Raw genomic sequence first — 205,828 nt, 5'->3', positions numbered from 1 at the left:
ATATTGAACTACATTGAGATGAAAAGTATTCAGCTAGTAAAATTCTAAGTAATTTGAATCTAGTACCTTGAGTGTCATGCTATATGAATGTACACACCTAGGTTTGTTTTGTTATACATCTTCTAGGTATAGAATCATAGAGTTGGAACCTTCATAGTCTTCTAGTCCAAACCCCTATCCAGAGCAGAAATCTCAGGCCATCCCAGACAAACAGCTAAATAATCTTTGCTTGAAAACTCTCAGTGATAGAACACCTATGTCTCCAGGAGGCAAGGTGTTCTACTGCTTAATCGTTCTCATGGGCAAGATGTCTTCCTTTTTTCAAGTTTGTTTTCCTCTGTAAACTTTTCATTCATTGGTTTTTGTCCTACTTTGGAGAATAAACCCACACTCTCTTTCTTGTAACAGCTCTTCGGCTTGTTTTATCTTGTCCCTCTGAGCTTTTCCTTTTAAGCTAAATTTATCCACATCCTTCACAGGATGGATTCATTTCATTTCAGTCATCAAATAGCAAACACAAAAGTATGATTTTTATAATATATAACGTAAGTAGTGTCTTGTGTTTAGCTCGTCTGTCCAGTCCTTTAGAAAATAATTAGCACTCATTCTGATCTACAAATGTCTGAATTCTATTTAACTTTAATTAAGAATGTAACTAAAGTTAATTTTCCTTTTACACTTCTGTGTTAAAAAAGTTGGTTATAAGAAAAAAAACATATACTTCATTATTAATTTCATAGTGAAAGAAATAAGCTATATTTTAAAACAGTTTTTCAGTAGGCATTTCAGCTATTCAATTTGAGAACATTGGGTCTAAAAATACAAATCACATCCTATCATAATCCAAAGAAGGCTTCTGAAAATTTTTACAAAGTTAATGCCAGCAAAACATAAATCAGTAATCAAGCGCTTGGTTGGCAGTGAACAGGAGGGGGGATGGCTCTAATTGTTATAATATGGCACAATGATGAAAGAGATGTAGACATCTTTTTTTAATGATATTCCTGGATTGTAAGGGGAAAATAGAGGTAATATAAAGCTGCATAGCTGATGCAGCATAACCATAATATAAAGCATGTTAGGCCTGGTTTCTTTACTTCCTCTAATCAAAACAAAGGAATCACTTTGTTTTTAAGTGCTATTTTTCTATCAGGAATCAAGAAATCTGTATTATTAATGGGCATTTTACAACATGGGATTGCATTTATTATTCTGAAGGAATAGCATGTGACTTGTCATAAGAATATTTATGCAGTCTGGTATGTTACATTGATTTATGGCCAAGGAGAGTATCTTCGTCTTTAGTATATCCAAAGACCATATTGCTTCATAGGTTCAGACATATTCTAGTTATTTTCTCACTCCTATTAACCATTCAATAGGAAATAGTGATAAAAATGCTGCTTTTTGGTTAAAATCAAGTAACAAAACACAAAAATGAATAACTGTAGGATAACTCAATTAATTGTAAATATGAATAATTTGTAATTTGCATTCTAGGTTTAAAAATATTTTAATAATCCCAAAACATATTCCTGAAATTCTTTTGGCATTTGCATTCTTTTTATATAGTATAGTAACAATGGTTGTGCCTTTTAAATTTCTACTGGTTTCAATATTGATTTTTACCTATTTTAAAACTATTTTTTTAAAAAAATCATTCTTAGTTTCCTTGAATACCTGCAAATGGGTTTATTAGACTATCAAGTCATAACCCTGCTCAGTGCAATAAATCAACATAAATAATCGTTGGTAAATGGATATGTATCTAACAAAAGACAGTTCACCACCTTATAAAGTGGTTGAATTATTGTTATTATTAGGATGATTTTCCTAAGTTTGAACTAAAATCTGCCTCTGTGGTATTTAAAATTATTATTCTGTATCCTGAATTTTGGGATAATAGGAAACAACTTTTATTTTTCTATTATTTGCTGTTACTTTATTGCTTGAAAAGTGTTTTATTTTTGTCAGTATTCTCAAGCCTAAACATTATCCAACTGAAATCTTACATCTTTACTTTCTTTGCTGCAGCTCTAGTTTCGCTGATACTTTCTTAAAATGTGGTACACTGATACATAATTGAGTCTCACCAATGGGAATTTAGTTCTTCCTATCTCTGTAATTATTGTTTTAGTTATTTCATTTTTAAAAAAAATATGAAAAGCTTCATGAGTTTTCATGTCATCTTTGCTCAGGGGTCATACTAATCTTCTCTGTGTCATTCCAGTTTTAATATACATGTGCTGCTGAAGTGAGCACCATTTTTTTTCTATCTTCTTCTCTAGCCTATCAAAATCATTTTGAATTGTGTGTCTGTTTTATGAAACTTTAGCTATCCCACACTATTTTGAGTCATCTGCAAAGCTGATAAGTCTTTTCCCCATTTCTATTTTACTCGCTAACGAAAATGTGGCACAGGGCCAAACCTTGAGGCATTACACTCCTGTCTGAAGAGCTTTCAAGCCAGCTGTGGAACTACTTAATAGACATCTCATTCAACTCAGTAGCTTGCAAAATGCCATGGCTACTGCATGTCTGAAGAGCTTTCTGAAGTAAAAAATATATTGCATAGTAGAAAAAAATGTATTGCCATAGTAGAAGACAACATCCTAATTAAAAAATGAAATCAGATTGTAGTAAGACATTTTCTTTAAAAACCCATATTGCCTTCTGATAGCGATCACACCTTGTTCAAGGTACTTAGACATTGAACAGTTTATGATCTCGTCTGGAATTTTCTAGTACCTATCCAGGAATTCATGATAGGTTATGAATTTGCCTTCTCGCCACATTTGTTGTCCTACGTTTGAGAAGCATTTTGTTTATTTTCTAGGATTTCTTAAAGATAATATTATCAACAGGGTGAGAAAGTATTTTGTAAAAGAACTAGGATTTACAGCAGGAGTCTCCAAACCTTGACAACTTCAACTCTAGAATTCCTCAGCCAGTTAAAGTTGCCACATTTGGAGACCTCAGCTTTACAGAGTTTGCCTTTCAACCAATATTGTGAAAGTTGAAAAATTCAATTTTCTTGGATAGACTTGCAGTTTGCTTTTGGAAGGCATCAGCCACATACTCACCTAGATGGCTGGCTCAGGTAATAGAAAGCTGAAAAATAAAAAGTAAAACACATTTGGGGAAGAAGGCAGTCAGATCCTATATACTACTACACAACTCAGAATGTTATAAGATTTAATGAAGCAAACCCTGCATTACAGTACTACAAGCATGCATTAAGATGTATAATTGCAGAATGCAAGAGTATTTCAAGGAATTCCCACCAAATGATAGCTCAAAGCTGAAAAGGAAAGGGCATTCTTGGTTGTTGGACCCTACTTATGAAATCTGTCCCCAGAGTCTGCATAATATCTTTATTGCCTTCCGGTCCAAATCATTTTTCATTTTAATTAAAAAGAATGCTTTAATAATTTTTGAACTTAGTTTTTGATATTGAGTGACAAAATTATGCTCTAATAATGACATTTATATAAACTTTTCCACTGTATATTGTAATTCACTTTATTGTATTTGTTCTTTTCTACTTTTACAGTTTTAGTAGCCTGGGAATTTTCCCATGGATGCTGATTAGGGATTACAATCAAGTTTGGTATTACTTAATTTTGGATGGATTGATTGGTTTCCTCGATATAGCCAAAGCTTGGAAAAGGATCAGATTAGATCCATCAAAAATTGACACTGGGAATCAAGAAAATCCAAATTAAATATAAAACGATCAGAAAGATAAGAGAGTTCCAGATATTTTTAACAGATAATTATCCAGTAAGTAATTATTTCTCATTACATTGTTGTAATCTGTGAAATGTTTGATATAATAAGTAACTCTGATAAAGAAAAAAGATCTAAAGAATGTTAGGCAAAAGAGTGATTATTTTCCACATTAGTAAAATATGATAGCGATAGCACTTAGACTTATATACCACTTCATAGTGCTTTACAACCCTCTTTAAGCATTTCACAAAGTCAGCATATTGCCCCTAATATGTTGGGTCCTCATTTTACTGTCCTTGGAAGGATGGATGACTCTGATTATATTGTTTGCTTTTGGGGGTGATAATACAAACTGTTGAAACAATAGTAGATTCACACATAGTTTAAACATAGAGAGTCAATTGCAAATTTTCACAGCTTATGCTGCTATAAATAGAAAAAGTATTAACATCATGGCTTGCACATTCCTATCTGATTTATATTTGTGTAACCTGTTCATTTATAGTTTAAAAAAATCTTCAAGTTTAGAATAGAATAACAGAGTTGGAATGGACCTTGGAGTTCTTTTAGTCCAACCCTCTGCTCAGGCAAGAAACCCTATATCATTTCAGATAAATGGTTGTCTCTTCTTAAAAACTTCCAGTATTGGAGCATTCATGACTTCTGGAAATTTCTATTTAACTGTCAGGAAATTTCTCCTTAGTTCTAGGTTGCTTCTCTCTTTCATTAGTTTCCATTCGTTGTTCTTGTCCTGCCTTCAGATGCTTTGGAGAATAACTTAACTCCCTCTTCTGAGGGAGATATTGGAACACTGATTTCATGTCACCCCTCGTCCTTCTCTTCATTAAACTAGACATATCCAATTCCAGCAAGCGTTCCTTATAAGTTTTAGCCTCCAGTCCCCTAATCATTTTTGTTGCTCTTCTCTGTACTCTTTCTAGAGTCTCAACATCTTTTTTACATTGTGGTGATCAAAACTGGATGCAGTATTCAAAGTGTGGCCTTATCAAGGCATTGTAAAATGGTTTTAACACTTTGTGTGATCTTGATTGAAGTTAAGCAATGAGAAATGCAGTGGTGAGGGTGCTGGCCTAGAAAGCAGGAAATTTTAGTTCTAGGTCTGCCTTTGGTTTGAAAACAGGCTGGGTGACTTTGGATTGGTCACTCTCTCTCAGCCAACTCACCTCACAGGATTGTTGTGGAAACATAGGGGGAGAAAGGAGAACTGGTATGTTTTTCATCTTGAGTTGCGTATAACAAGGAAGGTTAAAAATCTAAAACAAAATGTGCAGGAATTGCTCTATCTTAAAATAAAACTTTTCCCATAATAAAGCAACACATTAATAAAAGTACAACAGCCATTTCTTTTCCAATTATTTTTGTATCTGAAATGGGAAAGAAACTCTACATGTGAAATTTTAATACTCTACATTTGTGCTCAAGATTTGTTAATAACACTTTGAAAAGCATAACTTAAAAATGAAACTTTTTTATTATTCAACTCAAGTTATGGGTGAATGGACCATTTTACAATAATATTACATTTTAAAACCAAAACTATAAAAAGATGCTTAATGTAATTTAAATGTGTTTTTGAAACACTGATGGAACATTTCTTTGCAGATTTTTTTTTTATCTCAGTCTCATACACACACTGTCTCACTAAATTCTGGTAAATATATTTTTACAAACACATTAGGTGAGTAATTGTTAATCATGTAATTTTCAAAACAACAGTTATTTATGTTTGGAATTTCAAGACCTTTCCTTGATTTACAGTTTCAGTAGAATGAATTGTTCTTCTTTCAAAGCTTTGTGAAGAGAGACTAAGTATATAGTTAATATTTCAATAATATTCACAGAAGAATCCATAGTATGTAAAAATGATTGTGTTTATTGCTGCCTCCCAAGCATTTCTTTTGTCTGCACCTGTACATGTGAGTATAGCACATTCTTTCAACTACACCTCCAGAAACTGCATTTCAATGTACAAATGGGGGACTGAAGGCAGTAATTTTGAGATTATTGCCACATTGCCAACAATAGTTTGATTCCAGACAGTTCTACTGCCTATGAAATGATTTAAAGAAGTAGAACATACGTTAAGAATGTTAAAATTTTGAATAAGAAACAGTAAGAATGGGATACATATTTCTTAGCAAAATTTAGGAGCCATCAATATTTTTTGGAATCCAGATAGGATACATCTTCTTGACTTTTAAAACAATCCACAAGCTTCTAACCAACATCCATGTCTATTAGTAGGGAGGTTTTTTTGTCCCCCTGCATAAGAACATAAAACAAGTTGTATAAAGATCATAATGTGTATTTTATGATTATGGAGCACTTCAGTCAGATTACTAAGTAAGTACCTGTAGGAAAAATAAGTGTTGATAAAGCCCTCATTTTGGCTTGGCAAAATTATTTAAAATTAAGTACTCAGAGGGATAACGTATGCTTAAATTACACATAATCGCTCCTACCTCAATTGATGAAAACATTCATTGCTGTTATCCCCATTTGAAAATTATATATATATTTATATTTATATGTATATCTCAAAATAGCCTTAACCCTTTGAGGATCATATTAGCAGCAAATCACAATTTAGACTAGGCTTCCCCAATCTGGTACTCTTCAAATGTGAAACGGGAATGCTTGGAAATTCTGAAAGGACAGTCCCACCACATCTGTGGGTATCAGGCTGCAAAAGGCTAGTCTAGACAGAAAACAAAGACCATCTCAAACATATAGGAAACTATTGTTATAAAGATACCATAAAACTCCTTTCTGGCATCTTTGTCAAGCAACTGATACAGACAAAAATCAAATGGAAAAATTGCACATGGTTTCAAGAATTGTCAAAATCTCAAAGGGTTAAGCCAAAACCTTCAACAGAAGTGATGTATTAAAAGGGCGAATTGGGTGAGCGAACAGTCTCAGATGAACTTGGTGAATAGTCTTCTGATTCAGAGTTGAGTTCAGGAGGTGGTGGCTGTGGCTTAAAACGTCCCCTCACATCCGGGTTGCGTCTTCGTCGGAAAACCTGCCTCTCCTTATCAAGAGCGGTGGTCTGGCAGGGGCATAAAATGAGAATAGATGAGATTAGGCTGTGCATGAAACAGCAAATCTGACTCTCATTTTTCCTCTTTTTCAAAGCAAACCTCAACCCAGGTCAAATTAACCCCACCCCACCCTCTGCAATCACCAGGTTTGGCTAGTTTTGCAAGCTTTAATCCATTACATGACTCAATTCATATCAAAGTGCATAATCCAACCTATAAAGAGGCAGTGTGATCTCATCAAGCATGTACAGTATGAGTGCATGTCTCTGTATGGATGCCATATGTTAGACTTCTGGAAGCTATTAATTTTTTTTTTAATAATAATGGGTTCAAGTTTCAGGCAAGATGCAGACTAACCTGCTTTTTCAAATGAGGTCTTGGTTCTGAATAGAAATTCAATACAATTTAATCAAATGAGAGAAATAAATATTTGCCAATGTTCAAAATGGTGAAAGTATTCATAAAAATGCATTGCTACAAATATTGGATTTTGATAGAACGATCAGACAAGAGAGAGGTATTCTCAACATGCTTACTCCTTCTCTCACTTCATGCTCTCACTACTCATTACTCTTCTTTCCCTTTTAACTCAGGCATTTGCACACACATTACAAAAGCACACAGACCATTTGCACTAAGTTTGCACTAAGTTTCCCTGTTGCTCTTTTTATACGTTTTCTAGCCAAACAAACTACTCTTCCCATTCTCTTCATCTCATGTTGGCCATGTCTCAGTGTGAATTAAATTGCTACCAAATTCTAGTGTGAGCTGGAATTTCTTGGGCAACAGGCTTAGTACTTGTTTTCTAGATCATTCCAGCTAGATTCTCCTCACCACTACCTATTTCCTATTTAAACATAGATACAGACAGACTTTTGGAAAGACTTAAACTACATCTACAGAAATTCAAGTAATTATTTAATAACCTGATATAATGTTGGCCCTAATAAGCATGTTTTTAATTTTCAGAGCCAGTCCAAGTTTTGTTAGTTTGGGATGTCTTTAAACATGCAGTCAGAGTCCCAAAATGTAATAAAAGCAGAAGATGGACAAAGTTTATAAAGCAAATGGATTCAGTTAAGCTAAATTGTTCCACTAATAATTTTATAGTTGGAATATTTAAAGGACTGATAGAAAGTGGCAATAAAAGTTCATCTTTGGATCTTGGGGGGAAAAAAAGACAATACTAAACTCCAACTGCTATCGTTTGCCAAACGTTCTTTGTTTACAGTTGGTCCTTGGAAAAAGCCTAAAACGGTTTTCAAAGTTGTGCTTTAAAACCAACTTTATGATTATATTTTAATAGAAAGCAGAAGACATTTGGAAACATATTCACATTACAGAGATAGAATTTACAGTATATAATTCTCTGTAACAAATGGAGAGAATGGCATACATTACTATTCTATGACATACAGATTTGCATTTAAAATATTTCTGTGCACAAAAGGAGTTCATTTAAAGATTGACTCACATCACATCATTTTTATATTAATCCCAGATTCATGAAAAATTCTTCCTTTCAGCAGGAAAGTCTAAATTAAAATCTCCACTACAATCCAGAATAACTTTCTCCTGGTGCAAGGATAAGCAACTTTTTGTTTTGATTTTAAGGATGAACTAATCCTCATATTTCTATGTGATTGGGTTCATATTGTTTAAATCAAAATCTTTTGCTCTTATGTCTAATCCAACCCTTTACTTTTCTAGTTATTCAGATTAATAAGCAACCTACACATGAGAACTATAGCAAAATCACAATCTATGACACATCCACGATGCAGGAGTACTATATTAGTACTAATATGTTTGCAAAAAAAAAAAGATCCCGGTCCCTCTTTAGCATTATTTTGACTTATAATGAGAAGAAGGAGGAGTTTTCTACCTTCTAAGACAAAGGCTGGAATGGTAGAGAATATGAAGTTGTGTATGATGGGTTGGGAGACGTTAGAAGAAAAGTTATGGAGCAATTACAAATTTCCTTTGGCACTATTAGCTTAAAAGATTGTTTATTCCTGTATAAATCTTAATAAACTCAGTTGAAAATTGATCCATCATGTAAGTGGCAGGCTTCCATGAAAGTGACAGCTATTGAAGTAGATGTTGAAACTTCAGATCCTCCTGTCTTTCTATCTTTGCAAATCATACTTCTTTCCAAGATGGCCATACACCATTTCATATACTGCCATTTATCTTGAAATTTCTCATCCAGTTTGTGGACGGATTTTTTTAACTCTTTCTCTTCCCTGAGACCTATTTACTCTTTCTTCATATATTTATTTTGCAACTTTATCTTCATTTATTCTGTTGTATGTAACAAATATACTTCAACATTCTTACTTTATACCAATAATTCATGTTTGTTTTCAATCTGCATTCATTTAGCAGATTTAATCTTATTTCTGCATGTTTTAACTCATAGACATAGGTACCCCATTCTGATGGTTTCCAATGTTTATCCTGATGTATACAACTCTCACTTCTGCACAATAACACAGCATCTTATTTACAGCCATTTCTGCTTCTATCAACCAGTATTTATTTATTTATTTATGAGACTTATATACTGCTTTAAGCGCAAGCACTCTCTAAGTGGTGTACACCAGTAAGCAATGTATATATATATTTACATTGCCCCCAACAATCTGGGTCCTCATTTTACCTACCCCGGAAGGATGGAAGACTGAGTCAACCTTGAGCCGGTGAGATTTGAACCGCTGACCTGCTGAACACAGTCAGCTAAAGTGGCCTGCAATGCTGCACTCTAACTGCTGCGCCACCTCGGCTCTTTTGGCCCTTGCAACAATTCATATCATAGAAATATGCTTCTTTTCTGCAAGCACCTGGATGTTTTATCATTTTTCCATCTTTTTCTACATTCTATCAAGATACACGTCATTCTACAATACAAATTCATTTATTTGCTCTACTTTTTCCATAATTTATGAATAATTACTTTATTTTCTTGTTAAGTACAACCTTATTGGACTTTGATTCATTAATGATTAGGCTCCATTCTCTTCACTGAACTATAAAAGTTAATATTTTCTGTAAAATATTCAGGTTCTCAGTCAACAACACAGTACAAAGAATAGCTCTATTCTTATTTTCCAGTGAATGTACCTTTAATGTCATCAAGAGTAATCCTTATATAATTATCCATGAATAGATTTAACAACTTAAATGGCCTCATACATCCTTGTCAAGATGGTAGAAAAACTAATTACTAACTTGGATAGAAACTGAGGCAAGGAAGACTAGATTTAATTACCTATCCTGTCAGGTGACCTAATGGCTATGATCGGAACTAGGCTACGCATGCCATTTGTGACACTAGTCTAGATTAAAACCTAAATGAATCTAGGCATATACTGAAAGACCTGACATGCTAAACAATTTTATTTATTTTTCACAGAATTGCTGTGTGTTTCAAGAAAAATATAGAGAGCTAACAATTCCAGGTAACAATTGATGTGGAAAATGTTTACAAAGACAACTAAGAAGCCTCTATTGATGTTCTCCAGCACCTAACTGACTTTGGCTTGTTCTTGAAAATAATACGCAGGATCAGATCTGGTCATTACTAAATATGACCACCAATAAATCCTAGATCTTGAAGAAGATAGTAGAAAAAATTCCATTATTGTGAAAATATTCCTGTAGGCATCATAAATTGCATTTGACTTTTTTTTAACTTGCTTGAGGTAAGACTTCCAAAGTAAACAGAATATATTATTTTAGAAAGATTTGCACCAGCTAATTGGTATCAAGCACAATTTGTAACACTGTTATTAAATTGTAAATCCCTGTCTTCAAGTGTAAAAATAATTGAACTACTCAGTGAAAGACAGGAAATAAATCTAACTAACAAATGAATAATAGCTTCCTAGAGTCTTTTGGAGTGGGGAGGCTATAATACATCTAATAAATAAATAATAAATACTTTTTTTTACTCCCATGGCAATTAATACTAAATAACCTACAGTGGTACCTCAGTATTCAACTGCTTTAAAACTCATTGAATTTGGTATTTGATACATTTGACACAGAAATGTTGTCCCAGTACTCATTTGTTTGGTACTTGATCTGCTGTGATTGGAAGATGGGGACGTCCATGGAGAACAGACAGAAAGTCAGCCATGCCAGGAAGGTCATTGCAAAAGGAAGCGAGGACAACCGCAGAGGGCAGACAGGAAGTCAGCCATGCTGGGAAGGTTGCTGACATAGGAAAAGGGACAGATAGGAAGTCCTTCCTGGCCAAAACAAAGGATCATGTGGTAAGTCATATGGTTTGTTTAGTACTTGTTTTTAGCACTTATTGTGCCTTCGAGAACCAATTAACAAGTGCCAAGGTACCGCTGTATTCCAAATTCCATCAGTATGTAAAATCATATTGACTTAAGTAAGATAATAGAGGTTGAATTAGTTAGAATAAAAAATGTTGTGTATAATACTATAGACCAAGAAGGGTTCATGAAACTTCCACACTCAAATCTATATAATGTTATTCAATTCTACTAATGTTAAGTTCCAAACATACTTTATCATTGTCTCTATCAGCATAAAACTAAATGGCAGTTTTCTTACCATTGTTCTTTCCTTTTTTTTCTTTTGAAAAAAGCAATGTTCCCATTTAAATTCTGGCAGGATATAAAACTAAGATTTTCTTTCTTTTTATTCATCATATTAATATCTTTTAAGTGAGGAATTTAAGGACTGTGATTTAACAAAATCACTCTGGCTTTAAAGATTGAAGCTCAACATAATATCTTCAAAATCTTGTTATGATTACGCCATCTACTAGACCTATAATTCATTATATATTAATCAATCCAAATGCTGTTATATAAAAGACAAAGCATTGTGCTTCTGTATAGATTCCTTTACTATATTAGTAATATTAGACATTTGATGATATCAATGAATAAAATACACTTGCAAGGACTGGGGTTTTTTTTAAAAAAAAGGATGCACTTGTTTTTAATGTTTCCTCCCCAAAATGAAAATAGTAGAACATCCAAGTTAAATTAACATTTATATGTTAAATATGTTAAAAAGTATCATGAAATGATTAAACATGCTGGCTGAGGAATTCTGGGAGTTGAATCCACTCATCTTAAAGTTGCTGAAGCTGAGATCTGATCTGTATCAACAGCAAGGTATAGGAAATACATGACTGATTATAACAATATCTTAGGCTGTTTTACTTTGGAGGACCTTACTTTTTCTTTCTTAATGCCATTCATTTTCTCTTTTTAAAAGCTTTCTTCATCTATCTTTATGCTTCAGAAAAAGGATAACTTCCAGTGTAACATTATTTCTGCTGTTGTTTATTATAATTTGCATACTAGTTCCCATTACTGATGTTAAAAACAATTTACAATATATCATTAAAATGCGATAATATAAGCTGTAGTATATAGTCTCTCTATTATGAATCAAATCAAATCAAATCAAAATTTAATTATGGTCCAAGACAAAACCCATAAAAAGACCAGCATGCAATACAATAACTATACAAATAAAATTTTAAAATAGCAAGAAAACCCTAAAACAATTAGCAGCTAATAGTTAATAACATGCAGAAGGAACCAGACAACTTCTATAGCTATTGATAAGAAGTTTGCAATCTTCTTAGATATTTCTGAAGGGTGGTCACCCAGGAGAAAGGTTATAGCCTCCTGTTCACAATGGCAATTAGAACTGTTAACAATTGGAAGTATTAAATTTGATGGCAATCTATAATGGGAATTTTAATAGAACATGTGAGACAGATTCCACCTCTGAGTCTGAATTGAAAAAAATTGGCCCTCATATGGGAGGTTTATATTAACTATTATCCTAATAACACTCCAATTTGGCTAAAATAAATAATTTCTTTTGTAATGTTAACGAAATATCTACTGATAATCCATACCACGTACAGTCTTCATATTAATTCTTTTAACAGTTCTTTCTATTCATAATTTTATAGTATTTTGAGCTACATTAGCCTAGATATATGCTAATCCTTGAATGTTTTCCTTTTATGTCTTAACTGATCTGATAAGATGGGTTTCATAATTCCTCTAAAACAATAGACAGCATACATTTTATATGAATATATTTATTCACATCTCATACACTTTTGAATGCATTGGTTATGATACTATTAATGTATACCTGTGGACAGAGATTCAACTACTTAGTGGAAGTTGGAGATGAAGGTATTTAAAAACTAATATAACTTGATGATTTTTGTACCTGCTCCCCAAAGCTAGAAACTACAAGAGACATCACCATCAGGAAACCTCTCCAAATAATGTTTTCTAACATTATGATTATGTATCTGGTATACTTAGTAGTATGCAACACATGATCAATCTATATGTGTATAGGAAGTAGTGAAGCAAACGTTTAAATCATCGTTATCAAAAAATACAGTAATTTCTATTAATTTTGTTTGGTATTACCAGCAGTCTTGATAGGCATGTAAACACTTTTCAGTCTTGAATTTTCCAAGCAAGTGTGCATAATCTAATCATTCTAATGCATGCAATTAGATAAATGCTGATTAAAGATTTAAAATACTGTGACATATAGGTATGATTTTGAATATTGACAGAATAGAAACTGAATATATACTTCAAGAAGGCATCCATTCAACTTTTTCTTCCTATAAACATCAATTTCTGGTCACAAGAAAGGTTATTTTTCTAAAGGTTGGAAAAATTGCAATCTAATCCTGATATTTTAATTAAAATATACTGCTCACAAAAATAAAGGGAACACAAACCTATAGGATGTCTATAGGTTTGTGTTCCCTTTATTTTTGTGAGCAGTATATATAGACGGAATATTTAATTTACTGTAAATGCTTGTATTGACTACTGCCATAATTATATTAATAAAGGTTAGATCTGCACAATCTGGACAAGCCTTCTACAGAACTGAAAGCAATTCCTTGAACATAAAAATATTTGTCAATATTTAGTTCATCCTACTGAGTCTTTTTAAAAGTTACAAAACCCCATATTTATAAAGTTACCAAAATGTATAAAAACTGAACATCAATAAATAACATATACTAGATACTGTATTCATCTTTGTAGCAAAATTATGCATCATTGCAGGTAACACCTATTTTCAATTGAACAGGAATTCTTAGTCACAATCCTACCACATAATAAAAGGTGATGTACTAAAGAGAGAGGTAGATTCATGCAATATCATTTTTATCCACTTCTTTTAAAACGGAGTAACAAAAATGTGCATACTTTGAAAACACAAGCTAACCAGAGCACATACAATGCATTATATTTCATTGAACAGGGTAAAGCTTCTCAATACTATGTCATGTCAATGCATTGTTCATTCTAAGATAAGGATTGTGGTTGGGAAGGGGAAATTTAAAATGACAGTATATAATTTTGTATCTCAGAGAGAAAAAATAAATATAAATGTAGTTCTATATGTATTGATATCCTGTTGCCATTTCATAGATAGAAAAAGAAAGAGCACAGGATATTAAAAACTGTTAAAATAAAATAAAATATTGTGTGAACATTTCATTTTTCTGTATACACTGTCCTTTTAACTATAGGGAGCACTTGATACTGAGCATGTGCAATGAAGAATAAGCTTGCAATGTCAGTGTGAATAATGGGTGAAGAAAGGGAATGAGGGGTGTGGCATCTCGACCAAGATTCAAATGAAACTGATAAAGCAGCATATGGACTGGGTAACAAATAAAAAAAAACATGTTTATTCACTGAAGTAACTGGTTAATGGAGACTGCCAGCACGTTGCCATGGAAACACTGACTGTTGGAGCTGTACCATCTCATACCTTATCCAATACATTCCTGGTTGTTGGTAGTAGTCCAAAGACCCTGATCTCTTGATGGTAAACCCGTGGTCCAGCTGAGCAGAGAGAAATGGGCAACTCAGTGGATCGATATTGTGCTAGAGAATTAAGACCTCCAGACCAAAAATGTTCCTTATTTATTAGTGCATATTTATTTTTCAGTTTCACAAGGTAGTACGCTAACATTTTAAAAAAATAAAATCAAAATAAAAACTACATATTGGAAATGGGAAAAAAGAGAAAATAAACAAATGAAGAAGATTCTAGACCAAATAATTTATCTCGCTAAATTAGTATCTTATTTATTAATGACTACAAAGTGCACTTATTTCAACTTGAAACAGTAATTGGTTTGAAATTAAACAAAATAGGGCTGTATAAGGCATCACGTAAGGTTTTCCCATTTTATAATTAAGATTTTGTGAACAGTTTTGTTTTCAGTATTTCTTGTTTTTTTTTATAAATCACAATAGCCACCTCCATAACCAAATAGATTAGATTTTCATAGATCAAAATCATGTTGCTTCATATTGATGAAAATGTATAAATATGAAAAGATTAACATTTTGACATTCCCACCAATCTTGTTGGTTTGAAAAAAGAAACTTTGATCTAAAATACAAAGAAAAATGCTAGATAACTGTATATTACTACAGTCTATATTTTAATCTTAAAAAAATGTATAGGTTTGCAACCCTTTTATCAGGATTCAAAGTACAATCTTAATTTATTAATTTGGGAGGAGCATGTTTCTTGAAACTCAAAGAAAAAGAAACTATTCCATTTAATTTCACTGATATAGTAACAAAAGGGTGATTTTATTCTTTATTAAACAGTACTTTCCATTGTGTGTAGCAGGGCACCATATAATAAGTAATTAAAAGCTATTTTAGTGCAGGTAGTTCTTCAGATACAGAAAGGGGAACAAGGCATATTATACAGTTGAGTACTTGAAAATGTTTTAGCATTCACATACACATGCAGAAAAGAGAACAAAGATAGATCCCTTTTGTGTTTATGTATGCTTTGTTAGACTGACATAAGGCCAGAAGTTTACAATTTAAATTACAAGAGGCAGCTTGAAACAGCTCCAGAAAATCAGTTATTTAGTTGTTGCAGTATGCATTCTGACTTTGAATCCAGATCATGAAGAAAAGAATGTTTATTTTCTTTCATCAACTTTTTTCTTATGTAGAATACTTTAAAACACCCCAAATGATTGAAGACTTCCAGCTAAAATGATGGCCTTATATTGTATCTAGTACTATATCCAAGATCTGCTGCTGCCATCTATTGTTGTCTGAGGGCAATGCACTAATAACATTGAACAGCCAATGTCTAGGAACTTCAAAACAAAATATTTTATTAAACTGTAATTACTTGAGTGGAGAAAAAAATATTGGCTTAGATATTTTGCATACCTTTTTTAATTCAGCATTTTAAATACTGAAAATCATAGCACTAATTAAATTATAAATAACATATAGTTGGAAGTAAAAAAAATCAAATAGATTCTTTGCTCAAATCAGATTCAGGTGCCAATGAAAAGTGCAATTCACAAGCCACTTAAGGTTGCAGAATTGGGGTAGCTCACATATATAAGCTCTTTGCACCTGAGTTGTATCCAGTGTAAGATATCTAGCAAAAAAAGATGATGAAGAAGAAAATACATTTGTTCCATCACAACTGTAGAGTCCTTTTGGACAACCATCTGAGATCATGGTAACCCCAGCAGAACATGTGTTTCTGTGTGAGAGAAAGAGGGGGGGGGAGGGAGGGAAAGAAACAGACAGACAGACACACCCAGTCTTCTACCTTCATTCAGCTTACATCATAGATTCTGTGTATTTCCTACATTTTTATTGCCTCCTACAAGAAAAAAAGGGAAAATGCCTTCTCCAACTACCCCAGCAGTATCTTTTGTTGCTGGCAATTCTATCTGTCTAATAGGACCAAGTGCTGACAGCATAATGTATCTATTTCCCTTTGTGATAGAAGGAGCAGGAGAGGAGATGGACAGTCTCTAAGTACTCAAAAGGTTGTCTGAAGGGACTTGTGATAGGAAAGATGCTCACTAAGTATTAAGCTATACCTCAACTTTTGCAAACTCTCTCTGTTGGATTCTTTTGGAATTATGTGAACAGAGGCTCCTAGCCCTCAAAGATGTGCTGGTTCAAGAATGAAAAGTCTGGTGAACAGTTATTCTGAAAATGCATAACTCTTAAGCTCCCTTACTTGTATGGAAAGAAAGCTTGGGAAGACAAAAAGGAAATCCTGATGGATCAGGAAAAGGTCCATCTAAATCGCAAATTCTGTGTGTCGTAGTGATCAGTTTAGAAAGTTTAGAAATATGGACAATTACAATCCCCTAGCCTGGGCTTAGTATTTGTGAAGGAATGTGGTCCAAATTTCCAGGAGGCTGTGCATTCCAGAGGGGCAAAAGACAGCACAGTTAAGAGTAAAGTCTGCTTTAATTTGGCAAGATTGATGCCAGGCTCCAAAACCCAAGACAAACATACTGCATTGAGATTCTTTTAGGCAGTGTCCTTTACCTATACATAGAAATCCTGTCAAAATAAAGCAGAGAACCTGCACCACAAACCATATATTTTGGGAACTATTAACTATTAACTTTGCTGACTCTTGTTCCTCTGGAATGCACTCCCTTCCTCCTGGGAATCGAGATCACATTTCATCACAGTGCTTCGCTACAAGACCACCAGAAAATTCCAGCGCTGTAGAGAAAATATGTAGGCAAATGTGTTTTGTGTCTGTATATAGGCACACATTTTGGTTTTTAAATAATGTTCATAGATGTGTTCATGAACTGAATTTTGCTCAGTTCAAAAGAGTCTTGATTTTATAGTTCTAAGATTCTGGATAGAGTATTCAGTCATCAACTTGATTTACTGATAGGTAGATCTGTCATGAATTAGTGCATTCCCATTGGTGGTGATTACACCTGATTGCAGCAAGTTTCATAACTGAACTAGGCATGTTTATTGAATTTTAAAATAATGTAAAAATATATGTAAATTTAATCTACCAAGTGAAAATGTTTAATTGACTGACCATTCTTTAAGTAGCTGTAGTAACTATAGAGGACAAAATAAAGATTCAGTACTAAGACAACAATCTTATAAATAAAGCTTGGTTTGTGTCAGATGGCCAAACCCCTTGATTCACACAAAAATACAAGGGGCGGGGAGAGGAGAAATATATTCAGAGTTGCAAGATTCTGTTACTACAGATGTTCTAATAAAACTGACTGCTCAATGACTCTAGTCTACCTTACAGGGCTGATGTAGCTGAAGGGTTCAGCTTAAAAAACATAAAATTGCAATCAAGGCTTTCTTTTATTAAATGTGGTAGCACAGATATAAACTGCCATAACTGTAAAAGTTGTTCACCAGTGGAACAGACTACTTTGAGAAGTGAGGGATCTCCTTCCTGGGAACTGCTTCTGTTGGCGATACTTTAATAGTGGATTCCTGTACTAGAGAGGGCTTGGGAACTGATGGTCTCTAAGATCCTTCCACTATGATACTATGAATATGATTAGACTTACATCCATGTGCCCATTGCCTTGTGGCTCTAGGAAGATTCTACCCATCCAGTTAGTTTGAAGGCTTTTAAAAATTGTACATGGTTTTAATTGTACTTGAATTTACAAATACAAATGCAAATTTTTGACTTTTATGTACTGCTTACTCATTTTATTAGGATCAAAATTTAAAAATGGAATGTTATTGTGGAAGCCAGTGAGTCTTACTTGATCCAAGATTTGTTCTGATTTTCACTCTTAATCAAATAAGCTTTGGTTGGACAGAAGTGTGATATAATGTAAGCCTAGAAGCTATGGTTTACACTAGTTTTACTTTATTTTTTGGAGCATTTAGTTCTTCTTTAAAACCACTTCCAAAATGTTACTTACCAGTTTAAATTGATATTTGTATTAATATAGAATTATTATTCTTTTAATGTTATTCAGTCAATCAAACTAACAGAATGATTTTCCAATCACAATTGCAGGTTCTAATTTTCAGCTATATGGACCACTAGGAGGCAAGCACTAGCTGACTAGTTTCATCGCCTTTGGAATTTTTGTGATGCGGGAGCCAGATGTTATTCTATGGCATTCAAATCCTCTGCTGGGAATTCAACTCATGGACCTTCGCACTTTAAACGACTATATAGAGTGCAGTAGCTTTAGCAGCTATCTAGGTCCTGGTATTAGATGGCTGCAGAAAGGGATATAGAGAGCTCTCAGAATGCTATATGCAACCCAGCTTGACTTAAGCTTTGTGAGTTGAAAGGCATCAGGGTTATATTATGTCATGCCTCTGTCTACCTATGCCTGATCACCCATTTACCACTTGGGAGTCAATGTAATTAAAAAATGCCACAGAATATATATTGTATAAAAATAGAGGGAAGTGGAAGTCATGTAAAATCCCATACATTGGATTGTATTTACCATTCTGAGAATTGCAGGTCATATATTTTCATTATATTTGTTTTTCTTCTTCTCATCAATACATGATACTTACATGCCTCAAAAATAATTTACTTTCATAGATAAAAAAGGAAACTCAAAAAAATCAAAGCAAACTTAGATGTTGTTGTGTCTGCTTGAAAGTAACATATATAATTGGATCTTAGTTCACCCAATATAGTTCAACCAATCACAATAAGGAAAATAAACTGGACTGCAACTCACTAGTATACAATACTATCTCCCTGTTAATTTTTTTTTAAAAGGGCTCATTTGTTTTCATTAATTTCAAAACAGGAGAATGTTATTAATCAACTCTGTAGGGCAATACCACCTCCCTATGAGTCTTTCAAGACATCTGTTAAACCCTAATTACTAGTTCTCCTCTTTAGTAACTACAGACACCACAAGGCAGCAGTTAAGTCACTAGTTTGAAATACTCAGAGAAAACAGTGACAAATTACTAGAAAGTCTTCACAGTATTGAAGCAATTACTTCTTATTTTAAAGCATTTTTCAGCCTAATCAAAGAGTGTAAAGAAAATAGTTTACTGATGCTGCTGTCTTTATCTATTTATTGAAAATATAACCTCAGAGAAAAGATTATATTAGCCTTGGTTACACGGCATGGCACAGAGAAATTTCATTTAAGAATCTGAAAAGTAGATGTTTAGAAACCTATTTGTTCAAGAAAATTTGAACAAGCTATTAATATTTAATATGGATTTGCATAAATGGCAGATGAAGTGATAAGTGCCTAAATATCAACATCAACAATACTCAACTAAGTTTGTCATTGTAGTTTCCCTTTAAATGTCTACAGCTGACAGAGGGAATAGAAGAGTGATATGAATATGCCATCAAACCCACAAAAATGTCAACTGCATTTCATCTTTAAAAGATAATTTTCTTTGAAAATATTTCATTTTTCCAGTGTCAAGAGGAATTGGATAAAATGAACTTCTACAAAATCTGTAAAGAAAAACAAAAGCAACTCTAAGCAAGTGCTATACAATTTCATAGTTCATGTTAAAAATGTCAGAAGTATGTTTGCTTCTGGGGTTTCAGAGAAGGGAGCTGATTAAAAAAATACCAGATTTAAAGGCTTGGTTGATTGAAAAAGGTGGGCAGTTTATTATCAGACTAATGGTGGTAATGGTGCTATATTAATATATAGTGTGTGTGTGTTTTGGGATGCCATAAGCAGCCCTGGCTTCTTAATGTGTAGACATGTAGTAATATAGATACATGGCAGTCTTTAAATATAAGAATCTAAGTATAAAGCTACCTATACTTCTGTGTAAGACATTTTAATGAAAGAGCCCTTTTCATTAAGCCAGTATTATGAAGATAATGGAAGCTTTGCAATAGGAATTGACCTTCCCACCCACTTCAGAATACCACTTCCAGTGAACATCAGGAGAAGAGAAAGCTTTAGACACTTTTGATGAGTAAATAAAATTAAATGATTGTAGTATAAGCTTTTGAACTGCTTTAATAATGTTTATATAATATGACTATAGCAGGGATGTCAAACTCAATTTCATTGAGGGCCGCATCAGCATTGCGGGTGTCCTCGGGGGGTGGGTAGGTGTGGCCAGGTTGGGCATGGCCTACTGGATGGGCGTGGCTGGAGTGGTGTGACCTGCTGGGTGGGCATGGCCAGCTCTACATCGTTCGTGTCAAGGGTGCCTGTGGGGGCCTGGGCAGGAGTGGGACAGATCTGAGGGTCTCTGGCAGAAGGGGGTGGGACCAGGGCAAGCGCCAAGGCATGGTCCACTGGAAGAGCCTGCCAAAACCCCTCCCCCGGAGCCCATCAAGCCGGATATGTGAAGTAGGTGAGGGCCATTTGCTGGCCATTTCCAGGCAATGGTGCATTTCTTCATTCCTCACAAAGGGTGACACCTCCCCAGCGTGCACCCACGTGGTGGGGCCAATGCGGCAGGGGCTGATCCCTTGCTGTTTCCAGACGGCCTTGTAGAGCTAAGACTGAATGTGTTTCAGCATAGATGGCCACCACAAAATTGTACATTGGCTCCCGGGTGGCCAGGGCCGGGGCCAAGGCAGCAGGGGCCATTCCCTCACTGTTTCCAGGATGGCTTCGCGGGCCACATGAAACGTCGTGGGCCGCATCCAGCCCCCGGGCGTTGTGTTTGACATGTCTGGCCTATAATGTTCCAGACTTCATATTATAATGGATGATGTTATAGGGTCCTTGGTGCTCTCTGAACTTGGTAGTTTTCTTGCAGACATTTTATTACCAAGCTAGGTAACATCATCAGTTTGGTAATGAAACATCTGCAAGAAAACTACCAGGTTAAAGAGCACCAAGGACCCCACATTTCACCCCAAGCTACAAATATTCTCTTCTATCCAATAATATTTGTGGTATGCTAAATAATTTGTCCTTTATTTTTATATTATTTTATGAGTGCCATTCTTTTGTGGAAAAAATTATAATGGCAAACCTTGTATTTGTAAGGAGAATGAATACTACACCACATTTAAAGCAAATGGGGAAGCCTTGTGGATAGAGAAGCTAGTATTTAGATTTCATATATTCAGCAAGCCCCTTCTAAGCCTATATCCAGGCTTCAATACTACATTTAGTTTCCTTCCTGGATTAAGTACTCCTTGACTTAGCAACCATTTGAAATCACCTTCCTGGTTCTGAAGTTCCAATGGTCACCCATGTGGTCACATGATCTTATGTCAATTGTTTGGCAACTGGCCCACATTTACAGTTATTTAAAGTGTCCCAAAGTCATGTGACCACATTTTACCACATTTTTGCCAAAACCTGGCATTTATTTTGAGTTTTGGTAAAACTGGCCCATAGCGAACAGTTGGTTTGCTCATTCACTTAACAACCATCCAAAAAAGGTCATACAATTGGGTTGGTCATGTGAGTGATCTGTTTTAAGATCATCATGATTTATAATCATAATGGGCAAGCTCCATTAAGGTCTTAATTGAAGGACTACTTGTATTGCTCAGTGAGTGCTGTAAAGTAGTATGGAACAGTATATAAATCTAAGTGCTATTGCTATCTGACATTTTTGTTGAAGGTTCAAGGTAGCATACATGATGGACTCCAGTCCACATAGAAACATTTTAAACATTACAATATATGGATACATACAGAACAGTACATTTGAACTGGATATGAAACATTAATAAATATTATTTTATTGCTACTGACACTGTATTGTAAAGTTGATAAAAATTAGAGTGGTTTGTGAGTGTTATCCAGCAAAAATATATAACCAACATTTTAAAACAGTTAAATGGAACTGCAGGGTTTTTGTTCAAATTTATAATGAACCAAAGAATAATGTAAGCCCAATAGCAAATTGATAAGGTGCCAAAATAACATAGTGCTAAACACAATGCAAAGATCTGTGTATTTCTTTATTCTCACAGAAGTTTTTATTCTCAGTGAGAAGCTGCAGTGCAATACCTTTTCTTATTTAAAATATTTGAGCTACCCAAAACAATAAATTTTACTGCAAATCTTGCAAATTAAATTTAAAAAATAAAAGAAAAGTAAACACAATAAAGAAGGCAAAAATGGGTGCAAAAAGGACTAGCAAAGCATTCTGAAGAGTTTTAAGAACTATGAAAAACAGTGCAGAGTAGAGGAACTGAGCGGTACATCTCACGGGCAAGCGTGCTGGCAGTCCAATTGAAAAGAGTTTCAGCTGGACAGTTAAGCATATACCTGGCAATTCATATGAAAAATGCATACAATGGGATGTTTTAGTTGTGGGGAAGCTATGGTAGTTTTCCTATTAAAAAAAACAAAAAAAATATTGACGATATGTTAGATGATGACATTAACATAATAGGAACAATAAAGTCCAAATCTAAGAAAAACATGACAAATTATCTTGCCTGATAAGGAAGGTGAATTTGCCAATTCTGCCAACTGAGTTGTTTTTACTTCTGCTGACTTAAAATCAGCCTCTGACTAATACAACAGCTACCCAAAGTGTACCACCTACAATTTATGGTTGTACCATCTACAATTTAGTGAAGCTAGGGAAGAAACATTGATCAGTCTAATGTGGTAAATGAGCATGTTCAATGAATCATTATGATGTTTCCGTTTAAAGCATGGTTCAGGGAGGCATAATTATGGAAGAAAGCTTAAAATGTAGGCAGACTTAAAGAAAAAAAGATGGGAACATTAAAAAAATTGACCACTCCATTATATTTATTGGTAGAAATGTATATCTTGCATACGTTTGAGTGATCAACAAATACTAATCACTTCACTATTATTAAATGTATGTTTTAAATATATATATTCTTGGCAAAGGGACAAAGTGAACCTGGTTCATTTCCATTTGCACTATGATATACAGATGATACGGTATGTTAAACAAGTCTCATAATCTCAGATACATGTCCTGCTGTTCATACTATGTCCTATTGAAAGACTTATGTTGACTCTATCTAAATCTCAGGCCATTTTAATTTCCCACAGGGAACCACTTAGTCAAACTGTGTGCAAAATGAAGCTATTTAAAATGGAATAAAATTCATGAGCATACATTAAATGTATCCTATAATATAAAAGGGAATACAGTAATAAATTGATCTCTATCCATTTCCACTCTATGGATATGGATTTATGATGACTTGGTCTGTCTGTCTGTCTGTCTGTCTGTCTGTCTGTCTGTCTGTCTGTCTGTCTGTCTGTCTATCTATCTATCTATCTATCTATCTATCTATCTATCTATCTATCTATCTATCTATCTATGTCATACCAAGTCATCATAAACCTATTTGGTGTCCTTAAAAATGGAATTCATTATGGCTATTACAGTTTCATTAGGAAAAATCCTAACATTGCTCAGGCAAAGAATTTTTAAGTAAACTAGTATCCTGATCTTCAGTTGGGTTGACAGCGCAGGTACCAACCTTTCAAACACAGAACACTGCATGGATTAGCCTTGTGTGGCACAGCGAAACTGGAAGCCTTGTAGTGACCTGCATTGAGCCAATTCAGATAATACGGCAAAACTGAATTAAGTAGGCAGCCATGTCTAAAATGGCTGCATTTCTTTATACTAGATATGCTTATTTTGTTCATTACAAAGTGTCTCTTGCTTATAATTAGGATGTGATTTTTTCTTCCCATGAAATGCTCTTTAAATGTTTATCTCAGTGAATGTGTGTTGAATTTTTTCTCCTCATAAGGACTGATTTTCAATAAGAAATATGTATGCTGCCTAGCAGCTTAGGATGATGAAGCAATTAAAAAGTGTGATCTCCCAATGATGGGACAATGGAATATCTGTTTTTCACTGCAATTAAAACTGAACATATTAATTGAACATGGGGGAGGAGACCTCAAAAAAACCCATTATTTTATATATATGGAGGAAAACGATGCAGTGCAGATGCTTACTGCTATAACGGAAACTCCGGCAGCTGTGCTGTTGGGCTTAGGGCCTGTGTTGAAATGTTTTTTTATCTTCCCAGCTACTGACAACTGATGCTCATTTTCTGGAAGGCCATCATCCTACAAAACAAACAACAGTAATTCATTTCAGGACTTCAACAATTTTGTGGTTATTTTTCCAAAATTATTGTGTCCCAAGGATTTTTAATTTGCAGAATTAATTTTGTGAATCTGTACATTACAATTTGCTAACCTTTTATCATCAACTAAGAACTCCTGAATAGAATCCTGAAGATACCAAAGTATTATAACTCTTAGATATAATCACGTTTTCCACTATGATTTACTGCTTAACTTTAGTAATGTGCCCAAAGATAACCAAAAAAACAAGGCATAGTAATTTCAATTGTTTGGGGCACTTTCATACAACAAAAAATAACCCAAGGAATCTCAATAACATTATTATTTCATGAACCATATAGATTTTTAGAATGACTCCACATTTTCTGTGAGACCCTTTTAAAACCCTTTAAAAATGTATTTTGAAGACTAGGCATTATAATTTCATTTATTTGTATAACTTTTAATCAACATAGGAATTGTAAAAAAAAATTAAACAATCTTGATTAGGAACTTCCATATTCTTGTACTTACAGCCAAAGTTTTTTTTACAAAAAAAGCAATGTTTTCTAAGCTATTTTGGACATAATGTATTTTATTTCTTTCAGCAGTTTAAAGACCTTTGAAATGCTGAATTCACAATTAAAATAATTATTATATTACACAAAAAGGTACTGTGTTATAACTAAAAGTTCTGGTATATCTTTGACTGCAACATAAGCAGTAAATTATAATGAAATGATTAAGAGAAATCTAAAGTTTGTTTACATCCCTTCATCCAAAATCAGAGGCAGAAACTGATTTCAGAAATGTCAGAAGGTTTAGTTTTTGAGTAAAATAGAATTGAAAATGTCTGTTTTCCAATAACTGGCAGCGCAGTTAGGCTTCTTTCACTGAAACTAAAATGGAACTATTTGCCCCCCTATACAGTTGCCTTATGCATCAATATAACACCACAGTAATTTTGGCAAATCTTAATTGATCTTTTGCAGCATTCACAAGCTGTGCATACAAAGTCCAGTCATAATATATTGTATTATCATTTTTGCACGATAATATTAATGACTCATAATTGTAATGACACTAGGAATCTAATATAGTGATTTTAAGATGTGCTTTTCAATCACTCTAAATTTTGAAAATATTAAAGGGATCATAAATAAAAGGTGCATAATGTTCCTTCCTAGTTACTAAATAAATCGAGGAGAAAAATCAGACTTGTATCACTGATCTCAGTAACAATTTTGACACTGGAATTTTAGACTGCACTTTTGTTTCTTTTGGTTATCTCACAGTACGGAACTCTATGAAGCGTTTTCAGATATAAACATTGGCAAAGATGGATTTAATTTTTCTATATTTTCAGGTTTGTTTAAGTTTTACTTTTTAGTTAAAGAAGTTCAGAATTCATTTCATCTTTGACTCAACTTGAAAATAATTATGTGATTTTTCTGAAATCTGGGAAGTATTGAATTCCTTTTCGGTAAGTTGAAATACTTGCACTTAATCCTGCAAACATATACATGAAATTTTCTGACATAGACCTAATTTACAGGCTGCTAAATCAATATTTGAGATAGTGAGATGGGTGGCATATACATTTAATAAATTAATTTGATAAATAAATATTCTACTTTTATGAGAAATTGGAACAAGTTTATAAAATGTACATTTTTGTGAATTTTAGAATATTGAATAATGAGTGTCAGTATTCTGATTTTGTGAAAGAGTAGAAGCTCAGTTTAATTTCGTAAAAATGAGGCTAACATAACAGGAAATTCTACTTTGTAGATACTGATAAAAATAATAATGATTCAATGTAACCACCCTTCAATTTAGAAATGGGAACTTATATAATGTAGATTTGTATTATTTCAAGCTGAAATAACTTTAGATTCATCACTACTGAGTAAAGATGTATATATTCTGTTTGACTATATAATAAAAACCCTTCAAGACATCAGAAATGATGAATCTTTCATGTATGGGGAATAGGCAAAAGAATTATTATATTATAAGGGCAAATCTATGCCTGAATTATAGCAATGGATGTGTTGATCCATCACAATTTGAATTAGCCTTTTTTTTATAGGCAAGGAAAATAATTTCTCAGCAATTTAATCAAATTATCTGGAGTGGTATTGGATATTCATTCCTTTCCCCCTTTCTTTATGCAAGGCTCTCTCTCCTCTTCTGGTTAGTTTGATGCACTATTTTTTTTTTTTTAAAAAAAGATAAACTTTAGAGCCCTATTCAGTTTTAAACTTAATGAAAAAATGTATCCTGATATGGCAGTTCCTTTATAACAAGTTTGTGAACTGGAATTGGCAAAACGTCAGAAAGTTAGTTACATTTTCTGAAGACACAACACCATACTGTGTCTGGCTTATTCCTAAATGCATGTCAGAATATATACAGAGAAAGTTATTATTGGAAATAAGCCTACATTTTGCTATAATGTATAAAAATTTCATATTTTCAAAACAGCATTCAGGCTGATTTGACAAATAATGCAATAAAACACAGTGTGGCTAAAATTAAACAAGTAGCAACATTCACTTACATTAACCCATGGATGCTCAAGCACTTGCAAAGCTGAAAATCGCTGTTCTATATCTACCTGAAGCATCATAGTAATTAGTTCCTGTAAAACGAAAATATTATATCCAGTAAGTTCATTCTAATAGGATACATTGGATAAAGAATTTTTCGAAGATGAGAATAGCAAATACATTACTGAATATATTGAAAAAAGTAAGCAAGGGTGAAATACATTCCAACCTTGCATTTTAATATATCAACTGATAACTCAAAAGTTTATGAAAAACAGAAGACTTAACGTAAAAGTTGGAAAATCAAAATTCTTTTTGAATCTAAGCATGGTCAAATATATTTGTAAGAATATATTATTATTAATATCTACTAAATAATTCAGAAATTTTTTTCCTAAATATCCAGAAAACATGCTCATTAATTTCTCAAATCCTTATATTCAGTTCCAGAAAGTCTCCTGTAGAAAAGTATCAATTCCAGTATAATATTGCATTTTTTATTTTTCATCTAATTATACAATTTTTCTAAAATCCAGGTTCTATTCCTGGGGACAACCAGACTTGGATAGAATCTTTGTTATCTGTCCTTGATATGAGTCTTTCAAAGCTAAAATGCTTTCCTTCCAGATACTGTAATATTCATAATTTCATTTGGCTTTAGAAGAGCTCAAGGGCTTATACATCCTTTGCATGCACAGAGGAACTATTCCCCCAAATTATAATACATTAGAATGTTATTTAAAGCATTGTTTATATCAGTCAGGTATATATTAGGATCATGCTTCATATCACAAATATAGTATTAACTATAGCATTTCTTTAGTAATTCTGGAGATCTATAATCTAGTAAAATGAACAATGCAGAGTACTCAGTTGTGGTGAAGAAGTATAGGAAGTAGATTTAGTAAACTATCAAAAGCATAGGAGTATTATTTAGAATCTATTTTAAACATGTATGTTTAATATATATGTTGCAATAGAATAAAGATATAGGTGCACAAAGAAATGTTCTAAAGAAACAAAAAAACATTTTGAATATACCTTTGCAGTGTCAGATACATTATCCCAATATGGAGATGGAAACTCTACTTGTCCCATCAAAATTTGATCAAAAAGAACTTCCTGGTCTTCTCCACTTCTGCATAATGAAGAAATAAAACTGTCATTCTCTCACTGCTCCTAATAAACTAAAGCCAAGCGAAAAGACACAAACTTTTTAAAATGCTGCAAAACTATTTTTGTTATGCACTGCCATAAGTGGGGTTACTTGAGCAACATGAACACCAAATCAAATATTTATCAGAGTCACAGACCAGCATAAACTTGAATATCAAATTTGAAATGTAAGAAAAAGACAAAGAAATGAAAAAGAGAATAAAAAGAGAATAAGAAAAGCCTCATAAAGCAGTCAGTTTTATATTGGAGTGGTTCTGACATTTATAAGCCCTGCATATTTCTTGTTTCCATTAAATACAGTTTACACTGTAGACAATTCTATTAACATAGTACTCAAGTTTCTGTGAAAAAAGAGATTTTCCCCTAGTATGTAAGGCTTAGTAACAATATGTTCCTCTACTGCTATTTTATGTTTTACAAAGGGGAGGAGGCCAGCAGCCAATATTACACCCAGACAGGGGAAAAAAACAAACATATGGGCAACTGATAGAATAGAGATGCATTGTTAAGAGATGAATAGAAAATCATAATCCATACCCACGGAATGGAGGAAAACCACACAGCAGGATGTAAGTAATCACACCAGCTGCCCAGATGTCCACCTTCAGGCCATATCTAAAATTGATAAGGAATTATGGTTAGGAAACCAAGAATGTATGATCTAAGGGAAATAAAGGCAACAGAAAATGATACGCTGGCAAGGATCTTCATTAAATTAAATGATCTCATCTGAATAAAAGCTATAGTCTATATCACAATTGTATGATATAAGGACAAACTTACAAATATAAGATATCAAAATTGAAATTCAGTATGGCTTCTATTTAAAAGGTCATTGCTTATTCATATGAAAAAAAAATAGCTGTCCATTGATTCTCTTCTACCAGGTGACACGACAAGTTAGTTTACCCAGTTTCTGCAATTATTTCTGGAGCCACGTAGGTGGGGGTTCCACAAACTGTGTAAAGAGGTCCATCTACTATAGTGGCCAGACCAAAATCTCCCAGTTTCAGAGACTTGCTTCCATCTTGGTGCTCATAGACCTGAAAACAAAAAATGTAATTAGATTATGACAGAAATATGGTCTTCTCTTAATAGCCAACCTTATATACTTTAAGGAAACAACCCCTGCCACTCTCCAGTGAATTCATGTGTGAATCTGGAGTGAGGAAGAAAGACAAAGTAGTGTTGAGAGAGTGAAAAAGGATTGGAAACTAACCAATTTTCAATTTAATAAATATCAACCATGAGACAAAATATAGGAGTCCAAAGTTGGTACAACTTTAATGTACATAGTTCCATCTAAATATGAACACAATTTTGGTATGGGTCCAGTCCTCTAGACTTTTTCAATACTATCGGGACCTTATTATAGAGTTGAATGTTTCTATATGATTCACTGCCCATGAAAAAAACAGTTAGAAGCAAGGACCTATTTATTTTCTAATTTTCCTTGTTCTTAAAAGGAAATAATAGAATTAGCTAAAAAGGACATAATTATAATAAAAAGGACACACACACACACTCACACACACACATATTGGACAGTTTACCAGTTATAATGTACTGATAATTCATTTTTTTAAAAAAATATTATCCCAACACTCCTTTTCAGAAAGTGCCATGCAATACTGGAAGATCCTATCTTCTGTTGTTGTTGTTCATTAATAAACCAAACCCTTAAAAACATTTTTGGACTAAGGAAAAACAATCAGTTCAATCTCTTTTGTAGTTATAACGTGACAGTAGGAATGGAAGGAACATTTGGTTTTCAGAAAGTCGGTTTTGTCTCATTTCTAGGTGACTATTTAAAAGTATTTTTTTTTCAAAATCTACAGATTTTTAAAAATACATTTTAAATCTATAGATTAAAAATATCTACAGATTTAAAAGTATTAAGTTTTCTTAAGTACTAAACTTAATCTTTTTAAATCTGTAGATTTAATATTTTTAAATCTGTAATGGCACAGTTTTTTTTTTAAGTTGTCATATAGGTCATGGAAGTTTTTATAGCATATTTGAAAATTCCCCATAAAAGGATAGGTGTTGAATAAATCACACAGTAAATCACACAGAAAAAAAAGTGCAGCTGCCATGTGCTTATAGGGGGAGCTATTTCTGTCCACTGTTATAAAATGTTACTATGAAACATTTCATGAAAGTAAGGATAACCTGTGGGAAAAATATGGGTAGTCAGCCTAGGATTAGGATTAATATATATCTTCATTTCCACTCTTACACAAAGGGCACAGCACACTATAAATTTTATTTTCTAAAAATGTAACATCTACTGTTGAACCATCATACAAAATGAGATGAAAATAGATTATGGAATGCAGCACATTTCAATGTACAATTGTCAGGAACTAAACTTGATCTTCAAATATCCCATTTGAAATAGAGGAATTAACATTTGTCAGCGTGCCCGGCAAGGATATATGCTTTATGCTTTTCCTTTGAAAATACCAGAGGAACTTACAGAAGAATCATAATGAAAAGAGGAGGATGGAGGTGTATTGGATATGTTTACCACCTTGAGGTGGAATATAAATGAACAAACAAGCAAATAAATATTTAATTTAATATAATTCTTGACCACATATTTTGCTTGAGTAGATAGGCCGAAGGCTATTTTAAGCTTGTTATTTGCTTGAACATAATTTGTCCATCAAATATTAGCTGTTGAGAATAAGAGGCAAACAGAGCTTATCTTTTTCACACTAATATATCCTTTAAGAATGAAATCCTATTGGTGTCAGGATGTTGGACTTGATGCCATTGGGCACCTCCCACTTCAATTATTCTACATTTTTAGGGCAGATGGATGTCAAAGAAGCTGTAAGCTATATTTCTAACAACCTCCTTTGTGCCTCTTTTTATTTTTCTAGGACACTTTTTGTTTTAAACTATTAGCAATGCAACAAACAAAACCATTCTAAGATCAGAGGCAAAGAGAAATAATGTTTCCTAATTTGTCTACAATAAAAATAAGGCTCTTATATATATTCTGAAGTGGCAAGATTTTTAAATATAGAAATTTACTATTCCCTCCAGTTAATATAACAAATTCATGAGACTGGAATTTGTCTTTAGAAAGCATGCTATCAAATTCTCAACACAAAGCAATGGCAATATCAAAATGTATAAGGAGAAAGAAATACAATTGCCGCTGTAGTAGAAACATATGTATATTTCTGGTTGCTAACTATTAGAACTAAGGAGAAATTTCCTGACAGTGGAACTACCTGCCTCCAGAAGCTGTGAATGCTCCAACACTGGAAGTTTTTAAGAAGAGACTGGACAGCCATTTGTCTGAAATGGTATAGGGTTTCCTTCCTGAGTAGAGGGTTGGATTAGATGAAGTCCAAGGTCCCTTCCAACTTTTTATTATTTTTATTATTTTTATTACTATTATTACTATTATTATTATTATTATTATTATTATTATTATTATTATTATTATTATTATTATTATCGATCATCCCACAGTCAGCCAGATGTTCAGACTAGATTTGGCATTTTGTCTACCTATCGAGTCCTTACCAAGGACCTGGGATAGGCAGATGTGGATATTTGATGGTATTACAGATATCGTCGCAGGATGGAAGCAGTTCCTAGTAAGGCCGCCTTTTGCAATTGACTAATAGCGAATTTGTCAATGCCAATGGTGTTCAAGTGGTGCTCCAGGTGTTTTGGGATTGCACCCAAGGAGCCTATGACTATTGGTACTACCCTTGCTTGCTTTTGCACAGTCTTTCTATTTCTATTTGTAGGTCTTTGTATTTTGTTATCTTCTCCAGTTCTTTCTCTTCTATTCTGCTATCTCCAGGCACTGCCACGTCCACTATCCAGACTTTTTTGTCTTTCTTATCGACAATTGTTAAGTCTGGGGTGTTATGTTGCAGGTGCTTGTCTGTGAATTCTGAAGTCCCAGAGCAGTTTAATTTTATCATTTTCTATGACTTTCTCTATTTTATGATCCCACCAGTTTTTGCTTACAGGCAAATGATATTTTTTGCAGATCTTCCAATGCACCATTGTTGCTACTTTGTCATGCCGCTGCTTGTAGTGAGTCTGTGCAATCTTCTTGCAACAGCTTACCAGGTGGTCCACTGTTTCTTCAGCTTCTTTGCATAGGCGGCACTTACTGTCTGTTGCTGTCTTCTCAATTTTGACTTTATATGCATTTGTCCTTAGGGCTTGGTCTTGTGCAGCCAGAATTAGTCCCTCGGTCTCTTTCTTCAATTTTCCTGCTCTTAGCCATTGCCAGGTCTTGTTAATATCTGCTTTCCCAACTATTTTTTTAATGTATTGGTCATGTAGTGCTTTGTCTTCCCATGCCTCTATTCTGTTCTTCATTTGGTCTTTCTTGTAGGCCAGTTTGGTCTCTCCAGTAGTTAGTAAGCCTTCCTGATATACTAATTTCAGTGCATCTTCCTCATTGTTCTTCAGATATTCTTCCAAAGCCATTTTTTCTTCTTCAAACATCTGATGTACTTGTAGCATTCCACGCCCACCTATTTGCCTTGGTAGATAAAGTCTATCAATGTCACTGCGTGGATGAAGGGCATGATTCATTGTCATTATTTTTCTGGTCTTCCTATCCCTTGCTTTTAGTTCTGCTTGAGTCCAGTCCACTATTCCAGCTGTGTACCTAATGACTGGAATTGCCCAGGTGTTGATTGCCTTTATGGTATTTCCTCCATTGAGTTTGGACTTTAAGATCTTCTTCACTCTCTTGATGTATTCACCTCTAATATTTTTCTTGACTTCAGTGTGCTTGATGTTGTCAGCTTGAAGGATACCCAAGTATTTGTAGTAATCTTCCTCATCCAGACTCTTTTTTTTTATTAAAAAGTTTTTTTTTCCATTTATTCATACAAAATACAATTAAATTCCTAACCATTGGTACCGCCTGCCCATTCCCCCCAGGCTGCACCCACCCTCTCTAATCCTTCCCCACTTCCCTCTTCTTTCTCTCCTCCCCTCCTACTCTCTTCCCCTCCCCTTCTCCTCTAACCATCCTACTTCCTCCCTACTCCTTCCTCCCCTCTCATCCCTCTCACACACATGAACGCAGCATAGGGGAAATGCCCAAGCATTTGCCATAACTATATTATCATTACCCACCCACTCACCCACCCACCCACCCTCAACCCTCCCCCCCTCGCTTCCCAGAGCAGAATACAGGGTTATTATTAAGGAAGTTAACAATAATAAAAAAGAAAAAAGAAAATAAAAGAGAAAAAAAACATCATACTTAACCTTTAACTCCCCTTAAATTAAGTCATATAAACAAATCTCTACAACAGTTACTATAAAATTTACTCATAAAATAAATGAAACTTTATAGTCCCATATTTTTTTCTGAATATAATCTATCCATCTTCTCCATAAAATAATATATCTTTCTTGTGTATGATCCTTCAAATAAGCAGAAATTTTTGCCATTTCTGCAAAGTTAGAAACTTTAAATATCCATTCTTCTAAAGTAGGCAACGAGTCCTTCTTCCAATACGAGCCTACTAATAACCGTGCTGCAGTTAATAAATTCAACATTAAAGTAGTTTCTTTGTCATTTAAATCCACAAAGATACCCAATAAGAATAATTGAGGGGTGACTCATCCAGACTCTTAATGTTATTTTCGTGGGGCATCTTGATTCCTTCAGTTTTCACTACTTTTCCTTGTTTGACAGTAAGTGTGGCACATTTGTCCAAGCCAAACTCCATAACAATATCTTGGCTATATATATGGACAGTGTTGAGCAGCGATTCTATTTCAGATGAGGTTTTTCCATACAGCTTCAGATCATCCATGTAAAGGAGATGGGATAGTCTGGTAGATGTTTTTGATGTTTGATAGCCATGTCCTGAATTATTCAGTATTGTTGACAGAGGAAACAGTGCAATAACAAATAGTAATGGTGACAATGAATCTCCTTGAAATATTCCTCTCTTGATATTAACCTCTCCTAGTCTCTCACCATTGATCTGCAACTGTGTCTTCCATTGTGCCATCGATCTTTGCACAAAATTTCTGATGTTTCTACTGACTCCTGTTATTTCTAGGCACTTTATTATCCAATCATGTGGCAGAGAGTCAAATGCCTTTTTGTAGTCAATCCATGCCACATTCAGGTTGGTCTTCCTTCTCTTGCAGTTTTCCAAGATCATTTTGTCTATTAGGAGTTGATCTTTTGTTCCTCTGCTATTGGAGCGGTTTCCTTTTTGCTCAGGTGGAAAGAGATTGTTTCAACTAGATGCTGTTGTACTGCATCAGCTACCACACCAGTTAGTAATTGAAAGTTGTTGGTAAGCAGGTAATTGGCCTGTAGTTGCCTGGTGTTGCCCCTTTTGCTGGATTTTTCATTATTAGGTAGGTTTTCCCAGTTGTTAGCCACTTTTCAATTTCTCCTCCTTGTAGTATATTGTTGAACTGCTCGGCAATGAGTGGGTGTTGTTGTTGTTGTTGTTGTTGTTATTATTATTATTAACATGTTTACTGATGTACCAGATCTACTACTATGCTATTATTTATTTCTCAACCTTTTTAGTGACACTTCAGATATTTAACAATGACTTTCAGGGGACATCTAATGAATATTACAAAATGTTTCTCTTGGCCATTACTTCTTAATAGTTTTAGATATTTTCATTAAAGTTTCTGTGTTGTGGGGATTAATGGAAAATATAGAGGAAAATCTTTGGAATCTGAATAATTTCATTAGTTTATGAAGTACCAACTAAAATAATTCATATTTTCTATGGCTGACATTTTTTCTAAAGATTTTAAAAAAGAAAACTTTGAATGAGAAATGTAGATATTAATATTTTTTCATATATATATATGAAATTATATATATATATATATATATATATATATATATATATATATATATATATATATATATATAAATAAAAACAAAAATGCGACTCTTGGGGGTATTCATATTGTCAAAATAATGATCACCAAGAGAATATCTATCAAAAATAGAATTTAATCCACCAAGCTTTCGTCAAATACATTTGACATCGTCAGGGTTAAAAGGCAAACTACGGGGGGAGTCTTATATACAGTTGTTTAATGCCTGTTTCCGGCTCCTGGAGCGCGTCATAGGCCCCAGCTGATCGGGCTGAGTCCTAAGCATACGCCCCACGTCAGCATCTATCTCCGTTCCATGGTTAGTTTGAGTTCGATTATATGTTGCTTCGTTAGTTGTTACCGGGTTGGGAGCCCAAGGGAAGGAAAAAGGACTTGGGCTCCCAACCCGGTAACAACTAACGAAGCAACATATAATCGAACTCAAACTAACCATGGAACGGAGATAGATGCTGACGTGGGGCGTATGCTTAGGACTCAGCCCGATCAGCTGGGGCCTATGACGCGCTCCAGGAGCCGGAAACAGGCATTAAACAACTGTATATAAGACTCCCCCCGTAGTTTGCCTTTTAACCCTGACGATGTCAAGTGTATTTGACGAAAGCTCGGTGGATTAAATTTCTATTTTTATAGATATTCTCTTGGTGATCATTATTATTTGGACAATATATATATATATATATATATATATATATATATATATATATATATATATATATATATATATAAATAAAACAAATATAATGAGGAAAACAATATGGCATGTCCTAATCCTTTGACATGCCACAATCCAGGGTTTGCCAGATATGCTGGGACTACAACTCCCAAAATTCTCTGCCAGTATGGCAATGATTTACTGGAGAATGAAAGAAGTTGCTATGTGATGGATATCAGATTGAATACTATAACCTCAGCAAGAAAGATTAAAACATATAATTAAGGCTGAAATAAGAAACAGTAATAGATTCACTACCTGCCCTGTCATGAACAAAGAATGTAAATGATCATTTAAAGTTCATCTTAGTCAGAAAGCAAGGTCTTTACAAATTCTATTTTCCTTTGAGCCCTGAAGGCCAATTAAAGAGATGTGGATTAGTGTAAATTACTCACTATGTAGTGCTTTCACTGTTTTAGGTAAGCAATAAAACAGTGTAATTGTACAGCACTAATTGAATCCAGCTACATATAATTGTGTGCTACCATATGTATCCTATTATTCTAAAGGCTATCCATATTTTCTAAGCTGTTCTGTGATCACTGCAGATGGCAGCAGTCAGAGAGGTTGTTCTCCTGGGCTTATTATATGGCTATAAAGCTATCCCATGATTTGACAAAATAATCACACTAAATAGTAGCAATTATGGAAAAATGTTCCAATTAAAATGGGAAAACTGAACTTTCCAAATGAAGTGAGCATAGACTATTACAATAAACAATAAACATTCCAATTTTCTACAGCAGCTAAAAGCTTATTAATACATTATTGTGAAATATAATTTAGTAACCTCTTTATACTGTAGTGATTGTTTTTTTTATGAACTGGACACACTACATAGAGTTTAACTATACAAAATGTGCAGCTACAGCACACATCTCTTGTAACACACATCTGGGTTAACTTCATGCTCCTACCCTTTGAAAGTTAATGTAGCCATGTAAATAAGAATTTATTATTTTATAATAAAGAAAACTCTTAATGTTTATAAAGTGGCATGCCTCCTTCCAAAATTCTTGCACTTGTTGGAATTAGGTGCTGTCTCAACTTGATTGTTCCTCTTCTAGATGCTGCTGAGTGCCACGCCCAGTTCGAAGCCAAGCTCTAGGCAGGAATCACACTACAATGGGCTGTTTACCATAGTTTATGGGCAACTGACTGATAATTCACTTGCTTGCTTGTAACTTCCTACTTGTTCAGCTTTCCATTGTCTTCTTCTCCTTTTCTCCCATACATCCATACTTTTATAGGCTAAGAATCTGGATGGGGTGAGGCTACCTATGGATGTCACCAAGTTTCTAAAAAATATCAGGGTGTGGCTCACTTAGCCAGATACTGAAAATGCCCAGATGAATACTTGTGAGTAAACTGTAAGTGGGAGAATGAATTAATAAATACATCTTCTTTCAAGTTTCTCAGACTGTAAACTTTCACTGTCCTCTGGAAGAAAGAATAAGCTGAACTTACTGTACTCTTAGGGAAGCAGGGGTGGGAAGCATTTCTGCCTGGTTGCAGTTGCTTTCTGCAAAAGCAGACAGTAAACTCAGCTTCATTCTCTCACATATACCAAAATGTATTAACCACTGTCTATGTTCAAATCAAAATCTTCCAGAGTTTAAGAGTGAAAGATAACTGGAGATATTTTAGGATCTCAGTCAAAGGCACACTGACCCACCCCAATCTGAGTTTCTACAAAAAGGATACTATCTTGTGTTCTAACCATCACAGTTTCCCTTGGTGATGAAGAACTAAAATTAAAGACATTCAGAAGGAGGTGGGGTATATTACAGAGCATTTAAAACCAATATTCTGAAGGAGACTTGAAAATGATCTCAAAGTTACACAATCATTAAAATATGCAACAGCTAACAGTCCAGTTGCTTCATTTTTCACTATTTCTAATTTCTAAACTTTTCCCAAAGAAAGGCTCATTGAAATACATTGCAATATCATATTTATAAAAGATAGCAACTCTCACCATAGAAATAATAAAGACTTGGAATGGAATGGAAGAAAACAGGCACTAATTTTCTTTTTTTCCCTTAAAGTCTGGATTCCATTGTGTATGTGGAAAAGTTCCTTGGTACCTATCAAACACCCAGCTCTATAATAGTTCTAAACCAACCAAAGTCATTTGAGTTGTGGCATATAAAAGTTGATACTGATAAGTACTATTTTAATCTTAATCAATAGGCTGATATATTGGGGTGTGAGAATGACTTGAGAACAGAAGAGATGCAGTCTGGGCAATGGTCAGACAAGAAATAACTGAGCCCACACAAGGAACGGGAACGTAACAAACATCTCAGAAGGGGCCTTCCTTAGTTGTAAAGGTAATAGGGGAGGGATGTAGTTTCCATATTTCAAAAATTATTATACAGTAAAGATAAAACTAGTACTCCTGGGTATGCTTCTTGTCTGGATTACCTCACAAAGCTGGCATTAATCTTGCAAGTCCTGTCTCCATCTCTTATTTGTAGGCACACCCTAAGCACACCTTTATGTGAAACAAAATTATAGACTAAGATGGGCCTTAACTCAATCCAGTAAGGCATTTTTTAATTCTAATTCTGAAAACTATTTTAGGCTGAAAGTGCCCTTAAACATTTGTCTGAAGTTTGAGATAGGTGATTGAAAGATGACTGCTATGAATTATATTATCAAAATTTCTATCACCATTTAATGTTCTACTTACCAGCAGGTTTTCAGGTTTGATATCCCTGTGAACAATATTCAAGCTATGAAGATATTTGATGGCACTGGCCAGATTGTACAGCATCCCACTGGCATCCCTTTCTGTATATTTATTTGTGGAGGTAATAGCATCAAAAAGATCTCCTCCCTGAAGTAAAATGAATGTAACATATTAGTATATTCCACTATGATTCAGGAGAAGATTCATAATGATCAATAGCATCATTTTCTTTCAGGATTTCTTAGAATTCCCATTCTTAAAGAAAGGAATGAAATCTCTAGTGGACATTCTATATATCTATAAATGATGAGATTAACTCAAAGTATTCACAGTCTACTCTAGAAAGAAATACATTTCAACTGTTCTTGGGAATCATTTCAGATTTCACATTACATAGAGTAAAACTTTTGCCAACAGTTAGAAAGAGGAAAGGAAATTGGGATGTAAGAAGGTAAAAGTAAAATATTTAAAGTAAACAGGAAAAGGGTGGTATCCTGTTAAGACCCTAATGCAGGGCTCCCCAAACTCTTCAACTTATTGACTCCTCATGAAGTTTCAGATTGGTTTTTTTATTTTTTTATTAAATTTGTTTGCCACCCATCTCATCACAAGGCAACTCATATTGCTCACTAACCCCCAAACAATAATAAAAATAATTTAATAAATACCACTTAATAAATAGTACTACAACTACTACTAATTGTACCAATAGTAATAGGTGTCTATTCCAAAACACTAAATAAGTGATTTACAACTCCAAAACCATTGGATACCCACCACTTGAATACCCAATGGCATTGACAAAATCACCATCAGTCAACTGCAAAAGGCAGCTTTACTTAGAACAGCTTATTTCTTGTGACAATACCTTTAATACCATCACACAGCATCTATCTATCCCAGGTTCTTCAGAAGGACTCAATAAGTAGATAAAAAAGGCAAATACAATTTAAACATATGACAAACCATAATCACATGAACCTCTTGAATAGTCCCATAAAGCCTAGAGGGTCAATGTTGTTCACTTTGAGGAACCCTGCCCTAATGTTAATTTTGCAAATAATCTAATTGGGTATAATTCAACATTTTACTTAGCAACTCTTCAACTTCTCAGTTTCAGTATTATGCTTTTATCAGCTTACCCACTATTAGCTAGTCAATGATACTGTTTGATTTCATCACTAACATTACACTTTTCTGGAAGCAAGACAAACTGCAAACAGCACTTAAAAAGGTTTTAAAAAAAATTAAAAAAGGATGGGATAAGATGGAAGAACAATCCTTATCACCTTCCACCATAAGGCACTGACATCCAGAAGTACAATAGCCAATTACTTATTTACTAGCTTCCAAAAGAAATGCTATAATATTCCCTTTCTCATGGGAAATTGAAGTAGATCCTTTGAACAGCAGGAAGAAACGCTATCATAAATCATGCTTATTAAAATAAATAGGGCAATGCAAGGCTTGCATAATAATTTAGTCCCAGTACATACAATGGCAGCTTGCCAGCCACTACGTCCTCTCACCTTTCCATAAGTCCTACTTGCAATATGTTTTTATTTATATTTATGAAATGCATTTTTCACATTTAAGGACAGAAAGATATGCCTGAGATGAAAATAGAATGTATCTGCAGCACCAGGACCCACTTATATTATGCTTGTTGTGGCCAATGAAAGCATAATGTTATTAACTAAAGTTTGACATGCCAGTAGTCTTCTTCTCTTGAGAACCTTTGCCATTAGAGAATTTAATTTGCATGTTAAGCCTTCAAAAAGCAGCCCATAGCAGATGGTTACTCAGCTGTAAATGGGAATAGTGAATGGGTTATTCAACAAGTTTCCAAGAATACTTGCCTTATATTTGAAAAAGGAACATATAATAAGATTTATTCAATTTTAAACAGATAGCCCCATCATGGCATTTCCTTTTGGGGCAGGCACAAGTACGCAAAGCACAGAAAGGAAATATAAAATAGTAAGGCATAAAAGTTAAATGCATAAGTTAAGAAAATAAAATATAGCTAAATCTAGTTTACACCGATGGCATTCACTATACCTCTCCATATTTTTCCATTCTTGCGGAGAGGAAAACCAGGAACTTATTCATTAGGAAAAGAAAACCTTAATTCCAATAAAGCATACCAAACATACATATCTTTTTTAAGAATCCAATTTGTTCTGTGAAATAGTATAGTGAAATGTATATGCCTTAGATCACATAGCAGCTTTCACTTCATAGGATTTAGAGTTGAAAAGAACCACAAGAATGATCTAATGGAGTTTCAAGCAGATATTTTTTGTCTCCTAGCTATCTCCCTCCATTTCTCTGTCCTTTTTTTATTACTGTGTGCACAAAACAACAATCCCATACAATGACAAGGCTCCAATCACCTGCTGCCTTCCAGCAACTTTCCCATCTGAAGTCTTCCCTTGAGAACTACCCACCAAATTATTAAAGGAAACTGCTTTAAATACTATCAAAACTTTCACAAGCACACAACACTAAATCTTTTACAAGTCTACAGATCTCTTCCTGATTTTTCTTTTGCCACTTATCAGTCCAGACGGCATCATAATCAATTACCGTTCAGGTAGACTTTCCCAAGTATTTCTTTGGTGGCTTTGAAAAAAGGGGATCTATGTTCCTAACTGATAGCGAGTACTTAGCTACATACATAACTTCAGACTTCTGCAAAGGTTCAGCAGGGATATAGATTAGAAAGTCAATGTAGTTATCAGTGCTGGGTAGATCAATTCTTATTCTCTGTGCCAGGGAATATTCTCAGGTTTAAGGAAACATGTGACAATCAAGAAGACTAACTCCATTTCCATAGAGCCTTTATATTACTAGCAGATTTGCCATCACAGCTGGAGTGTGACTCTCCTCATCAGGATATGGATGAGAGAGTGAGTTTAAAGCAGGCCAAGTAGAATCCCAGTTCCCTCTTTGAAAGTTCACATCTGTACAATCGTAAGGGAAATAATTTTCCTGGTTAATGTAACTTCTAGTGTACATGGCAATCTTTTCACAAGCAGAGACTCTGTTTTCAAGCCTATATTGGTATCCTCAAAAGCTGGTTTACTTATTTATGCATCAGATGAGGAAAGGACATCTTTCTCCTTCCGTCCTGGCCACTTTTTACAGAGGCACAGTTGAGAGTGTTTTAACACTCTGCAGCACTGTTTGGTTTGGTGGTAGCAGAGCCTCAGATAGAAGGTCCATACAGAGAGTGGTAAGGAAAGCTGAGAAGATTATAGAAAGCTGGCTTCTCATGAGTCAGAATACTGCTATAACTACTAGATTCTTTAACAGCTTTGTTCCTTATGCCATCCATCTTGTAATTCACAGGATTCTTTTTTCTCTTGTATATGCATACATCCAAACTAGACTGTATTGTTTCTCTGTCATATATGTGTGTATGTGGGTATATGAATAATTTTTGTCATGATTATGTAGTATATTGGAGGTGGTTATCCTTTGAGAGCTGAATGCAACCAAATTTCATTTTAATGTATGCTGATTGGTGTACATTTAAAGTGACAATGAAGTTTATTCTATTCTGTTCCGTTCCGTTCCATTCCATTCCATTCCATTCCTACAGCCATCTGAACAAGTGACTATGGGTGCCATCAGGGCTTTTTTTCTCATAGAATGCCCAGAATGGAGTTCCGGCACCTTTTTTTGGATAGAACCTTGTAGGGTAGGCAAGGCAGGTTGTATGACATGTGTGAGTTCCAGTACCTTTTTTTTTTTTAGAAAAAAAGCACTGGGTGCCATACAACATAAGACATTAAAACAATTAAAACAGTACAAAATAGAGTTGGAGTCATCCTGATATCTGAAGGAAGAATATTCCAGAGGCCAGGGGTTATGGCAGAGAAGACACATTTCCTGGTTCCCACCAGCCGACATTCCTTGGCTGATGGAACCCACAGTATGCCCAACTTGCTTGATTATCTGGAGCAGATAATCCCTTGGATAATCTGGCCCCAAGTCATGAAGGGCTTTAAAGATGATAAACAGGACCTTGAATTGCACCCAGTAACACACTGGCAACTAATGTACTTACAAAACAATAATGTTATTGCTGTTCACTCATTTGGAAATCAATACAATTTACCATCAATTCACTCTAGGTCACATCTATTCTTATTTTTTTAACACATACACTTTTTAAAATCCAGTTTCCCATTCAAGTATTTTTGTACTTTCTCCTATTACACCTAGCTTTCATTTTCATATAACAACATGAGCAGAAAAATGCTCTTATACACATACGTTTTAGCTTCTTTCAACAAACACTCATACCTTACAATAAACTACAAACTAGTCCTACATGTTTATAAATAGTTATAACTTACTTCATCCATTTCCCCATCTTTAATAAAGTTTCTGTTGAGGAATAGTAGATCTTCTTTGCTCCATGTTCATATATATATTATTTCTCTATACTTCAGATAAGATTAGAAATCTGATAAATGGCTAACAAACTAAGCAGAAGCAGGGAAACATTCACCTATACTCACTTTTACAAGTTCCATGACAAGATACAACTCAGTGGGCATATCCATTTCCTCAATCAGGAGAACAATGTTGGGATGTTTGACCCGTCTTAAAATAGAAACTTCATTCTGAATCATGTGTTCCTGCATAAAAGGAGAATATATGTATATATAAATATATAAATATATATATAATGAGAATAGAACAAAACCAAATAGTTGCTCTAGAACCTTTGTCTTATTTAATGGGGTAAGTTGTTATAATTTGTCAGGACTGTAGATGCCATACGCTAAATAAAATCAATATATTCAACCTCTGGTTTTCTTGGCAAAGGTGGTTTGTCAATACCTTGTTTCTAAGGTTGAAAGAGATACTGACTGAGCCAAAATCCCCTCACTAGCCTCTCTGACTAGGGCGGGACTAGAACTCATGGGCTGTACTTTCTAATCCATTGCCTTAATCACTATACTAAACTGAACTTCTTTAATGGGGCATCCAGATGCATAATGGACATTTGAATCTCAGTATTCATTAAGCATTTTTAAAACCCTTATAAATTAATGCATGTCAATGACTGTGCTGAGGCTGAGAAAATGAATATCAAAAGTAAAACAGATAGCAATCATAGGAAGAAGATTTAAACTTGCAAGTACTTTACTTAGATTTAAGCTTGCTTATATTTAACATATTCTGAATATTTGTCTTTTAGTATGCCTGTAAAGAATTACACTTCCAATTTTTTAATTCAAACATTATATAAAACAAATCATATTTTCCCAAGCAAAAAAGGAAATAACTGCATTTTTTTAAACATTTTAGCAATTAATATTTTTCTTCCTAGGATTTCTCCAAGCCAACATATTATACCCTGACCTCTCGTCTTTACTAAACTGAACATCTTGTTGCTTTTTTGTCAGGTTTGTCAAGTTGCATAGTTTTGTAGAACAATTTAAAAAGTTGCCTTTAATCCCTAGTGAAAATTCTAAATGGTTCGGGACCAGACTAGTCAAATAACCATTTTTCTGCATATAATTCTGCCTGAGAATCAAGATCTATCTCAGGGCCCCTCCAGATTCTTACATAATGGCAATACATGAAAGGGCTTTTTCTGTGGCAGTTTCCCATATCCCATGTACCTGCCCCAAAGATCTATATTGCTTCTTCATTGCTTGTTTTACAGTAAGGTAGTCCTTTTGTTTAATCAAAGTATTTGAGTCCCCCAGAATATTTTAGAGACCATGAGTCCAGAGGTTTGTTGATACATATCCTATCCAGTTAAAACATCTGTGAGTAGTTTAGAAGAAGAATAACACATACACCAATCACATCAAATCAAGATTCAACAATAAATATAATATGGCAGCCCATCTATCATAAGTCAAATTATCTTTTTTATAAAACTCTGAAATCTTGGCTATTTCCTCCATGCATTTGGGCCAGGAAGGTAGGTAATGCAGCTTCATCATTGGAAGGTCCCATTTATCTTGGGCAGCATTGATCATTGCTTTTATTGTTGGATTTTAATCTTTCTAAGCCACTGTTGTGAGATGGGAAGTGTCAGCCTTACTAGGTAGACCAGGCCTGGCCAGGTAAGCTAATTCTATTTTATTGTAAAAGTACAATAATAGAATCTTGCAAACCTGAAAGTACAGTTCTCCTTCCTTCTCCTCTACAATTAAGGAGAGTCTCATCTGAGCCTCTTGCCCCACCCACTATCCAGTGCAGGCTATTCTGCCTCTTATGTGATTATTCCCTTGGCAACTTCTCTTCACCAAGCCTCCCAAGATCTTTCCCACATACAAGAAGCTATATATATATTATTTAAATAAATGCATAAATAACAGAAACCATTTAAAACACACACTAAGCACACAATTAAATAAAATGCCCAATCTTCATGATCTTCAGAAATATCAGCAGGGTGAGGGCCTCAGATAGCTACAATGGAATGTGAGTTCCAAATTTTTGAGGTCCAAATCTCCCTGAGATCAGCTATAAAAAGCTTCTCTTCATTTATATACACACAGGCCAGAGAGATTACACTTGAAAGAAACAATTCCTGATACATCTTGACGAAATGATATATAAAGCTTTATATGTTAAAACAAACATTACTTTAATTTGACTATGTAACTGCAGTTAGAAATTTGTAAAAAAAAACAGAGTTTGGATGTTATATTACAAGAGTAATTCATATCTGCTAATATCTTGGCTGCTGAATTTTATAATTATAGATTCTGGGTCATTTTCAAAGGCAGTCCTATGCAGACCATTTTATTATAATCTAACTACATCGGCTGATGAAGTGTTCAAAGAAGTTCACATGTAGCCAAGCTCATATTTCAGGGACTTTTATCCATTTCATCAATTTCCACATGGCCAAATAACTTCAAGATAACATCATAAGAGATGATTCACGTCATCACATCAGATTCTGTCCAGTTGATATGTAACTCTGAGTCAATGTAAGTTATTTTTTCTATCAAGAACCTTGTGAATATGTCACAGTATCCTGCCAGATCCTTGTTCCATCTGTTGTTCACCAAATATTGGACAACATTTTTTTAAATTAACCACTAAATTGGAGTGACTTCAGATTTGATCTAATTAAAAAACTGAACATATGATGATCCACTGTGGATCTCGATACTTACCTTTCCTCTGCATTTACTTTTTTTAATGATTTTCAGGGCATATTCTCTACCAGTTGACCTAACAACATTCAGAAGGAAGAAACAGATTAAATTCACTTACCCAATAGTGACAACATTTTACAATTTAACACATAACCTGAGATTATTTTGCAGAGCTGCCTAAATGTATACCTTAATAGAAATGGCTAGAAAATCTCCCATCAGAAAATAAGGAACTTTTTAGAAAGTTTCTATTTTGTTACTGTGACAAGCTCCTGTGAAACATGAAGGGATATATGATATTGATTTAAATAATATAATTGCTAATAGAAATGAAAACATTAAAGATTAAAATGAAGTTTAAATTCAATATTTAAAGCAAAGGCTTAGGAAAAATTAGGAGTCTACACCACGTTTTATCATATTGCTGCATTGCTAAAAAAAAAAAAAAAGAGAGAGAGAAAAAACATATCTCCCTGAGCAAGGACTCATTTCCCCCACTAGAGGGCTTCTTGGCATAGTACGGTATATCGTTACTCAGAAATAAGAGTATCAGAAAGCTATCTTTATATAGATTACCATTTGGAATCCTCCTCCTCCTTCTCCTCCTCCTCCTCCTCTCCCCCCCACATATTTAACATCCTAGGCTTGCATGCTCAACTTAAAAAAAATAATTCAAATTTTATGGTATTATCAGTTCTAGTGATACCAAAATATATGCAGATGCTATTTTATCCTTTTGTCTCATTAAGCAATAATAAATTCAGCATGGTATTTGAATTGTCCATTCAACCTCCTTTCTTTAATTTCCGTCACCTTAAAACATTACATTTCAGATGTGCTCAAATATATGACAAAACTTCGGTAGGATAACATGAGCTTACACAATTCCAGTCAGTGTCCAGCAAAGACATATACAGTATTTTCTTTTTCTTTTTTCCTTTGTCAAACCATTTGTTAAACTACAACATGAAGCTTAGAGTACTGGGCTTAAATCTCTGGAAACACAACTTCATCCCCTACTCAGCCTAGGTTATTCTGGGGGAGACAGATTCTTCCCCATAGATTGATAGGCACCAGTAGAAGAGAAGAGTATGAAAGCTGCATTGAACATCTTCAAGGAAAGAAAGAATGAAATGCAATAAATCAATTCTACCCAATCCCTGAACTGGAACTGAATAACTTTTTATTTAATTATACACTCATTTATATTGTTTAGAAGATAATTCTGGAAAAGAACACGTTTAATTTATCTGTGATTGCATTGGTTGCTTGTGATAGACATGGTTTATCACATCAAGCCAGGATGCTTTTGCATATAGCAGCTAGCTTCTACACATAAACTCCTGCCTACAGAAGGGCCTGTATATGCCAACAGCTGCTGCACAGGAAATTCTTTTGACATGATCAAAATGCTCCTAAAGGGAGAAAGTGGGATTTCTCCCCAAAATTCCTTCTTTACCAAACAGTTGATGGAAAAACAGCTATTTTCTATTGAGTTGAACCTCAGCATGTCATGTTTTATATATTATAACCAGTGCAGCCTACAAAGACTACTGCAGGTACAGTAACAGCTGCAGCAGAGATTTGGAAGTCAAAACCAAAAAAGTTATGTTAAGGAAGGATTTTTTTGTTTTGTTTTCAAGATACTTGCTGTGCCCGCATATATATGAAGCTTTTTAAACAGCACTGTTTATCAAAAAGCATACATGTCCCACAAGATCCAATTATAGAAAGAATAATCAAGGATGGTAAAAAAATAAAAGCATTTCATTTATAGATTAATTCTAAATAACTTTTCTTTATAGGCCTAGCTGGAGTCTTTTTGTTGTTGTTGTTCATATGTACTTAGGGCACTAGTTTGTTATGTATCATCTGTAAATAGTGATATGATCTAGAAATAGTCTAACATTAGGAAATGCTTTAACAGTAATAAGCAAAAGAACTTGCTCACCTTTCTATACATTCTTTTACAATGGCAAAATTTCCATCTCCTATAGTCCGACCAACTTTATACCTCTCGGCTATTGAGGCTGGAACCTGGAAGCCTTCATCCAACACTTCTGAAAAGAATTGTTAGTAAGCTTTATTTGTGGGAAAAGCAACACATATGTGACATATAATACATATTTTACCTATATAGCTTCAGACAACTGAAATCATCCAGAAACAGTATTTTGCAAAACAGAGAAACCATGTAGCTGATACTGTCAGAAAGTTTCACAATATTAAATATTAAACTGATGGATGCTGGACCCACATTTACACGTTGTTTGTATGATTTATCTCATACACATTGGTGATCAACTCACAGACACCCTATTTCATCTCAATGCTGGGATTAGTTCAACACACCATAATTAAGTCTATCTACAAAAGAAGTCTAACACTCAAGCACTTATTTTATTATATCCTGTAAGCTGAGAGCAAGACTTGTTCATATGATAACTTCTATTTTCCTCCTTTTATATAAAATATTTAGTTTTTAAACAAGTGTTCTCCATAATGTCACTAACAAATTCAACCTGGACACCAGATGATTAAAAAACCTTCACAGTTAAATCAAAAGAGAGGAAAAAGAGGTTATATTTATTGTATTTTAGAAGCAATTAGAGAATAATTATTCTTCATATATTTTTGAAAGGCTCAAGCCATATACCTTTACTTAAATGAACCATGTTTAGCTTTTTCTAACTGTAATAACTCTCTACTTTCTTTTAATCCTTTAAAATTCTGCTCTACAATCAGTGGAATAATTGAACTGTCAGATAAATTCTTGTTTTGTTTTTGTTAAGCAGTTCTTTCTCAATTCAATTAAAGAAAATTTTCTTTAATAAATTGAGATATAAGGGCCACAACTCAGCTTCTGGGGAAAATTGGGCTGCAAAACAGATGGAGCCACAGCAAGACAAGGCTGCATTTGAGGTTTCTCTATTTTTAGCTTTTTAGCATGCCTATAATAAGGCTTACACTTACACACTGTTTTCCACCTCAAAAAGCCTAGCAATTGCGCTATCCGTTTTAAGTAACCATAGAGCTATTTTATTTATTAACTTTACTGTGATTCTGGGCAGCATTCAATATGAAAGATTTAAAATAAAACAATCCATGCAATAAAATTATTTAGAAAGAAACAGCTACTATCTTACAAATTAACCCAAAAGGAGTCCGACACCATTATAATGTAAGGTTGGAAAAAGAACCAAATCCTGAGGGCACATTTAAATAAGGTTAGACTGGGGACTGTGCAAACTTTTGGAAGAATATCAGTCCAGAAGCCAGATGCTATATCAGAGAAGACCTATTTCTTGGGTCCCATTGAATGCTATTGCTTATCAATGGGATCTAGATCATGCTGCTGAATCATATAAGATGGACAGCAACTATGGAACTGGAGGGATTACCTGTTCCCTGCCCTATTGGAGGGAACAGGTAGTCTCTCCAATAACCAAGCTCTGTGTCATGAAGAGCTTTATAACCAACACATTGAAATGTACTGAGTGCAGTTTCCACAGTAAAGGTGTTGCATGGACCCATATGTTGCTGTGTTCTGGATCATCTGCACTTTCTGAGTGATCTTCAAGTGTAGTTTGAAATATTCACTGAATATCATCAGCAGACTGATGATACCTGACATCAAACTCACCCATGTTTTGTTCACTCCAACTTTGAAATTATTTCTAAACAAAAAAGAAATTCAGAAAAAATATCTCAAGGAAAATGTGATTTCCTGCACTTTTTAAAAATTGCAAGATGGCTAAGGTATTTGCACATATGTCTTGAGTTTGTTGATTTAAATTTGTTATAGCTGCCTAATTTAGTAGATTTTGATCATCTTACAAAATCTTACATTAATTTCATAGTATATTATTCTTCCAACACTTTACAGTTTACAGCTTCCAGCATCAAGCTGAATGGCTTTGATTACGAAGGCTATTGATGTATGGTCAAAAGATCTGAAAGGCCAGTTTGGGGACAAATCATTTTGAAAAAGGACTATCTGTGTGGTCACTATAAGATAACACCAACTTAATGGCATAAAACCAGCCAGTCAATTTATGAGTTCTCATATCTCAATTCATTTTCAAAAGAAGACATTACAAGCCAAATCTTCCTATTGGATAACCAAGAAAGAGCCCTGTCTTTGAGAAATTGGTGAATAATTTCTTCTTATTCTGAAAAAATTTAGTGAAATGACCCATCCAATTTCTCTGACAAACAACATGATGAATTTCAAATAATTAATTATGCCTAGCTTGAGATTAGATGCCAAACAAACTTTAAGAATGCAGTTAAGGGAGGGACAAAGGATGTTACGGGAAAGATTCCTATATCCAGGGAAAGGAAGAAGCATGAGAAACAGATTAAAGAGTAATTTACCCTTAATTATACTAGACAAAAGTTGTGCGTGAAAATTACTTGGCAGGATTTCAAGATTAATGTCATGCTCAGGGAGATTAATAAACTTAGCCAAAAAAAAGAGAACCACTTGGATTTCTGAATTCTTGGATTTATTGCTTGTAAAAATACCGGTAATTTAAAATCTACAGCTTTCTGCTATGTAGCATAGCCTATTTAGTATATATAGAGTATTTCAGCCCTTCTTTGGGAGATAGACCAAAAAATGATCAAATTCTAATGTAATTATAAAAACAAAAACTATCACAAGTGCCACCTGCTTATTGAGTAGGAGCTGTGAGTCCAGGAGGAATCCTAGTTTGCTTGCTGGGTCTGTTTAGGGCAGTGCAACACATCCAGAACAAAAAATGGCCTAGTCCTAGAATTGGCAGGTCCCCAAATCCAAAATCACTCAGTCTTGCCAGGGTTCAGCTAAAGGCTGGTTTTCCAGACCCTCACAGCCTGCAGGCAATGGGATAAGAAGTTCATGGCTTTGCTTAATTTGCTGAGACAGAGATACAGAATTGACTATTATCAGCATATTGATGATATCTCACTGCATGGCAATGGATGAGCTGACTCAGTAGTTTTATATATGTGTTAAATAGTAAGGGGAAGAGTACCGAACTCGGTGGCACCCACATAAACCAACACAACACTATGTGGCCCACCCAATTCTCTGAACTGATCTAGAAATATACTGTGGTTGAAGGAATTGAAAGCCACGTAGAGGCCAAGAAGGGCAAGGATGGATGCACAAGCTCTTGTCCCACCCTCAACAGAAATCATCCAGAAGTGTGGTCAATGCCATTTCCATTTTATACTCAGGACTGAATCCCAACTAAAAGAGATCCAGATAATCCACTTCTTCCAAGTGCCTCTGAAGCTCCACAATCACCTTTTCGATCACCTTTCTCCCAAAAGGGGAAGCTAGATGCTGAATGAAAATTGTGGTGTCCAACAATAGCTTCTTCAGAACCTATAAAGAGGTGAACCAAGGTCTCTTTAAGAGGCAAAGGAATAACTCACTCAAAGAAGAATTAATCATTGCTAGGACCCACTTTAACTTTATTTATAGAAACAGGATGTGTACACTGCTGAAAGTAAGTTTCAACTGAAGTGGTACATAAGCCCAATTGATAAATAAATAATATAGACATCGTTTTAAAAATTTTAAATCTCAAATGCATACATGTCTACATTTCTTTAGTGTGTAGAAAAGAAGTAATAATTGCTTGAGCCAGGGTCAGCAACTAAACAGAAAATCCACAAGGACTGAAAAAGAAATGTTCATAGCAGATCATATGATGTTAATGATCTGCTACAAATAAGAATTTCTCTGGCAGAATCTCAAAATAGATTTTTCTCTGGAGTTTGACTTATACATCATAAGAAAATTATAAATAGCAATAATATACTCATGCTCACCTTAAACACTGGAAGAAGCCTGAAATTATATAAAATTCACTAGCAAATAAAAATGACTTAGCAGCACAGAAAAAAAGAAAGGTTAAATGCAAATCCCGGACAGAATATATTTACTTATTTCTAAAGAAATAGCCATTTTTCTTAAACTTAAACTTCCTTTCAATTAGTTGGAAATCCCTTTTTGCTAGAAATTCCAGCCTTAATCTGAACCACCACAAAATAACATTGACCCTCTTTTCCCAATTTCAGCCCATAGCTTCTCCCTCAGTTTCCATTTCTAGTTCTGCTTCTACCTTTTCAAAAGAATCAATTCTTCTCTCCCTAGAAAATTTCTCTCCCTTTCTGGGCTATAGTATCTATTGATTTGTGGATGAACAAGAATCATGCCTGAACTATGAATGAGGATTGTTGATGTTTGCAGTCAATGAATAATCCAAACTAGGCTGCAGACTAACATTCACAATAATTCAGTTCAGTTCACATGAAATTATGATATAATCCTTCATATTTGTGGCATGTATACAAAAGGTTTAGGCAATGACTAATTAATTTCCAAACCATAGCAATTAAAACCTCTATAAACAATCTGAACTAGAAAATTAACCAAACAATATTTTTTTTTGTCAAGGACATGTACTCTCATATTTAGTATATAATATACAGTAGGAATATTTTGACTATTGGAAAAATGGAAAATGGCTATGAAAGTATCTGATTATTCAGTAACACATGGATGCTAAAAAAATCAATTCTGCCCTAATATCAATAATCTTTCTTTAACTTTTAGAGGCAATAAATCATAGAGACCTTTGTATTATCACCTTTTAAACACAGAGGCATTTTATCTACTTATATTACCTTCACCAGGCCCATCAGTGTCATCCATCGAACTGCAGACTTTGGTAGAGGCTAGTGAGGTAGAGGAACCACTGTGCTGAGAGCTCTGAAAATATAGAATTGGATTGGATAAAGATAATTAAATATGGTTTCAAGAAAGCAAATTATAACAAAAAACACTTAGAGAGACTTCTTGATAGATGATCTGAAATGGTTTTTTTTTAAAAAAAAATGGACCTAAAACATTCTATTCTTGAATACCTTCTGAAACTATTTTCAATTTACTGCTTATTATATAAAAACCTGCTATGCAATGTTTTCTTTCCTTGTTAGCCTCCTTATCATTTTTAAATGATTCTGTTAAAATGCTCTACCATTGAAAATCTATTGCTCTCTTTCTGTGAGTAATCCATCATTTAGGATTTGAGGTGTTAGTCATCAGTACATGTTCTTCTGCTTTCTTACCTGTAAAGTTTGCTACAAGAATGACTCACCATAGCAGAAAAAATGCTTATTCAAAAGGCCTAGAGGAAAATGTTAACATTTCCCATGCCTTCTTCATAAGCAAGAGATGTGCCAAGAGCCATTAACAAATTCAAAGTAAAAAAGAGATTTTGTATTCTAACCTTATTTGTATATAGCCTTCTAATATCATTATGGTATCTTCTCAGTCCTTGAACAATGCAACAAATTTTAACTAATACCTGGATATGCAACAAAGAAGCTGGTGGTCAGGAAGCCAACAGCAGGCCAAGCAAGATATTATTTACCGTATGTTTCCATCTATAAGACACACCTTTGTATAAGATGCTCTGGCATGCGAGTTCCAAGCTTACAGCAAACAAAGTCAGTGATGGGAGCAACCGCCTCACAGCGCTCTAAACAGATGCCTCCTGGCTGGCCCCACCCCCACACCCCACCTAACCAGCATCCGGCACGATGAGCATGCATAGTCAGTTCATAACAGCAGCCTTCCAACCCTGGTAAACAAACCGGCATGAGTACTGGCATGATAGCAAGGCAAGAGAAGCGAAGGCAGGTTTTAAACTCTCCACTGTTTCTCTGCGCTGATCCGGCAAATCCAGAAGTTCAGCTGGCCGACAATCTTGCCCCCTCCCCCTCCTATTAGTGGCAAGCCCATAGGGGCTTGACATCTGGACTAGGAGGCATGGCAGCGGCATGTAAAGAATCCACACAGGCATGCCCTAGGCTGTGGAGGTTACCATTATTTTTTCGCGTATAAGACGCTGCACTTGTATAAGACGCACCTGATTTTTGAACAGGGTGTTTGCAGGAAAAAATAGCATCTTAATACATGGAAAAATACAATAGTTTGCATTTTTGTTAGCAAGATCTTGCTTGGGAATTAATGTCTGGACTTATCTATTATATATTTAATATATATTTAATTTGGTACCAATGTGCACATGTACTTTAATATAAATGTGGGGTTTTTCCATTATTTATTTTCTCTGTATCAAGTGCTCAAAAAAATTGTATGTAAATGGTTTCATAAATGTATTTCGCCCCCCCCCCCTTTCTCTCTGTGTGCATGTATGTACGTATGTATTACAATGGGTGAAGTAAACCATATCTAATTTTCTATATATATTAGATAAATAGGACTTTTTGCAGTCTTTTTCTTTAAATCTTGGGTTTGACAGTGAATTAATCTGGCAGCTTCATGACCCTTCCCTTTCAAAGCTTTTCATTTGTATATTTGATTAAAATATTTCCCTTATTCTCATCTAGAGGATGACAGATATATTATTTTTATAGCTAGCTCACATAACTGAAGAGGCAACATAATATTTGAGCCTGGACTGCAAAGCTCCACAAAACCACAGAGATGAAAAATTGTAGTTTTCTGTATCTGCTTGCTACCATCTAGTGGTATTTCTAAGGTCCAGAAACTGCAATCCTAATAATAATATTTCTTATATCAAATTCCCTTTGTTTTACTATATAAGGATATTATCAATAGATTCTTAGCTAAGGAATTAAATTATAGATATTTTTTTGCAAACTACTTAAGAATCAGAGGCAATTATAGTACAAAAGAAGGTAAAAATCTGTTCAGTGTATTCTTACTGTAATCTTTTGACCCATGCCTTATAAGAACTTCTAGAGTTACATTCATTATGCTTTAATCTCTATAAATGATATGACTAATTTCTTCTTGTGAAAGGAAAATGTTACTTATCACTGCCTTCTCATTTCTACTTTTCAGTGACAACTCTGAACTTCATTTATTCAACATACAATATTAACAGATGGCTGCCAACATGTTTCTTGAAACAGTCCATGAACTGCAGAATGCTCCCCAATGGCCAAATGAGTGGAGACAAAGAGTTATTCTAAAGATTGGCTCCAGCTAGTATGATAAGAATACATACACATTCTCCAATTCATTATTTCCAAACTTAGTGGCCCAAAGACTAAGAGTTCATGAAAGTTGAAGTCCAACACATCCAAAGAACATCAGGTTGAAAAATTCTCTACTGCTCTGATACTTTTATAACATCAGTAAGAGATAAAACAAAACAGTGGAAAGACATTCCCGGACTACTAAAGATATCTGAACATCAAACATTGCTTGTCAATAAAGTTATATTTTTACCTAGAAAGTACATAGAAAAATTTCTCATTTCATTATATTTCCATCAGGTTATATGTAATTACAGTAGAATTTCTAAAATTTTCTTACTAAATTATTGTCTCTTACCAAAATAATACCATTATTTGGTTGAGTGAGTTTTATCTGATTTGTATTAAAATTTATCTTAGAGCTTTATCTTGTAGTTTTCATTATTTTCAGATAGTTACAAAAAAGAGTTGTATTTCATTCAAAAAAGACTCATACAAAAGGCATTCATTTACCCCAAAGAGCAACTGAAAACCATTCTTATTCAAGGGTTCAGGAAAAATGCTTTTGTTCCTAAACCATAAAATCTGTATTCATGTATAATATTAAACAGAGGAAAAATACCATAAAATAAGATTAATGTAAATAGATTAGTAGATAATTTTCTCATTTGTTTAAAGCAAATAATGGAATTTCAAAATGTTCCTGCTCAATAATAGTGTGATGAAGGATAAACCAAAGATAAATGGCTGTGCATTATTAATGTATTTAATAATATTTACACTGTGAATTCCAGCGAGTTTGGTTGGATACACAATTATATTTACATGTGATGTCAGCTTTAGCATGGTAAGGTCAACTTTAATTTAATGTTCCATTATTCTTCTAGATAGATTCATAAATTTGTTATCACCCAATGCATCTTTAAGGCTGGGAACTTTTCTGGAACCTACAGTATTTGCATAATACCAGAGATGGGAGCAAGCAATATCTAGTCATATCACTTCCTGTTTAAATTTTAAATCCCCTGCAGCAATAATTTATTAAGATTTGGGCTGAACATATTACAAAAGTATAAAAAAGACCAAAGGAATAATTAAAGAAATTAGGGATAAAAATTAGCAAGCCGTGATTTGTTATTTAAAACTTTGGATTACTACTTTGAGTCAGTTTTTGACTCCTGGTGACTGCTTGGACTTTCAGAAGTTATTTACCATTGCTTCCTATATTAAGGCTGAGAGTGAGTGACGGCCCCAAGCTGACTTTGTGACCAAAGAAAGATTATTGCTCACAATTTCAAGCTTGATGTCTTAAATCAGTATATCAAACTGGCTCATTAAAATAAATATTAACATTTTCAAGTAAACACGTATCTTGCTTAAAACACACACTACAATCATGTTTTCACTATTTTTATTCCTAATAGTTTGAAAATCTTAATACACCCATTATTTTAGAGTTCAACATAATTCATTTTTATCTCAGTAATACTTAATCTCTGCTCCTGGATCAAAAGCAGAACTCAAATGCAAGCTTTCCTGAGTGCTGCTTCCTTTAGAATAGATTTTCAACTTAAAGATGGAAATTGGAGAAACAGGACTACACATCTTCTTCTCTTCTGCCCTAGTTAGACTACTTAGTACATTCAGGGGAAAAGCCTAGACCAGTGATGGCGAATCTTTTAGATACCGAGTGCCCCAAAACTGGCCCCGTCCCCGCTCCACCTCTGCCCCGCCCCACCTCCCATTCCCCACCCCCCTGCCTGCAGGGCCACTCACCACCTCCAGGGCCCGCTGCAGATCACCCGGGCAGCCCAGCAGCGCTATGGTGGTCCCGCCCTCTGCCCCCGCCCTGCAGCATCAACTGTGCATGATGCCTGGCTGCCATGTCCTTGGCTGTGCTGCTCCGCATGGGCCATGTTCAGGGGCGACTCTCCTTCAGGGGGACTGCTGGAGAGGAAGGGGTCGTGGGGTAGGCGAGGCTGGGGTAATGGCCTGTGTGCCCACAGAGAGGGCTCCGAGTGCCGCCTCTGGCACCTATGCCATAGGTTTGCTACCACTGGCCTAGACAAAGCTACATAGGCCATTTGATTTAGAATAGTGCACGAATGTATTTAGTGAATGGAATAGCTTCATCAGCTTAAACTTCATTTAATTAATATTAGGATTTGATCTCAAATTATATTTTTATCTGACACAAAGAAATGTTATCTGAAAATATTTTGACTAAACCTAAATGCATATATTATTTAGAAATACATCCAGTTAGGTGCATAATTATGCACAGTTTAGTCTCTTAATCATCTTTGCTCCTTATGCAAACCACAGCATTTCGGAAACATATTTTCCATTCTAAACAATAAATACTTTCTTGTATCAGTAAAAACAAAAAACACAGCCCAGTTTATCTGAATATTTACCTATACTAAGTAAGTACACTTCTTAAACATTTAGTTTGCATCTTGGAGAAAACTATCTTGATCCATGTTAGTATAATTTGATGCTACATTTCTGTAGAACTCAAATACGTACTTTATAGACATTATCCGGTAATCCAGTATAAACTGAATTTATACTCGTTATACTTAAGAGTATAACCACCAAAACCAGTTGATTCACTCAAGGTGATTATACTTGTCTCTACCCCTGTTTCTGCTTGATTCAAAGGAATGAAACAATTATTTCTTAAATATTAAGTAAGAACAAGTACTTGCATGGGAAATTTTATGAGTTTTCTTGAACATGAACTTCCATTAAATGTGTTCTTATACGGGCTCAAAAGAAAAAGGTCCCAAGCTTTATGGAAGTTGTACTGAATTTCTTTGTTTCATTGAATTTAGTAAGATATTGCCATTTCATTCATTTTTTTCAGTTTATTTTTGCTCTTTGCATTTATAAAATTCAGTCCTATGCAAACCGTACATGTTATTCCCATTTCTGTCACTCTTGTGCTTTTAATTTCTATTTATTGGATGAGGGTGAAGATAGGTCATGATATATTGCAAAGTTTGAAAGACATTTAAATTTTTCTCTTAATGATTATTTTATATTTATGGAACTGTAATTCATACTGCATAACTAAAACAGGGCAAACATTCTGTTTTGTGAAATTATACACATTATACTTCAACAGAGTTATATATCACATTAGGATTACTAAAGGAAAAAAAAAAGATAATTCCAGACCAAAAAGGCTTGGTGGAATCTGAAGCACTCAATATAAACGGCAAGTCTAAATTTTAATTCAGTCTGCACCATTTGAAATGTCATCACCGTTAAACAAACTTTAAGAGGAAGTTCTTGTTTCAGTTTCTGGCCACCTGGCCGCTTTTATGGCACACCTACATTAAAGAAAGTAGCTGCATAAAAGCAGGATTTGAGCTGTAAGTACTTCACTTCCAGATCAGCTTAATTTAACAGATGGTCAACATACCACCATTACTCTGTGACGGAAAAAGGAAGATCAGCACTATAGGGTTTCAAGCACATTTTACTGAAAGTTTTGTTCTGCAGTTCATTGGTAAATATTTTAAATGGGTAACTTCAGTAATAGTTCTCAGGCTGAAAGTACATCAGTGCATACTAGTGCTTTAAGCATAGAAATTAATATATGTGGAAGATCTTTCTTCTGTTCTGTTTGCAGCTTTAAGGGAGCTCTTTATGTCCGATGTATCACAGAAAAAACGGTTGTAAACCAGAATGCCTATGATTCTGCCCAATATTTTTCCATAGTATTTGTTATTGGGAAATAATAATGATTGTCAGATTAACTTTAACCAAGGTTTTGTGTTTTCCAAAGCCTGCAAACTTATAACATTTATGTTGTCTCATTGTGAAAAAAACATTGGAGCCAGGGACAGACTGAATATTTGGGCAATATAAGTGTGCTTTGAGGAAAGAAAACTAGCAAATTACAGTAATCATACAGTACTGAATTTCTCATCTTTTAAAAATGCCAGTTCCTAACATACACAAAGTTGAAGCCAGGGGATTCAATAAACATGCTATATGAAAATACCCTTTAAAATATATTGTAAAGGGCAATGAAGCAATGTTGTCTATGGTGAGCAAGATGATATTTTGGTAGTTTTCGGGTAAAAAGCAAAGGGCATCTTAACTCTTCCAGTTCTCTTTATTTTGTAAAAAGCAGATGTCAAGTTCACTAAAGTGACAATCAGGACAGTAGGTTAACGCATAGATGAAAATGAAGGAACATGATTTTGTTTGTAACACAGTTTTATTCAGAAAGTTTCACTATATCACAGGGCTATATAGTTTCATTGTATCTCAGGTAGAAGCAAAGCAGTTGCCAAGGCAGAAGATGTTGGTATCAAAACCAGAATGCAAATATTTTTTTCTTTAATATGCTATTATTTTATATTTATTACCAGGAAAGGGGAGATATAGTTTTGCAGTTGACTGATAGATGAAAACAATCAAGATAATTTTTAATCTTTTATTTTCTACTTTTAGTTACTTAAATTTCTTCAAGCTACAACGTAACACCCAGAAAAGGAAACTAAGTTTTGTCTCATGATTCACCGGGATTTCTGGGATCCTTGATGCTCTCTGTGCTTGATTGTTTTCTGATGTTGTTGTAGTGCTGATGTTACCTAGTTTGGTAATGAAATATCTGCAAGAAAACAAGGAAGCTCAGAAAACAGCAAGGACCCCATGGTTCAACCCTGAGCTACAAATATGCTCTTCTATCTGTCTCTGATATTTACAAGCTCAACAATATTTTGTATGTACTACAATAACTTACTATGGTTCATTACTATAGTATACAATTACTTTTGTTTCTACTTGGAAACTGCTTTTGGACTTTGTGCTTGAGATAGGGAAAAAACAAAACTTTGATTTTGGGTTTTACTGATTATATAGGTTTGTTATTATAAAAATGGCTAGCTTATATTACTATGTAAAAGTAAAACGTTGATGTTTGATGCTACTATCTTATTCTATTGCAGCAAAGGGAGTTGAAAATCAACACCTTTTCTTTTTTCCCTTTGCCCTACACTGTTCCCTTCCCTTTTCCTTCTCTTACTTTTCCACTATTTTCTTTTGTATTTTATGTTATAAACTAATAAAACAAGAGTTAAAAAAAAAAGAATCAGCCAGCAGTTTGTGAAGGAAATAGGAAATATTTTAAAATACAGACAGAATTCATAATAATGAGATTTACACAACTTACAAATAAAAAAAAAAAGCTTACAGTTCCAAAGTAGGGTACACACATATGTGCTGCTTTTGTTGTCTGGGAAGGGAAAAGTTAGGATTTATTTATTTGCTTAATATCGTTGCTATTTAAAAAGGAAAAATAAATCTGCCTTCTGATAGCTTTGCTTTCAAAGTACTAAAAAATAAGTATTTTATTTATCCATACTTATCATAAATGTTTATTTATTTTCATTTCAAAGCCAATATTGATTTATTTAATACATTTTTGCTCTGCTTTTCTTTACCTAAGCTTCCAGATTCTTTTTTTAATTCCTAGAATTCTCAAGTGTTGTACTGTCTCTGTCAGCCACACTATAGTCAGGTAGCTACTAATCAATATTTGCAGAATCAGGAAATGTCAATTTCATGTGAATTGTTAAAATCAGGAAAAGAAGGAAATGTTTAATCTATCACAGCTAACTACTAGAGAATTTTTTATCTGTCTGAATATTATAATTATCATAATCAGAATGCTGAGATGCTGAATTTCCATACATCATTTGTTTGAGTTTACTTTTTACTTTTTATTTATTTTTTATTATTATTATACTTTTTAAATTGTGTTTAATATTTAAACTATATGTATGTGATTAATGAGATAATTTTAATTCTCAGTAGCAATAACCAGGGCTTCTCTGAACATTTTAAGAATTAACAAAAGATGCTAATATTACAAGTTTTTTGGGAGGCAAAATACAATTAATTGAGGCAGAAAAACTACTTAAGTTTTGTAAACATGTTAGCTGTGGAATTCTGGTAATTGAAGCCCATGCATCTTAAACTTGCCAAGATTGAGAATCATTGCCATAAATCTACCATCCAGAAAAAAAAAAACCTATAAAATATTCTCCAACTTCAAGGTTTCCTCTCTCAGCATTCACACCTTATATTGCCTGTATTTATATTTACAGGCAGCTTCCTGTGCATAAGGAAAGGTAAAGTGATCTTGAATTAAATGATATTCTAAAGGTCAATTTTTATTTTTGAATTATTTCATACAGTAATGTAGGAATTCAACTGCCCTCTGGTTCTATTTTTTCCTCCCTCAAAACTCCAACCCAGTTATTTTTAAAATATAGCTCCAGGTTCCAAGCTAATATGAAGTCTTTAACTCATATCTGGTAGCACCCACAACATAACCATTATGAGGCTCACTAATTTTTGCTTAAACAGTATGAGCTTCAGTATTTCAACAAAAATGGGTATTTTAAAATATGGCTTCGTTTTCTTTCATATAAATAAGCTTTTGACATCCAAGTTGCCTGAAGAAATAGCTAAGATCTGAAAAGTGAATTTTTTTTTCTATAGACAGAAATAGAACTTCTACTATTTGAACTATATTATGTCCATGAAAAATACCAATTTATTTTTATTTTTCCATTTTCATTTTACAATATTCTGGTTAAAAATAAAGGCTTTAAAATCATGTGATTTAATCTGTACACTTTTTGTTTATTGATAAATATGACAATGCTGGTAGTTCTTGAGAAACTAAAAATACGTTTTGAAAAAAGATCTTAAGAATTATAAAAATAGATTACCTTTTGGATAATCATGTTTTGGCATTGTAGATTGCAGTTTAACAATCAAATAATTTGATTGTTTAATTAAAGTGCAGAAGCACATGTAATCTTTCAGATTTTACATATCATGTTGCTATGGTGATTATCAAAAGATGAACACTCTATAACTTTTTTTAAAAAAAACTTCTAAATTAATTCCTATTTGAATTAAAAAGTAAAATCACTGTTTTACTAATTTCTTTTCTTATGGAGTAGAGATAATTAATGCCAAAATAAGAGGCTCTCAATGTTAATTTTCAAGTATTATTTCAGGTACTAAAATCTATATGAAAATAAAATTTTTCATAGATCATGTTCCTTTTTTCTATTTTACGTATAATAATCTTTTTATAAAGCTATGGTAATTTCTATTAGGAAAAATCTTTAAGTGTAGAACAATAAAAAAACCTGTACAAACTTCAGCAGAGTTTTTTAAATGGTTCCAGTGGCACAAAGAAACCACATAAAGTATTTTATATAAATATTTAAACAGATGTTTAACAGTGCAAGAGCTATGTTCTATTGCTTATTACACCAAAATATCATATTATAATATATATTATGCTATCCATGGATCTTATGTTGTCTATTTATTATCATGACTTTATTTATGTCTTTAATAGAATCATGCATATTTTTAGTTTAAGTGAAATGAAGGATAGTTTATACTAAAATTATAAAGAGAAGATAAATGCTAGTAAGTTAGAATACATCTGTATATTAAAATGAAATATTTTACTTGCTACGGAAAATACTGTTTTTAATAACATACATTGGAGAAATCTAGGTTGTTTATATGGTTCTTTTATTTTTTTTTAAAAAAGGAAAAATATTTTCTTAGTGAAAAAAGTGAAAAAATAATTACATTGTAAATAGTTCCTTTTAAATGTTGCTATAAACTTCCAACCCTGAAGTGTTATACAACCCCCACAACTCATGCCCCATTCAGTTTATACCAGTTCTCATAAATAATTGAACAGTAAATCCATTTCTTTTAGTGAGAAGGAACTTTGCTAAAAACTTGTCAATGAATGGGAAACTTTATCCAAAATAGGTCTTTCTTCTTAGAAAGCATTACAAACTTTCTATAGCTCTCTCAGAAAATGTGCAAATATGGTTTTTTCATATGGGTTTCTTTATCTAGATGTGAGCTATAATCTAATGCTAGTAAGAGCTGAATAGATGTTGCCTCTACTTTGGGACCTTCCTAGGACTTTTGTGCCACAACTCAGTGTTGGTTCCAGGACCCTACAAAGACGTCTTCTGAAAAACATCTGACATGCAGGAATAAAGAGATCAGATAGTTCCTGTGTATAAATACCTCTTCGCTTAATGAAAGTTGATTAGTAATTTATGTGATACTGTTTTCTCAAGGAAAATTAATAGAAACCTATATGGATTCCTCTAACAACTAATGTAATGTGTCAATGTCTTTGTATTGAATTATTTTCATGCGCTGATGAACAATTCATTTTACTGAGTTGTTGTTTTTTTCTCTTCAATTAACATTATGGATTTAGAAATAATATATAGTACTTTAGTGAATTATATGAAATAAAATGTTACAGAAATCCAACAGGAGTTCATATTGGTTTTCAACAACAACAAAAAAAAAATACTGTGTAAATAAACATTTTAAAGTATCATGTGATTAAAAAAACTAAATTAATCTAAAGTATGAAATAGATGTTTCTGGAATACTAAATTGTTGGATTATATGACTATAGTGTAATTCTGTTCATATAAAATAACAAAAGATATGAAGAAGCTCTTTTGATTGAGCATGCTATCTGTTTAAAAAGAGTGGTGTTTAGACAATATTCTAAAAACTTAAGAGTCCCTTAGAAAATTCTCAGGAGTTCATCAATCAGTAGAATGAGAACAGCTGCCAGTATTCTTGAAATCCAACCACAGCAACTATTGCAGCCCAGTAATTTTGGCGGCTGTCAAGGATCTTGACAGACTTGAACATTGGGCGCTATCTAACAAAATGAAATTCAATGGTGAAAAAAGTAAGGTTCTACATTTAGGCAAGAAAAACCAAATGCACAGGTATAGCATGGGGGGTACCTTGCTTAATAGTAGGAACTGTGAGAATGATCTTGGAGTCCTAGTGGACAATCACTTAAATATGAGCCAGCAGTGTGCTGCAGCTGCCAAAAAAGCCAACACAGTGCTAGGCTGCATTAACAGAGGGATAAAATCAAGATTACGTGAAGTAGTAATACCAGTATACAATGCCTTGGTAAGGCCACATTTGGAATACAGTATTTGGAATACTGCATCCAGTTTTGGTTACCACGATGTAAAACAGATGTTGAGACTCTAGAAAGAGTACAGAGAAGATCAACAAAGATGAGTAGGGGACTGGAGGCTAAAACATATAAGGAACAGTTACTTGAATTGGGTATGTCTAGTTTCATGAAGGATGAGGGGTGACATGATAGCAGTGTTCCAATATCTCAGCGGTTGCCACAAAGAAGATGGAGTCAAGCTATTCTCCAAAGCACCTGAAGGCAAGACAAGAAGCAATGGATGGAAACTAACCAAAGAGAGAAGCAACCTAGAACTAAGGAGAAATTTCCTGACAGTTAGAACAATTAATCAGTGGAACAACCTGCCTCCAGAAGGTGTGAATACTCCAACACTGGAAGTTTTTAAGAAGAGACTGGGCAGCCATTTGTCTGAAAAGGTATGTTATTGTTATTGTTATATATGTAAAATGTCGAAGTTGGGAAATACTGCTTTAGAGCAGTGGTTCTCAATCTTTTTTTACCACGGACCTCCTTTAAATACTTTTTGTGCCTATGGACCATGGCATGGCCCCCAAGACCTAACTTAAGATTTAAATCATTAAATTGCAGGGTATTCTGCTTTTAATAAGCAATATACTTGACTAACTCTACATATTTTAATATTGTACAGTGTATTTTAGAAAATGCATTCATATACATAATAAGCTGTTTAGGACTATTTTGACATATGGTATTGCTTGTGCCTAATGGAGGAAACAACATGAACTAACATTGACAAAACTTTAGAATTTGGTTCGTTTGTGCATGGACTACTTCTGAAAATTTTCAGGGGGAAAAGAAATTAGGTATAGCAGAAGACTAAGAAAAATCAGTAATAATATAATTTGCAAAACATAACAGGGAAATTCTCCATTTTGAATGTACAAGGTCTGAGCACCATTAATAGAGGTTCTCAAACTGGAGAGTGTCACCAGTAACTCTGGGGGTTACATTTTGGAGGCAATTGAGATATAACCAAACTGGAGACAATTGTCAAAATTTGTTCTAGCATCACCAAGAAAAAATGGTTTGTGCAGTAAGCATAAACAGAAAAGCCCATTATTAGTTGTTACAATACTCCAGGCCCAGGAAGAGATCAGTGTATTACCTCCACAAACAGAGGGACTAATGAAACAACAAGTTGGCTTTTGAGTGGAAGCACGTGTGGAGATGCTGCTGCAATTAAGAACCTCAGGAACTTTTCTAACACTGCTCAAGTCAGGTTTGGGCATATGAAGGGTTATTCTCAAATCTACCATGAAATGACATCTTAGTTAAATAGCCAACACAAGGACACATAGAGGTTCCAAACTCATAATATGGCAAGTCCCAGCAGGCTGAAATTATTGGCAGCCTGAGCTAGTTCCCATCATTTCCAGGTTGAGGCACAAGAGGAGCTTATGCCATCCAAGGAGATCTGTGGCTTTGTCAAAGAGAGTATCTGGCTGCAGTGATGGGGAGAAAACTTATCATCCAACTGAGCCTGTTTTCAGTACAAGGCCCAGGAATAGAGAGCAACCTCAGCAAGGCAAATTGTTTGGCAACAGTCACAGGTTAGAGAAAAGAGGCTGAACTCAGGGCTTCCGGTTTTGCACAATAGTGCAAGTAGCCGAGGAATTGCGGGGTTCTGCACCCTACGGCCAATTATTTTCTGTTTGGGGACCCTAAATGGGCCTAAAGTCACCCCGGAGAGGTGACAAAGAAGGAGGGAAGCCCCACCGACCATGGGGAGATGGCGGTTGATCCGATTGTTCAGGGAAAGCCCTCCAGAAACCAGCAGAAGAAAGGCTAGCTTCACTCCAGAGTCTAGCCCAGGGGTAAGCAACCTTGGCTCTTTTATGGCTCGTGGACTTCAACTCCCAGAATTCCTGAGCCAGCATGGCTCAGCTTGGAAACCTCTCCCTTTCCCCTCAATATGGCTGGCTCAGGAATTCTGGGAGTTAAGTCCACGAGTCATAAAAGAGCCAAGGTTGCCTACCCCTGGTCTAGCTCAAGCTACAAGCAGCCAAAGCCCAAAAGCACTAATTTAAGCTTGATCGTAAACAATGTGTTTGGAACTGGGTAAGAATATCGATTTTCTCTCTTCTAACTTGATATTTGATTTCCTGGGGGAAAAAACCCAAGAAGCAAAAATTCTCTGAAAGTGAGAACAAGGGGGATTCTTGCCTCACCCTATCACAGAAGGAAGTGGTGAACTAAACTTTTATGAGGGACAGAAATATATTGAAATGAAATGAATATAAGACTTAAATCTGGATAAGTTTGAAACTGGTAGAATTTGTTAAGATTTTCTTTTCAATTTAAACTTACAACAAAAATACTCTCAGAAAATAAAAACAGAGAGTGATCAGATAAAGTAGACAACTGAACATAAACTAGAGGAAAGAGATTTAAAGATGGAACTCAACAATGGAAGGAATTATGATTTAACTCAGGCGGAGAAAATCTTGCAGGAAATATTGGACATGGAAAAGATAACCTACACTTCACGATTACAAAATAAGCCTGAGGACAAGAAAAAAGATTTGACAAAATGGATTATAGAGCTGTCAGGAGAACTACAAGAACTTGAGAGACAAAAAATGATAAGAGAAATTAAGAAAGAAAGAAAGAAAGAAAGAAAGAAAGAAAGAAAGAAAGAAAGAAAGAAAGATAGACAGATTTTCAATGAATATGAAGGGGTGAAATCCTCTCACAAAAACATTTTACTGGATTTGTCTCCTATGCCTACAACAACATCTACATGGGACATCTACGACAATGTCTAAGACAACATGGGAAGACTTTTTGGTCCAGCAGAACACACTGATTAGGAAAGATGTTTGGCCAAAAAAATAAAAAAAGGACTAAAGTTAGAATTAAGAAATTGGATGATGGGACCTATCAGATGGAATATTTAAACATTTGTTTCAATTTGGTTAAAAAATAGAAAAATTCTGGATATAAATGTATTTTAGTTTAAGAAGGATAGGCCCCTCAAGTAACACAGTATTTGTTATGTCCTGGGCCTGTGATTGACAGAGCAGATGTAGGGAGCTGCAGAGAGACCTGGGCAGACCACATGGCTGCCCGGGCCAGACAGGCTGTCTCTAGCCTGTTGCACACGCGCAAAGCGGGAAAATACATTGCATTTATTGGCTGACGCTGTTCCCTAAAAAAGGGTATAAAAGGGATCCATGCCATTTTGTGTTGTTCTGTTGAAGCTTGAATAAAGAAACAACTGTTGTTACTCCTATCTCGTCTCAATGCCTTACCAACGCACAGAACAGTATTCTTGTTTTTTATTTTTATGATATGAGAAATGTGAAAATGTTGGGATAGTTTATATGAGGGAAAGGTTTTAGATATTTAAGTGTAATTGATCTTGAGAAAATTTCAATTGACAAGAATTTCTGAATAGACTCAAAAGATTAGATGATTGGATTTATTAGATGGAATATTTAAAGATTAAGCATCTGTTTGAATATAGTTAAAAAAAACAGAACAATTTTGGATATAAACGTATTTGAGCTTAAGAGGGATATGTTTTTTAAGTAGTGTATTATTTCCTTTCTCTTTTTCTTTTTGTTTGTTTTTTTAAGATATGAGAAATGTAAAACTGTTGGGATGGCTTGTATGAGGAAAAAGTTGTAATACATAAGTGTAATTAACTGAGAAAATCTTAACTGGTAAGGATGTTTTGAATGTTGTAGGGAAAACAAATCTAAATAAGAACTTTGAAAATAGGACTTATGACAAAGTAATTAAGATGACCACTTGGAAAAGAAGCTTTATATTGGTGTGGTTGTTAAACACTAGAAAAATGTTTATATTCAATTGTTATCATCAAAATATTAAGAAATGTACTAATTTAAGGTTCGTAAAAGAGAATATTACTGGAAGAAGAGAAAATCAAAGAAAGCTACCATGTGGATTATGGAATTATAGAAATTAATTGTTATGGATTGTTTTTAAATGTAAACCCAGACAACATGCTGTTTACCAAATATTAAGGTGACTGTGTTAAAAAAATCAATAAAATATATTAAAAAGAAAAAAGAAAAGAGGCTGAACTCAATTCTGTACACTGCCCTTTAGCAATGTAGCAAAGCTGTACAGGTAGTCATTGACATACAGCCATTCATTGAGCAACCATTTAAATTTACAACACTGCAGAAAAAGTGACCTGCAACCGGTCCTTGCACTTATGACCATCACAGCATCCCACAGTCATGTGATTGCAATTTGGGTGTTTGGCAACCAGTATAGATTTACAATGGTATCCAGGGGTCACATGATCACCATTTGTGATCTTTCCAGATAACTTTTAACACGCGAAGTCAGTGGTGGAAGTTGGATTTGCTTAATGACCACATGATTTGCTTAACAATTATAAAATCAAGTGCAACTCACTTAACATAGACATGGAAGTTCCAGTTCCAATTGTGGTTGTAAGTTAAGGGCTACCTATACCGACAAAAATGCAGAGCTGTCAAAGCTCACTTCATTCCTACTTTGCCTGCAGAAGCCAGCAGCTGACTTAGGAAGCAAAGTGGAAGGAACAAAGATCCAGCATCTTTGGATTGCCACACCCATGGCCAAGCAAAGAGATGTGAGGGAAGATGAGGGAGAGAAACTCAGAGTTCATGTTGACAATGTTCCTATTTTTCATGCAGAAGTGGATGCCAAATGGAAGCATTTTTCAAAATTTGCTACAGCTTTGCCTGGTAACCCCCAGGGCTGGCCATTTATCAAAACATCCTATGAATCAATCAACTTTCATTTTATTTATTTATATTAATGAGGAATATAAGAAATTCCTTGCATTACCATTTTATAGGGATTGCGATATCAGGAACATGTGCTAGATCAGTGGTTCTTAACCTGTGGGTTGGGACCCCATTTGGGGTTGAACAATCATTTACGGGGGTCGCCAAACAACACAGTCTGCCATTTTTTCCCCTTTTCCTTAGCTGTGCTACTCCCTTTTATTCTTTTGGCTTTTGAAAGCCAATAGAATAAACTCTCTTGAATAGAGTCTAATTCTATTGGCTTTCAAAAGCCAATAGGAATTGTCCAGGCTGTCTCTGCCCTGCTGAGCCTGCCGAAAGTCCCATTCTGCAAACAGTGCTGCAAGTTGTCTACAGCAAAGTTGAGCTGTCTGGAAGTTTCCACCCCTCCCTGCTGAGCAACTACTAAAAAGGTAAGTAAAAGAGGGCCAGGGGTGGGAGGTGGGAGGCCGGCGGGTGCAGGGAGGGTTGCTGGCGCACGTGGGGCCTGGTGAGTGCCTTACCTCCCTTGGACTGGGCCAGCTGGTGGCCCAGTCGGTGGTCAGCCTGCGCCATCTCTGCCGCTTGCCAGCTATGCCTCGGCTGGCACAGGGGGCGGCACCACGCATGCACGGCGCTCCCGGGCAGGGAAAGTCCTCGACTTACGATCGGCTGGGTAGTCCTCGACTTACAACCGGTTGGGTAGTCCTCGACTTACAACCGGTTGGGGTCGTGGCATTAAAAAGGTTGAGAACCACTGTGCTAGATTAAGAAACTTGGTATCAAGTGTTTCACTTGGCCATCTTCAAACCTTGCATTTTCTTACCCTCTGTTTCCGCAAGCTTCCTGGGCTAGTAGGAGAAGGGCTTGGAGACTTCCCAGAACGGGGAGTAGAAAGCTGACTTCCAGGCGTTCCATTAACTAGAGAAACATAAAAACAGACAAGAAAACACGGGGTTGGACCTGGCACCACTATAAACACCAAAAAACATATTGCTCACATTAGCCAACACTTTTGCTTTGCCCTTTGTAGTCTGCAGTCCTAAAAAGAATTAAGTAAAGATGCTCTGAAGCAATTAATCACTATAATGTGGGTTCCTCTGTATTTAGTTGGTATACATTTTACTTAATAAGTGATTGACCAATTTGTATTCAATCCATAGCCACACTGCTTATCATATATATATATATATATATATATATATATATATATATATATATATATGTCTTTGGTTATTTGGGTTTTCTCCCGCATCAAATTGGAAGTGTCTTGGCGACGTTTCGACGAAGTCTCATTCGTCATCTTCAGGCTGGTGTTTTTGGCTTCGTGCTTCTAGGAGCAATGTGTGATCGTAACTGTTTCTTCCTTTTAACTGCCAATGGGGGTATGAACTGATTGGATGAGAGCTTGGCTGTGTTCTGATTGGATGGAGGTGTGTTCTGATTGGTTAGGAGTTTGGCTGTGTTCTGATTGGATGGGGGGGTTGGCTGTGTTCTGATTGGATGGGGGGTTGGCTGTGCTCTGATTGGTTGGGGGAGTGTTCTCTTTGGGTGGGGGCTTTGTTGTGCTCAGGTTAGTCTGAGTTGCACGGGGATGTGAGATGGTGAGCTGCATTGCTATTGTTTGGCTTCGCGTTTGTGGTCGTGCCTCATCTTCATGGAGGGTGTCAGTTTGCTTCATGTATGGATTGAGGGGTTTAAAGTGGCTAATGATGCAGCTGTGGTCTGGCTTCTGGTTTGTGGTTATGCCTCATCATCGGTGTGGCTTTGGGTTTGCTTTTTGCGTGGGTGTGTGGTGGTGACATCTGTGTGGCTTTTGTGAGTGTGGGTCTGGTGTCATTCTTTGTGTTAGGGACTCGTTTGTCAATAAGGGCGGGTTTCCAAATGGCTGGTAGGCAGGAGGTATCATCTCGTTTGTTCATGCTGTGTGGGTGTTTTTCTATCTCGATGGCTTCTCTGATTATTCTGTTATTAAAATGTTCACTTTTGGCAATGGTTCTAGTATTTTTAAAGTCAATTTCATGTCCTGTGGCTTTAAGGTGTTGGACCAGGGAAGATGTTGGTTCCTTTTTTTTGACTGAGTTCTTATGTTCTTCAATGCGTGCACTTATTCTTCTGTTGGTTTGTCCGATGTATGTGGTGGGACAAGTGGTGCATGGGATTTCGTATACTCCTTGATTTTCTAATTCAATTTTGTCTTTGGAGTTTCTTAGGATGGTGGATATTTTTCTGTTTGTGCAGAATGCTGTCTTAATGTTGTGTTTGTGGAGGATCTTACTGATTCTGTCTGTGGTGCCTTTTATGTAAGGGAGGAGGGCTTTGCCGTTTTCTTGTTCTCTGTCTTGGGTTTTAGTGGGGGTTCCTTTTTGGATTAATTTGATAATCTTATTTCTTTGGAATCCATTGGATGTAAGTACATTAGTGAGAGTGTGTAGTTTGGTTTTTAGGTGTTGTCCATCAGCTAAGCGTTTTTTTTTCTGGAGATGAGTGTCTTGGCTACGGAGTTGATCTGTGCTGGGTGGTGGTGTGAGAGAGTGTGCAGATAGCGGTTTGTGTGTGTTTTCTTCTGGTAGATGGTGTGTCCTAGGGAGCCATTGGATTTCTTGTAGACTAAGACATCCAAGAAGGGAAGTTGGTTATTAGCTTCTGTTTCCATGGTGAACTGTATTTTGGGGTGTAGGCTGTTGAGGTGTGTGAGGAAGTTGTCCAGTTTTTCTTTCCCATGTGGCCAGATTATGAAGGTGTCGTCTACGTATCTGAGCCAGAGTTTGGGTTTGTGATCCGATTTTTCTAGAGCTTGGGTTTCAAAGTGTTCCATGTAGAGGTTTGCAATGACAGGTGAGAGGGGTGATCCCATAGGTGCTCCTTCTATTTGTTTGTATTTTTGTCCGTTATAGATGAACTATGTGTTGGATAGGCAGTGGTTGGTCAGATCTAGGATGTGTTTGGGGGGATTATATTTGTTTTCGATAGCTGTCAAGGCTTCTTTGATTGGCACTTGGGTGAAGAGGGATATGACATCGAAGCTCACGAGTAGGTCGCTGGGCTGTAAGTTTTGTTTCTTTATGATCTCTAAGAAATGGAATGAGTTTTTTTACGTGTGAGGTGATGGATTCTGCATAGGGCTGTAGTTGTTTGGTGAGAAATTTGGATAAGTTTTGTAGAGGTGAGCCCATGGAGCTGACTATGAGTCTAAGTGGGGTTCTTTCTTTGTGTATCTTGGGGAGACCATAGAGCTTAGGGCATCTGGATGATTTCTCTCTGGGAATGATTCTTTGCTGGATCTCTTCGCTAATGGGGGAGGCTTTTATTTAAGATCTGGTGGTTTTTTCCAGGTAGGTGGTGGGATCTGTGTTTAGGGGTTTGTATGTAGAGTCTTGGAGTAGGTTGGTTAATTTTGTTTCATAGTAAGATGTGTTCATAACCACCGTGGCATTGCCCTTGTCTGCTGGTAAGATTATTATGCTGGTGTCTTCTTTCAGAAGACACCAGCATAATAATCTAGAAGAAGCACCCATGGGATCACCCCTCTCACCTGTCATTGCAAACGTCTACATGGAACACTTTGAAACCCAAGCTCTAGAAAAATCTGAACACTTCCAATTTGACGCGGGAGAAAACCCGAATAACCAAAGACCTACATACAAACACCCGCGAAAACCTCAGAAAACACACACACACACACACACACACATATATACAACCACACATTGCTCCTAGAAGCACGAAGCTGAAAGCACCAGCCTGAAGATGACAAATGAGACTTCGTCAAAACATCGCCAAGACACTTCCAATTTTACGTGGGAGAAAACCTGAATAACCAAAGACCTACATATATATATATATATATATATATATATATATATATATATATATATATATGAATGATTATACGTGCTGTTAAAAAAAACCCTTTAACAATTGGTCTCTTCCCTTCGTTTTGAGAGATGAGATGTTTTAATGATATCTTTTAGAAATATCAAATTATTGCATTATATTAAATGGACATTTATTACTACTGATACTAACTTGGAACTTATCTGTGACTCTTTCATTTATAAGATCACTCACTCATCCTTCCATAGTTGCCTTCATAAAAATGAGAGACTTCTAAACTGTTGCTATATTCTCTACAACCCCTTCCTACTTACATAACATTTGCCTTAATATTTAAAACAAAAACTTCACAGCTGTGAAAGCTATAGAATAGAAAACATAGGGAAATAATACTAACATTGCACTGAAAAGACAGGAGAGAGAGAGAGAGAGAGAGAGAGAGAGAGAGAGGGAGAGAGAGAGAGAGAGAGAGAGAGAGATGTTATATTATAAAATGTCTTCTCAAACATGCTATTGCTAGGTCACAATTATATTATACATCATCCATAAAAAAGCAGTAACCAGCAGAAATCCAAATTCTCTATTTTGCACTGATATTTCTAGCCGTGATACTAATAAGGCATTGAACTTACCTTCTATGAGTTCTAACATGGAAACAGACTTATTTTTAACCTGATAAAGCCAAGCAGGAAAATATTTGCCTTTTGCACTACACTCAGGCACTGGCAGAAACAGGAAGCGCTAGGATTAGTCAAGGGTTGCCAAAGCAGCTAACAGAGAGAGCTGAATAAAATGCCGGATTCATAAGTCAAAGCTTTTTCTGCGTAAGGCTGACGTCTTCCGAGCAGCAGTAGGAGGTGTAGGTGCTGTCTTAGGGGCTACATCAAAGATATCAATACACAAGGATGCTGAGCAACTGCAACCCTCACTCTGATCTGTCAAGCCCCCATAGCCTTATATGCTGCTGCACACTGAATCATAATGAAGTGCCTTTGGGAACAATATACCAAATTACTCATCTGAAAATCACAATAATAATAATAATATTTTTAGCTGACTGGTAGCCTCCAAATTGCTACTCCCAGTAGAGATTTTAAAATATTGTCAGATGGGAAGGATATTTTTCTTTTCCATCTGCCAGCAATGCACAGTGATAAATATTCTGCCCGGTTACCTAGATGATATGTTCCTTATTCAGCTCACATACAAAAAAGCACTTTGTGGAATGATAATTAACTATTACAATACTATTATGTTAAATTTGTCTTTGGAAGCTTCTTTTTTGCACATTGGATTAGAATAGGAAAGTTATACAGTACCAGTAGCACAAAAGTGGGAAACCCGTAGCCCAACAGATGTTGCTTAAAATAATCCTAGCCAATAATCTTTAGCAGCCCTAGCCAAGAGCTCAGGAACATCTGGAGGCCAAAATGATCTAAACTTTGAATTAGTTCTTAAATTCAATTACTATTACAGCAGAAAGGCTTACCATTAAATTAAAAAAAATCTGCTATTTAAATCATGTGAACTTTTGGAGAATTTTTGGTGAATTAATGCCAAAGACATTTGCTTGTGAATCACCACTCATTCATCAATAACATTATCAGTGGCGTGTGCTTGGACATGGATAATTTATAAGAAATAACAGTGTAATCTAAGGAGGAATACTGACACCAATGTTGCAGACAACACATTATTCCTAGCATGATTAATTGCTTTGCCTCTAGATCATTGTTGCTTAGAATTATGACTATAGCACAAATTTGCACTGGACTTCTATTTGATTACTGTTTCCCTAAATGCTTATTTAACTTTCAAGCAAAAGCTAGAGATAGAATTTTAAATGCTAAACTCTCTTTCTGATATCTCTAGTTCAAAAAAGTTGAAAACTTTTCAACTCATAGCAGAAGGAAAGTTCTACAAGTGTAAACAATAATAAACTAATTGAAATAAAAGTATGATTCACTATTTTCCACTGCCTGTTCCATCCATCTGATCCTAACATTTTTCAGAAATCACAATGAAAGTTTTGGAAATTATATATTTTATGCATTATTACATTATTAGGATGACAAGCAAATAGACATCATCTCACTTCTGCAATTCTGGCACTTATATTTTCAAAAAGAATATACATTATTTGCATTTTATTTGTGAAATTAATAACAATCTAATGGAAATGAACACCCTCTTTTCCAAAACAATATAACTCCATAGGATGCAGAAGATGCCATGTTGCTAATATTGGTATCCCAAGTTACAGTAGAGAAATTACTGATGAGGTACAAGAAAATCAGGGGAAGCCAAATACTGGATATTGGCTTGTTTTCTATATTCTACAAAAGCAACTTTTCCTGCACTGGAAGAGCAGGGTTCAATTGACTATGCAGACAATGTAGCAGAACTTAAAGTTTTGTCTTTTGTTTGATTTTTGAAAACCTGTTGGACAATTTTTCTCTTACATAAAGCATTGGTATAACAATAATAATAAAAATAGTTGGAAAAAGAATTATAGAAAAGAGTGGTTTATTACTCTACAGAACTTATATTGTTTTACTGGCATATTGGTCTTGTCTGGATCTTGAAATTTTAGCATTAAAGAGTTGGAAGGGAATAATGGATCATACACATTTAGAACTAGAGCTGGAATCTCCATCTCCATCCCTACCATAGTCCATGTAAAAATTAAAGTATTCATATCATATGCCTCTCCAACTTCTGTGTGAATGCATTCAGTAAATGAAAGTTGATCATCTCTCTGGAAGATTTCACTTTCAAACTTCTCTTGAACTGAAATAAGGAAGAATTTTAAAAATTTCCAGGCATAATAATTACAGTATAACTCATCAATTTAAACAGGATAAAATTTAAAGCTTTCCTGATAAAGCTTATGATACTTTAGCTAGACACATTTCTGTCAGGTCTTATGAAGTGCAACCTTTCTCATATTAGAAATTTATCACCAGACCATTTGGACAACATGATCTCAGAAAGCAATTCTTTCTTGTCAACACCATTTGCAAGGTCTGTCAGTCACATGCTATATTTTTCTTTCTCTTTTTGATTATTTTAATATAATTAGTTGAAAATATCATGTGAGCTTTAGGTTCTTAAGTATCCTTCTTAGATCAGGCATGTCAAACTGCCGGCCTGTGGGCTGGAGGCGTCATGCCAAAACCGTACCCACTCCATTGCTGTCATTGGGGAAAAAGTCCCAATACATTGTGCAACGTCACGTGATATCGCGAGTTTGACATGCCTGTCCTTAGATCTTCAGAGCCTGTGAAAAATAGTTTGAGGTATTTTTGATACTTGATCCACTTCTATGGGTATAATTCATTTTAGGATATTGCCACAGCAGGTCTAATATTAATATAAAAAACCCAAGAAAAAAGGAGACAGTTGGAGATTAATGTCATTTAGTAATAGTATATTCCTTAACTTGTAGATAGGTTGTTCTCAGGATTCAGTGGCAAAGGTCTAGTTCAAAGAAGTGGTCACAACTAAAACTGAAGATCCTGGTAAAGGGTTTGAAATATACAATATAAATTCTTAACAAGCTCAAATAAGAATTTTGGGCCATGCACTTTGCTTTTTGGTTTTATTGCTATTTCAGTAATAAAAATGAGAACTCAGGGAGAAATGCACATGGTTGCTTAGATAAGCTTCCATTATGAAATCCTTCCAGACAAATAAGATTTCCTTTGCTATGGTGTGTTAATAAAAAAAGAATAAAATAAAATCACATGAGATGTCTTGGGTGCTGTATCATGGATCAAATCCTATTAAACACTGAAGTCTTCATGACAGTTTATGATAAGAAAGTTTTTCGCATTCACACCATCATCACTCTATATAGAAAATCAAATGCAAAATACAGATAGTCCTCGACTTACAACAGTTCATTTAATGACGGTTGCTGAAATTGGGCATGTCCAAGTCTCTGGAGCTCGGATCCATGGCCGCAGGGCGATTTTGTGGCACTCCAACAGCCCAATCCAGGCTCTGGAACCTTGGAAAAGGCCTCTACCACCCAGATCAGCTGTGGAGGGTTGCAAAATCGCTCTACAGGCATAGATCTGGGTGGCAGAGGCTTTTTCCAGGCCTCCGGAGCCCAGATTGGGCCACTGGGGTGCCGCAAAATCACCCCATAGCCATGGATCCGAGCTCCAGAGGCTTGGAAAAGGCCTCTGCCACCCGGATCTGCCATGGAGAGAGCGTGAAATCACTCTGCAGGCATAGATCCAGGAGGCAGAGGCCTTTTCCAAGCCTCTGGAGCTTGGATCCATGGCCATGGAGTGATTTTACAGTGCACCAGCAGCCCAATCCGAGTTCCAGAGGCTTGGAAAAGGCCTCTGCTGCCTGGATTGGCCATGGGGGGGACTGCGAAATCGCTCTGCAGGCATAGATCTGGATGGCAGAGGCCTTTTCCAGGCCTACAAAGCACGGATTGGGCCACTGGGGCACCGCAAAAATCACCCTGCGGCCCTGGATTCGAACTCCAGAGGCTTGGAAAAGGCCTCTGCCGTCTGGATCGGGCTGCTGGTAAAGTGGGAAAGAAATAGAATAACATAGAATAAAGAAGAATAAAGTAGAATAATAATAATAATAATGAAAAATCACTAAAAGCAAAAATCATGTGTCTGCATAATTTCTGAAAGAAAGCTGTGTTAGCCAAAAGCTGTATTAACAATACGTGAATGACCTAATGCATATTTAGAAACATTGTATAAAAGTAAAAACTGCCTTCATTGTATTCCCATGAGAAATGGACCTAGCGTGTGAGAAACTATCTGAATGTTACATAAAGTAGATTCCATATACACTGTAAGATTCCATCTATGCTTCCTTTGTTCCTGAGAAAAAGAAACCTATAAAGCTTTAGTTTAGACCCTCCCCCTTGTTCAGAAATTTGCTGATTGTAAATCACTTCTGAACCTTTGCGCAAAAATAAAAACCTCTTTTTCACCCTTGGAATTCGTAAAAGTCTTTTATTTTTTTAAGGCTTTTATTTTTTCACAAGACTGGGGCGCTGCCAAATCGCTCTACAGGCATACCTGGACTCGCGCTGGCAGCTGCCTCCACCATCCAGCCTGGATCTGCCCAGTTCTTGCAGCTGATCCCTGACTCCCAGTGCAGAGAGAAAGAGAGAGAAAGTGCAGGCACATGTGGAGAGGCGGAAGGGAGAAGCTTGGCCCCGCCTCCCTCTGGGGCGATGGCGCACGTGCCCACAGGGATGGCTCTGCCTGCCGCCTATGGCACGTGTGCCATAGGTTCACCATCACAGTCCTAACCTAACTAATTCAGAAGTATAGAGTACACAATATAGCAGGAAATTCCTTTTCTTTCCCAAATATCTACTTTAAAACATTCAAAAGGATAAAGGATCAGAGGAGCATCCCATAGCACTTCTCCCTAAAAATTGATATACAACCACAAAACTTTCCTCTATTAAAACTTTTAGACCATTAAAATAAGGAAAAAGTATACCTATTCTATCTCCTATCACCAGTTTACTTTCAAAGAATTTAATTACACAAAGGGTTTGCTGAATAAGGATTTTAAATATCCGGGACAAAGCACATTTTCTTTCTTAAATTTTATTCCAGTTACAATATTTGTACAGTACATAGACTTCAATTCAGAATTCAGTACATAGACTTCAATGGTGAGATAAAATACTTTTGATTATTTGACAATCCAATCCGCAGTAGGCAAGAAATACTTTTTATTCTCCATTTTGAAAATGAAATATATTTGAGACAACTACTAAGTATATATATTTAACCACATTTAAATAATTATGATAGCCAAAGAGTTACCTGCTACTTAGTCAAGTTTGTATGCAGGATGTTACCTGAGCTGGTGGATGCTGGAGATTTGCTTCGTCGGGATGGACCTGGACTCTTAGTGGTGCTCCGACGTGGTGTTGAAGCTATTTTGGTATAGGAAGTAGATTTCACTACACGACATTCTGAAAGTCAGACAAATAGCATTCCATTAGTACGCTGAACAGCATTCTTATTTCTGCCTCAATATGACTTATAGCAATGGTTCTCAACCTTCCTAATGCCGCGACCCTTTAATACAGTTCCTCATGTTGTGGTGACCCCCAACCATAAAATTATTTTCGTTGCTACTTCATAACTGTAATTTTGCTACTGTTATGAATCGTAATGTAAATATCTGATATGCAGGGTGTATTTTCATTGTTACGAATTGAACATAATTAAAGCATAGTGATTAATCACAAAAACAATATAGCAATGCTCGCTGAAGAAGCTTACTCTTCCTTGCTCAAAAATGTTGGGAGGGAGGGAAGGGGAAGGAAGGAAGACTGAAGGGGAAAGGAAGGAGATGGAGAAGGAAGGAGATTGAGGGGAAAGGAAGGAAGGATGAGGATGGGGGGCTCCAGGTTGACGGGTGTGAGAGGCCAGCCGGCGGCTCCGAGGCGTGCGGATCCTACACGCAGCTTCCGAGGCCCCGGATATACCGCCTCTTGGCTCTGCACCAGGCTCTCCACCAGAGCCTCCCCCCCTCCCTGGGCAATTGTGCGGAGCTGCTTGTGCGTCCTTGGCAGCACCTCCCCCCTTCAATCTCCTTCCTTCTCCATCCCCTTCCTTTCCCCTTCAATCTTCCTTCCTTCCTTCCATCTCCAACTCTATCCCTTCCCCTTCAATCTCCCTCTCCTTCCTTCCTTCCTTCCTTCCTTCCTTCCTTCCTTCCTTCCTTCCTTCCTTCCCCCTTCAATCTCCTTCCTTCTCCATCTCCTTCCTTTCCCCTTCAATCTTCCTTCCTTCTTTCCTTCCTTCCATCTCCATCTCCATCCCTTGGGTGTGAGAGGGCGGCCGAGGCTCCCGTCCTCATTCCGGCACCTCTTACCCTCTCCCAGCCGCCCCCCGGGATCTGCACGCCACTCCAGCCTCCTGAGCACCATCGCAGCGGTGGGGTGGGGCCCCTTTCCACGCCACGCAGCCCATCACACACAAGAGGGGCGTGGCCGGAGTGCCAGCTGCCGCTCGGAAGGCACTGCTTCTCCCCTCCCAGCCTGGCCGGCTGGCCTTCAACACACATGTGAGCATCGCCGCTGCCTCGCCCTCTTCCCCGCCCCCTGGCTGTTTCCGATGCCTGGAGCCCAGCGAGCTGGGAAGAAGCCGCTCCTGCCCGGCAGCCCATGGCTGCACCGGGCGCCAGAGGGCCGAGGTGGCCTCCAATGGTGAGGGAGGCTGGCCGGGCAATGCAGGGGAGGCTCCCACATGGCGCAGATGATGGCCGGACAATCAGGAGGCGTGGAGACCGGCTCGGCATTGCAGCTTAGCTGAGCCGGCAGCGGCGGCAGCAGCGGAGCAGCCCAGAGGCAGCGCCAGCAGTGGCCCAGACCCGGCTTGGACCGGCCACTGAGCCAGCCCAGGGTGGCGTCAGGGGCGTGCGCAATGGCGCTGCGGCAGCAGGAGCAGGCACTGTCGGAAGAGAAGAGTACCCTGGAGGCAGAAGAGCCGGAGGAGGGCGGCAGTGGCGGCCGGATAGAGGAGTGGTGTCTCGGTTTCTAAGACCATCGGAAATATGTGTTTTCCGATGGTCTTAGGCGACCCCTGTGAAAGTGTCGTTCAACCCCCAAAAGGGTCGTGACCCACAGGTTGAGAACCGCTGACTTATAGAAAAAAAGATCTTGAAATTATTCCTTGCTGTCCTTTATAAAAGAATGGAAATCAAAGCCCATAACTTTCCTGGCTTCTGTTGTTCAATCCAGATGACATTGCTGGCATAATTATCAAAATTCAAACTTTCTTTAAAGGATCCTAGAAGGTTCAACTTAAAAATGAAGCAACTCTGCTGCAGATGAATGCACACAGGCACATAAATGTGTCTTCTAGTCCTCCACTTCATCATTCAGTTTTGCAGTCATGTGTGAAGTATAGCCAAGTATATCTGAAAGGATGTCTCTGAAATTTATTTCCATATCAAGAAGGACATATAAGTAATGCAAGCCCCTGGCATATCCATCAAACAATATTTTAAGAAAAATACAATATGTTTATTTATCCTACATAATTTGATGAATGGCCGCTCACAATAAAACTCACAATGTGTATCTCAGGCAGGACTAGACTGTTTTAGATTTTCATAACAGATGATGAAAATCAATGAGGAAATAAAATTGCCCTCCCACTTGGGAACAACTCTGTGTCTATAAAAGTGCAGAAAGCCACATCTGCAAAATGGATCTTTGACAAACTTAAAGAAATCAAGTTCACATGAAAGCTGATAGAAGGTAGTGATAAAATATTTGTCCAATAGAGGACCAATTTGGGGAAATGGATCCAAATGAGTCAGTTGAAAAAATTATAAAATATGAAGTTTACTTTTTGGCAGGTATACAGAGTGTGGTCCTTACAAGATCTCTGGTTCAGGTGGTTCAGATTCCATTTTGAACCCTTGACATCTACACCAGGTAAGGGCTGTGACAGTTTGTTTGTTTGTTTGTTTATTTAGCATATGATGAGAATGTGGCAGAAGAGAAGTAAACTTATATACACATTCCATGTAATTATAATTAAAGCTTCTATGGGGCTATGATGTCCATTCGGCTATCAGGGCAATCACCTCTGGCGTTGCTTCATGCAGATACTCTAAGAAACCAGAAAATGCACATCATTGGCAATCTTGCACGATATGTTTAATAGAGGGTTGTGACAGTGATTCATCCTTAATACCTTGCCTTAGATGACTGGGCCAGATGGTTAGGTAAGCTCTGCTGATAATACCTAATTGGGTGTATTGTTTTGATTTGGAGCATCAAGGTTTAAATAGTTAAGTATCAAGGTAAATTCGTATGCCATCCAGAGACATAGTTGTGGGTGGTCATATAAATCATTTAAATAAATAAAATGAGTAAATGGACAAATAATTAGACAATTAAAGTGACCTTAATTGTTAACTGTGGAGGGTATTATCATCTTTCCTTTACTAGTGTCAAATCAGTTTCTGGTCCAAATGCAATTGATTACCATCCATTCCTTCAACAGGAAAAAATTCATTCAGATAGTCTACCCTTATGGACTCAATTAGTTTCCAGTGGGTGCTTGTATATTTCCTCAATAATCTAGTTGGTGACGGGACTGGTTTATCATTGACAAGAAGTGGCACTTAAGGCTATTGATGAAATTGCTTTTCAGCAGTATCTCTTTGCCAGCTGATCGTAACTATCTATTTTATTTTGGGATTTCTCTTCTGGAAGGCATTTGAGGTATGACACCACCAAATTTTTGTCATTTTAGGTATTTTATTTTTGAATTGTTACAGGTTTTGTGTTTTGCTTTTTATGGCAAGCCTTTATGAAAGAGTGCAGACTTGACCATGGGAATGGGCAAAGAATGAGCAAACAGTTAAGGAGGGTTTTGAGAATATTTAGTCTGAGAAAGAGGAAGGTATAACAAAGAAACTCAAAATAATCCTTTCTTTATTTTGTTTGTTATAAGATGAAACAGAGAGAAACTCTGACATGTTATCAAGATTTTGTTGTTCTTAGAATCTCTGCTATGTCTATTTCATAACCTTCTATATCTCAAAGAGTTGACTTCAGTCTCAAAAGCCCCTCTCTCACTGGAGAGGCATCAGGCTTAGGGTTTCCAGAGAACTGAACAGGCAAAGGAGAACATGAACAATTGAAAAGGAGGCCACACTAACTATTTAACTTTCTTGGCATTGGTGACAAAAAACACAATGAAAAACAGTGAAACAAAGTATTTATGCCTATCTGTATATTAAATTACTTTCTCCAGCATCAAAAAGACTTATTTTTCAAATGCAGAAATGTGTTAGAGATTAGGAGGCAAATGTCTTCAGTTTGTAGCTTGTTAAGGTGATGATGATGATGATGATGATGATGATGATAAAGTTGGAAAGGACATTGGACGTCATCTAGTCCAACCCCATGCTCAGGCAGGAAACCCTATACCATTTCAAACAAACGGTTGTCCAGTCTCTTCTTAAAAACTACCAGTGTTGGAGAATTGTTAATTTCAGGCAATAGCACATGCAAGTTTGAGGGTACGAATTAAAGTCACAGAGCACAGATGGTTAACTTGTGGGTAGCATTTATTAGGAAAGGGCTGTGCTGCAGAGGAAAGCTGCTGAGGAAGAGATTTCTTATAGATATAGCTAGTCCTTGAGTTACGATGGTCATTTTATGTACTCCCCTCCCAGGCATTGTAAATTGTTGCACTATTACCCCCTCCCCCCTGCATGGCCACATGTTGGGCAGGTCAGCTTTATGACCCTTTGGGGTGCTCTGCACTTACATGATCATTATTCCTGATGTTCTTCATTGGTTTCTGGCATTTTTGCTAGTTTCTGTCAAAAAATATTCATTCAAATGAATGGGTCCACTTAATAATCACAGCATTTGCTTAATGATCACCACAAAAAAATCCAAAATACTACTTCCAGTCACAGGGGTGTTTCTAATTACAACCATAATAACTTACAACCAGATTTCGGTTAAATTATGGTCATAGGTTGAAGACTATCTGTACTCAAAAAGCCAGATGATATTTGATGTTAGGATTATGCTAGACAGAAGACTTGAGAACAAAACAAAGGACAAAACAAAACAAAATGTCTGCCTTTTGCCAGACATTGGTAACTTCAATTGGACCTCGAACATCATGACTCATCTTTGAAGTGCCCTGCTATCTTCAGAACAAGTTACCAAGGCATTATTATAACATCAACAACAGTCGGATACGCAACTGACAAACATGTGCAACTATCACCTTGATTTTTTGTTTGGTATAATTGGAAGTGGAGAGGAACTTTGATAATTTTTCCAGATTCTGTTATTCTATATCTCAATAATAAAAAGCATTGCTGGAATTCCTGATGTGCCTGTTTCCTGTCCTGGCCTAGAAACAGCTGAGTCTGTTTAGATCAATGTTTCTCAACCTTGACAACTTAAAGATGTGTGGACTTCAACTCCCAAAAATCCTCTAGCCAGCATGAAGTTGAAAGGAGTTAAAGCGCACACATCTTAAAGTTGTCAAAACTGAGAAATGAGAATTGTGTATTTCCTTTTGCAGAATCCACAAAGGCAGAATGAAATAAAGAAATGCCTAATAATGTTACAGTATCAGTTAAGCCTCCAAAAGCAATTTAAAAGACTAAGTTAAAAGGTATGCTTTCCAAGTCTTTCCTAAAAGCAGAGACTGGGAGTCAATCTTAATTTACAGACAATACATCCAGAAATCAAGATTTATGTAGAAGAAGCTCAACCAGCTAACAAGAAGGCATGGTGATTAGATGAAACACCTAAGGGAAAAACTTTAAGAAAACACCAATAATTTTATTGCCTTTTGTAATTTTCTAAGCATCACAAAAGGCAGCCTGGTTTCTGAAGTTCTTGAACGATATATTTCAGCTTTTGTATAATAGCTGGCTCACTGGCCATACTCAACGTGTGGTCCTCAATGGAACTGCATCTACATGGAGGGAAGTGTGTAGTGGGGTGCTCCAGGGCTCTGTTCTGGGCCCAGTGCTCTTCAACATCTTCATTGATGATCTGGATGAGGGGATAGATGGAGAACTCATCAAATTTGCAGACAAAACCAAGCTGGCAGGAATAGCCAACACTCCAGAAGACAGGCTTGGGATACAGGAGGATCTGGACAGACTTGAACACTGGGCGCTATCTAACAAAATGAAATTTCAATGGTGAAAAAAGTAAGGTTCTACAATTAGGCAAGAAAAACCAAATGTACAGGTATAGTATAGGGGGTACCTTGCTCAATAGTAGTAACTGTGAGAGGGATCTTGGAGTCCTAGTGGACAATCATTTAAATATGAGCCAGCAGTGTGCTGCAGCTGCCAAAAAGCCAACACAGTGCTAGGTTGCATTAAGAGGGATAGAATCAAGATCACGTGAAGTATTAATACCAGTTTACAATGCCTTGTTAAGGCCACACTTGGAATACTGCATCCAGTTTTGGTCACCACCATGTAAAAAAGATGTTGAGACTCTAGAAAGAGTACAGAGAAGAGCAACAAGTATGATTAGGGGACTGGAGGCTAAAACATATAAGGAACAGTTGCTGGAATTGGGTATGTCTAGTTTAACGAAGAGAAGGACAAGGGGGGACATGATAGCAGTATTCCGATATCTCAGGGGCTGCCACAAAGAAGAGGGAGTCAAGCTATTTTCCAAAGCACCTGAAGGCAGGACAAGAAGCAACGGGTAGAAACTAACCAAAGAGAGGAGCAACCTAGAACTAAGGAGAAACTTCCTGACAGTTAGAACAATTAACCAGTGGAACAACCTGCCTCCAGAACCGGTGAATGCTCCAACACTGGAAGTTTTTAAGAAGAAACTGGACAGCCATTTGTCCAAAATGTTATAGGGTTTACTGCCTGAGCAGGGGGTTGGACTAAATGACCTCCAAGGTGCCTTCCAACTTTATCATCATCATCATCATCATCATCATTATTATATATTTCAACTTTTGTATAATTTTGTGACCCAATATTTCTTTGTTTAACATAAAATTGCCTAAGCTAGATATGTATAACATGTTTTATAGGCTATAAGGAATGTTCTTTTTTTAACACATTTTACTGTTTTTTTTTTAAATTCTTAAGATAAAGTACTCAGGACCCACTGTGTTGGTTGGGTGGTCAAACATTAAAAAGTAAAAACATATATAAACAACACAACTCAATAGATTTCACTATCCCCTCTCTATTCCCCTCAATTAACATGATACATTTAAATATTCCATTTCTATTTTAAGTTTCTATTACTATTGAACCTGTATTATTACTTTATCAGTTCACAATTACAATAATTTAAATTTAAAACAAGAAATTATCAATTCTAATTCTTAATCTCTCACATCCCACATTTTATCACCAATCTCATTTATTTCTTCTTCCACTACGCAATAGATATCCTAATAGCAATAAAATATTGATCAGCCCTATATATATGTAATCCCAAAGTCAATCCATCTCTTTAAAATAACAAGATAATATTAAACCTTAATTCATTCAAATCCATCAAACAAAATTCAAATTTTCTCCAATTACTTATCATGACTTATCATGTCTTTGTTGTCATACAAAAAATCCATCCTAGTAATTTAAAACACTCCATAAATTATTGAAAGCATCCCAATCTAAACAGTCATCGTTTTTTCAATTCCAATACATAATGATTTTCATATATTTCCCAAACGCTACATAAGTACAATCTAATACATTCTTAATCTATTTAAAATATCTATTCTAATAATCACGCTCCTGTATCTATATATATTTACTTGCTTCTAATTCTAAATCTTAATCCTTAAAACAGTCCATAAATCCAGTATTGCCTTTTAATCCATTACATAGTTTTATATTTCTCTTTTAAGTCTAATTCTGACTTTTTTCCTTTGCCAGACATGTTTCCATGAACATGCTTTCCTTTCAATCAATGAGTCTATTTTTATTGCTTGGAATGGCCTTTGAAGAAATAGGAGTCCCATCCTCTGCATCAAGCATCTGTTTTTCTCCTCCTTAAAATATCATTGCTTTGTAGTTTCAAATTTCAATCTTTGCTTCTTCTGTTCCTCAAAGTTACACATGAGAGTTTTGTAGGGTAAAATAAGTTCCTCTTTTATCTCAGTTAATTCCTCTTCTAATATAATTTGGTTTGTAAAATAGTCAGGTGTAGTCTGGGCATCCATTTGAATGTTTGAAGTAAAATTTCTGGATCTTAGTTCTGAAGTAGATTCTTTCAATATGGAACAAATTTCTGTAGTGGCCTCATGTATCTTTTCCAGTATAAGCTTATAGTTTAATTGTGAATGCAATTTCTCCATTTTGAGAAATGGAGAAATTGAAAAAGTCTCTTTTTTGTTTTGTTTGTGGAGGCTGTATTTGGTAAGAGTTAGTCAATATCCACCTCCACAATTCCCACAGCTCAGCTTATCTTTTCCCAAAAATAATTTGAAGGTCAGATCTGGTCTAACTTCAGAAAGTAACCAAAAGATGCAATATTAAAGTTTCGCCACTAGATGTCCTCAGTAAGTTAAGAGTCTTTTCCAGACAGCATTGCCTTGTTTCTATCTTTAAAGGTATAGTGTGAAAGAAGAAATAATCTTCCAACACCAGGTGATAGTACAGTTCTTAGCAGAACAAAAAGGAGAGAGTTTTCTCTATCCCCAAAAATATGAAAGTAAAATTTAATCTTGTACAACGTCTTCTTTCCCAAAAACATAAAAGCTGCTTTCTCTAGCCAGGAAAATAATTCCAACAAGGCTCTTACAGGCAAAAAAACAAAGTCAAGTAGAGAGAGTAACAAGGAAAAATATCACCCAGATTCACCACGGGGGCTTTTACAGCTTAGATGTTCTTGACTTGCAGTTTGAAGCAGCAGGGTGATCGGCCTGGCCGATCTTCTTCTCCGTCGGCCCTCAGAGATCGCCCCGACAGCTGGAGGAGCTGCCGCTCCTCCGCAGCCGAGCCGAAGCCTCTTCAATGGAAGTCGCACCATCCAGGGCGACTTTCGACCCATATAAGAGTCGACCGGTGGAGAGAAAGCAAGTCGATGAGGAGACGAGTCTCCCCGTGCGACTAGAGATGCCGCAAACCGGAACCGGAAGCCAGGAATGTTCTTAATTAGTTTTTAATTATACATTCAGTGACATATAGCAGAATGAAGAACTTGAAAAAACAACTAAAACTTGGATCTGAAGAAAGACCTGAAGAGGGGCAACTCTTGGGATATTTAAAATGGCCAGAATGTCCTCTATGGCTTCCTTCTGCACAGTTTTTTTTAAATAATAATAATAATAACAACAATATATATTCATTTGAGGCCCATTCCTGAAAATTTCTTCGCATCACATTTTGTGCCAACACAATTTTTCTCCATTGGGTAAAAATTCAAATGATGTACATAATCTTTGAAATATCTATATTGATATCACAATATACAAAAGAGTATATTAAAATTCAGCACATTAAAATTAAAATACATAAATATACTATTTCCCATGCAAAGTATAGGATACCTGCCAATAGTCATTCTTTCACTGTTTGCTAATCTAATATAAACAAAGTTTATACTCACAAGCCCAATGTGGACTATTTTTTTGGTTATTAAACCTAAACTTACTTGTCTTTTTCTCTCTTTCTTTTTTATTGCCTAAGGAAGAACACCAAGGCACTCTAAAATTGGAGAGTTTGCATAGTATTCTGCCACTTTTTAGCAGGTCCTGGTAAATAACATTGCCCTAATTTTACTTTATTCAAGCTAAAACATGAAATGTTCCTTTTCTTATTTTTCTTGGCAGCAAATTCAGATATGAAATCATTAATGACATTCTCCTTCCAAGACTCCATTCTACAGAGTGAATAGATAATGATAGTCTTGATTGCAGCACTGGGAAAAGTAATTTATTTTTAATCAATTACAATTTGGAGAAAGTTCTTTGTCCTTCACAATTTGAAATGGAAACATATAAAGATGAAATGCTATGACAATATTTACAAAAGTTTCAACCAATTTCCAATACTATATTTTAATATTATGGATAGTTTAGAAGCATTCTTCCATTTGCTTATTATATAAGAGAAATGTAAAGTATTTTAGTTTTAAGGGAAGAGAAGTTTGGGCATTTTAAAAAATCATCAGTATCCATCTCCAACGAATCCAAATTCTGGATGGTCTGGTCCAGTCTGACAAAAAAACCACATGGGAATAAAAGAGTGTTTTTTTAGCTCAGTTGTAAGTCCTTTGTATAATATTATATGTTTCCACCTTGAAAGTATAGGATTGGTACAAATTTTTCAACTTTAATGTAACAGGAAATTTAGCTGGTAGAAATTTAATTCATTTCCCAGACCCTTTAATAAGATTGGAAACTAACTTAATAAGCTATATATTAGTTTCCTATTCAGGTCAAACAAGAACACCAAAGCTCAATAAATGAAGTGGGTGGGTGGTTAGAGGAACCCAAAATACTGAAATAATTTTTGATACTTTTATTCTAATTTGTTAGCCAATAACCCTGTTCAAAAAAATAATAATCTGATCATTTCAAATAATGAATCATACTTGCATGGAGGCTTCTGTCCCCACAGACTCTGGCAATTGCCCCCATACCCATCCCCTTTCAACTAAGTTCTCTGAGGAAATTCCAACTATATGGGGCAGTCTAGGACAGACATGTTAAACACAAGGCCTGGGGGCCGGTTGCGGCCTGCAAAGTGGTTTCATGTGGCCTGTGAAGCCATCCTGGAAACAGTGAGGGAACAGCCCCTGCTGCCTTGGCCCTGGCCCAGGCTGGCTGGGAGCCAATGTACAATTTTGTGGTGGCCATCTATGCTGAAATGTATTCAGTCTTAGCTCCACAAGGCCGTCTAGAAACAGCAAGGGATCGGTCCCTGCTGTGTCAACCCTGCCCCCTGGGTGCATGCTGGGGGCGTGTCATCCTTTGTGAGGACTGAAGAAATGGACCATACCTTGGTGCTTGCCCTGGTCCCACCCCCTTCTGCCAGAGACCCTCAGATCTGTCCCACTCCTGCCCAGGCCCTCACAGGCACCTTTGACGCGAACGATGTAGAGCTGGCCATGCCAACCCAGTATGCCACACCCACTCCATCCACACCCACCCTGCCCACACCCACCCGGCCCCCTGAGGGCAACCACAATGCTGATGCAGCCCTCAATGAAATTGAGTTTGATACCCCTGGTCTAGGACAAAGGAGATATTAAACATAAGAGTATTTTCAAATCAGAGCAATAAGCTATCAAATAGAAAGCTCAACTATATTGTCCCATTCTGTGAAGAATTCTGAATACACTGAATGTTATTTTAGAAGTGCTACAGAGAATTTAATTTAGCCAATATTGTTGTCACAGAAGAATATTTAAAGTTGAAGAGAAAGTTTTATATATTCTGTTTTCTTATTTTAACATAATTAAGATTTCTGATTCGGGTGGGAAATAATTTTTCTTCCTATCAAAAACCTCAAGCTCATGTTATTAGTTCCAGGAGGTGGCATTAAAAATTCTATGAATTTCTTTTATTTGTAAGGGTAGATTGTGGGATTTCTACCCATTTCACAAGGTGAGGTTAAGCATTCCTGAAAGAGGAAAGTGGTAGTAAAAACACTATAAAGCAAATTAAGAGCATGGGCAGGCTATATAAAACTCAGATGATTTTGGGGAGAGGATAGGAAAGACCTCTATTCTTCCACTATACTTGTGGTAGAAAGTATAGAAGAGGTCCTTGATAGAGAGAAGGAAGAATTATTATCAATGCAGGAAGCAGATCAACATAACTTAAGCTCATATAAAGAGATATTTAAGAAAATGTCTCAAACACCATCCTAAGTCTAAAGAAAATAAGAGAGAGATGAGGGGAAGTATATTCCGCCTCATAATATTCTAATAAAAGTAATGTGGCATCTCTTTTGTGATATGGTCTATCTTGTAGGGATGACACTGGCTTATTCCCTGCCATTATTTCCAACATTTTGATGGCCTTATGTAAAATAGTAATATATACAGATACAGAGAGAATGTGCATACATATATGCAGTATACATATATTTGTCCCTGTATTGTTTCTCCTTGTTAGCACTGCTGTAGGTACAATTTTTTTAAAAAAAATCAAGAACTATTTATTTTTGTATTTATATATTTTATATTTATATAATAGAGATATAACTCTACTCAACACAGAGAAGTAAGAAGTAAAATGGTCACTGCCCTTTGAAATAAAAGTGAGCACCAAGGAAGTTAAAACTATAAAAAGTTTAATTAAAAACGCCATATATATGTGTTTGTGTGTGTGTGTGTGTGTGTGTGTATGTTTGTGTATGTGTGTGTGTTTTCTGAGGTTTTCACGGGTGTTTGTATGTAGATCTTTGGTTATTCGAGTTTTCTCCCGTGTATTAAGGACATATATATATACACATAATGTGAAATAAATAAAGGTGATTACCAGGATAAAATCATAAACAAAAATGTTTACTCTACAAACCCAAGCTTTCGTCGGTCACACTACTGACATCGTCAGGGTATAAAATGCTGGATCTGGGAGTCCGTTTTTATGTGGCTGGCTGCCTCTGCGCTCTGACCCTGTATATATTATATGTACACACATAAATCCTGCTATATATACCCCAATGAACTGTAGTGTGAACTTCAGCTTAAATTAATTTGAGAGCCTGCAGAAAAGGCTTCAGTGAGTTCTTTGTCACTAAGAACATTTATCAACTTATCAAGTCACGAAATTTGTTTCCTTGGAAAATGTATCTGGTTCCTTCTCTCTTGCTAGTGGAAAAGAGTCAGAGTTTCTTTCACCAGTCCCTTAGTATTGTTTTTATCTTTGCATATTTTACTTATAACTGTTTCTTTTCTTTTACTGTTATTAGTTGCCTTACTGGAAAGCCAGAGAATGAAGATCAAGATCTCATAAGATCAGGTTTAATTTGACTTGGTTGGACCAGCATGGAGACTTTCCATCATCACTTTGCCCGAATAGCCTTTCCTAATCAGAATTTGCACCTGAAAAATGGCAGGAAGAGGTTAGTTTCATTGAGAGGTGCTTTTGATGGTAGCACATCAAAAAGTCTATTGCCAATCAAAATAAATAGTACATAGGTTGGCTTGGACATCATGGCAAGTCATATTTAGCAATGCTTTGCAAATATAGTGATTGCTCAAGATAGTCAAACCTATCAAATTTTGGCTTAATTTGTAAAACAGTTAATACATTGACTTATTATACAGTAATTCTCATTCAGTAACTAACTCATTTAAGAGCCACTCACAATTGTGATGATTATGAAAAAATAACTACGGTATGGGTCTTGCATTTACGATCTTTGCAGATGTGCAAAACAAAGGAAAGCTGAAATAAGATCACAAGCAAGCATGCAGTGCAGGGGTGTCAAACTTCTGCCTCATGGGCCGGATGTGTCACGTGGAAGCCGCGCCCACCCCATTGCCGGCAATGGCAAAACCGGCAATATGTTGCGCAATGTCACGTGACATCGCGAGTTTGACATGTCTGATGTAGTGGAACCTAACAATCCAGTCCCCAAAAGGTTCTTCACCCATTTGAACTCTGATTCAGATGACTCTGAGGATATAGATAAACCCCCAAGTGGCCTCAATGACTTTCACAATGCTAATGATCAAATGAGTACAAAGAATATAAATTCCTCCTTCCCCACCAGTTATTTAGAACTGAGAAAGCTTCTAAGATGATAAGTGAAATGTTTTCAAAGGAAAAAAACACAAGAAAGTCTAGTTGCCTTTTAAGGAAAAAAAGCACCTTTGGGACTATCTGTAAGTCAATTTCACATACTTCTCTGCCATTACCAATGAATAATGTACAGGTAATTACTTGGTATTACTGATTTTCTAGATATCTAACCAACTTATCACTTTAATGGCCTGTTAAAATCTTGCCTTGCTTTGTCCTTCCAAACTTTCACTTTTCTCTTGATTTTTCTCTTGATTATTTTATGTTTAAAACCTCTTTGGCTGAACAAAAACTCAATTCTTTCTTAAATTGGACTTTTTTTACTAATTTGGTTTTGACTATAACTTTAGTATGTCCTTATGTCCCCATTTAATTAATCTTATTTATCCTGGAACCAGCTGTCAGTTGCTACCCGGCTCTTGTCTGGCTTTTACTTCTGTAAAGCTTGTTCAAATCTTTCTTACCAGAGGGAGATAAAGGACTATTTTAGAGGTGCATGCAGTCATATTTATGAAAACAACTACAAATAATAAATATTTCTTGCACAGCAGTTTAGGATTTATATAGGATAGACTACTGCAAAATATGCAACATTCTATGTTCTTATACTGCTGACTTTATAAGAAATATACATTTGCGTAAAATCACTGAAAAATATTACCTATTAAAAGATTAAATATTTAGTACAGGCAACAGATAGAGAAGACACGAAGATTAAAATAGGGTTCACCAGTAACATAAAAATAATGAGAACGGCAACATTAGAGAGGAAGACTTTATAATTCCCTAGAATGCGCACAAAGACACAATACTGAAATTTCCTCTGAACTGTTCTCTTCACAATTAGTATTATAACCATTTTTAAATAAACCATCTAATGTAAATAAATGGAATGAAATCTTGGTAGGGAAACTGAATGCAGATTTGATTTCCTCCGTCACCACCCTCCTTCTATGGAGAACAGGAGAACAAAAAAAACCACTTACAATATTTGTAAACATGGATCAGAACCTGTCACTGGGCATCTGCTAAGTTAAAACCTAAACCTAATCCTCAAGCATCTCCTGCTTTTTTCTGTGACAGGGATTAATTTTTGGAATTGCCTCAAGGATATTGAAAACTGATTTCTCACAGATGAAGACAGATTCTTGGTTCTAAAACATATGAGCTATAAAGATAAACCACTGAGAAGATCAAAAATGTTCTCTGTTATTGAAAAATCATTTAATTGTAAGCATTAGGATGCCATTTCTGCTACTGTTGGGATGTCATCTATAATAGAGCAATAATTTTTCAGTGTCTGAAGGGCAATAAGAAATAGATTGCTTAGGAATGCACAACTTGGTTTTCAGCTGCTATGAAATATGGCATACTTTCTCCACGTTTTAAGCATTTTTAAAAGAAGGGTTTCAATTAAAATATATAGCATTTTTATGTTTTTGGACACACTATCATTGTTTAGTGCCAACAGAAAAATTCTTAAAACTAATGCTACTTTTATGAATATTAAGTTATGGATAGGACTAACAAACTGGGTTGCAAAAACTCGGATAACCACTAGACACAGATAAGATAAGGTATTTCTGTTTTTTCTTTGGTACGACCTGTTGTTTATCTGGATTTGTAACACTTGTTGCAGGAATGATTCCAGACTTAACTATATTTAATTTTTCCCCCACTCAATTGTGTCAAATTCTCAGAGACTGGCTGGATAAATCCCTGTAATTTTCTTGGTAAGAATTCCAGAACTAACTTGCCATTGCTTCCTTCTTAGGAGTGAGAACAAGTGATTGGCCCAAGGGGTTACCCAGCTGGCTCAGTATCCAAAATGGACTAGAACTCGCCATCTCACGATTTGTAGCCTGATGCCTTAACCACTATACCACAGGTTGGCAACCTGCGGCTCCGGAGCTGCATGCAGCTCTTTGAGCCTTCCCCTGTGGCTCCCAGCCTCCTCTGCCATTTGCAGACAGAGACAGAGAGAGGCACTTGCGCTTCCCTGCCTCTGTCTCTGTCTCTGTCTCTGTCTCTCTCTCTCTCTCTCTCTCTCTGTGTGTGTGTGTGTGTGTAAAAGAGAATGGACTCACAGTGTTCCCTGACAAACTGAAAAGCTTTTTGGTCGGGGCTCCTCCCTTTGCTGCGTCTCTGCAGGAAGCAGGAAGGGCAGGAGAGAGCTAGCTAGCCCAGCTATGCTGACTCAGGAATTCTGGGAGTTGAAGTCCATGAGTCATAAAAGAGCCGAGGTTGCCTACCCTGAGCTTGTTGGAGAACAGCTTGAAGTAGCTTGCCAGGTGAGGAGAAGATCGGAGAGAGGGGGTGGGGAGAGAGAGAGAGAGAGAGAGAGAGAAAGAGAGAGAGACAGAGAGAGAGAGAGGGAGGGAGAGAGAGAGACCCTTTTGACATCTAAAATGAAGATAACACTGCATATATCCTTTTTTACCTTTATGATATATATGTAAAAAAGGATATATGCAGTGTTATCTTCATTTTAGATATCAAAAGGGTTTTGCGGCTCCCAGTGTTTTCTTTTCGGTGGGAAACGGGTCCAAGTGGCTCTTTGAGAGTTTTAGGTTGCCTACCCCTTCACTATACCACGCGAGATCTCTATATTTGAATTAGATGATTTTCAATCAACAGGACTTGATTAGTCTCACTGATTACAATGGATCCAACCAAGGTTCATAGGTTAAAAAAAACTGTTTACACAAATGTTGAAGAATTTCAGTCATTCATGTAGAAGTGTCTAGAAGATGAATCATGACAACTGGACTTATTTTCTTGTTGGTTTGAAATGTTTCATCCAAGCAACTTCTTCCGTGTGAACAAGTTAGTTAGGAGAATTTAAGTAGGTGGAGAGGTGTTGGAACGTACCACTCTTGGCATTCCTAGGGGTATTTATTTAGAGAAGAGGGTTTCTTCTCTAAATGTGTGACAATATGTCAAAGAAAATTCTCAGTCATACAGGTACAATTGTCTGGGAGTTGAATCATGCAACCTTGAACTTTATATTTATGTTTATATAAATGTTCTACTTACTGAAGCATTATAGGCTAATAAATTATAATCCTTTGGTCTTTAAGAAAAAACAGTAATATTTACAATGTATAAATGGGCATATACTTAAAAACACTTCATAAAATCATTGGTTTTGAAAGCATATTCAAGCTAATAGCTACATTTGTTATAGTGAATATTTTTTCTGTGTAGAAGATGTCAGAGAAACCTGGAATTCACCCCAAATTTCAATTAATGAGTTCTACATTCTGACCTAGAAAATGTTTGAGTTACGAAATCAGTGGGAACTGCTTTGAGTGATCAGCTTATCTCCATGACTTCAGTTATGACTAATTCTTTCTAAATAAAGGTTTTGAGTCTTTTAAAATATGGAGATTTCTGATATAAAAGTTGAAGTTCAGAGCAAGTTGAAACTAGAATCCAACATTAAGGTTCTAGAATCACTTATATTATCCAGCTTTAAAAGTATAAAGTGCATATACAAGAAAGAAATAGAAACTACATTAATTCATTATACATCTATAAATGACTCCAAAAATTCCCAAAATCAGCCAAACTAAATCAACCAGTCAATCACAATCAGTCAGGTTTTGTGAAAATATGCAAATTATGTTTTCTGGTCAGTTGACAACCATATGTAGTAACCTGGATCTTATGAATTTTCAAAGATATTTAGGTTTTAAAAGAGCAATTTTTTAAAAAATTGGTAATGTTGTACTTAAATACTTAACATTTTGGAGCCTCCCAGAATTGTCTGAAAAATATGGCTATATTAATATTTTAAATAAATAAATACTTAAGAATAAATTATTTCAGCCTTAAAACTTTAAAATGACATAGTCCTCTCAAAACACTGGTTCATTTATTCATTTTTCTTTATTTTTGTCAGACATTTAATTCAGATATCCATTTCTCATATCATTAGATTTGTATCAAAAATTGAAGTAAATTTTAATATTGGAGCATATATAAAATCATGTGCTATAAAGAGAATATTTAAATCTGAAAGGAAAGCATAGAAAGTTTTGTAGTAAACTAAAAATTAATGAATTAATAAAATTGGCAATTAATAAAATTAATTGCAAACTTTTAGCTGGGATTACAGTAGTACATCAAAACTGCTACCCAAGTTTAGGATTCATCCCTAGAGAAATTACCTGATTTAAATAAGTATCTGAATTGGTCTTACTAATGAAGGATTATGCTCTAATTGTACTTTACTATACTGTACCGAATACAATTATTTCCACAGAGTAATAAACTCTATTGACTCTAGTCAATAGAAAGATGCACCAAATTTATAAAATGGATCAATTCCAAATCAAGTATTCATCTGCTTATCTTTTAATTGTTTCACAGCTTGTTTTACATGCAGGAATTTTTTTTGTTTAAGTTACTGCTTTGCAATGTTTTTCATTTGGTTAATTATAGGTCCCAAACTGAAGAGAGAGAAAATAAATATCTGTTCTTTTTGAGGGGCAGCAGCTTGCAGAACTGTGACAATTTTAGCTGAATATAATCTGGACCCAAGAGGGTTCAAATTCTTTCCCATAATATGCAAATATGGAATGAGCAGATTAATACAGATAAATCTAGTGCATAACTTGAATCAAACTTTTCAAAGGGTTAAATCAGAAATCTGATGATGTATGTTAAAGAGCTGAAAAAATAATAATTGTTTCAGATGAAACCAGAATAATTCAGCTTGATAATACCACTGAAAGTTAACAAAACTCTGCAATTGGGATTTACCTATTTAAAGCATCTCTACTCAGCAATTATTTACACTTCCTACAAGTAACTTTAAATGTTGAGCAAGATCAGCATTAATATTTGAGACTCTTTCATGGCAGTTATTCTATTAGCTTAAAATTGAAGTCGTTTGCTGTATGATCAAACATTTCCATTCAGTTAAAAAATCCAATCTCATTGTTCTCAGATTTATAACATTTTAAGTGGAAGATCATATTCTGCATTTATCTGACATTGTCTTTTGAACGGAAAGTACAGTGATAATCTGCTTTTCTGAAGGACCTCCACAGATGGCTCAGAAGTAGAATTTATTTTAGTAAAGCTCTGATCACCAGTACCTGTACAGTGGGCCCTTTAAACGGATGCATGAAACAAACTCAGCTCTAAATTTGAGCACATAAATTTTTGATGTTTTTAATTATTAGTGTGATTTTTTAAATATCCAGATATTGCTGAGACATTTTAGAATTAAAGCAATATATATATATATATATATATATATATATATATATATATATATATATATATATATATATATATATTAATAAGAATAGTGAAAATAAAAATGTGATTCCTGGGTGAATCCATAGTCAATTACCAATAAAATGTGAACACCAGGAATATAATAAACTATAAAAGTTTAATACCATCACCGATCACCAAGCTTTCGTCAGATATTTCTGACATCGTCAGGGTTAATGCTGGTCTGTGGGAGAGTGCCTTTATAGGTGAGCCGTCATTTGCACACGGCTCTTAGATCTTGTGGTAGGTCCTAATTGATTTAACTGCTTTTTAATTATGGCTTCCATACTGATGACTCCTCTTTTCTTGCTTTTACTGCTTATGGGTGTGTCATTATTCCCCTCTACCTCCCACTGTCTTGAATTAGGGAGGTTCTCTCCTCCCCTTTTTTGGTCATTTGTATCTCTAAGTTGTTCCCTCTTCACACCTCCGTGTCTCCTACCTTCCTCCTTCTTCTGATCTTTACTTGCTCCCCAATTGTCATCCCTCATTCTATGGGGGCGCACTCTCAGCCTTTCTCCCCATCCCTTGCTTTCCATTTCCCTCTCTTTGGCTGCATAAACTCTGTTTCTGTCGTTGCCATTCTGTCTGACATCTACTTGCTCTTTCACCCCATTATCAATGTTCTCGGACTCCACGTCAGACTGAATCCCTTGAATATCTCCTTCCTCCTCATACAAGCCCTTGTGTGCCCTCCTTTTTTGAATACGTATGCCTGGTTCCTTTGTATCCCTCCCTCCATCAACACAGTGATCTTTTTTACAGTTTCTATCATGTTCTACCCTTATTTGCATTTCCCTCCCATTCACACTGCTCTCGATCTCTATATTCTCTTGGGCGTTTTGATTGGCGCTCTGTTGTTTCCGTTGATGGACTGTCGTCACAGGGCAAGCCGGTCCCATCCTCCTTCTTTCTTGATGCTGCTGGATCATCGCTGTTTTGGATTTCAGGGTGTCGGGAATGATTGTTCGTTGGCTAATTGCCTCTTTCTCATCATGCAACCGTTCTCTCACTGTCTGGGAGCGTGTGCATGGTCCTGGAGCAAGGGAGGAGAAGTCCCTCAATCGTTGACTATTCTCCTGAATGTCCATGGGCCGTTGCTGTTGTTGGGGGGAGGGTGAAAATTCATCCCCTCCATAACTTCTTCCCTAGGGTTACATGGTACTGTCGCAGGGTGTTTCCTTAGGGGTGGGCGGTCTCGCCTGCTCCATGCTCTTAAAGTTAGATGTGCCAGGCACAAATCGATGTGCCGGTTGACAGAGTCCCTGTCAGAGAGCCATGCCTCTTTTAGTAACCGGCCCTCTTTCGTGTTGTCAACGGACAGGATGCATACATTATCAAAGTCAAAGCAATGTCCAGAATCCGCCATGTGCGCCCATACTTGGGAGTGCTGTTCCCCCCCTTTTTACCGCTAATTTATGCTCATGGACCCTAGTCTTCATTCTTTTTGAAGTCTCTCCAACATAATTAACGCGGCAATCTTTGCAGTTGATTTTATATATGATTGCCGATTTTTCAGTGTTGGGGAGCGGGAGCCAATCAGAGCACAGCCAACCCCCCAGCCAATCAGAGCACAGCCAACCCCCCAGCCAATCAGAGCACAGCCAAGCTCCTAACCAATCAGAATACATCTCCATCCAATCAGAACACAGCCAAGCTCTCATCCAATCAGTTCATACCCCCACTGGCAGTTAAAAGGAGGAAACAGCTACAATCACACATTTCTCCTAGAAGCACGAAGCCGAAAGCACCAGCCTGAAGATGACGAATGAGACTTTGTCGAAACGTCGCCAAGACACTTCCAATTTTACGTGGGAGAAAACCCGAATAACCAAAGGCCTACATATATATCACAAACCCAAACTCTGGCTCAGTTACATAGACGACACCTTCATAATCTGGCCACATGGGAAAGAAAAACTGGACAACTTCCTCACACACCTCAACAGCCTACACCCCAAAATACAGTTCACCATGGAAACAGAAGCTAATAACCAACTTCCCTTCCTGGATGTCTTAGTCTACAAGAAATCCAATGGCTCCCTAGGACACACCATCTACCAGAAGAAAACACACACAAACCGCTATCTGTATGCTCTCTCACACCACCATCCAGCAGAGATCAACTCCGTAGCCAAGACACTCATCTCCAGAACAAAATGCTTAGCTGAAAACCAAACTACACACTCTCACTAATGTACTAACATCCAATGGATTCCAAAGAAATAAGATTACCAACCTAATCCAAAAAGAAACCCCCACTAAAACCCAAGACAGAGAACAAGAAAACGGCAAAGCCCTCCTCCCATACATAAAAGGCACCACAGACAGAATCAGCAAGATCCTCAACAAACACAACATCAAGACAGCATTCTGCACAACAGAGAAATATCCACCATCCTAAGAAACCCCAAAGACAAAATTGAATTAGAAAATCAAGGAGTATATGAAATCCCATGCACCGCTTGCCCCACCACATACATCGGACAAACCAACAGAAGAATAAGTGCACGCATTGAAGAACACAAGAACTCAGTCAAAAAAGAGGAACCAACTTCTTCTCTGGTCCAACACCAACAGGACATGAAATTGACTTTAAAAAGACCAGAACTATCGCCAAAACTGAACACTTTAATAACAGAATAATCAGAGAAGCCATCGAGATAGAAAAACACCCACACAGCATGAATAAACGAGATGATACGTCCCACCTACCAGCCATTTGGAAATACGCCCTTATTGACAAATGAGTCCCTAACACAAAGAATGACACCAGACCCACACTATGAAAATCACACAAGATGTCACCACTACACATCCACGCAAAAAGCAAACCCAAACCCACACCTATGATGAGGCACAACCACAAACGAGAAGCCAGACCACAGTGGCATCATTAGCCATTTTAAACCCCTCCAATCCATACATGAAGCAAACTGACACCCACCATGAAGATGAGGCACGACCACGAACGCAAAGCCAAACAATAGTAATGCAGCTCACTATCTCAAATACCCCTGCAACTCAGACTAACCTGAGCACAACAAAGCCTCCACCCAAACAGAACACTCCCCCATCCAATCAGAGCACAGCCAACCCCCCCATCCAATCAGAGCACAGCCAAGCCCCTAACCAATCAGAACACACCTCTACCCAATTAGAACACAGCCAAGCTCCCACCCAATCAGTTCATACTCCCACTGGCAGTTAAAAGGAAGAAACAGCTACAACCACACATTGCTTCTAAGAGCACAAAGCTGAAAACACCAGCCTGAAGATGACGAATGAGACTTCATCGAAACGTTGCCAAGACACTTCTAATTTTATGCAGGAGAAAACCTGAATAACCAAAGACTTACATAGAAACACCCGCAAAAATCTCAGAATATATATATATCAAAATGTCACCAAGATACTCTCAATCTTACACGGGGAAAGACCTGAATACACCAAGACCTATACCCATGAAACTCTATGAATATATATATATATATAGTGTATTAAAAATAAAAGCATGATTCCTGGGTGTGTACATGGTGAGAATAAAATATGATCACCAGGAAAAGTTAAAACATTAAAAGTTTTAATAAAACATTAAAAGTTTTTAAAAATTAGCAACCTAGCTTTCGTTGGCTCCTGCCAACTTCATCAGGGCGTACACAAATCAATGGGAGTAAACATTTATATGTAAGTTAACGCCTGCGCTCGACTCCTGGACCGTGTAATAGGTCCAGGTCGGCCAATCATAGCATTCCCTGCAATTGCTGCATGATTGAGTGACTCATCTACTTGTACCTCTTAGAGGTCTCACCTCTAACTACATGGGTGAGACCTCTAAGAGAGTAAAAACAAGGGTCCAGGAGCACAAGTTGGCCATAAGAAGAGGAGAACAGTACTCCCAGATCCTCACGCATATGATGGACTTTGGGCACAAATTCGATTTTGAGGGTGTGACTGTGGTTGCTAGCAACGTTACAAAGAGTGGCAGGTTGCTTAAAGAAGCACGGCTTTCACAAGAGGAGTCGATTAATCAGCATATAGACTTGCGCCCTGCACACCTATCACTAAGAGCGTGGGAAGCCCACAACCATTCACTCTATTGCTGGCAGCCCAGTAAAGACAACTTCACTCTGTTGCCGGAAGGGACTAATATCCAGTTAAACGATAGCCAATGGCCTGAGACCCCCTAGAGCACCGCAATAGAAACACGATCACTACGCCAAGAAACACCTGCCAGGGCTAGGGATTTAATTCCCGACACATTAGGCATCTTCTCCGGCTCCTTAAAAACCCCCGAGATGACTAACCCGCATGTCGGTCGATCCTCACTCTCTCTATATATTCCTAATAACTATAAAAATACAAATCCCAGGCATATCTGTACAATAATAGAAAATCCTCAAACTCTGGGAAGGATATAAACCAGCTGTTTATTGTTAAAAACTGAAACAATAAAAACAACTATTTACAATACTAAAAACAACCTAAGCTTTCGCTGGTCCACTGCCAGCGTCCACTGCCACCCCCCCTGACACTCACTCTGATAACACTGGCAGTGGACCAGAAAAACCTTAGGTTGTTTTTAGTATTGTAAATAGTTGTTTTTATTGTTTTAGTTTTTTAACAATAAACAGCTGGTTTATATCCTTCCCAGAGTTCGAGGATTTTCTATCATTGTGTGTGTATGTACGTATGTATGTATGCATATGTATGTATGTATATATGTGTGTGGTGTGTATATGTATGTGTGTGTATGTATGTATGTATATACACACACACACACACACACACACACACACACACACACACACACACCTGATTTTTAGAGACAGATATTTGAGTTCAGGGAAATTATTGGAATGTATTTTAAGTTCATCCCATTTAGAAAAATATTTTTTCTGTGATTTTAGCTGTCATCTATGTTTCCTTTTGTATTTCTTTTAACACACGCACCTCTTTAGTAGCTTTTCTTCATGATTAACTTTTCAAAATTTATGTCAGCCAAGTTTATTTTTATTTCCTTCAGCCTATGGAAATATTGGTTTCTGCAAGTACAAGTTTCTTTTTCTCTTCTTAGAGTTTTAATTCTATACAATGTATTTTTTAGTTTTATAAAATATAAAAAGGCTTTATTTACACTTAATAAATTGGGTAATTTAAAACCTGTTGTTGCTTATTCAAAAGCTCATGTTCTTCCATAAAAGGTAGAATGGTTTGGTGGTGGGTTAGCCAAATACAAAAGGGTGGAAATTTGAAATCTGCTACAAGTAAGTAGTTTGTACTGACAAGTGTTTACAATTTGTGATGGGACATAAAATGACTGACCCACTAATTTTTCTTTATATCAGTCATTAAGTCCTTTAATAAGAGGAAAGGAAAGGGAAAGAGAAAGAAACAAAAGTAATCCCTACTATGTAAAAATAATTTATATTTAAATTTTAAATTTAATAATTTAAAAAGTGAAAAGCAATGATAATTTGTTTTTAATTTTAATGAAGGAAAGCTTTTGCTGAATAATTTCCAGAAGGCATAATTCTTTTAAACCGTTTATCTGAATACTTGGTGAAAAAGAAATTCCAGCCAAAAACTTTCCAAAATTAGTGAGAGACTTTACTGTGTTCTGTAGCTCCATCTAATCAATGAGTAACAAGACAAAAGAGTGCTATGTCAGATGCTATTTCAGATATTCATTTTAATTACTTCACACCATAATTATCTCAAAATTTGCTGCAATGCAGGAGAAAATTGAGGAAAGAAACAAAGCAATAAAACAGACTGTGCTAATACATCTGTTTTCAGATGAGAGTCATTCAATTCAGCACATAATAAAAGTAGAAAAAGGCCTCCCCTGCAAATGATTTGAAAAAATCCCAGGGATAAAGGCTAGTTGAAATAAACATCAGTCCTACAAAAAATCTGTATTATGAATGCAAATAATTTGATGTATCTTCATTATACTGAGAGTGTTTAAATCCAAAATGCATACAGTAAATGAACTGCACAAACAGTGATGTATGGGAGAGAGGAACCTGCCAAATAAACAGAATTCAAGCCTCCCATTTCAACACCCAGCCTCTCTCTGTTGGATGAAAATCTGCAGCCAAAGAGTAAATTAATCTCCTAATTCCATAAGGTTGCAATCTTACAATCTTACAATCAATCAGAACAGCCACAGCAGTGAAGAAAAGAGAGCAGGTGGTTAAGCTTTTGATTTCCTTTTGCTGTGAAGGTCCATGTCTTCATTTTAATGAAAAGATTTCCTTTTGCCATCATCTTTGCAGTAAGGCAAATAATTTCATACTTAATACAGGATCTTGGAGTGCAACTAGAAATATATCCGAGTTTCATCACATCACACCAAATTGTCACTTATTTCTAGCTTTGCAGGTTTTTCTAAAAATTCAAAAGTCATGTATATCAGAACTTTGTTTCACTTTAAATATTCAGCAGTAATCCTTTAAATTTCACAAAGTCCAAAAGCCAGCCTGCCTTCCTTCCTTCCTTCCTTCCTTCCTTCCTTCCTTCCTTCCTTCCTTCCTTCCTTCCTTCCTTCCTTCCTTCCTTCCTTCCTTCCTTCCTTCCCTCCCTCCCTCCCTCCCTCCCTCCCTCCCTCCTTCCTTCCTTCCTTCCTTCCTTCCTTCCTTTTTCCAAAATATTTTAAAGCAAGGGGCTGGCTATCATGGACATGATAAAGGATATTTCTTTTTTATCGTATTCTAAAATCCAAAAAATGTGTATGGGATTACTGTAGACATCTGCACATATTCAATGTATTCCTTTAAAAAAAATTTTTTTTTGGGGGGGGGGAAATGATTTTGACACTTCCTACTACAGGTAGTCTTCACTTAATGAACATAACTAGAGCAAAGCAATTCCATTGCTAAGGGACAGAGATGTTAACCGAGACATCATGCAAGCATGACTTGTGATTTCCCTGCTCGCTTCTCTGTGAACTCTGCCTATTGGAAGCTGGCTGTAAAGCGCACAAATGGCAATCCTGATAATGAGAGAATGCTGTGATGGTCATAAGTATGACAATCAGGCATAAAGTTCCTTTTTCAGCACCATCATCATGATTTCAAATTGTCACTAAAGAGTGCAGTTGTTAAGGTAGTCCTTGTTTGGCGACAATTGGGACCAGTAACTTGGTTGTTAAGCAAAGTGGTCACTAAGTGAAACTGCAACTGTGCTTATAATCTGACTTTAGTTTTTCTTTGCTTTACAGGCCTGAGAATATTATGAATGTGAAGATTGGTTGCACTGTTACTTTCCCATCACTGTTATACCTGAGAACAGTTGCTAAATGAGGTGGTCACTAAACAAGAACTATCTGCATCTTTGTAATTCAAGTCCCATAATCAGGTAGGATTGGAAGCTAAAGTTTTAGCCATACAACTTGTCAAATTAATGAAATTGCTTTCAGAAGCAATAGCAGCAAATATATGTACTTCTAGTTGCATTAAAGGAATGGATACAGTTAATCAATAAACTCTGATTAACGAGGGTCTTTTTCCTTACAGAATAACCTCCATAAATTATTAAACACAAGTTTGTGTCCTTTTTTTATTTGTAGAATTGCCATTCTATCTGGAGAATGCTCTACACACACACACACACACACACACACACAAACACACACACACACACATTTCCCTGTTTAGTAATTTTAAAGAAAGGAGAAATTATCCATTGGAATAATCTTTTAAGTAACTTATGCTTCAGTGTTCTTTAATTTGAATTTATTCTTTTTTAAAAAAAGGCTTTTTAAATCTATTGCATGTGTTATGTTAGAACATTATGGGAGTTCTAGTTCAGACATATTCGTAAGGCACCAAATAAGATAAAGAAAAGAAGAAATAGGGGTGACATGATAGCAGTATTCCAGTATTTGAGAGGCTGCCACAAAGAAGAGAGGGTCAAACAATGGTTGGAAAGTGATCAAACAGAGAAGCAACCTGGAATTAAGGAGAAAGTTCCTTAACAGTGAGGACAATTAACCGGTGGAATAGCTTGCCTTCAGAAATTGTGGATGCTCCATCACTGGAGATTTTTAAGAAGAGACTGGACAGTCACTTGTCTGAGATGGTATAGGTTCTCCTGCTTGAATGGGGGAGGGGCTGGACTAGAAGACCTCCAAGGTCCCTTCCAACTTCTATTCTATTCTATTCTATTCTATTCTATTCTATTCTATTCTATTCTATTCTATTCTAATGCTGTTTTAAAGACATCAAACTTATCACATCCTTATAGCAATGGGGTTTCCTTTATAGTGAATAATAGCCATTCACATTACCGCTTAGTTTAGAAAATGGGAATAAATATTCACTGCATGCATGATTCTAGTACCTGATTCATTTCCAGTTTGATCACATCCATGTTGTCAAAGGAGGAGTCAGCTCTGAGTAACATTTTTTGTAAAAACAAACAAAAAACCCTTTCTGTGCATATGTGAACATCATTCACTGCCAATTTCCTTGCATAAAAAGTGATACCAGTATCCTAATGTCTATCTCAGACTGTGCACCAGAACATTAGCATTTTCCAATTGATGATGTAGTCTGGTTTTCTCTGGCCAGAGAAATGTGGTAAATATTAAGCACCGTTTCTTCAAAGGCACCAGAACTGGCCTAGGCTGAAGACCAGGGATTTGCAAATAAAAACGTTCTGCTCAAAATTCCCAGGATGTGATGAAAAAGATATTTTGAAAGTGGGGGGAATTGAACATCAAACTGCATAAATTTAGGGGACAGCTTAAAGCACGGATGTCAAACTCGCCACATCACGTGATGTGTCGCGACATATCGTGACTCTTTTTGCATTGCCAGCCATGGGGTGGGCGCGGCTTCAGTATCATGAAACTGGCCCACGGGCTGGCTGTAGCATTAGCAACTCTTCCTTAGATTTTGTATTATATCATGTTCTTCCTCTTTGCCTGCCCTTGTGTTCACTATTGGGACCATGACGTCATGAATATTGCAGGTAGGATAGGCAGACTTCAACTCCCAGAATTCCACAGCCAGCATTGCTGGCTGTGGAATTCTGGGAGTTGAAGTCCACATGCCTTAAAATTGTCAAGGTTGAGAAACACTGCAAATGGCATCAAGAAGAAAATATGAGGAAATACTTCAACAACAAAAATATGGCTCCATTATTACTTGCTTACTAACGAACAATATAGTACAGAAAATATTTTGAAGAGGCTTTTTTAGGAATTGCTTTTTAAATGGCTATTTTTTAAAAAATGTTTCTTTGCTGCTGTTTTTATTTTGAACAAAGGAAGCAAATATAGGCTAAACTGCACAGCAGTGCTCCCTGAACACAGCGAGCCTGTGTGTGCAATTTCTCTTTAATTTCATTAGCATTTGCATCTATTTTGGTAATATTTGTTTAGAAAGCATCACACCTTGATTAAAAGTTAGAGTGCATCAGACGAATGCATTAATTTGAATAAAAGAAACAATTACATAGACCTGCCTTTTCTAGTTGTGGGATTCATATTGCAAGTTGACTTAATACTAAAAGATACTGGATTCTGACAACTGTACAGCCAAAATCAGAATTGATTTTAATCATTTATGCCATATATTAAGTTCAAAAACACTACTAAATCAGTTTGGCTTCTTAGCATAACTTTGCACAGCATGGCCAAAAGCATTTTTAGAAATAATCCATTCTGTCCTTGTATTGCCTTTTAATTGACCTTTATCTAAATTGTTCACAGATTTCAACCCTCACCTCTGTGCACTGGTTTGTTGAGACTGAGATGATAATTAGAACTGTGGCATTCTTAACTGTTGGCCCAAGTGCCTGCAAGGGATTGTTCATATATTTCATTTTTCTCTTAATTAATGTGCTGGCATGTCAAAAAATAATTTAAAGTAAACAGAGGCCTGTTTTACATGCAAAGTCACTTGTCTACACTGAATTCTCTTGGATTACACAATAAAAGAAGTAATTTATACTCACAACTTGAACTGCTGACCTACTGAAAATTTCCACAACCCTAGGTAATTTAGCCATTAAAAACCAATGTAAAATACAGTTTACAAGGATCTATAATTATTTTGGCATTTTAAAAATCCAAATTGCATGAAATGGGGTATGAAGTGATAATAAGAACATAGTCTAGGCAGGGGTAGGCAACCTTGGCTCTTTTATGACTCGTGGACTTCCTCTCCCAGAATTCCTGAGCCAACATGGCTCAGCTTGGAAACTGTTGAGTCCGTGGCGGGAAAACAGACACGAGAAGCAGCTGGAGTTCTCAGTTTCATTTATTCAGCGTTCAGCTTACAGGAAGATGGCTTCAGCCTCGCCCAAACGCCTCGCAGCCTCTTATATAGGCAACTCCCGGGTAAATGGGTTACTTTTCCCGCGCCAGCACCCGCGCATGCGCACGGCGCTGGCGACAGCCTGTCTGGTCCCGGGCAGCTTTGCACCTGCCCGGGACTGCCTGCAAACGCCCGAGCCGTTTGCAAAGGCTCGGGACATAACACCCCTTTCCCCCGGGCTAAAACTACTACCAACATACAACATTTATTTTATACGACATTTTGCTCCCCAATGTTCCCACTGTTTACTGGCTTTTGCTTTGCCAGCAATGTTATGTAGTCTTCTAGGTACTTGGGAGATTTCTTTGCTCTCTGTGACCTTCTTAGCTCTGGATTACTGGCATAAGTCCCCTGACTGGAGGGAGGCGTGAGCCTGTTCTCTCTATTGTGCCCTGGTGTCTTCCAAGGACTGTGCCCCGATGCCTGGCCTGCTTGCTTGCCCACCGGGCTCGTCAGGCCAGGGCTTCTGTTACTTTGTGACCTGGTTGACCTACCTAGCTGTAGACCCTCAGGCCCCTTGAAGTGATAGCCGCTGCTGGGCGTCTCTGTAGAACCTCCTAGGTCAGTCCAAGACCTGTCAGGAGGCTGTCCATTCCCTGAACCCCATTCTGTGTTCGGGCTCGTGTGGGTTTCTGTACTTTCCCAAAACTCAGGTGTTCCCTGATTTGTGCTAGGGTTGTTGTAGTCGGGACTTGGTTCCTCGACTAACTCTGTGTATGTTTGACCCCCTGTAGGATTTGGGGTAAGGTCAGGCCAACCTTGGGAATTGTGTGCCAGTTCTCTTGCGGGGAATGATTTGTTGGGATGCCCCCGGGTATCCTCCGTTGCTGGAGTGCTGTGTGATGTGTGTGGAAAGTGAGTATGCCCCCGGGGTGACTCCCTGGCTGGAGTAGGCGTGAGTGCCTGTTGTGTGGAGTCTCCTGCAATCAAGACATCGTCAAAGTAGGGGCAGACCCCTGGTATACCTCGTAGTGTGTTTTCCATTACGCTTTGGAAAATCCCAGGAGCGACATTTACTCCAAACTGTAGCCTTTTTACTTTAAAGGCTCCCCTGTGGGTCACAATGGTCTGAGCTATGGCAGCATCATCATCAACAGGCAGCTGTTGATATGCTTGAGCTAGGTCAAGCTTTGCAAAAACACGCCCCCCCTTGAGAGAGGCCAGGATGTGACTGACCACAGGAACAGGATAGGCATGTTGCTGCAATGCCTTATTGAGTGTGCATTTGTAATCAGCACAAATGCGAATGTCCCCATTTGCCTTTAGAGGCGTGACAATGGGGGTCTCCCACGGGCTGGAATCAACAGGTTCTAGGATTCCCTGTTGGATTAGTTTGTCTAGTTCAGTGTCAATCTTACTTTTTAAAGCAAAAGGGACCCTTCTTGCTTTAATCCTAATGGGAGTGACAGTGGGGTCTAGCTTTAAGGACACAGGTGGTCCTTTGAATGTGCCCAGCTGGGGGCTGAAAACATCTGCAAATTCTTTGCAGACTTCCTGTAGGTCGAGTGTTTGTAAGCTGTTGAGTCCTGTGACGTGTATCCCCAGGGCCTCAAACCAATCGAGTCCTATGAGACTCGTTCGTTCACCCCCTACTACTAATAAGTCTAGTGGACCTTCAAAACTCTTGTATTGCACGTTAAGGGTGGCCTCCCCCTTAACACACACTCTTGAGTTCTGAAAATCTGTTAATACAATATCAGAAGGCCTTAACTTGGCCTTAGACCCACTTCTGGAACAAATCTTCCTAAATGTATGCAATGAAATGATGGACAGGGCAGACCCTGTGTCTAGTTCCATAGATAATGGAACCCCTTGTAGCTTCACGTTGAGTGACAGCTTTTTCTTCATGGGCTTGTGTGTGCCTGTTCTACAGATGCTTCTTCGCGAAGCGCAAAAACCTACCCTATTCTGGCTGGGGAATCTGGTACCCTTCAGGCGTTCTTCTTGGGGTTGTGCCTTTCGTCGGCCCAGGCACACAGCTGCAATGTGTCCTTGTTTACCGCATGCCCGGCAGGTAGCGGAGCGGAACTTGCAGTCGGTTCTCCTGTGGCGACCTCCACAGCCGATGCACTTGAGCGGAGCCGAAGAGCTTCCCTTCTGGTTCTCTTCCTTCGCGGGGTGTAGACGGTCGACTTCCTCGTCCGGATCCTCCTCGGAGTTTCGTCGGACGTCTTCCTGGTGCACGGACGCACCCTCTGCACTGTTTCTGATCGGCCGCATGTTTTTGACGGCGCCGCCTGCTGCTTCTTCTGCGGTGACTTCCCTTAAGGCGTCTTGGAAGGATAATTCTTCCTTTGCGAAAAGTCTCTGTTGTAGCTCGCGATGCCTTAACCCGCACACGAATCGGTCCCTCAGTCGTTCCTCGAGGTCCTTGAACTCGCAGGGCTTGGCGGCCTTCCGTAACGCGGCGATGTATTCCTTGGCTGACTCACCGGACCGTTGATCCCTTTGTTCGAAGGTGTGGCGCCATGAGATAACGGACACCTTGGGGTGGAAGTGCTCCTTCAGCAGCTTCTTCAGGTCTGCGTAGCTTACAGACTCTACTGGACAGGTGCTGCAAGGTTTTCTGCGATTTCGAAGGCGTCTTGGCCGCAAACGCAAAGCAGGGTGGCCGCCTTCAAGCTATCTTCCCTCACTTGGTTTGCCTTGAAGTAGTTCTCCATTCTGGATACGTAGGACTCCCACCGCTCTGGATGTGAGACGTCGAATTCCGAAAGCCTTCCGATTTTCGCCATCTTCGGATCTTCAGGAGACGGGTCTATCAGCCAGCCTACCCCCGAATGCGCACCGGATTGGCGGGCAGCTGCCGAGTCGACGCCGTTCCTCTTCCGCCGCTCAGGACTCCTTGGGTAAGCTTACACTTCTTCCTTTCCAGGTAGTGCAAGGCATCCCATCCTCGTCGCCAGTGTTGAGTCCGTGGCGGGAAAACAGACACGAGAAGCAGCTGGAGTTCTCAGTTTCATTTATTCAGCGTTCAGCTTACAGGAAGATGGCTTCAGCCTCGCCCAAACGCCTCGCAGCCTCTTTTATAGGCAACTCCCGGGTAAATGGGTTACTTTTCCCGCGCCAGCACCCGCGCATGCGCACGGCGCTGGCGACAGCCTGTCTGGTCCCGGGCAGCTTTGCACCTGCCCGGGACTGCCTGCAAACGCCCGAGCCGTTTGCAAAGGCTCGGGACATAACAGAAACCTCTTCCTTTCCCCTCAGCATGGCTGGCTCAGGAATTCTGGGAGTTGAAGTCCACAAGTCATAAAAGAGCCAAGATTGCCTACCCCTGGTCTAGAGGAAAAACTCTCTTTTAAAACCAGTATTTGGGAAATTCGGAGTTTTATTAATGAGACATTTCCTTTCAATTCAAATATTCAAGCCCTGGTCATCTCGTGTCTGAATCAATGCGCTTTATATAGCACTACCTTAAGAAACATTCAGAAGCCACAACTGGTGCAGAGTGCAATGGTACAAACAGTTTTGGGGGCCATTAGAATGACCTATATTACATTGCTCTTCTGGGAGCTGCACTAGCTGCCAGTTTGCTTCCAGATGACAAAGGTGTTGACTATCATCTTTAAAGCCCTACATGGCATGAGTCCAGGCTATTTGAAGAACCATCTTATCCCAATGGAATTGGCCTGCTCTACCTGTGCTGGCAGAGAAAACATGCTGAGGATCTCATCAGTCAGGGAATTCCAGCTGGTAGGGTCCAGGAGGAGAGCCTTCTCTGTCATGGCCCCAACCAATTGGAGCATCTTGGCCCCTGAGGTGAGATTGGCTCCTACCTCCTGACGTTTTGCAAGAGCCTGAAGACCTGGCTCTGCCAGTTGGCTTGGGGCCCAAATGGGGGAGTATCACACTTCAGGGATTTGATGGACCATTAGCAGATCCCACCTCCCCTATACATTCTATTCCTATCCTCATCTTTTATTTAGTAAAATAAAATTTAATAAAATAAAATATACTATGATTTAGGATTAAGAGTTACCGATGAATGAGAAGTAATTTTAAACTGTCAAATCTAATCCTCTGCATATTGCAGGGTTAAATGAAAACTTCCTAATCAATAGGTATTCAGCCTTTGCTTGAAGGCATGGAGCAAAGAACACACTATCTCTTTAGATTATAGATTAATCTATTTCTGTTGCTAGGAATACCTTCCTAGCATTTAATTCTGGACCCTGTAATATAAGATACTTACTGGGTATCTGGTATTCCAAGGTGTTAGAAAATCTATGTTTTTCTGTATGGTTGCATTCTGAATATTGCATTCTTTGACCAAGTGACAAAAGTAGTGGACCGGAGGAATGCTGTGGATATAAATTACTTAGACTTCAGTAAGGTATTTGACAAAGTAGATTACAACCTACTACTCAATAAGATAGAAAAATGTGGGTTAGACAGCATCACCACCAGATGGATTCATACTGGCTGACTGGCCAAACTCAGCATGTGGTCCTCAATGGAACCGCATCTACATGGAGGGAAATGTGTAGTGGGTGCCCCAGGGCTCTGTTCTGGGCCCAGTGCTCTTTAACATCTTCATCAACAACTTGGACGAGGGGATAGATGGGGAACTCATCAAATGTGCAGACAACACCAAGCTGGCAGAATAGCCAACACTTCAGAAGTCAGGCTTAAGATACAGGAGGATCTGGACAGACTTGAACACTGGGCGCTATCTAACAAAATGAAATTCAGTGGTTAAAAAAAAGTAAGGTTCTACATTTAGGCAAGAAAAACCAAATGTACAGGTATAGTATAAGGAGTACCTTGCTCAACAGTAGTAATTGTGAGAGGGATCTTGGAGTCCTAGAGGACAATCACTTAAATATGAGCCAGCAGTGTGCTGCAGCTGCCAAAAAAGCCAACACAGTGCTGGACTGCATTAACAGACAGATAGAATCAAGATCACGTGAAGTATTAATACCAGTTTACAATGCCTTGTTAAGGCCACATTTGGAATACTGCATCCAGTTTTGGTCACCACCATGTAAAAAAGATGTTGAGACTCTAGAAAGAGTACAGAGAAGAGCAAAGATGATTAGGGGGGTGGAGGTTAAAACATATAAGGAACGGTTGCTGGAATTGTGTATATCTAGTTTAACGAAGAGAAGGACAAGGGGGGACATGATAGCAGTGTTCCAATATCTCAGGGGCTGCCACAAAGAAGAGGGAGTCAAGCTATTTTCCAAAGCACCTGAAGGCAGGACAAGAAACAATGGATGGAAACTAATCAAGGAAAGAAGCAACTTAGAACTAAGGAGAAATTTCCTGACAGTTAGAACAATTAACCAGTGGAACAACCTGTCTCCAGAACCGGTGAATTCTCCAACACTGGAAGTTTTTAAGAAGAGACTGGACAGCCATTTGTCTGAAATGGTATATGGTTTCCTGCCTGAGCAGGGGGTTGGACTAGATGACCTCCAAGATCCCTTCCAACTTTATTATTATTATTATTATTATTATTATCATTCATCGCACAGTCAGCCAGATGTTCAGACTGGATTTGGCATTTTGTCTACCTATCGAGTCCTTACCAAGGACCTGGGATAGGCAGATGTGGATGTTTGATGGTATTACAGATATCGTCGTAGGATGGAGGCAGTTCCTAGTAAGGCCACCCTTTGCAAATGACTAATGGCCAATTTGTCAATGCCAATGGTATTCAAGTGGTGCTCCAGTTGTTTTGGGATTGCACCCAAGGCACCTATTACTATTGGTACTACCCTTGCTTGCTTTTATCACAGTCTTTCTATTTCTATTTGTAGATCTTTCTATTTTGTTATCTTCTCCAGTTCTTTTTCGTCTATTCTGCGGTTTCCAGGCACTGCCACGTCCACTATCCAGACTTTTTTGTCTTTCCTATTGACAATTGCTAAGTCTGGGGTGGTATGTTGTAAGTGCTTGTCTGTTTGAATTCTGAAGTCCCAGAGCAATTTAACTTTATCATTTTCTATGACTTTCTCTACTTTATGATCCCACCAGTTCTTGCTTACAGGCAAATGATATTTCTTGCAGATCTTCCAATGCACCATTGTTGCTACTTTGTCATGCCACTATTTGTAGTCAGTCTGTGCGATCTTCTTGCAGCAGCTTATCAGGTGGTCCACTGTTTCTTCAGTGTGTTTGCATAGGCGGCACTTACTGTCTGTTGCTGTCTTCTCAATTTTGACTTTATATGCATTTGTCCTAAAGGCTAAGGCTAATTATTATTATCGATCATCGCACAGTCAGCCAGATGTTGAGACTGGATTTGGCATTTTGTCTACCTATCGAGTCCTTACCCAGGACCTGGGATAGGCAGATGTGGATGTTTGATGGTATTACAGATATCGTCGCAGGATGGAAGCAGTTCCTAATAAGGCTGCCTTTTGCAATTGACTAATAGCGAATTTGTCAATGCCAATGGTGTTCAAGTGGTGCTCCAGTTGTTTTGGGATTGCACCCAAGGAGCTATGACTATTGGTACTACCCTTGCTTGCTTTTGCCACAGTCTTTCTATTTCTATTTGTAGGTCTTTGTATTTTGTTATCTTCTCCAGTTTTTTTTTGTCTATTCTGCTGTCTCCAGGCACTGCCACGTCCACTATCCAGACTTTTTTTGTCTTTCTTATCGACAATTGTTAAATCTGGGGTGTTATGTTGCAGGTGCTTGTCTGTTTGAATTCTGAAGTCCCAGAGCAGTTTAATTTTATCATTTTCTATGACTTTCTCTATTTTTTGATCCCACCAGTTTTTGCTTACAGGCAAATGATATTTTTTGCAGATCTTCCAATGCACCATTGTTGCTACTTTGTCATGCCGCTGCTTGTAGTCAGTCTGTGCAATCTTCTTGCAACAGCTTACCAAGTGGTCCACTGTTTGTTCAGCTTCTTTGCATAGGCGGCACTTACTGTCTGTTGCTGTCTTCTCAATTTTGACTTTGTATGCATTTGTCCTTAAGGCTTGGTCTTGTGCAGCCAGAATTAGTCCCTCGGTCTCTTTCTTCAATTTTCCTGCTCTTAGCCATTGCCAGATTTTATTATTATCTGCTTTCCCAGCTATTTTTTTCATGTATTGGCCATGTAGTGCTTTGTCTTCCCATGCCTCTATTCTGTTCTTCATTTGGTCTTTCTTGTAGGCCAGTTTGGTCTCTCCAGTAGTTAGTAAGCCTTCCTGATATACTAATTTCAGTGCATCTTCATCATTGTTCTTCAGATATTCTTCCAAAGCCATTTTTTCTTCTTCAACCATCTGATGTACTTGTAGCATTCCACGCCCACCTATTTGCCTTGGTAGATAAAGTCTATCAATGTCACTGCGTGGATGAAGGGCATGATTCATTGTCATTATTTTTCTGGTCTTCCTATCCATTGCTTTTAGTTCTGCTTGAGTCCAGTCCACTATTCCAGCTGTGTACCTAATGACTGGGATTGCCCATGTGTTGATTGCCTTTATGGTATTTCCTCCATTGAGTTTGGACTTTAAGATCTTCTTCACTCTCTTGATGTATTCACCTCTAATCTTTTTCTTAACTTCAGTGTGCTTGATGTTGTCAGCTTGAGGATACCCAAGTATTTGTAGTACTCTTCCTCATCCAGACTCTTAATGTTATTTTCGTGGGGCATCTTGATTCCTTCAGTTTTCATTATTTTTCCTTGTTTGATAGTAAGTGTGGCACATTTGTCCAAGCCACACTCCATTACAATATCTTGGCTATATATACGGACAGTGTTGAGCAGCGATTCTATTTCAGATGATGTTTTTCCATACAGCTTCAGATCATCCATGTAAAGGAGGTGGGATAGTCTAGCAGATGTTTTTGATGTTTGATAACCATGTCCTGAGTTATTCAGTATTGTTGACAGAGGAAAAAGTGCAATAACAAATAGTAATGGTGATAATGAATCTCCTTGAAATATTCCTCTCTTGATATTAACCTCTCCCAGTCTCTCACCATTGATCTGCAACTGTGTCTTCCATTGTGCCATCGATCTTTGCACAAATTTTCTGATGTTTCTACTGACTCCTGTTATTTCTAGGCACTTTATTATCCAATCATGGGGCAGAGAGTCAAATGCCTTTTTGTAGTCAATCCATGCACATTCAGGTTGGTCTTCCTTCTCTTGCAGTTTTCCAAGATCCTTTTGTCTATTAGGAGTTGATCTTTTGTTCCTCTGCTATTGGGGCGGTTTCCTTTCTGCTCAGGTGGAAAGAGATTGTTTTCAACTAGATGCTGTTGTACTGCATCAGCTACCACACCAGTTAGTAATTTGAAAGTTGTTGGTAAGCAGGTAATTGGCCTGTATTTACCTGGTGTTGCCCCTTTTGCTGGATTTTTCATTATTAGGTAGGTTTTCCCAGTTGTTAGCCACTTTTCAATTTCTCCTCCTTGTAATATATTGTTGAACTGTTTGGCAATGAGTGGATGTATAACAGTTAAATGTTTCAACCAAAACCCATGCAGTTCATCTTCACCTGGTGCTGACCAATTTTTGATTTTCTTTGCTCTTTTTTCTACCATTTTTGTTGTTATTACTAGTTCTTCATTTCAACTTCTGTTTTATTTGCATCCACCTCTTTTAACCAAGCCGCATCCTTGTTGTATTTCTTTGGGTTATCCCATATCTGCTTCCAGAACTGCACTGTTTCTTCCTTGTCAGGTAATGACTGATTCTTTGCAGTTTCTCCATTGATGGATTGGTAGAAACGTTACTATTATTGTTATTATTATTATTATTATTATTATTATTATTATTATTATTATTATTCAAATATTTGAAAGTGACCCACCTATGATCATCTCAGAGTACAAGCAATTTTCGTTTTACAACCACAATTTGTACCGGCAATTCAATTGTTAAATGAAGCAATCTCTAAGGAAAACCGTGACTATGTTTATTATCTTATTTCATCTTTCTTTTGCCTTACAGATCGGCAAAGGTCATAAATGTAATGTTATATTTTCATCAAAGAATTGCTAAACAAGGCAATTGCTAAACAACTCTATGTGGTTCCTTACTTATTTTAGGATTTAATTTCTAATATGCAGATCATTCTTATTGCCCTTATCCAAGTTTCTTCAAGCAATTCTTGGCTGATCAGTGGGATATGTACCCTTTTTTAATACTGTACTGAAGCTAGTATTTCTTGAGTTTATACAACTGCTCAGTAATATGTATTTTGATATTCCATAACTTACTATGGAAAATCAGTAGTGTGATTTATTCAATAAAGTAGGACTATTTAGCGTAACACATAAAGCTGATATTGTGCCAACAATAACAACAATATGGCCACCACACTTTGCCATAAAATTATGGCACAGTATTATAAACACTAATGGGAAAAATGCCCTGGGATATTCAAGAAGGCTATACTGCTTGACATACTCTATTTAAAACTGGTTTGTGGTTCTTATTGTTGAATTTGATTTTTTTTCTTATTGCGGTCCTCTCAGAAATTCAGGCTGCTTTCTGAATATCATGTTTTCCTGATATGCTTCCCAGCTCATGAAATTAAGCACTTTCCTTATTAAATAATAACTGGGTAGCCAGAGATGACTCATCTTGGCAAAAGGTCAACAGAAAAACAGATCTAACATCTCAAATGCCATTTCAAATCTAAATTGAATACAACAAAACAAAATAAAAAATCAACTTCATTATAATATGGAACTTATGTATTAGGTTTGTAATATGAGATTTAAATGCAGCCATGCCTTGAAAGTTACTCCCAGAATTATACTGTTTCCATCAGCTCTTGTACACCATAAATATCTTTTTTAAAATTCGTTTATACTATTACACATAGAAGGATGTAGCAGACACGGTTCTCTCAGGAAGAAGATGAGATCATATAAGGTTAATCATCCAAATAACAAAAATATAAAGGGAGTGCCAATTGTCCAAGGGCCAATAGCATCTTATGTGGCAATCTTTCCAATTCACTTTGTTTTAGGGAAAGCATCAATCTTACAACTACCTGCTTCTCACAAAATGTCAAAATGTGAACTGGGTAACAATGTAATCCTTGACAAAATGTTTGAGTGATTAGGAAAAAATACCTTCAGAATGACCTTTTCCATAGAATTTGAGTGAAAAGAATATTAGTGAAAAAAGTAAGCACAATATGCTCTATGTATTAAGGATCATAGCTTAAATCAGTGGTGGCGAACCTATGGCACGAGTGCCAGAGGTGGCACTCGGAGCCCTCTCTTGGGCACACGTACCGTCGCCCGAGCCCCACCTCCCCCCATGGACCCCTCCACACCAGCAGCCTCCCTGAGAAAAGTCACCTTCAGGCATGGCCCGCCTGGAGCAGTGCAGCCAAAGACATGGCAGCCGGGCAGTGGGGAAAAAACTCCGCCTTTGCGCCCCGTCGCAAACAGATGATGCTGCGGGGCATGGGTGGAGGGCATGGCCACCATGGTGGGCCATGGAGGTGGTTGGTGGCCCTGCAGGTGGGTGGGGACAGGGCAGGGGTGGAGCGGGGGCAGGGTGGGACAGGCGTGGGGCAGTTTGGGGGCATTCGGTCTCTAAAAGATTTGCCATCACTGGCTTATATGGTACCTTGCATCTCTCTACTTACGTTTTCGTACCCCTTCTGCACCTAAAACTTCAAGACTGCAGTGTAAAAATGTGATGGCCTAACCATATTTTAATGGTGTAAACAGACTCATCCCCCACCATTTTTCAAAAGGTACAGAGTAGACACATCAAGCCTCCATGAGGCTCAAAGGAATTATTCTACACCTTAAACCCCTTATCAATAAGGATTAGAATTGATAGCAATATTTTATAATTGGCCATATCCCTGTGATTCTTGGATTTTGAAAAGGAATTTCCCCATCAAGAATTTGTACACATTGTAGAATCCTACATGTTAAATGTTGAATTTAATTGAGCATTTTTCCTCCTTTTTGTACACAATTTTTTTATTTTTCTTTGTTAGAGTTGAATGTATGTTTTTGTTTTGTTTCATTTTGTTTGTTTTACTATTCTGTATTTTATTCTCTATTTTAAAATAATAAATTATAAAAAAAGAATTTGTACACATTTATGGTAGGGTATAAAGTTAAGCTTTGCAAATAGCTGAGGAAAGAAGGGAAGTGAAAGGCAAAGGAGAAAGAGAAAGATACACCCAATTGAATGCAGAATTCCAGAGAGTAGCTAGAAGAGATAAGAATGCCTTCTTAAATGAACAGTGCAAAGAAATAGAAGAAAACAACAGAATAGGGAGGACCAGAGATCTCTTCAAGAAAATTGGAGATATGAAGGGAACGTTTCATGCAAAGATGGGCATGATAAAGGACCAAAATGGCAGAGACCTAACAGAGGCAGAAGAGATTAAGAAGAGATGGCAAAACTACACAGAAGAACTATACAAGAATGAGCTTAACATCCCAGATAACCACAATGAGATGGTCACTGACCTCGAACCAGACATCCTAGAATGTGAAGTGAAATGGGCCTTAGAAAATCTGAGCAACAACAAAGCTAGTGGAGGTGACAGTATTCCAGCTGAGCTATTCAAAATCTTAAAAGACGATGCAGTAAAAGTGCTACACTCAATTTGCCAGCAAATTTGGAAAACTCAACAGTGGCCACAGGATTGGAAAAGGTCAGTTTACATTCCAATTCCAAAGAAAGGCAATGCCAAAGAATGTTCAAACTATCGCACCATTGCTCTCATTTCACATGCTAGTAAAGTTATGCTTAAAATCCTATAAGCTAGACTCCAGCAGTATGTGGATCGAGAACTACCAGAAGTACAGGCAGGATTTCGAAGAAGCAGAGGAACTAGAGATCAAATTGCCAACATACACTGGATCATGGAGAAAGCTAGAGAGTTCCAGAAAAACATCTACTTCTGCTTCATTGACTATGCAAAAGCCTTTGATTGTGTGGATCACAACAAATTGTGGCAAGTTCTTAAAGAGATGGGAGTACCAGACCATCTCATTTGTCTCTTGAGAAACCTATATGCGGGTCAAGAAGCAACAATGAGAACCGAACACGGAACCACTGATTGGTTCAAAATTGGAAAAGGAGTCCGGCAAGGCTGTATACTGTCGCCCTGCCTATTTAACTTATATGCAGAGCACATCATGAGAAAGGCAGGGCTAGATGAATCAAAAGTTGGAATTAAGATTGCCGGGAGAAATATCAACAACCTAAGATATGCAGATGATACCACTCTAATGGCAGAAAGTGAAGAGGAACTAAAGAGCCTCTTGATGCGGGTGAAGAAGGAGAGTGCAAAAGTTGGCTTGAAACTCAACATTAAGAAAACCAAAATCATGGCATCCGGCCCTCTCAATTCCTGGCAAATAGATGGGGAAGAAATGGAGGTAGTGACAGATTTTATTTTTCTGGGCTCAAAGATCACCTCAGATGGGGACTGCAGCCAAGAAATTAAAAGACGCTTGCTCCTGGGGAGGAAAGCTATGGCAAATCTAGACAGCATTCTAAAAAGCAGAGACATCACCCTGCTAACAAAAGTGCGTATAGTCCAGGCCATGGTTTTCCCAGTTGCAATGTACGGCTGTGAAAGTTGGACCATAAGAAAGGCTGAGCTCAAAAGAATTGAGGCCTTTGAACTATGGTGCTGGAGAAGACTCCTGCGAGTCCCTTGGACTGCAAGGCGTTCAAACCGGTCAGTCCTAGAAGAGATCAACCCCGACTGCTCTTTAGAAGGCCAGATCCTGAAGTTGAAACTCAAGTACTTTGGCCACCTAATGAGAAGGAAGGATTCACTGGAGAAGAGCCTAATGCTGGGAAAGATTGAGGGCAATAGAAGAAGGGGACGACAGAGAATGAGATGGCTGGATGGAGTCACTGAAGCAGTAGGTGTGAACTTAAATGGACTGCAGAAGATGGTAGAGCACAGGAAGACCTGGAGGAACATTGTCCATGGGGTCGCGATGGGTCGGACACAACTTCGCAACTAACAACAACAACAACAATTAGCTACATAGAAAGGTTATATAGAAAATATTCTTTCAGTTTAAAGAAAAAGCCCATTATTATTTCATTCAGTGCTCTTATTTGTCCTTAAAAATTGCAAGCCTTTGTTCAACTGTTCAAAACTGAAAGATGATATTCTGGGTGTTCCCCACCCCACCCTCAGGAACAAGAATAAGAAGGGTGAATGAACTTCTATGTGACTATAGCAGTAGCAGTTGCAATAGCAATTATATTTATATATCACTTCATACTGCTTTACAGCCCTTTTTAAGTGGTTTATAGAGTCAGCATATTTCCCCCAACAATCTGGGTCCTCATTTTACCATTTTCAGAAGGATGGAAGGCTAAGTCTACCTTGGATCGAATTAGTCTACAATACTGCATTCTAACCACTGTGCCACCCCATATTTAGAACCAGTTTGATTTCCAGCCTGTTAGTGCTGGAAATCTATGTTTTATCATTTGGAATATAAAGGTAAAAGCAGATGTTGAAAATTTGCTGTGCTGAATGTTGCTATTAGTACCGTGTAGTGTAATTATCCTCCTGACATAGGAATGCAGATTCAAGCTGGCTAGGCATTCCATTTATTCATCCTATCTGAAGGACATCAGTTTGGGGAAGAGTTGCCAACAGCACTTCACAATTTATTATTTAAATGCCCTTCAGGATATTCAGAAAGCAGAGCCAAGTTTCACAGGACAACACTTTGGGTATATTAGTGTATCTCTCAGGAAAATAAACTTTGAATTCTCCTAACTCTATACCAATATCCTAGTCTCCAAGTAGCTTCTAGCTGTGTACATTTTTATTCATTTTATTTTAGGTCAGTGGTTCTCAACCTGTGGGTCGGGATCCCATTTGGGGTCAAACGACCATTTCACGGGGGTCACCAAACAATGCAATACGCCATTTTTTCCCCCTTTTCCTTAGCTGTGCTACTCCCTTTTATTCTGTTGGCCTTTGAAAGCCAATAGAATAGACTCTCTTGAATAGAGTCTAGTTCTATTGGCTTTCAAAAGCCAATAGGAATTGTCCAGGCTGTCTCTGCCCTGCTGAGCCCGCCAAAAGTCCCATTCTGCAAATGGTGCTGCACCAGTTGAATAGTCCTCGACTTATGACCGGTTGAGTAGTCCTCGACTTACGACTGGTTGGGGGTCGCGGCATTAAAAAGGTTGAGAACCATTGTTTTAGGTTATTAATCAATTTCAGTATTAATAGGTTTTGAAACAGTTTTCCAATAAGGTTTTTGTAAGTCCTCTCAGCTGCTATATTGTAGTTTGTTTTCAAAAGATTTTCCACCATTTAAAAAGCAGTTAATAAACACTAAGAAGAAATATATTATTCTCAAATGCCTCCAGGAAAGTTTTGCACTTTCTAAAAGCTAATGAATTATGGATTTTGAATATGTTTTCTGTCAAAAAGATACTTTCATTAAAGAAAAAATGGATTTTGAATAATTAAAGTTATTGTCCAAAAGATATTGCCATTATAGAAAATGTGTGGACATTTTTGAAGAAAAATCTGTCCTCATCCAGAGCTTTAGAACATATATTGTCAGCCTAAGCAAGAAAGATAGGGTATCAATTATTGTTTAACGTAACAAAAACTCATTCAAGCTTAATTTTAATTCATTTAATGATAAGACTTCTATTGTCTTCTTTTCAAACTGAAGAACAAAGACAGTTCTGAGACTTCAGATTCAGTGAAGAATAAAATGGAAGTTCGGTAAATGCAATCATAGAATGATATCCCCGTGTGTATTTTGTTTGGCCTCTGGTTTCTCCAGAGAAATTGGGAAGATTTTAGTCATAGGAAATAAGATAACAGCAAATATGAATGATTAAGCATAGAATCATGGGACAATCTAATTCAGTTAGAGCACATACTTTACATGCAAAAAGTGTAGACTCCAATTGCCAACTTCTCTAGAAAGGACCAGAAAAAGTCTTCATCTGAGACTATGAAAAAAACATTGTCACAATACACTACAAAATGAATTGATTTCACCTAGCTTCACTGTGCCATGAAATTGACGTGTTGGCAACATTTTCCCAGAAATTTGAATGTAAATGATGTATTGTTGCAAAAATACATATACTGTACCTCCTCAATGTATCAACAAAGTGAAATTCTAGTACCTGAATTGAAGTAATAAGAGGGAAGGAGTGCCCCAACCTCTTTCTTCTGATGACAGGATTGACAAAGGGTTTATCTCACTGGTCAAGTAAACTCAAAACTTAAAAGTTTACAGCATTAGAAAAGAAGTAAATAGATGAAATGACATATCACATGAAACTGGATATACAGTTAAGGGTTGCTTCATCAAAGAGCAAAGATTCTTTCTCTTGTTGCTTATCAATTTGTGTTTATTAAGACCCATCAAACCACTCTAGAAAAGGGCTTTGGTCACATCAACATAGCAGCAATAGTCAAAGCAACGATAAGCAAAACAAGAAGGTATACATAAAAGCCTCAAACAACCTTCTAAATCACATAAGAAGTGGTAAAATATAATCAAACTTGCAATATTCTGTTACTGTAGTCCATCTTAATAAAAGTAGTTTTAAATTTCTATGAAGTTTATTCCTGCTCTGGTCTACATCAGGGGCTGAAATGGGCCCATCCCACTAGGGTGTCCTTTTTGCAGTGATGCTTATGATGAGAGATCAGCCCATTCAGGATGCCTTGTATGGGCATGCATACCAGTACATGTCCAGGAGAAGCACCATCTTGGAAGATGAAAAGCATCTTGATCCTAGTTGAACTGAACCAGGGTTAGGGTGGTGGCAAGAGTTTTGGTGTGGATGCAAAAGCCATTAAATAAAAGCTTTGGTGAATGGGATTAATCCATTGCAGACAGGCTAATGAAGGCTGCCCCTATCCAGGCAGAGCACAACTGAGTACAACCCCCTCAAATTTGTTTGTAATTCTCCAGGAAAATCATATTCCCAGTTTGAGATATGCTGGATTAGTAAAATTAGTAAATTAGTAAAAATTAGTAAAAATAGCAGGCCACTTTAGCTGACTGTGTTCAGTAGGTCAGCAGTTCAAATCTCACCGGCTCACGGTTGACCCAGCCTTCCATCCTTCCGAGGTAGGTAAAATGAGGACCCAGATTGTTGGGGGCAATGTAAATATATATATACATTGCTTACTGGTGTACACCGCTTAGAGAGTGCTTGTACTTAAAGCGGTATATAAGTGTCATAAATAAATAAATAAATAAATAAATAAATGCAAGCTAATTGGCTGAACACCTGTAAGTCTCTTAGTTAAAAAATAAATAATAAGAATAATTCCTTATATTATAGTCCCATCTTAGAGCTGAGATATATCTGGGTATCTATCTTTGGCAAAAAAATAAAATAAATGAGTCAAGGTTCTGGCTTCACTGCTCTTTTCTAAGCAGAATGCATTCTTGAATCAAAGGGTTAAGTTACATTAAGGCATGACCTTCACGGGTGCCCTGGGAAAATCCTTTTGTTGCTATATAATCATTAAAAAAAATTAAAAGCTACCCAAGTAGATCCCAAACTTATTCTCTACAAGCCACTGCCCTTGGCATGCCTTTATATTGAAAGGAGGTAAAAAAACATCAGAGTCCCATACAGTGACTCATGTAGTGGCTCATTTGCCAACCTTGTTATAGCAAGATAATGCACTAATTAATCATGTTGTATTTGGTACAGATTGCAGGTTTCTGACATCTGAGAACTGACTCCCTTGTTAAAATCAGCAATAATGTAGGAGATTTTTCATATGCCTAATGATGGTTTTGTACCAAGAAGGTTTCTTCCCCTGATGCAGGTGGTGAACAAACCAACTTCCAGAGCACAGTCAAAAAACTATTTAACCAGTGTTCCATAAATTACAACAGATGGATCTTATTTCTCCTTCCTCTCTGCTTCAGTAATCAAGGTTAGAAAAGCCTGGTGGTTAAACATGACACTTCTGACGTATTACATTTGGAAAAAGAAATAAGATTTTCCTGGCACTGTGTTAGCTGCCAGTCAGAGTGTACCAAGAAATGTTGACACTAGGGAAACCAGGCTCAAGACAGCAAATTAAGATGACATGAGATATTCCAATATTTCTACCTCAAAATAATCAGGTACTATTCATCTCTTTTAATAACAGTACAGGTTTCTTTGGTTTTTGTTCAGTAATTTGGTGTAAAAGTTATGTGTATGTTATACAGATATGACAGTTATGGATCTCCAACTAGGCTGCCTTTAATAATATAAATAAATGCACATATAAGGATGTAATATTAACAAAGCTTGATCAAACAATATTGCCCAACATCCTACTTCCACAATGGCTGATATTTCTGTGATGTATTTTATCCACCTAATGGCTTATATTGACTCTGTGAACATAGAAGCCACAATAGAGCAATCATCCTAACTGGCATTATTAAACAGTTTTATTAAATAGTTTTATCTTCATTTTTTTTAGCTACCAGTATCATAAAGAATCCGGTACCTTTTTTGATTTGCTGAAATTTCAAGTCTCTGAACTGAACTCTTCCCCCAACAAAGTAAATCCAGTAGCTATCTTAATAGGTAGATGTTAGTCCACATATTTGAAAGATATCTAGGCTGGAAAAAACTTGTTTGTACTTTTGAACCAAAAATCTTGAGATCAGTCCTATGACTGTGCTTTGACACAATCTTTCTGGCTTCATTTAATTAATGCCTATTTGTAAGGACTTTGAAGGTAACATGGCAGGACTGTGGCACTCTTAATAGGGCTTAATTTAATTCTCTTGTCCCAAACCGTTGTCATTCCAACAGAAAAGAATATATGTAGCTCAGGGTTCAGTGGTGGAGTTCTTGGCACTCTCTGAGCTTAGCTGTTTGCTTGCAGAATCATGAAAGGGGGATGGGTGGCTATATAAATTTAAGCAAAAAAATAAATTTAATAATAAATACATAAATTAAGCAACTAGGACTAGGTAATATAATCAGCACCAGTGAGTATAGGGTCTGCTGCCTGTTTATACATAGTAGCTTGCTAGACTAGAACATATCCCCTCCAGCAGCCAGTCCTCTGATAAACAGGCATCAACAGCAGTTAAACAATCATACAGGAAACAATGCTCTAATCAAGGAACCATCAAGGAAAAACCACACCCCCATCATAACTAGCAAAACAAGCTACTCTATATAAAGAGACAGCAAATCCATTCATCACACCGATGATATTATCTACTTGGATAATAAAACATCTCCAAGCGAGCAACCAAGTACAGAGAGCTCTATATCATCGTTCATATGGATATAACTGGGAAATTCAAAACATATCATAAAATTACTATCATATATTATAATGAACAAAAATATTTTCTTACCACTTTCATCTAGCAAGAAGTCATCCTGGTAACGAAATTTTTCAGGGCCACATGCAATAAATATGTCATCATCACCAAAAAAATCCTGAAGGCACACCACCTGCAATACGAAAATTGTGTAATTATTATTCCAAGACATGCCTTACACAAAATATTACATTAAAATATTTTACTACTGAAGATTACATAAGACCTCCAAAATCTTCTCTACCACTTTTCACCTTGTTTACATTAGAAAAGTCTGAAGCTGAAAGTTTCATCTCTTCATGAAGAAAGTAGCAGGATTCCAAGTAACAAAAAAGATGCTTTAAAGCAGATTGATTTTGCAAAAATATTTTGCAAAAGTGCAGCAAAGTGCTAATAATTATCATTTTGTTTCATAAAGAATACATTTTTAAAGTAAAATTAACAAAATGAGAGTTGCTAAGCACCTGCCAAGTCCATCATCCACTAACTGTAAGATTGTTTTTTTTAATAAAAAAAATCAAAGTCTGGTGGGTGGTTATTACCTACGCTTAACTACAAGGCCTGTGGGCTCTACCCACAGTTATATTATAGCATCCAAGTGATCGAAGGAAGAAATTCCTTGTATCCAGTATTTCCTTTTATACTTGTGAATTGGATATATGAGTAGGAGATGTATAAGAGAGAGTGTGGGGCTTCCTAGTTTGGGACTCTTTCACACATCTTCACAAGTATATAAAGATGAGAAAGTGAAATGGGTTTTTGTCAGCCTTGGCAACTTTAAGATGTGACTTCAATACCCAGAATTCCCTGGCCAGCATTGTTATGACTTTTTAACATCATTCACTAGCCTCAGCTCATGCCAATGAGGAGGAACAGCAAAAGAAGTCAATGTATCTCTACAAAAAGTGAAAACAATAAAAAGAAACAAAAATTGAACACACAAGAAATGTACAGGAAATGAAAATGTTGAGTAGATCACAGTGAGACAAAGAAATTGAACTGTAGAGTTGCTGTGAGGGAAGAAAAGGTTAGAAAAATGAGCTAAAAGTAACAGAAGGAAATTGAAGAGCGCAAAATTCTTTAGTTGTGAAATAAACATCAAATGCACCAGTAAAGGTTAGTGGGTACCTGATTTAGAAACAGTATTTGGAATATTAGATGAACTGCAAAGAAAATATGAGAAAGCAATCTCAAAGGTGGTTTTTTTGAGGAGGAGGAGGAGGAGGAGGAGGAGGAGGAGGAGGAGAAGGAGAAGGAGAAGGAGAAGGAGAAGGAGAAGAAGAAGAAGAAGAAGAAGAAGAAGAAGAAGAAGAAGAAGGAGGAGGAGGAGGAGGAGGAGGAGGAGGAGGAGGAGGAGGAGGAGGAGGAGGAGGAGGAAAGAAGATGATTTCATTTCTCATTTAAGAAGCTTCATCAGTTCTAATGAAGGGGGATAGAAGGATAGGTTCTAATAGGATGGTGGAGGACATCACCCTGCCAACAAAAGTATGTATAGTCAAGGCAATGGTTTTCCCATTTGCAATATATGGCTGTGAAAGTTGGACCATAAGAAAGGCTGAGCACAACGGACCATTACCCCTGAATTGTATCTGAAGAGGGATGAGAGGGAAGAAAGGAGAGGAGAGAGAAAAGAGTAAAGGAGGGGAGAAGGAAGTAGGAAGGTTGGAGGAGAAGAGGAGAAGTGGGGAGAAAGTGGAGGAGAGTGGTGAAGAAAGAGAAGAGGAGAGGACGAAGAGGGAAGTAGGGAAGAGAAGAAAGGGAGAAAGAAGGTAGAGAAGAAGGAGTGTGGATACAGTGAAAGGGGAAATGGGCAAGCAACACCAAAAGTCATGTGTATGTATTTATTTCATTTTATTAAAAGTATCTTATATATGAATGTTAAAAGAATGTATGTTAACATCTGATAAATACCACAGTATATGTATGAGGGAGAGTTTGGAAAAATAAAAAAATATTAAAAAAAAAGAAAGGCTGAGCCCAAAAGACCTTTGAACTATGATGCTGGAGAAGACTCCTGCGAGTTCCCTGGACAGCAAGATAATCAAACTGTCAGTCCTAGAGGAGATCAATCATGACTGCTCTTTAGAATGCCAGATCCTGAAGTTGAAACTCAAATACTTTGGCCATCTAGTGAGAAGGAAAGACTCACTGCAGAGGAACCTAATGCTGGAAAAGATTGAGGGCAATAGAAGAAGGGGACGACAGAGAATGAGGTGGCTGGATGGAGTCACTGAAGCAGTAGGTGTGAGCTTAAATGGACTCCAGAAGATGGTAGCGGACAGGAAGGCCTGGAGGAACATTGTCCATGGGGTTGCAATGGGTCGGACACGACTTCAGAACTAACAACAACAACAAGGGGTCATCTGATCATTAGCACTCTGAGAGAGCTGTTGAGGGGTTATATGTGCCCTCAGGGTCACCTGAAACAGGGTGCAATTAGTTGTAGAATCTTTTTGGAACTGCTGCAAGGACTGCATTATAAACTGGACTTTTACAAAAAGAGACAGCCATTGAGTTGAAAGAGGGATAAAAGAATCCATCTATGTTAGAACTGAACATCCTCCCTCAAGAGATGGGGAGAAATAAGACACCATCTATTTCCAGTTGTTTTGTCACATAGTCAGCTAGATGTTCAGACTGAATTTGGCATTTTTATCCACCTATCAAATCCTTCCCAAGGACCTGGGGCAGACAGATGTGGATATTTGATGTTGTTAGTGGTATCGTTGCAGAATGTATATCTTTAAAAATAACATTTTAATGTTATTTTTAAAAATATTTATTCAGTTTTTTGTAGTTGTTAAAATTGTTAGCATCTTAACTTTAATCTCAAAGCGGAAATACATACATGCATATTTTACAGACTGTCAATTATGTTTTAAAACCTTTGAACATGGAAAGGTTACAGACAGGAATCATTGGCCCTATTAATATATCTTTGCTATTTATTTGCTGACATGGTGTTCAATACAGCCATAACTTTGTTCTGGAAATCATCCTGCAAAAAGACCATAGCATCCGCTGGATGTTTTCCATATCCAGAATTCGTTCTCTGCAATGTTTGATATATTTCACCAAAGAAAGCCAGATTTTTTTTCACAAAAGGAATTCATGTGAAATAGCTTAAAATGAAACTAAAATAATTTTTAAAAAACCTGAAGCACTTGAAATCATAACAATTCTTCTAAAGTTGCACCATATGTCCAGAAAGAGATCAGTTGTATATTATTTTTTAAAATTACCAAGGCAGCTGACTGACTCATTGTCTCAAATTAACTAGATCACACATTTCCTCCCTATTGTGTTTGATTCAAAGTCTTTTATTCACACACCCCACTTCATTTATTTATCATTACACAAGTGTGTTGCTACAAAAAAGGATAAAATACATTTTCTGCAGATAAATCTGTCCTTCCCCTTCTTAATTTATGGTCCAAATCGCAAGACAAGGATTTAGGCAAAACCCATGGGATGTATCTGCATTTTACATGTAAAAGAAACAACTACAGAATTTTTTTTTGTGGGGGGAGAAATCTCCATGGTGATATTCACATTGTTAAGCTGCAAGAGTTTTTTCAATTAAACAAAAGTCTTCCTTTTTTAAAGATTGGAACAACTGAGATAGCTTTACAAACTCGTTCTCTGTAAATGAGTAACAGGCTCCATCTCACCTGAGAAACCATATAGCATCTATTGTGTAGTAGATGTCAATTAAATCCCTGGATCCTAGAAATCACATTGACATTATTGCTTAGTTTATACAGTAACCTCAGCTTAAACTAGTTTGCTAGCTAAAAACAAGCACAGACAAAGTATGAAACTGCACAAGAGAGTCCACACTCAATGCACATGTTGTAATAAAGCATTAGGAGAACAGTGGTTCAGGAGATGTAGCTTTTCAATTGTGTTCTATACTGTACTGGTTCCTTACTATAAATAATTTCTCAGTTTAATACTAAAATGAATGGCAAAACCATATTTCATGTGGCTGATTGTATTTTTATTCATCTCAACTATTATTTAACATAGTAAATAACCACTCTATTTTGGAAATGTAATAACAAGTATCATTTCATTTTTTTTAAAAAAAAGGTTTAAAGTTGCCAATCACCCTGGAAAAGATTAGGGCATGATCATTCTAGAAGAATATGGTCATTCCTGTTCTGGAAATACGGTTATTTCTACTCCTAAAATCTCCCTCTCCATTTACAGAACATCATGATAAACCATTTAAACCAAGAATTATTGTACCGCAAATACAATGAGTTTATCATCGGAGAAAAAAAATCTGTCTCAAGGAAAGAACAATTTCAGATTCAGCAAGGAATTGCTTAGGAATTCCTCTGATATAGGGGCATAGTAATGGCAATGTACTTTCTTCTACAGTACTATAATTTTTATTTCCTATCTTTGCACTGTTATTGACACATATTATTGTAAGATCTTGTATATATATTAATACTGAATCCCAGGCCTAACTTACCTGAAATAAATTCTTATCATCTCTGGTTTTCATTAGGTCATCCTACATAACAATTTAGCAATCTCCAGCTATGCCTTTAATGATTTAAATGTAAAACATCAACTAGGACATCACAAATGTGAGTAGCGGCAATACCTGTCTTGTTGACCAGGGCAAAATCATAGCTTCTAATCCCAAATTACAGGAGTACTGTGTCTCACATGGTTAGGTTGTTGGGTCACAGGTTAGCAAACCCGCATTTGAGACCCAGTGCGACTAGGTATCCTTCACTCCAGCTCCTGCCATGGACGTGAAAGGAGCCCCCAACTGAGCATCTCCCAGGCAATGGGTGATGTCACTGGCTTATCCTTTCAACCCGGAAGCACTTCAATGCTTCCGACAAGTGCAATGCAATCCCAAATGTGCACAAGTGTTTATACTTTGATTGTTTCCCTACTTATGCTGGAGATGATGAGGACTACAAATAGTTTTAAAAAATATTTGCAAACAGAATTTAAAATACACATGCTCGGCCTCAATTACTAAGGCTACATAACTTCTGGTCTAAAGCAAGAATTCCTGTTCCCTTTAAAAGTGCTACTGAATTGAAATTATTAATCTGAAACACAAGGAGAATTATTTTCACCTGGTCAACTTTAGAATGTAAATAGTATCAGACCTGGTTAACACTCGGATGGGATATTTTCAAGGAATTCCTGGGTTATTGGCCAGTGTAGACTAGAAAAAGATTCCAGAAGAAAACAATGGCAAACCAGTACTAGATTGCTGCAAAGTAAAACAAATGGACATATCCATGAAATCACCAGGAACCTAGTTCACATTGAGGGATTCTTGATATGAATGATGTAACTTGTAATGAATTAATGCAGTCTGGCCCCCAGATACCTGCTGGAGTATGCTCCTTGGCATGACAAGTCTAGCCCTTAGCCCACAGGTCGGCAACCTGCGGCTCCGGAGCCGCATGCGGCTCTTTGAGCCTTCCCCTGCGGCTCCCAGCCTCCTCTGCCTTTGCAGAGAGAGACAGAGACAGAGAGAGGCAATTGCACTTCCCTGCTTCTCTCTCTCTCTCTCTGTGTGTGTGTGTGTGTGTGTGTGTGTGTGTGTGTGTGTAAAAGAGAGTGGACTCACAGTGTTCTCCGAGGAGCTGAAAAGCTTTCTGGGCGGAGCTCCTCCCTTTGCTGCGTCTCTGCAGGAAGCAGGAAGGGCAGGAGAGAGCTAGCTAGCCCAGGTAGGCTGACTCAGGAATTCTGGGAGTTGAAGTCCATGAGTCATAAAAGAGACGAGGTTGCTTACCCCTGATCTTGTTGGACAACAGCCTGAAGCTTGTCAGGTGAGCAGCAGATAGGAGGGGGGGGGAGAAAGAGAGAGAGAGAAAAAGAGGGAGAGAGAGAGAGAGAGAGAGAGAGGAAAGAGAGAGAGAGAAAGAAAGAGAGCGGGGGAAGAGGAGTGGCAGACCAAGGGCAGAGAGAGAGAGAGAGAGACCCTTTTGACATCTAAAATGAAGATAACACTGCATATATCCTTTTTTTACCTGTGTGTGTACGTGTGTGTGTGTGTGTGTGTGTGTGTAGATATATATATATACATATACATATATATACACACACACACATACATACACACACACACAAACACACACACCTATAATAAAGGTAAAAAAGGATATATGCAGTGTTATCTTCATTTTAGATATCAAAATGGTTTTGCGGCTCCCAGTGTTTTGTTTTTGGTGGGAAACGGGTCCAAGTGGCTCTTTAAGTGTTTTGGATTGCCTACCCCTGCCTTAGCCCAAAATTGTGAATGTTAAGAGTTTATCTTGCTTTTCTCCCTGAAAGTTAGATAAGAAAGAAAGAAATCCTGACTTAACAGAAAATATATAATAGAATGAAGGGTAAACATATAGAACTGCTAAATTTTAATTTACTGAGCATTAAAGCATTTTGATGCCATCCATCTAAGAATAATAGCAATATGGGCTATGATTCGTGTTTGTGATTGCCTCCTGCAGCTGCAGATGCTCCATCAGTGAAGATTCTCAAGCAAGATTAGACAGCCATTTGTCTGGTCTCAGGATTCTTGCCTGGGCAGTGGTTGGATTCGAAGAATTCCAGGTCCCTCCCAATCCTATGATTCTATAATTCTAAATTGGCTTGTTGAAGAATTCCAGGTCCCTCCCAATCCTATGATTCTATAATTCTAAATTGGCTTGTTGACTTTTAAGAAAACTTCAGATTTCAATTGTTTCTATATTGGAACCCCACTCTCACTTAATATTTTTTGTAATTCTGGTAGATGTAAAATCTAGTAAAACTTTCCACTACACATCTGCCTTCAATGATGTTCCACAAAGTGCTTGCAATCAGAATGAGGTCAATAAAAGGGCTGTTACAAAAGTAACAAATTATGGGTTCTGCCCACAAATGTATCTTATGCTCTTTGTATTGTTACAGAAACAGAAAAAGGTTGTTATAAAACTTTAACAAATAGGACTCTCAATAGTGAGTCATTTGGTTATGTCCTTCATGAAGTTCGTCTGCATTATGGGGAAACTAAAACCAGGCCTGGTGCTCTTAAAGAATGCTCACTTTATTGTAATTTAATAGTCAAGCAACTTGGCAATTCATCAACATATGGCTATGTGGCTGAGATTTCACACACCTAAACAATAAAAGTAGAAGGAAGAACAAAATACCACATTGCTATGGGATGATATTTCAACACAATCTGTTCTAGAATACATTTGTTATAACAGCACACAGCACTACAGTATAGACAGTGCACTGCTAATATTTCTGAATTGGAGATACTAACATTTTCTTCCGTTTCCATGTTTTATCCTCTGCCAGATTTACACTCAGCTTTGCTTTTAAGAGAAGAACAAGACTGCCATTTGGTGGCCAGACCCCTAAACTGATTAAACCCTGCTATTCAAATCAATGTTTATCCACAAAATGTTAATAAAATTACTTCCATTCATATAATAGCACATAATAAAATTAAACATTAATATTCAGTTTTACATGGGGTTCATCACCTAAAACTGACTGTTTTAAATATGCATTAATCTTACATTCCAAGATATTTATGAATATTTAGAAGAGAGTAAATCTACTCAAAATACAAATACATCTGTATCTAATCTACAATCTTTAAGTCTGGGCTTGCAAACAGTATTCTTAGCTTCTTTAGTTTAAAAACAGAAGTTTAACTGCTATATTACCCTTTTTAAGTTTTTTTTTGATTTCAGGTTCAGTTTGCTCCAGAAACTCAGAACAGTGAACAATTAATGCTTAAATGTTACATGTCTGAAGCAATTAATTTTAAAGTAACTTTGCAATTTGTTTGTCATATGCTTTGAAAATGTGATCTCATATTAAGGATTTATTCCAAGAATCATATTTCTTTGATGTTATTGGCAGTGTAGAACACTGTTGGTGTCTTTAATTGTACTGCCTAAATTGGACAAGGTTATAACTGCAATATTAGTCAACAATAACTTGAAAGTACTAAAAAATAAAATATCTTTTAATATATTATTTTTTGGGAAGGTTTCATCTCAGGTACCAAGGAATACCCATATGTTTAACTGATAGCAGAAACATTAAATTAAGCCATTAATTTAATTTCTCAAGACAACTTTTTTCTACAAGCGAAACGTGATCTTTCACACATCCCTTATTATTAAACATTTTTTAAAATGCACAAATAAAACCTCTGTTTGATAAGTACAGATTTTGCCTGAAAATTTTCAGTGAAGAATTCAGAAATTAATGTTTTGGTATGACAACATGGGGAACTTCACCAACTTGCTTTCTGGTAAATAAATATTTTACTAGCTATTTTGTGAACCACTAACATTTTATGATGAGATGTTCCAAAAACTTTCAAAATCAGGAGTCCTGAAGCACCTTTGCAGATGAACAAATCTTATTAAAAGATAGTATGGCCACTCCATTGCTGTGAATCATAATTATAGCTAATTTTCTATATGGGAATTCATATAAATTAATTTTGTACATGTGTATGTATATGTACATGTAAAATATATTTAGCTGTATAATTATTTAGTAATTTCTTATTTACAAATGGCATGATCATATTTTTAGTCCTAATTCTATTTCAGTTCTGGAAACCCTTGAGCAGTTAGTAGAGTAAAATTAATTCTGGCATATTATATACCTAATAGGGTATGCAAAAAATAATTAAGTTTATAAAACGGCCAGAAGTTAGAATTCCTACAAAATGTTTAAAGTCTCCTAGGTAAAGGATTTAAGTATCATTCTGTCAACAGAATATTTATATTTATGTAATTCCCTTCCTTTAATTCTGAACTTGTCATTCAATATTTCTATACTATTTTATAGCATTTCATTAGTCAAGTGCCGATTATTTTTTTATAATTTTATATTTCTTATATTTTATTTTATTTTAAAATTTTGTCTAGATTACTGTTTTATTCCTTCTTTGGTCTCTTCCAGATTTCAGTATATTTCACTCTTCAGGCTTTGTCAATATATTTTCTTATACTCTGCCTCATCATAGCCATAATTGTATTTTCAAATATATTAAACTATATTTCTAATACTTGTCCTTCTATTATTATACTATTTGACTGCATTATTTTTCTTCTTAGCTATTATGTTTTAGTTATTAAAGGCTATTTTGTCCTTTGTAATATTTTACTTTTCCACAAAGTGGCACTGCAAACTAAAAAAAACCACCACTTATTAGCGGACTATATGTAAGCAGAATATATGTAAACAGAGTATACAGTATACATCTCTCAAGTTGAATGCCTTCTAAATAGGGGGGCCCTTCATTAAAATATTTGTTAAAATATTTGTTAAAATATTTATATAAAAATAAAAAAATTCCAAAAATGTTAATAGTTCTATATACCCCATTGTTTAGCAAAAAAAGAGAGGGGAAGAATTTTTCAATAGCATATGTCTTTAAAAATAATTGATTCTGGAATATCTGCAAATATTCACTACTGCAAACTGTTTCAGCTACATTGATTTTGTTTTCAATATATAGAATTAAGGGAGGGGGAGGGAGTATCCCAGTGCAGCTAGCCAAAAAATAAGCAGTTGCTTTTAATAATTTCAACACAGAGATTTTATTTGTACAGTGTGATCTTCAAGCGTGTGCGCACGCGCGCGCACACACACACACACACACTATGCACACTTCCGGTTTTTTACTTTCATTTTAACTAATTTAACAATTAATTTAAAAAGGCAAGTAGAAACCACAGGCCATTATAGAAAACAATAATTGCACTTGTGCTTTTAATCATATTACTTCAAACTTTTTCCAAATATTCTTTATTAATGTGAGACTCCAACTTTATTTTATCAAACATGAAGTGATAATGCATTTTAGTGATAATACAAAGCACATGGTACATTTTTAACATAGGGGGAATAAATAAGCACAATCTTATGAAGAGTATTGTAAGCTAATACACTATAGAATTAGTTTTCTTATTTAATTCTATCTCCCCCTTAGCTTCTCTTCTCTCAGCTTCCATTCTCCAGACATCCCAAAATTATATCATGTTCAACAGTCCTGAAGATCAGAGAGAATTTCAGGAGAAACAACAATCACCTATTTTCTCTTAACCACCATGTAGACTATCCATTATGACAACCAAACAAAGTTCTAGATTTAAAACCAAACTGAAATGGATCAAATAAGTAATCTCCGCCAGAAACCTATGGAGCTGATATGCTAGCAACCATTGATAAAATATATTGAAAAGAAGCAGTGAGAATTAGGGAATGTTTTCATTAAAAGTTCTCATTATCTTTGTCATATGTTTGATAGTCTTTTTTTTTTTCAAAACTGATTTCACTACAATACTTATTCACTCACCACATATATAAATAAGGAAGGGCAAGAGTCAAACATATGTGTGGGACTATAAATCTTTTCTCCAAGAATCCAATCCATATCCTTGGGCTATGTAAACATGTTACTGGCTAAACAGAAACCAAATTTATATCTACTGGATTTGTACCACTTTCTACCAAAGTGGTTCAGGTATGAATTTTGGTGTAATCTCAGATTTGTAGTTAATATTCTTTCTATCGGTTTACTTGAATCATTATAAAGTTGTTAAATACAGAATGCTAGATTCTGCTAAATTAACCTCGTTGCTTTCTGGGGTTGATTAAAAGCCTTTGATATGTTGGAATACATTTTCATGAACCAGCTACCAATCCACCTGCCATTAGCAATGTGCAAATCCCATTTGATCCCATTACCACTACCACCACCACCACCACCACCACCCTCATCATTATCATCATTATCAAAACTTTGATTTCCTGGATCATGGACTGCATTTCCTACATGAAGGGCTCTTGGCAAGGGATGGGCTGCATTTCACAAAAACAGGGGAAAATGTACTCAGAAAAAGACTCATCAGGAGGGCTTTAAACTAAAATTGAGGGAGACTGGTGACCAATCTTTAGAATCTCTTGAACCCAAAACCAATCATAAATCCCAAGAAAACAAATCAAACAATGAGGTAGGTAGTGATAAGAAAAAAGAAAAACTCAAACAACAATCAGGAGATGCAGGAAACATACCCATGGACAGGCATAAAAGTCTTAAATGCTTATATACAGATGCTCAAACTTGAGGAACAAGAAGCAATAATACACAAGGGTAGGTATGACATGGTTGGTATTACAGAGACCTGGTGGGACAAAACCCATGAATGGAATGGACTGATGAATGGATACAAATTGTTCAAAAGAAACAGGAGGGAGAGTTGCACTATATGTAAGACAACACTACTTATCTACAGAAATGCACATGATCAAAGATAAAATCTCTCCAGAATGTATATGAGTCAATATAAAAGAGAAAAAAAGTGACATTGCCATAGGTGTATATTACAGGCCACCCAACCAATCAGAAAAAAATAGATGAACTCTTTGCCAACCAGTTAACAAATGTATGTAAGTAGTAATAGGAGGCTTCAACTAACCAGATATCAACTGGGAGACAAACTCTGCAGCGAGATCAAACAGATTTCTAACCAACCTAGTCGACAACTTTGTCATCCAAAAGGTGGAGGAGGAAACTAGATGTAAAGCTATACTGGACTTAATTCTTACTAATAGAGAAGTGATAGAGGGAATTGAAGTTGCCGGAATCTTGAGTGAAAGTGACCACGTCATGCTGGAATTTAATATAATAAAAACACTAGCATTAGTAAACAATCCAACCAGTGTCTTAAACTTCAAAAGAGCTGATTTTAACAAACTCAGAGAAAACCTAGGAAAGATTCCATGGATGAAAATCCTAAAGGGGAAAACAACCCAAGAAGCATGGGAAACTCTGAAAAATGTGATTATAAAAGCCCAGACCAACACAATACCACTGAAAAAGAAAAACAAGAAATTCAAGAAGAAACCAGCATGGCAGCACAAAGATCTCTCTGACAAATTGAAACACAAAAAGGACAAATACAAAAAATGGAAAGAGGGGCACATAACTAAGGCTGATTATCAGCAGACAGCCAGAACATGCAAAGATGAAGTCAGGAAAGCAAAGGCTCAGAACGAACAAAGACTTGCAACAGAAATCAAGGATAATAAAAAATGTTTCTTCCAACATATTAACAACAACCACAAGAAAAAGTTAAGAAAACTGTAGGTCCACTAAAGAGAGAGAATGGCAAGAAAATAACAGGCAACATGGAGAAAGCAGAGCTGCTTAACTCATTCTTTGCATCAGTCTTCACACAAAAAGAAACTACAGTCCAACATACCAAAAAAAGTACTGCAAAAGACAAACTAGAAATAAAAATTAAAATAAGCAGAAAAATGGTAAGAGAACACCTATCCGACCTTGATGAATATAAATCACCGGGACCTGACAGACTACATTCCAGAGTTCTGAAGAAGCTGGCAGATGTTATCTCAGAACCATTGCACCATATCTTTCAAAAATCCTGGAGCACCAGGGAAATATCTGAGGATTGGAAAAGGACTGATGTGGTTCCCATCTTCAAGAAAGGAAAAAATGGACCCAGAAAACTATAGACCAATCAGTTTAATATCAATACCTGGGAAGATCCTAGAAAAGATAATCAAAAACAACTAGATGCAAACAAAATTATAACTAGTAGTCAGCATGGGTTTGTTAAAAACAGATCATGCCAAACCAATCTTATTTCATTCTTTGATGAAATGACTAAATTAGTAGATCAGTGAAATGTTGTGGATGTAGTATACTTAGATTTCAGTAAGGCATTTGATAAAGCAGATCACAACCTCTCCTTGGTTAGCTGGAAAAAGTGGAATAAACAACATCACCACCAGATGGATCTGTAGCTGGCTGGCAAACTGAGCAGTGTGGTACCACAAGGTTCCATCTTAAGCCCATTATTCTTCAATATCTTCATAAATGTCTTAGATGATGGAACTGAAGGGGAACTCATCAAATTTGCAAATGACACTAAACTGGCAGGACTGTCCAACACTGCAGAAGACAGACTCAGGATCCAAAAAGATCTTGACAAACTTGAACAATGGGCCCTATCCAACAAAATTTCAATGTGGAGAAAAGCACAGTTTTACATTTAGGCAGGAAAAAATCAAAGGTACAAGTATGTATTAGGCTAGACCTGGCTTAAAAACAGTAACTGTGAGAGGGACCTTGAAGTCCTAGTGGACGACCACTTAACCATGAGCCAGCAGTGTTCAGCAACAGCCCAAAAAGCTAATACAATCCTGGGTTGTATAAACAGAGGCATAGAATCAAGATCACGCAAGGTATTAGTACCGATTTATAAAACACTAGTGAGACCACACCTGGAATACTGCCACCAATTTTGGTCACCATATCACAAAAAAGATGTTGAGAGCTTGGAAAAAATTCAGAGAAGAGCAATAAGGATGATCAAAGGCCTGGGGACTAAAACGTACGAAGAACGGCTGCAGGACTTGGGTTTGGCTAGTCTAAAGAAAAGAAGAAATAGGGGAGACATGATAGCAGTGTTCCAGTATTTGAGGAGCTGCCACAAAAAAGAGGGGGTCAAATTATTCTCCAAAGCACCAGAGGGCAGGATGAGAAATAATGGTTGGAAACTGATCAAAGAGAGAAGCAACCTGGAATTAAGGGGAAACTTCCTGACAGTGAAGACAATTAACCAGTGGAACAGCTTGCCTCCAGAAATCGTGGGCACTCCATCACTGGAGATTTTTAAGAAGAGGCTAGACAGTCACTTGTCTGAGATGGTATAGGTTCTTCTGCCTGAGCGGGGGGGCTGGACTAGAAGACCTCCAAGGTCCCTTCCAGCTCTATTCTATTCTATTCTATTCTATTCTATTCTATTCTATTCTATTCTATTCTATTCTATTCTATTAACTTTTTTTAAAAAAAAAGTTAATTTAGCAAAATTGGTTTTGAGAAATTGAGCTTGTCCTTTGCAATCAAAATTCAGATTTGCTTTAAAAGTAAAGTCTTAGCCTTTTCTGAAACTTTCAAGTCAATATCACATTAACAGGGTAATATTTGTCATACATCTTACAGATTAATCTATAACGTGTATTGCCTCTCTTCTTTTTACAGAGATGGAAGACTCAGCAACTAGTTATTTTCTTGCTAAAACATTAAGCCAGAGTATCTTGAGAAGTAGCTGTTTCCATGGAGATGGCAAATGAATATTATCCATGTTACAGTGAGCTCCTGATTTCATCTTGAACCATTAACCATCAAGCCATAATCATTTATTATTCATTTGCAGGAAGGAAATGGATAAACCCTGAATAGTATAGCAGATTAAAATCTCTTCACATGTGGGAAAAACAAAATTCATTAGATTCAAGTAATCACTTTTTATTTAAAAAAAAAAATTACATTTCTCAAACAAGACTAATGCATATAATACATGCTGAACAATGCCCAAAAAAGTGTTTTAAAGATCACTTTTAATTTCAGATCCACTTTAAAAGCCTAAGGAACTGATATAATATAGAAATATATTTCTGATATGGATTTTAGTTTGAGTGTTTAGTTTCCATTTCTGATCCAGAACAGATTGGATGTCCACATGAAATTTTATTATGTTGCTCTTTTGAGATTCAGTATTCAAATTTAATATATAGTACATTAGTATTAGTGAAAGTCTGTGCATGTTATCAGTGGCTTCAAGTTGTTCCTGACTTTTTTAAAAAAATGCATGAACAACCCAGATGACTTTTAGTAGTATTACAGTCATATATGTTCTCCTGTGCCAAGGGAATATTTCAGTCTTACTGCCATCATTTTCAATGTTCTAGAATAATTAGGAATTGTTTGAATAAAACATCTCAGTTCATGATTATAATATGTGTGTGTCACAATGTTACAGTTTTGACTGACAGATTCTCATTTAGGCTCATCTCTAAGGAAGAATTTTTTCATATTTCTGCATATTTACAAGAATATAATAGTTTCTCTAAGCTATTACCCATCCAGATGTTTTTAGTGTAACTTCAGCAATATTGACTGGCAATTCTAATAACTGTATAAGCATCTAAACTATAGTTTCTTCTATTCATCATAAAGCCTTGATGTTACCAAGAAAAAAAACAGGAATTCAATGTTATCCAAAATTTCCTAAAACATGGATTATTTGGAAGAAATCTACAATCATTCTTTGGTTCTTGAAAGGCCATTCACCAACACTCACTTTAAACAAGATTATCCATATGTCTTTTAAAAATGGCTGATTAAAAGCTAATCTTATATATAGTTGGTTTAATGAAATGCAAAGTGTATGTGTATTTATATGACCACAGTGACCATAGTTTATTTCTTTACAATTAGTCTGAACTAATATTTTTGTCACTTTTTAACAAATATAATGAGTTTAGTAGTAACTTAATGGCTTAATGGTAATGGTGTATGTTGCCAAATATACAATGAGGCTAAAAATATTTTAAACAACTGCCTTATTTAGCTTTATAACACACAAACTTCAAACAAATGTTAAATATTATATAATCATTGATGAGTCAATTAGTGAAGGTAACTCAAAAACAATCACCTGAGGGAATGTATTTCACAGAAAGAGAAAAAATTATCATTAATAGTCCTTCATTTGCTGATTCCACATCAAGACAAATTTGTAACAAAACTGGTAAGTCTGTTAAATAAATAAAGTCTGTTAAATAAACTGGCAAGTTTATTAAATAAAAAACTTGAATTATTTCTAAACAATTTAGTTGTTCACCTGTTTGTGTGATATTATTTTGGTATTTTGTACTGATTAACCATGTAACAATATGTAACAAATGTTTTGTTCCTGATTCTGTAGATCACATTCTAAAAACATCTTGTCTATTAGAAAAACAGTAGAATGTACAGAAAATGTCATGAATGGGTGACACATTTCAGTTATGCTTATATATTGAGGAGTCTTTGATGGACAATATGTAGGACAGACAGGCAGAAGACTAGCAAAACACATCCATGATCACCAATTAACACATGGACAAACTCAGCCATAGTTTCAGCTGGGAAACTGTCAGCATATTAGACCAATCTAAATCCAAAAATGCTAGGAAATTTCTAGAAGCTTGGCATTCAGACATAGCCAGCAATAGAACATACATATATACAACTTTTAAAAGAAACAATAAAAAGCTAAGAAGGAAACAAATAGCAATAGTACTTAGACTTATACACTGCTCCATTGTGCTTTACAGCATTCTCTGAACAATTTACAATGTCAGCATATTGCCCCCCAAAATCTGGATCCTCATTTTACTGACTTTGTAAGGATGGAAGGTGAGTCAACCTTGGGCCTGTCAGGATCAAACTCCAGACTGAATATATCCTCTCCAGCAGCCCAGATAAGCAGAGATTAACACAAGGCAAACAATGAAGCAGAAAACAATATCTTAAACAAGGAACTGCCAAGGAGAAAACCACTCACCCACCAAAACTGGCATTGCAAACTATTATATGTAAAGAGGGGACAAACCCCACACTCACTTCCACTGTTGATGTTACCTATTTGCATAACAAAATATCTGCAAGCAAATAGCCAAGTCAAGAGCACCAAGGACTCCCAGTTCAACACTGAACTACATATATTCTCTTTTATTGGAACTTAATTCCTTCTTGGGCATTGTTTTTGTTCCAAACCAATCAAACATCATAAAATAAGCACAGTAACTCTTCAAAAAGAGAATATCAAATCAAATTTAGTGTAAAGAGTAAAGTGGCAAAAGAAAGCTCAAGTATGAAAATGGACTAGATCAGATCCATAGTTGCAGAAGAGGTCAAAATATTTCAGTTTAATTACATACATGTGATAGCACTTATTGACTTGGTTGATCTCAAAAAACAAAACAATAATGATACCAGATTGGTCCAGGTTAGTATTCAGAAAATAAATCACTATGTGAAATCCTGTGGTGGTAGGATAAAGTTGAAAAAAAATCTCCAAAAAGAGGCAAATTACTGCTGTATTTTACGAAGAAAATTACTCCTTAGCTTTTTATCAGACTGTCACAATTCTTAAATTTATTTCATTGAATTTAAAGTTTTAAAAAATTAATATATTAAAACTTTCTTAGAAGAAAATGTTCTAGCAGAAAAGCACATGAAAAGCATTTTGTTTTGCCAGAGTGAGAGATTCAAAGAAGAAACGGAATGTACATACTACCAATTAATTTTCACTATAAGGATAATGAAACATTGCTATTGATATTTAGAATCTATTTCACAGGAAGTGCAATAGAATATTGATGCTGCAAACAGAATGTCAGCAGTGAGGATTTTCATAGATTGCCATTTTCTCCTTCCATCATTAAAGGGAAGATCCAACTGCAGTTAAGTGCATAGAGTGGGGAAAAGTCAACCAAGTGTGGCTGATAGCACTCAGCAAAATCCTTGCAGAATACTGTTCACCAAGGGACTCATAATAGCAGAGTGCCTCCTATCACAAATTTTGTCAGCTCTTTCACTAAAGCAAAGCCAGACTGCCAGAATATACTTTAACAGGTCTTTGAATTTTGTGGATTCTGTTATTAGAGCTCATTCAAAAACACTTTGCAACATTTAAAATTAAGAACCCATTCATGAATGTATTTTGCACTGCAGCCAAAAATGATTAGCTATATTCTGGCAAATGCTGAATACTGGTGCTCTCTTGATTGCAAGAAAGGCAAATTTACAGGCTTAACATGATTAAACTGGTGCTGGATAGCAACTGATACAACACTAGAATGCCAAGCAGACTGATCGGCATGAGGTTTGATCCATGGAACGAGACAGCCAAAAGAACATAATTTGCCTGTTGGTATGACAGATGAATGGATTGTGTGAGGGCTTAGGTGAAGAAATTACATCTAAGAATGATGAATCCACAAATAAACCTGCTCACTGAGATCTCCAATATTGAAAAAGTAAGACCTTACTTTACAAGGACACACAATCAGAATATAAAATGGAATTAGCATGAATCAAAGAAAACTTGATATTTCTGAAGAAAAAATGAAATCTACAATATTGGATGTTGCTAAAATAAATGAATTTCAGTAGATTGGAAGGGCCTATTTTAATTTAAATTATATGATATATGTCAAGGCGTGAGTTTATATGAAAAAAGAAAGCAGAAATTATACTGAAATAGGATATTGCTAAGTATGCTTATGCAAATAATCCACAAAAAGACAGGAATCTTTTACATTATGCAGGGGTTCCCAACCCCCGTCTGTGGACTGGCATTGGTCCACAACATGCCAGAAACTGTGGCATGCAAACAAGCAAAGCCCCATCTGTGGGATGCAGGCAGCACACAAAATCATGCCCCCCCGGAAAAACTTCATTTCACGGAACCGGTCCCCGGTGCCCAAAAATTTGGGGCCGCTGACATAATGCATAAACAAGGAAGCTACAGCAGATGCCAAGAGGTGCAATGATGTGCAATTGGAATGAAAAGTTGGAAAAATGGAGAAATCTGGAATTACTGGAAGAATCACTTATTACAGATTCCACTGCAAAAAAAAAAAAACCTGCTTATTGCCACTATCTTGTCCAAGCAATATAAATGCAAACTATACAAATAAGCATCATCAGATAAATAACATATAATTAAATAGACTATATAATAGGATAATCCCATAACATTTTATTGTTTATATTTATATTTCCTCACTATATATGTCAGGAAGCGACAGTAAGGAGGACATGGTGAAACTGACTAGCTCCAGGTTGGTAAATATATTCCATGATGAATATATATATTAAAGGAAACTGACTGAAAAAGATAAGCATGGTGTTATAATTGCAGAAAGATACATCAATAATTTGTGCTATGCTGACACCATTCTATAGCCAGAAATGCAAAGGATCTGCAAGATCTACTAATAAAAAGAGCTGTCGGGCATGAAAGACCAAGTCCACATGTGAAGGTCTAATTAAACTGATTTATCACTGAAAAGCTTATGCATACGTATCTTCTCAATTACAATTAGCGTAGCTTGGAGTTACGGAATTCAAAGTGGCCTGGACTTGTGGCTACCTAGGGATTCTAGGCTGAACTCTCTTTTAATTCCATCCCCAGGTTCTGCTCCTCCTCCTCTATAGGAGCACAGTGCACAGTGCAATTGTTAATTCAATGCAGTTGTAAACATTCAGGTTATGCTGAATATCAGTGAATATTTCACAGAAAAATCTACAAATGATCATAATTTATGCATCCCTGATTAGTGCTAAAATCCCTGCAATATCACTCAGAACTAGATTATACAAGTGAAATGATAAATTACATTACAAATAATTTCCTTGACATTAGGGATTCCTTGTCACTTGTGATATGCAAATGAACGATATGTTATAAACACATGAAACTATGAAGAACCTCACAATGCTAATGTGTTATCATTTTACATTTGATGGTGACTTTCTACTACTTGCGATCAGTTCATCAGAAGTGCAGAAAAAGAGATCTGTGGTTTGCTGGCTTACAGCAGTGAATTTTCTTAATCTGTCAAGACCAGTGTTTATCACTAATTTATATATAGCAACTTCTACCCCCCTCCTTTCCCACACTGACTTGTTGTCAGTCTGACAGTTGGAACCAATTGCCTTCAACAATGGAAAGTGTTCTTCCCACTCATTTCTTCCAGAAAAGATTTCTCATCTAGTTTAGGATAAGAGAAGGCTTCATAGTGGTTGACAATATCTTGCTCCGAGATTAATTTTTGTCTCATGAAAACAGGTATAATGTAGTCAAAACACAGTGCAGGATAAAAGTCACTCTCGTTTAAAGATGAGAGGTTTTGGATATGAAACTAAGAAATATTTTAGATGTTAAGAGAAGTAACCACAAACTATAGTTCTTATGTATTTTATTTTCTTTATGCTTACTGACTGCTCTATTTGATCACAATCATTAGACACAGGACAGAGCTGCTAATAAGAGATAAAAATAGATGTACTGATTTGGTTTGGCTTGGTTTGTGCCACAATCAGACAATCTTGGCAGTTCACAATTAAACATCCAACATAAATTATAGAAGTAATAAAAACTATAACCAAATCTCTTCTAAAAACCAATGGCATAATTTCATCTTCCAAAAGGTCTCCAAAATAATTGAGTTTCTAAAAACTGACAGAAAGAAGACCAGATTGCAGCCATATTTTCGGGGAGAGGCTATTCCATGGTGCAAAACAGAGTACCAATAACTGTGCTTCAATACCCCTAATGTTATAAATATGGGGAGCCTACAATTTTTCCAGGAATGTTAGAAGCTGCGCTCCACATGCTTTCCACATGTAGCCCACTAACACTAAGTGCTTTTCAATGTACACATTTATATTTATCCACATAGGCAGAACATGAGGGAGAGCAGAAATGCACACATTATGAAAATGAATACAGACATTGACTTCCAACTTCCTCCGTTGCAGTAGAATGAAACATTAACATTAAAATGTCTTTTTCCCCCTTTTCCCCCCTCACTTTACTTTCTCTTTTCCCTCCCTATTGTGCCCTACTATTTGCTTTGTATTTTGTATTTTACTCTATAATCTAATAAAATGTATAATAAAAAAGTAACAACAAAAAAGGAAATGAATATAGGTAGTCCTCGACTTACAACCACAACTGAGCCCAAAAATTCTGTTGTATTAGTGAGACATTTGTTAAGTGATTTTTGTCCCATTTTATGACCTTTCCTGCCACAGGTGTTAAATGAATCACTGCAGTCAATAAGTTAGTAACATGATTGCTAAGTGAATCTGGCTTCCCCATTGATTTTGCTTGTCCAAAGTTTGCAAAAGGGGATCACATGAGCTTGGGACACAGTAACGGTCATAAGAATGAACTAGTTGCCAAGCATCTGAATTTTGATCACATGATCATGGGGATGCTACAAAGGTCGTAAGTGTGAAAAATGATCATAAGTCACTTTTTTCAGTGCCGTAACTTTGAATGATCACTAAATGAACTGTTGAAAGTCAAGGACTACCTGTACACAGAAAAAAGTATGTATACCAACACCTTAATTAGATCCTGAAGAAAAAGCACAGACCTGTTGTCAAACACATACAGACACAGCTTGTGAGAGTGGAAATGTGCACAAGCAGAAAACATACATACACATATCCAGAACAGAAACCTACATGCAGGTGCAATATATAGACAGAACGGGAAAACACATGTACACACATCATATTACAAACAGAAATAAACACCTCTGCCTCCTATGGCTACTGCAAGAAATGGGGGATAGTTTCCCCTTGGTGGTCTGCTTACACTGAAACATAAGGGCAAGGGACCCAATATGGATCAGCATCTTAGGTAGGAAATTAAGAGATATTTGTTTATCCCTTTTGGTTCCAGTCCAGGCTAGGGTTTTGTATAGTCTGTCTTACAGGTACACGGGTTTAAAAGCTCTGACTACATGAAAATTTCATATTGCCACTTTTATTTGTTCTGCAAAACTAGAAGGTGCTAATGATTCTTGGATCATTATTGATACATGACTTCTTGGATTATATCCACTATAATTAATTACACTAAACAGCCAAGGTGGAAATAAGTACTGTCAACCAGTTGTCTCCTTTCCATACTATAAATGAAACAAGTTAATCAATGCAATCAGCAAGGTTTCTACATTTGCAGAAATTATTGAGACTCAGACAACAGCTGGTACAAAAACTATTTAGCAAAAAGGACAGGTGAAAAGAAGAATGTAGACAGCAAAATGAAATAACTTTGGGAACTGCATAACTGACATCTCAGTGGTAAATCTCAGTTGCTTGCTTCACATGTCACAATCAGCCATAATATGGTTAATTTGATTTTGAGTCAGTATGAACTGTTTTATGGTTTGTTGTTATATGAGAAGCAAACCAGTACAGATTTCTCAACAAGGTTGTTTGCTTACTCAAAGTGGGAACTTAGCCACTGCAGTGAATCAGAGCAACTTGCAGGACACTCTAATTAAAAATGATTTTTTGTTATGAAAATAAATTCACTTGGCATAGCTTATATATGCAGCTGTCTCAGGAACATCTGCAGGGGGACTGTTAAAAAAAAAGAAAAGCAGGATCACCCATTACACACGTGCACACAAATAGATTTTAAAATCTCATAATCAAATGAGCACACAAAGGGGAGGTAATTGTTGCATCAATTATATTATAGCACCATTACAAATTTGCACTCTCCAGCTAAGAAAAAGAAAAAAAATCACTATACCAATAATTAAGACATTTGTTGACATGTTTTTTTTAATTAGACTTCTGGGCTTTTGCAGTATTATTATACAGGAAAAAAATGAAATATTCTAAGGAAATTATTTAACAGTCACAATCACTAATAAGTTATTTTGATTGACAAAGGATCATGGAAATTTATTTATGTTAAAAATCAAAAGTATAATTTGGCTGGATCCTGAGGGTAACATTCAGGACCTCTCAACCAAGGAGAAGGACCACTGGGGAAGGACACAATGGAATCCATTGAGACACATGCCATTTATCACATCTTTTCTTCGCACATGTAAAAAAATGTTATAGTCACTGGTTGGCTGGGCACATATACACGTAAATCCATTTTTACAATGTATTTCATGATGCTACCTTTCAATGATAGCTTTCAAAAGAAGTTCCCCCTATGCCAGCATTTAAAACAATGTTAGAATCCTTACAGTCTGAGTCGCCAACATTCATTCATTGGTGCACTTTTAGAATCTTAAAATTCTGGGCACAAGAGCTAACTATAAAAGCAAACCTAAGAGTAAGCATAAGAAAAAAAAAGATGGTCACTTCCAATTTTTTATCCCAGGCCAACAGTTGCTAAAAAAAAAAAAAGACTACAAATTCAGAAAGTTACAGTGGCTTGGAAAGTTTTCAGTAACTTAGGCTGAAAAGATGTAGCCTTACTTAGAGAAGCCCAACCTTGTCTCAGTTATCTATGCAGTAGTGACACTGAAGCTACTGTTAAATGCTCTGTTAATACATCTATTCAGCTGTATAATTTGCCAACTAGTGCATATCCAATTCACATTTCTTATAACAAGAAGGAATGCCTTCAAACTTCATTCAGCATACATATGCATCCTTCCCCTTTCCCCAAAAGCCATAACTGATGGCAACTTCGATTCTTCTTACTAGTACTTCAAACAAAGGCCCCACTTTCCTTATTAGAAAATGCTTGGTAAACTTTAGCTTTAAAAAAAGGCAAGTCAGCAGGGACATCATCAAAGGATTTAAAATCAAGCATGACATGGAGAAGGTGTAATGGTATATGGGAATGGCCATGAGTAATGGTGGCAGAACCACAATCAGGGCAATAGTCAAATAAGAGGCAGCTTATCCCACAGCAAGAATATGGGATGGCAAACATCTCAGGAGGAACCATCACTAGCTTCTTGGCTTGTGAAAGCAATGGGGAAGAAATATACTTTCAGACTTGCAAGATTCTGTTAATGGAACCTTACAATAAAGTAGAAATAGTTCATCTTGACATGCTTCATTTCTGGACTACCTCACAAGGCTGACAGAAATTGAACAGGGAGAAATTTCTATCCCTCTCTCAAAGCACTGGAATCAGGGATTACATTGGATGGCTCTAAAATGGATTAGATAAATTCATAGAATACAGTTCTAGCAAGGACTATTAGTTCTGAATCATGCTTTCAAATACCAGTTACAGAACTAAACTTAAACATCCAGGGGCACATAGTTGGCTATTGTAAAAAAAATATGGATGAAGTTGGGCTTTAGCTTACTCCAGAAGAATTATTCTAATGTTCATATATTTAGTTTTCTGAAGTTTCATAGTCTCGAATAAATTATGAGATGGCAGAATCCAAGAGTTCCTTTAAACACTGAGTTTTGGGGAAGAAATCCTTCTAACTATTTTTGGTGCTTTGAAATTATTTGTAGAAGACAGCTATTGCCCCAGAAGTGGATGAAGATTGAGGTTTGCACTGCTTGCGCTAAAGATAAGATAAATAGATGATAAACAGACATGTTTAGGGGGTGATTTTTTTCTTCTTCTCCTTCTAGTCATTGTTGACATCTGGCAACTACCTGAATACTACTTGCAGTTCCTGCAGTTTCTTGGCAAGATTTCAGAAGTGATTTACCGCTGAGAGTGACTGCTCTAAGGTCACCAACCTGGCTTTGTACGTACAGCAGGACTAGATTCACAGCCTCCTGGTTTTTAACCTATATCTTAACCGCTACACCTAGCTGGCTCTAAGTGGATCAATAGGGACACATATTTTCCTAAGTACATAAATGAGGACAAGTTGTATTTTTGTTTGATATAAACCTGGTTATGTAAAATACAAGAAGGATGAATATATCTCACACACATGCAAAGGGCATTTGCCCATTAATTCCACTTCCAGCATCTTGCCTTTTTACACACACGCACATGCACAAACACATACACACACACACACACACGAGACACTACTGTCTTGTCTTCTTGTTTCTAACCTTGGTAGTTCCAGGTTCCAGATGTGTTGATCAAACTTTGAATACTGTATCTAATTCTTGCCATCACACATGAAAAAGGATTCACACAAATGGACAATTCAGAAAAGGGCAATCAAGATGATCAGGCAACCAGAACCCAAAACTTGGAGGAACTTAATAATTCAAAATGTCGTAATTTGAGAAGAAATGGCTAAGGGAGAATATGATAGCATTCTACAGTTACTCAATAGTATATCACATAATAGATCAGTTGTCTCATATTTCACAGTGGATCATAAGGAGTAATGGATTTAAGTTTCAGGAAGGTAAATTCTGATTAAACATTCTGTGAAACTAACATTAGTTTGACAATGGAACCAACTAACCAGAAAGAGAGTTAAGTCCTCTTCACTGGATATGTTCAAGAAGAGGCTAGACAGTATATTTTCATTTGGATTCCTGCATTGAGCAAGTGTTTGGACTTGATAGCCCAATGGACCCTTCAAACTCTACTATTTTATGATTCTATGCTAGGAAATCTTTCTATATGAATCCCATTGAAATTAATGTGCTGTTCTGTTCACTGCAATTTGGCCATAAGAATCATCTTCAAAATGTACGGTATTTAATTTATATACTAAAGAATCTAGGCCAGAACTTGAAAATAACATTTAATGCAGGACAGTATTTAAGCAAAATGGTTCGGTTGAGATCTGCATATGTGGGACTGATTAGGGTAGATTGCAAGGTTGACTCCAAGATATAATTTTATCATATTTTATCTATATTTTAAATTACTGTACTCTATTTTAATTTCATTTTAGACTATATTTTACTCCAATTTCATCTTAAGTCATATTTTACTCTAGTTCCATTTTAAACTGTATTTTATCAAATTTTATTTTAAACTGCTTTTATCAGACTTTGGTAATGATTTATTGCTGGAACTTTGCACTTTGATATGGCCCAAGGGCTAATCAATAAAGATTTATTATTATTATTATTTATTATTATTATTATTAAAGAATCTAAATATTTTATATATTTAGAAATAATAACAGCAAAGACTATGAATATCTAATAATGTCAGCAGCATCTAACATTCAAACAATCAGTTTTCTATTCTAGGATTGTACAGTTGTCATTGTGGGAACCCAAACTTCTCAGCTATGGTCAGAAAACTTATACCCATCCAATGCCATGGATGCCATTGATCCATGACATCAACAATGTTAATTACACCCAACAAATATTTTAGCTCTGATTTGTCACACAAAACTAGCAGCTGCTCAAAGGGACAAATTGGACTATAAAGTCGCTAGCAATTTTTTTATACAGAAATATACAGCAATAGAGATCCATTGCGCTACTTTTTCCAAATTATGATATGGTAATTTTTTAAAAAAGGAATAGAGTTAAATATTTTAATTTAATGTATAAACTGAGCATCCATAAGTAACGTCAAAATGAAAGAATATATTTTGTTGGTTTCTCTTCTCATTATCTATCATAACTTCCCCTTGTTTTACTTATTGTATTTTTATCTTGCATTTATCACTTTTATAGCTAACTCAAGGCAGCAAACCATCATAATACTCCTTCTTCCTCCCATTTCACCACAACAACCCTATGAGGTTAGTTGGGCTATGAAAAAGTAATTGGCCCAAAGTCACCCACCTAGCTTACTTGCCTAAGGCAGAACTAGAATTCAGTCTCCTGGTTTCTTGGCCACTTTAACAACTACATCAAACTGGCTTTGTCAAATCTATTATTTGTTCATAAGATAGACAGCTTCTGATAGTATCAATTCATCAGTGAAGCAATTAAGATATTGCCAAGACTGAAGTTCCCATTTGACCAGATGCACGCTAAATAATGTTGGTTTTTTCACTATCTTTCAGCCCAACCTATTTTATGGAATTATTGTAAATGAGGATGTCACTTTGAGTTTGTAAAGAAAATGAAGTTGTGTTGTTACATCTGAATGGCAACAAAGTTCATCTCCATTCTAAAAACCAGTCCTGAAAAGTATAATTTCAGAGCAAAGAAGCATCAGAATGTTCCTGGTTCATATTTCAGAAATTCATTAGTTGGTCTTGAATAAATAATTCAGTTTCAATTCCATTTATCTCACAAGTACTAATTGTATGATTAGATTAACAAAACCAAACTGGACTTTGATTATAGTGGTAGGAATAAGAGAGGTACCAAAGTAATCCATTTAACAAATGAAATTTCTTTTTCCCTCTGCTAGAATGCCAATGCAAATCACACATAGATAGCCATCAATTACTTTAATGAAAACAATAACTCATCTAATACGTCGAAACTGCAGATTGCAATGCAGTTAACAGTTACAAAAACCCTGGAAAAAAGAAACCTTGGGGATCCCATGGGAGCCCTGCATGAAACTTATATTGGGTTTAGATGGATGTTCTCCTGAAATCTTTATTTTCTTTTTTAAAAGTTTTTAACAGTTGTAACATGATTTTAATTATAGTTGTATACCTCCCAGTCATGTTCAGTAAGATAGAAATTTGTTATATAAATATCCTTATCAGAATTTAAGTTCTACATGCCATTCAGTGTCTTTCATGGGAGATGGGAACCTATACAAATATGATAAATAACCAGTTTTGACTTTGAGAGCCCATCTGATATACAGATATATATGATTTTCACAAGTTTGCTATTATCAACTCAATGTGTGTGAAACACTGCACATCTAATAGTGAATGTTGTACAGGATGTACCATTGCAATTTGGTTATATTTTGCTGAGATTAATTTTGACTCTGTGAATTCTTAAAACCAGTGATATTGTGGGAAAAATTTTGACAGAATTTTTCCTTTCTAGTCTTGTGGCATGTGCATCTGTATCCCATATACCATGGGGAAAAGAAAAAAAAAGATAAGAAATTCAGCACATAGATATACTTCTATAATCACTTTGTTTTTGATATTTTTATAGAAAGATGATATTTTTTCCTCTAGAACTAGCATGAATTGATGCTAGATACTTTTGTTTTACTCTTCTAAAAAAACTATTTAAATAATGATTGGCGTTTTAACAATTTTTATATTTTGGAATCTTTATAAACAAAGTTTATATAGAATGCATTCCTTTTTATCTTGATTAGAAAACTGGGGATTCAATATGTGAATTCAACCACTGAATTCCTCCATCTCAGTATAAGCATTTAATTATTTAAGCATTTAGAATCTCAGCTACGCTGATATCAGTTGCTTAGAGGTTTTAGAGAAGACATATGCTTTAGGAAAAAAAAGCCTAAATATATAGCTGAATCTGATAAAATAATAATGATGTGGGAAAGAAAGGAGGTATTATGCTATAAAATATTTTGTGAGTTTATTAATTCTGGTTTCAGAGTACTTCATATTCATTTTAAGGCAACATCCTCAACAAGCTTTCCTGGGACTTTTAATAAAAATAGCTTTTTAAAAAAATTAAAAGTTGATTTATATCATCAAATTGTAATATGTAGAATGGTACATTTATAGAGTTGGGACCAAATTCATCCATGTTTCCTGCTTATCCATAATTACGGTAACAGATGTTCACGGTAGGTTAAGATGTATCTATATTCCTCAAGTAAAGAAACACAGCTAAAGATATGAGAAGATAAGTTTATGTAGGCTATCCTTTAGAAGTATGAGGTTCACATAATCTTAAATCATGAATTAAGACTATGTGTGGAGATTTAGCATATAGAAACAGCACTTGTGGTGCTAGGTAAGTATTTGATAAAGCATCAGTAAAAATAATGAATCTTAAGCAATATGACACAACATTTGATTCATGGCGCTAGTACAACTTTATTCCTTATTATATCTCTTCTAAGTGTTTAATGTATATATATTTTGAATATTTAAAAATTTAAAAATGGTGTCTGCATATGTGAAGAACATCTGGGCTTGTCCACCAGGACCCTGAAAAATCTTCTCTATATAATATCATGTTCAAAAATTCATATACACAATACAAAACAAATTGCCCAGTTTCTACATTATTGTAATGATGATCTTGGAAAAGCACCTAAGAATATCCACTTCTTCCCTCTCAGATGTTAGAAGGCTTTCCATCTTCCAACTTTTACAGGCATTGATTAGAAAAAATACTGAAAAGTAGAAAAGGCTGAGCAGAAATAAAACTTCAGTCGCATTCATGGAAGTGATGCACTTTATCAAGAAATAAAGTAAAACTCTGTATCTAAATCATATAATGTTCTCCCTAGCAGGCAGTTTCCTACAGCACTGATCAGATCTGTTTTATTTCAAAACCACTCACCCAGAATTCTGACTTCTAAACAGATCTATCTATCCTTAAAATGCAATTTGATGCTTGTGGGAAAAAGAAGCTATAAGAAGCCATTTTGCCCTGCTGGATTGTACTTCTCTGAAGTTTTTTCATTTGCAAATGTGTTACCATCTGACTAGGTAACTTGCTATGATCTCAGAGAAATGACTTTTGCTAGCCATATCTCCTTCTGCCTAACATTTGCAAAATGCTATTGCTTCCATTACCTTTTTATTGGGGCACAGGATGCCGTATTATTAGTATCCTGATGATGCCCAGATATACATCTCCACCTCTAGCCAATTAAGTATTGATCCAGTGTCTGGAGGGAAATTGTTCCCGGTTATATATCTACGTTGTATATATCTTACATTGTCCATATTATTTCACTTACTGTATATATTGCTTTTCACACATATATTGCTTTTCATAACAAATTGTATTTACAGATTAAAAAATAACCACAAAAATGATAGGGCATGGTTATTAAGGACATAATAGCTCTAGTGTATTTATATATAAAAGTTTAAATTGTAAAATAATGCCAAAGCAGACATACAATTTTGAATATATACCGTATATGAAGTTTCTCTATAGAGAAATCAACTTCAAAGTTGGTTCCAAAAGAAATAATTGTAAATGGCTGAAAAGTGTCCTTATTTTAAGGAATCTTTATTATTTGTCCCTATAGGAACAAGCATGGATCCATTATTAAAATAACGTTTGCCACAAAAAGCTAGTCTGTAGTGTACTTTGTTTGATTTTCACTTAGTATGTTGTACAAATTCATCCATTGGTTTTTATAAGCCATAATTTATGGGTTAGCATATTGCTTGAACACATCAGAATGAAAATGTATTCCTCTACAATATCAACCACCGAAATTTTATGTTAATTTATTGATGATCCCTCACAGTGGAATGCTTATTCCCAAGAAACAAATCAAAAGCAACATACAGAAATAGTGTCATGCAATGTCAGTTTGACCTTATGAAATTATAAAAATAATGATTAGCTGTAAAATATCAGAAGTAATACACAATATAAGAAACAGTAAACTATTTGCTATCACACATATGTGAATCCTACATTATGATGCCTTTCATAGTAAACTTGCACATGTTGACCCAGGTAGTCATGCATTTATGAAGCCAAATGTATAATAATTGTTAATAATCATAGTAATTATTTTAAGATTTAAATCCAACATAAGTTTCAATTTTAAAAAATGCTATTCAAAAAATTCACACATAAAACAAAAAAATCCTTTTGCCACCTTTATACGCTTCACTAATTTTCCTACTCTTTCATTATATACAGTTTGATCAATTATATTCTTGATTCACTCAGAACCAAGATCACCAAACAAAGGCTATCATACTTTGGCCAGGTCAGGTGAACTGACTCACTTAACAAGTCAATCATGCTGGGAGTGATCAGTGGAAAAAAAAGAAGGGGCCAACTTAGTACCTGTGGTCTGGACATAATAAAAGATGACACTGGGATGACCACGGCAGAGCTAAAGATGCGGTGTGAGACAGATGGGCATGGAGAGTGCTGCTCCATAGAGTCGCTGAGGATCGGACATGACTGAATGACTGATGATGACAATGATTCTCAATTCATTCCTTTTCCATTTCCACCTATCTATTCATGACATCTGCCACCTCTCATAATAGGTTTTATCCATTTCATTCAAATTGGTACACAATATTGATTTTATATGTATGTGTGCTTGTCTCTATATGTATGTGTGTGTGTGTGTGTGTGTGTGTGTGTGTGTATATATATATATATATATATATATATATATATATATATATAGAGAGAGAGAGAGAGAGAGAGAGAGAGAGAGAGAGAGAGAGAGAATACTGATAATGTGTAAGATACAACTAAAGTAATGTTTCCTATATCCTTTCTAAAAACTGAACGTACTGCAAACAATTTTAGCTCTCAAAGGAGAACATTCCAGAGTTTGGAAAATGTAGAAGACACAAATTAATGAGTTGCCATTAGCTGTATATTTCCAACTGAGGTGGCCCTCAAAAAGGCCTGTCCTGCAACTGGACAAGCTTGTAATGAAACACGTAACACCACTGGACTTAGCAAAACTCTGCACCATTTAAAGCTTTGAAAGATAAAGACTAAGTGTTTAAATTTGCATACAGAAAGCAGTTCTCAATTATTAACCAAGCACTATAGGTCTTTTTATTAGATACTACTGCATAATATAAAAATTTAGTTAATACATGGTATTCTTTTGTATTTATTTTCTGTCATTTGTTCTTCAGAAGAACAGGATCAACTTCACCTACACTCAGTTACCTGAGTAAGAACATTGACAAACTTAGCAATTTATGTTTGGCAATCTATTTTTCAGCCAATGTCAAAAAAACTTATGTGGATTCAAGCTTACTCTGACCTAAGAAAGGGAAAATGCCAATATGCTTGGGGAAATATGGTTCATGAGATTTGCAGCAAGCAAATTGGCTTTGACAGCAATGGATTATTAAAATACTGGTAAAAGCAAGAGCAGCAAGGATTATTCACTTGTGATCTCTCTTGGGTTGGGCTGCTATTCAAACTTCTGTCTGAGCATTTGAAAATGAAGATTATTCACCCTGACAAAGCAGGAGAAGATTATTTTAAAAATCCCTAAATGCTTCCAGCTAAGCCATTTCAATTGTGAAAAAAACTGTTAACATGGACATTACATAGAACTATTAAAATCAAGGCACACTCCGGAAGACCACAAAAGTCTGCTAGAATTGCTTGAAAACCAGTCAGGTCTGCAAAACAAAAGCCACAAATCCCCACAAACAATCTAAAAAGCACAGAGAACTGTCCACAATATCACATTGTTTATTAGATAATGATCAGCATGGAAGAACTGTAAAAAAAACCATTTCTCCAACCTTGCCACAGAAGGAATTGGCTAAAGAATGCAAAAGAAAACACCTAACAAACCTGAAATGTTTTAGAACCAAGTGTGTAGGACTGACGTTACTATTACTGAAATATTCAATTACAGCTACATATACAAGACACATTTGGAGAAAGAGATGTGAAGCATTTGAACATTTGCCAATTGTTTAGCATGTCAAGAACACAGGAAAAGCATGGGTAAAAGAATGAATAAATTCAAAATACATAACGGGTAACTCTATGTCTCTCTGAATACTGATGACTCAGTAACTTTAAGCCATATCCTTCTTTGCTGTTCTGTCTACAATAACTCTACATAGAACTTCATTTATCTGTCCTTGAAAAAAATTTCAGACAAGGAATGAGTTTTATTTACCACTGCTTCTTTCAGAAAAGGATTCAAAAATATTCTCCCATATGGCTGAATGTTGATCCAACATTCAATAATACAACCAAATAGTACAACATACTAGTAACTTGAATATTTATCTATGCACCACTTACTAAATTACAATATTTTATCCAGAATTTTATTTATTTTTTGATCCTGTTATCCTCATTTGTTTTCCTGTTATTCATATAGATGTATGTAACAGCTCTATTACTGAATATTTTATTGTGTCTGGCCATATGGTGCTAATAATTTGATCTAACTAGATCTCAACAGACTATCTTTCTATTAGCATTTACATGCCTTAAAATTGATATTTGATACACATTTAATAAATGTGCTAAGGATACAAATTAATTTACTTGCTCTGAGTTTTAAATTAGAATTTTTATTAGAATTTTATGGGCACAAAATTTGGAGTGAGTTTGAAAAGACATTATAATAGCCAACTATTTTAGACTAGACTACCATTGACCAACGTAAGTAAAAAGCTGCTCCTTGTAGCATTCCTTTTTGCCAGATATCTTTCATTTGAAATTGATCAAATACACCTGCCTTTAGTCTTTCCTATGATTCAATAATATATTCAAGCCTGCTGGTAAATTTTTAGAACTAGTTAAAATGCAAGCTCTGTTTCAATTCAAATCTCTCTGAATCTGCATAATTAAAACCTTTAATTAGGGAACTGTTTATACAGAAGTTGCTTTTTATAGAACTAAAGCTCTTCCCAATGCAGATAAGCTCATCATAAAGGTCAGCTATTAATTTTGTGAGAACTGCTTGCCAGTTTCATCATCTGAAAGGATATGTTTGTGAATTAAAATTCTAATTATAGCAACAGTTGAACTTACCTCATTTTTCATGAAAATAGACTTAGGGAAACACCTACTTTTTCTGTCATATTGTTTGAACATATATTGGGAAATATAGTGCAGCATTTCATCAGTTCATCTGGGTTTTTTTCATTAGACAAAACATATCTGTTTGCAGATTTAGACATTCTTAATGGGAATTTTGAGCTATATTGATTTTCTTCTGTCCATTCACAAAGATCAAAAACTAAAGATAATGGCTGTTTTTACAATTAAATAAAGTGAATAGAAATATTCAGGAATAGGGAAGAATTCAAGGAAATGTATCCTCTTCTTCTGAGTAACATTTCTTAGATCATTTCCAGAAATCGTTTTATTCAGTAAGCATACATCACCTTTTACTGAAATATTCAAACAAAAATTCTATCTATGAAGACAAATTCTATCTATGAAGACAACTGAAGTATTAATTTTGGTTTAAAATTCTAACCTGCCATATATATCAGAAATTAAACATAATTTTCTATTTGGACTGCCAGTAACTTCAGTGCCTTAGGCAGAAATCTAATTCTTTTTGTTTAAACTGAAAATGCCAGTACTCAATATGGAGATGTGAATGTTGGTATGCAAGGCATCACTTCTGGCTCTGGATTATTTTCATTCATTTGGAGATGTAAACTTGATATCAGTAAGAAGAGATAGTTCTTAGTTAATGAAAGTAATTGAGACCAGAATATCTGATACGAAGTAATGAAGTTGTAAAGTACAACATTATGTGGCCAGATCACTTAGTGAGTATTACAACTTCTTACAATTTCCTGCTGGCTTCCAACTAGCAACAGAAGCTGGCAGGAAATTGCAAGTCCCAGGTAGCTTGCAAATAGTCTGGCAGGCAGGTAAATGGTTACTGAGTGCAAGAGGGGATGGTGAGACATGGCGCAAGCATGGGGTGGCCTGTTTGAAGGTGGGTTAAGAGTACATGAGAGCAAAAACAATGGAAATGCAGGACTTACAGTAGCTAGTTCAGGATGTGCATGGGTGAATGATGTGCAAGCACAATGGGCTTGGGTTGGCTGCTGCAGGGTGTGCAAGCAACTAGTGAGGCACAGCATGATGCGGTGCGGCTTGGGGTGGTTGCTTTTGTATGGAAGTGGAATGGTTTGTATGGAGTGGAGTTGATTGTTATAATTAACAATTGTTGGCCTATTTATTACTTAGTAGTTAAGTAACTCAGGCTTCCTTAAAGTTTAAAAAATTGCTACCTTGTCACTGTGATTTTTACTTGGAAGAATTTATTGAAGTTCTATGTAGAGTCATTGTAGACAGAACAGCAAAGAAGGATATGTGTCAGAATCCAATTATATTTCATCTCTAGTTATCAACTATAGAAAACCCCATTTCTGCCTTCTCTGGATTCTGTCATACGATGAAGGGAAGGGGGTGAACAAAGGGGCTTTGTGGCCCTCACTTCCTTCGGTACACTTCAAAGGAACTGGATGTGGATATCACCAAAAGGACTAACCATAACAATGGGGCTATTACCTTTCATGTAGTTCTCTCTGAAGTCTCCATCCAGCCGGCAGTAAGGAAAAGGGGGTGGGAGTGTAATACCTGAGACTGTCACTGGAAGAAGGGGGTGATTGGGTGGGGCTACTGGGGAACCCCTTAAAACCTTGAATGGGAGAGCTTGGACCCCAAGTCCTGTCTAGAACTCCTGCAACCATTTTCTCTTAATAAAGGATGCCTGTTGGAAGAACTATTCCAAGAGTTCTGTCTTCTTAAGATGCAAAGTGGGGTGGGTCCTTACATTATGGCTTAAAGTTACTGAGCCATCAGTACCTATTCAGAGAGACATAGAGTTACCCGTTATGTATTTTGAATTTATTCATTCTTTTACCCATGCTTTTCCTGTGTTCTTGACATGCTAAACAATTGGCAAATGTTCAAATGCTTCACATCTCTTTCTCCAAATGTGTCTTGTATATGTAGCTGTAACTGAATATTTCAATAATAATTACGTCAGTCCTACACACTTGGTTCTAAAACATTTCAGGTTTGTTAGGTGTTTTCTTTTGCATTCTTTAGCCAATTCCTTCTGTGGCAAGGTTGGAGAAATGGGTTTTTTTTTTTTTACAGTTCTTCCATGCTGATCATTATCTAATAAACAATGTGATATTGTGGACAGTTCTCTGTGCTTTTTAGATTGTTTGTGGGAATTTGTGGCTTTTGTTTTGCAGACCTGACTGGTTTTCAAGCAATTCTAGCAGAGTTTTGGGGTCTTCCGGAGTGTGCCTTGATTTTAATAGTTCTAGGTAATGTCCATGTTATATGGACGAAAAGGGTTTTGGAATTGACCCAATGGAACAGAGCCCAGTTTTCTTAATAGTTTTGGATCAGTCACATTGGTAATTAGCATTACCAATTTTGAAAAAAAAAAACACTACCACAAATATAAGAGCAAATACAGTTTAGTTGAGAAACATGGCTTTGGGAAAATTTGTACTATTTAAATGTACTATAGCACAATTATCGGTTATATAGGGCATAAAGAGGCGGAAAAATTGAAGTATTTTGTTTCCTTTCTTATTTTATAAGTGAAAACAAGGTTTGTTGCTGGGAAAGGTATCTTAATATTATAATAACTGATTTTAATATATAGTAAGACTTTTTCAAATAATTTTACAGTGTATAACATCATTTGAAATTATTTTTTTTAAATAAGGCTTCTTTCAATTTATTAATCCTGGATATAAATTTCTGAAAGAAAGTAAAAGTCATATTATTAGCAAATTACATTAATTCTGCAAAAAAACTCAAGCACTTTCCCTTTAAAGATATCACTCCTCAGGCTTTTTATGCATAAATTTTACATTGGGCTTCCAAATAAAAGAACCAGACAAACTCTACTCTAACTACTAACAATGCCAAGGCATAAATATTGCAGATACAAACTTTTATTAACAGAGGAAAGGTAAGTCTCTGTGGTCAAAATATCACTTTCCATCTGCCTAGACTAAAGTTAAGAGCAGCAAACTATATTTCTTCTGTGTATTCAAAGAAATTTTCTAGATAGAATTTAAGAATTCTTTACTAACTACAGCAGGGGTATCAAATTGCCGGCCCACGTGCCGGTTGCATCATGCAGAGACCGCACCCACCCCAGCTCCGGCAATGCGAAAAAAGTCATGATACGTCATGGCACGTCCCATGATCCAGCAAGTTTGACACCCGTGAACTACAGTTAGATGGTTAGATCTCAATACATCAAATGAACCTCTGTTTAAAGACCACTAGTACAGCAGTCTGTAAAAATGTTCCAGCCATTTTGGAGGGGAAAAGACAGGGAAGACTTCTGGAAATTTACATATAGGGATCAAATTGTCTATAGTATTAGCATTAGTTTTGTAAATATACTGAATATATTTATGCATGTCAATTTTTGTTAGGCTTCTAAAGTTCTGAATCCTTGTAAACAAAGATTGTTTCTCTTCTGCTTCCTGTACAAAATGTTCAAGTGCAGTTCAGTATTAAGGCAAATCTTGTTTTTTATTTATTCATCATTAAGTGCTTTTCTAAAATATTAAGAGTTTCAGATAAGAAGCCAGCATTCATAGCCTCATCTTCTTCCATTTTCATTTTTCCACAGCTGATATTATATAAATGCTGGATTAGTGGAATGGCATAATACAATAGACCCTTGCATACTTTCTTCTTGGTAATGAAAAACAAACAAAAAACAAAAAAAGAAAAGCACCACAGTCCAGTAAATCACTTAACATTTCAACTATTTCTTTAATGATTCATTAAAACCAAGAATTACAAGTTTTGGAAATTAACAAAGATCAAACTAGCAGTTACGAAGCAATTCAAAATCAAAATCTAGATTTGTAATTTAAACGTTAACTACAATTGGGGAGAGACAGATCAAAAAGGGTTTAATTTTCTAAACACTTGCATGAAAATAGATTCTAAACTAAATTAAACTGAAACGCTTTTTCCTCCATGCCCTCACTTCAAGATCAATTAACACACGCTTGTTTGATCTACTACAATAATGCAACAATGTTAGAGGGCAATTTAGAAGAGTTTCCAGCAATGCCTCATAGAAAACAAACTTACAAGGCTAGGACACTAGGACAACAAAATATTGTTGAAATCAGGAGTCAATATGTGCACTACATTCAAGATGAAGCATAAAACTCACCCTGCTAAACATCTTTTAATTAAAGGAAGCATGTGTGTGGGCTTTCAATTCTCATTAGGGTTTTCACAGCTTTGTACTTAGGTCTCTTACTAGCTGATTTTAAAAGCTGTTCCTTACCCACAGCCCCCCCACACACACATTAGCTTCCATTGGCGCTGCTGTGGGGGAGGGAATGGGGCAGTTCAGAAACTGGGATTTGGATCTCATGCATATCAAATACATGATGATCCTTTAATTTTAATGTATTTGATGCATATGACATCCACATTTCATAGTACAACATGTGTATTATCGTCTAGCTTACCGTAGGGCCAATTTTAAGAAGTCAAATCCACCAAGATTCTTAGCCAACAAAAGCTTTATAATGAAGGTTTCCTTATCTTCTAGAAAAAAACATTTTTTCTTTTCTGTTATTTATCTGAGGCGTTGAAAAATTAAGGCAACTTTAAATGACTATTCTTCTTTAGAGTTGGTTTTTTTCCTATATCTTGTTCAGAAGTTTGAGGAAGAAAAGATAATCAGCTGAATCAAAGATGGCAGAATACCCAAGAAGAATGACAAAAATCTGAAGTTTACTAAGTTTTGGTATTTATTCCCAATTTCTTTGGTTTTGCTACAAAGCAGCTGTCAGATTCTTTTCCTGTAAGTCTTCATTTCAGTACTAACTGGACTATTGTCAAGCAAACAGAGTCTGAAGCATAACTAACAGAACTTATTTATGTTGTAAGGACATGGTTGCATATTATCAATACAGATAATAGACAATTAAGGCAAATGTATTTGTATATTGAAAGATTTATTCTTCCTCAGAGGCTAGCTTGATGTCACTGTTTCATACAGAGGGGGTAACATTCAAAATAGGTTCTTCAACTTTGTTGGAACAGTGTAATGATGCTATATATGTTAAGTGTGCATCTACACACCAAGAGAGAGTTGTCTGATCATACAAATTATCCCTTATTGATGGGGTCGAACTACACTAGCTTCTTCTCTTCTCTAAATTATAGAAAATATTAAAAGAGGCAAGGCCTAGAGAATACAAAGTCAGATATTTGTGTTAATATAGACTCCCTCGAGTCAAGCTCAGTTCCAGGTGACCACATCGATATCTCCATTTTGGTTTTTTTGGCCATAGTAGATAAGTGGGTTGCCATCACCACCTTTTAAAATTTCCTTTAGAGTTCAAGTACTAACCAGAGACTGCTAAACTGGTTATTTTTAAAAGGAAATAGTTGACATATGCAATGTTGACCCTGTCGATTTTTTCTTTACTTTTAAATCTAATCTATCATAGCAAAGTCAATTGAGCTGTAATAGATTATAAATTATAAATGGATTTGATCTTAACTGTGCAATAACAATCATATGTGCTGGCATCATTATAAGTCTTTAATTTTATTCCCATGAAAAATGATAGAAAACAATATTGATTTAATCATGAAGCATAATTTCAATGATCCAAAACAATATCAGAATTGATTCATAGTAATCATTATTATATTCCAAAAAAGCATTATATCTGATCTCAGTGTAAGCTAGGTCTCACTTGCATAAGTTAAATATTGAATTTAAATCCAGCATTCACATGTTTGATAACTCTCAATCTCATCTCAGGCTGCATGCAACACAATCCCCAGCACACAATACTGTCTTATACAAATCCAACCAATGTCTCCTTGAAACGTATCAGATCAGTCAAAGCTCCACAATGCTTATTTACCAAGGAAATAATAGGAAAGAGGCTTTTACCCTGTCAAAAAATGTTCTAAACTTTTTAAATTTTTAATAAGATTTTACTCCTGGAAACTAGTTGCAAAAGTCCATAGAGCAGAGGTGTCAAACTGCCGGCCCGTGGGCCACATGCGTCATGCGAAACTGCACCCACCCCATTGCTGACAATGGATAAAAAGTCCCTATACGTCGCGACACGTCACGTGATGTTGTGAGTTTGACACCCCTGCCATAAAGTTTTCTCAGCAATATTTTCAGAAATAGTTTGTCATTGCCTCTTCCTATAACTAGAATGAATGAGTGGCCAAGGTCATGCAGCTGGTTTCCTGCCTAAAGCAGAAACAGAACTTTTCTGCTCATTGTCTAGCATCTTAACCACTAGACTAAATTGGCTCTCTTTTGCCTTTGAGTCAAATTTGACTCTTGGCAACTGCAATGACAAGTGCGTTTAGACTGCTAGGCAACTTTTCAGAAGTAATTTGCCAGTGCCTTCTTCCTAGAGCTCAGTGTGTGACTTGCCAGTCACTCAGCAGGCTTCCATGCTTAAGATAGGACTACAATTCCTTTACTACTAGACCAAACCAAATCTTATGTTCCATGTTAGAAGCTATAGGATATAATTTTTCTCTCAAAAATTGATTATCGTATACATCGTTCCCATTCTCCACTGCTTACAAACTATTATGCCAAATACAGAATTTTGGTCCACCGTGGAAACTTTCTATGAAACTCATCAGTTTAGGACAGTTCATTTTGACAATTTTTACACCTGAAATTTCTAGAGGCATAATTGTTATTTAAATATAGGCATCTGCATACATTTTTTTTTATTTGGGGCAGTTGAGTAATATTAAAATCTTCCATTATTTAATAGTGCCGAGAACCAAAGAGCAAGAGCAAGCTTGCAATCTTTTGTGCTGCAAAACATAGTTCCTTAGCAACCACTGAAGACAACTGTGTTACCAAGGAAATCTCTAAGACATTTATCAAATGTAGAAGAAAAAAGCAACAGCATAGAAAATCACACATGAAGACCTTCTAACCTCATTTTTATGCAATTTAATTATTCTCATCCATTAACAAAAATCATGCTGGATCTATGAAAGATACTTTTGACTTACTAAAAATATTGTTTTATAATAAATATTCCCTAATATTAAATTATACATACATAGGCACAAAGTATTTGTTTCTTGCAGCATCTGAACTCAATGCATGGACTTCAACTCCCAGAATTCCTCAGCTAGTAGTTGAAGTCCACCCATCTTAAAGCTGCTGACACTGAGAGACATTGCTTTAAAAGGACTTTGCCATATTTAATGGAATTTCTGGCTTCTAACAGGCTATCTCTCCCTGCATTTGAAAACCTCTTTCTAGAGTTTCCAATTATAAGTTATGAAAATTACCAATACATGACAACATAGTGATATAGAAAGTGTTAACTTTTTTCTACCATGCAGGGTCACCTGGATTTTTGCAACCTAAAGATGGTATTAAAATGTCAAGATAACCTTTCACTACTGCTGCCTATAACAAAATAATCTTATGGTAATTTGGCCTGCAGCCATTGTTGGCCTTTTAGACAAGATTATATGTTTGTGTGTGTGTCCAAGGGTTGAATGCTTTATTGAAAAAGGCATAGTATATGTGAAGCCAGTCAATTGTGGTATCATAAATAAGTAAATATATTTTATGAAGCAATCAATATTTGAACACTATTGTTCAAACCACTAACAAATACACACAGATACACACACACATTGTTAGTGTTTTGTGTGTGTAGGTAAGCATAGCACAGTGGTGGCGAACATATGGAACTCAGAGCCCTCTCTGTGGGCACGTGCACCGTTGCCCCAGCAGAGTTCGCCAGAGTAGTGAGCACGTAGTGTTTGGAAGCGACAGGGCAGGAAGTGAGCAAGCAGCGTCGGCCCCCCGGGGATGCCCCAGAGATGGCACGGGACTGGCACCCACCGCCCTAGTCATGCTCACCAGTCTGCTGTGACCACTGCAGCCACGCCCACTGCAGCTACGCCCCCTGCCCCCCCTGAGGGCACCACAATGCTGATTCAGCCCTGGCACTTTGTAATAAATAAGTAGGTTTTGGCTTGTAGTTTGGGCACTCGGTCTCTAAAAGGTTCGCCATCACTGGCATAGCATGTACTTTTACTATGTGTCTTCTCATTTATCTCTACCACGGTGAATGAAACAGAGCAGGACAGTCCTACTGTTCCAATCTTGTACTAAAGAATTCCTTAATCCTGGAAGAATTTTTAATAATCCCCTCATCTGGACGAATATAACTGAAAATATGCTAGTACTGCTGAAAGAGTGGGTACAATTTAGCTTAACCTTAACCCAGTGTAAAGGTTAATCCTTCTGAATATTTAGATATGTTGATTTTTTTTAAGGTTAGAGAAATTCATTTTGTGTTGTGTACTCTTGTATACTGCTCAGAATTATCTATATGGGAGTGATCTATAATACTATAGATCTATAGCAACAACAACTTTCATTACCAAAGGATAGCTTTTACTATACTACCTGCATTATAAGATATGTCTTAACATCAAAAATAAACTCAGTTCACAGAACTTTTCATCAAGGAAAATGGAAACATCAAGATGCCTATTTTCCTGTATCTGAAAATCTGAAAACCTTCTAGAATATGAAGTAAGGCCAGAAGAAGAGGGAGTTAGAGACAAATTTGCAGAAAGTAAAGCTTGGATGCAAGCCATTGGATTACCATAAAAAGTCAATCTCTTTTCTCAAATGCAGAACCCTGGACTGGACAAGCTATCCAAAACAAGCATGACTAATGCTGAATGAAGCATAACTATTGCCTCTTGTGTCTTAAAAACCATGGTTTCATTAATGTAAATCAAACTACCTTCACCGTTTTTTCACATGCATATTTGCCTGTAGCCATTTAGTCTACACTTATCTCAATAAATGGTTTGGTAGGAAAAATAAAGTAATTGAGCTGCTTTTTTATGGAAACATTACAGAGGAAGCCAAATCACAACAAAATTGGTAAGGCATTCCTAGAACACATTAAAGTTCAAACTTTTCACCAAGTAAGTAAAAGCAGCAGTATCAAGCTGACACTGTAAAACTGCCTTTTAATTGACTCCATCTCTTAGCAATTTCCATGTCAGATTGCTTTCAACAACCATGTCCAAGCCGTGCTGACTCTGAGAATACAAATCTCCAAGGAAGCACAAATCACATACATTTGAATTCTCAATCTTCAGAGCTGACTAGGCATTTCAAGCAATATTTTTAAATGCATTCCTTCCTGAAGATAGTTTTCTGGATTCCTCTAAATGTTTACCAGGAAAAAAAAGGATGCTGACATAAGAAATGTTTGAAAAACATGGCTGTAACAGTTGAAGTGAATGATAATCCATTTTGTACAAGAAGCTGGATAAAATCATCTCTCTTCTGTTCAGGACTTATTCTCCTTCACTATCTGAAGTTATTGCTCTGTGCTCTTAAACATTAAATTGCAAACATAGCAGACTGTCATATTAGATTTACTCACATGTGGACTCACCTAGTAGCTGTCATTTTTTTCCTTAGTGATTTATATAATGTTTTCAATATGCATCTCTTTCAAATAAAGTTTGGAAATTAAAATGTTGCAAAATGCTTCTTTTCATATTTTAAAGGACACTGTCTATTCTGAAGGAGACATGTCAATTATAGGGAATGTTATTTATATTTTTAATGGGCCTGGAAATTGACAAATGAACGTCTACTTCAAATTCTAGCTTGCAAAGATGGTAGTCTTTAGAAATAGGATCCTTCACATTCTCAATATTGTGAAATGCATTTATAACCTCTCTTACTTAGCCACATTTCTGATAAACTAAATTGGATTCTTGTTTCAGTGGCTACTTTTTAAAAAGTCTATTTTTTTTAAAATAAGAGGACTTTTATAGCCAAAATGAGCCAAAATGTAATCAATGGCCTTGCATAAACTACCTTTATATACTAGGTTGTATAACTTTATGTATTGGGTTTTTGGAGAGAAAATTGAGAAGCAATCTACTTTTCCTTTAAATCAAACAAATTAGAGATTTCTGTAAGAACTTCTCACAGATTACAACAAAATTATATAGAAATTGAGCACATCTTGTTCGTTTTCAGCCACAGAAAAGGCCGTTAGTACTGTTGGAAATCTACAATCATCATTACAAGCAAACCGGTAACAGAGGGACTTTAATCTTTTAAAGATCAGAAAAGGCCCTAAGTACTGTCCTCTTGGCTGCACTCTGTGCTATCAATAGCTTGCAAATACTCTTCAAGGATAGTCCTAGGTAAAACATGTTGCAATAATCCAAGCGTGAGTTGACCAGGGCTAAACCAGCCTAAATACTTCACTACCAAATTCACTTTATTTGTAAAGGATCTATTCAAATGTTAGCAGAGTGCATAGAATGACACATCTCTCCACCAATCCCACATATTCCCACATGACCTGTTATCTGTTATGAAAGCCAGTGTGGTGTAGTGGTTAATGCATCAGGCTAGAAACTGAGAGACAGTGAGTTATAGTCCTGGCTGAGGAATTCTGGGAATTGAAGTCCACAAGTCATAAAAGGACCAGGTTTGAAGACCCCTGCTGTAGCATATAAAATTAACAGAATTAACATATAGTTCATCCCACTACACCTTTGCTAGATTAGTTGATCATAGATTTTGCTGTTTTCCCATCATCTTGAACTATGTGCTTGCTGCTTTGAGGGTTTTGTCCTAAAGGAGAGTTGACTCTCTTGACGCTAAAAAACTATTCACAGTTAAAAAGCTGTTTATGGGTACATTTGAAAAGAAGTTTACATATATAATCTGAAAGAAGCCTGATTTGTTGTTTCTGGTTTGAAACTTTAACCACACGTGTCTGTAATTTAATCAATAATGCCATCTCCTCTTTTAATCAAAAGCATGACTTACTATTTGATTATTGGCCTTGGGGTCCTTCCAGTCTGTCAGCTTCAAAAAAAATGACTGCTTAACTCAAGTTGAAAAGACAATTAAAACAATTCAGACTGAGTTTGATTTTCCATTTGCTTGATGGAATATCTTAATATTGTTGTGCCCTAAAGCCTCAAAGGCAATACTTCCAAGCTGTAGGACGTAACAGAAAAATCAGATACTTCATAAACAAAGAATTATGGATGTCAGGGCACCAACATGTTCTATGGGATTATGATACATTCTGTTTCTTGCCCTGCCTATCATTTTGGAACTTCATGACCCTGTTGAAAGTCAGGGTCTTAGAAGCCAGTATTTCACACTGATTTGAATATTTACTTCAAATTTGAAATTCAAATTTCAAGGCTATGGTAAAACTTACTGAAATTTTTACTAGTATTAGTCTACGGATTCTGTTGTTATTGGTAGCCAGATTGGTTAGCAATTGGTTAGCAATGCTATTGTTTAATTTTAAAGTTTAGGTGGGAGATGGAAACAACAGTAGAAAAGGTTCTTTTAATGACTTTTGAAATTTGCAAGTTCTAGAACCAAAATAAAAGGTGCCTTATGACCTCAGAGTATTGATATATCTAACCATATTGTGTTAACAGAATAATTGAGAATCAAGCCAGAGATGTATGAAGTACAAACTGCCAGCATCTTTTTTGTGTCCCTAGAACACAACTAGGAGGCTGGCAAAATGTTTGAACATGTTTAACAGTCATAAAAAAATAAAGAATAAAATATTTAAAGAAAAATGTCTCTGCCCATTTTTCAAGTAGCTCACCACCCCCCAGCAAGCCATGTGACACTCAGTGCACTCAAATTAATGGAAGTTACATACCCCTGGATTAGTAACTTATATGTGCATTGAAAATTCAAAAGTCATAAGGCCAATTATTAATCAGTCATAATCAAACACTACAAACTTTATTCTCACATTTGTATTTAAAAGGAGATTAATTGTACTACAGGAGTTTTGCTCCTCATAAAACAAAAGTGTATTTTCTATCTAGAACATTTTAAGATATCTAAATCCAATCTAGGAAATCTGCAATATGGCATATCAGTTGTTCTGGGGATTTTCTAGATACTGTTTTGAGCCAGAGGCAGAAATGTAACTATATGCAGAAGTGGAACAAATTTTTGGATTTATTATGAATTTCTTCTCTTTAATCATGCACAGTATGAAAAACTAGGGGAAAAAAACCTAGTACTTCAAATGTTATATAAGAAAAAAAATGATTCTGGTCAAGAAAATGGAACATCAGTTACTTAATCCAAATAGAAATCACTGACTTTCTGTATGAATACATACAAGCTGACCAATTAGTTACTCCTGCTAAGAATTAAATCACTGCCTAAATTTTCTGCTTGATAAGTGCCTTTGTTTACTCACCGGACATAGCAGTCTCTGTTCAAGACAAAGAAATGTAACTTTCTCCCATTCCTTTGCCTGCTACGATTAAGCAGCAGAGCCTATTACTTTAGCAGGACATAATAAAGAAGTCTCATGAGAAACGTTTTACAGCTCAAGCAGTGAAAATTTTTGAAGAGTTTTGAAAACTAAGTTGTGCTCTTGACTTTGATCTAAATTTATTTCCTTGGAAAAAATTAAAGTGACTGTCCTATCACTACAAGCCCTGGTTATTTCTCACTGAACTCAGCTTGAATAGAACTTTTCATGAACTGCCTTTCGGCACAGTACTTATGAACTTCTGAACCACTAGGGAGAACAGATGTAGAGTTAGCAATGAGAGTCTGCATTTCAATCTCCTTTTTGACTACTTTGCATTTTGTATACAGCATGTCTCCTACTGGATAGATTGATACTCTCAGGGCTTTCATCCCTTCCTTCACCACTCACTTCTTCTGTCTCTGACCTTTGCAGTTCAGATTTTTACTTAAGTGATTTTTTTTCTCCACAAATGGAGAAGAGCACAGAATAGGCTCTTAGCTGTTAGAAAGATTTAAGTAATTCAAGGGTTACTTTCATGCAAACATCAGCCTCAAGAAAGATTTATTTAAAAATGGATACTTTTCTAAAACTTTAAAACTTATGCTCCTAATTTTAATGGTTTTCTCTATATGGCTCTCTTATGATAATATTATTTTATTTACATTAACAGGTATTTGGGCTAAGAAGCACTATCTTAGTAACCCAAAAATCTATATTTGTATGTAATGTTTTATTTGATAGCTTAAAGAATTCTCTTACCTGTTTCCCATCCAGTGTGTAAAGACGCTTAACTACTCCTGAATCAAGCTTGATGGCGTCAGTAATATCAGTGAGAACCTGCTCAAATGAATGTGCTGTTTTTTTGTTAAGAAGAATCCGTACTGCTTTGCGTGGCTTCACACCACTCCTGATTATTGTGACCAGTTTAGGTCTAATGAAATCCTTATTCTCCTTTGAATCTGAAGGGCTTCCTTTGGCCGTGGCTAGAGAGGGCACTGAACGGGAAGTTGAGGTGGTCTTAACATTTACAGACCAATTAGGATTTACATTCTTTGTGTACTCCAGCTTCTTAAAAGGCTCTATTGAACCACACACATAGCTCTCTCCTAAAAAAAAGAGACAAAAGGATGGGTGGGTAGAAAAAAGTACAAATCATTAATTCAGGCATATACAGTTCTTTCTATAATCATTCAAGTCACTTCCTAAAGATTCTCTTCAATGACAGTAAAGACATGCTACTACTCCAAGGTCTTTAGTTGTCAGATTTGGGGAAAAATGGTCTAGCTTGCACAGTGTGCTACACTTTGCCTTTACTGAATAAACCACAGTTGTCATATTCATACAACTCTTAAGCCAAAATGCAATAGACCATATAATGGCTTAGTCTGTTGCATTAATTCAGTCATCTAGAAAAGTTAGACATTTTGAAAAAGAAAATGCAGAGATCACAATAGTCAAAAGCGATGGAATCTCACTATTTGTGGGCAGAAAATCCTAAAAATACTTTACAGATCATATTGTCAGGTGCAAACAGCCAGGCTCATGGCTAAAGAGTTCAACTAGCTGTTTCCTGCTCAAACTTATAATACAGGAATTTTCTCAGACTGACAGTTTGCACCTAGGTAAGACTAGAAAAGGCTCAACAACATTCAAGGGGAATTAGACATTGCCCTCTTGTGCCCATGTAGGGAATCCAGACTAATTCCCCATTTGACTCCTTCCTCTGACTCAACCAGTCTCTCTCCTACAAATATATATATATGCAGCTCCAAAAAAGAAATTCTAACATTTCTAACATTTGTCTGACAGGAGGCAAATTGGAGGCAGATAGATAAAAAGACTGGAGCTACTGTTATTTCTTCTAATTTCTGTTGTAGAATTGCCTACAACATTTGACAAAGAAAATTAATCTGCTTAGGAAATACATTGTTTAAGAAAGAAAGTTTTAGCCCCAATACATTTACAAGGAAACAGATATTTAGCAGCTCTATTTCTGTAGTAGAATATGAAGGTTCTTTTTAAAGCAGTTTGTTCTAGAAAAAAAATATAGTATATCTTAAGGGTCAAAAGACAAAGCACAGTAATGATTTGCAAATGATTAAGCAGGACATATTCTCTTTAATCTACATTGCCATGTAATATTTTTAGTATCAACCACAAGGTCAAAAACCACAAAGTGTTCTGTCCTTGTATTCTGTTCCAAACTTCATTAATGTTCAAGCATTTTTTGGGGGGTAAAAATGTTTCCTAAATGATGTGGTATTGATACCCTGCAGTGTTCTTCAAAGCAATTAAATTGCCTGATAATGAACGTCTTATTTTATCCCACTAAAAAATGAAATTATCACTAGATTATATTGACAATAAAATGGCTGAATTTAAGCTTCTTTTCAACACTTCTCAAAGTCTCTAAAAGAAAAGTTTATTTTTAATATTTGCTTTTATTATTAGTGCTCAAGTAACCAAATCACCGTAGATTCCTAAAATCCAACAATTGTCCTAATTCAGGAGCAACATCCTACATATAGAATTAAGATTCTTCAGCAGTATATGATCAATCAGCTGCAGAAAGAATCAGCCATTGGTTTTAAAACAGATATACAGTGGGGCAAAGAAGTATTTAGTCAGCCACCAATAGTGCAAGTTCTCCACTTAAAAAGATGAGAGAGGCCTGTAATTGTCATCATAGATAGACCTCAACTATGAGAGACAAAGTGAGAAAACAAATCCAGACAATCACATTGTCTGATTTGGAAAGAATTATCCCCTCCCAACTTTCATGTAAACATTGAACAAAATGCACCTATACAGGATCTTCATTGGGGGACTGCACTTTTTAGGAATAGGAAGGATAGTTTATTCCACTGCTTGTCAGTCATATGGATTTATAGTACTGCTCTTTCCTTAATTTAATGGTACTCAAATAGAAGTCACCGGAAATTAAAGGTGAGGAGACAGAATCAAAAGCTTTCTTAAAAACATGATCAGAGGTCACAACTTGTTCTAGATTTTCCTCTTTTGTTTTGCCTGCAGAAGTTAAAAGACAGCAGTCATGGTACTGCAAAGTTTGAGAAATCCTGGAAAATAGGAGCAAAATGCACATATTAGAATTTGCAGCATGTAGGTTTCCACCTCCAATCAAGATAAAATTAATGTTCAGTAAAAACACACAATCATCTAAGCTAAAATCCCAAACAAATAAGAATTAAATTGAAGATAAAACAATGTCAAAAATATATAGGAAACAGTTAATTATGAATTATCAATAATTATCTTATGATAATTCTACGTTCTATTTACTAATAACAAAATATTTAACATAAAAGATAAATATATATATTAATATGTTGGATGTACATTTCATACAGGCTACAAATATTATACAATGAATATAATATTTTAAAAGCTGAAAATTTGTTGAAGGAGGGGGATCTTGGAATCCTATTAGACAATCACTTACATAAGAGCCAGCAGTGTGCTACAGCCACCAAAAAAGCCAATGTCCTAGGCTGCATAAACAGAGGGATATAATGAAGATCATGTGAAATATTAGCATTACTTTATAAGGCCTTGGTAAGACCACACTTGGGATCCTGCATCCAGTTCTGGTCACCACAATATTTAAAAAGAGACTCTGAAGAGAGTGCAGAGAAGAACAAAGATGATTAGGGGCTTGGAGGCTAACACATATGAAGAACAGTTGCAGGAATTGAATATGTCTTGTCTAGTAAAAAAGAAGGACTAGAGGTGACATGATATTCCAATATTTGAGGGGCTGCCACAAAGAAGAGAGAGTCTACTTGCTTTCCAAAGCAGCAGAAGGCAAGACAAGAACCAATGGATGGAAACTAATCAAGGAGAGAAGCAATCTAGAACTCCTCAATGTCAGGGGAAATTTCCTGACAATGAGAACAATCAACCAGTAGAACAGCTTGCCTTCAAAAGTAGTGGTTGCTCTGTTACTGGAGGCTTTTAAGAAAAGACATTTGTCTGAAATGGTATAGAGTCTCCTGCTTGAGCAGGGGGTTGGACTCCTAGAAGACTTCTAAGGCCCTTCTAACTCTGATGATGGTCTATGTTCTCTGTATATACATAGAATAAATAATCCTTGAATAGATTTAATATTTAGCAGAAAATGTTCTTTAAATCACAATATACTTAATTGATATGTAACATTAACTCTTCAATCACTTTTTTTTGCATATTTAAAAGATTAACACTGAAAAAGTTAACAAAACTTTGGCAGGGAAAAAAAGCAAAAGAGAGTGACCTAAAACTCTGTGTTTAAGTGATCAGGGACAAAAGGTAATGTCCTAAAAAGTTGCTGACAAAAAAAGGGTGTGTTGTGAGAGACATTATGCTGTGAGTAATCTGAATAATAATAGGAGCAATAAATGGCAGCCAGTATCCAAGACAAGCTCACAACACAAATAAGCAGGGAAGGGTAATAGCAGTCTTCCAGTTGGGGGGGGGGTGTCAGTGCTTACCCATTTTTAGCTCTAAGTAAACAATGTATATTTAGCTAATCTGAGAATGTAATAAACAAAAATAAACTCTTGCCTGCTTAAATAGTGGTTAACAGAGCTTGAGGATGGATGGAGGGATGGATGGAGAGATGAAGAGAGAGAGAGAGAGAGACAGAGACAGACAGAGACAGAGGATACTATACAAGAGAACAGAGTATTTACAACTAGTCTTCAAGAAGGCAAAAAAGAAAACACAATAATGAAGATTCACTATTATAAAGAACTAATGTATATTAGCCAGATCTACCAGCTCATGCAGATTATTGGCTGATACAATCATGGATTAAGGATGTAACAAAACTATTTCCAATACCTATTAAATCCATTGTTAATTACCACCTCCTGCTAATCTCAGTGGAAACCAATGATACTGCTGACAACAGTTACAACATATATCATTTGAAAATTAGGAAGTTCTAAAATCTTGATGTTTTTATTTATTTTTCCAAACCATGGAACAGTATTGCAGAGATAAAGAAATAACACTACGGAAGACAGATTGACTTTAAAAATAAGGTAGACAGGATATTTGGTTTCTGAAAGCAAGGTCTGAATTACAAAAACCATTGGTAGACTGCTGGTAAAAATGTGTTTGGCATTTATTAAATATGGTGAGCTGGATCAGAAGGGCTGAAACTGGATTTGTGAGGTTGGTGACAAAAAATACTAAAGAATCAACCTCAGATACAAGACTGCAGACTAGAAGAAAAGGGAAATACTGTTCTAATAAAACCTCCTGAACCACATGGTGAAAGATCAGAAGGTTCATTGGCTGTGGTTTCAAACCATCCTAAACTTTAAAGTATGTAAAATAAAGGTGAACTTGAATTGTTGGTACAAGAACACAAACATGATTTAATGACAAAGCAGAATTGCATTTAACTGTTGAATATAAGTAACAGAAAATACTTATAGTAAGCGAGTTGTTCCAATGTATCCTGTAGTTTGACTCTAGAAATAAAATCAAGGATGTATTTGAAGCCTATGGATATTACAAATTCATGTTATGCATGATATAATTTTTATCAAAATTTTGCAGAAATGATCTAGTTCAGAGTTGCCTGACTCTAATAACTTCTTGTTTCTCACTCTATCAAACCAATCTAATAATTTCCAAGTCTTGTACAGGGCTTACTGATAATACCTAGTAACTTATTTGGTGTATTGCTAGATCAGTTTGACCCTTCTTTTAAAGAGTAGAATAATAATTACATGCTGAACTCTTTATAGATATTAACCATGAGTTCTATATGTTCAAAAAGGAAAAGAAAAGTTGGGAGCACACCTTTTACAATTGGTTTTTAGAAGGTCAGGAGGTATAAAATCTCAAATGGTGCTTTCCCTATATTTGACTATATTATGAAGTTAGTAGTTTTTGAGTAGCTAGGAAACAATGGAATACTGAAAAAGGTTCCATTGAGAGTGGAGCCAGTGACTGTGTCAGAACAAGGAGGTAGAAAACAAATAAGCTCCTTGGAATTCTTCTCTGGAGCAAGGAGATGACCTGGGACTGCCCACAAGTGATCTATACTGTGGATTCCCATCAGGAGACTGTAAGACAATGGTCTGCTACAGATTTTAGAGCCATAGGGGCCAAAGGAAAGCCATCTTTGCCCAAGCTGCAATTTGGAGCCTTCAAAAGAACAGGGAGTTTGCATATGTTTCTTAATCACTGCTTGAAATTGCTTTTTAGTGAATTTTTGTATATTAGGAATGTTTAAAAAAAGCAAGTTTCATTATACTAGATAAGTTTCCTTCTATCAATGAAAGAGTTTTTATGTAAATTTAAGGAATTTAAAAATTATTATTTCAGAATAAACAGCAAAAGCATGATTAGAACATTGATTTTGGAAAGTTATAAACAGAGTAAAGTACCTTATTTTCAAGAAATAGGATCTCAAAATTAATTACAAGAATCTTTCCTATGGCTTAAAATTTTATAAAAAATAGATAAAGATTTTGAAATGAAGTGTAAAAAACCTTCCCATGGGAAAATGTTAATTAGAAAAAAACCTCTGAATTTGAGCACTTAGAAGGAAACAGAAAATAGTAACTATTGTTAAAGGAAAAGAGACTCACTAATACACATGAAGCAAAATATGGAAGAATTTATGGATACTTGGGAACAATGCACTCAGAACTTATTTTTAAGGCTACCTGCTATCATAAAAATGGGGAATTAAAAATACTACATTACAAGAATTATATGGAAAAAGATACAGGACTGGATTTACAAATGAAACTGGCTGATGTCCTAGTAATTAAAAGGGACATATAAATAACAAATCAGAAGAATGACATAGATGTTTTTCTTACCTTGGATTTACAAAAGATGTGTTAAGCAAATGAAGAGATTTTTTTGAGAAGCGAAAAGAAATCAACTTCGGGACATTTTAAACAGATTAAATATCAAGATTCTTAAAAACAAAAGGAAAGAATAGAAAGTTGACTTATTTGATTAAAGTTAAAATATTTGTGTTGATGTTTCTTGTAGCTCTTAATGTACTTCTGATTAGGGCTGAATGACGAGATTTTAATAGTTTATGAATAAAAGATAAATTATAGGAAGAAGGGATTTTAGTGATAGTATCAGAGAAGATGAAAAGTTATTGAAATTGTTTGTACTTGTCCAGTTGAAAGGCGAAGTCATTTCACTATACATCTTTATTTTTTATTTTTCCTGCATTTTTTTAGTTTGTATTAGTTTATCTCTGTATCTGTAAACTTTTATTAAAATATTATGAAAAAAATGAGGTTAGTACTTTGTGAAAGTAGAACTGAAAATTAATCTAGCAGGACATCTGGATGAGATCTAGATTCTGATATACAGTAAGAATTAACTACAAAAGTGTAGTAGAAACATAATTCCTAAACTGCAGCTACGATAACCTGATGATTTATCAAAGTCTTTGTATCATTTTAAACTGCTTCTAATAGGTCCTAGAAAACCATAGAATTTCTCCAACTAGCACCTATGATTTGCCCTTGCAAGTTCTCTACTAAATGTTCTTTTTTTATCCATACCAGAGCTTTAAACTGTTTTTGCTCCTGTGGATAAAATGTTAATGTAAAGGGATGCCAACTTAGTTTTTATTACTTGTTTTATTAAATTCCCTTTAGCCCTTACATATTCACGATTAAACTAGTATTTTGATGTAATTATTGAAACTCAGGCTTTGCTGTGAAATTGTTAAATGGATCCTGCAAAACTGGATTAATACATTGCTAAAATATTGGAGATAGATTCATTGCCTCTTAGGATATGAGAAGAATTTAGGGAATTATTAGGGAAATCCTTAAGAAAGTATTATTAGTTTTTCATCAAACTGGAAGAAAAATCTAAGTTCAGTCTTGAAACTCTAATCTGAATTGGAGGAAAAGTTGGAGGGAGTTCTTAATAAGCATGTAGATGACAAAAGTGGGTACAGTAACTAATAGCTTAGAAGACATGCAAAAGAAATGGGCTGAAAATAACTAAATGAAATGTAACAGAATCAGATGTAAAGCTCTTGACTTGGGAAACAAATTAAATAGGAACAGTATAGGAAGATGGCTATCTAACTTGCTAATCATTTTTGTGAAAGATCCTGAAATACTAAATGCTTACAAACTGAATATAGTGAAAAAGGACAAATTAAATTTTAGGTTATATAAAAAGAATACTCTTTCCAAATCCCAGAAAATAATAGTTCCACTTTATTTTGCTCTGGTCATTCCATGGAATAGGTTCAGAGAATAACATGAGGATGATTACTGACTAGAATCAAAGTTTCAAGAAGAAAAGTGTAAGAATTTGAAATGTTAAAACTTAAAAAGAGAAGCTTTAAATTAATGGTAACTTTGTTTACTTGTTCAGGAATGATAACTGCCCAAGAAGTATCTAGGGAAAAATGATTTAATTTCCACTCATTAAATATATGAATTTCGATAGAATTTTGTTCAGCCAAACCTGAGAGCTATACAAATCAGAAAGATATTATATGCATTTACTTTGTGATAAAAGTTTTACAAAATCAGTAAGTACTCAGATAAATATAACAGCTTAATGAAACCAAGAACTGGGCAAAAAATGCCATTCAAAGCTATGAAGCAATAGGTCAGTGGTGGCGAACCTATGGCACGGGTGCCAGATGCGGCACTCAGAGGCCTCTCTGTGGGCACGCGTGCCATCGCCCCAGTCCTAGGCCTTCAGCTGGGCTTTATAAAACCGTTTCGCTTTAGGCTTCCACAGCCATGTGCAAAAAAAAAAAAAGGTTCAATCAGTCAATTTCAACTTCTGGCGGGGAAAAAAAGAGATCTTGCAAAGTTGGAATTGATTGAACTTTTTAGTCCCATCCAGTCTGCTGTTACCACTGCAGCCACGCCCACCCAATGGGCCACACCCACCCAATGGGCCATACCCATCCAATGAGCCACACCCACCCGGCACCCAACAATGCATAAGTGGGGTTTGGGTTGCAGTTTGGGCACTTGGCCTCTAAAAGGTTTCACATCACTGCAATATAGAAAGAAGATTCAGTAAGAATATACATGGCATTACTATTTGAATCATGTACAATGCATACTGGTATTAGTAACTGAAATCTCAGATTCAATGCTCAATGAAGTTGTTATAAAACAAACAGAGAATATATCACCTTCCTGAAGTTGATGAATTATAGTCTCCATGAATACATATTAGCATGCCTAATAACAAGGGCTTCTTTATTTATTTTATTTATTTATGGGACTTATATACCGCTTTAAGTGTGAGCACTCTCTAAGCGGTGTACACCAGTAAGCAATGTATATATATATATTTACATTGCCCCCAACAATCTGGGTCCTCATTTTACCTACCCCGGAAGGATGGAAGGCTGAGTCAACCTTGAGCCGATGAGATTTGAACCGCTGACCTGCTGAACACAGTCAGCTAAAGTGGCCTGCAGTACTGCACCCTAACTGCTGCGCCACCTCGGCTCTTGAAGCTAAGGTTAACCGTATCTGGAGCCAGAGGCTTCTGCCTCTATTTTAAAAATATACAAGTAAACAAACAACAATCTTATATCAACTTGGAAATAAGTTCTGCTATTGTTTAAAACTTTATTCCCAACTGCTTTATGTAAGAAGTTTAGAAATTGCTTATGCAATAAGAAAAATCCACAAATAACTTCTGTAAAACCAAAATAGGAGAGGCTTCCTTGTTAAATGTAATTATAGAAACTGCCATACACCCGGTATCTGAATTCACAAGTTAGATATCTTTATGCAGGGCTTTTTTTAAATCATAGAATGCCCAGAACGGAGTTCCGACACCTTGTAGGATAGGCAAGGCGGATTGTATGACGTGTGTGAGTTCCAGCACCTTTTTTTTTCTTTTAGAAAAAAAGCACTGTCTTTATGTTTAAAGAAGAGGAAAATAACATAGGATGTTAAAAAATAACTACCCTGGAAGAATCAACTCTTCTCAAAATGACTGCCACAAAATGGTGGTTTCAGTCATTCACCAGAAGGCAAAGAGCTTGTTTCCTGATCCTTCAAATTATTAATTGTGTGTGTGTGTGTGTGTGTGTAAGCAAGAGAGCATTTTTCCATACAAAGCATTCAGCTGCAACTACACAGCATTTTCATTTTCAAACAGTGTCCATGGGAATTATTTTGAAAATAATAATGTTGAAAGCCAGAGCTTACTTGTGTGGCTGCTACCCATTTATTTATTCCTTTGAAGAAAGAGAAAATCAGGTGGGACAGGAAGCTGAGCCAGTGTTAGATGTGTTCATAAATATCATTTTATGTGGAAAAACTCCTTGCACTATGACTCATTTATTGCTGTTTCCTCCAATAAAGAACAAAATGAGGCCCAAAAGGATAGAGAAGCTGTGCATGTTATACTCATTACCAGGGCTTTTTTTCTCATAGAACGCCCAGAATGGAGTTCCGGTACCTTTTTTGGATGGAACCTTGTAGGGTAGGCAAGGCGAGTGTGAGTTCCGGCACTTTTTTTTTTTTTTTTAGAAAAAAAGCACTATTCATTACTATACCATAATTTCTCTTATATCTGATATAAACACATTAATATTCTTATCAGTGTGACCAAAACAATACCTCCCTCCCCCCCTATTAAGGCAGAAAAGTTCAGCAAGCCTTGGAACCTTTAGGTCTCTTCAATCTTTTCCCAAGTGAAGGAATATTAAAAACAAACAGGAGCAGGATGCTCAGTAACCACAAAAGATTGCTGCTTTGAGACAAAAGGAGGGATGAAATGGAGAATCATAAAGGAGATCATGAACAGAACAATTGAACAATTTACATGGGAAGATTTTGGTGCAAATCTCCCAGGTACCCTTGCTTAAAAACTGACCTTCCACAAGTTGGTCTAAAGTGGCGATCTTCTTTGCTCCATCAATAGTGTAGATGGTTCTCACACCCTGGGGCAGATTAACATTATCAGACAAAGTTCGGGTCAGGTCAGCCAGCAAGGCTTCATAAGATCTAAAGCGATCAGGAGATATGGCATATACAATCCCTTTGAAATATCGGTCCCCATTGCGATAGAAACGGACTTTTTTGGCTTTCTTCTCAGAGCTAAGGGTTTGTAGGGTACGGGTTCGATAGAAACTGCAATGGGCACTATGGGTCGGGCTAGGGAGCCCATTCACCCGTGACCCTCGGCTGTAACGCTGTGCTTTGTCACGCTCATCAAAGTGTTCCAGCTCCATATCTCTCCCAAAGGACATTTTCAGTGATAATCTGGAAAAAGAGAGGAAAGAACAAAGGAGAAGCTTATCAAAATAGCTATAATGAAATAGTTGCTTTATTAAAACAGGCTAGCAAGGACTTTTCAATAATCACAGAATCGCTGAAATTCTTTCAAGAATGCTAGCTAAGAGAACCAGTGGCTAACATTAACTACTTTAATTTTGGGATGGTCTTTTTTTTTCCAGGTATGAGTTAAAGACAACAATTTTCCTTGACTTATTAAATAATCTATTTTCCCCTCCAGACAACCTAATCTTTTCTCCATTACCTTCTATTGGATGACCATATATTAGTATCTGAGATTATTAAATAGGATTTTCAAACCTAACCGAAGGACACAAATTCCTCCTTCTGTTGAGCCAAAGATTTATCCAGCTAATTGATCTGTAACATAATCAATGCACAGATTTAATTCCAGTGATGCAGTGACTAGGTTTCTTCAAGGTAATTATTTCTTTAATAGAAATATTAATAGGTTGACACTTTTTTGGACTTCAAAGTAAACTTTCATAACTGAAAAAGTGAAAGTCATCTAGAAGTTGGTACATCCAGCCCCTGGTGTAGCAAAACATTAAGGTTAGCAACTATATACCACCAGCAAGATGGCAAAAAGGTTAGGACCCTTTTGAGGATGCTCAAAATTTCCCAGTCAGCATGGCTATTGTTGAGAACTATGTGAACTAAAGTCCAAATATCTATAGGGAACAGAGCCTGGGGAATGCTGCCCCATACATTGTGTAGTTTTAAAATGTTACAGTATTAATTCCTATATCACTAATACCCAGAAGTACAATGCAGCTCTTTAAAAAATCAATAAGAATATACATTTCAAAATAATCCATGACACTAGCGTTCCATTCTTTCCTAAGATTTCTTTTAAAATCTGTGTTCTTTTTCCCATCCCATTACACTCCATTTCTACTACACAAATTATTTTCCTTCTCCATTGAAAAGTCTACATTGCCCAATCTATTATGCATGGATAAATTTAGCATCCCAGGCTTCTGCCACTTGATCAGAATAAACATACTGAATTACAGATACTGTTATATAAATCATGACTTTCCTGTTAGTAGTTAGTTAAAATGAATGAGATTTTTCCTATACAAACCCAACTGATAAAGCAAAGTGACTAACATTGTCTACCATCAACTTAATAGAAGTAATCATTTGCTTTCCCTTTACTGTAATTCTATTACACTGGGATTGCATTGAAGCTAAAACATGCCTATTCAAAAATAAATTTCATGAATGAGATTTACTCATTCCCAGAATAGTACGTAATGATGATTAAGGCTTAATATAGATAACCTCTAGAGACATTTTTTAAATTGTCTTAGAGCAGTACAGGTGCTAGGTACATACATCAACTTGGAATGGTTACTAATTCAAAACCCTGATTCTAAGAATATGAAATCCATATCTCTCAATAGGATTGTGCTTCCAATGGAGAATTGGCAACTCTGGAGATTTTCCTGGACTCGCAGTTTCTGACTGAACAAAAGATGGAATGAGTGACAGCACAACCTTTGCCCAGATTCACTAGTTCTTCTAGTTATGGCTAGAACAAAAAATACCTGAGGATAGTTAAACCTTGTCTATCTTCATCATCCTGAGCATGGAGTTCTGTAACTCATTTTGCATGGTGCTAAATTTAAAGACCCATGTACAGACTTCAGCTGATGCAAAATATCCTGACTGGAGAATTGTGGTATTGTCACAAAACACCATTTTTAGAGGAAATTGATTAAATTTGGTTATTACTTATATGTCTTGGAACTGGAGTATCTCTCAAACAATTTCTGCTTACCTAATTTGGATGAACAGAGAGTACCTTCCCCCACTTATCTCCTACGAATAACTTGTCCAAGGTAAAGACAGCTCCAACTTTTATGAGATTTTGCAGATTTGTAAAAACAGTTATTTTAGAGGACCTTTAGTCCATATGATAAAATTTTATCCCCTGGTTTTGGCACAATATTTTTATTATTTTGTGATTCCAATCTCTTGCTACATTAATGTATTACCACTTTTATTTGAACACAGCTTACAATCTTCAGAGTTAAGTATATATCACAATTATATACATAAGCTCCCTATATAGGGAGCTCTCTTTGAGCTCTTGGTCAATCTCATTTAGTAGCTAGGTTCAAACAATACATGAGCCATGATTTATTGAATAAAGCGTAATTGTTTGTCAAAGCTAAACAAACTATATTATGACTTAGCACATTGTATGCCTCAGGATATTATGATCTTATTCTAGCTGAGTGTATCCCTCCTGATTCCAGACAAGAGTCTTCAATATGCAAGGTTTCAGCCTGGGAATTTTTTATGCAAAGCATCACCACCATGACCCTGAACAACAGTGAGAAAATATTGACAAGCAAACATATCCTGCAGCATAGTGCTTCAGCTGTCTAGAATGATTAGTAGGACAAGACTTCAATTCTAAACATATTTACTATGAAAGAAAAAAACTTTTATAAGTATACACATATAATATCAATGTTATTTTGGAAGAAATAGCAACACAATAGCACTTAGACTTATATACCACTCCATAGTGTTTACAGCACTCTCGGATTGGTTTACAGAGTCATCATATTGCCCCCAACAGTCTGGGTCTTCACTTTACTGACTTCAAAAGGATGGAAGACTGAGTCAGCCTTGAGCCAGTCAGGATCAAACTCCTGGCTGTGGCAGAGTTTACCTACAATACTGCATTCTAACCCCTGCATCACCATATCATTTATTTATTTATATCAAATTTAAAAAGGAGCACAGTGGCTTGTGTGGTTAGGATGTTGGATAGGAGATTAGCAAGCCCACGTTTGAGATCCAAGTACTGCTGTGGGATGGGATTGTGCTTCTGCCTTCGCTCAGCTCCTACCAAGGACATAAAAGGAGTCCCCAATTGGGCATCTCCCAGGCAATAGTGAACTCATCAGCTAATCCTTTCAACCCGGAAGCACCTCGATGCTTCTGACATGAGTGCTATGCTATCAAACTTAGAGACCGCCCATCTCACTCATAGAGTGACTCATATCATGCTTATCTGCTTGTATGAATTTTTTTATATCATGCTTATATGAATTTTTCAATCACGTATCTTTCCTTTGTGAATAGAAAAACATTTAAATATTCATGTTATGAAATATGCATATTCAATGTGGCAGTATCATGAAAAGCTTAGAACTCAGTTCTATTCTATGCATAAATTGAGCTTGGATACACTGCAGCCTATTTCTAAATCAACAGGTAGAAAGTGAAGCTAGTAAATACAAAAATAGCACCAAAGATCTGTAATATATACATCTAATTTGAAAGTGGTTTATCATTCTACTTTCCAATCAAAACAAGAAAAAAAATAGCAGAACAAGGCTTCCTACTAATAATTAGGGAACAGTTATATCTGTGATCGGAAAAGGCAGAAAAATAGAACATATTAGGAATTTTAAAATATTTGTCAAAAAAAATCATATTTCAACCACCTCTATTTTCAGGCACTTTATAATTACACTTAAAATTATAGGTTTTCCTATCTTCCACATGTAGAAATTACAATCCAGTCTTACTTTTAACATTAGATGAGAACCCAATTTAAACCCAATCATATACCTTTTTTTCAACCAAACCGGGCATCATACAATAAAAATATAGCAAAAACATACCATTATATAAAATCACAATATCATTCACTTTAGCTTAGCTTTATATAAAGGCAGACACTGGAATTTATAAGCATGACTTAGTGCTGTGTTAAATCAACCAATTGTGACTTTTCCAATGGACTAAACCTACAAAAAATATAAGTAATTTAATATGATGTACAAATTATACCATTTACTTCTCTCATAATAAACACAAGCTGGGTATACAAGGATCTGGATGTGCAGTTATTTGTCATTGTGTACTTCCACAGTCCACTTCTGAAGAGTGAACAAAGCTATCATTGCACCAAACTGACTCTCTTGACAATTATTCCTTGAAAATGTATCAATAGGAATCATGGTAAAGGGGGAAAATTCCCTGTTGCTGATTTCTAATAGCATGAATAGAAAGACAACTTTTAGCCACCTGGATACTTACTCCAGATATTACATTAGAAAAGCATGCGATCTGGAGTTCCTGTTAGATTCATGGCTAGAATCTTTAACTGGCTTTGGTGTATTTGCCAGTTGTAGCCATTCTTAGAGCAGAAGGGACTGAAGACAGTGACTCATGCCTTTGTCATCTTTCAGGCTATGCAGTTTGCTCTATTTGATGATGCTCTTAAAATTTAACCAGAACCTGCAATTGGCACAGAATGCATCTACTTACTTCCTGGCCAATGCTAACTGGTTCAGCAGAATTAACACCTAGTCTACAAGATCTGCACTGATTGTCATTGGGCTTTCAGGCTTAATTCATAGTGCAGGCTGCTATTTATAAGGCTGGTATTCTTGCTGCCTTTGGGATCATCTTTTCTCCAAAGTAGAATCTGTCCACCTTACATTATCTACCTAGGATACAATGCTCTAGGTTCTGTCCTTCAAGAGAAGGATGAGAATTTGTCACTTTTAGGGGCTGCCCTTCCCTGTGAAACAGCTTACACTTTGAGGCAAGGAAGCAATTTAAGACCTTTCTTTTTTGCTGGACTTTGTGTGGTAGGGAGTTTGGGAGAGAGCACCAGACTTTTAATTTTTAAAGATTCTTTTAAAAATATGGGCATCTTTAATATATGACTGTAAATCATCTTGAATCATTTGAGTAGGCTACATATAAATAATTGTAAATATGTTATGGGAGTAGAAAAGTTCCCAAATAGCATGGCCAATGGCTTCCTAGCTTGATGGGACTACTATTCCATAATTGGTATTACTAACTAGGAGTTCTAGATATTATCTGGATATCAGTTTAAAAGGATTGTTTAGGTAAGACAGGGAAATATAGCTTTCCAAATGTTATTAAATCATCATTCCAATGTTCAATCATCACTATGCCAACTAAGCTAGTTCAACATTATTTTGAGGGCTATATATTCTTCATATTTTTAATCATCTTTTTCAGTCTGATTAAAGGAATTCATTAATACAATCGCTACCAATAAACCTAAGATAAAGATACTGTCAAATTCAACTCGACTCCCAGAGATTTCATCCATGCAGTTTTCTTGGCAGCATTGTGAGAATGATTTGCAATTGCCGTCTCAGGCATTTTTCCAACTTTCTAATCTAATGACACTAAAACCTTTAGAGAGAAGAGCAAGGCTGGAGTTACATATACTAACCTATAAACCACAGTTTACAAATCATAATGTCTGGGTTCAAACAAGATGCTATAGCATGGTATGAGTTAATGTACTATGTGAAGTCAGCCAAAGATCATTTAGAAGCCTTGTCCTCTTACAATTGGCAGTTCATGTTGTCTTAATGTGAATGTACTATTATCTTGAATTAGGCAAAGAGCTATACATACTAGTACACTGGGATTCTCTATTTTTAGTTTCAAAAGTAAAACTACAATTTGAAGTCCTATCTAATCAAAGATGATAATGAGATGTAACAATAACTATGACGCAGCAATTGTGTTGTGTCTGGAGACTGAAGGGCCAGGTAAAGCCAAAATCAAACCAAATTTTCAAATTCCAAGGAGAAGATTATATAAAATACATTAGAAAGGCATTACAACTATCATTTCAAGCTATAGTACTGAAAATGTATTCTGCAAAGCAAATAAAACTGAAGATTTGATTTACAGTTTTGAAAAGATCCTAAAAGTTATAGGGGGAATCTTCTCTTTAGTATGAATCATATCATTCAAAAGGATCTCCTAAAATGGAATCAAGATACCATTCTACCACAGCACACCTATTCATTCCTCAAATTCTGTGCATCACACAAGAAGACAAGTAACAATCCCTAATGTTCTTAAACCAGAGTAGAACCAAAGATTTAGACAAATTTAATCCCAATAATAGCATTTAAAGCCAACAAGGTTTTTTTTTAAAAAAAATTCATGTGATTTATCAGTCTTTATACTGATCACAGGTTACTGAACACACCCTGTAGTGTCTGGTAGCACCATTCACACTACATACATCTATTACAGATTTCACACCCTGCAAATGTGGGTGGTGATTTCATAAATCTATCAAATGCAAACCCAAATATATGACACAGATCAGCAACAAATCATTCAGAGGCACTGAACAATAGACAGACATATCTTCATTTATATAATAGGATTTTTCTTTTATTTAAGGCACCCTTTAAAATGTGGCGCAAAGGCTTTAAATATAGACTAGGAAGACACGTGGACCTAGATTCAGGGAAAGATAATACATTTTCTGGCCAATTAATTGGAGAAGAAAAGAATTATTTTTGCACTTTTTTTAAAAAAAAAGTGTCATTATTTGCCACCATGTTACCAGATGGGACACGTTTTCCTTGTTTCTGCCCATTTCTAAAACATGCTGCAGCTATCCATGCCTAGCTTAAGTCTCCTGTCAAGCTTCAGATAGGTGCAGACACATTTTCCAGCTGAATATCTTCTACAGTATCCATTACTAGATGAAGCAGTTTAAAATTAAGATTCAACCCCTTTGCTTTCCACAGGAACGATCCACACAATGACATCTTCCCTCGTTGACCCTGAGAAAACCACCACCACTACCTCCATCTCTCTGCTTTAAACCAACCAACCTAAAATGGTGCTAAAATTATACAGCACGACCTCCACGCTGTGGGAGGCAGGGGGAAAGAGCCCCCTCAGCAACCTCCTCCAAGCCTCATTCTTCCAAGACACGCATCCTTAAACAATGGGGACAGGTATGTGAAACACCCCCGCTCGTTTTCCACACCAAGCCTCTGCCTGCGTTACGAGCATGCAGCTAAGGTGGAAGGGAACCCGAGCCAATTCTGGCTGCCTTTTGCTATGAATGGGGCGGGGAACAGCTTTGAAACTATCGCAAACGCTTACCTGTGCCTTGAAAATTTCAAGTCGTGGTCTCCCCGCGACTGCAAGCAATTGGACTTGTTTGCTGCAAAGGGGGTGGGTACCTCAAAAGACAAAGCCCAGCTTCCACTACCACCAGCAGTCCTATGGTACCCGACTACTTAGCTTGGCAAGTGCGGCTGCCTAGGGAAGGCTTAACTGGCTTTGGCTTTGTTGTGCGGCTCCGCCTGTCTCCTTTCTCCGCCGGCTGAATTTGCTGCTGAGCTTTTCCTACAGCTGCTTCGCCTTTCTTCTGCCGCTGATGGGAGCGATTTGCATTAGCCCGTCCCTTCCGAAATGCGGTTCTTCACACCAGGCTGGGCAAATCTAGCACGCTGTATCTGCCAGAGGGCGGTGCCTGCGCCTCCGCCCTTATTCCCCCCCCCCTCCGCTTCTCTTCGGGAGGAAATGTTAGAGACCCCGAGGAACCGGGATCACAGCAAGCGTTTTCCCCACCTGCTTTCCACCCAGTTGGGCCCTCTGCATCATAACCTGGTTCCTGTTCGTTTGGAAGTGGTTCCATTTAAATAATAGGTCTTACTGCTAAGTAAGTAGGCATAGGAGTAAGCTATATTCTTACTTGAGACGTTAACCCATGGTTAGTTTAATCATAGTTTACCCACCTTTCTAGGTTTGCATGAGACATGGAACCAAGAACCACAGGGCTGGGTTAGAAAGCATGCTAAGCTGTCACATACTTGCCTAGTTTGTGGTTCATTATGCCGTGCAAAGATACTGTTTTACTACCGTAACTGGGCCATGATTTATGCATCCTTCACTTGCTAGTTTCCATGTTACAGAATACCAGCCTGCTTCAAAATACAGAGAACAGTTAGGAAAGAGGGCAATCTATCCAACAAGTATTGGGGTTCTCTACTTTATTTCATGGTTTGTGACATCTAGGGAGAATGAAGACTCAAAGTGGGTAAATTCTCTGAATTAAATAATAATTGTGTAATCTTTGAATAGCTCCCAACCTGTTCCAGTAAGATTAAAGTGAATGATAAAGGCAAGACTCCATTGTCAAGTTTGACTCGTAAAGTCTACATGGCTATATCTATGAGTTTCATTTTTGCAAAAATATGGAAGTGTTTGCCATGTCTTCAAGGACTTTTTTGGATACACTGCCATAGTCTAAACCATAGACTTTTATGTGTGACTTTTTCTTAAAAGGAGCACTGGGGCAAGGATTCTAGTCTACAGATAGTGATGCCTAGCTTGTCCTTTCTGCTGATACAATTTAAATAAAAACCCAAGTTACCAATTTCTCCCTTATTCCTTATATACACATTCAACACAAGTCAAGTTAAAGACCTAACAATATTGTATGTATGTACTTTCCTTTAGAGTTTGTGTCTTGTTAATTATTGTGTGCCAACCAAGCCTACGTGACTATTTCAACATTCAGTGTATTGTTCAAACCCTGACGATAGGTTAATTCACTATCCATGTTTATGTTCTCTGAATGCAGCCACTGGGGTCTTCCTGCTTTCTCCTATCAAGATGCTCTGCAGTCATTTTATTTATTTATTTATTTATTTTATCTATTTATTTATTTATTTATTTATTTATGAGACTTATATACCGCTTTAAGTGCAAGCACTCTCTTTAAGTACACCAGTAAGCAATGTATATATATATTTACATTGCCCCCAACAATCTGGGTCCTCATTTTACCTACCCCGGAAGGATGGAAGGCTGAGTCAACCTTGAGCCGGTGAAATTTGAACCGCTGACCTACTGAACACAGTCAGCTAAAGTGGCCTGCAGCACTGCACTCTAACTGCTGCGCCCCTTCAGTGGCTTTCTCTAGTCCTCTATAATAATGGGAGTATAATAGGAGTAGGGAATGGGTTCTGCTCCTCAGTTACGGCCCTTTAAATGTTGTTGTGGATGCTTGTGGAAAGTCACCCCCCCCCCCCGAGAAGGAAATATTTTAGGGAATATTAAAAAGGCAGAATATTATATTTCCTCAAAGGATCTTAAAGGCGGAAAAGTAGGCCCAGTTATTCTTAATAGCCCCAAGCAGAAACTAAGCAAGCTATCTGTAGAAATACAGATTTGATAATCCCATTCAGAAAAAATGAGGACCCATTCATGAGTAAATACTACCTGCAGAAGCCCATTCAAGACAGGATCTTTCAAAAATCCCTTGGAGCTAACAACAGCAGAGTGATAAAATTAGAACCAGCAACCCCTCACCCAAAAATCCAACACAGGACATAGTCATCAGCCCCAGCCCCAGAGAAGCAGGACATGACCTTTACGGCAGCGGTTCTCAACCTGTGGGTTGTGACCCTTTTGGGGGTCGAATGATGCTTTCACAGGGGTCGTCTAAGACCATTGGAAAACACATATTTCTAATGGTCTTTGGAACTGAGACACCGCTCCTCTATCCGGCCACCGCCGCCACCGCCCTCCTCCTCCACCTCCAGGGCGCCCTTCTCCTCCAACAGCGCCTGCTCCTGCTGCCACAGCGCCATCGCGCATGCCCCCAACACCACCCCGGGCTGGCTCAGCTGCGTGGGCGGCCAGGCTGAGCCGAGCCGGGTCTGGTGCTGCCGCTGGGTTGCTCCGCCACTGCTGCTGTCTGAGCTGAGCTGCAGTGCCGAGCCAATCCTCACACCTCCTGGTTGCCTGGCCCTCCGCGCCGTGCCGGAGTTTCCCCCGCGCCACCCGGCCTGCCTCCCTCACCATCAGAGGCCACCTCGTCCCTCTGGCGCCCGGCGTGGCCCTAGGGCTGGCATGCAGGAGCGTCTCCTTCCCGGCTCGCCAGGCTCCGGGCCTCAGAAGCAGCCAAGTGGCAGGGAAGAGGGAGAGGTGGTGGCGATGCCCGTATGTGCATCGGAGGCCAGCCGGTTGGGCTGGGAGGGGAGAAGTGGCACCTTCCGAGCAGGAGATGGCGCTCTGGCCGCACCCCTCGTGTGCGACAAGTTGGGGAAGCATCGTGGCGGTGAAGGGCTGCACAGCGTGGAAAGGGGCTCCCACGACCCCGCTGCTGCAATGGTGCTCAGGAGGCTGGAGGGGAGGGCAGGTCCCAGGGGGGCGGCTGGGAGAGGGCAAGAAGTGCCGGGATGAGGATGGGGGGCTCCATGTTGGCGGGCGCAAGAGGGCGGCCGGTAGCTCCGAGGTGCACAGATCCTCCGCATGGCTTCCGAGGCCCCGGGGGTGCCACCACTTGGCTCTCCGCCAGGCTCTCTGCCAGACTACCATCTCCAGCAGCCCTAAAAAGCACTGTGGAAGGGTGGGAATGCTGGGAGTTGCAGTTCATTCTGGGAAAACATGACTCTCCAAAGATCAATCCTTCCTTCCTTCCCTCCTTCCTCCCTTCCATCCATCTCCTTCCCTTCCCCTTCAATCTTCCTTCCTTCCTTCTATCTCCATCTCCATCCCTTCCCCTTCAATCTCTCTCCTTCCTTCCTTTCCCCTTCAATCTTCCTTCTCCATCTCCTTCCTTTCCCCTTCAATCTTCCTTCCTTCCATCCATCTCCATCTCCATCCCTTCCCCTTCAATCTTTCTTTCCTTCCTTCTTTTCCCCCTCAATCTCCTTCCTTCTCCATCTCCTTCCTTCCCCCTTCAATCTTCCTTCCTTCCTTCCCCTTCCCTCCTTCCCAACATTTTTGAGCAAGGAAGAGTAAGCTTCTCCAGCAAGCATTGCTATATTGTTTTTATGATTAATCACTATGCTTTAATTATGTTCAATTCGTAACAATGAAAATACACCCTGCTATCAGATATTTACATTACGATTCATAACAGTAGCAAAATTAGTTATGAAATAGCAACGAAAATAATTTTATGGTTGGGTGTCACCACAACATGAGGAACTGTATTAAAGGGTCACGGCATTAGGAAAGTTGAGAACCACTGCTTTAGGGCATAATAGGATTAACCAACCACCATTAGAATACCAAAAGGGCACATTGAATCTCAGGTCAAAGTTCATTGCACAGGAACAGGAACGTCAAACAGGAACAACTGCAAACACAAAAGTCCAAGAAGGTATAAAAACCCACCACTCCCAGTTCCATTTTGTCAGTCAACCCAGAATCATATGCTGTGTCACTGAAGTTTCTGGCAACTCAGTAAACTGGACCTTCTTTCCTAAAGCAACCTCCATTTTCTTACTCCCAGCTTGGACTGGACCTGAAGATTTTTCTGTCAACATGCCAATAATAAAAATTACAGTCCAAGCATAGTATGTATTCAGAGTTTGGCTGGGAAAAAATCTTTTCTGTTGCCTTCTAATCCTACCCAGGAGTCATTGTGGCCAGTTTGAACTCTTGGAGTCTGGGAAGATCTAGAATTGAGGTATCTGGGAAAGGAGGATAACAAAAGCAGTAGTGCGTGGTTGCGTGTAAACTCCACCCCTTTTGTATTTGCAAAGAGGCAGAACTTACAGAGTAATGCTATGCTGCTGGTTTACATTTAATACTGTCACTCTGAATTTTTCCCTGAAGGGCAGCATCTGTGAAAGAGTTTTGAAAGAAAATGCTATGGATTATATATAGATATGTGGCTAAATTATGCAGGACATGTTGATTTTATACATTGTTATAAAGAACTTTGGCTAGAATGGGTATGGAGGAATGGTTTCCAGGGCCTGGACCACCTTTGTTCTGGCTGTCTGCTCTTTTAACAACTGCTGAATAAATGAACATTGTTTTATGCAGCAGACAGCTATTCTGTATCCAAAATGCAGCTCTAAAGCTTTGAGAGGCTGCTTTTTCCTCTAGTTCTGTTGACAGAATTTTGGATGTCTGTTTTCCTTATGGATTGTTCTCTTCTTTTTATTGTAAAAGTTTGAAGAAGAATTGCCACATTACACAGAACAACCACATAAATCAGGAGAAATATTGGCTTGCCTTTGGATGCTAAATTCCATAAAGCCAGGAATTGAAACCATAATGGCAGAAGAAGACAGACGTATCCCTGACCAAACAACTGGATAATTTTCAGCAACTTTTAAGACCAAGCAAATGGTTCTCTCTCTTGGAGAAATAAATTCAGCAGGACCCTTTGTCAGAAAATATATTCCTTGAATGTAAGCAACATGCTGAAAGAGTAATTAGCAGAAGGTCTCATTACAAGCCCATCTTGAATGGGCTTAGCCCAGCTAAATGAATGGTGGTGGACATTACATTTGTTCCTTGGGCTGACCAAAAATATAGGTGGGATAAAATAATAAATAAAAAGTAAAAATAAATAGTTTATTAAGGAATAGGATAGGAAAGCTTCACTGCTTCTTAAACTACATCTTGAAGAGAGAAAGAATAGGAAGTTTCTTTGACTCTTAAAGAGAGACTCGTTTAGAAACAGATAATAATGACTGGTCCCATCATGTATCTCTCACCAATGATTCATAAGTGCAAGTAGATGTTACAATCTCCAATATTCACTTACTCTCCTGTTAAAATATACACATATTGGCTATGTCTCTTGCTATACATCAAAGCACAACTTGTGTGAACTTAGTCATATGCTGCTTCCTCAGTAGTCTATGGCATAACAAAGCACATATTATTGTAATGTATTAATCCACGAATGCAATACTAATCATATAAATACTACACTATATTTTACAGTGGTGGTTGTTTCATGTGTAGTCAGTAAATACAATAAAAGGCCTCACTGTGCAAAAGCCATTTTTTCCCAGAGACAAAAAATACAATTACAGGAACAGGAAATGCATCACAGGAACAACAGAGATGAATCATAGAGTACCAATATGACATAGGTAAGAAATACAATAGAGATGAATGATAGAGCTGCATATAAGGTAAACATAACAGCCATAACATCTTCCCCTTTTCATGTTAACCAAACAACGTTACGAAATTTTGGATGAGAACCAGTAACAACACTTCCTAAAAGTTGATCTGTTGGGTGGTTGTGAACGTCTGCCACTACAGGTGAAGACTGGCCCTCTTTGTACTAAGAGTTTCTCCAACCTCACTAAGGTTGCTGGGCTCTTCTCACCACTTACTGGGATGTTCTGCCTTGCTGTCAGCTATACCAGCTCGCTCAGGACTGTTATTAGCATTGGTCTTTGGCATCAGTACTGTGCATTCCCTATTGCCAGTGGGTAAGTGTGGCCCAGTAATACCAGGGGAGTCTGGCCTATCCACTGGATATGGAGAGTCAGGCTGCTCAGCCACACGCAGATCCATCCGATTGTGACGATAGAGGGTTCCATCAATGTCCACTAGATAGGAGCATGGTACCACCTGTTGTAAACAGATACCCATTTTCCAGCGACCTGTTCGATCTCCAGGCAGCGGTTTCATATGGCTCATTCCCCAATATTCAATTCTGGCAAATCTCTGGCTGATTTGTCATATCTTGCCTTGAATAATTGTCTCTTAAGCTATAACTTTTCTGGGACACCTTGTATGAGGGCTCAAGCAACTTATTTACCACTGGTAAGGAGGTCTTTAGTCTCCTTGACATCAATCTCTGTGCTGGACTACTGTCCATGCCCTTGGTTGGAGTATTTCTCCAATGTAGAATGGCCTTTCATGGGTCTTTATCATCACTTTGCACTTTCTTGCATAAATTCTTAACAATCTTCACAGCTGATTCAGCTTCGCTGTTAGCTTGTGGATGACATTGTGAGGAAGTCACATGCTCAAACTCCCACTCAGCGTCAAATTTCCTAAATTGTAGGCTTGCAAACTGAGGGCCATTATCAGAGATCACTTTATCATGGTTGGCCATGATGTGCAAACTGAGCCTTGCATCTCTTAATGGTAGTTTCAGCAGACAAGTCAGGAAGAAGTTCAATTTCCCAAAAGTCTGAATAATGATCAACTAGTATCAGGTACTCTTTTCCTGCATAGTTGAACAAATCTATACTGATGATCTGCCAAGGATGTTAGGGTATCTCATGTGGCATCATGGTTTCTTTTTTGTTGCAAATGTGCATATTCATTGCAAGTGGGACAATTGCTAACAAAGTCTTTGATTTCGTCTTGCATGTTAGGCCAGTAAACAATATCACAAGCTTGTCTGTAGCATGCCTCACCCCCAATGCCGTTGAGTGTATGTGCAATAACATCTCTGCTCTCAGTGACTTTGGCACTATGACTCTTGGGACCTTGTACAAAATACTATCTTGTATGCTGATCTCATCTCTGAAGGACCAATATTCCCTCACAATTGCAGGAACTGCCTCCTTCTCATCTGGCAACCCACTCAGAACGATAGCCTTCAGTGCCTATAAAGCTGTATCAGCATCTGTGTGCTATTTGAGCTGATGTAGCCAAGGATTTTGAGGGGTGAATTTCAACATTGTGTAATTCAGCCAGAATGGTGAACTGCATCAAACCCAGACTCTCACATGTTGATCCAGACAATAGTTTCTGATCGGCTTCCACAATCTCAAATTCAAGTTTGTGGATACCCCCACATATGTTGCATTCTGTTTGGAAAAGTCCCAATAATTCTATACTTCTCCTGAATATAACTTCAGTTTGATGCTACTAGGCTGAAGAGGTATCTCAGGTGCCAGTTTCATTTTGTTCTTTAAACTCATGACATCACATGTTGCACTCAAGTCCAGCTGGCAGGGTTGGATTATATTGTTTAATCTGAGATTTACGAGCAATTTTTGCCCTGAAGAGTTTAGAGCACCAATGCATTCTTTTGTGTAAACCACATTGGTGATAAAGAAGTGTGCATCCTCAGGATCTGACATTTGCTCAATTGTGTGCAGCTTCATTGCTTCCATTTTACTTGAGAGACACACTGATGCAAAATGATTTGGTCTCTCACATGCTCTGCAGGTTTTCCCGTATGCAGGACACTGCTCTTTCTCTCATACATACACACTGCCACAGTACTTGCATGATATTGGGTTGCTCCCAGGTGAGTTGTGTAGATGAATTTTGTGCTGATGCTTGTGCTGGTGGTTCTTCATGCTTGCTGTTGTTTGGAGGCTGCATTGACACTGCCAATCTGTTTATCCTGCTCCAAGACTCTCAACTGTTTGTACGTCCTGTGGTATGATATATCTCATTGCTGCTTGTAAGCTTAAACCATGTTTCCTCAAAAGGCAGTGGCATTGCTTTCACTAGTGATACCCAGAACTATTTTATCATGAATAAGTTCGTCTCTCAAAGACCCATAATCAAAGCTTGCAGCTTTTTCTCTTAGCTGTGTGAGAAAACTCTCTATTGCTTCACCTTCTTGCTTATAGCTGCCAAATATATATATCTCATATATGACATTTTTAGGGGGTCTGAAAAAGACTTCTAAGGCATCTAGGATGGCTTTAATATCACTCTTTTGCTCCTCTGTAAGGGTTAAATTATGCTTGTAAACATGGAGGCATTCGCTGCCCATAAGTCTTTTCAATGTGGCTGCCTGCAGTGCTGCTGGTTTGTCAGTTAAACCTGTGGCTAGGGAGTAATCCTCAATCTCTGCTCAGTTATTCCTGCAATCTCCACTTACCCTTATTGCCTCAGGCAGGGTATGCTGAGCAATTGCCATGATGCTGGTTTTCTTGCTTCAAATGCTCGGCTTCCAGGACAGGGATACTAGCGCTAGATTGGCATGCAACAAATGTGTGGAGACAGCGCAGATTCAGATGCTTCTGACACCATGTTTCATGTGGAGTCAGTAAATGCAATACAAGGCCTAACTGTGCAAAAGCCATCTTTTTTCAGAGATAATACAACTACACCAACAGGAAATGCATCACAGGAACAATAGAGATGAATTATAGAGTAGACATATGACACATGAAACAAATACAATAGAGATGAATAATAGAGCTGCATGTAAGGTAAACATAACAGCCATAACAGTGGTTTGCTTATTGGCTTGTTGAATTAATAAGAGGCCTCATGAATATTACCATAGTAATATTTCACAATATAGTGCCAAGGTTTTCTGGTATTTTAACAGCCAAAACTCCAAGATGGGAGGTGGATGGATAGGTGGTGGTAATGATCTTATGAGAAACGGGGGATGTGATTGATGGGCAACAATCTTAAGAGAGATCTTGGATGGGATCAAATTCTCTGCTCCCTAGGTAACTAGATGTGCATGTTTCTATTTGAAATTGAACTCTAAACATGTTTGGTGTGCTGCTAGCATATTGCTATCAGTAACTGGGTATCTTTGTGAGCTTCTGCACCTTATAGTCAAGTTGATTTTGGATGCCCATCCAACATCCTGCACCTTAATTATTAGTGATTTCAATCTCCATTCCCTTAGCATGAGTCCTGAAATAGTTCATGGTTTCCATGAGAGGTGGTCCTCTCACTATTAATATCTGGCCAAACATCCAAGTGATTATATGTTAAATCTAGTTGATTAGTTGGTTCATGGTTTCAAAACAGAGAATATTTTTATTTCATGGTTGGCTTACTTTCTGGTTATAGTTCTCTCTAAAAGGGTTCAAATTATTTAGGATTATTTGTACAAGGTACCTTATTGGTCCAAGTTGTTTCCAACAAGCACTTGAATGGTTTTCCAAACAATTTACAGGGCAGTTTTCCCATGCACTGGTTATCTCTTGAATTCAGATATCTTCAGGGAGGCCCCATGGGCCAGATCTAAACACATCATGGGCTGGATCTGGCCCATGGGCCTTGAGTTTGACATGTCTATTCTAGAGGAATAAACATTACCGTTTCTTTATGCACATTTTAGACTTTTACGGCTTTTCTTTGTATTTACAATTGTAGGTGAGAATTGTGCTGTATATAGCATTGTGGGCTAATGTATTATAATCAATAAAATGGAATTGTGTTCCTTTCCTTTTCAAAGACAAATTACCTGGTCCTAAGTAAATGGTCTATTAAACCATGGTAAACAATTGTGCTGACAAAGCATCAATTCCCATCAATTTATGCTGGTAAGAGCTCACAACAGACACTATATACATGAAGATACAGAATAAGTGGCTGTTTAGCTTCAACAAATGGTAAAATGCAGCTGACCTTCACCAATTTCTGAAACTAAGGAACTCGGGTCCCAATTAATGCTGGGAATTTCAGGTTTTTGAGAAGCTAATTGGAATTAAAAAGGAAAACATAGTAAAAACCATGGCAAATGTTTTAGCTATTTTTATATTTTCCCTATTTTGTATGCTACCCACAGTCCCACTGGAATTCAGAGGCCAATAAATTTAAATACATAAGCAATTTCCATAAATCTGCCTTAAAAACTGCATAAGAACACTTACAAACTTATCAAGTTCAAGCTGTGAGATCTTTCCCTTTACTTTCAGGATTTAACATCATATAGAAGACTATGAACTTGAATTAATATTGTGACTACAGTAGTCTTAATGAAGTGTTGAGCTTAGAACAAGAAGAGTCGGGTTCAAAGCCCAACTCAAGTATCAAACTAATTGGATGACCTGGGCCAGCCATTCAATCTAATCTACTTCAAAGGAGTATTGGGATGATAAGAGACAAATAGAAGAACACCAAGGTCCCTTATAAATAAATAATAAACTTTATTGCCATTGTATGTGTATACACAGTGTACACATACAACAAAATTTACTTAACACCCAAAGGCCAGGTCCCACACACATAATCCCCAAACACACTCCCACCTTATGGAAGGAAAGGATGAAAGCATAACCAAGGTTATTCTGCAAATGTTAACAAGCAAAGAATAATGTTCCAGATAAAAGCTCAGCTGGTTGATTTATTTAGCGGTATGCATTGTGATGAATACAAAAGTGAAAAAAGAACATTCAGGCTCACAAAGGATAGAATATTAACCATTCTTACTGAGAGAATTGAGGCTTGTAGTTTTTTTATATAAAGTTCTGGAAAATTTTATATTATTGGAATCAATTTAATTAAGAATGTGGGAGATAATGAATTCTTCTAAAATACCCATAATAGTTAAATGGGAGAGAGGAAATTAACTGCCCTACCCAGTAGCCAGACCAAAATAGTTATGCTATTTAATATGTGATTTCATGCATTTAGAAACACTGCTCCTTCACACATCAGTTTGCCAGTTGGAAGAGATGCTAAATCCCATGTGAGATTTTATAGCAATTTTTGAGGCTGATTCTAATGTTCACTGAAAAATTACTTCTTACCTTCTGATCTCTGAAAGCATTGGACACTGGTGAACTGGTGAAAGGAAAACAGCCTAGTTTTAAATACTGGAAAAATCAAAGAGATCATTGTTGATTTCATAAAAGGCAGGCACAGCCACACCTATCTGTGCATTAATGATTCACCTGTAGAGATGGTTACCAGCATCAAATTCCTGGGTATGCAGTTAACAAGTAGGCTGGCTTGGTCGCTCAACAACGAGACACTGGTGAAGCGGGCACAGCAGTGCCTGCATGTTCTGCGTCGCATGAGAAAAACACATCTTCCTTCCCGTCCTTACCACTTTCTACAGAGGGACGATGAAGAGCATCCTGTCATACAGCATCACAGTCTGGTTTGGAAGCATCACTGCTTCAGACAGGAAGGCAGTGCTGAGCATGATGAGGATGGCTGAAAAGATTATTGGCAGTTCCCTCCCTTCCATCCAGGACATAGCACATAAGTGTTGCTTGAGCAGGGTCTGTAAGATTGTCTGGGACACTACACATCCTCTTCACAACCTCTTTTCCCCCTCCTGGGAGGCTCTGTGGTATCCAAAGCAGAACATCCAGATTCAATCAGTTTTATTATTAACCTTGTGAACTCTAAAACTTCCTCCTTCCGTTATGTATTCAAGATGGACAGTGATTAATATTTATATGTTTACTTATATGAAGAAATACATATGCTGCATATAGTATGTTTAAATGTGTGTTATGTATGTGTACACTTTGAGAGCAAGCAACTAAATTTCATTTTAATGTGTGTCATTGTGCCCACAGTAAAAATAAATAACAATAAAGGTTATGTATCCTTCTAAGACTCAGGGCTAGCAACTGACTATTAGTTTCTCTTTCCCTGCTGCTACGCATGTGTATACATTCATTTATTTTGATCCTATTCTCTTAGTGCATATAGAACATCCACCTGAACTTTAAATATTTTTTCTTCTAAAATCAACCAGGATAAAAGAGATTTAACAATAAAATGTAACTGTACAGTGCAAGCTAATCCAGTATGAACAAGAATATGACATTCAGTTCATGGTGCTGTATGTAAAATTACATTGTTTGATTCTAAATCTCAAAAAGCACCCACTCCCAAATTATACGCCATCCCCATCCTCAGGACTGCTATTAACAGAATGAAGGGAGGAGCTACATGTGTGGCTGGCTAGCATTGCAACCAGGATGCAGAAGGCTCCCTTTCTAAAAACTGCAATCTGTGGGTGGATGGCTTCATCCACATGAAGAAATTGGGATCAGGAGAAGTCTGCTGAATGCATAATACAAATTGAAATTACCTGTGCTGCTCTAAGAGCGAAAATAAAAAGCTCTGCAAATGGAATACTAAATATAGTAGCATTCAGTGACTGGGTTCATATATTGTGTTGTTTTTGCAATGGGTTATTAAATAATTTGTTACATAAACATAAGCTTGTTTGGGTTTATGTTAGCATTTCATGTAAGTCCTGTTAGAGGTTGACACATCTATTTCTACACATGAACATTGCTGACCTGCAAGAATTTGTCCCAAGCAATTCTTAATGAAGCAGGTTTTAGAACTATAACAGAAATAATATTTCTTGAAGGAAATACATTGCGGTGTAGGCAAAACCTAGGATTTGGCTATATTCTACTAGAAGAAGAATCCAGGGGCAGGTTCTACATGCATTTTTGTCTAAGAAGAAAGAGAACTGATATCAAGAAGCAAACAGAATTATGGTCAAAGAGAGTACACAGGGCACACCCTTAATCCATTACTGTTTTCTATATCATGTAATGTTGAACAATCAGTTCAATTAGATATGGATCTTCAACCTCCCTATTCACTGATTTGTTAACCTTCAACTCCCATTGTGTCTCAAAATGGTTCTGTGTTGATTTCTGGGCAAAGAGTCAATAAATCCATCCGCCAGGATTTCTTATGATGAGTTCTCTTAACACTTCTAAAATAGTGGTTCTTGGGTCTATCTGCATTTAAATGTACTTTTTTCCATTTGAATATATCCTTGATTGACCCTAGGCCAGATTATTGACTCATCTATCCCGAAGCTCATTAAAACTTTATGTAGCCACCTAGTTTTTTGTGCCTTTTAGGTATTTGATTAGGACAGACATGTCAAACTCGTGATGTCACGTGATGTCACATAACGTATCCGGACTGTTTTGCTATTGCCAATGGGGTGGGCGTGGCTTCCGCATGATGCATCTGGCCTGCGGGCCCGCAGTTTGACACCTCTGAATTAGGAGCTTCTTCAAAGCTTATGGTTGCTGCTTGCCTAGATATGGGGAACTCCAAGGCAAACAGGAAACCGAAACTATGAACAGCAATAATTATTTTACAGTAACAGAATTTTTCAAGTCTGAGAGCACTGCCCCCTTCCCTGCTACTACTTTCCAGAGAACTAGAGAGGATATTTTCTGAGACACTTTGCCCAGCCCCATTCTTCCATTGTACTCAAATTTCATTAACCAGACCACTGTGTGGGCAGCAGCTTTTCCTTGTCTCCTGAGGTTATTTTCACAGCCAATTCTATCTGTGTTTTGTTTCTCCATCTCATCAAAATATGCAATACTGGGTACAGTAGTATGTATGGCAGGATCTGTATTTCTTGAAGTATTGTTCAGTGTCATGAATGAAGGCAAATATACATGTCCCAGAATAATGTTGCAGTATCCAATCTAGGTCGGTCACCAGGAACAGAAGTTTAGTCTTCCGAGCTTTTGAACTTATGCTGGAGCCCATCCCCATTCTCTCCAGCAGAGTGTCTAACTGTAATAAGCCCTCAGGGTCAAGCCTGGCTCTCCCTCTAAGGTACTTTGGTTCTGAGATAACTTGCACCTAGGGATGAACAACTACTGGACAATTAGGTCCCTTTGCTGCCACCACCCTTTTCTTATAAACTAGTTCTCCTCTCCTCACCAGCCCTCTGGGAAACCAGAAGAGGATTGAAGGGGAAATCATTGCCCCATCCCAAGTCTAGATAAATATAGAGTTGACATTATGAGATTGAATTATTCAGTATTAGCAATTGGTATTTTAGAAGCTGTTAAAACATAGGCTCCATATTGAGTTGCCAAAAATTATTTTAACTGGATATACCTACATTTTTGTGTGGATGCTAAAGAAACTTGTTTACAGCTGCTGAAAAAAAAATCATTAAAATAATTGATCTAGTGTAAATTATACTCTTTTGCATCTATTGTTTCCAGTAAAAACTTTATCACACAATAATTCCAGGGCTTTGCACATAGCTATCCACGTCCATGTGCTCTATGCATGGATGTCTAAGAAGAAAGCCAAAAGGAAGCTACCTCAGGTTAGCAATCTTAGAGAAAGAACGGGCAAAGTGATAAAAAAGGAGATATAGAGTAAATAGATAATTATCTATCTATGCTGTATTGTCCCCTTGTGGCAATAATTACATTGTAAGGAGTCTGCACTATTGGATTCATATGTTCAACAAACATAATCCTTGTGTTTTATAAATCATGGCTTGTGATGTACTATATACCCGATCATAATAATTTGTACTTAAGGCTAAAACAAACTAAGTACTATCAGTGGGTAAACTTACGTCCTTACTATTATACTTACATGGATTCTCCCTAAAAATTTTTTTATATTTATATATTTTAAAGAGCTAGAGATAGTACGTATATTCACAATTTTTTTGTGATTTTGATTTTTGCATATAGCAATAGCATTTAAACTTATATACTGCTCCATAGTGCTTTACAGCACTGACTGAACGTTTTACAAATGTCAGCATGTTGCCCAATCTGGGTCATTTTTACCAACCTCAGAAGGATGGAAGGCTGAGTTAACCTTGAGCTGGTCATGATCAAACTCCTGGCTGTGGACAGTTAGCCTGTAATCACTGTGTCACCCCATGGGGTGTGTATGTGTGTGTATATATATGTATATATATGCATGTATATGTGTGTTTTATATACGAGGGCAATTCAGAAATAAATCTCTGTTTAGTTATCAATGACAGACACTCGCAGATACCGAACTTGTATTATACACATTAGAAAACTACATTACTTTTTGACATAATCACTATTCAAATTGAGGCACTTGTCATACTGTCTCACAAGATTTGAAATTCCTTCTGCAAAAAAATCTCCCACCTGGGAATGAAGCAACCCTGTAACAGCATCGTGAAGCAGTCATCATAGAAGCAGTGCAACTCAAGCCACTGTTTCATTTAAAAAACTAGTTCATTTTCAATTGATCTAGTGAACGAGTCAACTGCAAACCAATTTTCTCCTTCCATTCTTCACTGCCTACTTAACTACTGTGCATGGTGCCATAGGACAGGCGTCGCTATTCCCGCTTATTTCTCGCACAAGCTCAGAGGTTTATTTCCCAATTGCCCTCATATGTATTTAAACACTATTGATGAATATACATGTTATGATATGTGAATATGATATTTATATCACAATGGGACAGTAAGGAGGTAACTTTTCCCCCTTAAACTTTAGTATTATTTTATGGATTTTTAAAGATATGGGAAGTTGCAGGAAAAAGCAGGCTTGTCAAAGTATGGCTATGAAGCATGGGGAGCAGAAGTGTGTATGTCACACAACCTCCCTTTCACCCCTCAACTGCTGTAGTTTATATGGTCCAATTGGTATATCTGAAATAAGATTAAACTATCCAGTTCTGATTAGCTTATACTTTTTTTGGGGGGGGGGAGGGAAATGTCACCTTTTCTGTAGAGAACATTTTAACACCATGCTTGCTCTGTGATTGACTTGAGTTCACACATTCTGCTAAATCCAAACCAGTTAAACCACATTAAATTTTAATCCATCCCACTCCCAGTTTTGAAGCCCTCCAGTTGTGGATTTCTATTTCTAAAATTCCCAGTAATGGCCATGTTGGCTAGGGAATTCTCAGAGCTTACCTTTGTACTTCAAGAGGGCACCATTCTTTGGAATAGCTGGCTTAGCAGTTCTCGTTCTTAGTTAAACAAAAGTTTGATCATCCAGGAAGTTTACTTCATCCCCCACTGCTTATGATAAATTTATGAAACAAGAGTCTTTCTCTTGCTCTGCCCAGTATTCCGGCAGTTTCTTGAAACATATATCTAATTTCTAAGAAAAACGATGTTCTATCCATCTATTTCTTTCTAAGGATGCAAAAATAATTTCTATGGCCATAAAGAAGTTCTCATGAAAACAAAGCCAGATTCCTTTAACCTGAATGTCAATAGAGTTAAAAGAAATGACTGAGCACTTCATTAGTCTGACAGTTTCTTGTACATTATTGGCTGGCTCAATAAAGAATCTAGGTTTAAAAAATGATCCAGGAATGCTGCCATATGAGGAGCATTACTGATAAAAGTAAGGTCAATAGCTGTTTCAGCAACAATTCCTGAAAAATCTGAATGTTAACAGTTTGTGCTGTATAGCTTCCCAATAGACAGTTCTGCCAACTTCATAAGAAATGGAAAGGGAAAATATGCTCTGGACCCAATTTCTATGTAGTCATAAAAGAACGTTTACTTCCAGCATAATTCTCTATATGTTTATTCATCAAAGAGCAAACAAACCAGCTCATGCTTTAGCATGATGAGTGATCCAGTAAGATAGTCCCCATC

The 205,828-nt window shown here is 36.6% G+C and overlaps 1 protein-coding gene and 1 non-coding gene across 5 annotated transcripts; both read right to left on the bottom strand.

Annotated features, from left to right (window-relative positions):
* Positions 1-2,153: 2,153 nt before the first annotated feature.
* Positions 2,154-2,262, bottom strand: LOC120300856. Its single transcript, XR_005554760.1, has one exon. It is a non-coding gene; the product is annotated as a U6 spliceosomal RNA (small nuclear RNA).
* Positions 2,263-4,932: 2,670 nt separating this feature from the next.
* Positions 4,933-189,490, bottom strand: DCLK1 (doublecortin like kinase 1). 4 transcript variants are annotated; one of them, XM_039327305.1, is made up of 18 exons: positions 189,127-189,485; positions 181,766-182,154; positions 171,659-172,005; positions 125,684-125,783; positions 78,374-78,490; positions 69,506-69,600; positions 52,513-52,597; positions 47,783-47,891; positions 45,850-45,907; positions 43,219-43,338; positions 38,687-38,833; positions 29,304-29,437; positions 28,932-29,009; positions 28,260-28,356; positions 27,230-27,310; positions 24,553-24,666; positions 14,625-14,698; positions 4,933-6,805 (listed from the first exon to the last, which is right to left on the bottom strand). In XM_039327305.1, exons 2-18 carry the CDS (start codon positions 182,139-182,141, stop codon positions 6,748-6,750), a joined length of 2,190 nt encoding a protein of 729 aa, XP_039183239.1. In that variant the 5' UTR covers positions 182,142-182,154; positions 189,127-189,485; the 3' UTR covers positions 4,933-6,747. The 4 variants fall into 4 exon arrangements, with proteins under 4 accessions (XP_039183239.1, XP_039183240.1, XP_039183238.1 ...); XM_039327304.1 differs by lacking the exon at positions 14,625-14,698 and having other exon boundaries at positions 4,935-6,805; positions 189,127-189,484; XM_039327306.1 differs by lacking the exons at positions 14,625-14,698; positions 78,374-78,490; positions 125,684-125,783; ... (1 more) ...; positions 181,766-182,154; positions 189,127-189,485 and adding an exon at positions 73,149-73,344 and having other exon boundaries at positions 4,934-6,805.
* Positions 189,491-205,828: the final 16,338 nt, after the last annotated feature.

Source organism: Crotalus tigris, unplaced genomic scaffold, assembly GCF_016545835.1.
Source record: "Crotalus tigris isolate CLP2741 ecotype Arizona unplaced genomic scaffold, ASM1654583v1 scf7180000024359.8030256, whole genome shotgun sequence".
In the NCBI taxonomy this organism is placed as follows: Eukaryota; Metazoa; Chordata; class Lepidosauria; order Squamata; family Viperidae; genus Crotalus; species Crotalus tigris.
The sequence above is the reverse complement of the archived record's forward strand: the minus strand, read 5'-3'. Positions and strand labels throughout refer to the sequence as shown.

Coding starts and splice junctions, on each gene's coding strand:
- DCLK1 (XM_039327304.1), bottom strand. CDS start 182,141: ATGTCCTTTGGGAGAGATATGGAGCTGGAACACTTTGATGAGCGTGAC. Junction 125,784..171,658: donor ACACACTGGATGGGAAACAG/GTAAGAGAATTC, acceptor TTCGTATTGCAG/GTGGTGTGCCTTCAGGATTT. Junction 29,010..29,303: donor GAAATAATTGCAGAAACTGG/GTAAACTAACTT, acceptor TATCAATTTTAG/ATATGGCCTGAAGGTGGACA.